The 288,358-nt window shown below is 44.9% G+C and overlaps 1 protein-coding gene across 1 annotated transcript; it reads left to right on the top strand.

Moving 5' to 3' along the window:
* Window positions 1-65,258: 65,258 nt before the first annotated feature.
* On the top strand, window positions 65,259-193,440 carry kita (KIT proto-oncogene, receptor tyrosine kinase a). Its single transcript, XM_070860634.1, has 21 exons — window positions 65,259-65,310; window positions 97,019-97,258; window positions 106,457-106,747; window positions 111,858-111,994; window positions 120,984-121,146; window positions 128,323-128,509; window positions 129,568-129,683; window positions 131,432-131,546; window positions 140,758-140,948; window positions 142,145-142,251; window positions 142,350-142,476; window positions 153,243-153,347; window positions 153,440-153,550; window positions 170,372-170,525; window positions 178,554-178,642; window positions 182,664-182,791; window positions 182,944-183,066; window positions 183,711-183,822; window positions 183,928-184,027; window positions 186,336-186,441; window positions 193,042-193,440. Exons 1-21 carry the CDS (start codon window positions 65,259-65,261, stop codon window positions 193,198-193,200), a joined length of 2,913 nt encoding a protein of 970 aa, XP_070716735.1. The 3' UTR covers window positions 193,201-193,440.
* Window positions 193,441-288,358: the final 94,918 nt, after the last annotated feature.

Below are 288,358 nucleotides of genomic sequence, written 5' to 3'. Positions count from 1 at the left end.
AACACATTGCCTTGAGGAGTCATTATCAGAGCATCTAAAGACATAACACTCCGAAGTGCCTCCAATGCAAGTATATCCTTCCTTAAATAAGGAGACCAAAACTGTACGCAGTACTCCAGGTGTGGTCTTATCAACACCCTGTACAGTTGGAGCAGGACTTCCCTGCTTTTATACTCCATCCCCCTTGCAATAAAGGCCAACATTCTATTTGCCTTCCTGATTACTTGCTGTACCTGCATGCTAACTTTTTGTGTTTCATGTACAAGAACCTGCAGATCCCTCCGTACTGCAGCATTTTGTAATCTTTCCCCATTTAAATAGTAATTTGCTTTTTTATTTTTCCGACAAAAATAATCTGGTTCACTAATGTCCTTTAGGGAAGGAAATCTGCTGTCCTTACCTGGTCTGGCCTATAAGTGACTCCAGAACCACAGCAATGTGATTGACTCTTAATTGCCCTCTGAAATGACTTAGCAAGTCACTCAGTTGTACACAACCGCTATGAAAAACAATAATAACAATAAAACCAAATTGACCACCGGCATCGAACTTGGCAACGACTATGGACATGACAACAACACACCAAGCCCATTTGACCTGCAAACTCCTCCTCACCAACTTCTGGGGACTTGTGCCAAAATTGGGAAAGCTGTTCCACAGACAAGTTAAGCAACAGCCTGCCATAGTCATAATCACAGAATCATACCTTTCCACCAATGTCCCAAACTCGTTCATCACCATCCCTGGGTATGTCCTGTCCCATCTTCGGGACACACCCATCAGGGCTGATGGCACAGTGGTATACAGTTGGGAGGGAGTGGCCTTGGGAGTCCTCAACATTGACTCTGGACTCCATGAAGTCTCAGGGCTTCAGGTCAAGCATGGGCAAGGAAACCTCCTGCTGATTACTCCTACCACCCTCCCTCAGCTGATGAATCAGTACTCCTTCATGTTGAACACCACTTGGAAAAAGCACTGAGAGTAGCAAGGGCACAAAATATACTCTGGTTAGGGGACTTCAATGTCCATCATCAAGAATGGCTTGGCGCCACTACTGACCGAGCTAACCTGAAGGTCATAGCTGCCATACTGGGCCTGTGGCGGGTAGTGAGAGAGCCAACAAGAGGGAAAAACCTACTTGACCTTGTCCTCACCAATCTCCATGTCACAGATGCATCTGTCCACGACAGCATTGGTAGCAGCGACCACCGCACAGTCATTGTGGAGATGAAGGATACCCTCCATCGTGTTGTGTGGCACTATCACCGTGCTAAATGGGATAAATTCATCCATCGCCGAAATCCTGACCTCCCTTCCTCCAACAATGTCCTGCCCTCCCCTTCGCCGCTGACCCCACTCAATGGTGGAGTCTCTGTTGAGCACGTGGTGTGCACAATGGCTGAGGTCACTCTGACCTGTTTGACCTTTCATCCTTCCACAACATGGACCTCTGACCATCCCAATGCCTGCCCTCTGCCAGACCTCGGATCTCTCACCATTACACCAAAGGGCGCTGCTCAGCGCCGAGCTTACGGCCCGCACCTTGCTGTAGGCAACTAAGGCTCACACAGCAGTGCCTGGTCTCCAGTAGTCTTGGACCCCCTTGCCACTGGACCAAAACCTTGCTCAACTAAGCTCTTGTGGTAGCGGGTGTGCAACAGCCACCCCACATTAAAAGAACTCATGCACAGGCATCTTCCACCCTTCAATATGAAGTTCAGAACCTGGAGCGTCAGGACCCTCTTGGACAACTCCATCAGCGACAGACTGGAATGCTGCACCGCCATAGTTGCCCCGGAACTCAGATGCTTTGACATCGACATCGCTGTCCTAAGCGAGACCCGGCGGGCAGGGGAAGGCCAGCTCAAGGAACAAGGTGGAGGTTACATCTTCTTCTGGAAAGGCAAACCAGAGGAAGAACTCCGCCTCCATGGAGTCGGTTTCGCTATCAAAAACGAGCTGGTTGACCGCCTCAGGGACTCCCCCTGCGGGATTAACGAAAGTCTCATGACTCTCCGACTCACCCTATCCCGGAACCAGTGCGCCACAGTTATCAGTGCATACGCCCCAACACTCAATGCAACAGGTGAGACCAAAGAAGGTTTTTAATCCAGCCTCGAACAATCCCTGTCCCGCGTCTCTACGGACGACAAACTGATCCTCCTCTGCAACTTCAACGCCAGGGTCGGTAAAGACACAGACCTCTGGGGAGGTGTGATCGGCAGAGAGGGGGTAGGGAAAACCAACTCCAGCGGTACCCTGCTCCTGACAAAATGCCTAGAACACGACCTTGTCATCTCTAACACCTTGTTCCGCCAGAGGGATAAGTACAAGGCAACGTGGCAACACCCTCGCTCCAAATACTGGCACCTGCTCGACTATGTCATTGTTCGACCCAAGGATTGCAAGGATGTGCGGTGGTCCGTCCAGCAGTCGTCAGCTCCTGACAGGCCATGACAGAAGCTGACGACTGCTCGATGGACCACCGCCTAATCCGTTCCATCATCAACATCAATATAGCCCCAATGCGCCGATGGCAACAGAAGCAGTGCCGCAAAAAAATCTACGCCGGAGCACTCAAAGACCCAGCTAAGAGAGCCCCATACAGCCAGCCCCTCACTGCTAACCTGGCAATCCTTGATGACCCCGAGATGCAGAATGCCCACAGCGCTTGGTCTGCCCTCCGGGCCACCATAACCAGTGCCTGTGAAGAAACGCTCGGTCACTCAACCAGGAAACACCAGGACTGGTTTGATGAGAATGAACAGGAGATCCAAGAGCTAATAAATCGCAAGTGCATGGCATTTCTGAACCTAAAACAACAACCCAACTCAGGAGCAGCAAAGCAGCTTTACAGATGGTTTAAGGCCGAAGTCCAACAAAAAACCCACAACCTAAAGAATAGATGGTGGATGGAGAAAGCACAGGAGATTTAGCAGCTGGCCGACAGCCATGATGTGTGAGGATTCTTCACCGCAGTCAAGTCCACCTACGGCTCAAGCACCCAAGGCCCCATCCCACTTCTGGCCAAGAACGGAAAGACATTCATCAAGGACACCGAGGCAGTCAGGACCCGGTGGAAGGAGCACTTCGAAGATCTCCTTAACCGAGACTTTGCCTTTGACTCGAGTGTCCTCGATTTCATCCCGCAGCATGCTACCCGCCACCATCTCATCAAAACCCCAGCCCTGCAAGAGGTAGAAAAAGCCATCCGTCAGCTCAAGAACAACAAGGCAACGGGAGCAGATGGAATTCCCGTTGAAGCACTAAAGTATGGCAGAGAGACACTATTGGCACAAATGCACGACCTCATCTCTCTCATCTGGAAGGAGGAGAGCATGCTGGGAGATCTCAGAGATGTAGTAATTGTGACCATCTTTAAAAAAGGGGACAAGTCCGACTGCGGCAACTGCAGAGGACTCTCCCTGTTATCAGCCACTGAGAAGGTCATCGCTAGAATCCTCCTCAACCGTCTTCTCTGTGTGGTTGAGGAGTTCCTCCCGGAGTCACAGTGCCGTTTCCGTCCACTACGGGGTACATGGGGCTAGATTTTCCATTATTGTGCAGATCGCCCAAAAATGAGTGTTATTTCCAGCGTTGGCGTTTATGATGGGTTTTGAGATCGGTAGATTATCACCCATTTTCAAACCCCCTAGTTTCCACTTTATAAAATGGGCGTTAGCGGGAGCGATGTGAAATGAGCGTCAGCGTTTTTTTCTCTTCTGTCGTAAAATATTGGCATCCATATTGCAACTATAGCAATGCCATAGCAACGGTCTTTTCCCGTGTTTTAGGAGGTCAGGGGTCATCAATACATGCACAGAAGAGGAGAGAGAGAGAGAGCAGAGAGGAAGAGAAAGTTTGTGTGGGTTTGTTGTGTAGGTGTTTGTGGTTTGTTTGGTGATTGCGGGAGTTTGGAAGGGTTTTTATGAGGAGTACACATAAAAAATAGCACTATTTAGTTCTGTGAGACAGAAACATCTGTCACAAAAATAGAAAAAAATGGAAGGCATGGAGGAGGCAAGAGAGCACGATGTGGAGGTGGAGGAGGCTGCTGAGGGCAGTGAGGTTGGAGAGGAATTGGAGATGGGAGGTCGAAAAAGAGCGAGGAGATTCTCGGACGAGGCAAATGCTGCCCTCCTGCAGGAGGTGGAGTCACGTTGGGGTCATGGGGGCATGGGAAGCCTACCCCGAAGGTCTATCAGAAGATTTGCGTCGAAATCGCTGAGCTGGTCTCGTTGGTGACGCATGAGGTGCGTGACGGCAACCAGTGCCACAAGCGCTGGAACAACTGTGTTGGCTCTGGCAGAGTAAGTATTACATTTATTTACATTTAGTTATATATTTATATTATTGAAATTGTAAGTGTAATGAGTAGATGAATTCAGATCTGATGTATTGCAGTTAGACCAGTAATGTTTTACTCAAATCCTGCGTTTACGGTGTACGTGTTTAGGTTAATAATGATAATAATAATATCTGTCGGTTATGTGCTGTATCAGTATCTATGACAGTACTTAGCAATGATCTTACGCAATGATCTTATGCCATATCGTGCTGTTGTTACCTTTGCAGAAGAAGCTTTCGAAGAATAGGGCCGAGCAGCCTTCGGCCGCCTGAGGAAGAGAGTGTTTGAAGATCAGGCCCTCAAATCTGGCACCAAGCTCACGGTCTACAGAGCTGTAGCGATACCTGCCCTCCTGTATGGCTCAGAGACATGGACCATATACACCTCAAATTGCTGGAGAAATACCACCAATGATCTGCAAGATCCTGCAAATCCCCTGGGAGGACAGACGCACCAACGTTAGTGTCCTCAATCAGGCCAACATCCCCAGCATCGAAGCACTGACCACACTCAACCAGCTGCGTTGGGCAGGCCATATTGTTCGCATGTCTGACACAAGATTCCCAAAGCAAATGCTCTACTCGGAACTCCTACATGGCAAGCGAGCCCCAGATGGGCAGAGGAAACGTTTCAAGGACACTTTCAAAACCTCTTTGATAAAATGCAACATACCCACCAACACCTGGGAGTCCCTGGCCAAAGACCACCCTAAGTGGAGGAACAGCATACAGGAGGGCGTTGAGCACCTAGAGTCTCATCGCCGAGAGCATGCAGAAATCAAGCGCAGGCAGCGGAAGGAGCGTACGACAAACCAGACTCCCCACCCACCCTTTCTTTCAACGACTCTCTGTCCCACCACCCACCAACACCTGGGAGTCCCTGGCCAAAGACCACCCTAAGTGGAGGAACAGCATACAGGAGGGCGTTGAGCACCTAGAGTCTCATCGCCGAGAGCATGCAGAAATCAAGCGCAGGCAGCGGAAGGAGCGTACGACAAACCAGACTCCCCACCCACCCTTTCTTTCAACGACTCTCTGTCCCACCTGTGACAGAGACTGTAATTCCCATATTGGACTGTTCAGTCACCTAAGAACTCATTTTTAGAGTGGAAGCAAGTCTTCCTTGATTTCGAGGGATTGATGGTGATGAGATTCAAAACAGATCTTGCAGCTCAAAATTGGGCATCCATGAGGCGCTGTGGGCCATCAACAGCAGCAGAATTATATTCCACCACAATCTGTAACCTCATGGCTCAGAATATCCCTCACTCTACCCTCAAGCCAAGGGACCAACCCTGGTTCAATAAGGAGTGTAGAAGAGCATGGTAGGAGCAGAACCAGGCATTGAAGTGACAACCTGGGGAAGCTGCAACACAGGACTATATGTATGATAAACAGTGGAAACAGCATGCTATAGAGAGAGATAAGTGATCCCACAATCAACAGATCAGCAGTCCTGCCACATCCAGTCATTAATGGTGATTGACCATCAAACAACTAACCGGAGGAGGAGGCTCCATGACTATCCCCATCGTTAATGATGGTGGAGCCCAGCACGTGCAAAAGATAAGGCTGAACTGTTTGCAACCATCTTCAGCCAGAAGTGTCGAGTGGATGATCCATATCGGCCTTTTCCTGATGTCCCCACCATCACAGAAGCCTGTCTTCAGCCAATTCTATTCACACCATGTGATATTGAGAAACAGCTGAGAGCACTGGATACAGCAAAGGCTATGGGCCCTGACAATATCCCGGCTGTTGTGCTGAAGACTTGTGCTCCAGATCTAGCCGCGCTTCTCGCCCAGCTCTTCCAGTACAGCTAAAACACTGGCATCTATCCGACAAATGTAACACCCCTATTTAAAAAAGGAGGCAGACAAAAAGCAGGACACTATGGACCAGTTAGCCTAACAATTGTTGTTGGGAAAATGCTGGAGCCCATTATTAAGGAAGCAGTAACGGGACATTTGGAAAAGCATAATTCAAACAAGCAGAGTCAGCAGTGTTTAATGAAAGGGAAATCATGTTTGACAAATTTGCTGGAGTTCTTTGAGGATGTAACGAGCAGGGTGGATAAGGGGGAACAAGTGGATGTGGTGTATTTGGATTTCCAGAAGACATTCGATAAGGTGCCACATAAGATAAAAGTTTACGGGGTTGGGAGTATTATATTAGCATGGATTGAGGATTGGTTAACTAACAGAGAAGCGAGTCAGAATAAATGGGTCATTTTCCGATTGGCAAACAGTAATTAGTGGGGTGCCGCAGGGATCAGTGCTGGGGCCACAACTATTTACAATCTATATTAATGACTTGGATGAAGGGACCGAGTGTAATGTAACCAAGTTTGCTGATAATACAAAGATGGGTGAGAAAGCAAATTGTGAGGAGGACACAAAAAATCTGCAAAGGGATATAAACAGGCTAAATGAGTGGGCAAACATGGCAGATTGAGTATAATGTGGGAAAATGTGAGGTTATCCACTTTGGCAGAAATAATAGAAATGCAAATTATAATTTAAATGGAGAAAAATTGGAAAGTGCTGCAGTACAGAGAGACCTGGGGTCCTTGTACATGAAACACAAAAAGTTAGTATGTAACTACAGCAAATAATTAGGAAGGCAAATGGAATATTGGCCTTTATTGCAAGGGGGATAGAGTATAAAAGCAGAGACGTACTGCAACACCTGGAGTACCGCATACAGTTTTGATCTCCGTATTTAAGGAAGGATATACTTGCATTGGAAACTGTTCAGAGACGGTTCATGAGGTTGATTCCGGAGATGAGGAGGTTGACTTATGAGGATAGGTTGGGTAGGTTGGGCCTATACTCATTAGAGTTCAGAAGAATGAGAGGTGATCTTATTGAAACATAAGATAATGAGGGGCCACAACAAGGTGGATACAGAGAGGATACTTCCACTCATAGGGGAAACTAAAACTAGGGGACACAGTCTTAGAATAAGGGGCCACCCATTTAAAACTGAGATGAGGAGAAATTTATTCTCTCAGAGGGTTGTAAATCTATGGCATTCCCTGCCTCAGAGAGCTGTGGAGGCTGGATCATTGAATATATTTAAGGCAGAGATAGACAGAATTTTGAGCGATAAGGGAGTAAAGGGTTATGGAGAGAGGGCAGGGAAGTGGAGCTGAGACCATGATCAGATCAGCCATGATCTTATTGAATGGCGGAGCAGGCTAGAGGGACCAAATGACCTACTCTTGCTCCTATTTCTTATGTTCTTACGTTAATTGGAAAGCTGCCCAGGTATGTCTTGTTCACAAAAAGGACAAATCCAATCTGGCCAGTTACCGCCTGTAAGGGATATACAGTTGTAGCAGGCAAAGAGCAGACAGATAGATGGTCAGAACATAATGCTGAAGGTAGTGAACTAATCAGTATTAGGAGGGTCTGAGGAATCGGTGATGGTATGGATTATAATTGCCTATTGTATGTAATACTTGCTTATGTAGATATAGCACACTTGTAACGAATTGAAACTGTATGGTTAAATCATCCTTAACCTTAGTAACACATAACGAAATAGAAGAAGTCAGCAGTTACAATTTTGATTAGAAGTCACTGAGGAACAAACACAATTAACATATGATGGGAGATGGACAATTGCATGTACCACGCAGAGCCAGTCTGATAAGAGATGACAAATCAATGTAACTTCGCTGATAGCAATAGACCTATCGATGATTTTGTAGGAGGGTAGCTCCTCTCCAAAACACGTATAAATTATACTTGAAACCTCTTGTATTTTGAAGGTTCCATGATTGAACTTTCCCTTGCAATTGCTCGAACTAAAGACGGTTGAACCTAAGGTTTCATTTGTTTGAATCCGTGGTCGTTATATGGAGGGCGAAGGGCGAGGTGTCGATTACCTATATCAGGTAGTCCGCCCCGAGGGAGAGAAGTCTTCCTTTTACCTCAGCCTACCTAAAGGGCAGATGTCAACTTCCTATAGCAGGTAGTCTACCTCGAGGGAGAGAAGTCTTCCTTTTACCCCAACGCCACCCTATCAGTCTACTCTCAATCATCAGCAAAGTGATGGAAGGTGTCGTAGACAGTGTTATCAAGCTGCACTTACCAATAACCTATCACTGATACCCAGTTTGGGTTCTGCCAGGACCAATCAGTTCCATCCCTCATTACAGCCTTGTTCCAAACATGGACAACAGAGCTGAATTCCAGAGGTGAGGTGAGCGTGACTGCCCTTGACATCAAGGCAGCATTTGACCGAGTGTGGCATCAAGGAGCCCTAGTAAAATTGAAGTCAATGGGAATCAGGGAGAAAATGCTCCACTGGCTGAGTCATTCCTAGCACAAAGGAAGATGGTTATGGTGGTTGGACGTCAATCATCACATCCCCAGGACATCACTGCCAGAGTTTCTCAATGTAACATTCATACCATACAAGTGCCAAGTGATGACTATCTCTAACAAGAAGGAATCTAACCACTGCACATTGACATTCAACGGCATTACCATCACTGAATACCCCACCATCAACATCCTGGGGGGTTACCATTGACCAGGAACTCAACTGGACCAGCCACATAAATACTGTGGCAACAAGAGCAGGTCAGTAGCTGGGTATTCTGCTGCGAGTGTCTCACCTCCTGACTCCCCAAAGCGTTTCATAATAAGAACATAAGAATATAAGAAATCGGAACAGGAGTAGGCCATACGGCCCCTTGAGCCTGCTCCACTATTCAATAAGATCATGGCTGATCTGATCATGGACTCAGCTCCACTTCTCCGCCCGCTCCCCATTACCCCTTATCCCCTTATAGTTTAAGAAACTCTCTATTTCTGTCTTAAATTTATTCAATGTCCCAGCTTCCACAGCTCTCTGAGGCAGCAAATTCCACAGATTTACAACCCTCTGAGTGTAGAAATTTCTCCACATCTCTGTTTTAAATGGGCAGCCCCTTATTCCAAGATCATGCCCTCTAGTTCTAGTCTCCCCCATCAGTGGAAACATCCACCTTGTCAAGCCCCCTCATAATCTTACACGTTTCGATAAGATCACATCTCATTCTTTTGAATTCCAATGAGTAGAGGCCCAACCTACTCAACCTTTCCTCGTGAGTCAACCCCCTCATCTCTGGAATCAACCTAGAGAACCTTCTCTGAACTGCCTCCAAAGCAAGTATATCCTTTCGTAAATATGGAAACCAAAACTACACGCAGTATTCTAGGTGTGGCCTCACCAATACCTTATATAGCTGTAGCAAGACTTCCTGCTTTTATACTCCATCCCCTTTGCAATAAAGGCCAAGACACCATTGGCCTTCCTGATCACTTGCTTTACCTGCATACTATCCTTTTGTGTTTCATGTACAAGTACCCCCAGGTCCCGCTGTACTGCGGCACTTTGCAATCTTTCTCCATTTAAATAATAACTTGCTCTTTGATTTTTTCTGCCAAAGTGCATGACCTCACACTTTCCAACATTATACTCAATCTGCCAAATTTTTGCCCAATCATTTTGCCTGTCTATGTCCTTTTGCAGCTTTTTTATGTTCTCCTCACACATTCCTCCCATCTTTGTATCATCAGCAAACTTGGCTACGTTACACTCAGTCCCGTCTTCCAAGTCGTTAATATAGATTGTAAATAGTTGGGGTCCCAGCACTGATCCCTGCAGCACCCCACTAGTTACTGGTTGCCAAACAGAGAATGAACCATTTATCCCAACTTTCTGTTTTCTGTTCGTCAGCCAATCCTCTATCCATGCTAATATATTACTCCCAACCCCGTGAACTTTTATCTTGTGCAGTAATCTTTTATGTGGCACCTTGTCAAATGCTTTCTGGAAGTCCAAATACACCACATCCACTGGTTCCCCTTTATCCACCCTGTTTGTTACATCCTCAAAGAATTCCAGCAAATTTGTCAAACATGACTTCCCCTTCATGCTGACTCTGCCTGACAGAATTATGCTTTTCCAAATGTCCTGCTATTGCTTCTTTAATAATGGACTCCAGCATTTTCCCAACAACAGATGTTAGGCTAACTGGTCTATAGTTCCCTGCTTTTTGTCCACCTCCTTTTTTAAATAGGGGCGTTACATTTACAGTTTTCCAATCTGCTGGGACCACCCCAGAATTCAGGGAATTTTGGTAAATTACAACCAATGCATCCACAATCCCTGCCACTACTTCTCTTAAGACTCTAGGATGCAAGCCATCAGGTCCAGGGGATTTATATGCCTTTAGTCCCATTATCTTACTGAGTACCACCTCCTTAGTGATTGTGATTGTGTTAAGTTCCCCCCGCCCCTCCCTCTCCCTAGACTATCCACTGTTGGAATATTGTTAGTGTCCTCTACCGTAAAGACTGATACAAAATATTTGTTCAGTGTTTCTGCCATCTCCATGTTCCCCATTACTAATTCCCCAGTCTTGTCCTCTAAGGGACCAACATTTACTTTACCCACTCTTTTCCTTTTTATATACATATAGAAAGTCTTGCCATCTGTTTTTATACTTTGTGCTAGTTTTCTTTCATAGTCTATCTTCCCTTTCTTAATCATTTTTTTAGTTGTTCTTTGTTGGCTTTTGAAAGCTTCCCAGACTTCTGTCCTCCCACTAGTTTTGGCCACTTTGTATGCGCTTGTTTTTAATTGGATACCATCCTTAATTTCCTTCGTTAGCCACGGATGGCTATCTTTTCTCTTACACCCTTTCCACTTCACTGGAATATATTTTTCTTAACAGTTGTAAAATATCTCCTTAAATGTACACCACTGTTCATCAACCGTCCTACACTTTAATCTATTTTCCCAGTCCACTTTACCCAATTCTGCCCTCATACCTTCATAGTCTCCTTTATTTAAGCTTAGTACGCTGGTTAGAGATCCAACTTTCTCACTCTCCATCTGAATTTGAAATTCAATCATGCTATGATCACTCATTCCAAGGGGATCCTTTACTAGGAAATTGTTTATTAATCCTGTCTCATTACACAGGACCAGATCTAAGATAATCTGCCCCCTGGTTGGTTCCGTTACATACTGCTCAAGGAACCAGCCCCTTACGCACTCCATGAACTCCTCCTCAAGGCTAACCTGACCTATTCGATTTGTCCAATCAATATGGAGGTTAAAATCACCCATGATTATTGCTGTTCCCTTTTTACAAGTCCCCACTATTTCCTGGTTTATGCTCCGACCAACAGAGTTAGGGGGCCTAGAGACTACGCCCACCAGTGACTTTTCCCCCTTATTGTTCCTTATCTCCACCCAAACTGTTTCAACACCCTTACCATTTGAGCCAATATCATTTCTCACTATTGCAGTGATTCTATCCTTTATCAATAGAGCTACCCCACCTCCTTTTCCTTTCTGTCTGTCCTTCCAGATTGTCAAGTACCCCTGAATATTTAATTCCCGGTCCTGGTCACCTTGCAACCACGTCTCTGTAATGGCTATCAGATCATACCCATTTGTACCTATTTGTGCCGTCAACTCATCTATTTTGTTATAAATGCTACAGCATTTAGAAAAAATGCCTTTAAGTTTGTTTTTTTACCCTTTTTTCTTGCTTGTTGCCTCTCTCCTTCAAACTCGTTTTCTTTATTTTGACTTTCTAATTCCAGCTTTACTCCCCTCCCTACTGAATCTATTTTCAAGTTCCCATCTCCCTGCCAAGCTAGTTTAAACCTGCCCCAAAAGCACTAGTTACTCCTCCGCGAGGATATTGGTCCTGGCTCTATTGAGGCGCAACCCGTCTGGCTTGTACAGGTCCTATCTCCCCCAGAAGCGGTCCCAATGCCTCAGGAAACGAAAGCCCTCCCACCTGCACCATCTCTCCAGCCACGTATTCATCTGCTCTATCCTCCTATTTCTGTACTCACTAGCTCGTGGCACCAGGAGTAATCTGGAAATTACTACATTTGAGGTCCTGCTTTTTAATCTCTCTTCTAGCTCCCTAAACTCTGCCTGCAGGACCTCATCCCTCTTCCTACCTATGTCATTGGTACCGATGTGGACCACGACCTCTGGCTGTTCACCCTCTCCCCCCAGAATGCCCTGCAGCCGCTCAGTGATATCCTTGACCCTGACACCAGGGAGGCAACATACAATCCTGGAGTCACATCGGTGGCTGCAGAAACGCCTGTCTGCTCCCCTGACTAGCGAATCCCCTACCACTGTAGCTCTTCCATTCATTTTCCTCCCCCCCTTTGCAGCTGAACCACCCGTGGTGCCGTGGACTTGGCTCTGGCTGCACTCCCCAGAGCCACCATCGCCTCCACCAGTACTCAGAACAGAGTATCGGTTGGAGAGTGAGATGGACTCAGGGGATTCCTGCACTACCTGCCTAGTCCTCCTCTTCTGTCCAGGGGTCACCCAATCCCAATCTGCCTGCACACTCTTAAGCTGTGGGGTGACCGTCTCTAGAAACGTGCTATCCACGTTGCTCTCAGTCTCACTGATGCACCGCAGTGACCCAGCTGCCGCTCAAGCTCCAAAACACGGAGCTCGAGTTGGTGCAGCTGGAGACACCTCCTGCACATATGGTCGCCCTGGCTATGCGAAGCATCCGGGACTTCCCACATGCTACAGGATGCGCAATCCATGGGAGTTTCCCGACCATCCCTCTAGTTATACTCGCAACTATCGAGTAGAACTACACTCTAAACCTTAGCACAACACACCCACCCGCTACTCAGCAAACAGCCAATTTAATTAACTGGCTCTCCTTAGATAATAAAGATCACATATATTTACTGGCAGATGCTACTTACAACAATACCAAAGATTTAATACTGAAAGAAAAAAGAAAAATACTCACCAATCCACCAGCCACTTGGCTGTGATGTCACACTTCGATTTTTATTTTTATTTACTTTTTGTTCCTGCACTAGCTGGCTCCTCCGACAGCCGTGCCCTTTTTATGGGCGCCTCAATCCTCCTGCTCCTGCTCCTGTGGCTCCTCGGATGGCTGCGCCCTTTTTATGGGCCTCTCGAGCCTCCCATTCCTGCTCCTCCATCTACAAGGCACGTCAGAAGTATGATGGAGTACCCTCCACATGCCAGGATGAGTGCAGCTCCAACAACACTCAAGAAACTCAACATCACCAGGACAAGAATCCCACTTGACTGGCACCGCATCCATCACCTTAAACATTCATTCCCTCCACATCGGAGCACTGTGGCTACAGTGTGCACCATCTACCAGATGCATTACAGCAACTCACCTCGGCTTCTTTGGCAGCACCCTAGAAACCTGCGATCTCTACCACCTAGAAGGATAAGGGCAACAGATGCATGGGAGCACCATCACCTGCAGTTTCCCCTCGATGTTTCACACCATCGTGACTTGGAAGTATATTGCTGTTCCTTCATTGTTGCTAGGTCAAAATTCTGGAACTCCCTCCCTAACAGCACTGTGGGAGTACCTTCAACACATGGACTGCAGCGATTCAAGTAGGGGGCTCACCACTACTAAATTCTTAATTGGGCATGGGCAATAAACGCTGGCTTTTCCAACGATGCCCACATCCCATGAACAAATAAATTAAAAAAAGTGGATGATATAATGTTCCAATCCATTGTCCTAGAAACTGGTTTGTGCCAGAATGGGTAGGCCTGAGGATCACCCAATATTAGGTGTCATTTACATGAAGCCAGTGAGCTGCAGATGCCTCCTGAGCTTCCCCAGGCAGCTCGCTGGTGAAGATGGTTTGAATTTTGGGCCACTGTGTCTCTGGCAGAGGTCCTCAGGTTGGTTTTGGAAGGTGGGAGGAAATGATCTGGGAGAAATGGGGTGACTGAGAGAGGAGAGGTCATGCAACATCTGTGAAGAAAGTTAATATTTCAAACAAAGACCTTCGTTTAACACATTCTCAACATTCTTCCTTTCTTTACAGATGCTGCATGACTTGCTGTTTCCATCATTTTCTGTTTTTTATAATAACCTTGCTACTGTGTGTACAGGCATTGGCTGCATACCACGTGCTAACAAGGGTGTCCCAAGATGAGAATGTTGGAAGAAATAAACTATAGGAATTAGCCCCATCACATGAACACTCATCAAACACTTCTGACCCCACAAGCACCAGCCCAGATACATCTACTTCAGGAGCACTAGGGGGAGTCAGCACCAGTGATGAGGAGCAAGTGAAGGTGGTAGCAGATGAACAGACAGATGGGGTGTTAGGGTCACACATGCAACTGCTGCAGAAACCATTGATTTATATTTTACAGAGGCTGCATACTGAACTGTGTTTATTAATCAGCAGAAGATGTTCCAGAAATCCTTTGAGTATCTTCAGAGCTTCCTGCATAGTGTCTCAATGCTGCTCCAACATTTGAGTAGGCACATGAGAGGGTATTGGGAGCCTGCAGACCACTACAGAGTGAATGGCAACTCTAAGGAGTCCCGATCCCCCCAAAGTACAGGGTACAGGCACTGTTGAAGTTAGGCTCACAAATACAGTGCTTGCAATTATGAGACCTTTGGCTTCAATTTTCAGGATCCTCTTATTTCTGGTCTACAGAAACTAAAGCCGGAATTTAAATGACGCTGCAAGTGCGAGTTTGGAGGCGGGTCTGCTGTCAAAATTGCAGTGATTGACATCAGGGTTGAAGTCCGCTTTCAGCCTCCCTCCATGTCAGTTTCCCAACTTCCGAGTCTGCCTGCGTTTCACAGACCCGACACCAAGAGATGGGGAAGCCAATTCAAATTGTTACCAGCTTGTTTAAAGATATTTTAAAAGTATTTTACCAGGTATTTACCACTTTTCCAGTTCCTTAATACACAATCTCAATAGTTGTAAATGTTTAAGTGGGGTGGGTTGTAAATGTTTAAGTGGGGTGGGTTGTAACTGTTTAAGTGGGGTGGGTTGTAAATGTTTAAGTGGGGTGGGTTGTAAATGTTTAAGTGGGGTGGGTTGTAACTGTTTAAGTGGGGTGGGTTGTAACTGTTTAAGTGGGGTGGGTTGTAAATGTTTAAGTGGGGTGGGCTGTAACTGTTTAAGTGGGGTGGGTTGTAACTGTTTAAGTGGGGTGGGTTGTAACTGTTTAAGTGGGGTGGGTTGTAACTGTTTAAGTGGGGTGGGTTGTAACTGTTTAAGTGGGGTGGGTTGTAACTGTTTAAGTGGGGTGGGTTGTAATTGTTTAAGTGGGGTGGGTTGTAATTGTTTAAGTGGGGTGGGTTGTAAATGTTTAAGTGGGGTGGGTTGTAACTGTTTAAGTGGGGTGGGTTGTAACTGTTTAAGTGGGGTGGGTTGTAACTGTTTAAGTGGGGTGGGTTGTAACTGTTTAAGTGGGGTGGGTTGTAACTGTTTAAGTGGGGACCCACCAGTAGTTATATTCAAAAGACACAGGATGAAGGGATCGGTCGTGGACAGAAAGCTAACAATAAAAAGAAATGTTGAGCTAGTTTATCAGGAGAAGTTGTCCAAAAAGTTCCCGATACAAGACATAGAAGAATTAAAGGCACAGGCACGGCACATCCACGAGGGTCAACATGCGTCATTTGGGGAGATGGTGAAACTTATCCAGGAGAGGGTAGATAAGGGAGAGCTAAGGCCAAAATGGGCAAACAGTCTTGTGGCATTCTGCGCATTTTATTGTGCCCAGAGAGATGAGGAATTAATGAGACAGGACTCCAAAGTAATACAAGATTTGAAAAAATTGCAAGTAAAAGAGATTCAACTAAAAGAAAGAGAGATTGAAGGTATAAAACAACAAAAGGAAGAAGGCCTCCAACTTGTGAAGCAGTTAAAAGAGGGAGAAATACAGCATTTAAAACAAGAAATTGGTCAATTAAACCACAGTATTAAACAATTAAAAAGAGGGGCCGAACAGGCAGCTTCATTGCTACAACAACAAAGTCTCTCAAACTTAAATGCCACAGCAGCTGTTGTTGAAGCAAATAAAAACAAATTAGATTAAAAAAATATAAATTGGAAAACTTGAAGCTCCAGCAAGAGATAGAAGATGCTAGGGGAGCATTATGGGAAGTAATTAAGAAGTCACATAGGGATGCAGATTACTCACAGTGCCAACTAGAAATAGCGAGGCTAAAAAGTAAGTTAGGGGAATAGCAGGCTCTGGTATCCGCAGTAACACAGGGAGCCATAACAGAGACAGCAGAAGGGGACGAGGGGGAGACAGATTGGGAAGAGGAAGGAAGTCAGTATAATCCCCAGGAGAGTGGTGTAGAATGGGATACCTTGGAGACACGAGCCAATCGTAGCCATAGTAACCATTTCTTCACGACGTAATGCGCACGGCCACATCACCAGTAACCATACCGACTCACGGCCCATATCTGGTGCTGACGCCATGGCGTGTAGCCACGAGTTGGGGCCCATTAATGATGGGGACGACTCACTGGAAGTTAATAGGAGGTGGGCAAATTTCAGGAGGGGTCACCCTGAGTTGGAAGAGAGAGACTTAACACGAGTCCTCTTCTTGGCCTGTTCCACGTCCCTAAAACATATTCTGCCAGAAGCAGTCCTCCAGCCTGCCGCAGCGGCCGATGCACTCATGTCCGAGATCCTAAACCATTTAGTGATCCAAAACTTCAACTTCGTGGCTCTGCTTAATCAGACCACGCAATGCCTAGAAGAGAACCCTAGAGCCTTCAGTAATTGCCTGTACGATATCTATCGATGTACGCAGAACCAGGCACCCGCAAATACTACAGTAGGAAAGAATCAGGAAGAATTTAAATCGATGTTCTTGACCCAACTCCACCCTTTAGTTAAAACCACCCTGGGAATAGCCATGAGGCCCACCAATCAGTGGACAGATGTGGAGACCAGCACTCAAAGAGCCTTGGAGGTGGTAAAAGACCAGTTAAAGGTGAAGTCGCCACCCCCTGTGTCAATGGTGAAGGGATCTTGAAACTACCCCTTTAAGGGACAGTGCTTTAACTGTAAGAAGGTAGGCCACCTTGCAAAAGACTGCAGCAGACCCAGACCAGCACTGAACCATGATGCAATGCATAGATACCTCCCAAGGGACGAATCCAAGCCCTCAGGGACAGATCAACGATTGGATCAATTGATAACCCTTATATAAACCCAAATTGCCACGGGCAGGATGCAAAATCATTTACCGGTGCATGCAATCGCCGATGCACACTTATTAAAGAGATCCATTCAAGGATCGACCCTATGACAGGGTCTGACCCTCAAAGATTGGTCGGAAGTGGAGTTCCGACATGATGGTAGTGGGAGACCAGTAGTCTTAAAAGGGGGCAAACAGCAGATTATGCTTATCGATACTGGTTCAGCCGTTACCATCATCCGCACCCCATTCCCTGAACGCCTTGCAGTGGCGGGCAAGGGTTATATGGCCCTTAAAGGATTTAATGGTGATACAACCAACGTGTATACAGAGAAGGCCACTGAACTTCAGTTGGGAGGCCTCACCTGTAAGGTCCCAGCACCTATGCTGATGACCACCCCCAACGGAAGGGGAATTTAAGGACTGATGTGTTGGATCAGTATGGCGCGGTGATAGATTATAATCAGGACTGTGTTTGATGGGATTGAGATAAGGCAGGAGTGATAAAAATTTCAGATGCTCACTCAGTTTTTGCTATTAAAAACCATTTGAGTATGACGCTCCAGGGAGCGAAAATGAAGCTGTGGCAAAACTAATTCAGAAACACCTAGCGGTGTTTGCCACATGCAAGCATGACTGTGGAAAAATGGCAGGCGAGGAATCTATTGAGGGACCCCCCCACTCATTCACTAAACAGTACCCCACCCCAAGGGAGAGTCACCCTTACATCCAAGATACCATAAAATCCCTAGTCGAGCAGGGTGTTCTTGGGACAGGCACTTTCACAACCAATTCACCCACATGGCCGGTTAAAAAGCCTGATAGCAGCTGGCGACTGACTATTGATTACAGAAAGTTAAATTATGTAACACCAGCTTGCTCACCGGTAGTAAGAGAAACTCCTACTATATTATCGTAAATTCCTGTTGGTTCCAAGTACTTCTCGACCCTCGACATCGCCAATGGATGCTGGAGGGAAAGACCAGTACAAATTTTCATTCACATTTGAGGACCAGAGCTACACCTGGACATGCTTGCATCAGGGGTTCCACAATGTCCCCATGATATTCCACAAAAGAATGGCTACAATTTTAAAAGACTTTTCCCGCCCTTCCTGCTTGCTGCATTACGTAGACAACCTACTGCTGGCAACCGACAGCATGGAGGGACATCTGTCCCTTTTGCACGAACTTTTGACATTGTTGGCTCAGGTGGAACTAAAAGTGAATCCCCGTAAGGCTCAATTAGTAAAAAATGGGTCACCTTTCTAGGAGTGTCCATTTCTCCAGAGGGATCATCCCCCGACTCTCACAAGGTGGAGATAATACACGACTGCCATTACCCACTTCCAAAACAGCCCTACCATCATTCTTGGGTTTGATGGGGTACCAAAGGAACTTTATCCCAGGCTTTGCAGAGGGTGCAAAGCCCCCGTATGATTTAATAAAACTGCAGGGTGATGTCATACACCCGGCATGGACTGATGCCCACACCCAGTCCATGGCTAAATTAAAAACTGCAGTGATACAGGCCGCATGTCTGATCCCTCCTGATCCCACGCAGCCCTTCCATTTGGAGGTCGGGGCCACAGAGCAAAGCCTCACTGCAGTTCTGTGCCAAATGCGAGCTGATCGACTACAGCCCATTGCATATGCGTCTCGAATCCTGCAGGGGGCAGAAAAGACGTATACCGCATGAGAGCGCTACCTACTGGGCGTCTTCTGGTCGGTACATCACTTTACCTTTATTACTGGGTTACAGGTGCACAATGGACACGCACCTCTGTAACTACTGATGAAACCTGGAGATTCGCTACTTTCCTCACAGCGCCTCAGCAAATGGACATTGGAATTTATGGAAAGAGACGCTGATACCATTTCCAAACCCACCACCTTGCTGCTACAATTTCTGATCTATGAAGGGGTCCCTTCATAGTATGTCCATTACCCCTGATTAACTTTGAGACCTATCCTGTGCAGAAAGTTCCAATACAGGGTGCCCCAGACATTTATATCGATGAGTCCTCATATCACATTGAAGGATCCCCTCACACTGGATATGCTGTGGTATTGCCACAAAGAACCATCCAGTGAAGATGCAACAGACGGTCTTCACAATATGCAGAAATCGCCGCAATTCTAACTGCTGTAAAGGAGACCTCAGATAGACCCATGAATATTTGGTCCGTTAGTGCCAATGCTATAAACACCATGCTCTCCCTGCCCCTATACCACAAAAATGACTATTGTATGATAGGTGGTAAGGGCCTGGTCCATGGGCCCTGGTTAAGCCTACTCTGGTCATAGCTTAAACAGCGATCCCAGCCCTGCTTCATAGGAAAGGTAGCAGCCCATAGAAAAGGGGCTCCCCATAGTGAGGGAAATTCCAGAGCAGACAGAGCAGCCAAGGACGCTGTGATTGATGGGGAGATAGAGGATGTACTTGTTGAGCCCTGCACTGCTGTTAACGAGGCGTCCCCAACAGATCACCTAGATTTAAAATCCCTGCAGCAGCAATACTGGTCATATGCTGTTGTAAGCGCCTGGCATCAGGAAGGCAGACCCCTTCCTCAACCAACAGCCTGGGCTCCCAATACCATACTAGCCACTGCCCCCTGATTCAGATGAACAGTTGCTGATGTTCAAAAGAAAGCCAAACGCCTGACCGGTGGTGTGTGTTCCACCAGAGATGGGTCAGGAACTGCTCTCCCTCTTTCACTCCCACCCCACAGCAGGGCACGATTCATCCCTAGTAACCTTCTATAAGGTAGCATCCACAGCTTGGTGGCCTTCCATGAGGGAAACAATCAACCAATACGTGGCACGATGCCCACCATGCCTGCAACACAATCCTCCCGCATGCATTAACCGAGCCTTGCTTCAAAGCGCACTCCCACTTCAAGGGCCATGAACTCACCTCCAGATAGACTTCATTGGGCCACATCCACAGGCGCAAGGCAATTTTCAGCATATCCTAGTGGTGGTGGATCAATTCACTAAATGGATCGAAGCATTCCCCTGTCGCTCCAACACTGCAATCACAGCAGCCAAAACTCTATTGAATCATGTGTTTTGTAGGTGGGGAGTACCAGTGTAAGTGGACAGCGATCAAGGTCACACTTTACTGGTAAAATTTTTATCCATCTGCTGGAAATGTTGGGGATAAAACACAAATTACATATTGCTCACCACCCCCAGTCATCTGGAGGGGTCGAAAGGGGGAACAGGACCCTCAAGTTAATGTTAAAAAAATTGTGTGTGGACCACCCCACTCAATGGGCTAATATGCTGCCAACGTGCTTAATGGCAATGAGTGCACACCTCATAGAACAATAGGGGTCTCCCCATATCAGGCCATGACGGGGAGGCTCATGAGAACACCAGGCCAGCTAACTCTAACAGGGATGAGTCCCCTGACAATGAAACCATGTAGTTCCAAGTGGCTGGAACAAGTGGTAGATCACACCGATCAGATCAATCGATTTGTGGCCACCAAATTGAGGAAGTCAAAAAGACAAATTAAAAAGTACTTTGACAAGAAAGTACATCCCTTTGAATACGAGGTGGGAGATTCAGTAATGATTCCAAATTATGGGAAAAAGAAGCATGCCTTTGAGCCCAGGTGGTGGGAACCGCATAAGATTATACCTTGGGGTTTATTTGATTCAGCTACCGGGGAAAAAGGGTGTTAAGTACAAGAAGTGGTTTCACATTAATCAGTTAAAAACTGCCAAAGAGTAAATACTGCACTGATCTTGTTTCCCACAGACCATGTCACGGATCCTCACGATTGTCAGGATGATACCGGCGCGACCGAAGCCGCGGGAAGGCGGAGAAGTGGGAGATGCAGCATGACTCACAAACATCATCAATCATCAATGTGCTGTGAGAAGCGATGGTGCACTGAAGATACAGGAAGGGGAGAATCTCCGCTGGAGATATTAATGGACTATAGTAAATCTATGTGGCCTACACCTTCCGAGGTAGGGACCAAGTCAAGCCATCCATTTTTCTCTCTCTCCCTCTCAATGTCTATGATATGTGATCCCTGAAGAGATAAACCATATGAGGGGTCAATAAGAATATTTCCCCCTCAAGGTGGGGAGTTTGTAAGAATAAAAGTGTTTGTTAATGATTAAAATTGATTCTGTGTATGTATAAATGTTAAAAGTGTAGATTATGCGGAAAGGCCTGTTTGTGTTGAAACAAAATGAAGGTCCACAGTTTGCCAGCATGGGCTGAGTTTTGAAAGAAATAAAATGGAAGCCCACAGAGCTGCCACATGGGTTTTGTGTATTGGAAAGCCATTTAAACTAATCAAGAGATGGCTGCGCCAGGCCAGATATCCACATGTGTGAGGAGAGCCAATAAGGAACTGCCCTGGATCCAAGGTCCAATCCTGAGGCTTTCAGAGGGACAATGGCTTTGAGAGGTATAAAGAACTCAGCCAAAGACTTTTCTCTCTCTCCTGAACCAACCAGCCAAAGGGAAGTAACGTATACCACTTTATTATTACCTCATTGTATCTGTTGTAACTAAGGTGGATGTGCATATGTGTGTGTTTATTTTAATAAACTGTTCCAATTATTTTAAAAGAAATGTCTCACAGTCAAATTTAATGCCAGAGATTTAGAAATCTTACAACAAGGTGCCACTGATTGCACTCACATCACTGTGAGTGCACTGACAAGCCAGAAAGGGTTACTGCTCCCTCAATAATCTCACTATCTTTACTTAGCTTTATAAACCTCAGTCGATTCCTAACCAGACATTTATCTGGCTCTATTTTGAACATTTAATTATTGCAGCATTGACTACTTTACTTGAGGGCCTATTCCACATATCGACTACTCCGTGAGAGTAAAATTGCTTTTAATTTCAAATCTTGCTCAAGTCATATTAACTTACACTGTTAGGGGGCAAAATTTGAATACGGGGGCGCTAACGGGGCGCAATTGAGTTTTCACCCGGGCACAATGAGAACAGCACCTCCCGCTAAATTGGTCAGGGGAAGGGTTTGTGGCGGCGCTAACAGGTAGCGCCCTGCTCAGCTGTGCCCGTCGATGATGATGTCATCGCCATTCACAGTGCCCCGCTACCGCCATGGAAGCAAAATTCGGTCACGCTCCCTGACTTACTGCCTGGCGCTGACAACAACAGCTTCAGCTGTCGGGTTTCAATTGGGAGTAGGCTGGAGAAGCAATATTTAAAGCGCCATCTTTAAAAAAAAATGTTGTCGACCACTACTGTTTGCAGCTTACTAACGCATAGGCAGACTGTCTGTTTGACAGATTTCAGCGACTTTCAGTTAAAGGTGTGTTCTGCCTCCACCATTCCTGTCTTTCACTGAAGGCAGATTTGAAACGACAACATTCATATTGTTTCATGGGGCTGTGTTGGCACTCGACCTCCTGCTCCGAGATCACAATCAGAGGCAACTTAGGCAGACAGAAAGACAGGGAGAAAGATAGGGAAAAAGATAGGGAAAAAGATAGGGAGAAAGGCAGGGAGAAAGACAGGGAGAAAGACAGGGAGACAGACAGGGAGACAGACAGGGAGACAGGCAGGGAGACAGGCAGGGAGAAAGACAGGGAGAAAGACAGGGAGAAAGATAGGGAGAAAGATAGGGAGAAAGACAGCAAAATGTGGCCAGAGGGAGGAGGCCCAACAGAGCTGGCAACAGCAGACCTTACCCTCCCAGGGTATTCTGGCAACAGTTCTCCAACATCAATTTCACTGAGGAACACATTGTTCGATGGCTGCACTTCAGCAAGGGCGTGGTCACAGAGCTCTGCCAGCTGCTGCAACCAGACCTCAAGTCTCAGGCCAGGGTGAGGACGGCTCTCTCAGTGGCAGTCAAGGTCACCATCATGTTTAATTTTAATGCCAATGGATCCTTCCAGTGTGCAACAGAAGACATTTCTAATATCTCCCAGTTTTCCATCCATTGCTCCATCCACGAGGTCACAGATGGATTGTACAGCATTAGAAAGGAATACTGTAGTATATTCTCGATGACATCACAAGCACACCCTTACAAGTTGGCTCCACTCCTGCTTTGCCTTTGTATTCTGTGTTGCTGGACATGTTGAACATTTGATTGATGTCAATGGTGGAAAAAGTGGGGTGTAGGTGGGGGTTGGGTGTTTTTGCCTGTGATACTTATGATTTCAGACCAATGTTGGTATAAATTTTTTTTTATTGAACATAACCTTGTTGCGCCTTGTCTCAGATAGCTGGATTGTTACACACTGGTGATTCCTTAACATGAAAGGGATAAATAAAACTTAACTTCAATCAACGTAAACTTTAACTGGCACCAAGGTGATGGGCACCATTGATGTCTGAGCTGCACACACACAGCATTGTGTCAGCGTTGTCACTCACAGCAACGTTCTTTCAGGCAAATCGTTCAGGTATCAGCTCCTCACGTAAAAGTCTTGTAGTTATGTAGCCACCACGGGCTCTTTCTTGTGGTCTGAAGGGGGTCGTGGGCATGGTTGCATAGCCAGCCTGATTGTCAGCATCCAGCCCCTTGTCGTCCTCTTCCTCTCTCTCCTGAGGTGGTGCATCAGTCCCTTCTGGCAATTTTTGTCCCCTCCTGATAGCCAGGTTGTGCAGCATGGAGCACACGACCACAAATTTAACTACTTGCTCAGGGTTGTATTGTAGCTCCCCTCCTGAGTGGTCCAGACATCTGAAGCGCTGCTTAAGCAGAGTTGTTGTTTTCTGGACCACATTGCATGTGTCTCTGTGGCTCTGGTTGTATCACTTCTCGGCCTCGGTGTGGGTGTCATGCAGGGTGGTCATCAGCAAGGTGGCTAGGCCATATCGGTTACCACAAGCATCCAGTATTGTCCTTATGGCTGACTCTTAAAGATGTCAGAGACAGCGCTCTCACGCAGGATGTGAGCCTCATCGAAGGTGCCTGGACATTTGGCATTCACTGCCATGATAATCTGGTTGTGGTCGACAACTAGTTGGACCTTCAGGGAGTGAAATCCTTTTCTGTTACGAAAATACTCCGGGTCCTGAGAAGGTAGTCGCATGGCAATGTGAGTGCATTGTATTCCTCCCTGCAACCTGGGGAACTTAGCAATGCGGTGGAATGCTCCAGTCCTGTCAGTCTGAGCCTCAGTGGTCATGGGGAAGCTGATAAAGTCCATCCTTCTCACGTACAGGGCCTCCATGACCTGTCTAATGCAGTGATGGGTGGCATGGTGAGACAGAGTGCAAATCTCTACCATGGAGGCCCGAAAGGAACTGGACGCGTCGAAAGACAGTGCCGCGGTGACCTTGACCTCGACCGACACTGATGTCCTGATGTCAGGCTGCATATGTGGCCTGATGAGCTCACATATTTCATTGATCACCACCTTGTGGAAGCGCAGTCTCCGAAGGCAGGTGTGCTCGGACACGTCGAGGTAAGTCCTCTTTTCCCTGTATGTGCGGGGTGTGAATGGTCTGGCCCTCCTTCTCATTCTTGCATGTCTTAAATTGGGGACATAATGATGTGCATCACACATTGATCCATCTGCACTCTGCAGCACCTGCATATTAATCGATGCAGGCTGACGCCATTGCAAAGCAAGTATAATAACGATTGATCAGAAGCAATAATTTCCTCACTAAAATACACCTAGAGTAAACCCCCAATAGTCCAGAGTCTGAAAATATGTCTGTTGAGATGGTCACTTCACCTGAGAAGAACTCCAGAGTCAATCCAAACTCCCCCAAAGTTGAAGCAGCCTTTTGAATGAAGTGACCTGCGATTTAAAAAATGGCAGCCACCCCGCAGGTTTTAGAAAGCAGGAATGGGGTACTAAAGTTGCATGATCAGCCATGATCATATTAAATGGTGGTGCACGCTCGATGGGCTGAATGGCCTACTCCTGCACCTATTTTCTGTAATTCTATGTTTCTATGTTTAGTTCAGAACAGTTCCACTTTTTCTGGGTGTTTTTTTGGGTGAGCGATATTGTGGCGATATGTGTGTGTGGTGGTGAAAGTGACGGTGGGCGATCTCCTGGGCGTTAGTTTTGCCAAATGTGCTCTTCATGACAAAAAGAAAATGGGTGGGCGGTATTATTGAATCTCGGCATTAATTCCGTGCGGAAAGTAACGCTGGCCGATATTATGGGCATTGATTTCGCCCATTCTGATGATTCCGCCCAAAAAAAAGCGGGCGGGCGGTATTAATTTTTCCCAGCGTTAAACACATGGGGAAAGTAACGCTTGCCGATAAGTTTCCGAAAAATGCCCGTCAGTTTCCATTTTGTGGCTAAATGGGCAATATATGGGCGTTATATGTCATTTCAGCAGTAAAATGGAAGTTAAGTGGACGTTAAGCATGCAAAAAACGAGGCAACTCTCGCCCATGGACTTATTTCGCCATATTTACAAATCAAACTTAACCACTGGTTTTCTGTTTCGAAGAGGATACCTTCGCTCTCGAACAGAACTTTCCAAACATAGTGTTGAACTTAGACTCATTTTAAGCTGATCCTGAGGAAAGTTTTCCTCCATGGGATACCCTTGATCTACATTTGAACTCTCTGCAACTTTAGACTGTTTGTCTGCCTGACTCGGACTCAGACTTAAATTTTGACTTTCACTTAGACTTGTTTCTAGTATATTTGATGAAGGATATGCTATTGGTACTGTACTTGTAATAAGACTATCTGATGAATCAGAAATAATTGAATCATTCCAACTTTCAACTCCTTCCACATCTGTAGGTAAAACATGGTCAATGTGAACAAATCTAATCTGTCCATAATCAAACAGCTTAACCAAATATGTGTGAGGTCCACATATCTTCACCACTCTTCCTGGTACCCACTTTAACCATTCATGGTGATGGTTCTTCACTCTCACCTTCTGATTTAATTTCACACTTCACTCACTTACTCTCCCTCTATCGTGATTCTCTTTCTGTCTTGATTGTTTCTCTTCTACTGACTGTGCCAAGTTTGGTTTTAACAACAAGAACCTGGTTCATGGCTGTTGTTTGCAAAACAACTCTGCTGGTGTTCTACCAGTAGTTGTATGAGGAGTATTACAATAAGTAATCAGAAAATTAGACAATTTGAGGTCCAACGACAACTGTCGTTTCTTTGGATTTGAATCCAACATTTGTTTGATGCGGGCACATTTTACAATTTGTACAGTGCGCTCTGCTGCACCATTTGAAGCAGGGTGGTACAGTGGAACCTTGGTATGGTTCACACCATTTTTGCTCGTGAACTGTGCAAATTCTTCTGAACAAAATTGTGGTCCATTATCAGACAAAATTTCTTCTGGGAGGCCATATGAATCTTCGCAAATTGTCTAATGTTTTACTTGTAGTTATTTTCTGCATCAGAAACACCATGACCCACTTTGAATGGCTATCAATCACAATGAACAATTGCTGTCCCCCTAGCTCAGCTTTGCCACACCCTGGGAGGCCATTTCCATGGCTGTAATGGTACTGATGGTGGTTTTTTGCTTACCGATTGACATGTTGCACACTGACTAACGATGTACTCTATATCTTTATCTAGATCTGACCACCATAAGTAACTGTGTGCAAAACTCTTGGTCAAGCACATTCCTATGCTGGTCATGAAAATCTCCTAATAATTTGGACCTGAATTTATTTGGGATAACCACTCTTGCACCCCACATGATACAATCTTTATCCACTGGTAATTCATTCCAATGAGCAAAGTATGGATGGAAATCTTTCTCTGATTTTGGCCAGCCATTTGCTATGTAATCATACACCTTTGACATAACTGGGTCACATTTGGTTGCTCTACCAATTTCTTCAGCTGTGACTGGCAGTTCATCAATATATGAAAAATAGAACACTTCTTCCCTATTGAGTGTAACTTGTGATGGGGATGGCAATCTAGTCGTAGCATCAGCATTACTATGATCAGCTGATCATCTGCACTCAATGTCATGTGTATATGCTGACAAAATCAAAACCAATTTCTGCATTTGGGCTACAGCTAAGGTTGGAACTGGGGACTTTGGATCATCATCATAGGTGGTCCCTCGTATCATGGATGACTTGCTTCTGCGTCAAAAAGGGATGAGTTCACAGGTGTTTCAATGAAGGACCTAATATTCCAGGTCCAGAACTACACCCTGAAGGGTGGAAGATACCTGTGCGTGGATTTTTTTAACGTGTGGTGGCCATTGCACACCAGCCACCACATGGGCTTTGTAATGTCTGTAAGCTTGTAATGTTTGTAGCTCCACACTGTGGATGTGGACGTATTGTGTACTACAATTGCAGAGTTAATCAATAAACAGAACCAGGCAGATTTCCGGAGGCTTCCGAGAGAGCTGCCTGACATGTTCGGAGCTGTGTGTGCTGTGTTCTGTGAAGGTATCACATTTGGCGATTGAGATGGGATTTTTCGGATGATTTAAAGCTTAAATTTTGTTGGTGAAGGATTCAGCCAATTGACAGAGAGACTTTGGAAGTTTCTGTCTTTGGAAAAAAGAGACAAAATCCGGGTAAAATACAGCACACGGTGTGAACAGCTAGAGATTAAAATGGCAGGTGTAATCGGACATTTGGGGGAATATAGACATGACCGGGAATGTTTTAAAACATATGTGGATCGGCTAGAAATGTATTTCATTGCAAATAACATAATCGAAGTTCCAGACAATGCAGGAATGAATTATCAGTCGATAAAGATTGTATCATGTGGGGTGCAAGAGTGGTTATACCAAATAAATTCAGGTCTAAATTATTAGGAGACCTCCATGACCAGCACCTGGGAATGTGCTTGACCAAGAGTTTTGCACGCAGTTATTTATGGTGGCCAGGTCTTGATAAAGATATAGAGTACATCGTGAGTCAGTGTACGACATGTCAATTGATAAGCAAGCAACCACCAGCAGTACCAATACAGCCATGGAAATGGCCTCCCAGGTTGTGGCAAAGGCTACTTATTGATCTTGCTGAGTTAGAAGGACAAGAATTGTTCATTGTGATTGATAGCCATTCGAAGTGGGTTGAGTTGTTTCCAATGTGGAAAATAACAACAAGTACAGCATTGGACATTTTACAAAAAATATTTTCTTCATTTGGCCTCCGAGAAGAAATTGTTTCGGATAATGGATCACAATTTCGTTCAGAAGAATTTGCACAATTTATGAGCAAAAATGGTGTGAAACATACCAAGGTTCCACCATACCATCCTGCTTCGAATGGTGCAGCAGAGCGCACTGTACAAATTGTAAAATGTGCCCTCATAAAACAAATGTTAGATCCAAATCCAAGGAAATGACAGTTGTCATTGGATCACAAATTGGCTAATTTTTTGATTACATATCAAAATATTCCTCATACAACTACTGGTAGAACACCAGCAGAGTTGTTTCTCAAATGACAGCCACGAACCAGATTCTCGTTGTTAAAGCCAAATTTGGCACAGTCCGTAAAAGAGAGAATTAAGACAGAAAGAGAATCATGATAGAGGTAGAGTAAAAGAGAGAAGTGTGAAATTAAACCAGAAGGTGAGAGTGAAGAACCATCACCATAAATGGTTAAAGTGGTTACCAGGAAGAGTGGTGAAGATATGTGGTCCTCGCACATATTTGTTATAGATGTTTGATAATGGACAGGTTAGGTTTGTTCATATTGATCATATTTTACCTACAGACATGGAAGGAGTTGAAGGTGGGAATGATTCAATTATTTCTGACCCATCTGATAGTTTTGATTCACCAGTAGCAAATCCTAAATCCAATGTACTGGAAACAAATCCAGGAGAGAATCAGAATGAAAGTCTGAGTCTGAGTCAGGAAAACAAAGAGCCTGAAGTTAGAGTGAGTTCAAATGAAAATCAAGGAAATTCTGTGGAGGAAAACGTTCCTCAGGATGAGCCTCGAATGAGTTTAGATTCAAGACCATGTTTGCAAGGTTCTGTTCGAGAGCGAAGGTATCCTCTTTGAAACAGAAAACAAATGGTAAAGTTAAGTTTGTAAATATGGAAAAAGAAATAGGTTTATATCCTGTGTTATGTATAAACATGAAAGTTATGTATGATGTTTGTTATGATGGCTTCTTCATTAAGGAGGGAGAAGTGTAATGTCTGTAAGCTTATAATGTTTGTATCTCCAGACTGTGGATGTGGACGTATTGTGTACTGCAATTGCAGAGTTAATCATTAAACAGAACCAGGCAGATTTCTGGAGGCTTCCAAGAGATCTGCCTGCCATGTTAGGAGCTGTGTGTGCTGTGCTCTGTGAAGATATCACAGGCTTGATAGAGCTAGGTCTTGGTCCAGTGGCAAGAATTAACCAAGACGACTGGAGACCAGCTCTGCTGCATGGATCTAGTGCGCACATATCGCAGTGTGGGCTGGCCTGTGCTACCCCTGGGCCTTCACCTCTTCTGGGCCCTGAACCCACATCTCTCCTGGGTTCCGATCACGTCACTCCATGATCACTTGCCGCGACCTCGCCGCTCCTGCTGCACCTGTCCACACTCTAATCACCAACCTAGGTTATGGCGACATCCAAACCAGGGGCTTTAAAAGGCAAGCAACATGGAGCTGGCATTCAGCACAGCGGCCCTGACCTGCAAGGACCATCAGAGGGAGCTTTACTCCATAGCTAACCCCGTGCTGTACCTGCCCTGGTGAGCGAAGGTCCCCATTAAACACTCACCAGGGACTTTGGATAGAGAATTGCTGTCAGGGGCTTATGGTCCATGATGATGGTAAACATATGACCATACAAGTATTTGTGGAACTTCTTGACCCCTAAAATTAATACCAAAGCTTCCCTTTCGATTTGGGCATAGTTACGGTCACTGGCACTGAGAGTGCATGAAGCAAAAGCAATTGTTCTCTGCTCCCCATTATGTAGTACATGAGAGATCACTGCCCCAACTCCATATGGAGAGACATCACATGCTAGCTTGATCTCCTTAGATACGTCATAGTGAACTAACATGGTGCTCTCTAACAGTGCGCCAGTGCAGCCTTTGGCAGTCTAAGGAAAAGAGTGTTTGAGGACCAGACCCTCAAATCTACCACCAAGCTCATGGTCTACAGGGCTGCAGTAATATCTGCCCTCCTGTATAGATCAGAGGCATGGATGATGGACAGAAGACATCTCAAGTCGCTGGAGATATATCACCAACAATGTCTCTGCAAGATCCTGCAAATCCCCTGGGAGGACAGGTGCACCAACATCAATGTCCTCGCCCAGGCTAACATCCTCAGCATTGAAGCATTGACCACACTCGATCAACTTCGCTGGGCAGGCCACATAGTTCACATGCCAGACACGAGACTCCCTAAGCAATTGTTCTATGTGGAGCTCCTTCACAGCAAACGAGCCAAAGGTGGGCAGTGGAAGCGTTACAAGGACACCCTCAAAGCCTCCCTGGTAAAGTGCGACATCCCCACTGACACCTGGGAGTCCCTGGCCGAAGACTGCCCTAGGTGGAAAAAGTGCATCCGAGAGGGCATTGAGCTCTTCGAATCTCAACGGCGTGAGCGTGAAGAGTTCAGGCGCAAGCAGCGGAAGAAGCATGTGACAAATCAGTGCCACCCCCACCCCTTCCCCTGATAAATGTCTGTCCCACCTGTGACTCTCATATTGGATTGTTCAGGCACCAAAGGATTCACTTTAGGAGTGGAAGCAAGCGACGGACTGCCTATGATGATGATAATGGTGCTTTCTACCAACTGGCTTTTACACTCCTTGAATGATGCATCGCATTCTTCTAACCATTTCCAAAGGACCTGTTTTTTTAATAGTTCATTCAGCGGATGTAACACTGTAGCCAAATTTGGTAGGAACTTCCCATAATAGTTCAAAAGACCCCAAAATGATCGAAGTTCAGTGACATTCTTGGGAGTGGGTGCATTTCTGATTGTATCCAGCTTTCCCTTGGACCATCTTTGTCTACTCTGTGCCTGAAGTACTCCATGGAGTTTTGAAATAACTCACACTTGTGAGCAGTCACTCATACTCTGTGTTCTCTCGCCGATTGAGCACTTCATTCAAAACGTTATTATGGATTTGCCTGTTTGGTGCTGAAATTAGTATGTCATCTAAATAACGAGCTACCCTGTCAATGCCTTGCAAAATCTGGTTCATTACCCCTTGGAATATGGCGAAGACACTCCAAATGGTAGCCTATTAAATTGATATAGGCCTAGATGAATAGTTAAGGTCAAGCATGACTTGATCACCTGTCAGCATTGTGAACAAATCTTCTACATTTGGCAATGTATTGGGTAGATTACCCTCTAGATCCTGGTTTACAGTTACTTTATAATTACCACACAAACTTACCTTACCATCTAACTTAGGTACAACAACAATGCGTGTAGCCGACTTACATAGATCTATCTTAGAGATAATATTCTCAGTCCCTAGTCTTTTAAGTTTTTGCTCAAATCTCTTCTTGAGTACATATGGTACGGGATGTGGCTAGCAGTAAACTGATCTAGTGTCCTTCTGTACCCTGACACTCGCCTTGAAGCCTTGGATCGGACTGCTTGTTTCGCAGAACACCTTCGTATACTTCTTGATGACATCATCCTTCGATGTAAATCGCGTTTAAACACGAAAAATCTCATTCCAATCCAGCTTCAGTGATCCCAACCAATTTCTACCTAGTAAGGCAGGCTTGTCTCCTGCCACTGCGAAGAGAGGCAAACTCTGAAATTGATCCTTGTATTCTATCACAGGAATTTGCTCTACTGAGTAGCCTCGCAGCTCTACCTTGGAACAGTAGTCCACTAGATGGAGCTATATATTATACATACATTTCGTTCCCCATGACCAGAGAGAAACAGCTGGAGCCTGCATGTGGCTTTGCCAGGATAGCGAGTGTCCCCATGGTGCAGGGTGCCATTGACTGTACCCACGTCACTTTGTGAGCACCGCATAACAATCCTGAGATCTTCCGGAACAGTAAAGGCTACCGCTCACTGAATGTGCAGTTGGTGTGCGACCACACATGCCGAATTCTCACCATTAATGCCTGCTGTCCTGATGGCAGCCATGATGCATTCATCCTGCGCCAGACCGGTGTGACAGCTATCTTCCAGCCACCACATGAAGCTTGCGGCTGGTTGATCAGAGACAAGGGCTCTCCACTCTCCACCTGGCTCATGACTGCCCTCCGCAACCCCAACATTCCTACCCAGCACTCATATAATGAGAGCCATGCCGCCACCAGGAACATCATTGAGCAGACCATCGGAGTGTTCAAGTAACAGTTCTGCTCCTCCAGTACTTGCCTGAGCTGGTGTCCCTATTCGTTGTCGTCTGTTGCATTCTGCACAACTTGGTCATCATGAGGGTGCAGCCATTGCCACCAGGCATAACTCCACCACCTCAGGAGGAGGAGGAGGAGGATGAAGAGGAGCAGGAGCAAACAATCGCGATTCCATCCCACTTCCTGATTCCCCTGGATGTTCCCATCACCACATCAATTTTTCCTTCTATACCAAAGCCCCAAAACTGAAATGAGAGACACCAGCAAAGATGAAACATTCCAATTAAAATTTATGTCATAACACGCGTCATGAGGCTTGGATCTGTACGGTCTCTCTGGGAGGTCCACCATCGTTTTCAGACTAGAAATGATGGGCTCCATGGTCTGTGCAATGCTGGGCGGACTCCTCCACGATCTTTACCATCGCGGAGAGGCTCTCGGGCACCCTTGCCATTGCACCTATTATGTCGGAGTGCATGGCCATCACCCTTCTTGTGAATGCCTCCCCATCGAGGTCCTCATCAGAGTCCTGTGCAGCAGAACTCGTGTGCAAACTCTCCCTCCGGGGAGCTGGCTCCCGAGATACCCCTTGAACGTGCTGCAGCCCGCTAGGCCACAGTGCCCAGTGCAGACCCCTCTGCTAAGCTAACCTCTAAGGACCGCGTAGTGTCAGTCTCTGAGCTGGAGCCTGCGGGACAGAGATGCAATGATATAATGCTTGGGTCCTCCTCCTCCTCCTCCTCTTCCTCTTCTATCTCCTGAGTATGCAGGCTACACATCTGCTTGCTGATTATCTGAAAGCATAAATGACACAAGATTCGCGTTAAGATGAGGGGAGAGGGGCAGGAATGGAGCAAGGAAGGCAGAAAGTATCAGGAACTGGAAAGTAATAAAGCTTTCTGGTGTGACGAGGAAGTGGGATGAGAAAACAAAAGGGGATAAAGATATCGTTGTTGCTCCCAGTCCTTAAAAACTACTGGTGTGCACTATTCTTTTGCTTCTTTGGTGTGCTCCTAATATGGGCAGGGAATTCAGCGTGAATATATACATACGGCCTGCATTAGAAAATTTCAGGAGATTGATCCTACCCATGGTCAGCCAATGTTTTGCTTGCCATGCATTAGCTTCACCGTTTCTCTGGCCCCACAGAGAATATACTTGAATAGTACAACACATTTCAAAAATGTTGAACATTCGGGAATAATTTCTCTAATCCTGGAAATAACTGCTATTATTTTTTTTAAATAGTGAGGGCCAGGAATAACAGGATCCTGCATCTGATCTTTGCTTTGTGATCATATAACTTTCTGTGCTGCTCATATTAAATGTTACGTGAAGCAGCAATGAGTTACTTAATAACTTCCTCAACAGCCTCACAATTGGAATTGAAAGTGTAGATATGCTAATCTGGTGTAAACACAACCTGAAGTAGGTCATTGTGTGAACTGCACTTGGATGATCCATCGAACGCTGACACGTGCGTTCTTTTTGAGGTCAGCCTAATTTTAATATTGTGGGTGAGTACAGTAGTGGAAAATGCCTGCAATTAGAGCTTCCTTGAATAGTGGGCGGAAACCCGTGTACTGGTGTGAGAAACTCAAAGACAGAGCATGCAAACTCTTCTGGTGTAAACTTCTAGTGTTTGGGAGAGGAGAGGATCAATAAAAGGGAGGGTGTGAATGAGTGTCTGGCAACATGTTGTCGAAACAACAATGGGGCAAAAATTCCGAGGAGGGCTTCCCATGGGTAAATCCAGAAAAAATAGAAATAAAATGCGCACTTACCTGAAGCTGCTGCGCCCGCTGGAACTCCCGATCCACAGGCCTCCTCTCCTTGTGACGCGCAGCGCATGCAAGTCGGGACGTCCGCAGGAGTCACGTGTGCCTGGACACCCAATCACAGGTAAGTATTTTCTCATTCATTGTAATAGGAGTTTCGTAAGTTACGAAAACATTTAAAAAACACCTCACACAATCAGCTAATAGAAATTAAAAATGTTACACATTTTTTTAAAGAACAAAAATTCCCGATTTAAAAAAAAAGTTAGGGCTAGGGTTTAACATAACATTATCTGAGTGGGTAGGGGTTTAATGTAAATGTGTTTTCTTAATTTTTATTTTAATCATGTTTTTTCTATGCTTTTAAACTCTTACGCCTGTAAAAGTAGGCTATGCGCCTGCATTTTCAGGCGCAAGAGTTTTGAGGACATTTGCCGTGCAAGATATGGGTAAATAGCTCAAGCTTCCACGTACAAATGTCCTCACTCCCGATCTGTGGATCATCTGTCAAGCTCCAGCTTGACAGATTGGAAAAGCCGGTTTTCAGCGCATGCACATTGCCGATAACTTCCTGGGTCCGTAGAAACTTCGTACGGACCCAGGACGTCGGAAATTCTGGGCCAATGTTTCCTTCACATACATGGCAACCTAGAAAGATGGCCAAAGCTGACCAGAACTATCTAAATATCTTAAAAATAATCCTGAATATAGGCCTCACGATGCTTGAAGACACGAATTACACTGAAAGTGCAGTGAAATGTGGGCTTGTCATAACTTAACCTGCTGGTGTTACCACTTTAATTGCAAGGGGAAAAGGCAGAATCACACAGAAGTGCAGTTTGCAGCAGTGGTAAAGATATAAATTACAGAAGGGTATAAGTGAAAGAAATGAGATTCATTTTCGAGGGCGCTCTGGGGTATGCACACTGACAACATTTTGATTTTCTTGACACTTTATTTGTTGCATTTCCCAGATTTTGGAGCCTACTTTGATTCAGCGTTTTAAAAGTAATTTCTCCTGGAAAGGCTATGGATACTTTAAATATGAAAACATAAGTAGTTGCAAGGATGTCTCCAACTTTACAGGGCCCCTCCTCTTCATTAGGTGTCGAACCCTGGATGCAGCATGTTAATTTGTAAAATTAAGCCATTTGCAGCAATCCCACCCAGCGTGACTAAAGTGGTTCATAATTGCAACTGTCCCTGGCCCTGTTTCAGATGCTGAGTTAACCACTTGAAACAAACAACTTTTATTTTAAAATAGTTTCAGAGGGATATGGGTAAGTCAATGTCATTGAAACAAAACCATAGACTTGAGTTCTGAGGAAGGGCCACACTCAAACATAAATCTGTCTTTTCTCCTTTAGATGTGGTTCAACCTACTGTGTATGTCTTGCATTCTCTGTTTTTGAAATCTTAATATACCTGAGGCTAGAAATTGTTGGCAATAACAGAAAACGCTCAACTCATTCCTCTGTTCGGTATTTTAATTAACCCATTATTTTTTAAACTGCTAATCCGATTGATTCTGACAGCCTCCAGCCTCCGCTGGGCAGGCCACATTATTCGCATGCCAGACACAAGACTCCCAAAGCAAGCGCTCTACTCGGATCTCCTTCATGGCAAACGAGCCAAAGGTGGGCAGCGGAAACGTTACAAAGACACCCTCAAAGCCGCCTTGATAAAGTGCAACATCCCCACCGACACCTGGGAGTCCCTGGCCAAAGACCGCCCTAACTGGAGGAAGTGCATCCGGGTGGGCTCTGAGCACTTCGAGTTCGTCGTCGAGAGCATGCAGAAATCAAGCGCAGGCAGCGGAAAGAGCATGTGGCAAACCAGTCCCACCCACCCCTTCCCTCGACGACTATCTGTCCCACCTGTGACAGAGTCTGTGGTTCTCGTATTGGATTGTTCAGTCACCTAAGAACTCATGTTAAGAGTGGAAGCAAGTCTTCCTCGATTCTGAGGGACTGCGATTATGTTGATGATGATGATGACCACTGATCTGATTGGTTAATAAAGCTATAATACCAGTGAAGCAAAGCTGATTTATCTTCCCAAATACTGCAATGCTGATACATGGGTTGCAATGCTGACTGTCATCTTAAATTGCTGGTGTTTGGGATGTGTACCTTCATAAATAAGTGGGGAAATGCTCAAAATAAAAAGGACTGATTCAGAAGAAATGAGCTCCACCCAAATCAAATAGAAAGAGAGAGATTTCTAGGGAATGTTGAGGAAGCAATCGAAAATCATTTGAACTAGATGAGAGAGGGCAACAAAGTAACTGAATTCCAAATGGGACGGATCATAGGGCAGGACAGATGAATGCCAGTAGTGTAAGAAATAAAACACCAGAATTGAAAACTATTGTGGCTGTAAGGAACTATGATGTGGTGGGAATACCAGAACCTTGGCTAAACCAAGAGGATAGAAATGAATTGAACATTCAAGAACATTGAATGTCCAGAAAGGACAAAAAAAGGTGGTGTAGCCATATATGTCGTGGACAACTGGGAGGTGAATGATGTTGATCCTGTGGGTGGGAATAGCTACATAATGAAACACTCTGGATAGTTATCTCTAATGCAAAATATCCCAGTTAAAATGCTACAATATAAGAAGGAGGAAAAAATTGCTCTATGAAGCGTTGATAAGAATATGAAAGAATAGAAAGTTATTTTAATGGGAGACTTCAATCAACCAAACATAAATTAGTTAATGGACAGGAAACAGAGAGTAGGGATAAATGGGTCATTTTTTTGTTTGGCGGGTTGTAACTAGTGGGGTTGCCGCAAGGACCAATGCTGGGGCCTCAAGTATTTACAATCTATATTAATGACCTCGATGAAAGGATCGATGCAATGTATCCATGTTTGCTGATGATTCAAATCTAGGTGGGAAAGTAAGCTGTAAGGAGGGCACAAAGAGCCTGCAAAGGGATACAGATAGTTTAAGTGAGTGTGCAATAAGGTGGCAGATGGGTGAGGTTATCCACTTTGATATGAAGAATAGAAAAACAGAATTTTTTAAAATGTTAAGAAACTATTAAATGTTGGTGTTCAGAGAGATTTAGGTATCCTCATACAGGAAACACAGAGAGTTAGCATCCAGGTACAGCAAGCAACGATGAAGACAAATGGAATGTTGGCATTTATTGCAAGAGGGTTGGAGTACAAGAGTAAGGAAGTCGGTTGGGCCTCTACTCGTTGGCATTCAGAAGAATGAGAGCTGATCTTATCGAAACGTATAAGATTATGAGGGGGCTTGACGGGGTGAATGCAGAGAGGATGTTTCCACTGATGGGGGATACTAAGACTAGAGGGCATAATCTTAGAATAAGAGGCCGCCCATTTAAAACTGAGATGAGGAGAAATTTCTTCTCTCAGAGGGTTGTGGATCTGTGGAATTTGCTGCCTCAGAGAGCTGTGGAAGCTGGGACATTGAATAAATTTAAGACAGGAATAGACAGTTTCTTAAACGATAAGGGAATAAAGGGTTATGGAGAGCAGGCAGGAAAGTGGACCTGAGTCCATGATCGGATCAGCTATGATCGTATTAAATGGTGGAGCAGGCTCGAGGGGCCGTACGGCCTACTCCTGCTCCTATTTCTTATGTTCTTATGTTTAAGTCTTAGTACAATTGTACAGGTCTTTGGTGAGATCATACCTGGAGTACTGTGCACAGTTTTGGTCTCCTTATCTGAGAAAGAACGTACATGTCTTAGAGGTGATGCAATGAAGGTTCACTAGATTGATCCCTGAGATGAAAAGGTTGTTCTATGAGGGGAGATTGAGTAGAGTAGGCCTATTCTCTCTGGAGTTTAAAAGAATGAGAGATGATTTTATTAAAACATATACGATTCTGAAGCGGATTGATTGGATGAAAGTTGGGAGAATGTTTCTGTTATGTATTTAATCCCTTGTAACCTTGTAAGGGATCCCAGCATCCCTTGGGAGCACAGTATATAAGCAGGCCACCCACGAGGTACCTGCACTCTGGAACCTTAAAAAAGGAGCTAAGGTCACACTTGCTCATTACACACAGTACTCAGTCTGACCATTTATTATGAGTGTAACCACTGGCAACGAGGTAACGAACAACCGCGTGAAAATGCAAAGAACAGTCGGCATCCAGAAGAAGTTCTCAGAGAGAGACGATTGGGAGACCTTTGTGGAGAGACTCGACCAGTACTTTGTGGCCAACGAGCTGGAAGAGGACGATAACATGACCAAACGAAGGGTGATCCTCCTAACTGTCTGTGGGGCAACAACCTATGGCCTAATGAAGAACCTCCTGGCCCCGGCAAAACCAACAGAGAATTCCTACGAAGAACTATGTAAGCTGGTCCGGGAGCACCTAAATCCTAAGGAAAGCGTTTTGATGGCGAGATAGCAGTTCTACACCTGTCAACGATTGGAGGACCAAGAAGTGGCGAGCTACGATGCCGAACTAAGGCGCCTTGCAGGACATTGTGAGTTTGAGGGATTCCTAGAACAAATGCTCAGAGACTTTTTTGTACTGGGCATCGGACATGAGACAATCCTTCACAAACTGTTGACTGTAGAAACTCCGAATCTGAGTAAAGCCATAACGATAGCCCAGGAATTTATGTCCACCAGCGACAACACCAAGCAGATTTCGCAGAGCAAAGAAGTTTTGGCCGGTATTCTGCATAAAGTAACGTCGGCTTTGAACAAAAATGTACAGGGCAGAACGTACACGCCGGCTGCTGTGACCCGACCTCAAGTGACCTAGAGTCCGCCATCATCTGTTAATGCGAGGCAGTTAACACCCTGTTAGCGCTGCGGGGGTGATCATCGGCCCCATCAATGTTGCTTTAAGCAGTATACATGCAATGGTTGCAGAACAATGGGACACCTCCAAAGTATGTGCAATCTAGCTGCAAATCCAGCAAACCACCACGTTGCAGAGGAAGATTGATCCACAGTGGATCAGACGGAATTGGAAACTCGTACTGAAGAGGCAGAGGTACACAGGTTCATGACGAAATGCGCACCAATAATGTTGAAAGTTGAACTGAACGGTATTCCAGTGTGTGTGGAGCTGGACATGGGGCAAGTCAGTCCATAATGAGTAAAACAGCCTTTGACAGGCTGTGGGGGAAGAAGGCACACAGGCCCAAGCTCAGCCCCATTCACACCAAACTAAGGACTTACACCAAGGAACTAATCCCTATAATTGACAGTGCTGAAGTCAAAATCTCTTATGATGGAGCAGTACATGAACTCCCGCTGTGGATTGTGCCAGGGGATGGCCCCACGTTGTTTGGCAGAAGCTGGCTGGGGAAAATCCGCAGGGACGTCATCCAAGCGCTTTCATCCATCGATGACGCTGCATGTACCCAGGTTCTTAGCAAGTTCCCTTCATTATTCGAGCCAGGCATTAGAAGCTTTTCGGGGGCAAAGGTGCAGATCCATTTGGTTCCCGATACGCGACCCATCCTCCACAAGGCTCGGGCAGTACCATACACGATGCATGAAAAAGTGGAAATTGAGCTGGACAGGCTGCAACATGAAGGCATCATCGCACCGGTGGAATTCAACGGCTAGGCCAGTCCGATTGTTCCGGCACCTGAGGATGGTACGGTTAGAATTTGCGGGGACTATAAAGTAACGATTAACCGTTTTTTGCTGCAGAACCAGTACCCGCTACCCAAGGCAAACGACCAATTCGCGACCCTGGTTGGAGGGAAGACTTTCACCAAGCTGGACCTGACCTCGGCCTACATGACGCAGGAGCTGGAGGAGTCTTCGAAAGGCCTCACCTGCATCAAGACGCACAAAGGTCTGTTTTTCTACAACCGGTGCCCATTCGGGATTCGGTTGGCTGCAGCGACCTTCCAGCAGAACATGGAAAGCCTGCTAAAGTCGGTCCCTTGCACAGTGGTCTTCCAGGACGAAATATTGGTTACAGGTCGGGCCACCTTGGGGCACTTGAAAAATCTGGAGGAGGTTCATCAATGCCGCTTCAAACATTATGTGTGCAAAGGCTGTGGAACAATGGGACACCTCCACCACGTTGCAGAGGAGGATCGATCCATGGTGGATCCGGCTGAACTAGAGACTCAAACCAAGGAGGCAGAGGTGTACGGGGTACATACCTTCACCACAAAATGTCCACTGATCATGCTAAAAGTCGAACTGGACGGAATTCCAGTATCCATACAACTGGACACGGATGCGAGTCAGTGTATCATCAGCAAAAAGGCCTTTGACAGTGTCATGTATGTAATCACAATGTAACACCACTGTATTACTGTATACACTCAACCTAGATGCACACCTTGACCACAAGGGGTGAACTTGTGGGAGACACTCCTTATCTGATCACACAGGTATAAAAAGGGAGGTCCCACGCAGGGTCATCGTCTTTGGAGTCCTGTGAATAAAAAGAGCAGGTCACAGAGTGACCTTATCCCCAGAATGTGCCTCGTGTGGTTTCATACTGTAGAGTAAGGACTTTACATTGGCGATGAGAAATGGGAATTCACAGCCCACGAGAATGGCCACCGGTAGCACAGAGGAACGGTACTGTGTTGGGGAAGACTGGGACGATTTTGTCGAGAGGCTTCAGCAAAGCTTTGTTATGAAAGAATGGCTGGGGGATGCAGTGGCCGACAAGTGAAGGGTTCATCTTTTGACCAGCTGCGGACCAAAGACTTATGCGCTCATGAAGGACCTACTAGCACCCAAAAAGCCGGCGGACAAAACCTTTGAAGAACTTACCAAATTGATCGGGGAGAACCTCAAACCAGCAAGTAGCATACATATGGCCCAACACAGATTCTACACCCACCGACGTCGTGAAGGACAGAGCATACCAGACTTCGTAGCGGACCTCCGGTGTTTGGCTAGCATCTGTAAGTTCACAGACGCCTGCAGGGGGGAGATGCTAAGGGACTTCTTTATCGAGGGCATCAGTCATGCGGGAATCTTCCGCAAATTAATTGAGACCAAGGATTTGACCTTGGACACGGCGGCATTGATGGCTCAAACTTTCATGGCGGGGGAGGAAGAGACGAAAATAATATACGCGCGCAATTCTGCCTCTAACGCGGCAATGGATCAGGGAGTCAACATCATCAATGAGACTCAGAGCCCCGCAGGCAGGCAGGGGCAGTCCGACATTCCCCAGGCAGCAATAGACCCCAGAGTAGGACTTCAACAGAGACAATGGCAGGCTGAACGGACATTCACGCCATCACAGTGGACAATGCGGCCCGGGATGGGGCCATTGACACCCATTAATAGGGTACTTAAGAGCAGTCAAAGGGACAGTCAGCACGGAATGCCTGGCTATAGTCCCATTGTTCCCAACAATGGAAACTTTAACTCATGCTGGAGGTAGTGGGGTAAACACTCAGCTAGATCTTGCAGATTTCAACAGTTTGTCTGCAGGAACTGAAATCTCAGTGGCCATTTAGTTCGAATGTGCAGGAAGTCTGCAACCAGACTAATATATGAGGCGGATGGACCAGAAGAGGGTTCTTTGAGGCAGGATGACTTTTGGGGCAAATCGATGGACGCCAAGGTTCATCGGGTCCATGTTGCGAATATTCACAGTTCATACACCAGAACGCCACCAATGATGATGAGAGTTTTATTAAACGGTATCCCTGTATGCATGGAGCTGGATACTGGGGCCAGCCAGTCACTCATGGAAGTTCAGCAATTTGAGAAGCTATGGCCACTCAAAGCTAGTAGACCCAAATTTAGTATCGAGACACAATTACGGACTTACACTAAAGAAATCATTCCGGTGCTAGGCAGTGCAATGTTGGCTGTCACACACAATGGGTTAGTGAATCGGCTGCTGCTCTGGATTGTCCCGGGCAATGGTCCTGCACTGATGGGGAGGAGCTGGTTAGCTGAGATGAACTGGAAATGGGGGGATGTTCACGCAATGTCATCTGTGGAGCGAAGTTCATGCTCACAAGTGCTACAACAATTCGATTCACTATTCCAGCCTGGCATCGGGACTTTCAAAGGCACTATGGTAGTGATACACATCACCCCGGATGCCAGGTCAGTGCACCACAAAGCCAGAGCGGTGCCGTATGTGATGCGGGAAAAGATCGAGAGCGAATTGGATCGGCTGTTGAGAGAGGGCATTATCTCGCCTGTTGAATTCAGCGACGAGGCGAGCCCCATCGTTCCCGTCCTAAAAGAGGATGACTCTGTCAGGATCTGTGGCGGCTACAAGGCCACCATCAATTGGGTGTCCCTACAAGATCAATACCCGCTCCCGAGAGCGGAGGACCTCTTTGCCACGCTGGCAGGCGGCAAGCTGTTCACCAAGTTGGACCTCACTTCAGCCTATATGACCCAGGAACTGGCCGACGAATCTCAACTACTGACCACAAGGGACTGTTCATTTATAACAGGTGCCCGTTTGGCATTCTATCAGCGGCTGCAATTTTTCAACGAAACATGGAAAGCCTGCTTAAATCCATTCCTGGAATGATCGTATTCCAGGACGACATCCTCATCACGGGTCGAGATACTGAGGAACACCTCCACAACCTGGAGGAGGTGCCATGTTGACTGGACCGGGTAGGCCTGCGACTCAAGAAGACTAAATGTGTTTTCTTAGCTCCTAAGGTTGAGTTTCTGGGCAGGAGGGTTGCTGCAGATGGGATTCGGCCCACCGAATCCAAAACAGAGGCAATTCGATGAGCACCCAGGCCCTGCAACACATCGGAGTTGCGTTCATTCCTGGGACTGTTGGACTACTTCGGGAACTTTCTGCCGAACTTGAGCACATTGTTGGAGCCGTTAACACGTGCTCCTGCGTAAGGGTTGGGAATGGATTTGGGGGGACTGTCAGGAACGGGCTTTTGATCGGGTGCGCAACCTACTTTGTTCAAACAAGTTGTTGACCCTGTACGACCCCTGTAAAAAATTGGTTCTGACATGTGATGCATCGTCCTATGGGGTCGAGTGCGTTTTGCAGCAGAGCCATGCTGAGGGCCAACTACAACCTGTGGCTCATGCTTCCAGGTCGCTCTCTCAAGCAGAACGGGGATATAGGATGGTCGAGAAGGAAGCGTCTATGGTATAAAAAAAATGCATCGGCACCTCTTTGGTAGGAAGTTTGAATTAGAGACGGACCACAAGCCATTAACATCCCTGTTGTCAGGCAGCAAGGCTATCAATGCCAACGTATCAGCCCACATACAGCGATGGGCTTTCACGCTGGCTGCTTATAACTACTCCATCCGTCACCGGCCCGGCATTGAAAATTGCGCTGACGCGCTCAGCAGGCTTCCACTGGCCACCACTGAGGGGGCAGCGGAGCAAAGCGCCGAGATGGTCATGGCTGTCGATGCCTTTGACAGCGCAGGCTCCCTCATCACAGCCCGCCAGATCAAAATCTGGACAAACAGAGATCCCCTCCTATCCCTGATTAAGAAATGTGTCCTGACTGGGGATTGGGCGCCCACACACGGAGCATGCCTTGAGGAGGTCAGACCGTTCCACAGGCGGATGGATGAGCTCTCCATCCAAGCCGACTGCCTACTATGGAGCAGCTGGGTAGTTATGCCCCAGAAGGGCAGGAAAGCATTCATCAGGGAACTCCACAGCGAGCACCCAGGCATTGTGCTGATGAAGGTCATTACCTGGTCGCACGTTTGGTGGCCTGGAATTGATTCAGACCTGGAACACTGTGTTCACAGGTGCACGACGTGTGCCCAGCTGGGCAATGCCCCCAGGGAAGCCCCGTTCAGCCCGTGGCCCTTGCCCACCAGGCCATGGTCACGCATTCATGTTGACTATACGGGCCCGTTCATGGGTAAGATGTTCCTTATTGTGGTAGATGCGTATTCGAAATGGATTGAGTGCACCATTCTGAATTCATGCACGTCATCCACCATCGTGGAAAGCCTACGTGCGATCTTTGCAAACCATGGCTTGCTGGACATCCTGGTTAGTGATAACGGCCCATGTTTCACAAGCTACGAATTCCGAGAGTTTATGTCGGGCAATGGCATCAAACACGTCAGGACTGCGTTGTTCAAGCCAGCCTCCAATGGCCAAGCGGAACGTGCGGTCCAAATCATTAAGCAAGTGATGCTCAGGATTCAAGGACCCTCCCTACAATGCCGCCTGTCGCACCTCCTGCTGGCCTATAGATCCCAACCGCACTTGCTCACGGGGGTGCCGCCCGCAGAGCTACTAATGAAATGGACACTCAAAACTCGGTTGTCCCTCATTCACCCAGTCCTGACCGACATAATTGAGGGCAAGTGCAAGTCACAAAACGAGTACCATGACCGTGATTCGAGGGGGAGATGTATAGAAATAAATGATCCTGTATTCGTCCTCAATCACGCCATGGGGCCCAAATGACTTGAGGGCACTGTAATTGACAAAGAGGGGAATAGGGTCATCATGGTAAAACTCAACAATGGTCAGATATGCCGTAAGCATCTGGACCAAGTAAAAAAAAGGTTCAGCACTGACACGGAGGAACCTGAAGAAGACCATGAGATGGAGCTCAGAACACCACCAGTGAACGAGCAACAAGAGCAATCAGAAGAATGCACAGTCCCTGCGGTCAGCCCGGACAGGCCGGAATCACCACAGGTGACAGACACTCACGTCAGTGTCCAACAACCAGAGCCCCAACTGCAGCGCTCCACGAGGGAGCGTAGACCACCTGCAAAACTAAACCTATGATCCCAATAAGACTTTGGGGGGGGGGGGGGGAGGTGATGTCATGTATGTAACCACAATGTAACACCTTGACCACAAGGGGTGAATCTGTGGGAGACACTCCTTACCTGATCACACAGGTATAAAAAGGGAGGTTCCACGCACGGTCATCCTCTTTGGAGTCCTGTAAATAAAGAGAGCAGGTCACAGTGTGACCTTGTCCCCAGAATGTGCCTTGTGTGGTTTCATGCTGTAGAGTAAGGATTTCACAGACAGGCTGTGGTGCAACAAGACACACAGGCCCAAGCTTAGCCTCATTCATACCAAGCTAAGAACCTACACTAATGAGCTGATCCCTGTTATTGGCCGTGCAGCAGTAAAAGTCTCCTATGATAGAGCAGTGCATGAACTCTCATTGTGGATTGTACCAGGAGATGGCCCCACACTATTCGGCAGAAGCTGGTTGGGAAAAATCCGCTGGAACTGGGACGACATCCGAGCGCTTTCGTCCGTCGACGACGCCTCATGTGCCCAGGTTCTGAGCAAGTTCCCGTCGCTGTTTGAGCCGGACATCGGAAGTATTTCAGGGGCGAAGGTGCAGATCCACTTGGTTCCCAGTACACAACCCATCCACCACAAGGCACAGGTGATGCCATACATGATGCAAGAGAAAGTGGAAATTGAGTTGGACAGGCTGCAGCAAGAAGGCATCATCACGCCGGTGGAGTTCAACGAATGGGCCAGTCCGATCATTCTGGTTCTCAAAGGCGATGGCACGATCAGAATTTGTGGGGACTACGAATTTGTGGGGACTATAAAGTAACGATTAACCGTTTTTCGCTATAGGACCAGTACCCGCTACCCAAGGCAGACGACCTATTTGCGACCCTGGCTGGAGGAAAGACGTTCACCAAGTTGGACCTGACCTCGGCCTACATGACGCAGGAGCTGACGGAATCTTCGAAAGGCCTCACCTGCATCAACACGCACAAAGGTCTGTTCATCTACAACAGATGCCCGTTTGGGATTCGATCGGCCGCGGCAATTTTTCAAAGGAACATGGAGAGCCTGCTAAAGTTTTCCAGGACGGCATACTGGTCACAGGTTGGGACACCATCGAAAACTTGAAGAACCTGGAAGAGGTTCTAAGTTGGCTAGATCGCGTGGGACTCAGGTTGAAACGCTCAAAGTGTGTTTTCCTGGCGCCAGAGGTCGAGTTCTTAGGAAGAAGAATCGCGGCAGACGGCATCAGACCCACCGACGCCAATACGGAGGCCATCAAGAACGTGCTGAGACCACAGAACGTGACGGAGCTGCGGTCGTTCCTGGGACTCCTCAACTATTTAGCTAATTTCCTACCCGGGTTAAGCACCTTGCTAGAACCCCTACATGTGCTACTATGCAAGGGAGATGACTGGGTATGGGGGAATTCACAAGAGGCTGCTTTTGAGAAAGCCAGAAATCTATTCTGTTCTAATAAACTGCTTGTTCTGTATAACCCATGTAAACGTTTAGTGCTAGCTTGCGATGCGTCCTTGTACGGGGTCTGGTGTGTGTTACAACAAGCTAACGAATCAGGAACATTGCAACCGATCACCTATGCTTCCAGTAGTTTGTCCAAGGCCGAAAGGGCCTACAGCATGATTGAAAAAGAAGCTCTGGCATGCGCTAATGGGGTGAAAAAAATGCACCATTGTTGGTTTGAGTTTGAGTTAGAAATTGACCATAAGCCGCTCATATCGCTACTCTGAGAGAGCAAAGGGATTAATACCAATGCCTCTGCTCGCATCCAAAGATGGGTGCTCATGCTGTATGCATATAACTATGTAATCTGCCACAGACCAGGCACAGAGAACTGCGCTGATGCTCTCAGTCGGCTACCATTGCCCACTACCGGGATGGAAATGGCACAGCCTGCAGACTTGCTCTTGGTGATGGATGCATTCGAAAACGAAAAGTCACCTGTTACAGCCCGCCAGATCAGGACCTGGACCAGCCAGGATCCTTTTCTGTCCCTTGTAAAAAAAATTGTGTCCTCCATGGGAGCTGGCGCAGCGTCCCAGCGGAGATGCATGAAGAGATCAAGCCGTTCCAGCGGCGCATAGACGAAATGTCCATACAGGCGGACTGTCTTTTGTGGGGCAATCGCGTGGTTTTGCCTAAGAAAGACAGGGAAACGTTCATACGTGACCTACACAGTACCCACCCAGGCATAGTAATGAAGAAAGGTATAGTCAGATCCCATGTGTGGTGGCCCGGCATCGACTCAGATTTGGAGTCATGCGTGCGCAAATGCAACACTTGCTCTCAACTGAGCAATGCACCCAGAGAGGCACCGCTCAGTTTGTGCTCATGGCCCTCCAAATCGTGGTCTAGGATCCACGTGGACTTTGCAAAATATTTTTGGTTGTTGTGGATGCTTATTCAAAATGTGTAATAATGTCTGTAAGCACGTCGAAAGCCTATGAGCCATGTTCACCACGCACAGCCTGCCTGATGTCCTAGTCAGTGACAATGGGCCGTGCTTCACCAGCGCTGAATTCAAGGAATTCGTGACCCGCAATGGGATAAAGCACGTCGCATCTGCCCCGTTCAAGCCCGCATCCAACGGCCAGGTAGAACTGGTAGTCCAAACCATCAAGCAAAGATTGAAACGTGTGTCGGAAGGTTCCCTGCAGACTCGCAAGTTCCGAGTCCTGCTCAGCTACCGCACCAGACCCCAGCCGAGCTGCTCATGAAAAGGGTGCTCAAAACAAGGCTCTCTCTTGTCCACCCCGATCTCCATGAACACGTCAAGGGCAGGCGGCATCACAAAAGCATGTACCATGATTGTGCAAACTTGTCATGCGATATTGAAGTCAATGTTCCTGTATTTGTACTCAACTATGGACATGGTCCCAAATGGCTTACTGGCACCGTCATAGCCAAAGAAGGGAGTAGGGTGTTTCAGGTCAAATGGGATAATGGACTAACTTGCAGAAAGCATTTGGACCAAACAAAACTGTGATTCACAAACAGCCACGAGCAACCCAAAGAGAACACCACCAATTTCAACCCTCCAACACACACATAAGTAGCAACCGACATCACGGTCGACCACGAAGCTGAACACACCATCCCCAGCAGCCCAGCAAGGCCCAGCGAAGAACCAACCAACTCACCCACACCTGCATTTGTACCGAGGCAATCGACAAGGGAGTGAAAAGCCCTGTAAATAAGTGTACTATTGACTTTGAAAGAGAGTTATGTATACAACCCTAGGCAACATGTATCATACCTCCACCAGAGGGCCTACCTATTGGAGTCCCAAGGGATCCCAGCATCCCTTGGGAGCACTGTATATAAGCAGGCATCCCATGCTGTAACAACACTCTGGAGTTTGAATAAAGGAGCTAAGATCACACTTATTGTCTACAGTACTCAGTTACATTACTTTATTATGAGCATAACACATATGTGCTACCGTATGATGCATTAATCTGTAACATCTCTCGGTCACATTTATTGTAGTAGTGCTTCTCCTTCTACGTATGCCAGTGCAGCGCAAGATTCACGTGTACCCTTCTGTTCTAATAAGCTCTATAAGATCAATTGTGTTTTGCAGGTCGCCCAGCATCAGAGGCGCAAAGAGAGGCCACACCCTCACCTGCACCAGCACCAGCACCAGCACCAGCAGCATTGGAGGTGCTCATCACCACAGGTGGCGAGGAGGAGAACATAAGAACATAAGAATTAGGAACAGGAGTAGGCCATCTAGCCCCTCGAGCCTGCTCCGCCATTCAATAAGATCATGGCTGATCTGGTCGTGGATTCAGCTCCACTTACCCGCCCTCTCCCCGTAACCCTTAATTCCCTTATTGCTTAAAAATCTATCTATCTTTGACTTGAAAACATTCAATGAGCTAGCCTCAACTGCTTCCTTAGGCAGAGAATTCCACAGATTCACAACCCTCTGGGAGAAGAAATTCTTTCTCAACTCGGTTTTAAATTGGCTCCTCCGTATTTTGAGGCTGTGCCCCCTAGTTCTAGTCTCCCCGACCAGTGGAAACAACCTCTCTGCCTCTATCTTGTGTATCCCTTTCATGATTTTAAATGTTTTTATAAGATCACCCCTCATCCTTCTGAACTCCAAGGAGTAAAGACCCAGTCTACTCAATCTATCATCATAAGTTAACCCCCTCATTTCTCGAATCAGCCTAGTGAATCGTCTCTGTACCCCTTCCAAAGCTAGTATATCCTTCCTTAAGTAAGGTGACCAAAACTGCACGCAGTACTCCAGGTGCAGCCTTACCAATATCCTATACAGTTGCAGCAACACCTCCCTGCTTTTGTACTCCATCCCTTTCGCAATGAAGGCCAACATTCCATTTGCCTTCCTGATTACCTGCTGCACCTGCAAACTAACCTTTTGGGATTCATGCACAAGGACCCCCAGGTCCCTCTGCACCGCAGCATGTTGTAATTTCTCCCCATTCAAATAATATTCCCTTTTACTGTTTTTTTTCCCAAGGTGGATGACCTCACACTTTCCGACATTGTATTCCATCTGCCAAACCTTAGCCCATTCGCTTAACCTATCTAAATATCCTTGTAGCCTCTCTGAGTCCTCTACACAACCCGCTTTCCCACTAATCTTAGTGTCATCTGCAAATTTTGTTGCACTACACTCTGTCCCCTCTTCCAGGTCATCTATGTATATTGTAAACAGTTGTGGTCCCAGCACTGATCCCTGTGGCACACCACTAACCACTGATTTCCAACCGGAAAAGGACCCATTTATCCCAACTCTCTGCTTTCTGTTCGCCAGCCAATTCTCTATCCATGCTAATACATTTCCTCTGACTCCGCGTACCTTTATCTTCTGCAGTAACCTTTTGAGTGGCACCTTATTGAAGGAGGAGGAAGAGCATGAGACCACCGAGCCAGAGGTGGAAACAGAGGAGGCTGCCCCTTGCATCCCTCTTACAGTTGTACCTGCGGCCACTTCATCATCTTCGACAGAAGTAGTAGCGGGACCAAGCGGCTTGCCGTCTGCGACGCCAAGATGTTTATTAGTGCTCACGCCGACCCCACGGAGGTCGAGTCAGTGAGGTCAGCACACGTCTCAACTGGCTGATTGGATTGAGGGCTTGACCAGACTGTGCATGGAGAGTGTCGCGATAAGTCACAACCTCCTCCAGGCGTTTGGTGTTTACACGGGGAACATGTCCCAGATGTCTGCTCGCATATTGGAGGATGTGCAGCAGATGATCCAGGAGATGCGTGAGGAGACCTGCGACATGCGATAGTGTCGGGAGACGGCACTACACCCCAAAGTGCCATCCCACCAACCACCAGCACCAGCACAGATGCGAATCGCAGGAAGAACTTCCTTCTGGCTCGGAAGTCGTTTCCACAGAAACGTCTTCCCCTCTACCATCCCCTGAGCTGATTGTGCCACCGTCAACCTCCATCCCCTCCCTCCCCCACAGCAGGAAGTCTTGCCATCGCCAGCTGCATGTCTGACTCGTCCCGCCACCTGGGGACCCAAACGGGGGGTTAAGACACAGGGAGGTAAAGGACCTGGAGGGAAACGTGGCCGCAAGTAGGGAGGGGGGTATTTTATTGTTATTACTATTGTTCTTGTTGTTTTTCTTTTTTATTGTTGTTGGGTGATTGTTGAGGGGTAGGGTGGGGGGAAGTTACAGTTCAAAACAAATTAGTTACATTATTGTTAAATTAATAACATTTTTTATTGAATTTTACAATTGTTGTGCAGTGTCTTCTAATAACATAAGGTAAGGTAACATGAATACAATTGTTGGAAAAAAATGGCCAGGCCAGGCAAGGATGAAACATAATGCAACTGCAACTGTTGTCTTTCCGTAACTGGAACTGGAACTGTCACCAATGTAAGTTCATGCAAAACGTTCATTTATGAGCTGCTGATGCAAGAGTTTTGTAGCCGCGTAACTCCCACGGGGTTTTTCCAATCTTGCGGGGGTCTTGGCAGCATGGGTTCATCGCCAGGCTAATTGTCCTCTCCGAGGTGCTCGTCAACCTCCTCCTCCATGTCTGCCTCTTCCGCCTCCATTCTTTCCTGAGGTGGACCGGCAGCCCCATCTGGCAATTGTTGTCCTCCCCTTATAGCTAGGTTATGCAACATGCAGCACACCACAATAAACTCAGCGATCTGGTCAGGGTGGTATTGTAGGCTGCCTCCAAAGTGGTCCAGGAAACTGCAGAGCTGCTTCAGCACACCAATTGTCTTTTCGACGATATTGCATGTAGCTATATGGCTTTCATTGTAACGCTTCTCGGCTTCCGTCTGGAGATTAGATAGAAACATAGAAACATAGAAAATAGGTGCAAGAGGAGGCCATTCGGACCTTCGACGTTGCACCGCTATTCAATAAGATCATGGCTGATCATTCAACCTCAGTACCTCATCCCAGCCTTCTCTCCATACCCCCTGATCCCTTTAGCCGTAAGGGCCACATGTAACTCCCTTTTGAATATGTCCAACGAACTGGACTCAACAACTTTCTGTGGCAGAGAATTCCACAGGTTCACAACTCTCTGGGTGAAAAAGTTTCTCCTCATCTTGGTCCTATATGGCTTACCCCTTACGCTTAGACTGTTCCCCCTGGTTCTGGACTTCCCCAACATCGGGTACATTCTTCCTGCATCCAACCTGCCCAGTCCCGTCAGAATTTTATACGTTTCTATGAGATCCCCTCTCATTCTTCCAAATTCCAGTGAGTATAAGCCTAGCTGATCCAATCTTTCCTCATAGGTCAGTCCTGCCATCCCGGGAATCAGTCTGGTGAACCTTCGCTGCACTCCCTCAATAGCAAGCATGTCCTTCGTCAGATTTGGAGACCAAAACTGCACACAATACTCAAGGTGTGGTCTCACCAAGGCCCTGTACAACTGCAGCAAGACCTCCCTGCTCCTATACTCAAATCCCCTCGCTATGAAGGCCAGCATGCCATTTGCTTTCTTTACTGTCTGCTGTACCTGCATGCCTACCTTCAATGACCGATGTACCATGACACCCAGGTCTCGTTGCACCTCCCCTTTTCCTAAACTGTCACCATTCAGATAATAATCTACCTTCCTGTTTTTGCCACCAAAGTGGATAACCTCACATTTATCTATATTATACTGCATCTGCTATGCATTTGCCCATTCACCTATCCTGTCCAAGTACTCCTGCAGCCTCTTAGCATCCTCCTCGCAGCTCACACTGCCACCCAGCTTAGTGTCATCTGCAAACTTGGAGATATTCCATTCAATTCCTTCGTCTAAATCATCAATGTATTTTGTAAATAGCTGGGGTCCCAGCACTGAACCCTGCGGCACCCCACTAGTCACTGCCTGCCATTCTGAAAAGGACCCGTTTATTCACACTCTCTGCTTCCTGTCTGCCAACCATTTCTCTATTTCTCTATCCACGTCAATATGTTACCCCCAATACCATGTGCCTTTATTTTGCACACTAATCTCTTGTGTGGGACCTTGTCAAAAGCCTTTTGAAAGTCCAAATACACCACATCTACTGGTTCTCCCTTATCCACTCTACGAGTTACATCCTCAAAAAACTCTAGATTTTTCAAGCATGATTTCCCTTTCATAAATCCATGCTGACTTAGACCGATCCTGTCACTGCTTTCCAAATGCGCTGCTATTGCATATTTAATAATTGACTCCAGCATTTTCCACACTACCGATGTCAGGCTAACCGGTCTATAATTCCCTGTTTTCTCTCTCCCTCCTTTTTTAAAAAGTGGGGTTACATTAGCTACCCTCCAATCCATAGGAACTGATCCAGAGTCCATGGAATGTTGGAAAATGATCATCAATGCATCTACTATTTCTAGGGCCACTTTCTTAAGTACTCTGGGATGCAGACTATCAGGCCTTGGGGATATATCGGCCTTCAGTCGCTTCAATTTCCCTAACACCATTTCCTGACTAATAAGGATTTCCCTCAGTTCTCCCTTCTCGCTAGACCCTCAGTCCCCTAGCTTTTCAGGAGGTTATTCGTGTCTTCCTTAGTGAAGACCGAACCAAAGTATTTGTTCAATTGGTCTGCCATTTCCTTGTTCCCCATTATGAATTCACCTGATTCTGACTGCAGGGGACCTACATTAGTCTTCACTAATCTTTTTCTCTTCACATATCTATAGAAGCTTTTGCAGTCAGTTTTTATGTTCCCTGCAAGTTTACTCTCATACTCTATTTTCCCTTCCTAATTAAACCCTTAGTCCTTCTCTGCTGAATTCTAAATTTCTCTCAGTCCTCAGGTTTGTTGCTTTTTCTGGCCAATTTATATGCCTCTTCCTTGGATTTAACAGCGGGGTCATGAGCCAGCTGGCAAGGCCATTCCTTTATCCCCCAGCGTCCCCCATTACATTTGCGGTTTTCTAGATGTAGCTATTTGACACAAAGGGTGGTGAATGTTTGCAATAGACTGCCCAGGGAAACAATCGAGGTTGATAACATCAGTACTTTTAATGGGATGTTGGACAGGCATTTGGTGAGAAAATTAATTGAGGGATATAGGCAAGAGACTGTGTACTGTTTATGAACTTTGAGGTGAACCAGATGATCTTATGTTCCTAATTCATGAACATGAATAAGGATGTATACTTCTCGTGTGTTGATATTGTACAACACTTCTGTATCGTGCATCAAACGGAAGTTTGATATCAGGTGGACAGAAGTGGTTGGAGGGTGGAATCACCAACTGTCACAAAACGGAGTATAAACTCAACTTTTTGTAGACCAAACAGATATAAAATTAGGAGTCAAGAAGGTGGAATAAGTGACACAGTTGATGAGCAAATGTGTTTTCAACTCTGGGACTAGTTTTGGAATCCAGCATAATCTTCTCGCCATCCTTAGCTGTAATGATTCATTGGAATATTTAACCCATTTCTTAATGGTGATGGCTATAACACATATGGCCTCGGTTTTCCTCCCATTCCCTGCAACTGAACAGGCGCCTGCTCCCAGAATCGGGGCAGAAAGCCAACCTTTCTAAAAATATAGGAGACCAGGACTGATAAAGTCAATTGTAGCACCCAAACTACTTCAACCAGTTGAGATTCTCAAAAGGAGTTTCAATGCAACATCCAAATGTTGGTCTCAAAATTCCCCACCATTAGTACGTACTTGGAAAATTTGACGCTTTGTTTCAGAAAGTCGCCTCTGGCACTGAGGGAGTCTAATTGGCATGTTGCAAGAAAGCACAAAACTAATGTTCTTAGTTACTTTCTATTTGTGAATTTGTTATATTCTATTGCATGAACCTCAGGCTTCTTTTCTGTAGTGAAAAATAAACAGGATAAGGGATGAATAGGAGAGTGGAAAATGATACAGATTCTGTAAACAGTTTTGTCAATTAAAGCCAAATTCATTCCTCCTCGCAGCACATCTTACTCGTTAACTGTATTTGCATTAACTGGTTCATTTTCCATAAATTACCCTGCTACTTGTCACCTATTTTCCTGAAGCACACTTTTTCATTTGTCCACATTTCTTAAAAATGTATATATGGGCTAGACATTTGATGAATTTGCTACTGGGTTTTCGCCGCGATTTGACTCTCAGTGGTGAAAACCCAGTCGGCAGGATCTTCGGAGTACCTTTTTGCAGCAGTGTTTCCATGTACCGCCAGGGAGAGGTGTGCCGATGTGCAACACCCGAAATAGCATTTGCGATCGATTTTTGGGGACCCATATTCTGAGCCCAGAATACCGACACAGTCAACCCTGCGGTGCAGCCCTGCCAGCAGCGATAAGTATGAAGACCTGCAAAAAAATAAGTTAAAGTTTTTATTTTTAAATCCTTTTTCAGCAATTTAGTAGGTAAGGGTTTTGTGAATGCTTTGTGAATGTTTTTTTTCCGATTTTATTATTTTTTCCCCCTCCGAAGGCCTTTCTCGCAATGCTATCAGTCCTGGACTAAAGTTGCTGAAATTTGCGGTTTGCACCACGAATCTTCGTGCAACACCGATTTTTACCGCAGGATTAAAGGCAGAAAAGTGAGCCTAAAAATGGTAGCACAGCAAAAATGGTAATTTTGGCGTAAAACTACTATTTTCGCTGAAAACCGAAAATCTAGCCCATCAAGTCATCATCAGCATCATAAGCATTCCCTCGGAATCGAGGAAGACTTGCTTCCACTCTTAGCATGAGTTCTTAGGTGGCTGTACAGCCCAATACGAGAACCACAGTCTCTGTCACAGGTGGGACAAACAGTCATTGAGGGAAGGGGTGAGTAGGGCTGGTTTGCTGCACGCACTTTCCGCTGCCTGTGCTTGATTTCTGCATGCTCTCGATGACGAGATTCGTGGTGCTCAGTGCCCTCCTGGATGCACTTCCTCCACTTAGGGCGGTCTTGGGCCAGGGACGCCCAGATGTCAGTGGAGATGTTGCACTTTATCAGGGAGGCTTTGAGGGTATCCTTGTAACGTTTCCGCTGCCCTGCTTTGGCTCATTTGCCGTGAAGGAGTTCCGAGTAGAGCGCTTGCTTTGGGAGTCTCGTGTCTTGCATGTGAAATATGTGGCCTGCCCAGCAGAGCTGAACAAGTGTGGTCAGTGCTTCAATGCTGGGGATGTTGGCCTGGATGAGGACTTTACTGTTGGTGCGTCTGTCCTCCCAGGGGATTTGTAGGATCTTGTGGAGACATCGTTGGTGGTATTTTTCCAGTGACTTGAGGTGTCTACTGTACATGGTCCATGTTTCTGAGCCATACAGGAGGGCGGGTATTACTACAGCCCTGTAGACCATGAGCTTGCTGGCAGTTTTGAGGTCCTGGTCTTCAAACACTCTTTTCCTCAGGTGGCCGAAGGCTGCACTAGCACACTGGAGGCGGTGTTGGATCTCGTCGTCAATGCCTGCTCTTGTTGATAGGAGGCTTCTGAGATAATGGAAGTGGTCCACATTGTCCAGGGCCACACCATGGATCTTGGTGACTGGGGGGCAGTGCTGTGCGGTGAGGACAGGCTGGTGGAGGACCTTTGTCTTACCGATGTTTAGTGTAAGGCCCATGCTTTCGTATGCCTCAGTAAATATATCGACTATGCAGTAGCCCATAAATTAACTAATAGCTGAAGATCTGAATCACCAATGCTGAAGATGTGAAACCCACTTTTAGTGAACTGGGACAGAGGGAGACTTGAACTATGAGAATAGATTTTCCGAGTCCTTGTCCATGGTGAAGTACTTGTCCCATTGAGAGCTTGCATCCATTGAAAGCAATTGGTGGAAAATCAAGGGCTGATGCATGTGATTCTCCAGTCCATGCTCGCAGTAAGCCAGTCAGCAAATACTCAGAAAATCTACCTCACAACGTAAATATTTCATGTTGCCAGATTACTACCATATACTGTAGCTTCATGACAAAGTCGAACAAGACTCTTGTTATAATAAAATGAAGGTACGAGCACCAATCTAGAAATTTTAATCAAGTTCTCCAGCAATAGGGCAGATTCTGGGGATCAAACAGTGGGTATTTTTCAACTGTCAGGTACAGATGCAGCGTCGAAAATCCGGAGTTCCGGAATCCAGAATGTTCCGGAATCCAGACTCCGGACCGATCGGTGGCAGGGTCATTCGGAATCCGGAAAATATTTCGGAATCCGGTCCCGCCAACCCTGCTGACATCGGGGCCCCGCCGCTGCACAACCTTGGGCTTCGCCTGGCCGCCGCTCACCTCGCTCACCTCACCAAACTCGCCACCGCTGCCCATACCTCGTCACCGCTCGCCTCACTCTACTCGCTGCCACTGCCCTTACCTCGGGGCCTTGCCACCAGCCTGCCCAACCAACTCCTCCTCGGCGGGGCCCGCCCAAACAGCTCCTCCTTGGCGGGCCCGCCCAAGCACCTCTTCCTCAGTGGGACCCGGCCAAACAGCTCCTCCTCGGCGGGGTCCGTCCGAACACCTCCTCCTCGGCGGGGTCCGCCCAAACAGCTCCTCCTCGGCGGGGTCCGTCCGAACACCTCCTCCTCGGCGGGGTCCGCCCAAACAGCTCCTCCTCAGCGACACCCGTCCGAACACCTCCTCCTCGGTGGGACCCGCCCAAACAGCTCCTCCTCGGTGGGGCCCGCCCAAAGAGCTCCTCCTCGGTGGGGCCCGCCCAAAGAGCTCCTCCTTGGTGGAGCCCGCCCAAAGAGCTCCTCCTCGGTGGGGCCCGCCCAAACAGCTCCTCCTTGGTGGGGCCCCGCCCGAACCGCTCCTCCTTGGTGGTGCCCCGCCCGAACAGCTCCTCCTTGGCGGGACCCGCCCAAACAGCTCTTCCTCGGTGGGGCCCGCCCGAGCACCTCTTCCTCAGCAGGGCCCCCATCCTCCTTTCTGACAATCCGAAATCCGGAAATTGTCGAACCTGGGCTTGGGTGTTTCCGGATTCATGACATCAGAAAGACGATCGAAAGTCCCGAAAAGTCCAGAATCCGGACAGCCTTGGTCTCGAGGGTTCCGGATTCTTGACGCTGCACCTGTATTAGAATAAGGAACATACGAAATAGGAGCTGGAATAGGCCATTTGGCCCTTCAAGCCTGCTCTGCCATTTAATAAAGTCATGGCTGCTCTTTTACCTCAACTCCACCTTCCCACACTATCCCCATATCCCTTGATTCCCTTAGAATCCAAAAATCTATCGATCTCTGTCCTAAATATACTCAACGACTGAGCATCCATAGCCCTCTAGGGTAGAGAATTCAAAAGATGACATGATCAGGTTGAAAAAATAATCAAAAAGGCTAATGGAATGTTAGCCTTTATAACTAGAGGGCTAGAAAATAAGTGGGAGTACGTTTTGCTCCAGCTATGGTTAGGCCACATCTGGCGTACTGAGTAGAGTTATGGGCACCACATCTTAAGATATTCAAGATATATTGGATTTGGAAGGAGTGCTGCGCAGATTCACCAGAATGTTGCCAGAGCTCCAAAGATTAGATTGTGAGGAGAGGTTATATAATGGATTACATTCACTGGAATATAGAAGATTAAGGGATGACTTGATTGAGATCCTTAGGATTTTGAAATGATATTGATAGGGTAGCGAGAGAGGAACTTTTTCCATTGGTGGAGGCGACTAACACAAGGGATAATAACCTTAATTCAGAGCCAGGCCATTCAGGAGAGAAGTTAGGAAACACTTCTTCACACAAAGTGTGGTAGACTTATGGAACTCTCTCCCACAAAAAAAGGTAGATGGTAGCTCAATTAATAATTTAAAATCTGACTTCGATAGATTTTTGATAACCAAGGATATTAAGAGATATGGAGCCAAGGTGGGTGGATGGAGTTAGGATACAGATCCGCCATAATCTCATTGAAAGACGGTACAGGCTCGAGGGGCCGAGTGGCCTACTCCTGTTCTTACATTCCTATTTACAAAACAGCCTACATTTTCGAGAGGAGTATTTCTGTGAGGATTCTGCTGGGCTACTGTGGCGGACAATTGGTGGAGTCCCTGAAGAAATGGTGCAAATATTCGTTTTTAGCTTTTTACACTGTTTCTCTGGGATTTCCACTGATTTTGCACTGAAGTTCCAGCAGGAGTTTAGGAGAAGCTCGCAGAGATTCCAGGCATCTTGCTGGTGGCATGGAACTACTGCATGCTATTTTCTGATAAAAGCTGCTAGTGGGGGGTGGGGATACAATCCTTTCTACGCTATATATTCAGAATGTTTTTCCTACAGGTTTGGCATTGGTGCAATGTGGTTTGATACATCTTGCTTTACATTAAACCCTATCTGGTTCACTAATGTCCTTCAAGGAAGGAAATCTGCCATCCTTACCTGGTCTGGCCTATATGTGACTCCAGACCCACTGCAATGCGGTTGACTCTCATCTGCCCTCTGAAATGGCCGAGCAAGCCACTGAGTTGTTACAAACCACTACGAGAAACAATAAGAATAAAACCGTATTGATCAGCCGGCATCGACCTAGCCACCGGCTTCGGACACAATGGCACACCCAGCCCAATCGATCCTGAAAAGTCCTCCTCAGTAGCATCTGGGGACTTGTACCAAAATTGGGAAAGCTGTCCCACAGACTAGTCACGCCTGACATAGTCATACTCACAGAATCATACCTTTCAGCTAATGTCCTAGACTCCTCCATCATCATCTCTGGATTTTTCTGTCCCACTGGCAGAAGAGACTCACCAGAGGTACGGTGGCTTAGTGGTTATGTTACTGGACGAGTAATCTAGAGTTCTGATTAATGATCTGGAGCTATGAGCAGCTGGGGAATCTAAATTCAGTTAATTAAATAAATCTCGAATAAAAAGCTAGTATCAGTAATGGTGACCATGAAACTGCCGGATTGTCGTAAAAACCATCTGCTTCACTAATGTCCTTTAAGGAAGGAAATCTTCCATCCTTACATGGCCTGGCCTATATATGACTCCAGACCCACAGCAATGTGATTGACTCTTAACTGCTCTCTAAAATGGCCTACCTAGCCACTCAGTTATACAAAGAAGATGGCTCACCACCACCTTCTATAGGGCAATTAGGGTGGGCAATAAATGCTGGCCTTGTCAGCGACACCCACATTCGTGAACGAATAAAAAAAAACGTGGCGGCACAATGGTGTACAGTTGGGAGGGAGTGGCCCTGGGAGTCCTTAACATTGACTCTGGATCCCATGAAGTCACATGGCTTCAGGTCAAGCGTGGGCAAGGATACCTCCAGCTGATTACTATCTACTGCCCTCCCTCAGCTGATGAATCAGAAATCTTCCATGGTTAACAGCGATTGGAAGAAGCAAGGGCACAGAATGTACTCTGGATGGGGGACTTCAATGTTCATCATCGAGAGTGGCTCGGTAGCACCGCTACTGACTAAGCTTGCTGAGTCCTGAAGGACATAGCTGCCAGACTGTGCCTGCAACAGGTGGTCAGAGAACCAACACAAGGGAATAACCTACTTGAACTTGACCTCACCAATCTATCTGTCCATGACAGCATTGGTAGCAGTGACCACCGCACAGTCATTATGGAGACGAAGTCCCATCTTCACAATGAGGACACCCTCCAATGTGTTGTGTGGCACTACCACCCTGCTAAATGAGATAGATTCAGAATAGAGCTAGCAGCTCAAAACTGGGCATCCATGCAGCACTGTGGGCCATCAGCAGCAGCAGACTTGTTCCACCACAATCTGTAACCTCATGGCCCGGCATATCCCTCACTCTACCATTACCATCAAGCCAGGGGACCAAACCTGCTTCAATGAGGAGTGCAGAAGATTATGCCAGGAGCAGCACCAAGCATACATGAAAATGAGATGTGAACCTGGGGAAGCTACAACATAGGACTACATGCATGCTAAACAGCTGAAGCAAGATGCTATAGACAGAGCTAAGTGATTCCCCACAATCCACTCTGTAGTCCTGTCACTTACAGTCATAAATGGTGGTGGTCAATCAAACAACTAACGGGAGGAGAAGGCTCCATGAATAGCCCCATCCTCAATGCTGGTGGAACCCAGCATGCGAGTGCAAAAGACAAGGCTGAACAATTTGTAACCATCTTCAGCCAGAAGTGCCGAGTGGATGATCCATATCGGCCTCCTCCTAATGTCCCCACCATCACAAAAGCCAGTCTTCAGCCATTTCAATTCGCTCCACGTGATATCAAAAAATGGCTGAACGCACTGGATACAGGAAAGGCTATGGACCCAGGCAACATCCCAGCTGTAGTGCTGATGACTTTGCTGTGTATGGAGAAAGAGTCAGACTGAACTTTGTGAGCTCAAAGTAAAGTGTGACCGTAGTCTTTTATTGCAGGTCTCCAGATGCTTCTCCAACCTGTGAAGCCTTCTTAAATACCTGTGCTCCCAAGGGATTATGGGATCCCTTGGGACTCCTGGGGAATGTGCCCTCTAGTGGCTGTACAGAGTAAATACAAGCCCACATATATAACAGACGTGCTCCAGAACTAGCTGCATTTCTAGCCAAGCTGTTCCAGTACAGCTACAACACTGGCATTTACCCAACAATGTGAAACACTGCCCAGGTATGTCCTGGCCACAAAAAACAGGACAAATCAAATCTGGCCAATTATCGCCACATCAGTCTACTTTTAATCATTAGAAAAGTGATGGAAGGTGTCATCAAAAGTGTTATCAAGCAGCACTTACTCACCAATAACCTGCTCACCGATGCTCAGCCAAGACCACTCAGCTCCAAACTGGCTGGAGTCATACCTAGCACAAAGGAAGATGATTGTGGTTGTTGGAGGTCAATCAGCTCAGTCCCATGGCATCACTGCAGGAGTTCCCCAGGGCAGTGCCCTAGGGCTAACCAACTTCAATTGCTTCATCATTGACCTTCCCTCCATCATAAGGTCACAAGTGGGGATGTTCGCTGATGATTGCACAGTGTTCAGTGCCATTCACAACTCTTCAGATAATGGAGCAGTCCATGGCTGGATGTGAAAATGCCTGGATGATATTCAGGCTTGAGCTGATAAGTGGCTAGTAATATTTGCATCTCACAATTACCAAGCAATGATGATCTCCAACAAGCAAAAGTCTAACCATCACGCTTTGACATTCAACGGCATTACCATCAGCGAATCCTTCACCATTGACCAGAAATGTTGTTGGACCAGCCACATAAATACTGTAGCAACAAGAGCGGGTCAGAGGTTGGGTCAGAGGCACAAGTCAAGAGTGGGATGGAACACTCACCACTTGCCTGGATGAGTGCCGCTCCAAGAATGCTCAAGAAGCTCAACACCATCCAAGACAAAGCAGCCTGCTTGATTGGCACCCCGTCCATCACCTTAAATATCCAATCCCTCAACTGCTGGCACACTGTGGTTGAAGTGTGTACCATCTACAAGATGAACTGCATCAACTTGGCAAGGCTTCTTCGGCAGCACCTCCAAAATCCGTGGCATCTACCACTTAGAAGGAGAAAGGCAGCAGGCGCATGGGAACACCATCATCTCCAAGTTCCCCTCTAAGTTACACACCATCCTGACTTGGGAATATATCACCGTTCCTTCATCATTACTGGGTCAAAATCCTGGAACTCCCTCCCTAACAGCACTGTGGGAGTACCTTCATCACAAGGACTGCAGCGGTTCAAGCAGGCGGCTCACCACCACCTTCTCAAGGGCAATTAGGGACGGGCAAGAAATGCTGGCTTTCCCAGCGACATCCACATCCCAGGAACAAATAAAAAAATTAATTCCTTGCCCCATCCAAGTCTCAATGATGGTGGAATTGCCCTGATAAACATGTCATACCTTGGCCTCTTCCTCTGCTCCTGTAGCATCTTCTCCTTTGAACACCTCACCCTGTTAAAGCTGTCTCATCTCTCAATTACATACATTATGGGTACTGTGCTCCCTAGCCTGATTTCTCCACCTAGATGTTCTCCCTTTTCTTCTCCAATTTTGTCTGTATTAAGCGACTCCTCTTCCTCTGTAATTTCAACCTATGTCTCAACTCCTCTAGCCTCCTCTTCACCCATATATCTTCCCTCCTAGCCTCAGTGAATTCCATCCTTTGCATAAACTTGTCTACCCAAATCAACAGCCACCAGCTTGACTTTGCTATCTCTCATGAATTCTTTGCTCCTGAGGTCTTGAATGCTGACAATGTTGTTTCTGATCCATTCTTCATTTCCCTTATCACTCACATCTCCCTATCTACCAACCTCACTGTCCTCACCATCCATTCTTGGAAAAAACTCTTCCTTAATAATTCACTCTCTGACCCCCAATGCCCCTATCTCTGTATCTCAGCCTTTGTGATGCTTCTGCTGCAGTGGACCTGCTTAATGGTTCCCAGGCCTTTGCTTTTAATGTTTTCATTTCCACTAAATGTTTTATCATCTCCAATGCCAGCTGTTCTTCCAATACAGTTGGACCAGTCTGGGCCTCTTGGTTGCGGTGTGCTGCGTATACAGCGACGGGTCTGAGTCCAGATAAATTTTTACCCCAAAGTACTTAGATCATTATCAGGAACTGTTTATTATTTGATGGTAGTCTTTGATGTCATTTTTTATGGCTGATCCTTGAAGATCCAACAAGAAAAATGTTTTTCCATCATCCAGTATGTTGTAATGTCCAGCAGTAAAGCCATGGAACATTGATTGAAGAATTTTGGAGTATTCTGCAGAGGAAGCATAGTATGTTGATCTGCTCAGCCTTGAATTTTAAAATGGGAAATTTCGTACTGTCATTTAGAAGTGTTTGATAGTCAGATCGTTAATCAAGGGAGATGGGAGTCCATAATGTTGGATTAGGACCCTGGATCAAGAAATTGGAAACGTTCAGCAATAATTCAGTCACTAAAAGCATTACATGGACAGAAGCCATGAAGTTTGGGGAATTTTATGCGAGAGGGGAGGGACACTGAACTGCTTTGAGCTCACAGCAGGAATGGAAATCATTTGGGTGTTAGTGCTGGTTGTGGAGATGTGGAGGAAAGGAATACTAAACAAGTAATGTGTGAAGTGCTTGGGGATGTGATTATTAAAGTCATTCTATAAATGCAAACTATAGTTGTTCACTAGATAATCTTAGTACTCATCCAGAAATACTTGAAAATCCACCAAGTATAGTATCCAATTGGTTCTTAAATAAGTCTAAGATTTTGTCAAAACGACTTTATCTGGGAGCCCATTCTGTGATTGGTCACTCTGTGTGTGAAGAGCTTCCTGCTATCATTCTTAAATTTGTCTCTTACTAATTTGAACCCATGTTCTCTTCTCCTACTTTTACAATTTAGTTTAAAATAATTTTCCAGATTTACCTTCCCCATACCATCTGCCATCTTACATATCTTTATAAGATTCAAGGCTGAAAAGCCAAAGTTTAATTTAGTCTTATGACATAGTTGCGAACTTTAACACTAGGGAGCTCTTTTTCACACTGCCTCCAATGTTTCAATGTTTTTCTTGTAGTTCGATGACCAGAATTGGACACAGTTAAAAGTGAGATCAGACCAGAGCACTGTACCATTTGAATATTACTTCCCCTGATTTGTGCTCGATAGGGTTTACCTATATAGTTCAAGATTCCTTGTTGATTGCGACTCTACATTATATAGGAACCCAGGAACAGCAGTAGGCCATTCATTTAGATCATGGCTGGCGGCACAAGCACAGAACAGATATAGCCAAAGGTATATACTGAAGGAGAGGGGTGAGAAAAGTAGACGTACCCTCTACTCCTGTTGCTAAATGCAAAACAATGCATATATTACCATTTACATTTTCTTTAAAGTGGAATATGTCCTCTGGGCTTTCTTGTAGGATGGGTGGTGATATGCATTTTCTTTATATTGATTATTAGACCCGGGTATATCGATTATGCACATAATCAAATGCACCCACCATTTCCGTGGATGGCATGCTGTCCCCAGAAAAGCCCAGCAGGCATGCTTTCTTTGACAATATGTAACAGATGCTGCACATTTCCTTCCCTTGGTAAAATAAATGTCGGGGTGACTGTACCAAGAGTGTTAAACTGGAGTAACTGCTGCTTTTATTTCCAAGCCCGCACTTCTGATGAATTTTACACATTTGGACACCTCAATATATGTGTCAAATTCCAAACTATTTAAGATAAATAAAAAGAAAAACGGCAAATATTGGAAATCTGAAATAAAACCAGAAAATTGTGGGAATATACATCAGTCCAGCGAGCATTTGTGTAGAGAAAAGACAAGTTAAGTTTTCAGTGTAGGAAGGATCTTATACCCGAAAAGTTAACCTGTGTTTTTGCTTTACAGATGCTGTCTAACCGGCTTTATATTCCCAGCATTTTCTGTTTTTATTTAACGATAATATATATTCAACAGTGACTGCAATTTCACCGATTCGCGTATTTTAAATAGCCAAGTTCAAAACAAAGTTTTTCTTAAATTAAGAGATTGTTAACGCGGTGTGGCGGTTATTCAAATACATCCACAACAACAAAAGCAATAGTGTCAGAGTCAACGATCGGAGGGTTGTTATAGTCAGAGGGCAAACCAGACTCAGGGAGCAAAAGGGAAACGCGTCACAGCCACCAGTCTGTAAAAGTGATGTGAGTAGATGTGGGCGGCTCAGAACCGTGCAGGGCTGCGACTTTGCAGTCTCGGAACTCCGAGTTTAACTGCAGCAGGTGATTCAGTGGAATAAACACCCGCTCCGCTCCTGCCACCATGCCTCGTCGCTGGGCTCCTGCTCTCCTGCTGATTCTGACTGTTCATCAGGGTAAGGAAGCCACTATTTCGTTCGGAATTATTGATCAGTTTAATTTCTTTGTCTTCGCTTTAGTTGTTAGAGAAAGACGTTTTTTGTACTTTAACTGTAGAGCAATGAAAGGTAAACGAATGAGCGTAGTGCAGCCGAACGATCCCTCACATGGGCATCATACCAGACCGGAGATTGGCCCTCCGGATCTTGAAAAGTTAACAGGGGTTCTTACAATTGGCATTTGAACAACCATGTGGCATTTAATTTGAGATAACACACTTTGGCAAGATGCTAAAACACTCGGCGTGTGGGTTTTTTGACAATGACTGTGCAGTCTGCAGGTTGTGCCCATGGACATGATGTCCCGGCGATATCTGATTGGCCATCTCTAGCTATCTCAAAAAGAAAGACATGCATTTATATAGCGCCTTTCACGACCGCCGGACGTCCCAAAGCGCTTTACAGCCAATGAGGTACTTTTTGACGTGTAGTCACTGTTGTAATGTGGGAAATGCGGCAGCCAATTTGCGCACAGCAAGCTCCCACAAACAGCAATGTGATCATGACCAGACAATCTGCTGCTTGTTATGATGATTGAGGGATACATATTGGCCAGGACACTTTTCATCTATCTCAGACTATTTCCATCTCTGCCTCTCTCGGGTTCATGTTATCGCAAGAGCTTTCCTCAGGCTTTCGCTCTTCGGTGTTTTTGCTGTTCGTCATTGGAAATATTTTGTTTGCTTGGAAATAAATGTCGTGAAACCGTTCACAGGAACACAGAGGGGCCAGGGAGATTGTGTTTTTGCTGTGTCTTTGGTAAGTCTGGTGTTGCAATCTCTCGTTTCCAAAATAATCGTTTGAAGTTACTGAAGTGATGGAATAGGACAAAAACAGAGCAACTTTAAATACAGAACGAATCATTTGGAAACCCGAGGACACTCAGACAGGGAACGAAGCTTTCGGCAGTACTGGGTTTCAGCTGAAGTTCGCTGGCTTGTGAGATTCAAAGCGGCGCCGTCCGTGCGGAATGAACAGGGACGTCTTATGACAGTTGGGTGATGTTTTGGAAACCAGTGCGTTTGCATTTTGTTTGAGCGTTAAATTCTTGCGGATTTAAGCTTCCATGCACTGTATTGAACTGATGTTCGTGGACAGTTATGTGAGCTGGGATGACGAGACTTAAGAGTGAAGATCCCGCCGTACAGGTTGCAGTAGCCTGATTTGCCTGCACCTGTACCACAAACAGCCGTCTAACACAAATTTATTCTTACAAATTTCCGTTACATGCGGAGATTTCCCTGGTGCCAGCTCAAGATTCGTTAAAGTCAGGAGAGTTACTGAAACCTTTACGTTGAATTACATGGAATTATATAGAATGTACGGCACAGAGACAGGCAATTGAGCCCAACTGGTTTATGCTGGTGTTTGTATTCCACATGAGCCTCCTTCCACCCTCTTCATCTAACCCTAGCAGCATATCATTCTATTCCTTTCTTCCTCATGTGTTTATCTAGCTTTCCCTTATATATTCTTTGCTATGTTTTAGAGTGAGCAATTGATATATAGCATTACATTGCAAGTGCTGTGAGTTCCTATTGTGGAGCTTTGGTTATACAGGTTGAACCTCCCTTATCCAGTACCCTTGAGACCTGGTCTTCCCGAACGATGGATTTTGCCAGATGAGGGGAGGTCAAGTGTTTGGGTGGACTGCGCCTTTAAGTGCTGTTGCTGAGATAAATGTGTGCGTGCGCCGATTGGCTGGACCGACTGTCAGTCAGTCAGCTAATCAGTGTGCAGGGGGCTTCGAAGAGTCAGTGGTCGTGAAGAGCCGGCGGGCCCAGAAGAGTCGATGGACCCCGAAGAGCCGGCTGGCTGAGAAGAGCCAGCGGGCCCCGAAGAGTTGGTGAGGGCGGGCCCCGAAGAGCTGGTGGACCCTGAAGAGCCGGTGGGCCCCGAAGAGCCAGCGGGCTCCGAAGAGTCAGTGGGCGCTGAAGAGTTGGTGGGCCTCAAAGAGCCGGCGGGCCGAGAAGAGTCGGCCCGACCCCCTGGAAGGAGTGCTGTGGGGAGGAGTGCGGACCAAGGACTGTGGTTGCAGGAGTTCCAGCAGGGCGATGAGGAGGAGACAGTTGATCAAGGAGAAAGATTATATTAGTGAGTAGGATTTTGATGGGCCGAGTTCTGCGCATGCACCACCTGGCGGCCAGGCATGGTCCCGGACGAGGAGTGGTGCCGGATAAGGGAGTTCCGGATAAGAGAGGTTCATATTATTTATAATCTAGCAATGCTTTCGGCTGACTAGGTTTTTAAGGAATATTGAGAGAAAGATATATGTAAGTTAAAAATAAAATAAAAAAGCTGAAAGACAATCCACAGGCTAGGCAGCATCTATGGAGAGAGAAACAGAGTTAACATTTCAGGTTGATGAAATTGTTTTTCTCTCTACAGAAGCTAGCTGACCTGTTGAGTGTTTTCCAGCATTTTCAGTTTTTATTTCAAATATCCAGCAAGCGCAGTAGTTTGATTTTGTCCTTTGTGCAAGTTAATTGAGTGTTGGGCATGATGGGTAAGAATACTATCTCACATGACGCCAGTCCAGCCCATGCAGATGGAATGAAAGTCTGGTCTCTCTTTGCTGTCTGTAAGGATCCAAATTAAATTATTTTAGCCAATGTAACCCGGGGTCCTAGTGGGCAAAAAGGCCACATTACAGAGGTGCCCAAAATTTAACATCAAATTGGCAGATTTGGTAAGAGAGGCCAAAAGATGGCCTGGATTGGGAACGTCACACTCATGCAGTAGGGAGTGTTCTTTGAAGCTTGGCATACATATTAGCAGGAAAGAGGAGAAAAAGCTTTATCTGCACTGCAGAATTCCTGCTGTACCTCACCTGGGGTAACTGAGTAATTGACAGTATGAAGCATAGAAACGCATTCCATTCTTTGGAGCAGAGAAGGTTAAAGGAGGATCTTATATAGGTGTTCAAAATTATAAAATGGCAACCAGTTAAAGATTATTTCCAACGGTAGTAAATAGGCAGAAATTTAGGATTGGTACTGGAGACAAAAAGGGGAAGGTTGGAAGATATTTTTTTCAAATGAAAAGTTATTAGGATGTGGAATCCATTACCACAAGTGATTGTTGAAGGCAAATCAATAACAACATTTATCAAGGAATTAGATGAATACTTGAAGAAGAAAGATATTAATGAATATGAGGAAAGAGAATGAAAAATACATCAGAGTAGATAATTTGGCAGGGGAGCTAGCCCTGGCATGGACATGATCTGGGTGACTGGCCATTTTCTGTCCTGAAATTTCTAGCATTCCTCAGAATTAACATCCATCACTTTAATGAGCACAGATTCTCCCTGTCCTTACAAAAAAGTCCAGTCATCTGGTTTTCAGCATCACACTTTCCCACCAGGGGACTGGCATACCTGTTCCTTTATAATCAATATTATAACTGTTGAACATGTCCAACACCTCAAAGATAAAGTACAGCTCTGCAGTGATGGACATGTAAAAAAAAATCCTTGATTAGGTTTCTTTGACTTCATTTCTCCCTAACTCGGTTTGTGTGCCAGGGTTTACCTGGGCTATCCCCAGTCCTCCATAAACAGTTTCATGAACAACAAAAAATTGCCTTTATATAGCACAATTAATGTAGAAAATGTCCGAGGGCTCTTCATGAGCACGGAGTCTTTGAGCAGGGTTAGGAGAGGTAGTAGAAGGCAATTCCCTCCCTAAACATCTCCACGTTTCCACCTCTCTATATACTTTTAAGATGCTCCTTGAAACCTACCTCTTTGACCAAGCTTTTAGTCAACTGGTCTAATATCTCTCACTCTGTGTCAATGTTTTCTAATTACTCTCCTGTGAAGCACCTTGGGACATTTTACTATATTAACGGCACTATATAAATGCAAGTGGTGGTTGTTGAAGTGATGCATTTTGAAAAGAAGCAGAGAGATTTACCCAGGGAGCTCCAAAGAGTGGAGCCAATGTGGCTGAAGAGTGGAGAGAAAGGAGGATGCAGAGGCGGCCAGAGTTAGAGGATCAGGGAATGCAGGAGGGGATGTAACACTAGAGGAGGTTGAAGAGATAGGATGGGGATTTAAAATTCGATTCATTGGGAAACCGGGAGCTAATGTAGGTCAGCAAAGCAGGGGGAAATCGAAAAGCACAATTTAATATAGAATAGGAATAGGATAGTGTTATGTCTTAAATAAAGCAATGTGACTGAGTACTGTAGACGTGAATAAGTGTGACCTTAGTCTCTTTATTCTAACTCCAGATTTCTGGTACAGCATGGGAGGCCTGACTATATACAGTGTTCCCAAGGGATGCTGGGATCCCTTGGGACTCCAACAGATACACCCTCTGGTGGCAGTAGAATGCTGGTTACATAGAGTTGCATACATAACATCACTCTCTCCATAGTCAATAGTACACTTATTTACAGGGTGAGACAATCTGGGGTTTTCCGCTCCCTAGTCAATCGTCTCGGTACAAATGCAGGTGCAGGTGAGTTGGTTGGTTCTTTGCTGGGCTGCTGCGCAGCTAGCCTTGCTGGGCTGCTGGGGATGATGAGTTTAGCTTTGTGGTCAACCGTGATGTCGGTTGCCACTTGCGTGTGTGTCACAGGGTCGAAGTTGTTGGTGTCCTCTTCAGGTTATTCGTGGCTGTCTGTGAATCGCAGTTTGGTTTGGTCCAAATGCTTTCTGCAAGTTAGTCCATTTGCGAGTTTGACCTGAAACACCCTACTCCCTTCTTTGGCTATGACAGTGCCAGCAAGCCATTTGGGACCATGTCCATAGTTGAATACAAATACAGGATCATTGACTTCAATATCGAGTGACAAAACATGCTTTGTTGATGCTATCTGCCCTCGACGTGATCATGGAGATCAGGATGAAATCAGCCTTGTTTTGAGCGCCCTTTTCATGAGCAGCTCGGCTGGGGGAACGTCGGTGAGCGAGTGGTGTCTAGTGCGGTAGCTGAGCAGAACTCGGGATAGGTGCGTCTGCAGAGAGCCTTCCGACACGCATTTTAAGCTTTGCTTGATGGTTTGCCTGTTCTGCCTGGCCATTTGATGCGGGCTTGAACGAGGCAGATGTGACGTGCTTGATCCCATTGCGGGTCATGAATTCCTTGAATTCAACGCTGGTGAAGCACGGCCTGTTGTCACTGACAAGGACATCAGGCAGGCCATGCGTGGCAAATATGGCTCGTTGGTTTCTGATGGTGGCAGTGGACATGCTTACAGACATTATTACTCACTCAATTCATTTTGAATAAGCATCCACAACAACCAAGAACATTTTGCCTAGAAACGGGCCAGCAAAGTCAACGTGGATCCTAGACCACGGTTTGGAGGGCCATGAACACAAACATAGTGGTGCCTCCCTGGGTGCATTGCTCAGTTGAGAGCAAGTGTTGCATTGGCGCATGCAAGACTCCAAATCTGAGTCGATGCAAGGCCACCACACATTAGATCTGGCTATAGCTTTCATCATTACTATGCCTGGGTGAGTATTGTGTAGGTTGTGTATGAACGTTTCTCTGCCTTTCTTGGGCAAAACCACCCAATTACCCCACAAAAGACAGTCTGCCTCGATGGACATTTCGTCTTTATGCCACTGGAACAGCTTGATCTCTTCATGCATCTCCACTGGGACGCTGGACCAGCTCCCATGGAGGATACAGTTTTTTTACAAGGGACAGAAAAGGATCCTGGCTGGTCCAGGTCCTGATCTGGCGGGCCATAACGGGTGACTTTTCATTTTCAAAAGCATCCATCACCCGTTATGGCCCGTGTCCAATTCCATGGATACTGGAATTCCGTTCAGTTCAACTTTTAACATGATTGGTGGACATTTCGTGGTGAAGGTGTGTACCCCATACACTTCTGCCTCCTCGGTTAGAGTCTCTAATTCAGTTTGATCCACCATGGATCGGTCTTCCTCTGCAACGTGGTGGTTTGCAGGGTTTGCAGCTCATCTGCACATACGCTGGAGGTGTCCCATTGTTCCACAGCCTTTGCATGCATAGTGTTTGAAGCGGCATTGATGGGCTCGATGATCACCTCCGCAGCGCCAACAAGGTGTCAATTGCCTCGCATTAACGCTTGATGGTGGACTCTGGGTCATCTGAGGTTGTGCAGCTGCCAGTGTGTACATTCTGCCATATGTATTCCTGCCTGAAAAAGATGTTACTGTGTGTACAGTATTTGCTGAAACATCATTATGCTGTGAAATTTGTTTGGTGTTATCGCTGGTGGACATAAATGCCTGGGCTATCGTTATGGTTTTGCTCAGGTTCGGTGTTTCAACAGTTTGTGAAGGATAACCTCATGGCCAATGCCAAGCAGAAAAAAGTCACTTAGCATTTGCTCAAGGAATCCATCGAATTCGCAATGTCCTGCAAGACGCCTTAGTTCGGCGACGTAGCTCGCCACTTCCTGGCCTTCAGACCGTTGACATGTGTAAAATCGATACCTTGCCATCAGAACATTCTCTTTCGGATTTAGGTGCTCCCGGACCAGCGTACACAGTTCTTCATACAATTTGGTTGTTGGTTTCACCGGAGCAAGAAAATTCTTCATGAGGCCATAGATTATTGCCCCGCAGACGGTGAGGAGGATCATCCTTCATTTGGCAGCGTTCGCACTCCCAGCTCGTTGGCCACGAAGTATTGGTCGAGTCGCTCCACAAAGGCCTCCCAATCGTCCCCTTCTGAGAATTTCTCCAGGATACCAATAGTTCTCTGCATTCTCTGCATGGTTCATTATCTCATCGCCAGTTGTTATGTCTTAAATAAAGCAATGTGACTGAGTACTGTAGATGTGAGTAAGTGTGACCTTAGTCTCTTTATTCTAACTCCAGAGTGCTGGTACAGCATGGGAGGCTTGCTTATACACAGTGCTCCCAAGGAATACTGGGATCCTTTGGGACTCTAACAGATATGCGCTCTGGTGGCGGTAGAACGCTGGTTACATAGTGTTGCATACATAACAGATAGGACGTGGGTGAGAGAGTTTTGGATGATTTAGAGGGCGGAGGTCAGCAAGGACAGTATTGGAGAAGTTGAGTCTAGAGGTGCGCAAAGCACAGATAATGGTTAAGGTATTGACAGCATTGCGGATAAGGTGGGGTGGAGGTGAAATAAGCAGTCCTTAGTGTGGATATGATTTGTGTTTAAAGCTCAGCTCTGAGTTGAACATTCAGCCTGATTCAGATTGAATGAGCAGCTAGGGAGAGGATAGAGTTAATGGTAAGGGTGCAAGAATTTTGGTGGGGGTGTAAAATTATGGCTTTGATCTTCTTGATATTTGTTGTAAGAAATTCTGCCTCATCTGTGACTTAGTGTCAGATAGGCAGTTTGACAGTGCAAAGAAGATTGTGGAGTGAAGGGTAATGTTGGAGCGAGAGAGCTTTTTGTCATCAGCAAGCATGTGAAGCGGAACTTGAGTCAGCAGTGAGAGGATAGGGAACCATGGATGCATCTTTGGGGAGCTTTGAAAGTGACTGCGTGAGCTGAAGGGTGTCAGCATTTTGATGAGGTAACAGAAAGGGTTGATGAGGTGTACATGGATTTCCAAAAGGTGTTCAACAAAGTGGTACATAATAGGCTTCCCAGCAAAGTTGAAGCCCATGGAATAAACGGGACAGTGGCAAAACGGATAAGAAATTGGCAGTGACAAGAAACAGAGAGTAGTGGTGAACGGTTGTTTTTCGGACTGGAGGAAGGTATACTGTTCCCCAGGGGTGTGTTCGAGGTCCACTGCTTTTCTTGACATATATTAATGACTTGGACAAGGGTGTACAGAGCACAATTTCAAAAGTTGCAGATGACACAAAACTTAAATATAGTGAACAGTGAGGAGGAGAGTGATAAACTTCAGGAAGACATAGGCTGGTGAAATGGGTGGACACGTGGCAGATGAAATTTAATGCAGAAAAGTGAAGTGGCACATTTTGTTAGAAAGAATGAGGAGAGGACATATAAACTAAATGGTACAATCCTAAAGGAGGTGCATGAAAAGAGAGACCTGGGTGTATGTATGCACACATTGTTGAAGGTGGCAGGGCAGGTTGAGAAAGCAGTTAAAAAGGCTTACGAGATCCTGGGCTTCATAAATAGAGGTATAGAATACAAATGTGTGGAAATGATGATGAACCTCTATACAATACTGGTTTGGCCACAGCTGGAGTACTGTGTCCAATTCTGGGCATCACACTTTAGGAAGGATATGAAGGCCTTAGAGAGGGTGCAGAATAGATTTACGAGAATTATTCCAGGAATGAGGGATTTCAGTTACGCTGAATTCTATTCTATGGTTGTTGGAGATACACTGGCTGCTTCGCGATAGGGAGGAGTGGAATCATGCAAGCGCAGTCACACTAAATTGACCATGAAGTGAGAGGTGGTGGCACACTATGGGGTGATTGACTGTGCTAAAGGCTGCAGAAGTCAAGGAGGAGAAGAAGGGACAAAGTTGGGCAGTCGCAGTCAAAGAGGACTAGTGAATTTGACCAAGAATTTGGGCAGGGCAGAAAACAGCCTGGAGGGATTTGAACAGGGAGTTGTGAAAGAGGTGAGCAGGTAACTGGGAGGTAAGGATGCATTCAAGGATGACATATGAACATCTCAAGCAAAGCTCATCCAGACACAATAGTCTGATCACATTTAGCCAACATGAGTGTCATGATATTGACTTGTATAATCTTTCAATCTCAGCCATGGAGAGCTCATTTAAGATTGCGCACTCCATTGGTACAGCCATCATCCAGTAACCCTCATTGTTGTGGGATCTTTATAAGAACATAAGAACAGAAGAAATAGGAGCAGGAGTAGGTCATTTGACCCCTCAAGCCTGTTCCGCCATTCAATAAAATCATGGCTGATCTGATCATGGACTCAGCTCCACTTCCCTGCCCACTCTTCATCCTTATTCCCTTATCGCTCAAAAATCTGTCCATCTCCACCTTAAATATATTCAATGACCCAGCCTCCACAGCTCTCTGGGGCAGATAATTCCACAGATTTACAATCCCCTGAGAGAAGAAATTCCTCCTCACCTCAGTTTTAAATGGGTGGCCCCTTATTCTGAGACTATGCCCCCTAGTTTTAGTTTCCCTTATGAGTGGAAATATCGTCTCTGCATCCACCTTGTCGAGCTCCTCATTATCTTATATGTTTCGATAAGATCACCTCTCTTCTGAACTCCAGTGAGTATAGGTCCAACCTACTCAACCTCTCTTCATAAGTCAACCCCTTCATCTCTGGAATCAACCTAGTGAACCTTCTCTGAACAGCCTCTCATGCAAGTATATCCTTCCTTAAATACAGAGACCAAAACTGTATGCAGTACTCTAGGTGTGGCCTCACCAAACCCTGTACAGTTGTAGAAGGACTTCTCTGCTTTTATACTCTATCCCCCTTGTAATAAAGGCCAAGATTCTATTTGCCTTCCTGACTACTTGCTGTACCTGCATACTAACTTTTTGTGTTTCATGCACAAGGACCCCCAGGTCCCTCTGTACTGCAACATTTTGCAATTTTTCTCCATTCAAATTATGATTTGCTTTTCTATTTTCTTCTGCCAAAGTGGATAACCTCACATTTTCCCACATTATATTTCATCTGCCAATTTTTTGCCCACTCACTTAGTCTGTCCATATCTCTTTGCAGATTTTTTATGTCCTCCTCACAATTTGCTTTCCCACCCACCTTTGTATCATCAGCAAACTTGGCTACATTACACTCAGTCCCTTCATCCAAGTCATTAATATAGATTGTAAATAGTTGAGGCCTCAGCACCGATCCCTGTGGCACCCCACTAGTTACTGTTTGCCAACCAGAGAATGACCCATTTATCCTGACTCTCTGTTTTCTGCTAGTTGACAATTCTCTAACCATGCTAATATATTACCCCCAACCCCGTGAAATATCTTTTGCAGTAACCTTTTATGTGGCACCTTTATAAAGGTGGGGCTGGGGGAGAGTGTAGCTGAAAAGTAGAGTAATTCAGTACATTTTAGCAGGGTTGAAGTGCTGGTTTATTGAGGCTACGGTATACCTGTAGATTGAGATAAACTTTTCCCATTGATGGAAGGGTCAAGAACCAGAGGACACAAAAGGACCAAAGGTGAAATATAAATAAACTTTTTTACATAGCGAGTGGATAGGATCTGGAATGCACTGCCTCAAATAATCACTGCTTTAAAAAGGGAGTTGGATAAATACCTGAAAGAAAAAATTTGCAGGGCTACGGGGAAAGGGTGGATGAGTGGGATTAGCTGAGGTGATCTTGCAGAGAGCCTGCACAGGCTCGATGGGCCGAATGACTGTGCTGTAACCATTCTATGATTCTATGAGGGGTGGAAAGAACAAAAAGGAAGGTCTGTGATAGGGTGGAAGGCAGGAGTAATTAAATGACAAAAGGTATGATTGTATAAAGCAAAAAGGATGGTAATGGGACATGAAAAGGAACAAAAGAAGAGTCCAGAAGCGGTGTAAATTGGCATAGCAGAGTCATAGAAACATAGAAACTTAGAAATTAGGTGCAAGAGTAGGCCATTCGGCCCTTCGAGCCTGCACCATCATTCAATATGATCATGGCTGATCATGCAACTTCAAGACCCCATTCCTGCTTTCTTTCCATACCCCTTGATCCCTTTGACCTTAAGGGCCACATCTAACTCCCTTTTGAATATATCTAACGAACTAGCCCCAACAACTTTCTTTGGCAGAGAATTCCAAGGTTCACAACTCTCTGAGTGAAGAAGTTTCTCCTCATTTAGGTCCTAAATGGCTTACCCCTTATCCTTAGACTGTGACCCCTGGTTCGGGCCTTCCCTTTGGAACATTCTTCCTGCATCTAACCTGTCCAATCCGTCAGAATTTTATATGTTTCTATGAGATCCCTCTCATCCTTCTAAACTCCAGTGAATAAAGGCTCAGTCGATCCAGTCTTTCTTCATATGTCAGTCCTGCTATCCCGGGAATCAGTCTGGTGAACCTTAGCTGCACTCCCTCAAAAGCAAGAATGTCCTTCCTCAGATTGGGAGACCAAAACTGTACATAATATTCAAGGTGAGGCCTCACCAAGGCCCTGAACAACTGCAGTAAGACCTCCCTGCTCCTATCCTCAAATCCTCTTGCTATGAAGGCCAACGTGCCATTTGCCTTCTTCACCGCCTGCTGTACCTGTATGCCAACTTTCAATGACTGATGTACCATGACACCCAAGTCTCGTTGCACCTCCCCTTTTCCTAATCTGTCACCATTCAGATAATATTCTGCCTTCCTGTTTTTGCCACCAAAGTGGATAACCTCACATTTATCTACTTTATATTGCATCTTCCATGCATTTGCCCATTCACCTAACCTATCCAAGTCGCTCTGCAGCCTCACAGCATCCTCCTCACAGCTCACACTGCCACCCAGCATAGTGTCACCTGCAAACTTGGAGATATTACATTCAATTCCTTTATCGAAATCATTAATATAAATTGTAAATAGCTGGTGTCCAAGCACTGAACCTTGTGGTACCCCACTAGTCACTGCCTGCCATTCTGAAAAGGACCCGTTTATTCCTACTCTTTGCTTCATGTCTGCCAACCAGTTCTATCTAAGGGTTATCTAAGTGTTAAGTCATGGCAGGAGAGCTCGGATACGTGTTATGCTCCTCCTGTACTATGTGGGAAGTCAGGCTTCCGGTGTCCCTGACGACTACGTGTGCGGGAAGTGCATCCGCCTGCAGCTCCTGACGGACCGCATTGTGGCACTAGAGCTGCGGGTGGATTTACTCTGGAGCATCCGCGAGGCTGAGAATGGCGTGAATAGCACATTTAGTGAGTTGGTCTTACCGCAGGTAAAGGGTACTCAGCCAGATAGGGAATGGAAGAGCAGTGCAAACAACGTAGTGCAGGGGTCTCCTGTCGTCATCCCCCTGCAAAACAGATACACCGCTTTGGGTACTGTTGGGGGGGATGACTCATCAGGGGAGGGCAGCAGCAGCCAAGTTCATGGCACACTGGGTGGCTCTGCTGCACAGGAGGGCAGGAAAAGAGTGGGAGAGCTATAGTGACAGGGGATTCAATTGTAAGGGGAATAGATAGGTGTTTCTGAGGCCGCAACCGATACTCCAGGATGGTATGTTGCCTCCCTGGTGCAAGGGTCAAGGATGTCTCGGAGCAGGTGCAGGGCATTCTGAAAAGGGAGGGTGAACAGCCAGTTGTTGTGGTGCATATAGGTACCAACGATATAGGTAAAAAACGGGATGAGGTCCTACAAGACGAATGTAGGGAGCTAGGAGTTAAATTAAAAAGTAGGACCTCAAAAGTAGTAATCTCAGGATTGCTACCAGTGCCACGTGCTAGTCAGAGTAGGAATCACAGGATAGCTCAGATGAATACGTAGCTTGAGGAGTGGTGCAGAAGGGAGGAATTCAAATTCCTGGGACATTGGAACCGGTTCTGGGGAAGGTGGGACCAGTACAAACCAGACAGTCTGCACCTGGGCAGGACCGGAACCAATGTCCTCCGGGAAGTGTTTGCTAGTGCTGTTGGGGAGGAGTTAAACTAATATGGCAGGGGGATGGGAACCTATGCAGGGAGACAGAGGGAAGTAGAATGGGGGCAGAAGCAAAAGATAGAAAGAAGAAAAGTAAAAGTGGAGGGCAGAGAAACGTAAAGCAAGAAGCAAAAAGGGCCATATTACAGCAAGATTTTAAAGGGGCAAAGTGTGTTAGAAAGACAAGCCTGAAGGCTCTGTGCCTCAATGTGAGGAGTATTCAGAATAAGGTGGACGAATTAACTGCGCAGATAGCAGTTAACGGGTATGATGTAATTGGCATCACGGAGACATGGCTCCAGGGTGACCAAGGCTGGGAACTCAACATCCAGGGTTATTCAACATTTAGGAAGGATAGACAGAAAGGAAAAGGAGGCGGGGTGGCATTGCTGGTTAAAGAGGAAATTAATGCAGTCGTAAGGAGGGACATTAGCTTGGATGATGTAGAATCGGTATGGGTGGAGCTGTGGAATACCAAGGGGCAAAAAACGCTAGTGGGAGTTGTGTACAGATCACCAAACAGTAGTAGTAAGGTTGGGGGCAGCATCAAACAGGAAATTAGGGATGCATGCAATAAAGGTACAGCAGTTATCATGGGTAACTTTAATCTACATATTAATTGGGCTAACCAAACTGGTAGCGATGCGGTGGAGGAGGATTTCCTGGAGTGTATTAGGGATGGTTGTCTCGACCAATATGTCGAGGAACCAACTTCAGATCTGGCCATCCTAGACTGGGTGATGTGGAATGCGAAAGAACTAATTAGCAATCTTGTTGTGCAAGGCCCCTTGGGGAAGAGTGACCATGACATGGTAGAATTCTTTATTAAGATGGAGAGTGACACAGTTAATTCAGAAACTAGGGTCCTGAACTTAAGGAAAGGTAACTTCGATGGTTTGAGGCGTGAATTGGCTAGAATAGACTGGCAAATGATACTTAAAGGGTTGATGGTGGGTAGGCAATGGCAAACATTTAAAGATCACATGGATGAACTTCAGCAATTGTACATCCCTGTCTGGAGTAAAAATAAAATGGGGAAGGTGGCTCAACCGTGGCTAACAAGGGAAATTAAAGATAGTTTTAAATCCAAGGAAGAGACATATAAATTGGCTAGAAAAAGCAGCAAACCTGAGGTCTAGGAGAAATGTAGAATTCAGCAGAGGAGGACAAAGGGTTTAATTAGGAGGGGGAAAATAGAGTACGAGAAGAAGCTTGCCGGGAACATAAAAACTGACTGCAAAAGCTTCTATAGATATGTGAAGAGAAAAAGATTAGTGAAGACAAACATAGGTCCCTTGCAGTCGGATTCAGGTGAATTTATAATCAGGAGCAAAGAAATGGCAGACCAATTGAACAAATACTTTGGTTCTGTCTTCACGAAGGAAGACACAAATAACCTTCCGGAAGTACTAGGAGACCGAGGTTCTAGTGAGAAGGAGGAACCGAAGGATATCCTTATTAGGTGGGAAATTATGTTAGGGAAATTAATGGGATTGAAGGCCGATAAATCCCCGGGACCTGATAGTCTGTATCCCAGAGTACTTAAGGAAGTGACTCTAGAAATATTGGATGCATTGGTGATCATTTTCCAACAGTCTAGTGACTCTGGATCAGTTCCTATGGACTGGAGGATAGCTAATGTAACCCCACTTTTTCAAAAAGGAGGGAGAGAAAGCGGGTAATTATAGACCGGTTAGCCTGACATCAGTAGTTGGGGAAAATGTTGGAATTAATCATTAAGGATGAAACAGCAGCACATTTGGAAAGCAGTGACAGGATCGGTCCAAGTTAGCATGGATTTATGAAGGGGAAATCATGCTTGACAAATCTTCTGGAATTTTTTGAGGATGTAACTAGTAGAGTGGACAAGGGAGACCAGTGGATGTGGTGTATTTGGACTTTCAAAAGGCTTTTGACAAGGTCCCACACAAGAGATTGGTGTGCAAAATCAAAGTGCATGGTATTGGGGGTAATGTACTGACGTGGATAGAGAAGTGGTTGGCAGACAGGAAGCAGAGAGTCGGGATAAACGGGTCCTTTTCAGAATGGCATGCAGTGACTAGTGGAGTGCCGCAGGGCTCAGTGCTGGGACCCCAGCTCTTTACAATATACAGCAATGATGTAGATGAAGGAATTGAGTGTAATATCTCCAAGTTTGCAGATGACACTAAACTGGGTGGCAGTGTGAGCTGTGAGGGGGAAGCTGTGCAGGGTGACTTTGACAGGTTAGGTGAGTGGGCAAATGCATGGCAGATGCAGTATAATGTGGATAAATGTGAGGTTATCCACTTTGGGGGCAAAAACACGAAGATAGAATATTATCTGAATGGCGGCAGATTAGGAAAACGGGAGGTGCAACTAGACCTGGGTGTCATGGTTTATCAGTCATTCAAAGTTAGCATGCAGGTACAGCAGGCGGTGAATAATGCAAATGGTATGTTGGCCTTCATAGCTAGGAGATTTGAGTATAGGAGCAGGGAGGTCTTACTGCAGTTATACAGGGCCTTGGTTGAGGCCTCACCTGGAATATTGTGTCAAGTTTTGAACTCCTACTCTGAGGAAGGACGTTCTTGCTATTGAGGGATTGCAGTGAAGGTTCACCAGGCTGATTCCCAGGATGGCTGGACTGACACATGAGGAGAGACTGGATCAACTGGGCTTTTATACATTGGTGTTTAGAAGGATGAGAGGGGATCTCACGAAACATATAAAATTCTGTCGTGACGGGACAGGTTAGATGCGGGTAGAATGGTCCCGATGTTGGGGAAGTCCAGGACCAGGGGACACAGTCTTAGGGTAAGGGGTAGGCCATTTAGGACTGAGATGAGGAGAAACTTCTTCACTCAGAAAGTTGTTAACCTGTGGAAGTCCCTGCCGCAGAGAGTTGATGATGCCAGTTCATTGGATATATTCAAGAGGGAGTTAGATATGGCCCTTACGGCTAAGGGGATCAAGGGGTATGGAGAGAAAGCAGGAAAGGGGTAATGAGGGAATGATCAGCCATGATATTATTGAATGGTGGTGCATGCTCGAAGGGCCGAATGGCCTACTCTTGCACCTATTTTCTATGTTTCTATGTTTCTCCATCCACGTCAAAACATTACCCCCAATACCATGTGCTTTAGTTTTGCACACTAATCTCTTGTGTGGGACCTTGTCAAAAGCCTTTTGAAAGTCCAAATACACCACATCCACTGGTTCTCCCTTGTCCAATCTACTAGTTACGTTCTCAAACAATTCTAGAATATTTGTGAAGCATGATTTCCCTTTCATAAATCCATGCTGACTTGGACCGATCCTGTCACTGCTTTCCAAATGCGCTGCTATTACAACTTTAATAATTGATTCCAACATCTTCCCCATTACCAATGTCAGGCTAACCGGTCTATAATTCCCTGTTTTCTCTCCCTCTTTTTTAAAAAATCGGGTTACTTTAGCTACCCTCCAATCCATAGGAACTGATCCAGAGTCGATAGAATATTGGAAAATGACCACCAATGCATTTCTCGGGCCACTTTCTTAATTGCTCTGAGATGCAGACTATCAGGTCCTGGGGATTTATTGGCTTTCAATCCCATCAATTTCCTGACACAATTTCCTGACGAATAAGGATTTCCTTCTGTTCCTCCTTCTCGCTAGACGCTCGGTCCCCTAGTATTTCCGGAAGGTTATTTGTCTCTTCCTTCGTGAAGACAGAACCAAAGTATTTGTTCAATTGGTCTGCCATTTCTTTGTTCCTCATTCAAAATTCACCTGAGTCCGACTGCAAGGGACCTACATTTTTCTTCACTAATCTTTTCCTCTTCACATATCGATAGAAGCTTTTGCAGTCAATTTTTATGCTCGCTGCAAGCTTACTCTCATACTCTATTTTCCCCCTCCTAATTAAACCCTTTGTCCTCCTCTGCTGAATTCTAAATTTCTCCCAGTCCTCAGGTTTGCTGCTTTTTCTAGCCAATTTATATGCCTCTTCCTTGGATTTAACACTATCGCTAATTTCCCTTGTTAGCCACGGTTGAGCTATCTTCCCTGTTTTATTTTTTACGTCAGACAGGGATGTATAATTGTTGAAGTTGATTCATGTGATCTTTAAATGCCTTCCATTGCCTATCCACCGTCAACCCTTTAAGTATCATTTGCCAATCTATCCTCGCCAATTCACGTCTCATACCATCGAAGTTACCTTTCTTTAAGTTCAGGACCCGAGTCTCTGAATTGACTGTATCACTCTCCATCTTGATGAAGAATTCTACCATATTATGATCATTCCTCTCCAAGGGGCCTCGCACAACAAGATTGCTCATTAATCCTCTCTCATTACACAACATCCAGTCTAGGATGGCCACCTCTGAAGTTGGTTCCTCGGCATATTGGTCGAGAAAACCATCCCTTATACACTCCAGTAAATCCTCCTCCACCGTATTGCTACTAGTTTGCTTAGCCCAATCTATATGTAGATTAAAGTCACCCATGATAACTGCTGTACCTTTATTGCACGCTTCCCTAATTTCCTGTTTGATGCCATCCCCAACCTTACGACTACTATTTGGTGGTCCGTACACAACTCCCACTAGCGTTTTCTGCCCTTTGGTATTCCGCAGCTCTACCCATACAGATTCCACATCATCCAAGCTAATGTCCTTCCTTACTATTGCGTTAATCTCCTCTTTAACCAGCAACGCTACCCCACCTCCTTTTCCTTTCTGTCTATCCTTCCTGAATATTGAATAACCATGGATGTTGAGTTCCCAGCCTTGGTCACCCTGGAGCCATGTCTCCGTAATCCCAATTACATCATATCCGTTAACATTATCTGTGCAGTTAATTCATCCACCTTATTACGAATACTCCTCACATTGAGATACAGAGCCTTCAGGCTTGTTTTTTTAACACTCTTTGTCCTTTTAGAATTATGTTGTAATGTGGTCCTTTTTGATTTTTGCCTTTGATTTCTCTGCCCTTCACTTTTCCTTATCTCCTTTTTACCTTTTACTTCTGCCCTCATTTTACTTCCCTCTGTCTCCCTGCAGAGATTCCCATCCCCCTGCCATATTAGTTTAAACCCTCCCCAACAGCACTGGCAAACACTCCACCTAGGACATCGGTTCCGGTCCTGCCCAGGTGCAGCCCGTCTGGTTTGTACTGATCTCCCATCAACAGCTGCCACCTGAGATAATAAGGGCAGACGCTATGATCTGAAACTGTTTAACTCAGTGTTCAGTCCAGCAGGTTGTAAATTGATTAAATGAAAGATGATATGCTGTTCCTTGAGTTTACATTGAGTTTCATTGGAATAGTGTAAGAGGTCGTGGTCAGAGAGTTCAGAGCGGGAGTGGAGTGGAGAGTTAAAAGGACAGGCGACCGGAAGCTCGCTTGCAGACTAAATGGTGAAGCTTCTGCCAGGGAGGTAGAGATGAGAAGAATTCCACAGGTTTCTGTTTTAGGGCCTCTGCTGTTTCTACTATTGAGAAACACTATGGAGGATGGAGTCTTATTCTGAAATTTGCTAGTCGGAAGCTATGCGGCAGGTGAGCATGATTAGGGAGAGTGGTACCAGTTAAGTGAACGTGAACAAATTGAAGTCAGTATACAGAATGGGAGATGCATTTTAATGTGGGCAAATGTAGGTTAGTTAGGAAGGATGACATGTGAAATGTGTATATTATGAATAAGTGTTCATTGACAAAGTACAAAATAAAAGGACTTGGATGTAATGAAAGGAACTAATCAGTGGGAAGTTGTTTTCAACCAGGGCTAATTAAGGAGTGAGAGACACCTTGAGATATTTGATAACAAGTCAAATCCACAGATCTGTTATTTTAACCAACGGTTATTTTAACCCTATATAAATTACTGTTACGATGACACTTACAATATTGGAGAACAGTTTTAGAAACTGTGGTGGGAGTATCTGAACATTTTCCCGACTATGTTTAATCATCCTACATTCAAAAGGACATTGATGCAATGCAGAGCTTTTAAAGAAGGAGAAGAAGGGTAAAAATCTAAAGGGCCCACCTGTAGGTTGGTAGTGAGTATATCAAATAATGCCAGCCAGTAATGTGCCACTGTTCTGTGTGCCAGCTTTCAGCCTGATACCAGCACCATGCTACTTCAGACTTTTTGTCATGGGACACAGATTTACCACTCAGTCCTGATTTTCTGCATCATGAGGCCAATTCAGGCCACATAACATTGACTGGAGCCACATGTAGGTCAAACCAGGTAGACTCCATTATTTTATGTTAGGGAGAGAACTTAACCAGGACTTCCACTCTTAATCATAATCTATTAACTCCTGCAGAAAAGTGTGCATGCATGGCTTGTACATGGGACAGGATGAGGCTCAGCTGTAATGTCCTCCATGGTTGAATAAAACTCACTGGCTCAGTAATGAAGAATGGACAGTCAGGTGAGCTATGAAAGAGGACTTGGTGTCTACGGAACTATATCTCAGCATGAGACATGGGGCTAGAACCTCCACTTTTTTTGCATGCTTCAACCCACCTAATGCCCATTTTACCTCTGAAATGACATATAACGCCCAAATCTCACCCATTTTGGCACAAAAAGGAAACTGACGGGCATTTTTAGGAAACTTATTGCCAAGCGTTACTTTCCCCATGTGCTTAACGCTGGGAAAAAACATTACTGCCCGCCCACTTCTTTTGGCCGGAATCATCAGAATGAGCGAAATCAACGCCCATAATATCACCCAGCGTTACTTTCCGCACTGAATTAACGGCGAGATTCAATAATAGCGCCCGCCCACCTTTTTTGTCTTAAAGAGCACATTTGGTGAAACTAACGCCCTGGAGATCGCCCACCGTCACTGTCACCACCTCGCACACATAACGTCCACAATATCGCTTGCCCAAAAAAACACCCGGAAAAAGTGGAACTGTTCTGAACGAATGCCAGTGGTGTGACTGGCATTTTTAAAATCGCAGGTCGCTTCATTCAAAAGGCTGCCTCAACTTCAGGGGAGTTTGCACTGATTCTGGAGTTTTCCTCAGGTGAAGTGAACATCTCAACAGACATATTTTCAGAATCTGGACTATTGGGGCTTTACTCCAGGTGTATTTTAGTGAGGAACTTATTGCTTCTGATCAATCGCTATTATACTTTCAATACAATGGGCCACCAAACAATAACTGCTTAAGCAACACTTCAGATATCTTGACCACTCGGGAGGGGAGCTACAATCCAATCCTGAGCAATTAGGTAAAATCGTGGTCGTGTGCTCGATGCTGCACAACCTGGCTATCATGAGGGGCCAAGGATTGCCAGAAGGCACTGATGCTCCACCTCAGGACGACGAGGGGCTGGACGTTGACTTAGCATCAGACAATCAGGCTGGCTATGCAACCATGCCAACAACCCCCTCCAGATCGCAGGAAAGGACCTGTGGTGGCTACATAGCTGCAAGACTCTTAGGTGAGGAGCTGACATCTGAATGATTTGCCTGAAAGTGCATTGATGTGAGTGACAACGCTGATACACTGCTGTGTGTGTGCAGCTCAGACATCAATGGTGCCAATCACCTTAGTGCCAGTTAAAGTTTACGTTGATTGAAGTTAAGTTGTACTTAACCCTTTTATGTTAAGGAATCACCAGTGTGTAACGGTCCAGCTATCTGAGACAATGCTCAACAAGGTTATGTTCAATAACAAAAATGTTATACCAACATTGGTCTGAAATCATAAGTATAACACGCAAGAACACCCAACCCCTGGCCACATCCCACTTTTTGCACCATTGACATCAACCAAATGTTCAACATGTCCAGCAACACAGAATACAAAGGCAAAGCAGGAGGGTGGTCCCCAGCCCCCATACATTACAACAAATTGCAGACACCCAGATGGAGATATAACACAGCCATCACCTGCGGACATGCACCTCACTTTCCTTTCCCCCCTCACCTTCTTCTCCCCACCTCCACCTCTTCCCCTCCTCATTCCACGGTGCCTGGCCGAGGAGTTCCTCAGGCGGTGCCTCATTGCGGGGGATGAAGGCAGATGTGGGTCGTTGCACAGGTATGGGAGCGGGGGCTGCCGAGGGGGCAACATTCTCTGATGCAGAAGCAGGATCTTGGTCCTTGCTCTCATTTGTTGTTCGCAGTGGTGGTGCGGAACCTAGGAGTGGAGTGCCGCGCTCGGGGACCACTGGGAGGCCTGTGGCAGCAGTGTTCCTGGCTATCGCATCCAGGGCCTCTGCCATCTGCGGAATGTACTCGGTCATGGTAGCCAGCTGTCGGGATATGCCCTCCAATGTTTCGATGAGCTGGTCACCAATATCTACAGTCCTCCTGGACAACTGTACCATCTCTCCGCTCTCATGTGGCGCTCGTGGACCAGACCTGCCACGTCCATGTGGGGTCGGCGCCATCCTGGGGACAAATGGGGTGCCCCATGGCGAGGTGCTTGGGGCCGGTACCTCCAGAGTGGAGGCGGGAATGACCGGAGGACCACTAGATGGCCTTGGGGTGGAATAGCTTCTGAAGCGTGGTAATGCAGGTTCCTCGAACTCCACGCTCTCATCCGTAGAGAACAGACCCAGCGGATTGACGGGCGAGAATCGGAGCTCCTCAGCACCAGATGTTAGATCGTCCAGAGAGTCGTGTCCCGTGCCCCCACCTTCTCACCTCTGTGGTCTTGCCTTGGGACGCGCTGCTGGCTGAGCTGCAAAACACAAATGAGGTTATTAGAGGAGAAGGGGGTGCTAGGGTCACAAGATGATTCCTGCACTACACACAGCATATGCACGACAAAAGCACCACCGCTCTCAAAATCATCACAGGCATCACATTTCATGACCATCAACATATTTGCTTTGCAATGATTTTCATTAGGCCATTATAGAAACATAGAAACATAGAAAATAGGTGCAGGAGTAGGCCATTTGGCCCTTCGAGCCTGCACCACCATTCAATGTGATCATGGCTGATCGTGCAACTTCAGTACCCCATTTCTGCTTTCTCTCCGTATCCCTTGATCCTTTTAGAAGTTTGCCTCTGCACGGACCTCATCGTCGATAGCTTCTTCTGTAAAAGGTGACAGGATGACATGGCATGAGATCATTGCGTGATATCATTATTTCTATGACAATTTTAGAAATCATCTATCATATATGATTGTTCGGATATGAGTGTGTGTGGCATCTATTGACTTCACATCACGCAATGGTGTAAGCTTTACTCATGTGGCATCACTTCAGGGTCTGTAGATGCGTCCGTGGCTGTCCGGGTGTACTTCCCCACGAGTGTGAGCACCCGCTCCTCCATCTCTGGCCTCCCACCCGTTCGCCTCTGCACGGACCTCATCGTCGATAGCTTCTTCTGTAAAAGGTGACAGGACGACATGGCATGAGATCATTGCGTGATATCATTGCTAGGTACTGTCACAGATACCGATACAACACATAACCGACAGATGTAATCATGATTATTGTGAAAATTATCATTCTTTACCTAAAGACGTACACCGTGACCGCAGGCTTTGAGTAGAACATTCCTGGTAAAATTGAAAGACCTCACATCTGTCACTCATGACTGCTACAAATCAAATTATGTAAATACATAAGTACAAGTAAATCAATGTAATACTCTTGAGGATCCCACAAGGTCGTTCCACCGTTTGCGGCATTGGTTGTCCTCACGAACCTCGTTGGTCGCCGACAAGACCACCTCTGCTATCTCAGCCCATATCTTCTGGCAGGCCTTTGGGGTGGGCTTCCCACACCCTCTCTGTGTCAAATCACCCCAGCGTGACTCGCTCTCCAGCAGGAGGGAGGCATTTGCCTCGTTTGAGAACCTCCTGGCTCTTTTGCGCCATCCAATATGCTCCTCTCCCACCTCACTGCTCTCTCCAGCATCAGTCTCCACAGCGTGCTGTGATGCCTCCTCCTCTCTCTCCATTATCGGCCAAATTCGGGCAAATTTGTGGCTGGTAACAGCTAATTTTTGTTTGCCTACTTGCTGTGAAGCTCTAAAGTCTCCCTCCTTCCTCCCAAAGCAGCCACACCACACCCAGACATGCCTTCAGTCTCTCTGAGCTCCCTCTCTCTGTGTCTCCTCTTCTGCGCATGTCATGATGACCCTTGACCTCCTGAATCATGAGAATCGAGCATTGCCATGCCGTTGCTAAGGACTGCCACACTTTGCTGCAGAAGATCAAAAATATTTAACGCTACCACCCATTTCATATCGCTCGTGGTAACGCCCATTTTCAAAAATGAAGACTAGGTGCTTTGAGAATGGGCGTGAAGCCGGCGATCTGAAAACCCATTTTTACCGCCCACGTCGGAAATAATGCCCATTTTTGGACGATAAGCACAAATGTGGAAGTTCTAGTCCATGACCTTCAGGAGAAGGTGGGTGAAAACTGGGAAAATGTTGAAAGACTTGTTTATTTGGCTATGCAGATATTTATTTAACATCAACTGTGATTGCAGAACTAGAAGACAAATGCAAAATTGGGAATGCCTCAATATTGACTAGAAACCCCAATCTTCTGGGGCTTCACTTGCAACATGGCACCTAACTGTCAGTGAGCGTGGGATGGTAATCTGGTCTTGACAGTGTGCATCCAATTTACCTCACATCTGATTTTCTGACAGGAGAGTTGGGGACTGAAAGTGAGGATGCACTCGGTGCATGCATGGACTTCATTTAATTGTTTGGATTTTTAAACACTGGTCCCACAATAAATCTTCTGACTCTGGTTAAGACTCCACCAATTGAAAGGATTTGCACTCAATTCCTGCTTGTATGGTATCTAATCACAGAAACAGTATTCTGCACGTCAGTGGTCTTTGCCCAGGAGACAGTCATGATGCCTTCACTATGCCACAGACAACAGAGCAGTGAAAGTGAAGAAACACTGGGTGGATGACTTTTACAGGAACAGAGCTGTCTTCCACATCCATGGTTGCTGAGCCCACTGAGAAATCCCTGACACCAAAGGAGCTGCTTGGCCTGGACATATCCGTATCTGTTTCGTGCTTACCTCTGCTACCTTCACTTTCAAGAAAATTGCCCTATGCAGCTTAGGCGTGATGAAAGATTGGGTGCAAAAGTGCAATGATTGTGCACACTGTTGGAAATGGCACCTCACAGGGAGGTGTGGCAGTTCACAACTTAGGTTTGTGCGATGGTTAATGACCCCAAAAGACTGTGAGCAAGGCTGAGTAATACTGTTACTGTTGCCTTCCTCCTAACACCAGAAACCTACTTCATCATTTGGGTGATTGCATTGACTCATTCAGTAACTACCCTCCATGCAGCTTGCATCTGTGCTTTTATTGGAGGGTGGTCTTTAGCCCAAAGAGATTCACCCTGTTTTTGTGCATCTCTTGCAGCAGCACCTCCAACCCTTTCAGTATCAAAAGTAGCAGTGATTCCATATATCTCCACTGTGTCATTGTGAAAAATTAATCAACTTTTCTTTTACCAACATAACTTTAATGACAAGCTGCAGTCTTCAAGAGATCCTGCCTTGCCAGATTATTCATTCCCCAGTAACGTGTGCTGCAGGCCAAACTGTTCCTCTTGCTGCAGTTCAAAATAGGAGGAGATAGTCCTGTCAGAAAATTTGGCACAACCCTAACTCTCAGGGTGTGTCAGCTCAATTCACATTTTTGCTATTATCAAAAAATTGGGACTGAAATGTTTTTATGGCTCTCAATCCAGTTTTTAGTTCACTGGAAAAAACGGCATCAAATTGGTAATCCCACTCAGAGATGCCACCAAGGATGATCGGTTCAAGAAATAAAAATGTACTAGTACAGTAGGAATTCCATTTTGAGTTCTGGATAAAGCACAATATTGGGGCAGAGTACACATGTGGAAACGTGGGTTTCCTAGGTTAAGAGTCGATAAAGGAATGATTCTTAAACCCCTATTGTACTGCACTTTCTTGAGCGATATCACGATATCATAAAGCTCTCGTCACAAAATTGCTCCCAAGAATGCACTGTGGGTCTTCTTTGCTGTTCCAAACTGGTCAGATGAACTGCACATTAAACTGTTCCCAGGAGATAATCCAGAAGAAGTACAAGGATTCGCTGAATGCATATTGCTTCAAGCTACTTTAGCTCATTGCTCATTACTTGATGAGTGTATATTTGTTCATATTTTGAGCTATATTGTGGCATGGGCTGCAATGAATGTAGTTCATAATATTTGAAGTACTGTATACTATAATTCAAATGGGACAGTATGGGCTCACAACATTAATATAGGATCAGAATTTGCTGTGGATAATAATGGCGAAGTAACAGCGTTCGCTGTTATTACCCCTTTGAAACTGACTGCAACTTCAGGATGTAGTGCATGCACATCTAAACTAGGGATGGGCAATAAATGCTGGCCTTGCCAACAACGCCCACATCCATGAACGAACAAAAAAACCCGCCAAAATCCTGAAGTTGTGGTCACTGCTCTGACACTGGCTGCGTTGTGCCGCCCCTTCCCCACCCCATAGCCAGCAATTGGTGTAATCAGTGAAACAGGTGAAACTGACAAAAACTTGGGCTTTTAATATCACTGTTAAATATCCCATTAAATGTTAGGCCTTGTTGGCATAGGTGTAATTGGGTTTTAACAACGTATTGACTACTAAATAAACATTATTGCCCCAAAAAACCAATTTTAATTTTGTGGCATGTCAAATTTCTCCATTATGATAAAAATTAGAATTTCCAAGAAACCTTTCAAAAACATTGTAAAAATATATTTTTTAAGTTTGTTCATATTTATTTCAGGTTTACCGTATCCCCCATGTGAGAGCCCCAATCTTTGTTTTGCTCTCTGTAACATGTTTAAGAAGTGGGGATAAAAGCAGCTTTTTATTTCTTGCTTCCCTGTCTGAGACTTCTGCATTGTGATTGGTTGCTTAGACTGCTTGTTACCGTCACAGCAGAGCATGCTAGGCATTCCCCATTATAGAACGCTGCAGTATCTCACGCGTCAAAAAAGCCAAACTTCTTGCCACAGAAATTGCAAGATCTTTGTGGGCAACTTTCTTCGAGGTCAGCGGTGAACGCCTTTGCTTCGCTGCTGACTGCAAATTCCGGGCCATAATCTCTGTCCAAATATCTACTTAAGAGCAGGATTAAAGGTTATAGGGCAAGTGTAGCAACATCGTCAGCAAGCATATTTAGCATTTTGGTACTGCTCCACCATAAGAAAAAACATGCTTAAGCCATTCTGCTTCAATGTTGCATGATGTTGTTAATTTACTACCTCAAATTGCTCCCACCATAACCACGACTAGTGATAGACTTGCAATCACCAGTACTTATGTTATACAGCTCAAAATATTCTCCCTCGATACATTCCATATTTGGAAGGCCAAAATCTATAATTGTTTTTTGTTGGACACTTTTCTCAGTTTAATTGGACACAGTCAAAAAATATCATATCCCATAGTCTTTAAAATATCCTATTGACAACATTATAGACCAAAATGAGTTGAAGACAATGAAGATGTGGGCTGAATAGTTATCTAAGAGTTCACCTTTGGAGATCAGGAAGTATTTATGCAGAACTTTCCCTCAAAAATTAAATAATTGAGGTCAATTTCTTGATAGAGTAGATTGGATTAAGCAGATTTGAGAGCCAAGTGACATTTTTCACCCAAGCTTTCTAATGTTCAACTAATAAAGAATAAAATTAGTTATTTGTACAGTAGATAATATCTGCCAAAGCCTAATGTGTTGGAATTGAGATCACGTGTAGCATACTTGCTAAGCTACTTTAAGCATAGGTATATAATTCAATGGTTGCCTCACCCTATACCAGTGTAAGCAGTCAATGTTAATAAACTACCAGTAGAAACACTGGGGCTGAAAGTGGTCTTCAGTGAAAGCACCAAAAGGGCTGATAGCAAATTGGTAGCCTGTTTTACACTGCACCGATTTTCTTTTCTATTGACTTTAATTAGACAAGGTGCAAAGTGGGCTGCCATTCACTATCAATCCATTTCAGCACTGCGTTATCCACCCACAGTTTTAGGAAGTATTTAGATGTTTCCTGGTTCTCAAATTCGGTAATGGAACTTGCATGCTAGTTGAAAGTATGGAATTAAGCCTGTCAGAAATTAGAATGCATCAGATCCTGAATGAAAACCTTTGGAGGTTTACAATTCGTGCACTCCTGGTGAGGAGAATTGTACCTGGTTGGGCCCCTGATAATCAATATTGGATCTCTGATCCATCCTTTGTCACCAACATTCTTCACTTGATAAGTGTAAGTTTCACAAAAAATCTACCAGGAGGACCCTGAAATATATTTTGTGTTGATGGTCAGTTTTATCTCTAACATCGGATAGAGTATTTAAGGTACTTCATTGAGTAACTAGCTATCTGAGAAACATTGGACATTTGCTGGTGGGGATTACTGAATGGCAGCCAGGCTTGGCTTTGAACCAGGAAGAGCCACGGAAACCACAGAAAAATTGCATAATCATTTAGAGACTAAATAATGGAGAATAATTTTATTTTATATTCTTCCGTCAAAAAATGCTCTGCAGAGTCACTGCTAAAATATTTGAAAAGTAATAAAAGTTAAGCCCACGCAAAGGTCACTTCGGGGTCGAAATTCAGTTTTTACCGCCACCCGGTACCGGCGGCGGGAGGCGGCTAATGGGTGGCGAAGGCCTACCTTCGACAGTAAGTGGTATCCACGCCTACGCAAAAATTCTAGCGGCTCTTTGGTAGAGGTGCCAAGAGCTAACGCTGCGCCAGCTAACGCCACCCATGTGGTGACGTCATCCAGCGTGTAATGCCTCCTTGGCACCTCTATCGCGATATTTAGTTTGAACGTCGGCCTTCCCGGCAGGCGTTCTTACAGCCTGGAAAAAGTGGTGAGTAAACAGCGGAGCTCGGGTGGAATCGGCCAGAGAGCAGGGTAAGTTTTTTCTTTCTTTATTTCTTCATTTTTTCATTAGTTGTAACAGTGGGGAAGTTTGTGTGTGGGTTGGAAAAGTTTGAGTATTTTTTTCTTTCTTCCCTTTTCTTCCTGTTTTTCAGTTAGCACGGCGGCAGCCTCCCGATGCAAAATCCAGTAGGGCCTCCTGATCTCCCGCCCGAGGATGAGTGTGCAATGCCACTTTTTAGTGCTGCTCTCTCATCTTTGGGCATTAAAACTGAATTTGGCAGTTTGAGCCTGCACCTAACGCCTGGCGGTAAAATCACCACTCAGGCAGTCACACCGCCTCAAAAACGGCGGTACTGAATTTTGGCCCCTTAATCTTTATTTGAACAAGTAAATACTATTGATTTATAAGGGCCAATTTTAAACCCGCCTCCCTCCACTCACTTGGTGGGAACAATGCTGACAGGGGGAGGGGAGGTAAGATGGCAGGCGGTTCAGGCTGCATTCCCATGCCCCACCATTTTTACCTACTTGTCTTCAGGCAAGAGAAGGCCGCTCACCCCAGAGGAGAGTGGGTCTAATTTAAATGATAGCGTGTCATCCCAATGACGCTATCAGGACATGCATGACATTTTAACCATGGCCTGACTACAGCCCTCATGGTTTCTGGCAAATGCAGGCGGCAACAAGGATCCAGGCCCAGGTAAGTCCTTATTATTATAATTTTGTAAGTTTCTTGTGGTTCAGGAGGATCAGAAATGCTCTTTCTGGCCCCATCTTGAGTCTCCCCTACTCCTGGCCTTCCCCCCCAACCTGCCTCGATTGTGGACTTGACAATCTTACCCCCCTTATCCCCAATCCCTACTTACCTTGTCAGGGATCTTTTTCACACCTGACCCTTCACCAATTTTGACTCCTGTTCATCGACAATGATATAATTCCTGCCAGCTTTGGGCAGTAGTCAAGAGATGGCGCATGCAAATGCAACCTGGGAGTTAAAATCTGGCCGATGGTACACCACCCGCTTCAGCCCCCGCAACCCTGATTCCTGCCCAGAGTTAAAATCAACCCTATCTTTTCACAGCAATCAGAATAGAATGATGGCTCAGCCTGACCTGGTGTACTATTGCTGCCAATTACAGGTTTCAAAAAAATGCAATAAATATTCAAAAAATATAAACCAACAGAAAAGCAAACTGTGATCTAAACTGTGCATTATAATTTTAAAAAGAACATTTTGCAAAGAGACAGTCATAATAAAATGCAAATGAGGTATGTGCTTAAATATCACAATGAAAGCAAAACCATTTAGCTGCAGTGATCACTTTTAATGTTAATCCTAACCATACTTTGCTCAGCATATTAAGAAACCAGTTTGGAAAGAGCAGATGAAGTCAAATCCAAAGAGATGCTTTTATGGGAAGAGTTTAGGTGTATATGTACCTTTCTATCTACCTATGGAATATAAAATTTACTGATCAGAACTAAAACATGGTTGAAGTGGTGTACATGGATTTCCAAAAGGTGTTTGACAAAGTGCCACATAACTGCCAGCAAAGTTGAAGCTCATGGAATAAAAGGGACAGTGGCAGCATGGATAAGAAATTGGCTAAGTGACAGGAAAAAGAGAGTAGCGGTGAACAGTTGTTTTTCGGATTGGAGGAAGGTATACAGTGGTGTTCCCCATAGGTCGGTACTAAGACCATTGCTTTTCTTGATATATATTAATGACATGGATGTGGATACACAGGGCACAATTTCAAAATTTGAAGATGACACAAAACTTAGAAGTACAGTGAACAGTGAGGAGGATAGTGATAGACTTCAAGAGGACATAGACAGGCTGGTGGAATGGGTGGACACGTGGCAGATGAAATTGAATGCAGAAAAGTGTGAAGTGACACATTTTGGTAGAAAGAATGAGGAGAGGAAATATAAACTAAAGTGTACAACCCTAAAGTGGGTGCATGAACAGAGAGACTGAGGAGTATATGTGTACAAATCGTTGAAGGTGGCAGGGCAGGTTGAGAAAGTGGTTAAAAATGCTTACGTGATCTGGGCTTCATGAATAGAGGTCAAGAGTAAAAAAGTGTAGAATTTATGATGAACGTGTATAAAACACTGGTTCGGCCTCAACTGGAGTATTGTGTCTAATTCTGGGCATCACACCTTAGGAAGGATGTGAAGCAATTGGAGAGGTTGCAGAAAAGATTTATGAGAATGATTCCAGGGATGAGAGACTTCAGTTATGTGGATAGACTGCAAAAGCTGGGGTTGTTCTCCTTAGAGCAGGTTGAGAGAAGATTTGATCGAGGTGTTCAAAATCATGAGGGGTCTGGACAGAGTAGATCGAGAGAAACTGTTCCCATTGTTGGAATTTTGGTGATTGGCAAAAGAACCAAAGGTGATATAAGAAAATGTTTTTTTACACAGCAAGTGGTTAGGATCTGGAATGCACTGCCTGAAAAGGTGGTGGAGGCAGACTCAATCTTATCTTTCAAAAGAGAGTTGAATAAGAAGCTGAAAGAAAAAGAAATTCAGGGCTATAGGGAATCGGCGGGGGAGTGGGACTAGCTGAGGTGCTCTTGCAGAGAGCCAGCACAGGCTCAACTGGCTGAATGGCCTTCTTCCGTGCTGTAACCATTCAAGGGGCCCAAGTTTCCACATGATTTGCGTCTGATTTTTAGGAGCAACTGGTGGAGAACGGACTATCTTAGAAATCACAATTCTCCACATTTTTTTTTCTGCAGTTCTAGTCAGGTAGAACAGTTCTACTTTGGAACAGAATTTTTTCTTCAAAAGGGGGCGTGTCCGGCCACTGACGCCTGATTTCAAAGTTTCCACAGTGAAAACGTACTCCAAACTAACTTAGAATGGAGCAAGTGAAGATTTTTGTAGAACTGAAAAAACCTGTTCTACACATTAAAAAATCAGGCGCAGGTTACAAATTAGGCGTCCAGAACGAGGTGGGGGGGGGAGAGGGGGGAAGGGAAGTCATTAACTTCTATAATAAATCCTTATTTATACTTATACAAATATTATACAAATAAATCCAACCTGAATAAACATTTATAAGCCAAGAAAAGATTAAATAAACCATCTTCCTACCTGTGTGAAAGTGCTTCAGGCAGGTCTTTCGGGACCGAAGGCTGAACGGGCCGGCCCGAGACTTCGGGCAGGGCCCGTCCCCAGCACCAGATTTACAGGTAGGTGGCATCGGTTTGGGTCAGGGGGAGGGAGGGGGAGGGAGGGAGAGAGAGGGGGGGAGGGAGGAAGGGAGAGAGAGGGGGGAGGGGAGGGAGGGAGAGAGAGGGGGGGAGGGAGGGAGAAAGAGGGGGGGAGGGAGGGAAAGAGAGAGAGGGGGGAAGGAGAGAGGGGGAGGGAGAGAGAGGGGGGGAGGGAGAGAGAGGGGGGAGGGAGGGAGAGAGAGAGGGGGAGGGAGGGAGAGAGGGGGAGGTCAGGTCGGGGAGGGGGAGGTCAGGTCGGATCCAGTCCGGGGGCGGGGGTGGGAGTCGGATCGGGTCGGGTTCAGTCGGGGGGGGGGGGAGCAGGATAAGGAGAGCGGGTCGGGTCGGGTCCAGTCGGGGGGGGGGGCGGAGCGGGAGCGGGAGTCGAGTCGGGTCCAGTCGGGGGTGGGGGTCGTGTCAGGGGGCGGGAGTCGGGTCGGGTCAGGTCCAGTCAGGGGGGTGGGGGAGGGGGGTCGGGTCGGGGGGCGGGAGTCGGGAGTCGGGTCGGGTCGGGTCGGGTCCGGTGAGTGGGGGGGGGGGGGGAGTGGGAATCGGGTCGGGTCCAGTCCGGGGTGGGGGGGGAGCGGGTGTCGGGTCCAGTCCGGAGGCAGGGGGGGGGAGCGGTGTCGGGTCTGGTCGGGAGGGGGGGGAGCAGGAGCTGGCCGTGGGAGGAGCCTTATTCACCAGGGCTAGGGGCTGCGTGCTTCGGGCCCCTCCCACACAGTTTCGGGCGCCTGGAGCTACTGCACATGCGTGCCCACTGTAGCGCTCATGTGCAGAGGTCCCGGCACTGTTTTCAGCGCAGGGACCTGGCTCCGCCCCCCCACAGCTCGTGCTGCGCTGCGCCGAGGGCCAGAGGACCTGCAGGGAGGTGGAGAATACCGAGGATTTTTTTAGGCGCACTTTGTGGCGCGAAAAATGGACGTCCAGGTCGGGACTGCGCCGCTCTAGGTGCGTGTGGAAACTTGGGCCCTATGATTCTATGTGTAGAATATTAAATAGCTGCTGCAAGTAAAAGCATTGTTGTATTTCTTGTACAGGTGTGTCTATACCGAAGATTTATCCGAAGAATGGCACGTTGATCAAGAAAAAGGGAGATCACATTCGTCTTCAATGTACAGACTGGTCTGAAATACAATGGGTAACTCCATCAAGTGCAAAAAGAGCAATCGATCAGAACAGAGTCAATATCAAGTTCGCAGACCCAAAGCACACGGGCCGATACAAATGCCAAAATCACAATTCTTCTGAGAGCAGCTCTCTTTACATATTTGTGGAAGGTAACTAGGTCCTATTAATTACAAGTCCTTTGTCAACTGGTTTCTGAAAGGTGCATCAGACTTAGTGGGGTTGATTTCTGTCTACTGGTGTAAATCAGTTGTAAATGCTAAAGAGGTCATACTAATCTCACCAGAATGGTAAAATGTTAATAGCACCCAAATTTCATGGGCAGCCGATTTGTATAATTATAAAGGGAGCACTCCAGTGATGGAAGCAGAACATTTCAGGTAAGTGTAATTTAGCGGGTAGGGACAATTTAAATACATTGTCACAATAGGGTGAAAAACATTCTGAAAAGTCTTTAGAAAGGCTCAAAAGGCACCTCAAATCATCAGCTGCTTTTGCTGAGGCTCAACAGGCAGGAGATCAAGAAGGGCAGAAATGAATGTAAAGGAAATCCAAGGTGCAGGCAGGAGTCTCCCAGCATGTGATGGAGTGACCCAGTACCCTGTTTGATGGCTGCTAAAGTGGAAGTGGTGCTGCATGAAGTGGTTACTGAGAATCTTGCCCTCTGTGCCATTCACTGTATGGCATTATCCCCATAAGTTTGCACAGCAGCATTCCTGGAAGGAGGTAGTGGCAGGTTTTTATTGCCCAAACTGTAAAGTATTGTGCCTGGCAATTAGGTTCTTATGAGCTTCTGTGCCAATTGTTTGAATTTAATTTGCCCCTAGCACTGATACTAATGGGTCTCCCTATCAAAATTCCCCTATTTAAATTGCTTGGAAGAGAAGGATCACTGACAGGATGCCAGGCAGGTTAGACTGCATGAGAGGTACTCTGTACCCACCTACTGGCATTCAGAACTCGCATCTTCAGCCAGAGTTGACCAACAGCAATAACAACTTTCATTATTATAATGCCTTTAGTGTAGAGAAACAAGGTGCTTCACGATACAGATGGAGGCCATTTGGCCCATCATGTCCGTGTCGGTCAAAAAAGAGCTACCTAGCCTAATCCCACATTCCAGCACAAGGTCCATAGCCCTGTAGGTTATGGCTCTTTAAGTGCACATCCAAGTACTTTTTAAATGTGATGAGGGTTTCTGCCTCTACCACCCTCACAGGCAGTGAGTTCCAGACCCCCCCCCCCAGCACCTGGGTGATTTTGTCCCCCTCATCTCCCTTCTAATCCTTCTACCAACTACTTTAAATCTAAGCCCCCTGGTTATTGACCCTGCTGCTAGGGGAAATAGGTTCATCCTATCCACTCTATCTAGGCCCCTCATAATTTTATATACCGCAGTAAGGGCTCCCCTCAGCCTCTTCTGTTCCAATGAAAACAACCTCAGCCTATCCAATCTTTCTTCATAGCTAGTAGAGTGGACAAGGGAGAACCAGTGGATGTGGTCTATTTGGACTTTCAAAAGGCTTTTGACAAGGTCCCACACAAGAGATTGTTGTGCAAAATCAAAGCACATGGTACTGGGGGTAATATACTGATGTGGATAGAGAACTGGTTGGCAGACAGGAAGCAGAGAGTCGGGATAAATGTGTCCTTTCCAGAATGGCAGGCAGTGACTAGTGGGGTGCTGCAGGGCTCAGTGCTCGGACCCCAGCTCTTTACAGTATACATAAATGATTTAGATGAAGGAATTGAGTGTAATATCTCCAAGTTTGCAGATGACACTAAATTGGGTGGTGGTGTGAGTGAGCTGTGAGGGGGACGCTAGGAGGCTGCAGGGTGACTTGGACAGGTTAGGTGAGTGGGCAAATGCATGGCAGATGCAGTATAATGTGGATAAATGTGAGGTTACCCACTTTGGGGGCAAAAACATGAAGATAGAATATTATCTGAATGGCGGCAGATTAGGAAAAGGGGAGTGCAACGAGACCTGGGTGTCATGGTTCATTAGTCATTGAAAGTTGGCATACATGTACAGCAGGCGGTGAAGAAGGCAAATGGTATGTTGGCCTTCATAGCTAGGGGATTTGAGTATAGGAACAGGGAGGTCTTACTGCAGTTGTACAGGGCCTTGGTGAGGCCTCCCCTGGAATATTGTGTTCATTTTTGTTCTCCTAATCAGAGGAAGGACGTTCTTGCTATTGAGGGAGTGCAACGAAGGTTCACCAGACTGATTCCCAGGATGGCTGGACTGACATATGAGGAGAGACTGGATCAACTGGGCCTTTATACATTGGAGTTTAGAAGGATGAGAGGGGATCTCATAGAAACATATAAGATTCTGACGGGACAGGTTAGATGCGGGAAGAATGTTCCCGATGTTGGAGAAGTCCAGAACCAGGGGACACAGTCTTAGGATAAGGGGTAGGCCATTTAGAACTGGGATGAGGAGAAACTTCTTTACTCAGAGAGCTGTTAACCTGTGGCATTCCCTGCCGCAGAGAGTTGTTGATGCCAATTCATTGGATATATTTAAGAGGGAGTTAGATATGGCCCTTATGGCTAAAGGGGTCAAGGGGTATGGAGAGAAAGCAGAAAAGGGGTACTGCGGGAATGATCAGCCATGATCTTATTGAATGGTGGTGCAGGCTCGAAGGGCCGAATGGCCTACTCCTGCACCTATTTTCTATATTTCTATGTTTCTAAAATTTTCCAGTCCTGGCAATATCCTTGTAAATCTCCTCTGTACCCTCTCTAGTGCAATCACATCTTTCCTGTAATGTGGTCACCAGAACTCAAGCAGTGGCCTAACTAGTGTTTTATACAGTTCTAGCATAACTTCCCTGCTCTTGTATTCTATGCCGCGGCTAATAAAGGATAGCATTCCATGTGCCTTTTTAACTACGTTATCGACCTGTTCTGTTACCTTTAAGGATCTGTGGACATACACTCTAAGGTCCCTCTGTTCCTCCACACCTCTCAGTGTCCCACCATTGTTTGCGTATTCCCTTGCCTTGTTGCCCCTCCCCAAATGCATTACCTCACACTTTTCCAGATAGAATTCCATTTTCCACTTTTCTGCTGCAAACAAAATCTGCTGCATCAATAAAATAAATGTTTCTGTTCCTGCACGATTTTTGCGTAACTTATTTGGTCATTTTAAGCAGTAGGCCTAATTGAGCGACCTGTAGTCAGGGCTGTTTTGGAATTGTTGATTGTTATTTGAGTTGTGGGTCATTGGCAGCTTTTTTTGGGAGCTGGTCATCTGCTTTTGTAAGTTTCCAGGTTGGCCTTATATGTACCTTGATCAAACCCACCAGAAATATTAGAAGCAATTGGTTTGACAATGTTTCTGCTGTGATTAACTTAACTTTTATTTTGGGCCATTTTATTTTAGAGCGCAGGCAAGGTAGGCTTCTGTGTCTGCAAACAAAATCTGCTGCTTCAATAAAATAAATGTTCCTGTTCCTGCCTGTTTTTTCTGGGGATGCAGAAATCCTACACTGTTGCTAAGAGAGTGAGATAATAAAGTTTACTGGTTGGAGAACTCCTTCACTTGAAATCCACAAGAACATAAGGAATAGGAGCAGGAGTATGCCATAAGATCCCTCGAGCCTGCTCCACTATTCAATAAGATCATGTCTGATCTTCAACCTCAACTCCACTTTCCTGCACTATCTCCATATCCCTTGATTCCCTTAGTGACCAAAAATCTATCGATCTCAGTCTTGAATATAATTGAGCATCCACAGCCCTCTGGGATAGAGAATTCCAAAGATTCACAACCGTCTGAATAAAGAAATTTCTCCTCATCTCAGTCCTAAATGGCCTAAACCATGTTTGCTTTCCTCTAAAAGCAAGAGTTAAGTGTGGATATCGGTAGATATATACACCATATGAAAATGCATCGGTTTCGTAAAAAGGCAGGGGCTCTGCCTTTCGCTACTGCTTTGGATGGGTTAGTTCCACCTCCCAATGGCATTTTCTTGTTTTTCTTATTGGAAAACAGAGGGAAGAATGGTGTTCCAATCCTGCCACCAACCAGCTGGCTTGAATGTAACATAGAGGCAAAGGAGCAAAATAAGAAAATGGAAAGAGAAAAAGAAAGGCACACACAACAAAATACTTTGAGAGAACAGATCCAGAGGAAAGAGACAACAAATAGACAGTAAACTGAGACACACGCGAAGGCAGAATTCCTGTCCATCAATAAGTAATTTTTCTCCTCTCATTTCTTTTCTCTTCCCATGCAACACATCTCCTCCATGTGTCAGATTGGTGTGGACATTTGCTCTCAAACGCTTGTTACTTGGATACATGTTACAAGTCCGTGCAGCAGAGCTGGTCTCCAGTCGTCTTGGTTAATCCTTGCCACTGGACCAAGACTTAGCTCTGTCAAGCCCATGTGGTGGCTGATGATGTGAACTTATCCCTTTTCGGCGTGGAAGCAAGGTCAACCTCGTTTCGAGGGGCTGCCTATGATGATGACATGTTACTATGTTACGCATCATAGAATAGAATCATAGAATGGTTACAGCACAGAAGAATGCCATTCAGCCCATAGAGCCCATGCCAACTCTCAGCTAGTCCCACTCCCCTGCTTTTCCCCGTAGCCCTGCAATTTTCTTTCCTTCAGATATTTATCCAAATCCCTTTTGAAAGATAAAACTGAGTCTGCCTCCACTATCCATTCAGGCAGTGCATTCCAGATCTTAACCACTCGCTGCGTAAAGAAGTTTATCTTACGTTGCCTTTGGTTCTTTTGCCAATCACCTTAAATCTGTGTCCTCTGGTTCTTGAACCACCTGCCAATGGGAACAGTTTCCCTCTATCTGCTCTGTCCAGACCCCTCATGATTTTGAACACCTCTATCTAATCTCCTTTCAATTTTCTCTGCTCCAAGGAGAACAACCCCCGTTGCTCCAGTCTATCAATGTAACTGAAATCCCTCATAAGATTCGCATAAATCTTTTCTGCACCTTTTCTAAGGCCTTCACATCCTTCCTAAAGTATGGTGCCCAGAATTGGATGCAGTACTCCAGTTGCGGCCGAACCAGTGTTTTATACAGGTTCATCATAATTTCCATACTTTTGTACTCTATACCTTTATTTATGAATCTCAAGATCCCGTAATCCTTTTTAGCTGCTTTCTCAATCTGCCCTACCATCTTCAACAATTTATGCATACATACCCCCAGGTCTCTCTGTTCATGCACCTCCTTTAGGATTGTACCATTTAGTTTATATGTCCTCACCTCATTCTTTCTACATTAATGCATCACTTTGTACTTTTCTGCGTTAAATTTCATCTGCCACATGTCTGTCCATTTCACCAGCCTGTCTATGTCTTGCTGAAGACCAGGACCTCAAATCTGACACCAAGCTTATGGTCTGCAGGGCAGTAGTGATACCTGCCCTCCTATATGGCTCAGAGACGTGGACTATATACAGTAGACACCTCAAAGTGCTGGAGAAGTACCACCACGCTGCCTTTGCAAGATCCTGCAAATCCACTGGGAAGATAGATGCACCAACATCAGTGTTCTCGCTCAGGCCAACATCCCCAGCCTCGAAGCACTGACCACACTCGACCAGCTCCATTGGGCGGGCCACATTGTCCACATGCCCGACACGAGATTCCCAAAGCAGGTGCTCTACTTGGAACTCCTACACGGCAAGAGAGCCCCAGGTGGGCAGAGGAAATGCTTCAAGGACACCCTCAAAGTCTCCTTGATAAAGTGTAACATCCTCACTGGCACCTGGGAATCCCTGGCCCAAGTGGGGGAAGAGCATCCGGGAGGGCACTGAGCACCTCGAGTCTCATCGCTGAGAGCTTGCAGAAGCCAAATGCAGTCAGCGGAAGGAGCGTGCGGAAAACCAGGCTCCCCAGAGACTGTAATTCCCACATTGGACAGTACAGCCACCTGAGAACTCACTTTTAGGGCCCAAATTTCGGTTCGAGTTGCTCCTATTTTTTTTGAGCAACTAGTTTAGTATGGATTATCTTCGAAATCGCAATTCTCGGCATTTAGTTTGCTCCAGTTCTAGATAGTTAGAATAGTTTTGTTTTAGTTCAGTTTTTTTTTCAAACGGGGGCATTACCAGCCACTTACGCCTGTCTTGCAAGTTTAGGCAGCGAAAAGTTACTCCAAACTAACTTAGAACAGAGTAAGTGTCGATTTTTGTACGCTCAGAAAAACCTTGCCTGCACTTTATAAATTAGGTGCAGGTTGCGAGAGGTGGGGGTGGAAGGGAAGTTAGAGGGAAGTTAGGGGATTTTACAAAGCATTAACCACTTCACTTTTACCAATAAAGGGCCATCATCAATAATAAATGATAAATAAATCAGTTAACGTCTGTAGTGGGGAAAATGCTTGAAACTATGATTAAGGAAGAAATAGCGGGACATCTAGATAGGAATAGTGCAATCAAGCAGACGCAGCATGGATTCATGAAGGGAAAATCATGTTTAACTAATTTACTGGAATTCTTTGAGGATATAAAGAGCATGGTGGATAGAGGTGTACCGATGGATGTGGTGTATTTAGATTTTCAAAAGGCATTCGATAAGGTGCCACACAAAAGGTTACTGCAGAAGATAAAGGTACGCGGAGTCAGAGGAAATGTATTAGCATGGATTGAGAATTGGCTGGCGAACAGAAAGCAGAAAGTCAGGATAAATGGGTCCTTTTCGGGTTGGAAATCGATGGTTAGTGGTGTGCCACAGGGATCGGTGCTAGAACCACAACTGTTTACAATATACATAGATGACCTGGAAGAGGGGACAGAGTGTAGTGTAACAAAATTTGCAGCTGACACAAAGATTAGTGGGAAAGCGGGTTGTGTAGAGGACACAGAAAGGCTGCAAAGAGATTTAGATAGGTTAAGCGAATGGGCTAAGGTTTGGCAGATGGAATACAATGTCAGAAAGTGTGAGGTCATCCACCTTGGGAAAAAAAACAGTAAAAGGGAATATTATTTGAATGGGGAGAAATTACAACATGCTGCGGTGCAGAGGGACCTGGGGGTCCTTGTGCATGAATCCCAAAAAGTTAGTTTGCAGGTGCAGCAGGTAATCAGGAAGGCGAATGGAATGTTGGCCTTCATTGCGAGAGGGATGGAGTACAAAAGCAGGGAGGTCCTTCTGCAACTGTATAGGGTATTGGTGAGGCCACACCTGGAGTACTGCGTGCAGTTTTGGTCACCTTACTTAAGGAAGGATATACTAGCTTTGGAGGGGGTACAGAGACAATTCAAGAGGCTGATTCCGGAGATGAGTGGGTTACCTTATGAAGATAGATTGAGTAGACTGGGTCTTTACTCGTTGGAGTTCAGAAGGATGAGGGGTGATCTTATAGAAACATTTAAAATAATGAAAGGGATAGACAAGATAGAGGCAGAGAGGTTGTTTCCACTGGTCGGGGAGACTAGAACTAGGAGGCACAGCTCAAAATACGGGGGAGCCAATTTAAAACCGAGTTGAGAAGGAATTTCTTCTCCCAGAGGGTTGTGAATCTGTGGAATTCTCTGCCCAAGGAAGCAGTTGAGGCTAGCTCATTGAATGTATTCAAGTCAGAGATAGATAGATTTTTAACCAATATGGGAATTAAGGGTTACGGGGAGCGGGCGGGTAAGTGGAGCTGAGTCCACGGCCAGATCAGCCATGATCTTGTTGAATGGTGGAGCAGGCTCGAGGGGCTAGATGGCCTACTCCTGTTCCTAATTCTTATGTTCTTATAAATCAACCAATAAATCAATCAATCAAAAAAAATAAAAAAAATAAAAATAAAAAAAAATACAAAATCAATCAATAAATAAAAAATTAAAAGTTTCTACTCACCTACTGCAGCACCGGGAGCCTTCCAACAGCCTGCTGAAGAGCAGGCCCTGCCGCCGAGGAGGTATGGGCAGGCAGGCCACGGCCCGGGATAGGGGAGACGTCCCTTCGGCCAGGGATAGGGTCATCGCCCGAAGACAGGACGCGCTCGGAGGGCCAGGAGCTACAGTGCACGCGCGCAGCCTCCACTATGCACACGTGCAGTTGCCGGCACTCTTTTTGGCGCAGGACTGTAGCTCCGCTCCAGCAGCTCCTGCTGCGCCGTGCTGAGCTACAAACAGGCCTACAGATATCGGAGAATCGCGAGGTAAGTATTTGGCGCTTTTTCAGTTCTAGAAATTAAGCGGGCCTCTCTGAGGTGCGCCGTTCTACCAGGGATCCGAAACTTGGGCCCATAGAGTGGAAGCAAGTCTTCCTCGATTTTGAGGGACTGCCTATGATGATGATGATGCTCACTGTTCACTGTTCACTATACTTCTAAGTTTTGTGTCATCTGCAAATTTTTAATTTGTGCCTTGTACCCCACATCCAAATCATTATAATATAAACCAAAAAAAGCAGTGGTACTAGAACCGACCCCTGGGAAACACCACTGAAGACCTTGATCCAGTTTGAAAAACAACAGTTCAGCACTATTCTCTGTTTCCTGTTGCTTATCTAATTTCGTATCCAGGCTGCCACTGTCCCTTTTATTCCATGGGCTTCAATTTTCCTGGCAATCCTATTATGTGGCACTTTGTCGAACACCTTTTGGAAATCCATGTACACTATCTCAATCGCATTATCCTCATCAACCCTCTCTCTGACCTCATCAAAAAACTCGATCAAGTTGGTTAAACACGATTTGCTTTTAACAAATCCATGCTGGCTTTCCTTAATTAATCCACCTCTATCCAAGTGACTGTTAATTTTGACCCTGATTACTGTTTCTAAAAGTTTCTCCACTACTGAGGTTAAACTGACTGGCCTATTGTTGCTGGGTTTATCTTTACACCCTTTTTTGAAGGAAATATATGTGAGTGGTCCAGGGGGGTCTGGTTATTTGCTTTTTATTCTCATCTCTGGGGAACTGTGTGGCCTCCAAATCAGCAATTTCTCATGGTGTCATATTTGTGATTAGTAGCTCAGGATGTGGGGGCTCAGAGCAGGAAATCTGCCTCTCCCCACTGTAAGGTTCAGTCTGTTAGAGCATTCTGGGATACAGAAGGGTACATTTTGGGAGATTGTATATAAAACTAAAACTCCTGCCAACTATAAATCTGTGATTAATTTATTTTTCATTTCATTTCCCTTCAATACCTATTCATGAAATTTTCATAGTTTAGTACTGTACCCAGGAACAATGATAGTATTTCACAGAACTCTACATATTGCTGATTAATAACAATTACATCGACAGCCACATTGTAAAAGTAATGGAACCTGAATGCTGGTGATATTGTAGCTTTTAATATCCAAGCATTTTGAAACCATTTTCTTCTTCATATTTAATATTTTCTATGTCTTTTTTTTAAAGATCCCAAGGCTTTGTTTCTAACTCCAACACAGAGGCAGAGGTTCATTGGTGGAACAGAAGGGGGTGAGGCTGTCATACCTTGTCGAGTTACAACCCCTTCGATTGAAAACCTCAGACTGGAGAGAAGTAAGGGAGCAACCATGCCTAAAGACCTGTCCTATACTGCCGACATCTACACTGGCATAAGCATCACTAATCTGAAGAGACATTTTGAAGGGTACTATGTGTGTACCGTTGTAAAGAATGGTATAATGAAAAAATCAGAAGAATTTAAATTGCAGATAATACCAGGTAATGATGTCATTAGATTCATGGAATGAAGATTAATGCAACCTAAGAATGACATGTTTTTATTAATATAGATAGATATCAGCATTTGTTTTCTCATAACAGACCTCATCAATTTTTCCTCCCCATCTCTCTGCCCCCTCCCCCCACCCCCAAAAAAAGGTTGCATTATGCACAGGTCAATGAGTGCTAAACACTCTGTGGTGTTTTATGTTAGTGGCTATTCTTCACGTTTAACCCTAGACTAGTACCAGGCTATTCATCATTAAAGGGCAATACAATTGAGCGTAATCTTGGCTTCACTCAACGTCCATGTTTGCACATGTTATAGTAAGTGAGACAGTCAGCTTGGCTCCTATTTCCCCCCCCAAAGCCCAGGGAATAGAGATTCATTGTCCTCCTGCTATCCCAACTGGATTCATCTAACTCAATGCGGTCCATGGATTGAACCTGGGACTTTTATAGTCTTTAGGATCTGCAATACTCAACTTCACACTCGGTAGTACATTGGGCATTCAGGTGCAGCATTGATTGGAATATGTGAAAATGATAGACAAAGAATTTCATACAAACATGTTCACATTACTATTATCAAAGTGTGTATGTGTGTAGGCAGAATGTGAGTGACCTGGTCAGATTGTGTGTGCCCTATATAGAGTGTGGGTGCCCTATGTGTGTGTGCATATCAAGTACAGAATGTGTGTGTATTTGTTTGCCTTGTACAGAGTGTGTGTGTGCCCTGTGAGTGTGTGTGTGTGTGTCCTGTACAAAGTGTGTGTGTGCCCTGTGAGTGTATGTGTGTGTCCTGTACAAAGTGTGTGTGTGTATATGTGTGTAGAATAAATAGTTACAAGATCAAGACCATGTGTTAGAATTGATTGAGTGTATGTTTGTGGGGAGGAAAGGAAGAGAGTATCTGATGCAGGTATCAATTGTCATTTTTTAAGGAAATATAATCTAGCTGAAAGTTTTCACTATTTAGCATGAGGTTACTTACATGTATAGGGAAAGTGGTTCAGCAACAAACAGTTTAGAAAGGGTAATGTTTCTGCTGCTTATATCCTACTATTTAAAAAGAGGTGCACCCAGTCACATTCTCAATCTATGGGAGAAAAATGCCACAGTCCATCTTCCAATAGCTGGGGATAAAGACAATTGTGGCTCCAGGGGTTTTTAACCCTCTCACCTCGACTCCCCCCCGCCCCCCATCACACTTCACTGCCTCCCTCCACCCTCCTGCTCCAGGCAATTTACAAGCAATATGCCATATAGAACTATGGCTAGCCCAGTGTTGCACTGTCGCTTATTGTCTACCTTCCATTGTTGGAGAGAAGCTGATTTAGGCTCGAGCTGCAGTAGCTGGGGGCATCAACAAGACGGGCTGTTTAATCAATTCTACCACTAGAGGACAGGAAACAGGATCAAATCCGATTCAGTCTGGAGGCTGGAACAGAGGCTTGCAAGGGCCACAGTTTATCCGTGGTCTATATATTAAATGCTTGTTTTACCCCTAAAGGAACGTGTTGATAACATAGGATCTGATTGATATCCCATGCAGGGTTCTGGGTATAACTCACTCACAACTCTGTTACTTTTGAGTTTTAAGTTCAGCTCACCTGTTGGGTCATCATCATAGGCAGTCCCTCGGAATCGAGGAAGACTTGCTTCCACTCCTGAAGTGAGTTCTGTGGTGGCTGAACAGTCCAATACGAGAGCCACAGACTTTGTCACAGGTGGGACAGATATTCGTTGAGGGAATGGGTGGGTGGGATTGGTTTGCTGCACGCTCTTTCTGCTGCCTGCATTTGCTTTCTGTATGCTCTTGGTGTTGAGACTCAAGGTGCTCAGCGCCCTCTCGGATGCACTTCCGCCACTTAGGGTGGTCTTTGGCCAGTGACTCCCAGGTGTCGGTGGGGATGTCGCACTTTATCAGGGTACCTGTTGGGTACCTATTGTATCACATGGCTTCTCATCATATATTCTCTGCACAAATTAAACCATGGTTGGTATTGTGTAAAACTACATACTTATCAAAGAGGGCTGTCTTGGATGCTTTTAATGAAAATAACATTGCTGAGAAGTAGTGTATGAGACAGAGGTGCCATGCAGTGCCAGGCAAAGGGGTCGGAAAATCTGTCCTATTGAACTTAAATTATATTTTAAGCGTGTGGAGAATAAATAGTTACAAGATCAAGAGCATTGTTGGAATTGGTTGAGTACTCACAGTTATGGTGTAATATTACATACTCTAGTCTACTTTCAGTTTGCCTATGAAGTCCTCTTTTACATCCAATATGATAATTGACTCTCACCGTGTTTTTTGAGATATGCAAAACATTGATTTAGCCTGCTGACTTTACGATGTTGCATAATTGACAGGTCTATGTTAAACATGGGTTTCACTTAGCTTTTAAAAGTATATGGACTAGGCGTTAATTTCCAACTGCCAATAACAGTGTTATGTACCATACTAAGGACCAGAAATAGAGGGTTATGCAACCTAACTGTTCACAGTTCCTTGTTACAGTGCAGATAGTCTTTGTTGTTGCTATTCAGCCATAACTTTGTATATCTTGGAGAAAATCCAATTTTTATTTGTCTTTTTTTCTGCTGTTGGCATTTCGAGCCGATACATATAATGCCAATGAGAGAGAAGAGTGTATCAATCAGAGCCCTGAGATTATTTGGGGATTTAGCCATGAAATACATCTCCACAAAAAGATAATTGGTAAAGCATTCTAAATATATAAAATAATTAGAATCATAGAATGGTTAAAGGAGGCCATTCGGCCTGCCAAGCCTGTGCTGGTTCTCCCACTTCTCCGCCCTGTCCCTGTAGCCCTGCAATTTTTTTTCCTTCAGGTACTTATCCAACTCCTTTTTGAAAGCCACAATTGAATCTGCCTCTGCCACCCTGTCAGGCAGTGAATTCCAGATCCTAATCACTTGCTGCGTAAAAAAGGGTTTTCCTCATGTCGCCTTTGGTTCTTCTACCAATCACCTTAAATCTGTGTCCTCTGGTTCTCGACCCTTCTGCCAATGGAAAACGTTTCTCTGTCTAGACCTCTCATGATTTTGAACAACTCTATCAAATCTCCTCTCAACCTTCTCTGCTCTAAAGAGATCAACCAAAGTTTCTCCAGTCTATTCATGTAACTGAAGTCCCTCTTCCCTGGAACCATTCTTGCAAATCTTTTCTGCACCTTCTCTAAGGCCTTACATCCTTTCTAAAGTGCGGTGCCCAGAATTAGACACAATGCTCCAGTTGAGGCCGAACCAGTGTTTGATAAAGGTAAATTCTGTGTATGTTGCTGTCTCTCAATGACAGCATAATTTAAATAAGTTTTAGTTTTGTGTACTCAGCATCGTGGCATTATGTTACGTCTTTTTTGTTCAATTTCTTCCTGATGACTTAAAGATCATGGCCCTGAAGCTTTATGGTCCCTGCTGTGCTGGGAGTGTGTAGAGCAAGACTCCCATCCGCCGAAACCAAAGACACTAATACCTCATCCCTAGCGTAGGTAATATTCAGAGGCAGGGCAAGCAGGCAGTTGATGTGAAAGATAGAAGCTCCAGCAAAACAGCACTCGCTCATTACTGGACCAGATTGTCAGCCGAGAACGTGCTCAGCTCCATAATGAGGCTTCACACCACAATCATCTGACTCAGTGGCAAGACAGCTGCTCGCAAGTAAGCTAAGCTAACATTGTAATATTAAAGAGATATTTCATTAGTGATTTATCTTTTCTGGAGCACATTTGAGAGTAATGGCCCAGACATTGCAGTCGGAGGCTTCCCCTGGGTGGATGCCTCTGACCTGAAAAATTTCTACAAATTTACCTGGTGATCCAGGAGGTTTGGAAACTTTTGGTCTTGGGCCTCTACGCTAAGGCCTGCATATAGGCCCATGTATCCCAGGGACACGTATGAAGCGCCTAAGTCCCTGGGCCAACCAACCAATCCAAGTGGGGGTATTCCCATTCATTCTTATGGTGATTCGGAATCACTTAAACACTTAAAATATATATTTTTTCAAATCACAAATTTAAAATTAATCAAATTAGAATTTAATTAATTATTTAAAACAATTTTTTTTTTGAAAAATAAATTTACATATTTAAACAGGTCTAAAAATAAACTTACCTTATTTAGCACGATTTTAAATGTTTAAATTATTGAAAAACATATTTTTCTCTCCTTTAAAATTCTTACGCTGATTAAAGCAGGCCTTATTGCCTGCTTTTATCAGTTGTAAGAATTTCAAAGGCATTCACTGGGCAGGAATTGGGCAATTCTCCGCCCGTGAAGGCTTTTTATTTCCAGATGCGTGCATCCTCTTGACAGAGAGCAAGTTCTGGGCTTAGGCGCATGCCAAACCCGGAACTTGCGGGGCCCTACGGGCACATGCGCACCTCGTACGTGCCCGTAACGGCTGCGAATTCCAGTCCACTATAATAGAATTTTTAAAATAAAAGAAACAATTGTGGGAAAAAGCAGGTTTATGTGTGAACTTTTAGGCATGATACTGGGAGGAGCCCTCCATGTGTGAAAAAGCTACTATTTCATTGCATTGAGGAAAGGAAAGACAGGAAATTGTTTTTGTTGCAGAATGAGAATCATTTCTTTGTATTTTTCCTTACATCTGAAAAGAGTGCGTGAAACACAGCATTTCATTAAGCTCTACAAAATCCCTATCAGAAGGAAACACAATTTCTGTCACACGTGTCTGCTGAGTAAAGGAAGTTTGCTCTTTTGTGAATTTTTATATAAAATCAGCAAAAATATTGTGGAATATGCAGACTTTCAAGATTTTCAGCAATAAACTTTGATTTCCACGTTTGAGACGAAAAATATATTTTCCAGTAAATATCAGCATTATATTTCGTAAAAATGAAACTAAATATTTAATTCCATTAGTTAAATAAATATTTAATTGCATGAGATAAAAAATGAAGACTCGCAGTGTATTGCAAATTAAGGTATAAAGTGCTTTCTGTCGGTTCCCAATGGGATGCGCAGCCACTGCTTTTGGAGCAGAACGAGGTAGTTATTAGTGCACTATTCTATGTCAGCAACGGTAACTCATAAATAAAGTGTTCATGTAATGTTTCAGTCCCCAAGAGACCACCAGAAATCACTATGAAGATAAAGAAGGAGTTGCTGAAGGAAGGAGAGAAGTTTCAGAAGGAGTGCATAATAAAAAATGTAAACCACGCGGTAAATGTGAATTGGACTTATCACCAAAGTACAGTAAGTACATTTAACATTTGCCTGTGTTCTCTTAACTAACAACTTATAACTCATTTGAACACTATTATACCAGTAAGAACATAAATATGAAAAGAGTAAAGGCCCTTCAGACCATTAGTCCTATTCCTTCAACTAGTGGCATCGTATTTGCCGTCTGATTCATTCTTTACAGTTTATTTAATCTCCTGAGGGAAAGTTCTGAAAATGTTTCTCTCCCCTAAGTATAACTGAGCTAACCTTACAAATTATTCAATTTGTTAACCCAGGCTATTTTTCAAATATGATACAATTGGATCCGGATAACAGGTGATCTATTCCAAGCACAGTGCTGATCCAACCATAAGATTCCAGTGTGTCAACATAGCTTTTCTCACTCAGTTTTCATTTTAACATAAACATTTTGTGACATTTATTATACTGTCATATAAGAAACATAAGAAACATAAGAAATAGGAGCAGGATTAGGTTCTCGAGCCTGCTCCGCCATTTAGTAAGATCATGGATGATCTGATCATGGACTCAGCTCCACTTACCTGCCCGCTCCCCATAACCCTTTATTCCCTTATCGCTCAAAAATCTGTCCATCTCCACCTTAAATATATTCAATGACCCAGCCTCCACAGCTCGCTGGACCAAAGAATGCCATAGATTTACAACCCTCTGAGAGAAGAAATTCCCCCTCATCTCAGTTTTAAATGGGTAGCCCCTTATTCTGAGACTATGTCCCTTAGTTTTAGTTTCCCCTCTGAGTGGAAATATCCTCACTGCATCCACCTTGTCGAGCCCCCTCATTATCTTATATGTTTTGATATGATCACCTCTTACATTCTTTTGAACTCCAATGAGTATAGGCCCAATCTACTCAACCTATCTTCATAAATCAACCCCCTCATCTCCGGAATCAACCTAGTGAACCTTCTCTGAATAGTCTCCACTGCAAGTATATCCTTCCTTAAATACGGAGACCAAAACTGAATGTAGTACTCCAGGTGTGGCCTCACCAATACCCTGTACAGTTGGAGCAAGACTTCTCTGCTTTTATACTACATCCCCCTCACAATAAAGGCCAACATTTCATTTGCCTTCCTGATCACTTGCTGTACTTGCATACTAACTTTTTGTGTTTCATGCACAAGGACCCCCAGGTCCCTCTGCATTGCAGCATTTTGCACTTTTTATACATTTAAATTATAATTTGCTTTTCTTTTTTTTCTGCCAAAGTGGATAACCTCACATTTTCCCACATTATACTCCATCTGCCAAATTTGTGCCCACTCACTTAACCTGTCTATAATCCCTTTGCTGTACCTGTCCATGCTCCAATCACCAACCTGGACCTTGGTGACTTCCAATCCAGTCGCCTTCTTCACTGCCGTCGCCCTCTTGCACCAGCTCGCACTGCTCCCTGAAGTGGTATGCCACCACACTGTCCAGGGGCCACTCGCCGTTTATGGCCCCGACTTGCTTTGGTGTTCCACCCTTACACTTGTCCTCTGGTGGCACACTGAAGGTCCCTTCGTATTTCAGAGATTTCAGCCAGATCTGGGCAGGTACAGCAGGAGCGGCAAGGTTGGGGCGAAGGAGTGGCGAGTGATCGTGGAGCAACGTGATTGGGACCCAGGAGAGGCCTGAGTTTGGGGCCCAGAAGAGGCGTGGATTCAGGGGCAGCATGGGCCTGCCCACACAGTGATATGTGTGCGCACTAGATCCGTCCTGGTTAACCCTTGCCACTGGTTAAAGACCTAGCTCTGTCAAGCCCATGTGGTGGCTGATGTGCAACGGTCACCACACATTAAAAAAATCCACGCACAGGCATCTTCCACCCCTTCAATTGGAGCTCAGTACTCGAATATCGGGTCCTTCTTTGAAGCATCTGTGAACCCATGTGGAAGCAAGTCGTCCTCGTTTGAGGGACCGCCTATGATGATGATGAATCCCTTTGCAGATTTTTTGTCTCCTCCTCACAACTTGCTTTCCCACCCATCTTTGTATCATCAGCAAACTTAGCTACATTACACTCGGTCCCTTCATCCAAATCATTAATATAGATTGTAAATAGTTGAGGCCCCAGCAACAATCCCTGCGGCACCCCACTAGTTACTCCACTAGTCACCCCAACTCTCTGTTTTCTGTTAGTTAGCCAATCCTCTATCCATGCTAATATATTACCCCCAATCCCGTGAACATTTATCTTGTGCAGTAACCTTTTATGTGGCACCTTATCGAATGCCTTCTGGAAAGCCAAATACACCACATCCACTGGTTCCCCCTTATCCACCCTGCTCGTTACATCCTCAAAGAACTCCAGCAAATTTGTGAAACCTTTCATAAAACCATGCTGACTCTGCTTGACTGTATTATGCTTTTCCAAATGTTAGCTACTGCTTCCTTAATAATAGACTCCAGCATTTTCCCAATGACAGATGTTTGGCTAACTGGTCTATAGTTTCCTGCTTTCTGTCTGCCTCCTTTTTTAAATAGGGGTGTTATATTTGCAGTTTTCCAATCCGCTGGGACCTCCCCACAATCCAGGGAATTTTGGTAGATTACAACCAATGCATCCACTATCTCTGCAGACAATTCTTTTAAGATCCTAGGACGCAAACCATCAGGTCCATGGGACTTGTCCGCCTTTAGTCCCATTATTTTACCGAGTACTACTTCTTTAGTGATAGTATTAAGTTCCTCCCTCCCTATAGCCCTTTGATTATCCGCTATTGGGATGCTTTTAGTATCTTCTATCATGAAGACCGATACAAAATATTTGGTCAAAGTCTCTGCCATTTCCCTGTTCCCCATTATTAATTCTCCAGTCTCATCCTCTAAGGGACCAACATTTACTTTAGCCACTCTTTTCCTTTTTATGTATCTGTAGAAACTCTTACTATCTGTTTTTATATTTCGTGCTAGTTTGCTTTCATAATCTATCTTACCTCTCTTTATTATTTTTTTAGTTGTTCTTTGTTGGCTTTTAAAAGTTTCCCAATCCTTTGGCCTCCCACAAGTCTTAACCACTTTGTATGCTCTTGTTTTCAATTTGACACCATCCCTTATTTCCTTAATTAGCCACGGATAGTTACCCCTTCTCTTACAGTCTTTCCTTCTCATTGGAATATATTTTTATTGAGAGTTATGTTATGTCTCCTTAAATGTCTGCCACTGCTCATCAACCGTCCCACACTTTAATCTATTTTCCCAGTCCACTTTAGCCAACTCTGCCCTCATACCTTTGTAGTCACCTTTATTTAAGCTTAGGACACTGGTTCGAGATCCAACTTTCTCACCCTCCAACTGAATTTGAAATTCAACCATGTTATGGTCACTCATTCCTAGAGGATCCTTTACTCTGAGATCGTTTATTAATCCTGCCTCATTACACAGTAGCAGATCTAAGATAACCTGCTCCCTGATTGGTTCCACAACGTACTGTTCAAGGAAACTATCCCGGTTACACTCTATGAACTCTTTCTCAAGGCTACCCTGGCCAATTTGTTTTGTCCAATCAATATGAAGGTTAAAGTTGCCCATTGCCATTTCTTTTTTAGGAGCCTCCATTATTTCTTGATTTATACTCCGTTGAACAGTGTAGCTACTGTTAGGGGATCTATAGTCTACGCCCACCAGCAACTTTTCACCCTTAGTATTCTTTATCTCCACCCAAACTAATTCAACATCTTGATCTTCTGAGCCGATATCGTTTTTCACTAATGCACTGATCTCATCCTTTATTAACGGAGCTAACCCACCTCCTTTTCCTTTCTGTTTGCCCTTCTGAATTGTCAAATACCCCTGGATATTTAGTTCCGAGCCTTCGTCACCTTGCAACCACGTCTCTGTAATGGCTATCAGATCACACCCATTTGTATCTATTTGTGCCGTCAACTCATCTAGTTTGTGAAGAATGCTGCATTCATTCAGATAAAGATCTTTTAAATTTGTGTTTTAACATTTTTTCCTGCTTTGACCCCACTTTCTGTTACACTTTTATGTTTATACATTCTGCCCCTTCCTGGCACGCTCTGGTTTTCATTTCCCCCAGTGCTACCCTGCTCTATTGCCTTCTCCTTATTCTTTGACTTTTTAAATTTCTGCTCATCTGAACCCTCCCCACCCCCCCCTCCCCCCACTAATTAGTTTAAAGCCCACTCTACAACCCTAGTTATTCGATTTGATATGGCATTATGGCTGTGTTTAAATGACTGTATGCAGCTCAGAGACTAGGGCTGCTTAATACTCGCCCCTCCTGCAACCTGATGTAAGCCTCAAAGCAAAGTACAAGGCAGCAATATTTTTCCAAAAATGTGTTGTTTTATTTTTTATATGTTTCTGAATATGAAATTAATATGCTTTATTACCCCCCAAAAACTATTTATAGTGATGGATGCGACTCAGACTGATATTTTATTCATATTGAATAAATTGGATTGTGCACTTGTGAACATTCCCCACTAGAACAAGAATCCATTTTGTTACCTACCTCCACCCATTGTTTGTTAATGATATTGTGTGTACGTGTATATATATATATTACAAAATATTATTGAATATTTGATTCATGCAAATGATTCAGATCTCAGTGAAATGGGAGCTTTAAGGAACTTGTGTTGTGTCTACATTTTATCTTTTTTAAAGCTTGACAATGGCTGTTACATTATTTTCTAAACTTATAAGTTTTGCCCAAGTGTCTGGAGCCCATTATTTGTTTTTTTCTAAACAGGCAAAAGCTCCCATGAACAGCAATGTGATAATGACCAGATAATCTGTTTTGTAGTTATGTTGATTGAGGGATAAATATTGGCCAGGATACCGGGGAGAGCTCCCCTGCTCTTCTTTGAAATAGTGCCATGGGATCTTTTACGTCCAAGTGAGAGGGCAGATGGGGCCTCGGTTTAACGTCTCATCCGAAAGACGGCACCTCCAACAGTGCAGCACTCCCTCAGTATTGCACTGGGGTATCAGCCTTGATTTTTGTGCTCAAGTGTCTTGAATGCATAATCTTCTGACTCAGAGATGAGATTGTTACCAACTGAACCATGGCTGATGTAATTGAAACTAATTGAATTTTTTGAGGAAGTAGCTAAAGTAATAGACAGGGGAATGTCTATAGTGTAATCTATATGGACAACCGGAAGGCATTTGATAAGATTCCATATAAGAAACTGTTAGCTAAACTTAAAGCTCAAGGAATTGAAGGCAAATTATTGACCTGGTTAGGAGTTTGGTTAGGTGGTCGAAAACAGAAAGGAGTATAATGGGTATGTACTCAAATTGGAAGGAAGTGATTAGTGGTGCCTAACAAGGGAACATGGTGTCAGAATAAGGGGCCGCCGATTTAAAACAGAGATGAGAAGTAATTTCTTCTCTCAGAGGGTTGTAAATCGATGGAATTCACTGCCCCAGAGAGCTGCGGAGGCTGGGTCACTGAATATATTTAACACGGAGACAGACAGATTTTTGAGCGATAAGGGAGTGAAAGATTATGGGGAGCGGGCAGGGAAGTGGAGCTGAGTCCATAATCAGATCAGCCATGATCTTATTAAATGATGGAGCAGGCTTGAGGGTGCAAATGGCCTACTCCTGCTCCTATTTCTTATGTTCTTATGATTTGTGCTGGGGCCTCAACTATTCACTATATTTATTAATGACTTAGATAATAAAACAGAGAGCCATATATTCAAGATTTCCGATGACACAATGATTGGTGGTATAGTAGATGGGAGCATACAATTACAAAAAGACATTGATAGATTAAGTGAGCGAGAAAAACTGTGGAAGATGGATTTCAATGTAGGTAAATGTGAGGTCATCCATTTTATGCTTAAAAAGGGTTAGATCTGGGTATTATTTAAACGGTGAAAAGGTAGAAACAGTGGAGGTTCAAATAAATTTACTGGTCCATGTACACAGATCACTAAAATGCTGTAGTCAGGTATAACAAATAATCAAAATGGCTAATGGAATGTTAGCCTTTATAACTGGAGGGCTATAATATAAAGGGGTGGAAGTTTTGCTGCAGCTATACAAAGCCCTGCTTAGATAACATCTGGAGTTCTGTGCACAATTCTGGGCACCACACCTTTGAAAGGATATATTGGCCTTAGAAAGAGTGCAGTGCAGATTCACCAGAATGTTACCAGGGTTCTTAGGGTTAGATTATGAGGAGAGATTATATAAACTAGGCTTGTATTCCGTGAAATATAGAATGTTAAGGGGTGATTTGTTAAGAGGATTTTACGATTTTGAAAGAAATTGATAGAGAGAAACTTTTTCCACTGGTGGGGATATCTAGGACATGACCTTAAAATCAGAGCTGGGTCATTCAGGGGAGAAGGTGGGAATCACCTCTTCACTCAAAAGGATGGTACAAGTGTGGAACTCTCTCCCATAAAAAGTAGCAGATGCTAGCTCAATTAATAATTTTAAACCTGAAATTATTAGATTTTTGTGAGCCAAGGATATTAAGGGGAATGGAGCCAAGGTGGGTGGATGGAGTTAGGATACAGATAATCTATGATCTAATTTAATTATGGAACAGCCTTGAGGGTCTGAATAGCTTACTCCTATTCTTATATATTATTAACTCAAATGGCTAAACTCTCTCTGTTACTATGTACATTGATTGCTAACAACTCCAGCCCTTCTTGAATCAGTTACTTCAAGTGTTGACCTGTGTTGAAATACAAAACACAGGTGTGGTGAAGGGGATTATCATAGAGTAATGATACAGACCAAAAAGATCAAGACTAGAAACTAGATTGGGGGAGGGGATGGAGAGGACAGGGAGGTCAAGTGAATAAAATCTCATGAATTTGGCTTATTGATGCCTTCCCTATGTCTCTTTAGTTTTACAGCACTATTGCTAATGGCAGTCGTGACTACAGTCACAGGGCTGTAAAGTAAACGAGGCAGCAGTGGAGTTGCTGAGTTGAACCTAGAGATATAAGCCACGATTTTAACTGACTCGCCTAGTTTATGTGGGTTGTGGTTGGATGGCCGTTTTATACCCTATCTGACTTTACTTTCCATTGACTTCAAAACAACTCGCCCAACTATTTTTATGTTGTTCTGTTGTGTCGAAATTCCCCTTCCTGCCTACAATGTATAAGGAAATTAATCAGCAACAAGAGCTTCATGCAGTATTGCAGAACTGCTTCTTAAAGCAACTTTGTGATATAAATTGTCGATGGGTATCTAAATCTCATTCCTTTAGTGCCTGAGCGCCACTCCTCATATCTTTGCCATACGCCCTCATTCATGGCACCACACCCTTTTTTGGTTGGGCCAAAGTTCCCATTTTGAAAGTAAACGCTGTGCAGCTCTACTAATTGCAATCTGTAGGTGGACTAATGACATTTCATTATTACACGTAGCTGCTTCTTTGTTGCTTCACTGTGGACCAGTCACATAACATGTTTAAATCTCTGCTGCGGTTAAGCTGCTACATTCTCATGAGGTGATGCAGCTTAATTAACTGAACATCTGCAAGCTAGTAGAACTCAGGATGTTGTTGTTAAAAGGTTCTTAGTTGTTACAAAATTATCACACAATTGAGGAATTAAATGACTTCATAACAGTTGAGTTTGATTACAGCATTATAATATACTTTTCAAACCAAATATGATTTGTAGTATCTGCTAGACTAAAAGTTATTACAGACGATGGTTAGCATGTCTACTGCCTCATCTATGCTGATAAACAAGCTGATTGACAGAAAAAAATTCAAAAAATCTCTGCTACCTGGCCTGAGGCTTGCTCAACTCGATTTTCAAGCATGCCTCAAAATGGGTGACCATTGCTCCCATCTGAAACAAAATAAGGGAGCCTTATTAAAATGTTTAAATTGGGGTCCTCCATTGGTTGTAGGAACCAAGAAGCAATTTTCATGTACCAATGGAGCATGTGCCGTACATGTCCCATCCAGTGGTACCTGGATGTAGAGCAACCTAATCAGTGGTCCTTAAAAGCAGTGCTGGCGATCACTCCAAAATGCCCAGATGACATGTGGCACTGATTTTTCTGGAGCCTGAAGCAGCATGAATCCGCCACTCGGTATCTCCCCGCCCTCCCCCACTTAAGCACTTACTTCTGGTCGCAAGATTTCCTGCAACTCACTACCCCGATCGGCTTCCACATTCCATTCAATGTAGCTCAACCATGAAAATGGTTAGGGCCTCTCTATAGAGTCATCAGGCTGGCAGTGCGATCACTTAGTCCACCGTCTCCCCGATATTTGCTTTATATACAAATCGGCCCCGATGTGTGTGCTATTAGTGTTCAAACAGTTAATGTGTTCATATGACATTACTTTGTCATGATTTTAATGAAGGAATTAAAACAAATATGTTAATGACTCCATTGACTATATTATCTATAAAAATTGCTGGAAATACTCAGCAGGTCAGGCAGTATCTGTGGAGAGAGAAACAGAATTAATGCCTCAGGTTGATGATCTTTCGACCATATTAACCTGTAGGCTACTCTCTTCTGTTTTTCTCTTTTGGTTTGTATCTCCACTGCTGTATTTTATTTTGATTTGAATCTACAAAGTGGAGAAGATATGCAGTAAAGTTCCTGGACTAATCACTCAGTTACCATCAGTTTCCAAGAGTTTATTCATAAGTTCTGATAAAGGTAATTTATATGCCAAAAGTTTCAATTGACTGTGCAATTGGTCATGGTGAAACAGTGATGGAAGAGATATATGTTATGACTGAGGCATAGAACTTTGTGCTTGAAGATATGACTTTGGCTACTGGCCTTATCTGGAAGGCTAGTTGCCAGGATTTGTCACAGAGTGGTACTATGGGGATTAGTGAAAATCAATCATAAATTAAGCTAAGAAATTTTACAAAAGAGAATATAGCAAAGAATTGTGGTGCTGAGGGTTAGGACAAGCTTTGTAAAGAGCATGCTAAGTGTACTGTTCACTGTTATTCAGAAAACAACTAACTACATGAAATAAAATTATTCTCTCTCATATTACTTACAGGCAGCTATAGTGACAACGTCATCCAACAACTTCGATAAATACTATCAAATTGTACAGACATTGAACATTGATTCAGTGAAAGTCAATGACACCGGAAGTTTCACCTGTTTTGCCAGAAATGGTTTTGGCATGTCAAATGCTACAGTGTTTCTGCAGGTTGTAGGTAAAATACTTTATTACAATTCAGCAAAAGATGAATGACTGTGAAGCAGTGACATCTGAGTTCATAGGACATATTTAAAAAACAGAGAAACATAGAAAATAAGTGCAGGAATAGACCATTCGGCCCTTCGAGCCCGCACCATCATTCAATAAGATCATGGCTGATCACTCACCTCAGTACCCCATTCCTGCTTTCTCTCCATACTCCTTAATCCCTTTAGCCGTAAGGGCCATATCTAACTCCCTCTTGAATATATCCAATGAACTGGCATCAATAACTCTCTGCGGTAGAGAATTTGACACGTTAACAACTCTCTGAGTGAAGAAGTTTCTCCTCATCTCAGTCCTAAATGACTTACCCGTTATCATTATGCTGTCACCTCTGGTTCTGGACTTCCCCAACATCGGGAACATTCTTCCTGCATCAAACCTGTCCAGTCCCGTCAGAATTTTATATGTTTCTATGAGATCCCCTCTCATCCTTCTAAACTCCAGTGAATACAGGCCCAGTCGATCCAGTCTCTCCTCATATGTCAGTCCTGCCATCCCGGGCATCAGTCTGGTGAACCTTCACTGCACTCCCTTAATAGCAAGAACATCCTTCCTCAGATTAGGAGACCAAAACTGAACACAATATTCCAGGTGAGGCCTCACCAAGGCCCTGTACAACTGCAGTAAGATCTCCCTGCTCCTATACTCAAATCCCCTAGCTATGAAGGCCAACATACCATTTGCCTTCTTCACTGCCTGCTGTACCTGCATGCCAACTTTCAATGACTGATGTACCATGACACCCAGGTCTCGTTGCACTCCCCTTTTCTTAATCTGCCGCCATTCAGATAATATACTGCCTTCGTGTTTTTGCCACCAAAGTGGATAACCTCACATTTATCCACATTATACTGCATCTGCCATGCATTTGCCCACTCACCTAACCTGTCCACGTCACCCTGCAGCCTCTTAGCATCCTCCTCACAGCTCACACCGCCACCCAGCTTAGTGTCATCTGCAAACTTGGAGATATTACACTCAATCCCTTCATCTAAATCATTGATGTATATTGTAAATAACTGGGGTCCCAGCACTGAGCCCTGCGGCACCCCACTAGTCACTGCCTGCCATTCTGAAAAGGGCACATTTATCCCAACTCTCTGCTTCATGTCTGCCAACCAATTCTCTATTCACACAGTATATTACCCCCAATGCCATGTGCTTTAATTTTGCACACCAATCTCTTGTGTGAGACCTTGTCAAAAGCCTTTTGAAAGTCTAAAGAGAAGGAAGAACTGTAGGAAATACTTATTAGGCGGGAAACTGTGTTGGGGAAATTGTTGGGCTCGAAGGCCGATAAATCCCCTGGGCCTGATAGTCTGCATCCCAGAGTACTTAAGGAAGTGGCCCTCGTAATAGTGGATGCATTGGTGATAATTTTCCAACAGTCTATCGACTCTGGATCAGTTCCTATGGACTGGAGGGTAGCTAATGTAACACCACTTTACTGGTTTTCCCTTGTCCATTCTACTAGTTACATCCTCAAAAAATTCTAGAAGATTTGTCAAGCATGATTTCCCTTTCATAAATCCATGCTGACTTGGACCGATCCTGTCACTGCTTTCCAAATGCGTTGCTATTTCATCGTTAATAATTGATTCCAACATTTTCCCCACTACTGATATCAGGCGGTTAACCGATCTATAATTACCCATTTTCTCTCTCCCTCCTTTTTGAAAAAGTGGTGTTACATTAGCTACCCTCCAGTCCATAAGAACTGATCCAGAGTCGATAGACTGCTGGAAAATGATCACCAATGCATCCACTATTTCTAGGGCCACTTCCTTAAGTACTCTGGGATGCAGACTATCAAGCCCCGGGGATTTATCGGCCTTCAAGCCCAACAATTTCCCTAACACAGTTCCCGCCTAATAAGGATTTCCTTCAGTTCCTCCTTCTCTTTAGACCCTTGGTCCCCCAGTATTTCCAGAAGGTTAATTGTGTCTTCCTTCGTGAAGACAGAACCAAAGTATTTGTTCAACTGGTCTGCCATTTCTTTGTTCCCCATTATAAATTCACCTGATTCTGACTGCAAGGGACCTACGTTTGTCTTCGCTAATCTTTTTGTCTTCACATATCTATAGAAGCTTTTGCAGTCAGTTTTTATGTTCCCTGCAAGCTTCCTCTCATACTCTATTTTCCCACTTCTAATTAAACCCTTTGTCCTCCACTGCTGAATTCTAAATTTCTCCCAGTCCTCCGGTTTGCTGCTTTTTCTGGCCAATTTATATGTCTCTTCCTTGGATTTAACACGATTGTTAATTTCCCTTGTTAGCCACGGTTGAGCCACCTTCCCCATTTTATTTTTACTCCAGACAGGGATGTACAATTGTTGAAGTTCATCCATGTGATCTTTAAATGTTTGCCATTGCCTATCCACCGTCAATGTCAAGTCCATGTCAAGTGCTTTCTTCTTTCCATCAACACAAATTATGTAATGTAACTCAGGTATGAAGTCATCCAAAATCCATTTGGGAAGTTATTCTGTCCAATTTTATCGAACTGAAGTTCTAAGTTACAAAATAACTCTGAATGTCTGACCAGAATAATAATCTATTTTGTAACAGTTAATTGTAATCCTGTGAATTAATAAAGCTTGGATATTACTGTGACTGGTACTACATATCATCAAGTTACATCAAGTTGACAGCACAGAAACAGGCTATTCGGCCCAACTGGTCCATGCCGGCCTTTATGCTCCACACAAGCCTCCTCCCACCCCTCTTCATCTAACCCCATCAGCATACCCTTATATTCCTTTCTCCCTCATGTGCTTAGCTAGCTTTCCCTTAAATGCACATCTTCCCTGGGGGTAGCTAAATAAGCACATGTAGGAAGGCTTAATACACCAGTGTTAAATTTCTCTCTGATATTTTAATAGAAGCATTAACTATGTTAAAATAAGAATGTTAATAACTTTTAAAAAATAATGGAGACAGGAATTTGATACGAGAACATAATGGGCCAAAAATGGCGGCCTCGTCGGGTCTGTACGAAGTGCACACGGACCTGGTGAGGCCTTGCAAAAGCCAGTTCTCGGGGTGTGGTGCGCATGCGCTAAAAAATGGTTTCCGATCTGTCAGAATTTCCTCAGGCAGATCAAATGCATCCCCGCAGGAAGGACATCTGCACAGGAGAGATTGGGCTATTTGCCCAACTCATGGCCAGCGAATATCCATCAAACTTTTGTGCCTTGTAAAAGCAGGTGCATAGCTTACTTTTGCCAGCATTAACACTTTAAAAAAAATAGAAAAATTAAATTTAATCACTCATTTTTATGTTAAAAACCCTATCCATTAAGGTAGGTTTATTTTTAAGCTGATTAAAACACATTAAAAAAAATTCTACAAAATATATTTTTTTCTAAAATATTTAATTACATTTAATTTTAATTAATTTTAAATCTGAGTTTTAAAAAATTTATTGTGCAGTGTTTTAGGGTTTTAGGGGGTTATTCTCGTTGATAGTAATGGGCGCTCATACAAACAGAGTTCCCATTATTATCAATGAGAATACTAGATAGTGATTGGTAGTCCAGGCCCACGTGATTGCAACATAGAGGTCCGTACGTGAAAGACAGATCCCCGTACACTGTGCAGCGAATGATGGCCTCAGACCAGAATCGTACGTTTCTCCAAGGCCAACTAGTAGTTTCATTGATTTTTTTCGGGTCGAATGCATCAATACCAAGGAAGCCTTCAACAGCAATTTTCCTCCCTAATTGTTCGTACAATGATATCGCTCACAGTAATTTTCAACTTGTATTTCTCACTAAATGTGGAAGTGGCTTAATTTTTCTTTGATTATTATCGCAGTCTAGTTTATTTTTATGCTAAATACGGATACAATAACTGCAAAAGTTACTTTTACCCCAGACTTCTTGATAGGCTCTTAACCCTAACAATTTTGTCTTTATCGCAAATAGCAACAATAAATTTCCGATAAATGCATATTTTTACAAAGTTCAAATTTGATCTAGTTTAAGTTGCCATTGGCAAAGTCATTAGAGATCCACAAAGCTAGGTGTTAGAGCAAATAGCCAAAAGTACATTCTTTATGGATTTCCAAAGCCTTCATCAATAACCATTCCTAATACAACTTTTCTGTTCAAAGATCTATACAACAAATATTAACTGTAATTTCCCAGTAACTAACTATTCATTATTCTGCTAATCATGCAATAACCACCAGTTTTAATCCTTGTACAATGATGTACTAGAAGTTCATTGTCAGCTTCTAGCATAACAGCCACTGCCGGCAAAACAAATAGGATAAAAATACCACAGGGAAATTCACAGGGCATGATAACTGAAGTGATTTCAAGGCTATGATATCATCTCACGGTTCAAAAGGCATTTATAAGCTCATGTTTCTAACATTATGGGCCCAAGTTTCCACATGATTTGCGCCTGATTTTTAGGAGCAACTGGTGGAGAACGGACTATCTTAGAAATCGCAATTCTCCACATTTTTCTTTCTGCAGTTTTAGTCAGGTAGAACAGTTCTACTTTGGAACAGAATTTTTTCTTCAAAAGGGGGCGTGTCCAACCACTGACGCCTGATTTGAAAGTTTCCACAGTGAAAACGTACTCCAAACTAAAGTAGAATGGAGCAAGTGAAGATTTTTGTAGAACTGAAAAAACCTGTTCTACACATTAAAAAATCAGGCGCAGGTTACAAATTAGGCGTCCAGAACGAGGTGGGGGGGGAAGGGAAGTCATTAAATTCTATAATAAATCCTTATTTATACTTCTACAAATATTATACAAATAAATCCAACCTGAATAAACATTTATAAGCAAAGAAAAGATTAAATAAACCATCTTCCTACCTGTGTGAAAGTGCTTCAGCCAGGGAGAATTCTGCAGCCGTTCATGCCGCTGAGCGGGAGTGGGGGGGGGGGGGAGAAAGCCATTCGTGCCGCTGAGCGGCTACAGCTACAAAGAACTACAAAAATGGCCGAGTGCCAATGGTTTTTTCACACTGAGCATGCGCGAACACTCCAACGCGCACACGCAGCGTTGCCGGCAGGAAAAAAACTAATTTTAATAGTACCCGCCCCCTCCCACTTACAAAATTGACGCGAGTGTCGGCTCCGCCCCCCTGGGCGCCGCGCCAAACAGACAAGGAGCTGCAAAGCACTCGAGAATAGCGCGGTTTTTTTCTGGTGCCGTTTTAGGCGCGAAAAACGGGCGCCCAGCTCGGAGGGGCACCCGTTTTTTATCCTGTGGAAACTTGGGCCCTATAATCTAGATTTCAGTGTTATAATGAACATAAAGAATAGGTTAATTACCTTCTTTCTGCTGCTAGATTTCTAATATGTGCAATAAATAGTAAACACTAATAATGACCCTCTTTGCTGAGATATCTGATGATTTAGTGGCAAAGGTTTTGGGTGCATCTGAACTTGGCATCACAAATGTGAACTATACTGTTTTCAACAAGTTTGGATTTTTTCCAAGTATAAATCTGACCCAATTCGGACCAGTCCAGATTCTCACTGGAAATCAGTGTGCCTCACTATCATGAATATACAAAACCTAGTGGCCTGGGTTTTGCAGTCAGTGGCAAAGGGACATGGCTCACCGCTGACCTCAAAAAAAGCTTCCCAAAGATTTAGCGAGCTCTAGATCATCGATTTCCCCTATTCCGACTTGACTATGAATCTCGCACCATCTATAGGGGATCTGTGGTGTCCAGCAACAGTGAAGTCCTCAACCAGGCTGATTAGCCAATTAGATTGAAGAATTCTCAAAGATGGAAAACTAGGAAGTAAAAAGCATGGATTATAATTCATTTTTTAATCATTTTACAGAAAGTGAAATAAATATTGGGACATACACATGGGATTAAGGTAGAAGCTGAGATATCATAAGTAAACTTAAAAAAAAGAATACAAGTTACTTTTTATTATTTTTTAAATCCTGTAATTTTTCAATGTTATTGTGAGGGAATGACACTCTACACTTGTAAAATTAGTTTTTCAGGGCCAGAGAGGTTGTTCAGCAGTAATTATGATGTAGTTCACATTTAAAAACATAGTTACAGCTCATTCATCAAGGCTTAATTAACATTTTCAATGAGAATAATGCATAAAAAGTTGAAGTTTACGTCAAATCACTGATTCTATGTTAATCACATCTGCTAAGACTGTAACAGCGCACCCTGTGGAGGAGCAGGGTATCACTGACAGAAACGTCTGGATTTCCGCATTTAACAGTGCATATGTGGATGTAACTTTCGTAATGACTATAGCACTGATAGTTTTGCTGTCATTACAACTGCAAATTCTGGGCTGATATTTTATTATTGCTCTGGGAACCTTCATGACAGAAGCTGATAGCCATTTGTTGCATTGAAATAAATAAATACCTTTCATATTTAGCTACACGCTTGTTCAGTAAAATGGGGGTGAATTTGCACGGGGCTTTTTCCATTCATCCTCCAGAACTTTCGTGCAAGAATTGCAGAATCCACAGAAAAATTATGTAAATGATATTTGCACCATATTTCCAGGATTTCAGCGATTCATCCACTGAAGATCAGGAGAATCTCCATGGAAATTCATCCCAAACGTGTCTTATGTAATAATAATTAATTTACTGTAATATCAGCACTCTGAACTTCAGAAGCCAGCAACTCTGTTCTTATATTGTACGTTTTATAATTCTATTGCCAGTTTGGTGCCGATGCTAAGTAATTTCAGATGTGCATTGATGCAAAAGTGATAACATGATTTAAAAACCAAATGGTTAAAAATTCCACTTCACGAAACGGTGCAGCAGAATGTTTATTACAAAGTTCCAGTTTGACTCCTGAGTTCCCTGTTGCACTGTCCTGGAGACTTCTCACACTGATTTGAGGTTGTACTGGATGCAGTATAACGCAAAATGTAATAGTTAATTAAAGCTAGAAAGTAAGTGAATGTCACTGCACTATCACTATTTAACACAATACTCTGTACAGCTGTTCTGTGTGTTTTTTCTTAAATCTTTGTAATTTAAAAATAATATGTATTTATATACTATAGTTAGTTCAAAAGGATTTTCAAAAGTGCTTCTAAAAGCATTATTAAATGTCTTACATGGTTTTTTCTCTTGTATTTCTATTGTATGGTTACAACCAGCTGAAGGATATGTAAATTTGTCAACTCCAGTGAGCAGTATCTTTCATGTAGACATTGGAAAAAACCTTGTGTTAAAAGTGGAGTTTGATGCCTATCCAGCTCCTGATCAACAGTACTGGATTCACATGAAGGAGACATTACTTAACACATCAGACCATTATATGAAATCTGCAAAAATTGACAACAGGTACCTAATATCCAAATGTAATTGCACACACGAGTAAGATACCTGGAATGTTTTTATCATTAATTGCAATAGTTCACATTGGTTTGCCAGTTGCTTCATCATTATGCCATTAAATGCAAGTGACAATGAGTGAGTGAGCACCCTTCTCAAATCAGAGTAGTTACTGTGCTGTTAATCTGATCATTCAAACTTATTGGGTTGGATTTTATGGTCAACGACGAATGAACGGTCTGCCGTTCGTTACACTTGCACTTGCCCATAAACTTTCTGTAGGCTTTTACATTAGAAGTTGCTGTCAGTCAACTATTAAAAAGGTGCAGCACCTTCTAGAGGGCATGTGGGACCTGTGTGAACAGGACAAGTAACTGTATATCTCCTTAACCAATCAAACTGAAAAATCATTAATGAGCATCGCAGAGTTTGAACCGGGAAGTATCAGTTAGAACAAAGACAGGGAAAAAAGATTGGAATATGAGCGAGAGATAAAAGAAACCGAAAGAAAAAGTTTTAAAAAAGATTGACGTTTAAAAAAAAAAACTCTAACAATTATTAAAATCTGAAGGAATGAGACTCCACACTTATAAAAGTTAATTTTCAGTGCCAGCGAGGTTGGTTGGCAGTAATTAAGACTTACCACACCATTGGAATGGACAACCCTAACTTTTTTTGGTGTGTAAGTCCGTACTTATGAGGTAAGTACAGGATTTACATGTTGTTCCATATATTTCAATGATATGTCTCTTGGCGAGATACCATTAATGTGCAGCTTTTGGATATTCAGGGCATCTTGGACAGCAACGACCTGATTTCCACGTTTCGCTGTGCATGTGTGCTCGCCGGAAGTTGCTGTCCGATTTACTTTAATGACGATAAGTGTTCATAGCCTCACCGTTACTTCGACCACAAAATCCGGACCAATAATCCACAATCATTATTTTGTATGGATATTATTGAAATAAATTTATGTGCCATGCCCACTACAAATATAAAGTTGTTTCTATCCTTGAGTTTTGATCTAACAGTCACTGTTCTATTATTACCATACATTTAATTCATAGATACATTAGTGAACTTCATCTGGTTCGAGTAAAGGGAACAGAAGGTGGAATTTATACATTTTTTGCTTCAAATTCTGATTCCAACTCTTCGGCTGCATTTGCTGTACACATAAATAGTAAGTTGAAAAAGTAGCCTGCAATATGTCACTTGACAAAATAATGTGTTTGGCAGGAGGAAATCATTGCTTCATTTAGTCTTCCATTCTAAACATTGTTCTGTTATTGCCATACATTAGTGAATGGTATCTGGCTCTCAAATTTTAATCAAATCAGACACTAATCATGTAGCGATAATGAAGAGATAGTCGGCATTATTTCAGCAGTAATAGATACTCATGTTTACTACATTGTAAGAATGATAATAGCCTATGCAATTGAACAATAACATTGAAGCCAAGTTCAATAAGGTATTTTCACCTATTCTCAGTTTGATATGCTACATATGCCTTTGTGTTTTTAGAACATCCTGGTTATCCCCAATCAATCTGAATTTTACTTACTTAAAAATGATGATTTTCAGTCATCCAGTTTTCAATTTATCAATGAGAAGAAATTCAACAATTCCCCTGCAATGTGCTGGATAGATGCACGTATATTGGTGATCAAGTAGAATAGATATGACTCTAAGATGATTGAAGAAATTCTGCTAAAATACAATCACAACAGTGTTATTCTATTTATTATATGGTTTTTGGTGTGTAGGCAATATTGTGTGTTCCAAACTTTTACTCAACAATTCATTTACTGATAAATTTAGCATTGCCAAATGCCTTTGCTCGACGTTGCTAATAACACCAGTTCACAATCACTCACAATGCAGTTGAGCCATCATGAAACATTTTTATTGGTCAAGAGGGTCATGCCACATGTCACATAGTAATGTGTCTTCAAAGAAAAATCCTCAAATAAATCCCGTAAAATGGTCGGACACAACTTGCCCATATGATGATCCCCTATGCTATCTCTCATCAGAGCCTTGGTAAAGCGTGGTAAAGCTCATAAGTCTGTAATTTGAGGGTCCATCACTTGCCTCTTTTGTAAAGGTGGGGATCCCATTATTTATTTACAAATCAGTTACCTGATTCCACTTGAGCTTTGAAAAATACAACGGAGAGGATTTGAAATCTCTTCAGCCATTTCTACCAGCATCCTTTAAAGGACATTTTCAAAGCCTGGAATCTTGTTTACTTGAACTTTTTAAAACTTTTCTACTATACTTTCCCTTGTGACACAAAGTATTTCCAGTCAGTCCTCTCCTTTATACTGCTTCCTCAACTCGGGTATCTCTTCTCCCTTTCAGTGGTTAAAAAAGTCACAAAATAGTAATTTAGTAATCACACCACTTTCCTGTCATCAGGCCCTATCTCCCACTTCCAGTGATAAATGTTCCAACTTGCATCTCCACTTTTCCTGCCACCTGCTATACTTAAAGAATGCTTCATTATTGCCCTTTATATTATCTGGCAAATTCCTCTCATGTTCTCTCTTTGAATCTTATCAGTCACTGGCATTCCTCTGTCTGATTTTATGGTTCTCCCTATTCCATTCCTTCCCTTTACACGTCAGCATTTTATATACTCTTTCTTTCACCTGAATGTCTTTCATGACTTTTCGTATATGGTGATATATATCGTGATACATATAGTATCTGGTACATGATATAGGGTATGTACAACATTTCTGTCTCATGCAACGGCATTAGTAACATAGTCAGAAATAACATGATTTTATCTTTATCATTGTACATGTAGTGTTTCAGTAAAACATGAACTGTAAATGAATATAACAAGCAGCATTGACTCTCAGAAAGATTCAATGAGCTGTCAAGAACATCAGTAATTTTATTTTTTCTGCTACATTGCAGGCAAACCAGAGATAGTTATTCTCGAAGAATTCAAGCCAGGTAAAGTTCGATGTGTAGCAGCAGGGTTCCCAGACCCAAAAATAAAGTGGTTCCATTGCCCTGGACCACAGAAACGGTAAGGAATATATGCTGTGATTTGTCTTATTTAAATGATGAAAGTGGAGGTTAGGGTTGTCCTTAAATTTTTGTTTGGATCAATAAGGTTTACAACAAAGTTGTAGTTGTAATGTCCAAAGTATTGGTGATGCTACTATAGAAATGTTCTGGAATGCTTGAGTCCTGTCTAGTTATATATCTATAATCTATTTATTTTCACCGAGGAACATAAGCAGGGAGAACAGGGTCAAACAAGCAGATTATAATATTCGTACAGAGAAGCAAGTAAAATATCTTTTTGAACAGGTGAGAAAGATATTGTGGAGGCACAGGATAGATGCAGTGGTTAATAAAAAGGTTTTCTGTTACCCTAGTTATCTAGATATCTGGGGAAATGTGTAGTTTGCGTGATAATGGGTCGAAAATTGCGGTCAGAGGCTTCCTTCGTGTGAATCGTCTCTGACCCAAAAAACATCTATGAAACTACCTGTTGGTCCCGGAGGAATGTAGGATTCTGGTTTGAGGCCTTTATTCGCTGAGTAGCGCATGGGAAGATGTCTTCCACATACGGACGCACCTGCTGGAATCACGTGGGCCTGGACCACCAATCACTATCTAGTATTCTCATTGATAAAATGGGAAATCCATTTGTGCAAACTCCCATTATTATCAATGAGAATAACCCCCTAAAACAGGAAACACAGCACAATAAATTAAAAAAACCTCACATATTAAAAATTAATTGAAATTAAATGTAATTAAATGCTTTAGAAAAAAAATGTTTTAAAATAATTTTTTAATGTGCTTTAATAGGATTAAAAATAAACTTACCTTAATGAACAGGGTTTTTAATATAAAAATGAATGATTAAATTACACTGGTAAAAAATAAGCTATGCACCTGCTTTTACCAGGCGTAAAAGTTTGAAGGACATTCACTGGGCAAGAGTTGGGTAAATAGCCCAATCTCTGCCCCGTGGATGTCCTTCTCCCAGGGATGCGTAGAAGAAATTTTGACAGATCGGAAAAGCCGGTCCTTGGCACATGCGCATCGCACCCCGAGAATCGTCTTTTGCGAGACCTCGCCGGGTTCGTGCGCACTTCGTACGGACCCGACAAGGCCGCAATTTTTGGCCCATTATTTCTCTTTAAAAGACACATTCAGATATGGGTATTCCATACATATGGAAAGCCCATAAGTATGAATGGGAATATCCCCAAAAATACATCTAGACATCAAATTTTAAAAAAAATCACGCATTTAAAATTAATTAAAATTGCATTTCATTAATTTTTTTTCAACATTTTTTGAAAAATAAATTTACATGTTTTAAAAGGGGCTAAAAATAAACTCACCTTATTTCACAGGTTTTTAAATGTATAAATTATTGTTAAAATTTTATTTTTTTGTTTTTTAAAACTCTTGCGCTGGTAAAAGCAGGTCTTAAGCAAAAAGCCCAAATCTCCGCCTGCGAATGCCCTTTTCCCAGGGATGCGGATCTTGACAGATTGGCTGTTCCGGGTATCAGCACATGCACAGCACATTTGTAAACCTGGAACTTGCGCCACCCCTATGCGCACCTAGTATATGCTGTAGGGGCCGCAGATTACGGTCCATTAAAGACATACTGGTGAATATTGATCACCTTGTCCCACCCCAACTCTGCATTGAAATACTTACAAACTAATTGAAAGCTGCATTGTCCATTTTCCTGGTAGTAACAAACTGACCTGGAGCTGGGGATTGCAATGAACAGATCACAGGAGGGTAAATTTGCTTAGTTATTTGTTCATGTAAGAATTTGATTGTTGGTTTGTAAATAGCTTTGGGAAAGAGATATTGCAACTGAATTAATGGATGTTTTTGTTTTGTTTTTGGGTCTTTTCTGCCTTTTGTTAGCCAAGTATAATGTGAGGTTATCCAATTTGGCAGGAAAAGTAAAAAAGCAAATTATTATTTAAATGGGCAAAGATTACAAAATGCTGCAGTACAGCGGGACCTGGGTGTCTTTGTGCATGAAATACAAAATGTTAGTATGGAGGTACAGCAAGTAATCAGGAAGGCAAATGGAATCTTGGCCTTTATTGCAAGGGGGATAGAGTATAAAAGCAGAGAAGTCCTGCTACAACTGCACAGGGTATTGATGAGCCCACACCTAGAGTACTGTGTTCAGTTTTGGTCTCCGTATTTAAGGAGGGATATACTTGCATTGGAAGCAGTTCAGGGAAGGTTCACCAGGTTGATTCCAGAGATGAGGGGGTTGACTTATGAAGAAGGGTTGAGCAGGTTGGGCCTACACTCAATGGAATTTAGAAAAATGAGAGATGATCTTATTGAATGAGAGACGATCTTATTGAGGCAGCGGGAGTTGGTGAGTCAGCGAGAGGCGGCGGGAGTTGGTGAGCCGGCGAGAGGCGGCGGGAGTTGGTGAGTCGGCGAGAGGCAGCGGGAGTTGGTGAGTCGGCGGGTGACAGCGGGAGTTGGTGAGTCGGCGAGAGGCAGCGGGAGTTGGTGAGTCGGCGAGAGGCAGCAGGAGTTGGTGAGTCGGCGAGAGGCGGCGGGAGTTGGTGAGTCGGCGAGAGGCGGCGGGAGTTGGTGAGTCGGCGAGAGGCGGCGGGAGTTGGTGAGTCGGCGAGAGGCGGCGGGAGTTGGTGAGTCGGCGAGAGGCGGCGGGAGTTGGTGAGTCGGCGAGAGGCGGCGGGAGTTGGTGAGTCGGCGGGAGACAGCGGGAGTTGGTGAGTCGGTGAGAGACAGCGGGAGTTGGTGAGTCGGCGAGAGGCGGCGGGAGTTGGTGAGTCGGCGGGAGACAGCGGGAGTTGGTGAGTCGGTGAGAGACAGCGGGAGTTGGTGAGTCGGTGAGAGACAGCGGGAGTTGGTGAGTCGGTGAGAGACAGCGGGAGTTGGTGAGTCGGTGAGAGACAGCGGGAGTTGGTGAGTCGGTGAGAGACAGCGGGAGTTGGTGAGTCGGTGAGAGACAGCGGGAGTTGGTGAGTCGGTGAGAGACAGCGGGAGTTGGTGAGTCGGCGGGTGACAGCGGGAGTTGGTGAGTCGGTGAGAGACAGCGGGAGTTGGTGAGTCGGCGGGTGACAGCGGGAGTTGGTGAGTCGGCGAGAGGCAGCGGGAGTTGGTGAGTCGGCGAGAGGCAGCGGGAGTTGGTGAGTTGGTGAGAGGCAGCGGGAGTTGGTGAGTCGGCAAGAGGTGGCGGGAGTTGGTGAGTCGGTGAGAGGTGGCGGGAGTTGGTGAGTCGGTGAGAGGCAGCGGGAGTTGGTGAGTCAGCAAGAGGTGGCGGGAGTTGGTGAGTCGGCAAGAGGTGGCGGGAGTTGGTGAGTTGGCGAGAGGCAACGGGAGTTGGTGAGTCGGTGAGAGGCAGCGGGAGTTGGTGAGTCGGTGAGAGGCAGCGGGAGTTGGTGAGTTGGCGAGAGGCAGCGGGAGTTGGTGAGTCGGTGAGAGGCAGCGGGAGTTGGTGAGTCGGTGAGAGGCAGCGGGAGTTGGTGAGTCGGTGAGAGGCAGCGGGAGTTGGTGAGTCGGTGAGAGGCGGCGGGAGTTGGTGAGTCGGTGAGAGGCGGCGGGAGTTGGTGAGTCGGTGAGAGGCAGCGGGAGTTTGTGAGTCGGTGAGAGGCAGCGGGAGTTGGTGAGTCGGTGAGAGACAGCGGGAGTTGGTGAGTCGGTGAGAGGCAGCGGGAGTTGGTGAGTCGGTGAGAGGCAGCGGGAGTTGGTGAGTCGGTGAGAGGCCAGCCGGTGCAGCTGCAGCTGGGTGAGAAGGCAAAAAAGAAGTAGAACGAAATTGAAAGGTGATGTCACAGCCAAGGGGGTGAGTGATTGGCTGCTGATTGGTAAGTAGTTTTTCTTTTTCTTTTCTATATCAGTAAGTAACGTTTAACATTGTTGTTGCCAAATTAAGTTAATTTAAGGGTTAATCATAGCAGGACAGCTCGGACATGTGTTATGCTGCTCCTGCACTATGTGGGAAGTTAGGGATGCTTCCGGTGTCCCCGATGACTACGTGTGCGGGAAGTGTATCCGCCTCCAGCTCCTGATGGATCGCATTGCGGCACTGGAGCTGTGGGTGGATTCACTCTGGAGCACGCACGATGCTGAGAATGACGTGAATAGCACGTTTAGTTAGTTGGTCTTACCGCAGGTTAAATGTACACAGCCAGATAGGGGATGGGTGACCAACAGGAAGAGCAGTGCAAGGAAGATAGTGCAGGGGTCCCCTGCAGTCATCCTCCTGCAAAACAGATATACCGCTTTAGGTATTGTTGAGGGGGATGACTCATCAGGGGGGAGCAGCAGCAGCCAAGTTCATGGCACCGTGGCTGGCTCTGCTGCACAGGAGGGCAGGAAAAAGAGTGGGAGAGCGATAGTGATAGGGGATTCGATTATAAGGGGAATAGATAGGCGTTTCTGCAGCCACAACCGAGACTCCAGGATGGTATGTTGCCTCCCTGGTGCAAGGGTCAAGGATGTCTCAGAGCAGGTGCAGGACATTCTGAAAAGGGAGGGTAAACAGCCAGTTGTCGTGGTGCATATAGGTACCAACGATATAGATAAAAAACGGGATGAGGTCCTACGAGACGAATTTAGGGAGCAAAACTAGTAATCGCAGGATTGCTACCAGTGCCACGTGCTAGTCAGAGTAGGAATCGCAGGATAGCTCAGATGAACATGTGGCTTGAGGAGTGGTGCAAGAGGGAGGGATTCAAATTCCTGGGACATTGGAACCGGTTCTGGGGGAGGTGGGACCAGTACAAACCAGACGGTCTGCACCTGGGCAGGACCGGAACCAAGGTCCAAGCGGAAGTGTTTGCTAGTGCTGTTGGGGAGGAGTTAAACTAACATGGTAGGGGATGGGAACCTATGCAGGGAGACAGAGGGAAATAAAATGGAGGCAGAAGCAAAAGATAGAAAGGAGAATTGTAAAAGTGGAGTGCAGAGAAACCCAAGGCAAAAAACAAAAAGGGCCACATTACAGAAAAATTCTAAAGGGGCAAAGTGTGTTAAAAAGATAAGCCTGAAGGCTATGTGCCTCAATGCGAGGAGTATTTGGAATAAGGTGGATGAATTAACTGCGCAGACAGCAGTTAACGGATATGATGTAATTGGCATCATGGAGCCATGGCTTCAGGGTGACCAAGGCTGGGAACTCAACGTCCAGGGGTATTCAAAATTTAGGAAGGATAGGCAGAGAGGTAAAGGAGGTAGGGTGGCATTGCTGGTTAAAGAGGAAATTAATGCAATAGTAAGGAGGGACATTAGCATTGATGATGTGGAATCGGTGGAGATGGGGAATTCCAAAGGGCAGAAAACGTTAGTGGGAGTTGCGTACAGACCACCAAACAGTAGTAGTGAGGTTGGGGACAGCATCAAACAAGAAATAAGGGATGTGTGCAATAAAGGTACAGCAGGTATCATGGGTGACTTTAATTTACATATTGATTGGGCTAACCAAACTGGTAGCAATGCGGTGGAGGAGGATTTCCTGGAGTGCATTAGGGATGGTTTTCTAGACCAATATGTCGAGGAACCAACTAGGGAGCTGGCCATCCTAGATTGGGAGATGTGTAATGAGAAGGAACTAATTAACAATCTTGTTGTGCGAGGTCCCTTGGGGAAGAGTGATCATAATATGGTAGAATTCTTTATTAAGATGGAGACTGACACAGTTAATTCGGAAACTAGGGTCCTGAACTTAAGGAAAGGTAACTTCGACGGTATGAGACGTGAATTGGCTAGAATAGACTGGCAAAGGATACTTAAAGGGTTGATGGTGGGTAAGCAATGGAAAACATTTAAAGATCACATGGATGAGCTTCAGCAATTGTACATCCCTGTCTGGAGTAAAAATAAAATGGGGAAGGTGGCTCAACCATGGTGAACAAGGGAAATGAAGGATAGCGTTAAATCCAAGGAAGAGGCATATATAACTTGGCTAGAAAAAGCAACAAACCTGACGACTGGGAGAAATTTAGAATTCAACAGAGGAGGACTAAGGGTTTAATTAAGAGGGGGAAAATAGAGTAAGAGAAGAAGCTTGCAGGGAACATAAAAATCGACTGCAAAAGTTTCTCTAAATATGTGAAGAGAAAAAGATTAGTGAAGACAAACGTAGGTCCCTTGCATTCTGATTCAGGTGAATTTATAATGGGGAACAAAGAAATGGCAGACCAATTGAACAAATACTTTGGTTCTGTCTTCACGAAGGAAGACACAAATAACCTTCCGAATGTACTAGGGGACAGTGGGTTTAGTGAGAAGGAGGAACTGAAGAATATCCTTATTAGGTGGGAAATTGTGTTAAGGAAATTGATGGGATTGAAGGCCGATTAATCCCCGGGGCCTGATCGTCTGCATCCCAGAGTAATTAAGGAAGTGGCCCCAGAAATAGTGGATGCATTGGTGATCATTTTCCAACAGTCTATCGACTTTGGATCAGTTCCTATGGACTGGAGAGTAGCTAATGTAACACCAATTTTTAAAAAAGGAGGGAGAGAGAAAGCGGGTAATTATAGACTGGTTTGCCTGACATCAGTAGTGGGGAAAATGTTGGAATCAATCATTAAGGATGAAATAGCAACGCATTTGGAAAGCAGTGACAGGATCGGACCAAGTCAACATGGATTTATGAAAGGGAAATCATGCTTGACGAATCTTCTGGAACTTTTTGAGGATGTAACTAGCAGAGTGGACAAGGGAGAACCAGTGGATGTGGTGTATTTGGACTTTCAAAAGGCTTTTGACACGGTCCCGCACAAGAGATTGGTGTGCTAAATCAAAGCGCATGGTATTGGGGGTAATGTACTGACGTGGATAGAGAACTGGTTGGCAGACAAGAAGCAGAGAGTCGGGATAAAAGGGTTCTTTTCAGAATGGCAGGCAGTGACTAGTGGAGTGCCACAGGGCTCAGTGCTGGGACTCCAGCTCTTTACAATATACATTAACGATTTGGATGAAGGAATTGAGTGTAATATCTCCAAGTTTGCAGATGACACTAAACTGGGTGGTGGTGTGAGCTGTGAGGAGGACGCTAAGAGGCTGCACGGTGACTTGGATAGATTCGGTGAGTGGGAAAATGCATGGCAGATGCAGTATAATGTGAATAAATGTGAGGTTATCCATTTTGAAGGAAAAAACATGAAGGCAGAATATTATTTGAATGGTGGCAGATTAGGAAAAGGGGAGGTGCAACGAGACCGAGGTGTCATGGTTCATCAGTCACTGAAAGTGGGCATGCAGGTACAGCAGGCGGTGAATAAGGCAAATGGTATGTTGGCCTTCATAGCAAGGGGATTTAAATATAGGAGGAGGGAGGTCTTACTGCAGTTGTACACGGCCTTAGTGAGGCCCCACCTGGAATATTGTGTTCAGTTTTGTTCTCCTAATCTGAGGAAGGACGTTCTTGCTATTGAGGGAGTGCAGCGAAGGTTCACCAGACTGATTCCAGGGATGGCTGGACTGTCATATGAGGAGAGACTGGATCAACTGGTAGATGCAGAGAGGATGTTTCCACTCGTGGGGGAATCTAGAACTAGGGGGCATAGTTTAAGAATAAGGGGTTGCCCATTTAGAACTGAGTTGAGGAGAAATTTCTTCTCTCAGAGGGTGGTATATCTGCAGAATTTTCTGCCCCAGAGAGCTGTGGAGGCTGGGTCATTGAATATATTTCAGGTGGAGATAGACAGAATTTTGAGCGATAAGGGAATAAAAGGTTATGGGGAGCATGTAAGGACATGGAGCTGAGCCCATGATCAGATCAGCCATGATCTTATTAAATGGCGGAGCAGGTTCGAGGGGTCAAATGGCCTATTTCTGCTCCTATTTCTTACGTTCTAAGTTATTTCAGTTTACTCTCAGCAGTGAGCTTACATAGAAACATAGAAGCATAGAAAATAGTTGCAGGAGTAGGCCATTCGGCCCTTCGAGCCTGCACCACTATTCAATAAGATCATGGCTGATCATTCCCTCAGTATCCCTTTCCTGCTTTCTCTCCATACCTCTTGATCCCTTTAGCCGTAAGGGCCATACCTAATTCCCTCTTGAATATATCTGATGAACTGGCATCAATAACTCTCTGTGGAAGAGAATTCCACAGGTTAACAACTCTCTAAATTTCTCCTCATCTCGGTCCTAAATGGCTTACCCCTTATCCTTAGATTATGTCCCCTGGTTCTGGACTTCCCCAACATCGGGAACATTCTTCCTGCATCTAACCTGTCCAGTCCCGTCAGAATTTTATGTTTCTATGAGATCCTCTCTCATTATTCTAAACTCCAGTGAATACAGGCCCAGTCGATCCAGTCTCTCCTCATATGTCAGTCCTGCCATCCCGGGCATCAGTCTGGTGAACCTTTGCTGCACTCCCTCAATAGCAAGAACGTCCTTCCTCAGATTAGGAGACCAAAACTGAACACAATATTCCATGTGAGGCCTCACCAAGGCCCTGTACAACTGCAGTAAGACCTCCCTGCTCCTGTATTCAAAACCCCTAGCTATGAAGGCCAACATACCATTTGCCTTCTTCACCGCCTGCTGTACCTACATGCCAACCTTCAATGACTGATGTACCATGATACCCAGGTCTCGTTGCACCTCCCCTTTTCCTAATCTGTCACCATTCAGATAAAATTCTGCCTTCATGTTTTTGCCACCAAAATGGATAACCTCACATTTATCCACATTATACTGCTCCTAATGGTCTTGAAAGTATCTGCATTTGCCCAGATAGTTACATAACTAGGATAACAATCAGAAACACTTGTTTTTACCACTGCATCTATCCTGTGCCTTTACAATATCTTTGCCACTTCTTCAAAAAAGCAGAAGAGCATCACAGCATTAGACCTTGTTTCAAACTTTAACTATCAAGCAAATTTATCGAACAGAACAGTAATACAATATTTATATATTTATAGCAGATTACTACATTTCCTTCTGGAAAGCAAAATAACAAATGTTCCAACTCTCTATCCAAAAGTATTATTTTATGGTTATGGCAGTTCTCCAATGGGAGATCAGTGGAACTCCTATAAAAACAACACAAAAGGCCAATGTTGCCATATCTCCAGGGCTTTCCGCTGATCTTTCACCCAAGTTACGGGCGGGGGAAGAGATCATGAGAACCCAACATAAATTCTCCCCCTTATGTATTGTCACTGAATTAAAGGAAATGTTACCAAGCTAAGATTAGACAAAAATACTTTGTCACATTGTCATCGGCCATTTGATTACAGGTGCTCAGACACACCTACAGCAACATCAGAAGAATTACACTGGACAAACAGGACAATAGGTCAGCCCAGATTTGGAAGGGTTGAAGTAGAAAGCATTCTTAACACCAATGAACTGAAGAGAAACATTACTGTGGAGTGTCTGTCATACAACATTGTTGGCCAGAGTCATGTGATCTATCAGATAAAAGGAGGTAATAATATTCTGAGTGAAAGTTCACATCTAACCCAGATAACTGAATAAAGTGCCTTTGTATTGAAATACTCAGTGTGGAATAAAGGTGCTATATTGTATGCTTTAATGATTTGTCGGTTGAAATTGCACTTTATGACATTAGCAGCAAGATGAAGGGTGACATTTCTCTGTGTGTTATTTTCGCATAATGCAATTTTGCAGGTGTCCAGAAAATGTCTGAACAATTTAATGTAGTACATTTCCTTACCACTTAAATCTGTTGCTTCGTGGACCTCCTGATTTTTTTAGTCCTCCTCATTGAGGTGCTGTTGAGGGCTTACATCAGCATATGCCCTGCTGGATTTCACACCCTCCCAAACGATGCCTATGAGCCACGATTAGTGTCGCAGCTCACCCCTTATATTTAATTAAGGCCGACTGCTGACACCATTGGGCGGGTGGGTGAAGATATCTCCCTGGTCACCACCTGCCTGATGTATGCCAAATACAAAAATCAACCCGCTGTACACTGTAAACAGTGTAGTGTGCAATAATTATCGAGCTTTAAGTTTCTCACAGGGTTTTAGAGAAAAGCTCACCTGTGATTGATCTGAATTAAATATTTTCATTTCTTGCTAAACACATTGAATAAACGCATTGTATAAATAAATATTTGTTACCACTGATTAATAATTTGATGTTTATCTTCTGATGAACTATTGCGCAGTGAATGCCAATTGCCCTTTCGGTTTGGTGAAGTATGAGTTAGCCTTCAGTTCATTTTTGGCCGAGCTAAGAGTTTAGGGTTGGAGACTATGATTGATAGAATAAGTTTAATCACCAAACTCATAAAACCTGAACCAAATCCAACGTAACTCAACCCAGGCTAACCTACATGAGTGTTATTACTTGCTCAGGCTCCTCAATAACTTTAATCAAACTTGGTTCTGTTCCAGTATTTCAACACTGTCTAAAAGTAAATAACCTAAATTGATTAAACCTGGACATCCTCTGATTTGTTCATTGGTGGTTGAAGTAGATTTTCAGCCTTGCACCTTGCTGACCTTTGTTTTAATTTACAATAGCTTTAGAATAACAACAGCCAAATAGATTTGCCTGCAGATGTTCTGGAATCAGCTAATGAGGGTTCTTTCATCAGCCTATATACCCATATGCATAAGTGGTAACGTTATTTTTCTTCTTCATTTCTTACAGAAATAACAAAAACACATCATCTCTTTACTCCACTCTTGACCCTGTTTGCAGCGGCAGCAGGTGTACTGTGTGTTTTTTTAGTAATTCTGTTTTACAAATATCAACAGGTAAAGTGCAGCAAAGTCTAAGATTTCTAATTTTTTATTCACTGAGTTGCTTTGTACATTATGAAATTGAACATTAATATGATCACAATTGTTTTTAGAAACCCAGGTACCAAATTCAGTGGAAGGTAGTTGAAGGAATACACGGGAATAACTACACGTACATCGACCCAACACAGTTACCATATGATGATAAATGGGAATTCCCCAGGGATAAACTGCGTTTTGGTTGGTTGATATTTTGCTTGGTCTACATGAATTGTTCTCATATTCAGAGTTCAGTTAGCCTGTGTTTTACTGATTTGGTATTCAGTTGAAATATCTACCTTGTCTTAAAAATTGAAACAGAAATGAAAGTGTCTAGAATGTTTAGACCATTTAACCATGTGGATGAGTTATCAGGATTGAGCGTGGGGAGCAGGTAATCAGGTTTGAGCTTGGGAAGGTGTTATCAGGATAGTGTGCATGGAGGGCGTTATCAGCAGTGCACAGGTACAAGGCAGCGCAGCGGGAGAGTGGTCAAAAACTTTGGTTGTGTAGCACCCGTTGTTTAAGCGCTATTGGTGCTGATTTGGCCTGAAAATTGCCTCCGAGCAGTGTGCGCACACTTCTGGTACGGGCTGTGCCGGGCGCGTGCACTGCCATTTTTAACCTCAATGCTGGAACTAACGTCCTCTCTTAACCTCGCACAGCTGAACATGTGTTCAGTAGCAATCTGTAAAGGGATCATTGCCTACCTACAGGTTAGTTGCTGATTAATTTCTACTAGCTGTTGCTGAGTTTGTAGAAGTGTTTTGATGCTTTCTAGATTTATTGAAAGTTTCCTAAAGTCTACAAGGAATGGTGTGGCATGTGCTCAAGGACTTGGTACTGACTTGCAAGGAGTCTTCACAGACCAGTTGCTCACAGACATGGGTGCAGTAGTTTGTATCCCGTTCGGCCTACAACATGACAGGGAGAATGAGCAGAGGCAACACAGAGTAGGACAAGCTGCTTGAAGAGGCAGGAGGAGGAAGTGGAGAAGGGCTCTCAGCAGGAGATCATATCCACCCAGGGTGTTCAGGGAGCAATTCTCCTACCTCAACCTCAGTGAAGAACAGTGCATGCAACACCGCTGTTTTACTAAGGAGGTGCTCTCTGAAATCTGTCACCTGCTGTAGGTAGACCTGCAGCCTCAGTCAGGGTGAGGATGGCATTGCCAGTGGCTGTCAAGGTGACTGTGACCTTGAAGCACTTCATGTCGGGCTCCGTCCAGACTAGAGCAGGCGACATCTGTAACATCTCAGTTCACCATCCACTCCTGCATAAGGGAAGTGAGTGAGGCTCTGTATGCAAAGAGAGGCAAATACATTTCATTCTCTCTAGCCAGAGAGAAGAAGGTGAAGCGTGCACGTGGCTTTACCAGGATAGCAGGCTTCACATGGTACAGGATGCCATTGACTAATCACCGTTGTGCATTCCCTTTGTGCTTGACTTCATGTGTCTTTGCCTGTCCTAATGCTCCTATGCAGTGCTATCTCAGTGGATGCAGCAAGGCTGGGGGAAGGCATTTGACTTTCAGTGGGGGAGACTGCAGATGGCCTTGCAGTACGACCTCGAGCAGTTCTGGGCCTAGAAGGCCCGGCTTCGGACTGCATCACCTTGGCATGGTTGGCAACAGTTTGAGCAGACTGGCTGGAGTGATAGTGGTGGGAGGACAGATGCTGCCATCATGAGAGAGGACAACAGTTTCCATCCTCCAGGGAGCCACTGCCACCCCCCCTGGGCGGTGCCTCAGCAATTCTAATAAGAGGACTGATTGCTGGACTGCTGTGACACCCTGCAAGCCCCTTTCAACACTGGCTAACCGCAGCCATGACAGCAGCAGTCTGTGTTTGCATTACTTCAATCTGATCTTCCACTGCAGCACTCAGACTTTGGGTGGCTTCTGCTTGTGCTGCAATGGAAGTTGAGACATCGGCCATCAGACGCTGTATGATTGTTGGGTCCACAAGTGCATTAATGGATCTACATATTCCTCCATATTCCTTCACATTGCATTCAGGCTTTCTGGCAGGTCTGCCAATGCACTAAGCATTTAGTTGTGCATACCTATCAGCTTTGTTCTGTCGGCTTCCCCATCGGAGTCCTCATCTGAGTGCTGTGCAGCAGAGCTCGTGTCGACCTCGCCCTCCAGGGAGCTGGTACCTGCGCTACCCTTTACCCCTCGCCTGGCTCCAGCCCACTCATGACTCACCATATGCAGATCCTGCCTCTAAGCTACCCTTTAAAGTCCGTCCAGTGCCAGTATCTGAGCTGGTGGCTGCAACCTTCAGATCAAGTGATGGTGCTTGTTCTTCATCATCACTCTCCTCTTCCTCTTCCACCACAGCCTGGCAAAGTTGGATTCCTGAAATGAGAAAGGCACAAGGGTAGGGTTGTGGTGAGGGAAGGGGGGAGGGGGAAGCAATAGGTACATGCTTACAGCATCTACAGCTTATAGAAACATAGAAACATAGAAAATAGGTGCAGGAGTAGGCCATTCGGCCCTTCTAGCCTGCACCGCCATTCAATGAGTTCATGGCTGAACATTCAACTTCAGTACCCCATTCCTGCTTTCTCGCCATACCCCTTGATCCCCCTAGCAGTAAGGACCTCATCTAACTCCTTTTTGAATATATTTAGTGAATTGGCCTCAACAACTTTCTGTGGTAGAGAATTCCACAGGTTCACCACTCTCTGGGTGAAGAAGTTCCTCCGCATCTCGGTCCTAAATGGCTTACCCCTTATCCTTAGACTGTGACCCCTGGTTCTGGACTTCCCCAACATTGGGAACATTCTTCCTGCATCTAACCTGTCTAACCCCGTCAGAATTTTATATGTTTCTATGAGGTCCCCTCTCATTCTTCTGAACTCCAGTGAATACAAGCCCAGTTGATCCAGTCTTTCTTGATAAGTCAGTCCCGCCATCCCGGGAATCAGTCTGGTGAACCTTCGCTGCACTCCCTCAATAGCAAGAATGTCCTTCCTCAGGTTAGGAGACCAAAACTGTACACAATACTCCAGGTGTGGCCTCACCAATGCCCTGTACAACTGTAGCAACACCTCCCTGCCCCTGTACTCAAATCCCCTTGCTATGAAGGCCAACATGCCATTTGCTTTCTTAACCGCCTGCTGCACCTGCATGCCAACCTTCAATGACTGATGTACCATGACACCCAGGTCTCTTTGCACCTCCCCTTTTCCTAATCTGTCACCATTCAGATAATAGTCTGTCTCTCTGTTTTTACCACCAAAGTGGATAACCTCACATTTATCCACATTATACTTCATCTGCCATGCATTTGCCCACTCACCTAACCTATCCAAGTCGCTCTGCAGCCTCACAGCATCCTCCTCGCAGCTCACACTGCCACCCAACTTAGTGTCATCCGCAAATTTGGAGATACTACATTTAATCCCCTCATCTAAATCATTAATGTACAGTGTAAACAGCTGGGGCCCCAGCACAGAACCTTGCGGTACCCCACTAGTCACTGCCTGCCATTCTGAAAAGTACCCATTTACTCCTACTCTTTGCTTCCTGTCTGACAACCAGTTCTCAATCCATGTCAGTACACTACCCCCAATCCCATGTGCTCTAACTTTGCACATCAATCTCTTGTGTGGGACCTTGTCGAACGCCTTCTGAAAGTCCAAATATACCACATCAACTGGTTCTCCCTTATCCACTTTACTGGAAACATCCTCAAAAAATTCCAGAAGATTTGTCAAGCATGATTTCCCTTTCACAAATCCATGCTGACTTGGACCTATCATGTCACCTCTTTCCAAATGCACTGCTATGACATCCTTAATAATTGATTCCATCATTTTACCCACTACCGATGTCAGGCTGACCGGTCTATAATTCCCTGTTTTCTCTCTCCCTCCTTTTTTAAAAAGTGGGGTTACATTGGCTACCCTCCACTCCATAGGAACTGATCCAGAGTCAATGGAATGTTGGAAAATGACTGTCAACGCATCCACTATTTCCAAGGCCACCTCCTTAAGTACTCTGGGATGCAGTCCATCAGGCCCTGGGGATTTATCGGCCTTCAATCCCATCAATTTCCCCAACACAATTTCCCGGCTAATAAGGATTTCCCTCAGTTCCTCCTCCTTACTAGACCCCCCGACCCCTTTTATAACCGGAAGGTTGTTCGTGTCCTCCTTCGTGAATACCGAACCAAAGTACTTGTTCAATTGGTCCGCCATTTCTTTGTTCCCCGTTATGACTTCCCCTGATTCTGACTGCAGGGGACCTACGTTTGTCTTTACTAACCTTTTTCTCTTTACATATCTATAGAAACTTTTGCAATCCGTCTTAATGTTCCCTGCAAGCTTCCTCTCATACTCCATTTTCCCTGCCCTAATCAAACCCTTTGTCCTCCTCTGCTGAGTTCTAAATTTCTCCCAGTCCCCAGGTTCGCTGCTATTTCTGGCCAATTTGTATGCCACTTCCTTGGCTTTAATACTATCCCTGATTTCCCTTGATAGCCACGGTTGAGCCACCTTCCCTTTTTTATTTCTATGCCAGACAGGAATGTACAATTGTTGTAGTTCATGCGGTCTCTAAATGTCTGCCATTGCCCATCCACAGTCAACCCCTTAAGTATCATTCGCCAATCCATCTCAGCCAATTCACGCCTCATACCTTCAAAGTTAGCCTTCTTTAAGTTCTGGACCATGGTCTCTGAATTAACTGTTTCATTCTCCATCCTAATGCAGAATTCCACCATATTATGGTCACTCTTCCCCAAGGGGCCTCGCACAACGAGATTGCTAATTAATCCTTTCTCATTACATAACACCCAGTCTAAGATGGCCTCCCCCCTAGTTGGTTCCTCGACATATTGGTCTAAAAAACCATCCCTTATGCACTCCAGAAAATCCTCCTCCACCGTATTGCTTCCAGTTTGGTTAGCCCAATCTATGTGCATATTAAAGTCACCCATTATAACTGCTGCACCTTTATTGCACGCACCCCTAATTTCCTGTTTGATGCCCTCCCCAACATCACTACTACTGTTTGGAGGTCTGTACACAACTCCCACTAACGTTTTTTGCCCTTTGGTGTTCTGCAGCTCTACCCATATAGATTCCACATCATCCAAGCTAATGTCCTTCCTAACTATTGCCTTAATCTCCTCCTTAACCAGCAATGCTACCCCACCTCCTTTTCCTTTTATTCTATCCTTCCTGAATGTTGAATACCCCTGGATGTTGAGTTCCCAGCCCTGCTCATCCTGGAGCCACGTCTCCGTAATCCCAATCACATCATATTTGTTAACATCTATTTGCACAGTTAATTCATCCACCTTATTGCGGATACTCCTTGCATTAAGACACAAAGCCTTTAGGCTTGTTTTTTTAACACCCTCTGTCCTTTTAGAATTTTGCTGTACAATGGCCCTTTTTGTTCTTTGCCTTGGGTTTCTCTGCCCTCCACTTTTCCTCATCTCCTTTCTGTCTTTTGTTTTTGCCTCCTTTTTGTTTCCCTCTATCTCCCTGCATTGGTTCCCATCCCCCTGCCATATTAGTTTAACTCCTCCCCAACAGCACTAGCAAACACTCCCCCGAGGACATTGGTTCCGATTCTGCCCAGGTGCAGACCGTCCGGATTGTACTGGTCCCACCTCCCCCAGAACCGGTTCCAATGCCCCAGGAATTTGAATCCCTCCCTGCTGCACCATTGCTCAAGCCACGTATTCATCTGAGCTATCCTGCGATTCCTACTCTGACTAGCACGTGGCACTGGTAGCAATCCCGAGATTACTACTTTTGAGGTCCTACTTTTTAATTTAGCTCCTAGCTCCTTAAATTCATTTCGTAGGAACTCATCCCTTTTTTTACCTATGTCATTGGTACCAACGTGCACCACGACAACTGGCTGTTCTCCCTCCCTTTTTAGAATGTCCTCCACCCGCTCCGAGACATCCTTGACCCTTGCACCAGGGAGGCAACATACCATCCTGGAGTCTCGGTTGCGGCCGCAGAAACGCCTATCTATTCCCCTTACAATTGAATCCCCTATCACTATCGCTCTTCCACTCTTTTTCCTGCCCTCCTGTGCAACAGAGCCAGCCACGGTGCCATGAACTTGGCTGCTGCTGCCCTCCCCTGATGAGTCATCCCCCTCAACAGTACTCAAAGCGGTGTATCTGTTTTGCAGGGGGATGACCACAGGGGACCCCTGCACTACCTTCCTTGCACTACTCTTCCTGCTGGTCTTCCATTCCCTCGCTGGCTGTGGACCCTTCTCCTGCGGTAAGACCAACTCGCTACACGTGATACTCACGTCATTCTCAGCATCGTGGATGCTCCAGAGTGAATCATAAGGGATTGTGGGATGACGGGGAAGTGGGATTTGAGAAGGAGAATTAGGTATGATCATACCGTCATCTTCAATGGTTTCAGCGCTACCACTGGCCATGGCTCAGTCACAGTCAATTTTGATGAGCACCATCTCCTCGAGCAGGGTCAGGATATGGAGACATGCCTGTCACCCTCTGGTTAGCTCTGCTGCCTACGATTGTGTGCCACCTTGTCCTGCAAGAGAGAGGGAGGTGTGTCAATGAATGTGGTTCACTGTGTTTGGCTGATGTGGTTGTCATCGTTCAATAGCTGGCAGTGTGTGTGAGCTGTGAGATGTGGGTGTGAGGCTTGCAGCAGTAGTAAGTTTGTCAGGGTAAGATGGAGTATTTGAATCTGAGGTATGAGTCGTTATTGATAGAGATTGTTGGTAGAGTAATGGTTGTGTGGTGAGTTGAGCAGTGTGTGAGGCTAATGGTGCAGTTTGTGGGATATGGTATTTGAAGATGAATTCACTGACCTTGACCATTCATGTGAAGTCTTTAAACTTCTTCCTGCACTGCACCCAGTTCCTTGGGACTGCACTGCTTCATAAGAACGTAAGAAATAGGAGCAGGAGTAGGCCTACAGCCCCTCGAGCCTGCTCTGCCATTCAATAAGGATCATTGAACTCAACTCCACTTTTCCGCTTGATCTTCATATCCTTTGATTCCTCTAAACTCAAAAATCTATCTTGAATATATTCAGAGACTCAGAATCCACAGCCCTCTGGGGCAGAGAATTCCAAAGATTCACAACCACCTGAGTGAAGATATTCCTCCTCATCTATGTCTTAAATGGCCTATCCCATATCTGAGATTGTGCTCCCTAGTTCTAGACACAGCAGCCAGGGGAAACTACCTCTCAGCATCTACCCTATCATTTTCGGCACCCTGCATTGAACTCTTCAGCCACCTTCCTTCTGCTGTCGACGCTTGGCTTCAGCTTATTCTCGGCGAAGAGGTGTTCCCGGATGTTTTTCATCCAATTTAAGTGGTCTTGGGCCAGGGATTCCCAGGTATCGGTGGGGATGTTGCACTTTTTCAAGGAGGCTTTGAGGGTGTCCTTGAAGCATTTCCTCTGCCCACCTGGGCTCGCTTGCCATATTGAAGCTCTGAGTAGAGCGCTTGTTTTGGGTATCTCGTGTCAGGCATGTGGACAATGTGACCCATCCAACGGAGCTGATCGAGCATGGTCAATGCTTCGATGCTGGGGATGTTGGCCTGAGCGAGAACACTAATGTTGGTGCACCTATCCTGCCAATGGATTAGCAGGATCTTGCGGAGGCAGCGTTGGTGGTACTTCTCCAGTGTTATGGGGTGCCTGCTGTACATAGTCCATGTCTCTGAGCCATATAGGAGGGCTGGTATCACTACTGCTCTGTAGACCATGAGCTTGGTGCCGGGTTTGAGGTCCTGGTCTTCAAACATTGTCTTGCTCAGGTGACCGAAGGCTGCACTGGCACACTAAAGGCGGTGTAGAACTTCGTCGTCGATGTCTGCCCTTGTTGACAGTAGGCTCCTGAGATATGGAAAATGGTCCACATGATCAAAATCCACGACGAGACCTTGGACAATCGGGGGGGTGGGGGGCAGGTTGGTAGAGAACTTTTGTCTTACGGATGTTTAGTGTAAGGCCCTTGCTCTCGTATGCCTCTGTGAAGGTGTTGACGACAGCTTGGTGTTCATCCCCCGTGTGTGCGCAGACGCAAGCGTCGTCTGCGTATTGTAATTAAATGATGGAGGAACATTGCAGCAAGGAAGATCACGAAGAGCATTGGTGTGATGACACAGCCTTGCTTGACCCTGGTCCGAATGTGGATTGGGTCTGTGGTGGATCCGTTGGTCAGGATCACGGCTTGCATGTCACCGTGGAGCAGATGGAGGATGATGACAAACTTTTGAGGGTAGCCGAATCTGAGGAGGATGCTCCATAATCCCTCATGATTGGCAGTGTCAAAGGCCTTTGTGAGGTCAAAGAAGGCCATGTACAAGGATTGTCGCGTAGTGAAGATCATGCCCATTGTGCCCCTTAGTGGGTGGAATCTGCATTGTGACTCTGGGAGGAGCTCTTCAGCCACAGGGCGAAGGTGATTGAGGAAGATTCTTGCGATGACTTTCCCAGTGGTCAACAGCAGGAAGATTCCTCTGTAGTTACTGCAGTCAGATTTGTCATCTTTCTTGAAGGCGGTCATGATTACAATATCTCTGAGATCTCCTGGCATGCTTTCCTCCTTCCAGATAAGAGAAATGAGGTCATGAATCTGCGCCAATAGTGCCTCTCCACCATGTTTTAGTGCTTCAGCGGGGATTCCATCTGCTCCTGATGCCTTGTTCTTCATTTGTCGAATGGCCTTTTCAAGCTTGTGCCGGGCTGGAGTTATGCTGAGATGGTGGCGGGTAGCATGCTGTGGGGTGGAGTCGAGGACACTCACATTGAAGACAGAGTCTCAGTTAAGGAGTTCTTCGAAGTGCTCCTTCCAGTGGACACTGACTGCCTCTCTATCCTTGATGAGCACCTCTCCGTTCTAGGCCAGCAGTGGGGTAGGGCCTTGGGTGTTTGAGCCATAGGTGGTCTTGACTGTGCTAAAGAAGCCTCGCACATTGTGGTTGTCGGCTAGCTGCTGGATTTCTCCACCCACTATCTATTCTTTAGATCGTGGGTTTTCTGTTGGACCTCGGCCTTCAGACATCTGTAGAGCTGCTTTCTTGCTCTCGAGTTGTGTTGCTGTTCCCAGTTCAAGAATGCCTTGCACTTGCAGCATTTTAGTTCCTGGATCTCCTGGTCGTTCTCGTCGAACCAGTCTTGGTGTTTCCTGGTCGAGTGACCGAGAGTCTCTTTGCAGGTGCTAATTATGGAGGCCTTGAGGGCAGACTAGGCACTGTGGACACTCTGTTTCTCTGGGAGTCGTCAGGTTGGTAGCTGGCTGAATAAGGTTTTCTTAGCAGGGCTTTCTTGACACTGACCTCTGGGGAGGTGTGATCGGCAGAGAGGGGGTCGGGAAAGCCAACTCCAACGGTACCCTCCTCCTGACGAAATGCTTAGAACACGTCCTCGTCATAACCAATACCCTGTTCCATGAGAAGGACAAATATAAGGCCTCATGGCAACACCCTCGCTCCAAGCACTGGCATCTACTAGACTACATCATCGTCCGAGCGAGGGACCGCAAAAGTGTGTGCATCACCCTGCCATGACAGGAGCTGATGACTGCTGGATGGATTACCACCTAATTCACTCTGTCATCACCATCAACATTGTCCCAAAATAGCGACAGCAATAGAAACAATGCCACAGGAAAATCAAAGCTAGAGCACTCAAAGAAAGCCCTAGAAGAGTGATAATAGATTTGTCACTCAATCTCCAGGAGTGCTTGTCAGATGTGCTACATAGAGATCCAGTAGGTAATTTATAATATATTTTAATGGCCTAGAAAATGACCTATAAATGGTCTAGAAATTGCGGCCTGTCCGGGTCCGTACGGAGTGTGTATGGACCCGGGAAGGCATCGCAAAAGCTGGTTTTCAGCGCACAATACGCATGCGCTGAAAACCGGCTTTTCCGATCTGACAAGAGATCCTCTGCATGTCAGCAGCCAGGACATTCGCATGGGCAAGGTTGCGGTATTTACCCATCTCTTGCTCAGCGGATCTCCTGAAAACTCTTGCGCCTGATAAAAGCAGGCGCACAGCCTACTTTTACAGGCATAAGAGATTTAAAACATACAAAAACATAATAAAATAAAATTTAAAAAACACATTTTATTGTTAAAAACTTGGCCCACTACGGTAAGCTTATTTTAAACCATAATTAAAAAACTTTAAAAAAAAATCAAAAAATATTTTTTTTGTAAGACAAATAACTTTAATTTAAATTAATCTTAAATATGTGGTGTATTATTTCTATTTTTTATTTTTGTTTGGTTGTTTGGAGGCTGTATCTCAATCATAATAATGGGAACTCCTACTTACTGAGTTCCCATTATTATGAATGAGAAAATACTGTACCTGGATTGGTTGCCCAGGGCCATGTGACTGCAGCTCCAGCCCTGCAGATGTCCTGATGTGCACGCCCTCTGACGCACAGTGAGTGGGGGCCTCAAGACCAGAATCTCTCGTGGGCGTAGCAGGAACAGGTAAATGCGCATCTTTTTTAATGTTTTCAGTCGATTGCCTGTGGGAAGACCTCAACCGGGATTTCTAAGCCAATATCTTTTCAATTATTAGCACTGGTTTAAAAAGTTGTAATATTTCTGCTTATACCACAATATCCTCTGTTTATCTCGTCAACAAAGATAAAATGACTGTTTCGTGATCTTTGGATCTCTTATCTTTGGAATTCTCTACCCCAAAGGGCTGTGGATGCTCAGTCATTGAGATTGATAGATTTTTGGACTCTAGAGAAATCAAGGGATATGGGGATAGGGCAGGAAAGTGGAGTTGAGGTTGAAGATCAGCCATGATCTTATTGAGCAGGCACGAGTGGGTGTATTGCCTCCTCCTGCTCCTAATTTTTATGTTCTTATGTTCTTAAGTGAGTAAAAGAATACAATTAAATATTTTTATATTGGTTCATCTACGTAATGTTAATTCAGTCATGAGTAAAATGTTTCCTATTCCTAGGTAAAACCCTTGGTGCTGGAGCCTTCGGGAAGGTTGTGGAGGCTGCTGCTTATGGATTGACTAAGGCTGACTCCATTATGACTGTGGCAGTAAAGATGCTTAAACGTAAGTATATGTCTTGTGATAAATGCTTTGTGTGATGTGTAGTTTGATGTAACACGATCTGTAGAATGAAAACTGCAAATTTGTCTTTGTAGCAAGTGCTCACTCCACAGAGAAGGAAGCTCTGATGTCGGAACTGAAAGTCTTGAGTCACCTGGGGCAGCACATCAACATTGTCAACCTGCTGGGAGCATGCACCGTAGGAGGTCAGTTCATATAACTTGAAAATTTGCCATATTTACACTTTTTAACTGAGTGTGATGTTACCTTTAGGATAGAGAAATTATCAGAGTGGCTCAGTGATCGCACTCTCCTCTCTGAGTCAGAAGGTTGTGGATTTAAGTCCCACTGCAGAGACCTGGGCACGTAATCTAGGCTGACACTCCAAATGCAGTACTGAGGGAATGCAGCACTGTCGGAGGTGCCTTTGGCATGAAACGTTAAACCGAGGCTCAGTTTGCCCCTTCGATGGCGCTAATATTTATCCCTCAATTACATCACTAAAACAGATTCTCTGATCATTATCACATTGCTATTTGTTGTACCTTACTGTGCTCAAATTGGCTGACATGTTTCCTACATTATAACAGTGACTATACTTCAAAAGTACTTAATTGGATGTAAAGCACTTTGGGACCTCCTGAGGTTGTGAACGGCAATATAAATACATGTTCTTTCTTTTTCTTTCCTTATATTCCTTGATACCCTTACCTAACAAAAATTTATTGATCCGAGTTTTGAAAATTTCAATTGTCCCCGCATCCACAGCCTTTTGGGAAGAGGGCTCCAGATTCCACATTGTGTGAATAAATACTTCTCGATTTCACTTCTAACTGGCTTATTTGTAATTATAAATCTTTTGATAATATTTTCCGTCTGAATTTTGTAGGCCAGGAGGCTGGGGGATGATTATTCTTCGTGTTGCAGCTTATTAATAGATAAATCCTAAATCAAAGCACCAAACCTGTTCATGTCAGCAACTAGGGATATATGCAAATTAATGAGAGAATTGATTTATACTTTATAGAGCCGATGTTACAAATGCATGTTTCTGGTGGTAAGCTTCACCCAATCTCATTACATAGCAGGATATCATGAGTGCATTCACCATGTGTTTTCAGTAATTGTAATGGATGCAAAGTCACGTGCCTTTGCTTTGCCACTGTGTGGCCGTAATTTTTCAATATGTTTCGGGAGTGCACATTTATAGACTGGGCCCTTATACATGACCTGAGGCTCCATGATATGAACCTATAAATCCCATGAAGACAAAAGCTTGAACACCCTAGGGTAGATTTGAACTCTCGGTAGGGATGCAACGCAGGCCGTGGCTGATTTTCCACCTGTGATATACCCCTCCTGATTTTCCATTCCATTGAAGTCAACAGGTGGATAATAGACGGCTCGCTTTCCACCCCCACTGAAAGTGAAGAGCTTGTCCTCAGTCCAAGGGAGCTTTTTTGTATTCATTCCTGGGATGTGGGCATCGCTGGCAAGGCCAGCATCTATTGCCCATCGCTAATTGCCCTTGAGAAGGTGGTGGTGAGTTGCCTTCTTGAACCTCTGCAGTCTGTGTGGTGAAGGCACTCCCTTAGTGCTGTTAGGGAGGGAATTCCAGGATTTTAACCGAGTGACGATGAAGGAACGGCTATAATATTCCAAGTCAGGATGGTGCAGAACTTGGAAGGGAACTTGCAGGTGATGGTATCCCCATGCACTTGCTGCCCTTGTCCTTCTAGGTGGTAGAGGTCGCGGGTTTGGGAGGTGCTGCTGAAGAAGCCATGGCGATTTACTGTAGTACATCTTGTAGATGGTACACACTGCAGCCACAGTGCGCCGGTGGTGGAGGGAGTGAATTTTTAAGGTAGTAAATGGGGTGCCAATGAAGCGGACTGCTTTATACTGGATGGTGTTGAAATTATTGAGTGTTGTTGGAGCTGCACTCATCCACACAAGTGGAGAGAATTCCAATACACTCCTGACTTGTGCCTTGTAGATGGTGGAAAGGCTTTGGGGAGTCAGAACATGAGATACTTACTACAGAATACCCAGTCTCTGACCTGCTCTTGTTGCCACAGTATTTATGTGGCTGGTTCAGTTAAGTTTCTGGTCAATGGTGACCCCCAGGATGTTGATGGTGTGGGTTTCGGCAATGGTACAGGAAATGAATGTCAAGGGACGGTGGTTAGACTCTCCGCTTGTTGGAGATAGTCATTGCCTGCTACTTGTGTGGCGCGAATGTTATCAGCCCAAACCGGAATGCCGTCCAGGTCTTGCTGCATGCGAGCATGGACTGCTTCATTATCTGAGGAGTTGCGAGTAGCACTGAACACTGTACTCGTCAGCGAACATCACCACTGCTGACTTTATGATGAAGGGAAGGTCATTGATGAAGCAGCTGAATATGGTTGGGCCTAGGACACTGCCTTGAGGAACTGCTGCAGTGATGTCCTGGGGCTGTGATGTTGATCTGCAGTGATGTCCTGGGGCTGTGATGTTGACCTCCAGCCATCACAATCATCTTCCTTTGCGCTAAGTATGATTCCAGCCAGTGGAGAGATTCCCCCCTGATTCCCATTGACTTCAGTTTTACGAAGGTTCCTTGGTGCTACACTTGGTCAAATGCTGCCTTGATACCAAGGGCAGTCACTCTCACCTCACCTTAGGAATTCAGCTATTTTGTCCATGTTCGGACTATGGCTGTAATGAGGTCTGGAGCTGAGTGGTCCTGGCAGAATCCAACCTGGGCATCAGTGAGCAGATTATTGGTGAGTAAGTGCCACTTGATAGCACTGTCAACGACACCTTTCATCACTTTTCTGATGATTGAGTGTAGACTGATGGGGCAGTAATTGGCTGGATTGGATTTGTCCTGCTTTTTGTGGACAGGACATTCATGGGCAGTTTTCCACATTGTCGGGTAAATGCCAGTGTTGTAGCTGTACTGGAACAGCTTGGCTAGAGGCGTGGCTAATTCTGGAGCTCAAGTCTTCAGCACGACAGCAGGGATGTTGTCATGGCCCATAGCCTTTGCTGTATCCAGTGTGCTCAGCCGTTTCTTGATATTATATAGAGTGAATTGAATTGGCTGAAGATTGGCTTCTGTGATGATGGGGACCTCAGGAGGTGGCTGATATGCCTGAACGTATCCTCTCAGCACTTCTGGTTGAAGATGGTTGCAAATGCTTCAGCCTTGACTTTTGCACTCGCGTGCTAGGCTCTGCCATCATTGAGGATGGGGATATTCATGGAGCCTCCTCCTCCCCTTAGTTATTTAATGGTCCACCACCATTCACGACTGGATGTTTTGATCTGATCTGTTGATTGTGGGATCACTTAGCCCTGTCTACAGCATGCTGCTTCTGATTTTTAGCATGCATGTAATTCTGTGTTGCAGCTTCCCCAGGTTGGCACCTCATTTTTAGGTATGAATGATGCTGCTCCTAGCATGCTTTTCTACACTCCGTATTGAACCAGGGTAGATCCTCTGGCATGATGGTAATGGTAGAGTGAGGGATATGTCGGGCCATGAGGTTACAGATTGTGCTGGTAAACAATTCTGCTGCTGCTGATGGCCCACAGTGCGTCATGGCTGCTAGACCTGTTTTGAATCTATTCCATTTTGCAAGTGGTAGTGCCACATAACACGTTGGAGGGTGTCCTCAGTGTTAAGACGGCACTTTGGCTCCACAAGGATGTTGCGGTGGTCACTGCTACCAATGCTGTCATGGACAGATGCATCTACAACAGGTAGATTGGTGAGGACGAGGTCAAGTATGTTTTTTCCTCGTGTTGGTTCTCTCACCACTTGTTGCAGGCTCAGTCTGGCACCTATGTCCTTCAGGAGTCATCCAGCTTGGTCACTAGTGGTGCTACCGAGTCACTCTTGGTGATGAACATTGAAGTCTCCCACCCAGAGTACATTCTGTGCCCTTGCTACTCTCAGTGCATCTTCCAAGTGATGTTCAACATGGAGGAATACTGATTCATCAGCTGAGGGAGGGCGATAGGTGGCAATCAGCAGGAGGTTTCCTTGCCCGTGCTTGACCTGAAGCCGTGAGACTTCATGTAGTCCAGAGCCAATGTTGAGGACTCCCAGAGCCATATCCTTCCGACTGTATACCACTGTGCTGCCACCCCTGGTGACCCAAGGATGGTGATGGAGGAGTTTGGGACATTGGCTGAAAGGTATGATTCTGTGAGTATGACTATGTCAGGATGTTGCTTGACTAGTCTGTGGGTATCTTTCCCAATTTTGGCACACATCCCCAGACTTTGCAGAGTCGACTGGGCTGGGTGTGCCATTATAGTCTGTGCCGAAGTTGATGCCTGGTGGTCCATCTGGTTATTCATGTTTTCCGTAGCAGTTTTTTTACAACTGAGTGGCTTGCTAGCCCATTTCAGACATCAGTTAAGAGTCAACCACATTGCTCTGGGTCTGGAGTCACATATAGGCCAGACCAGGTAAGGACATGAGAGAGTCAATGAAAGAAGCAATAATATCCAGGCGTTACACGTCGCCTCACAAGTTATAAGATCAGGTGATTTTGAACTTGTTTCCTTACTTCAAAGAACTAATTATAACATGAAAGATGATGCATAGTTGAAATTACAGGATGCACTTACATTGCCTGTAAGCTGTGGTTTGGATCGGAATCAGGTAAATCCTAGTTTACATTGCTTGCTTCCTGCCTGGCTGGAATTTTAACTATCCAAATTAGGATGGAACAGATAGGGGAGCATCCATGCTCTCTAAACATTTAAATTAAGATCGCTTCCAAAGTGTACAGAGAGTCCAGTGGAGACCTTCAGGGAGTCTCACTCCACATTGCTCAGTCAGGTTGGGCACTGACTCTGGATTTATACAAGCAGTTTAATGTTAGTATGAAGGGGAAATTGTTTAGTAAATGTACCTGCAGTTCTGGCTGCTAAGATTTAGTTCTGGCCTATTTGCACCATCGAAAACATCTTATCTTGAAGATATATTAAGAGAATCTATAAAGAGACAGATGTGCCGATTCATTCAAAAGTTCTTGGCCAAGAAATTTATCTTGGGCGGTGGCGTAAAACGGACGGTATCGGATTGGCCACCCGTTACACGCAGCGCCTGATATTCACTTCCGTTGACTGCTGTGGAGCAGAATATCAGGCGCTGCGCATAATGGGCAGCCGATCCGATACTGCATGTTTTATGCCACCATCCAAGATGAATTTCTAGGTCCTTGTTTCATAATAAACATTATTCTATAACAGTTATATGAACCCCTTATGCACCAATTCTGTTTTCTTGTTGTTGAGTGTTATTGAATATCTTGTTGTGTCCTCTGGCTTCTGTATATTTAACTTGTTTGGAAACTGTTGTCCAACATAAGAACATAAGAAAATAAGAAATAGGAGCAGGAGCAGGCCATTTGGCCCCTCGAGCCTACTCCGCCATTCAATAAGATCATGGCTGATCTGATCATGGACACAGCTCCATTTCCCTGCCCGCTCCCCATAACCCTTTACTCCCTTATCACTCAAAAATTTGTCTATCTCCACCTTAAACATATTCAATGACCCAGCCTCCACAGCTGTCTGGGGCAGAGAATTCCACAGATTTACAATCCTCTGAGAGAAGAAATTCCTTCTCATCTCAGTTTTAAATGGGCAATCCCTTATTCTGAAACTATGCCCCCGAGTTCTAGATTCCCCCATGAGTGGAAATATCCTCTCTACCTTGTCGAGCCCCTCATTATCTTCTATATTTCAATATCACCTTTCATTCTTCTAAACCCCAATGTATAGGCCCAACCTACACAATTTTTCTTCATAAGTCAAACCCTTCATCTCAGGAATCAACCAAGTGAACCTTCTCTGAACTGCCTCCAATGCAAATATATCCCTCCTTAAGTAAGGAAACCAAAACTGTACGCAGTACTCTAGGTGTGGTAAATACCCTGTACTTTTGTAGCAGGACTTCTCTGCTTTTATATTCCATCCCCCTTGCAATAAAGGCCAACATTCCATTTGCTTTCCTGATTACTTGCTGTACCTGCATACTAACTATGTTTCATGCACAAGGACCCCCAGGTCTCTCTGTACTGCATGTTTTATAATTTTTCTCCATTTAAATAATAATTTTCTTTTTTCTGCCGAAGTGGATAACCTCACACTTTCCCACATTATATTCCATCTGCCAAAGTTTTGCCCACTCACTTAGCCTGTCTATATCCTATTGCAGATTTTTTGCGTCCTCCTCACAGCTTGCTTTCATCAACTTTGTATCATCAGCAAACTTGGCTGCATTACACTTGGTCCCTTCATCCAAATCGTTAATATAGATTGTAAATAGAGGCCCCAGCACCTTTCCCTGTGGCACCCCACTAGTTACTGTTTGCCAACCGGAAAATGACCCATTTATCCCGTCTCTCTGTTTTCTGTTAGTTAGACAATTCTCTATCCATGCACTGTCCAGTAATGAACACAATTCTGCTAGTTACAACCTCACAAAATGCTAACAGATTTGTCGAACATGATTTCCCTTTCCTAAATCCGTGTTGACTCTGCCCAATTCTATTATTATTTTCTAAGTGCCCTGTTGGGAAAAAGCTCAAACTGTAGTCGTAATGCCCTTCCATAGTGCAGATATCTTTAAGAAAAAAGACATTTATATAGCAGTGTGCAAGTAAACTGAACCATGCTCTTGAGTTGTTGACCTAGTAATAAGCTGTTCCGAATGATGGCAATGGGTATGAATAGATATTGTTGTCCCTGTTTAACAGCATCCACTGATGTCTCAAAGGTATTACTACTCTAACCACGGCTTCTCCTTTTTAACTCAAACAAGTCTTAAATGAACAAACTGAACTGTCCATATTTTGGTTTGGCTGAGATCCTATATTATTTGGTTAAGATTTGGTGGTTTGCTGGATGTCAACTTCAAAACCTTGCAATGAAGGTCTTTAGTCAATAATAAACATTAAATCAGTCTAGTTTTAGTTATGTTCATTCAACTTTTACCTTGCTCTTTGGTTTTATGCTTATGTGCTCTTTATCCTGTCGCAGCCATCTATCACATACTTGTCTAGATCGTCCGCTTAGCTTATTTTTATTACTGTCAGAGCATAGTGCCTCTGGTACGTGCCAAGAAGGAACGTTTAGAGTTTAGATAGGAGAGTAACTTTTCTATGATAGAACTTCCACAAGGTTTCTCCCAATTTCCCACCATAACATCAATGGAAGATTAATACAAATCCCAAGAGAAACAGCGTAAATGACTAAAAACTACCATTCACTTTGTTTCTCTCTACAGGGATAGTGAATGCATTGGCTGTCATCTTCCAAAATTCCATAGATTCTAGAACGGTTCCTGCAGATTGGAAAGTCGCTAATGTAACCCCGCTATTTAAGAAAGGAGGGAGTGAGAAAACGGGGAACTACAGACCAGTTAGCCTGACATCAGTAGTAGGGATAATGCTAGAATCTGTTATTAAGGATGTTGCAACAGGGCACTTCGAAAATAATAATAGGATTGGGCAGTCAACACAGATTTATGAAAGGGAAATCATGTTTGATAAATATGTTACAGTTTTTGAGGTTGTAACTAGCAGAATAGATAAGGGGGGACCAGTGCATGTGGTGTATTTGGATTTTCAGAAGGCATTCGATAAGGTCCCACACAAGAGATTATTGAACAAAATTAGGGCTCATGGGATTGGGGGGTAATATACTAGCATGGATTGATGATTGGTTAATAGACAGAAAATAGAGAGTCGGAATAAACAAGTCATTTTCAGGTTGGAGGCTATAACTAGTGAGGTGCTGCAAGGATCAGTGCATGGGCCTCAGCTATTCACAATCTGTATCAATGATTTGGATGAGGGGACCAAATGTAATATATCCAAGTTTGCTGATTATACGAAGCTAGGTGGTAATGTAAGTTGTGAGGAGGATGCAAAGAGACTTCAAGAGGATATAGATAGGCTAAGTGAGTGGGCAAGAACATGGCAAATGGAATATAATGTGTAGAAATATGAAGTTATCCACATTGGTCAGAAAAATAGAAAGGTGGAGTATTTTTTAAATGGTGAGAGATGTTGGTGTTCAGAGACACCTGGGTGTCCTTGTACACAAATCACTGAAAGTTAACATGCAGGTACAGCGAGCAATTAAGAAAGCAAATGGTATGTTGGCCTTTATTACAAGAGGATTTGAGTAAAGAGGTCTTATTGCAATTAAATAGGGCCCTAGTGAGACCGCATCTGGAGTATTGTGAACAGTTTTGGTCTCCATACCTAAGGAAGAATAAACTTGCCATTGAGGGGGTGCAACAAAGGTTCACCAGACTGATTCTTGGAATGGGAGGATTGTCCTATGAGGAGAGATTGAGTAGACTAGGCCTTTATTCTCTGGAATTTAGAAGAATGAGAGGTGATCTCATTGAAACATACAAAATTGTTACAGGGCTTGACAGGGTAGCTGCTGGGAGGATGTTTCTTCTGGCTGGGAACCCTCTTTCCCACACCAGCCCTTTAACCACATGTTAATTAACCTGATCTGTCTGCTTCTATGCCAATTTGCACTTGGCTTGGGCAATAATCCAGAGATTATTACCTTCGAGGTCCTGTTTTTTAATTTCGAGCCTAACCCCTGATACACTTTCAGTAGGATCTCCTCCCTGTTCCTACCTATGTCATTTGTTCCAGCCTGGACCACGACAATTGGATTTACCCCGTTATGTCTTTGATACTCTTATGAATGACTCCACTAGGTCTAGTATTGTACTTGAGCTGTTGTGACCTTAGTCCCATTTATTGTAACTCCAGAGTGAGGCACAAACATGGGCCCTTCACATCTATGCATGTGACCCTCAGGTCTCCCATCACAGTGCCCTCTGGTGGCACACCTTATGTGACTATACAGTTAGTATACATGGTCTATATACATGACATCACTTCCCCCCAAGTCTTTAATGCAAATTGACTCGTACATTGACGGTGACCTGGGCTTTGCTTTTCCTGGTTGACCATTGGAGGGTTGCTTCTAGCTTGGGTGGGTTGGTAGTGAGATTTGTTGCCATTGGCGGTCCCAGTGGTTTCTAGTTGTGAGTCCATGACTACTCCGTTCTCCCCCCCACACAGAGATCATGCTAATGGCCCATTACATGCAGGTTCATCACATGGGTTTTACATTTACATCTTGATACATTTGTTGTGTGGGTTACAGTTGCATTTATTTTTGTGTGGTACATTTACATGATCAGTACAGGTATATCAGTACAGATACACAAGGACAGTCTAGTTCCAGCACGGCCGGATGAGATCCGGGTCATCTGATGGCGGCGCAGTGCCCAATGCTAGTGGCTCTGTGGGCGAGATGAGCTCATTTTGCTCGAGTTGCCGGAGCTCAGGGCTCTTGCCATTACTTCTAGTGTCAGGCAGGCCCAAAGACAGCTGATGTGTCTGTGACCTCCCTGTCCTTTTCGTTTGCACAGTGTCGCTGCTGCTCCCTGGGAAGCGGTCTGAGCGAGTGAGTGTTTCGTTTAAGCAACGGTGGGGCTGCCTCATCTTGTCTCGCAGTTCGCAGGGGACTGCTGACTTGCTTTCTTTGAGGGCACCGTTGTGAGCACTCTCTATTTTGGGATCCTGGCTGGTCCAGGTCCCATTCAGAGGAGCCGTTGTGGGTGACCCTTTGCTCTTGGGCATTGCCGTGCTGTCGAGTGGGTTTGCGGGCTGTGCCTTTTTCCACCCTAGTGGTGGGCGGCGGTAGCCGACTGCGAGCATAGGCGCAGTTTACTGTTTCTGGCCCGTGGCAGTTCATGCCATCGGGTGCCTGCAATGTTAAACCGATCTGAGGCAGGGTATCGCTACCGGTGCCTCTGCTCTCCGGGGATTGTTTACTCTGCGGCTTGTCTACTTCTGTCAGCTGTGGGGACACTTTATGATACATCGTTCTGGTCCCAGGGACACAGGCTACAGCATTGGATAGCCCGCTGGACCTGTATACGACCGTTCGGTGTTCGCCCGCTACATTGGCTGATTAAATTTGCACCCGACATCGCTCAACAGCATTTTGCTCGTTACAGCTGGACTTTTACATTGGTTACCAATTTCAAGCAGTTCATTCAAAAATGGCGGGTTGCTGGTCTTCTTTAAAATGGCCTTACTACTTTTACCCCTAATCGTTGCTCCATTAGCGCTGCTCCTCGTAGTTTAGACGCCATCTTTTCCCTGTCCATGATGTTGACTGCCGCAATCTTCTTTCCCAGGGATTCTGCCACTGAAGCTGGGAAGGCGCCCTCGGATCCAATCTTCCTCCCCAGGAGTCCTGCCACTGAAACCGGGAAGGTGCGTTCGGGCCGGACATCACCACGCAGTCGTGATGAGCGGTCTGTGCCTTGGAGGCTGCGCAGATCTGCTCTCTGGTGCCAGGTCCCACCGAAGGTGGGGGCTTGCTCTGCCTCTGAGCTCGGGGGACGTCGATCACTGGAGGGATGAAGTCTTCCCAGTTCCGATGAATCTTCCCCATCCATCTTCTTCCAAGTAGCGTTGGTCCATCACCTGAAACAATCCACAATGGTAAATTGTGCACCGCGCCATCATGGGATACACTTACATCCCCACTACCAACAACTGATATCAGTTGGTGTAGGTGCGCGCTTTGCCTGAACCGGGACCAGTTTGGGTCGTTTAGTTTGATCGTTCCATAGCCTCGCAATGGCTTCCTGGCTCAATACTGACTGACTCGCCCTTGTGTCCACTTCCATGAAGACTTCCATTATCACTGGAGGACAATCTGTGGTGCAGGTATATACTCCATACATTTTGTCCGAGGACTGAGCTGCCTCTCTAGCCAGCTCCTCGTAATCTGCGCTGGATTTACAGCCATCTGCTGACTCCTCTTCCACGTGGTGAGTCACAGCTCTTTTGCACATTTGCTGGACGTGGCCCTTTGTGCTGCAGCCTTTGCACACAGTCTCTGAACTGACACTGATGAGCCCTGTGATTACCTCTGCAACGCCAGCATGGTGCTACTAGACTTACGTTTGCACCCCTCGGCGGACTCTGAGTTAAAGAACTCAGGGGCCCGTACGCTCTGCCCTGGGCAGATTCACGTTCAACAGTTTTGCCTGTGAAAGGCGCCATTCTATTTACAGTACTTGCCGGGTTTGAGTCCTGAGAGTGACTCATCATCTGCTTGGAGCTGCAGCTTGAGGTCATGAATGCCTGGCTCATGCTGATGGCCTTCTGCAGAGTGATGGTGGTTTCGGCAGACAGTAGCTTGTGAAGAAGGACCTAATGACCAATGCCAACTATGAAGACGAACCGCAACGCATCGGCGAGGGATGCGCCGAATTCACACGGTCCTTCCAGCCTCCTGAGGTCGGCAGCGTACTTCGTGATTTCCTGGCCCTCGGGTCGGCGGTGTGTATAAAATCGATGCCTGGCCGTGAGGATGCTCTCCTTTGGTTTGAGTCGGTCCTGAATTAGCACTTTCAGCTCCTCGTATGACTTGGTCGTTGTTTTCTCTGGTGCAAGCAAGTCCCTGACGAGGCCGTAGACCGTGGGCCCACAACTGGTCAACAGGATAGCTCTGCGCTTATCTGCCAGTGTGGCCGGATCATCGCCTACCAGAGCGTTTGCTGCGAAATATTGGTCGAGCCGCTCCGTAAAGAGCCACTTCACCCTCTGAGAACTTTTCTAATGCACCAACATTAGTCATTTTTGCGTGAAAGTTTGGAATCTTCTCGCCGGTTGTTATGTCTTTAATACTCATGGATTACTTCATGAGGTCTAGTATTGTACTTGAGCTGTTGTGACCTTAGTCCCATTTATTTTAACTCCACAGTGAGGCACAAGCATGGTGGGCAGCCTTTTATACTGGGCCCTGCACACCTATGCAGGTGACCCTCAGGTCTCCCACCGCAGTGCCCTCTGGTGGCACACTTTATGTGACTATACAGTTAGTGTACATGGTCTACATACATGACACCACCTCCTTTTCCAAGTTTCGCTCCAGCCGCCGTGAAATATCCCTTACACTGGCACTGGGTAGGCAACACACTCTTCAGGATTCTCATGCTTGGCTGCAGAGGACACTATCTGTCCCCCTAATTATAGAGTCTCCTATCACTACCGCATTTCTATTCTGCTCTTCCCCCACCTTGGACAGCCTTCTGAGCCATGGTGCCTTGGTCTGCATTGCGGCTAACCTCCCTGCAGTTTTTCTCCTTGTCCTCACTACTGTGGGAGATTGGAGATTGCTGGGAAATTGTCCTTCATTGTGTTAATACTGTATCCTCTGCACAATTCTTTGGCTTTCAATGTTCATTTTGAATAAATAATATTGTTAAACCTTTAAAATCTATTTCTAAGACAGAACTGCAGGGGGCTGGCCAGATTAGTGACAATTTACAATGGTATGTGCTGCATTGTTTGTTTGTATTCCAGGAGATCTATGTAATTTACAGACCTGCTATGGGAGCTTTCGGCATTTTGACATGAAACTTGTGTGTCAACAGAACATAGAAATAGAGACTCACAAGCTCTGTGCGCATCTAGGGCCAATTCATGTTTTGTGGTGTCACTGTTCCTGAAAGGAACCTACCAATTAAAGTAGAAACCAATAACAATTTGTGCAACCCAAAAAGATTTGGATTTCTAATTTGGTCAGAACTCTGGGGGTCACCGGCCTTATTTGGGAGCGTCATGCATCTGTTATTCTCCACTTTGGTAGGGAAAATAGAAAAATAAAATATTTTTTTAAATGTTGAGAGATTGGGAATTCTTGGTATTCAGAGGGACCTGGATGTCATTGTACACAAATCCCAGAAAGTTAATGCGCAGGTACAGCAAGCAATTAAGAAAACAAATGGTATGTTAATCTTTATTGCAAAAAGATTGGAATATAAGGGGTAAAAATTCACTCCCGCCCGAAATGGGATGCACCTTCCGTTTTTTAAGTTTTTCTCCACCACATTGGTTGCGGCAGAGATGCCGTCCATTTTCGGGGCACTTGGACTTTTTCTTTTTCTCGAGGTAGTTGCGGGCTGAGGGGCGGAAGGGCCCTTGCAGCGGGTCAGCTGCCCCAATCACGTGCCGCATCGCGCTGACGCATCACAACATCTCTCCGCTTCAGTTAAAAGGGAGGGCCGCTGTGAGGTCTGCATATTTTTAATTAGGCCACCAGGGAGGGTTTCAGGCAGGCCAGCGGCCTGGCACCCAAGAGGGAGTGCCGGGCTTCCTGTTGGCGGTCCAGCCGAACCCAGGGCCATAATTGGGCCGACCTGGCAGTCGATTGACAATAAAAATAAAATGGCATCGCCGGCAGCTCCACTGCCCCTTTAAAGGCAGCTGTGTCGCCAAACAACAAGGACCAACAAAGGAGTGCACCGACACAAAAAGCTGTTGGAGGCACTGGCCGGCGGCTGCAGCACTCCCGCAGGGCAATTCCGCAAAAGGGATATTTTCCGCAGGGCAGCTTTGGGAAGCAGTCACTGCCGGTCGGTAAGGGGTCAGTGCGTGCACGCTGCAGTGGGAAAATGGGTAGAGTTTTCCACTACACCACGTCGCCACTGATGAAGGGCAATTTGCAAAATGGTGGCCCCTCCACGGAGAGTTGGTGGCCATTCCCTGCCGCCCATGGCTGCCCCCTTCAGGCGCCCAGCAGACTTATCAGGAGGGGCAACTTCGGCCCCTAAGTCTTACTGCAATTATAGAGGATCTGGAGTACTATGTACAGTTTTGGTCTCCTTACCTAAGGAAGGATATACTTGAAGGTTCACTAGACTGATTCCTGGGATGGTGGGATTGTCCTATGAGGAGAGATTGAGGAGACTAGACCTATATTCCCTAGAGTTTAGAAGAATAAGAGGTGATCTCATTGAAATGTATAAAATTCTTACAGGGCTTGAGAGGTTGGATGCTGTGAGGATGTTTCCCCTGGCTGGGGAGTCAAAACTAGGGGTCACAGTCTCAGAATAAAGGGGTCAGCCATTTAGGATTGAGGTGAGGAGAAATGTTTTCACTCAAAAGGTTGTGAATCGTTGGAATTCTCTACCAATCTACCACCGATCTACCTGCATCAACCTACCTGTCGCAGATGTATCTGCCCATGACAGTATTGGAAGCAGTGACCACTGCATAGTCCTTGTGGAGATGAAGTCCCATCTTCACACTGAGGACGCCCTCCATCGTGTTGTGTGGCACTACCACCGTGCTAAATGGGATAGATTCAGAACAGATCTGGCGACTCAAACCTGGGCATCCATGAGGTGCTGTGGACCATCAGCAGCAGCAGAATTGTATTCCACCATACTCCTCTTAGCCTGACATATCCCTCACTCTACCATTATCATCAAGCCAGCGGATCAAACTTAGTTTATTGAGGAGCGTAGAAGTGCATACGTGGAACAGCACCAGGCATACCTAATAATGAGGTACTAACCTGGGGAATCTGCAACACAGAGCTACATGCATGATAAACAGTGAAACAACATGCTATAGACAGCGCTATGCGATCCCACTATCAATGGATCAGATCACAGCTTTGCAGTCTGCAGTCCTGCCACATCCAGTCATGAATGGTGGTGGACAATTAAATAATTAACAAGAGGAGGGGGCTCCATGAGCATCCACACACTCAATGATGGTAGAGCCAAGCACCCGAATGCAAAAGACAAGGCTGAAGTGTATGCAACCATCTTCAGCCAGTAGCACCGAGTGGATGATCCATAATCGGCCCCCAGCGTCAAAGAAGCCAGCCTTCAACCAATTCGATTCACTCCATGTGATATCAAGAAATGGCTGAGGGCACTGGATACAGCAAAGGCTATGGGCCACAACAACATCCTGGCTGTGCTCCGGAACTAGCTGTGCCTCTAGCCAAGTTGTACAGCTACAACACTGGCATCTACCCAGCAATGTGGAAAACTGCCCAGGTATGTTCTGTCCACAAAAAGCAGGACAGATCCAATCCAGCCAATTACCACTCCACCAGTCTACTCTCAATCATCAGCAAAGTAATGGAGGGTGTCATCAAGAGTGCTATCAAGCAGCAGTTACTCACAAACAACCTGCTCACGGATGCTCAGTTTGGGATACGCCAGGAACACCCAGCTTCAGAGCTCATCAGAGTGTTGGTGCAAACATGGACAACAGAGTTAAATTCCAGAGGTGAGGTGAGAATGATTGCCCTTGACATTAAGGCAGCAGTTGATCGAGTGTGGCATCAAGGAGCACAAGTAAAATTGAAGTCAATGAGAATCAGAGGGAAAATTCATCACATGCTGGAGTCATACCTAGCACAAAGGAAGCTTGTTGTGGTTGTTGGAGGTCAAGCATCTAAGCCCTGGACATCGCTGCAGGAGTTCTCCAGGGCAGTGTCCTTGGCCCAATCACCTTCAGCTACTTCATCATTAACCTTCCCTCCATCATAAGGTCAGATGTGGGGATATTCGCTGATGATTGCACAGTGTTCAGTTCCATTTGTAATGAAGCAGTCCATGCCCGCATGCAGCAAGACCTGGACAACATTAAGGCTTGGACTGATAAGTGGCAAGTACCATTCATGCCATACAAGTGCCAGGCAATGACTATCTCCAACAAGTGAGAGTCTAACCACCGACCCTTGACATTCAATGGTATTACCATCGACGAATCCCCCACTGTCAACATCCTGGGGGTTACCATTGACCAGAAACTTAACTGGGCCAGCCACGTAAATATTGTGGCTATAAGAGCAGGTCAGAGGCTGGGTATTCTGAGCGAGTGCCTCACCTCCTGACTTCCCAAAGCCTTTCCACCATCTACAAGGCACAAATCAGAAGTGTGATGGAATACTCTCCACTTGCCTGGATGTGTGCAGCTCCAACACTCAAGAAGCTAGATACCATCCAGGACAAAGCAGCTCACTTAATTGGCACCCCATTCACCACCTTAAACATTCACTCCCTTCAGCACCGGCGCATCATGGCTGCAGTTTGTACTATCTACAAGATGCACTGCAGCAACTCGCCAAGGCTTCTTCGGTAGCACCTCCCTCTATCACCTAGAAGGACAAGGGCAACAAGTGCATGGAAATACCATCACCTGCAAGTTTCCCTCCAAGTTACACACCATCCTGATTTGGAAATATGTTGCCGTTCCTTCATCGCCGCTGGGTCAAAATCCTGGAACTACCTCCCAAACAGCGCTGTGGGAGTAACTTCACCACAAGGACTGCAGCGGTTCAAAGAGGTGGCTCACCACCACCTTCTCAATGGCAATTAGGGATGGCCAATAAAAGCTGGCCTTGCCAGTGACACCCACATCCCAGGAATGAAAAAAACCCCAGAGGGCTGTGGATGCTCAGTCATGTTGAAGACAGAGATTGATAGATTTTTGGGTACTAAGGGAACCAAACGATATGGGATTAGTGTGGGAAAGTAGAGTTGAAGTAGAAGGTCAGCCATGAACTTACCGAATGGTGAGCAAGTTCAAAGGGCCGAATGGCCTACTCCTGCTCCTATTTCTTATATTCTTATGCTATCAACAGTATTCCTTTTATGTAAAACCACATGGGAGAACTGAGTTTCAAACCAGGAAACTAATAATCTCATTTAGAGTATAAATTGGTCACCTGCCTTTTTTGAGAACGATCGAAAATGCCAGTTTTGACGATGAGTTTAGAGAACTCAATGGGTCTGAAACTTCCAAGGTGGTTTTGGCCCACTGACTTCAAATCAGCCAACTTGCTGTATTGCACAAACAATGCTGGCCAACTTTCCCATTTGCTGCCATTACTTCAGGACATCAAACTGTCATATTTGTATAAGTCAATAAAATGAATTTTTCACATATATGTGTATTATCGTTCACCTGTTCTCCTTGCTAACCATTCTGGTGACTACATTTAAAACATCTACGTTTCAGCAGGAAGTGGGATATTGATGATTTTGAGTCATGAGAACACAATAATAAATGGGTTTAGAGAAGTTCTGGGGGACTTTAGCTGAGCCTTGAAAAATACTTTTATGAATTTTCAATAGATTTACTGTCATGTTCCAGGTCCAGTTCTAGTAATCACCGAGTATTGCTGTTTTGGTGACCTTCTGAACTTTCTGAGGAGGAAACGAGATTCATTTGTTTGGCCAGAAAACAGAGAACAGGATCTGGAGAAGACACAATATAAGAATATTTCAAATCTGAGGGATCCTGAGAGGTAAAAAACCAACACTATAAACTTTTCTGAGCAGTTATTGGAGATGCACGTTTTATTGCTGTTGTCTGCCATAACACTTTATTTGCTGTAACTGTGTTTGAAAGAATCCTATAATCAATTCCTTATGATAATATCTATTATTTTTTGAGGTTGTCACACTGAACTACCAACATTTCTAAAAAGTTGACTCTCCATATGCGTTCGTTCCATTTTGATTCACTGTTTTTACTTAAAGTGCTTTAATGTTGAGGTAATGGGCTATTATGTGAGTCTCATGTAGCCGACAACAATATGGAAGGGATCCAACGCTTGTTTTAGGTGGCAGCCCAACCTAATTTTATGTCTGATGAAAGGTCATTAATCTGAAAGTTGCAGGTCCGGAAGGTCGGATTTCCCAGCATGCTGGGGAGATTTAACGGGGTTCACAGCACGAAAGTCAGCTTGATGGACAGGTTAGCTTCCATTCGTGCGGGGAACTTGGAGGAGGAGGCTGCAGCAACAGGTAAGTGCTGGGCCCAGGATGCTGGAGCGAGGATCCAATCCACCGAGGGTGGGGTGTTCCAGGCCATGGGGGGTCCAGGTGTTCCAGACAATGGGGAGTCCGGGTGTTTTAGGCCATGGGTGGACCGGGTGTCCCAGGCCATGGGGGATCCGGGTGTTCCAGGCAATGGGGGGTCCGGGTCTTTTAGGCCATGGGTGGACCGGGTGTTCCAGGCCATGGGGGGTCCAATCCCTGTCCCCGGGGTGGGGAGGGCATTGTGATCTCCGAGGGTGGAGGGTCCGAATCACGATCCCCAGGGGTGTTCCAGGCCTGGGGTGAGGTCCGATCTCTGAGGGGGTCGGATCCCCCTGATGGTGGGGGAGCTTGGGGGACTGGAGGGAAGCACTCCTGCTCCTCCCGGCCCACAGGGATTTCTCCTCGAGGCTGAGGCATCCTCGTTGCAGCCACCGGGAATCCCGAGCCCCGGGATCCCCGGCCACCTGCAGTAAAACCTGCAAAGCAGTTTAAAGTGGAGCCCTCAGGCCTCATTATATTTATTAAATTGCCAACCTGCATCCTGGCGACGGGTTGGCAGCCCGCTCACCCGTCTCGCCCGAGTTAAAGGTGAAAGTGGGCAGGTTGGAGGCAAGTTGGAGTCGGGGTTTACATTTTTGCAACTTTCACTTCCTCCCCCACACCTCGAACCACCCGCTCGTATCTCAGAACATTCCGACTGTTAGCTCTGTTTCTCTCTCCACATATGCTGCCTGACTGGCTGAATGCTTTCCAGCATTTATTTTATTTATTTCTAGTTTTGGTCAGACGTTTTTCAGGTGTCCTTAGAGTGCAGGGTATTAGTCACAGAATTTGGGTCTCATTGCAGCCATTCTATCCCTATGAGCACTGTTCAAAACAGAGACTTCAAAAGGAGTTCATTGGAAAGAATTGTTTCAGTAACAATGGAGTAAAAGTATGGACACTAAAAACTGTTATTGTTTAAAAACTACTGCCTCATTAATGCGGTGAGGGACCCATATTATAAACTACTCATTATGAATAAATATGATGTGGTATATTGATTGGCCCCACTGACCAAGTCCAATTTTGTGTGTAGCCTGCTATCATCAAATTTCATCGGGGCCGAAATTCAGTGCAGCCAGAAAGCTGGTGGTGTTGAGGCCTTTTTTCCCCGATTAGCGCTGCAAAATTTGCAACAGCCATTGGATCCAAATTCAGCTTTGTGATCACAAAAAAGTGTTCCAGTCTTATTAGCTCTTCAAACCTGAAAGTTTGCAGTCTTAATTGGGGCGTTATTCCCGTGGGAAATTCGCCCTTAGGTTGAAGCGGCAGTTGTCTTTGCAGCACAGGCACGAGGGAATGAGCGTATCGGTGCTGCTTTGGAGAGGGTGGCCACGGCTCTGCAAGAGTCGAAGGAGCGTCTAAGTGCAGTCATATCTGGTGGCTTTCAGACTGTGGCTGCTCGCATGCAGTCTCAGCTGGATGCCCCCCAAGACCTCAGTGTTGCTTTCGCAGCTGGGTCCACCACGGGCCACAGGGAACCTTCCGGTGTGGGGCCACAGTACCAACCTGAGCTCCCTCAGATTGGTGGTGGTGGTATTGTGCCGCCCCTGGTGAGTTATTCAGGCTTCTCGGGCCAGGATAGGGATGGTGCGCTCCCTCCGGCTCCCAGCATTCCTGGCCCCAGACCTGTTACTAGGCCAGTGCCTCCACTCATGACCTTGCCCGAGCCAAGTCAGACTGAACCCTTCCCGGAGGATGTTGACCAGTCTCCAGCCGGCCCTTCCAGGACCAAAGCTGCTCGAGGGCATCCTAGGAGGACATCTGCAGCTTCCACACAGGGTACACAGCAGCCTTCCCAGATCAATGAGGCAGCCACAGGGAAGACACTGAGGCGAAGTCGCAGGTTAGGCACTCAAAAGATCATCATAGGCAGTCCCTCGAAGGACTTGCTTCCACTCTAAGTGTGTTCTCAGGTGGCTGAACAGTCCAATGTGGGACCTACAGTCTCTGTCACAGGTGGGGCAGACAGTGGTTGAAGGAAAGGGTGGGTGGGGAGTCTGGGTTGACGCACTCTCCTTCTGCTGTCTGCGCTTGGTTTCTGATTGCTCTAGCTGACGAGACTCCTTCCCGGATGCTCTTCCTCTACTTTGGGTGGCCTTGGGCCAGGGATTCCAAGGTGCTGGTAGGGTTGTTGCACTTTATCAAGGAGGCTTTGAAGGTGTCCTTGAAATGTCTCCTCTGTCCACCTGGGGCTCGCTTGCCGTGTTGAGGTTTCGAGAAGAGCGCTTGCTTTCGGAGTCTCGTGTCAGGCACGTGGACGATGTGGCCCGCCCAGCAGAGCTGATCGAGTGTGGTCAGTGCTTCGATGCTGGGGATGTTGGCCTGAGCAAGAACACTGACGTTGGTGCATCTGTCCACCCAATGGATTTGCAGGATCTTGCAGAGGCAACATTGATGATACTTTTCCAGTGCTCTGAGATGTCTGCTGGAAACAGTCCACGTTTCTAAGCCATATAAGAGGGCACGTATCACTACTGCCCTGTAGACCATAAGCTTGGTGCCAGATTTGATGTCCTAGTCTTCAAAAACTCTCTTCCTCAGGCGACCGAAGGCCATGCTGGCACGCTGGAGGCGGTGCTGGACGTCGTCATCGATGTCTGCCTTTGCTGACAGTAGGCTCCCGAGGTATGGAAAATGATCCACCTTGTCCAAGGCCACGTCGTGAATTTTGATAACCGAGGGGGGCAGTGCTGTGTGGTGGGGTCAGGTTGGTGGAGGACCTTTGACCTACGAATGTTTAGTGCAAGGCCGGTGCTTTCGTACGCCTCGGTGAAGGTGTTGACGATGGCATGGAGTTTGGCCTCCGAGTGTGCGCAGATGCAAACGTTGTCTGCGTACTGTAGTTGAATGACAGAGGATGGGACAATCTTGGATCTAGCCTGGAGGCAGCGGAGGTGGAACAAATTCCCATTTGTTAATGCTCGGAATGCTGAGCTCGGGCGACGTTTCCAGCCTGAGCCCCTGGATTGAGATTTCAGTTTTCTCTCTATGAATCTCGGGATCTCTATTTCTCTCTCTCTCTCTCTCTCGTTTTTTTCCCCCTTTTCTCTTTCTCTATTCCTATTTCTCTACTTTTCTTTCCCCCAATAAAATTTCCGCTTTCTGTTTCTCATTCCCTTTCCTCACTTCTATCTCTTCCTCCTTTCTCTTTTGCTCCCTTCCCTCTCTCTCTCCCCCTCTCTCTCTCATCCTCTCTCTTTCCCTCTCCCTCCATCTCTCCCTCTTTCTCTCTCTTTCTCACCCTCACTCTATCCCTTTCCCTCGCTCCCTCTCTCCCTCCCCTTGAGTGCAGATTCTGTGCTGAACTCCTCCTGTCCATTGAAGAGGCTTCCGGACTTGTTGCTGAGCAGTACGGAGCTGGCTCTGGGATCTCACCCCGTCCTTAGCTCGCTGATCTCTCCCAGATGATCACTTACCGGATTTCTCTGTGAGACCGACTCAGCTGTTATTACTTTGAGGACTCCGGGGAGCTTCCGACCCACCCTCAGGTTTGGACCTTTCCTTCTTGTCTCTCTCCGCTCCCACGGCTCCGAGATCTCTGCCACTCTGAACCAGCCCTAAAAGCTGGCGGGGGCACCGTTAGCTGAAAGGCCGACTTTTTGACGCTGAAAATGGGTCTGGGGGCGGAGCAGCAGCAGTGCGCACTTTTAGCCTGTCAGTTCTGCCACAAGCCCCATACCGCCACGAGAGTCGGCAGTGACCCACACTGCTGCAAGACCTCCTGGGCCGAATCTATGTCGGGGCGGGCAGTTGAGCCAAAAGCAGCGGCCATTTGTTTTTGACAAATGGCTGCTGCAAACGGGGCAGTAACGGTCCTTCCCGGGACCGTGAATTTCGGGGCCATCATGTTTAAAGCCTAACCACTCATCTTTTGTGATGTACTCTCTCAGTTCTACCAGATTTATTTGATAACTATTCACAAAAGCTATAACTTTGTTCAGGGCAACTTGAAGTAAAAGTAAAACATAGTGTTTGCTACTTGTAACAGCATTCATTGCAATAACAACTCGTATAATTCAATTTCAAATGGTGATTAGTGTCAAGCTGATTCACTTTCCACTGATTCAGTCACTTTTCACTGCATGTTCATGCTTGCAAATTTCAAAATTAGGTGCTGACTCAAGAATAATTGATATGCCGACAAATTTATTATTCACACAAATACTCAAGAGATGAATTATTTCATGCAGGTTAGTAGGGTGGACAAGTGCAATATTTACTGCTGCTGACTAGAGCACTCAGGCTGTATTTTACTGTTGAAGAAACCATTTGCAGAGATAGATGAATAGCAGTGTCACTCTGAATTTGTTCAGTTGCTTATCACAATTGTACTCGGGCCCTGTTGATACTGCATTTACTTTTAATGGCATCCTGGGGTCAAATTGCTGCTTCATAGCAGGAGTGCAGCAAAGCTATTGACAATGCTTATTGGCCTCTTTATGCTACAGGATTGTTCTCTACAGAACCAGACCCTCCTGGAATAGGCCCCTCCAAATGAAAGTGCTGTTAGCCGCAAATATAAACAACATCTACGTGCTTCGCTAGGTGTAGTCCGCTATTTTGAGGTCTGGTTATGAGCAGGCTAAGCTGTGAGCCTGTCTGTACTGGACAACAATGCATTTTTATTATTTCCGGCCGGTACAGCACTTCTCCCAATATCGGGGAAAACCCGTGTCTCAAAGGTGACTTAGCGTATGTATATTTGGCTAATTTCCCCTTAAAAGTATGAAGTGGTCTCAACCACTGCCTGTAACAAAATATTCTATGCTCCAATGGCCTGCTGCGTAAAGACATTTCTTCTAACCTCCTTTATTTCTTAGTGATAATTCCAATTGATAACTCCTCCTCTCCGACTCCCCAACTGAAGGAAATCATCTTTTCCCATTCATGTCATTAAAAACTCTTCATAATTTTATAAACCTTTGGTAAATCTCCATTTTGCCTTTACTGCTCCAGTGGAATTGTCCCAATATCTCAAGGCTCTCCTCAGAACTATGATTTCATATCCCTGACATCATTTTACACTCTCTTTGGCTTTAATGTCCTTTTTGTAATGGTGTGTGCAACACTGCTACTCTGACTGTAGCTTAACCAATCTTTTGTATAAATTAATCATTATTTTTTTATTCTTTTACTCTATATCCCTATTATAAAATACAAATTCTATTGGTCTTTTTAATGGTTTCATTTAGCTGCATCGTTACGCCCATTTTATTGGCCTTAAACAACTGCAGCTAATCAACTTAACAATTCAGAGGCCCACGCACAGTCTGGACGGGTGTTTGGCTCACAGCAAAATTGTTTGGAGTCTCTTTTTAATTGATGCGCAAGCTTCAACTGGTATATTCCTGCCTTGAGCATCCAAACCAGTGGGACCCGCTGGAGGCCGCTTATAAAGACCCTCAAAACATGGAAATCTTTTAGCATTTTGTGAAGTCAGAAGAAGCAGGAGAGTTCCTCCTGAGTCCACAAAAACTGTGGGCTACTACCAAAGTGCACCTTGCCCCTCCAACCTCCCAATCGTCTCCCTTTCCCCCGGAATTACCTTTGGACTTTGGCATGGACTGAAATTCGTAAGGTGCCTGCAAATCAACTGATTTATTTCGATGAAACCCGAGGACGAATTTACTTTGGTCTTCGGGCCACTCCGTTCTGGCGTGTCATCACTGCTGCTGGAATCACACAGAGTTAGGGCCGCTAAGGAAATTAGGCCCCTAGGTAATTGGATTTGTAGGTCTCTGTTCATCCACACCCTTCAGTGTCTTTCCATTAAGTATATATTCCTACCAGTCTGCCCGTCGCTGTCAGTTGAGTGAGTCCTTCCTGTGTGTGAAGGAAAGATCATCATCATAGGCAGTCCCTCAAAACGAGAATGACTTGCTTCCACGCCAAAAAGGAATGAGTTCACAGCTGTTTCAATGAAGGACCTAATATTCCAGGTCCCGAGCTACATCTTGAAGGGTGGAAGATGCCTTTGTGTGGCTTTTTTTAATGTGTGGTGGTCGTTGCACACCAGCCACCACACGGGCTTGACAGAGCTAGGTCTTGGTCCAGTGGCAAGGATTACCCAAGACGACTGGAGACCAGCTCTGCTGCACGGACCTAGTGCACACACATATTGCAGTGTGGGCTGGCCTATGCTGCCCCTGGGCCCTCGCCTCTTCTGGGCCCCGAACTCACACCTCTCCCCGATCACGTGCGTGGCCCCGCCCGTAAATCGCCGCCAGTCCCAGCCTGCAAGACCATCAGCAGGCTGGGGCCAGTAGAGGGAGCAACGTGCGGCGCCATACCACTGCAGGGAGCAGCGCATGCTGCTGCAGGTGGAGTGACAGCTGTGAGGACGGTGACTGGATTTGACGTCGCCCAAATCCAGGTCGCTGATTGGAGTGCAGGCAAGTACAGCTGGAGCAGCGAGCTCGGGGCGAAGGAACGGCGAGGTCAGGGCGAAGGAGTGGCGAGTGTTCGTAGAGGGAAGGAAAGATAGTGCTGTGGTACCTCTCTGTTTTCCAGACAAAAGAACTGCAGGTACTACTAACCTATCAACCTCAGGTTTCAATCCTATTGTCACTCAACAATACTTGCCTAACTACTAAGAGAGCTTTTTCTATTTTACGACTGCAACCAAATCTGCAATACAATAGACAGCCAATTAAACACACTCTTGGCACTAAGCCTATGATTACTGTCAGAAATGTGTTATTAAATTGGGCCCAAGAACATTTGGATGATGTTCCGACTGAAAGCATCTCACTGATGACTAAGAATATATTCTCAGGACTGGAATAGACATTCCTGATTAAAAATTGGAAATGCAGGCAATTTTTTAAAGGTTTTCTCTGGTTAACTTATCACTTCTCTGTAATTTAAAATAAAATAAATATTCTTATGTTCTTATGTTTAGAAACACTGAGAACTTTGTAGACTTCCAGATGACATGACATTCATTTCTGTGCACAAATACATGTGTGAAATATTTTTAAACTGTTTGTGTATTTCCTATAATCCCATCATACAACTTCTCCATTGTCTGCTTACAGTCCAGGTCTGAGTCAGATTCAGCATTCCTCCCATCCCCCATCTCCCAATGCAAACTCATCGAAACATTACTAACTCACAAAATTTTGATCGCATTCACTTTCCAAACATTTTTAATGAAAACAATTTTATTTTGCTATCAGAAATTTGTATTTTATTTTTCCATGTGACACAGTACTTCTGACTTTCAACTATTTTTTTTTCATCAAATCATGCATTCGAGATCACCAGAATTCTGGATGCACTCTCTATTCACATCATCCTGGTTTGCAGATACCAACGTACACTTCTGGATGTAAGACGAACTATTATTTAAGGTGCCAAAAACTAAGGGATCCCACGCACCTGAAAGCAAAAATACTATTGATTTGTTTTATTATTTGTCAGAAGTTGATATCATTTTATTTCAATGTATTCTTTGCTTACCATAGGAACAGTTCTGGATCATACATGGAAATGAAGCCAAGTAATACAGCATCTCCACAAACCAACTTGGACAAAAGAAGATCCCCATGCAAGGGTAAGTTATCTGTGTGTTCCTCTGGGTATGTGTAGCTGTTGCTTGAACGTGTTGTCTCCTCCCAAATTTATGCTCATCTTTTTATCAACTCCATGTTTGAATCTCTCCAATCAGAACCTTTACCACAACACCTAATAGACCTAATCAAAGTCACAACTGACATCCTCTGTGATTGTAACTATGGCGCATTATCTGTCCATGACCTCTCTGCAACATTGGACCACACAATAGTCCTCCAATGCCTTTACTCCATTGTCCACCTCAGTGGCAGTTCCCTTGCTTGGTTCCATTCTTACATATCCAATCATAGCCAGAGCATCTCTAGCAATGGGGCTGGAGGAGAAGTGGGGGTCGGAGGGGGGCGGAGAAGTTAGGATCAGGGCCAGCCAGAGAAGCATCAGGGGAACGATGGGGGAGAGGATCAGGGCCAGCGGAGCATCAGGGAAGAAGGGGAGAGGGCAGGAGAGGATTGGGGCTAGAGGAGCATCGAGGGGGTGGAGGAGTGTCAGGGCCGGAGAATCAGGGCCAGAGGAGTATCCAGCAGGGCGGGGGCACGGTGGTTGGGACTTAGGAGTGTCAGGGCCGGAGGAGCATTGGGGCTGGAGGGGGGTTCGGAACCTTCATGGGGAGGGTTCAGCGGCCTCGGGGGAGCTAGCGGGGGGTTAATCAATGGCGCCGGGAGGGGTGTACAATCTTGGTGGGTGGGTGAGACTGGGATGTTTGAAGGCACTTACCTCCTGGATGCAGCCGTCCTCATCTTACTTTAGCTGGCAGATTCCCCAAGGCCTGAGAAACCCGACCAGCCAGAGTTAAATTTGAAATGGTGGTTAAATCTGAGGCACGCCAGCCTCATTATAATATTGAAATGGATGACCCGCCTCCTGGGAATGGGTTGGCTGTCTGCCCCCCTGTCCTGCCTCCGTTAAAACTGGAAGTGGGCTGATTGGAGGCAGGGGTCGGGATTCAGTTTTTTAACACTTTAACCTCCCACCCAACCCCAACCCACCCGTTATTTGGGGTTGTAATTTCCCCCATAATCTCAGCTGACTGTCCAGTGCAGTGCTACGTCTTTCGGATGAGATGTTAAACCGATGCCCAGTCTGCCCTCTCAGATGGACATAAATTATCCCATGGCACTATTCAAAGAACAAGGGTATCCTGGCCAATATTTATCCTTCAACCTGCATCACTAAAACAGATTATTTGGTCATTCTCACATTGCTGTTTGTGGGAGCTTGCTGTGAGCAAATTCGCTGCCATGTTCCCTACATTACAACAATGACTGCACATCAAAAATACCTCATTGGCTGCAAAGCACTTTGGGATGTTCTGAGCTTGTGAAAGGCGCTGTATAAATGCAAATCTTTCTCCTTTCTAGATTTACTCATTTGCAAAATGGGAAATTTACGCCTCAATTTGATGGTCAAACTAAGAGCCCTGTCTTACATGTGAGCAAGGATCAAATCTGTGGCTGGGATGGGTTTTGTGTCTAGCTCTAGGTGCTGTATTATACTTGCTGACTATAACTGCAATCGCTGGAAATCAGCACCTTAGTAGTGGAATAGAAACTAGCCTTTTCATAGCGAAGGAAAATCAGCATTTTAGCTTAAACTTGGTAGCGACCTGAAAATGGTTTACTGCCCCATTTACACCTGCACTCCAACTGCCGCCATCTTCAAAAGGACCATAATGCCGAGTGGCTGAAGCAACCACCTGTTTTTGGTGATAGGCTCTTTAAATATGCAAATTAGGGCCCTAATGGACATAGGAGCTTTATTGCCATTTTAGGACAAAACTGGACAGATGTGTGTTGATGCATTTAAGGGTAGGCTTGCTACGCACATGAAGGAGAAGGTAATAGAGGGTTAAGGGGGAGGGGCGGTGGAGGATGTCATTTGAGTTGGTAGAGATGTTTGGGGAATATAAACACCAGCCTAGCACCAGCGTGTTTCTGTGCTGTAGATTCTATGAATTACTGAACATAGACCCAGGTCAAGTTACAGAATAAATATTTTACACTCTCTGGGGACGAAATTGCCCCTTTTTCTAGCTGCTAGTGCCTCTGGGGGGGGCGTTAACAGGCGCAATGGCGTTTTCGCCTGGGGGAGGGGGAGTTACCGCCTCCCAGGAAATTGCCCCGGAGGTTTGAGGGGTGCTGTCCTGGCACAGCTGCGCCCTGCGATTGAAACATCTGTGAACTCATTCCTTTTTGGCGTGGAAGCAAGTCATTCTCGTTTTGAGGGACTGCCTATGATGATGATCTTTTCTTCACACACAGGAAGGACTCACTCAACTGACAGCGACGGGCGCAACTGACGATTATGTCATTGCCGTGCGCGCCAACCCCTTAATGCCCTGCAGGGGAAATTGCCCCGTGGGCTGCAAGGCTGGCGCGGGTGGATGTCAACTCCAGCTTCGCGGGTCGCGAAAGTGGCAGACATCCGCTGCCAGGGCGCCCCTTAAAGGGGAAGGTCTTTAGCGCCCCTGGCCGCCATCTTTATTTGTCGTCCATCAATTGGATCGGCCCGACAATGATGACCCTTGCGTCGACCGGGCCACCATCATGCACCCGCTTTGGGTCCTGGGTTGCTGACCCGGTTGATCACGTCCCTGGTGGCCCAGTGACGGCCACCAAAGGGCCTGCCGAGTGCGCAGCGGCCCTCCCCTTTAATGGAAGTGGGGGGACATTGCAGCGCGTCAGCGCTATGGGGAGCATTCGCATGGCCTCTAGCAGCTCAGCATGGCGTTTAATGTCACAGAACAAAATGAGTCGTGACTGATGAAAAATGCAAGAGCTCTGAACCAGAAGATCTGAGCATGTAGGCGTGCTTATTGGTAATATTTCATCATTTCTCACAATGGAGGCTGCTTTGAATGAATGGGGACATAAATGCAGGCAGAATTGTTATCTTAACGCAATCCCCCTTCAGCTACCCCAGTGGCAACTAACCTTTCCCAGCTGCTGCCGCTGCCAGTGCCCGAGGCCTGCAGCTGCCAGTGCCCGAGGCCTGCAGCTGCCAGTGCCCGAGGCCTGCAGCTGCCAGTGCCCGAGGCCTGCAGCTGCCAGTGCCCGAGGCCTGCAGCTGCCATTCGCCTGCCCTTCCAGGTGTGCAATCTAAAGTAGGCAGGAATCCCATTGGAAAGCTGCCAGAATTATGGCAAATTCCCCATGGTCAGCGAGGGGAGGATGGGTGGCTGCTGACTTCATGCTGCATTTCCACCAAAACAGAAAATCTCATCTTCAGACTCGAGGCCTGATTCCGAGTTTGAGGGATTTTAATTGATCTGTGACACTTCAGAAGTTATCTAGCAACAGCAACATAAAAATTAAAAATGTTTTAAAATTTCAACTTTAAATTTTTGTTGTTTCTGTTGCTCATGCACTGCTGTAATATTGGCTCTCATTTTATATGTAGGTCATAGGCTTTTGAGGGGGGATGGTTGGCTGGAAAGTAGGAGTCATGTTATACATTGCACACTTGGAAGTAATTTATATGGTCGACAAAACTAATATTGGTAGCTGTCAAAACATATCTATATGCTAATCCTGGTTGGTGAACAAGAATAGCAATTATATGTATACAGCCTGGATCAGATTACATCCATGTGACACACACACTCTAAATTTAAGAGTTATGTAAAGACATTAGGGTGTTAGGAAAACATGCAAAGATCTGGTATTTGCATGCATCTGATTTGCAAATGAGCAGATTTTACCGAACCTATATTTTCTGTGCTACATAAACTCACATAAACTTGCAAATTGGCTGCTGCATTGCCTACTTTACAACAATGACTACACTTCAAAAGCATTTAATTGGTTGTAAAGCGCTTTGGGACATCCTGCCATTGTGAAGGGCGCTATAGAAATGCAATAAATGCTGCTTTGCCAGTGTTGCCCACATCCCAAGAACAAATTTTTCAAAAACTGTAAATTTATGGAATCTTTATTTTAGATTATGCAGTCTTACATGCATTTATATGATTATTTTGAATTAACATCAAATATTTCATTGCCTAGAATCATACAGCGATAAAGAAAATAACAATGAGGTCCCTGAGGAGTATAACTTGGCTCTGGAAATTGAAGATCTTCTCATCTTTTCCTATCAGGTGGCAAAGGGAATGAACTTCCTTTCCTCTAAGAATGTAAGCTAACATTATTCAACAAATTGCTAGTTAAAGATAATTTCAGATTCATAATTCTCTCAAGTTTAAATATAATTAATGATTTTGTTCATTGATAAAATAAATTGTGTTTATTGTATGGTGTGTTAAATTACATATTTCACTTATTACAGTGCATTCACAGAGACCTGGCAGCAAGAAATATCCTTCTAACAAATGGACAGATTGCAAAAATATGTGATTTTGGGCTGGCTAGAGATATCAGGAATGATTCCAACTATGTGGTGAAAGGCAATGTAAGTCATTCTGGAGAGTTGATCATTGGTGTCTGAAACACAAGCAACAGGAACTCTGGCACATACAGCACTAGACCATCAGAAAATCGGACACATACCAGAGGGGACTCAGCCACGTAACAGTTCCTGACCACCAAGAACTCAGACACATATTCGCACTGGACTATCGGAAAATCAGACACAGCCACACTGGACTATCAGGAACTCAGACACATATCCACACTGGACCATCAGAAAATCTGACACATATCAGATGGGGCTGAGCCACATATCAGCACTGGAACATTAGAGACTCATATACATATCACTACATTTGCTTTTTGAAAAAAGCAGACAGGTAATCTGCTTCTAGGCTTCTACATAGTCATCTCACAAACTGTTTGTTGGCAGTTGCATGATAGTGATCTCGATCAACTTGTCCTCCAATCCTCCCCTCAGCAAAGCGCCCTGCCTTATCCAAGATAGGATCAACATATCCATAAATCACTGGGAATAACTTGCATACTCCATCATATGACAGTGCACCAATACATGAATAATCCGACAATTATATTTTAATTATATTTGGTGCTGATGATCTTGCAAATATGATGATTGCACACTCAGATTGGCTCTGTTAGTTGAATGATCATTTTTTAATCTAGGCTCGTCTTCCTGTGAAATGGATGGCTCCGGAGAGTATTTTTGACTGTGTGTACACATTTGAGAGTGATGTCTGGTCTTATGGCATTTTGTTGTGGGAAATTTTCTCATTAGGTAAGATTGCATCCCCTCTTCTTTTTCATATTACTACTAATTGCTTTAATTTTATGTACGTCTATACAAGTCTGTAGTAACAAGTTTAACATCCTTTCACTATAGGAAGCAGCCCATATCCTGGCATTCCTGTGGACAACAAGTTCTATAAGATGATCAAGGAAGGCTATAGGATGCTCAGTCCTGAACTTGCATCGACCGAATTGTAAGTAAAGTCATTGACTTTCTCTAACTGGTTACAGTATAAGCTGCCTTTTTGTGGATATCCTTTTTCTTTGTGCATAAGGGCTCAGACAACAGCTTGGTATTTTGCCAGACTTGCAACAGTAACCATTATCCAATCTTGCAATTCATTCTGTCAGTAAGCCAAAGTAAGCACATCTGTGATACACAATTATTTATTGTCGGAGACTTGCGCTTTTGTTTAGGAGACGGGAAGTTATGGTATTCCACATTACTTTAGTCAGGTGTTACAACCCAAACCTCCAGCCAGCTGTCAGTTACAATAAAAGTAAAGTTTGCTAAAACAAGAAAAACTTGTATTTATTTAGAGCCTTTAACATTGTACAGGTACAACCTCCGAAATCCGGAAACCTCGGGCTGAGTTTCGGGTTTTTCCAGATTTCGGAGACGAAATCCGACATTCCAAAATTTGGCTTGCAGCGCACCCATAGTTGGGACAGCACTTTGGAAAAGCGGTAGGTATGAAGACCTGCAAAAAAGGTAAGTTAAAGATTTTATTTTTAAATTCTTTTGCAGCGATTCGACAGTTTAGTGTCTTGTGAATGTTTTGTGATCTTTAATTTTTTGTTTTTTGCAATTTTATTGGTGCGTGTGTCTGTGGGTGGCGGGGGTGTGGGGTGGGGGGGGGGCGGTGGGGGGGCGCGGCATTATTTACAGAATACTGATCAGAATACCAGAGTCCGGTTTTCGGAACATTCTGTTTTTTGGAACTTCGGATTTCAGAGTGTTCCCTTGTGACCATTATGAATGAAGGCAAGCTAAAGATAAAACATACAAAACAATAGCTAACTTGTTGAACCGTCTGAATCTATACAACGTGATCATATTCTTATCACAGTAATGCTGTTTAATAAGTACCAATAAGAGCATTTACATGTCAGTTTGGTTCAGTGGTAGGTGTCTCTAATTTTAAAGGTTGTGGTTTCAAACCTCACTCCAGGACTTGAGCACATAATCTGGGCTGACACTTCAGTGTAGTACTGAGGACTGCTCTGTTATTGGAGTCGCTGTCTTTCAGATGAGTTGTTATACTGTGGCCCTGTCTGTCTGTTCAGGTGTAATAAAATATATAAGGTAAGATTCTCCCAGTGTCCTAGCTGACATTCATCCCCAAACCAATGCCACCAAAAACAAATTAACTGTACACAAATTTGCTGCCACATTTACTTACTTAGCAACAGTGACTATAGCTCAAAATAATTCATTAGCAATTTAGAATGCTCTGATGATCTGAAAGGACATTATAAATTAAATATAATTGCAATTGAAATTAAAACTTTAAATTAAATATATATGCAAGCTCTTTATATTTGCTTAAAATCAACTTTACTGTGCCCCATTTATTCTGCAAGTATCCTGCAATATTTGCCAGGAATGAACAGATAAGGGATATTATCAGGCTTTGAATACCTTATAAAACTTAGAGTATAAAAGAAGCACTGTGTATTGGATCTGGCTTTTAGGAACTGAAGGAAACATATTTGATTCTCCAGCCAGGAAAGGAGTACTGAGGGAATGATCAGCCATGATCTTATTGAATGGCGGTGCAGGCTCGAAGGGCCGAATGGCCTACTCCTGCACCTATTTTCTATGTTTCTATGTTTCCATGCTGCCAGGAGGCTGGGTTTCCCACAGGCCCTGCCAATTTTACTGGCAGGGTCTAACTTGAATGCGAGGCCTCAGATTGGGGGGTGAGGTGGGGGGTTGCAGTATCGGCAGGGGACCAGCAGGCAATCGGCAGGAAAGCTGGATAAGCACATGAGGGAGAAAGGAATAGAAGGATATGCTGATAAGGTTAGATGAAGAGGGGTCGGAGGAGGCTTGTGTAGAACATAAATGCTGGCATAGACCAGTGGACCGAATGGCTTGTTTCTGTGCTGTAGACTCGATGTAATCAATGTAATTAGATGAACGCTGAGAACAGATCATATATCTTCCTCTTGGCAAATAGTTGGTATTTTGACAAGATCAGAACAGGAGAGAAAAAAAATTCATTTATGATCTTGCTGAATATTCTCATCATAAAATGAAAAAAATGCTATAGCTTTTGCCTTTTCCCCTTTGACCTTTCTCAGAAACCGTTTCATCATTTGTTTCAATGAAAGTTTCTTCTTACACAAGATTCAAGAGTTAATCTCTAAAAAATGAAACACAAAGTAAAAATTTCCATTGTTCTGTGCAAAATGTTAAGTTATACCAAACTACCGTCTTTCATGAAATTGTTTCCTCTTTTATGTTATTGTTAACTGAGTAATATTTAAATCCCACAGGTATGAAGTCATGAAAGCTTGCTGGGATTCTGACGCTTTGAGAAGACCTACGTTTGAACAAGTAGTGGAGCTGATTGAGGAGCAGCTGTCAGACACCTCCAAACATGTAAGCAGCAGAGTTTATATGTTTTAAAGGTTAATTTGTTTTAATTGCCTGGTTTTTAGTGTCCTCCTCCCCTTTTATAGGGGGCATTTGTAAATTATGGTTTTAGAGCCCACAAAAAAAAACACAAAAAAACCTACAAAAATACAAAAAAAAACAAAAAAAAAGGGCCTTGGGAAATGTTTGGAGTGTCCCCCAGATCGGGGGGCACGATTTAATGTTTAATATTGTTTACTCCAAAAGAGTTGTAAGCAGCAGAGTCAACTAAAATAGTCGTAAGCAGCAGAATGTGTGGGTACAGCAGTGTTGTGGCTACAATATGTGTGGGCAGATATGACCCAGAGTGGTTCGTTATTTCCTGAATGTGGTAGCTGCCAGAAAAGTTATATCTACCCACAGCCTGTGTGTGGAACTCTGCCATCAACAGTAAATTAAAGTTACCATTTCAAATGACTTAAAATGAAAGCAACAATTTCAAACCAAAAAAAAAGGGTGAAAATACACAGTAGCTCTCATTGCAATGTGAATAAAAGGCTTTTCTAGCCCCATAAATTATAAATGTTCTGAAATCTATCCTCCTTTTAGTCTGTGGTTGCTGGTTTAATTACAACAACCATGTAAATGTTGGCTTTGTCGTAAATCTTGGGCTTACTGTTAAGTAATGTATGTCCTGCATCACTTCAGACAGAGGCCCTGATGTTAATCTGAAGGCGACTTCAAACGGGGTGGGGGGTTGGGGTAGAATTGCATGGGTGAAACCCAAAAGTCAACTCAGCGGGTTGGAATCTACGATCTCGACTGAATTGAAGCAATTCATTTTGACTTCCGGGTTTCGCATCTCCAAGCTCCACACCCGCATGACACAATCTCAGCTGTATTTAAAGGGACAATGTACAGATGAATATTTTAGGTGTTTACAATGTATGATGCACATAGAGCAAGGGCAGCACCCAGATTCAATGATGCATCATGGGAATTGCTGCTGGTTGTATTCAGGAGCAGGAGGGACACACTATTCCCCAGCAATGGGAGGAAGGCACCTGCAGCTCTCACCAAGAAGGTGTGGTTGGAGATAGCTGACGAGGTGAACAACAGGAGATTTGTGCCCAGGTCTTGGATGCAATGTAGGAAGCGGTTTAATGACCTAAAAGTGAGTACATTTGATGATTCAACTACATCCTGTGCTTTAAGCCACCTCCCTTGCCAAGTGTTCTCCATCACATCACTCCTCACATCTACTCAACTTTCAGCAGCACCCAGCCTTCGCTTTCTATGCACTTCATCACCTCCCCATTTTTCCATCCACTGGATCCACACACCCCAATCCTTATGCAATCTGATGTATCTGTCTCATAGTCACCCTCACCGACTGCATTGCATCCACTGGTTGAATACCTAACCTTCATTCACTCATGGGTCTGTTTTATTCGCCCCTTGTAGGAGAAGAGTGCACAATGCGCAAGGAAGAGGGACAAGACTGGAGGTGGGCTGCCTGAAATAGTCCAGCTAACAGATGCAGAGGAGGAGACCAAGGAGATAAAGTGGCACATCTGTGTCCTTCTCAATCAGAGATGGAGAGACAAGGAACTCGCGTATGCCAGGTGAAAGAATTACAAATATCTCTGACACACGTGCTGACTTTATTTCATCAATGACTAAACAATGAGAAGACTGAGTCTGGTGATTGTCAAGATTGTGACTTTGCTGCGACTAAATCATTTTCCTTTCTTTTGTTATCCAGGGCCTTCAAGTGTACAGCAAATGTCGCAGGACACCCATGAGGATGATTTATCAGAGGATCTCATTCCTTCTGAGGGTGCACCGTCACAGGACCTACAGCTAGGCACCAGCGCAAATACTCGCACTTCAATGGGCTCACTTAGACAGTTAGTTGGGTTTTCACCTGCTTATTCACACCTCACAAGTGAACACAAGCAGAGACTGGGGGCAGGAACAGCTGTGGAGAGTCTGTGTCGGGGGCACTATCCTCTACAAGCTCTGCTCAGTTGAATCCTAAGGGCTATTGTTGAGAAGGGGAATGCTAGAGGTGCATCAGCAACTTAGCCAGGTATTGACGGATGTGCGAAAGACACTCTCCACAATAGTTGAGAGGATGGAGGAGTCCAACTCAATCACTAGTGGATTGGTGGCGCAGTGAATTGCGAGAATGCCTGCCATGAAGAGAGTGGCGACCTCCATGGAGTTTCAAGCACAGCTCTCGAATGAGTCCATGCCGGTCATGACCACGGCAGTGCAAGAGATGTCTGCCACCTTAAACACCTTACTGTGGCTTTACAACAGGTCACTGATCTCCACCAAGCTAGTCTGCAGTAGAGTGGTAGGAGTGATGTGGTGCTGGCCCAGGAGAGGAATGATGGTGAAAAGGGGCATGATAGTGGGGACTCTACTCAAAGCACTCCCACTTTTAAGCCATTGGCTCCCCCTCAGCTAGTACCCGAGATGCTGCCTCATCTCCCAGTGTCCGAAACTACTCCCGCACAGGTGCAGGTGGAGCAGTCTTTGGCAGGGCTCTCAGGGACTCCGAAACCCAGAGCGCGTCGGCCAAAAGCATCTGAGCAGTCAGTCAGGATTTGAGCAGCCTGCCTCTACCTCTGCTGAAGCCACACATGATGCACCATGTAAGAAGCTTAGGTTCAAGAAATTGTAATTCACCAAAGATATGCACATGGGTGTTTGACAAAATGTTACTGTTGTGTTCCTAACACAGATGAGACTGCACACAGGGAGGTTAAAGTAATAGTGGCCTCAGTCTTTATTAAGACACTCCAGAGTGAGGAACAGGCCTTAGGGGCCGGCTTATATGCAGTGCTCCCAAGGGATGCTGGGATCTCTTGCGATTTCAGGGGATGCTGGGATCCCTTGCAATTTCAGGGGATGCACTCCCTGGTGGCGGAACATGGGAGTGCATGCTTTACAGATACACAACAGTTTCGTTGTTAAGTTTTCTTTTTTATAATGCCACATAAAATGTATTAATTAGCACATCTTGCTCATTATTGCATCCCGAGTGCCAACTCACCCTTTCACTTGCTTCCTGATGACTGTCATTACATGCTGGGACAAACTGGGTAGATGTACAATGGGTGGATGAGTGGTTGAAGGACTGTTTAGTGCAAAAGGAGGGGGAAGCGAGTGGTTCCGGTGGTGGGAGCGGACTGTAGGATTTCATTTCTTAATGTTTTACACTAGGTGAACTTTGCTATATTAAAGCATTCCTGGCATCCCGGCACCAATGTAAGTGACTGGTCTGGCAATTGGTGTCCGATTCATAGCTAGGGGATTTGAATATAGGAGCAGGGAGGTCTTAATGCAGTTGTACTGGGCCTTAGTGAGGCCTCACCTGGAATATTGTGTTCAGTTTTGGTCTCCTAGTCTGAGGAAGGACATTCTTGCGATTGAGGGAGTGCAGTGAAGGTTCACCAGACTGATTTCAGGGATGGCTGGGCTGTCATATGAGGAGAGACTGGATCAATTGGGCCTTTATTCACTGGAGTTTAGAAGGATGAGAGGGGATCTCATAGAAACGTAAAAGATTCTGACAGGACTGGACAGGTTAGATGTGGGAAGAATGTTCCCGATGTTGGGGAAGTCCAGAACCAGGGGACACAGTCTTAGGATAAGGGGTAGGCCATTTAGGACTGAGATGAGGAGAAACTTCTTCACTCAAAGTTGTTAACCTGTGAAATTCCCTACCGCAGAGAGTTGTTGAGGCCAGTTCATTGGATATATTCAAGAGGGAGTTAGATATGGCCCTTACGGCTAAAGAGATCAAGGGGTATGGAGAGAAAGCAGGAAAGGGGTATTGAAGGAATGATCAGCCATGATCTTATTGAATGGCAGTGCAGGCTCGAAGGGCCGAATGGCCTACTCCTGCACCTATTTTCTATGTTTCTATTTTTAGCCTCCACTTTCTCATGTTCTCCTCATCCGAAAATGAGTGATGAGCCCGATCACCCTCCTCCACCTGCAATCCTCTGTGCTGTGCAATGATGTGTAGGAATCAGCATGTCATTATTATTCTGAACACCCTTGCTGGCGAGTACTGAAAGGCACCTCCAGACCTATCTAGGCATTGCAATGGCTTGCTCTATGACTCACCTGGTGGTCAGTGGCTCTCATTGTAGTACTCCTGTGCCTCATTGGTGGGATTCCTCACAGGTGTCATGAGCCAAGTTTGAAGGGGTTATCCCTGTCTCCAAAGATCCAGCCCTTAAGTCTGCTTCCTGGAACGAAAAGGCCTGTAATGTTGAATTGCCGTAGTATGAAAGCATCACGACAGCTCCCAGGGAATCTGCCGCAGACCTGCATGAACCTCTTCTTGTGGTTGCACACCAGCTGCGCAATGATGGAAGAATATTCCTTGTGGTTTGTAAAAATTCCTGGTTGCTGTGGTGGTGTTCAGATTGCCACGTGCAAGCAATTGATGGCACCCTGTAAGTGTGGGAATCCAGCCAGAGAGGCGAATCTGGGTGCCTGCTCATTCTGGCTATTGTCATCACAGGGGCAGTTTACATAATTCCCAGCCCTGGCAAACAATCCATCCATCACCAGCCTTAAGCATTTATGTGCAGCTGACTGTCAGACCCTCAAGATGGCTCTGGTAGCGTCCTGGAAGGAACCAGAAGCAAAAATATTAAGGGAGGTGGTGACTTTCAGAGCCACTGGTAATGTGTGCCCACCAGGGGACAGGTCTTTTTCTCGGAGGTTGCAGATGTCTGCCACCATCTGTTGTGACAACCTCAACCTGCAGGAGCATTGCTCTTCCGACAGGTCAAGGAAGCTGAACCTCTGTCTGTAAACCCTGTGCCTGGGTAGTGCTTCCTTTGACCTGTGCACCTCCCTCCTGTGCATCTCTCTTCTGTGCACATGCTGATCCCACCATGGATGATGATGGTCTTCCTCTTCTGATGTGCTGTCAAAGACATCCAACACACCTCTAATCTTGATCTTGTCAGTTTGAAAGCCTCCAAGATGTAGAAAAATCGGTATCAACACAAGAACTCACTGCCAAACGTTTGCCAGAGGCAACTGAGACACTAAGTGTAATAAGTGAGGTTTCACTCAGATGAGGAAATCCCAAGTTTAAATACCCACCTGAACTGCGGCTCAATCTCACCTCCATTTCACTGCTGAGTTTCCTAAGCTCTGGGAAATCCATGCTGGACACTTTAAATTTAAAGCTAATTAAAATTCAATTTAAAAACACCTCATTAACCTCTCCTAAGGATGTTCATTTCATCAATAAGTACCTGCCCACTTGCACTAATTAAAGCTCCAACTTTGGTGAGTAAGTTACTCACAAGCATCCAAATGCACCTCTGTTAATCCCAGAAGTGGGTTTGTTGGAGCTGGGTTGCGGTCGGGATCCAAAAAACAATTATTTAAACGACCCACTTGCTCCCAACCCACCTTGGGGTTAAAATGCCCCCCAGACTCCGAAGACCTGAATAGTATGTTCTTTCCAGCATGAAAGTGGTAGTGGAAATGAAGATTTATGCTGGGATTTTCTTTGGGGATACACCTGACTGGCTCCCATAACAGGCAACAGGCACCTATGCATGATTTATGCATCATTCCATTTTTAACCCTTTTAGAAGTTATCGACGCTGTGACTGTGTCAGCTTACGGACTCTCAATTTTATGTGTAGCGTAAATTGTTGCAGTGGGTTAGAACATTGTACATTCACCATTGGGATTAGAATTCTATTATATCACTGATTAGGTGATGAAAATCTAATTTTTCTCTGGCTGTAAAGTTCTCAAGTCACCACAGTTCCTAGTCGGCACAAATTTACACTTCAAAAGTTTTGATAATTTGGCACTGGCACAAAATTAGCGATATCACTCAAACAGGCATTAAGATGGCTGGTGTGGAAAAGCAAATTCCACACTGTTGTGGCAAGGAATGCTTTCGGGCTGGAGGGCATTGTTGAGGCACAGTAGCGCAAATCTTTCTCTGTATCCAGCCATTCCTATTCCTGGGTGAAAATGTATTCTGCTAATCAGTGATGACATTTCTCACCTTAATGACAACACATCGATAACTGACTACTGGATCAGTGAAGTATTAAGTTCAGTAAATCTCATGAATACAGAGAGAAAGAAAACTCTCTCCCATTGTTTCCCCATGAAGCTCTGAAAGCTGTAGGTCACTGTAGGTCAGTGCAATCATTAACAATCAGGGTGCCTCTTCTACCCATTCATCCTCTCAGAATTGGAACTGACACAAAAGCTTAGTGTACGCGGCAGGAGTTTAAAAAAACACACACACACAAGTTTTTATTTATATTTGTTCTGGGATGTGGGCGTCGCTGACAAGGCCAGCCTTTGTTGCCCATCCCTAATTGCCCTTGAGAAGTTAAAAGGCCTTGCTGTGGGGCGAATATCCCCACAAAACATACCAGTGCCCCACCAGTATTTTCAAAATCAAGCAGTCGAAACTGACACGAATGTGACAAAAGTAGAATGAAACAAGGTACTCAGAATTACCCATGGTTCAAAAGTAAACCAAAAAGTCACGTGGAGCAGTTACACAAATACATGGGACCAGCCGATGATATATTTCTCTCCTTCATTTTACAGAAGTATTCCAACTTGGAGTCCAATTTCACCACCAGGATTAAGTTCTCCAGCCACTCCTCACGTCTTAATTCAGCCGGTAGCAGCAACACTTCTGACCAACCGCTACTAATGAACGATGACGTGTTCTTTGAAGATGAAAACAAACAGATGCGAATTTGACATTGAGCAAAGTAAAGTCCAAAATACTTACACCCTGCTGAAACTAATGTACAGAAAAATGTCTGAATGTATATTTTATTAACATTTATATATAAATAATGTTGGAAGCATAAATCTACTTGGAAGCTACTGTACTGTGGTCCTGTACGACCAAGTTATATCCTCTGGGATAATATGCACCCGAGTGATTGTTTATTACTGTTACAAGACTATTTTCAGGGTGTTTTACAGACATATATCACAGCCTGATATTTAAAAAAAATATAATTGAAATTTTATTTTTTAACTATACATAACTGTGTTTATCATTTATTTTGCTGCAACAAATACTTGCGTCAAAGCAAGATTCTGCTAAACTAGCTAATTTACCCAGCAAATAATAAATAAACAGACTGAATCTTTAAGAAGCGTGAAGCAACCAGCTAGCTCTTTAAGACGGATCTGCACCAGTGATGGAATGGAATCCACACGTCTCTTCCAGCCTCCCAGCTTTTATTTTCTGCATTATATACAATTTTTTTGTTGCTGAGTTGATCCCAGATTCAATAAATGCCTCAGTTCACTGCTCGGTTTAACGATGTAGGTGAAAATGTGCCAAACTTCAGACATGCGTTTTATCAATGAAACCTTCATAGACAATATTCATCATCATTATTGTTACAAAGACACAATCATATGTAAATAGCAATGCTGTGCGTCTAACCTTCTTCTAGTTCATTGATAGAGTGTACAGATAATGCTGTGTTATTTAGCAGCCTGGCTCCAGCACTGCAGTGAGTGATTGTAATGCCTAATTGGAAATCTCACATCAATACAGTAATTGGCAGGAATGGCAAACAAGCTGAGCAAATACTGAACTCAGAACATCAGATATTCTCCAATCTACTTACTCTCTTGCCTTGATGTGTATAAAAACTCACACAACAAGCTCCACAGAAGCAAGGTTACAGATTTACTGAGTAATACTACAGGTTATTTATTATCAGTATGAATAAGGAAGGGGAAAACAAAAACTTATCTATAAATCAAAAGGAGGGCAATAATGCTAGCATCCAGTGGCTGAAGAGGATTGTAGTGAGCATTTAAAATTGTAACCGTAAAAGAGCTCCTTGCAACAGTTGAAACATTTTGTCTTCTTAAATATTAGTTTTGATAAAACTCTGTACTATATGTAAAATAAATCAGGAGTTTTTCTTTCAAGAATCTGAATAAATCTCAATGCATTTACAGCTGTAGGTTGTCAAGCTCAACAAAGGATGAGAGTAAAGGATGGTGTAAATTATCAAAAGGACTTTGTTGACACAAACGTTATCCGACGCCATTAAAAGACACAACTACATAATATACATGTTTGCTGAAATCCACTAAGGTTATTTGCATGGACATCAGAAATTACACTTTAAAACATCTTTTTATACATTTTTCAGTAGCTAGTGATACCATGTTGACTGTCTTCAATTAAGTTGTTATTGTTTAGGGAAGTTGGCTTGGAGTCCAGTCAGCCAAACTTTTATTTGGGATCGGTTACAAATACTTAATTTACTTGATTTTTTTTTTACTAAACTCTGTTTGACTATACAAAGGCTGTAACTAAATTTCAATAAAGCTAAACTGGTAAGGCTCTAGTAATCGAAATACTTGCACGTAGTGGAAAATTATTGCTGAAAATATGAATGTCATTGTATTGTTTGCATTTGTTTTATTATGTTCTAAACAGTGCATTTTGTTTACCCAGTGTGGTAAATTGCACCGTTGAGTTGTAAACAGTAATCATATTGCAGGTCATTGCACTGATACCCGACATATGTGACTGTCATATTTCTAACTTTGGAAGCAAATAACTGTTCATCAATAACCTTGCGAAAATGAGATAAATTATCCAAAATAGTGGAAGAGATTTGATCAGTTTTGTTTCTTGCTATTAAAACAAATAGATGGAGAATTCTGCAGGGTCCATTCACTTCCATGCCCAAAGTACCAATATGAGCTCCTGGCAGGCAAAACTCCATACACAAATTCATAAGATATACCATTATATTCTTTGTTCAAACTTAATGTTAATCTAAAAGAGAATTCCTATGTTGTGGATGTGATGGTAATACATGTGTATTAATGTGCATGATGTATATTTACTGTTCATTGGACTATGTTCAAGTAAAAGTGATAGATGCTGAATTTAAAGGCAAAAATGTTTGGAAAACTTTGTTCTTTTATTTAAACATGGATTATTGTATCACTTATACAAAATGTTAGTGTAACAAAGATTGGCCTAGCAATTCTGGGGCGCCAATCCCTGCGCCTGAATGGTGAGGCCTCTTCTATGAGCCAGAGAGAGAAATGTAACTAAAGATCGGGTCACTGTTTGTTTTGCTTTTTTATTGTAACAGGTTACCAGAATATAAACGTTTTATACAATGAGTCTCATTCTATTTCTCTTTACAATGACATATTATTAAGTGGGTGGTGTTGCAATATTAAAGAATTTTCAGGCAACCTAAGTTTCTAGAACTGGCAACAATAGCTTTCTTGGAAAATCGACCACAGATCTGCCAAATTAGAGTGCTGCAGCAGGTTAATGATATCTTAAAATAATATATTGTAGGACCAGGCATCATTGGTAGTGCAGTGATGCTGTGCTGTAGACTGTCATCTGCGCTCCTACCTGTGAAAATAAAGCATCATGCAGCCCACTGCCGTGGTGAGCTTGCTCCTTTAAAATACCATTTTACAATGTCCTACTGCAGTAAAGGATCCCCATTGTTTTTCCATATTTGTGTATGCTAGTGATGATTGGTTTAGATTGCAGTCTGTTAGAAAATACCCAAATTCCTAGCTTAGAAAATATGTTGAGTAAGCTGTTGCTGCGTAGAATTAAAATATGAATGTGTTAACAGGGTCACAATCTAATTCTGCCAGCACAAGTTTGTTTTCAGTAACACATTTGTCTAAAAAAAAATGCTGGTCCCTATTTTAACAGTAACAGATGACTGATGATTGTACTAACAGATTTGTTCAGTGATATCATACAACCCACCTTTTTTCAGATGGATTCTTTGAATAAAATCTCATTGAAAAGCACAGGAAAAGTTGTCTGAGATAAATTATGTTTACTACATATTTTGGAAATTTGTCTTGGGGTGGTAGCAAAACAGGCATTCGCGAATCGGCAGCTCATTTTACATCCCGTCCGATTTCTTTTTCCACCGATTTCAATAAGAAAATCGGGCGGCGTGTAAAACTGACATTCCATAGAAACATAGAAACATAGAAAATAGGTGCAGGAGCAGGCCATTCAGCCCTTCTAGCCTGCACCGCCATTCAATGAGTTCATGGCTGAACATGAAACTTCAGTACCCCATTCCTGCTTTCTCGCCATACCCCTTGATCCCCCGAGTAGTAAATACTTCATCTAACTCCCTTTTGAATATATTTAGTGAATTGGCCTCAACTACTTCCTGTGGTAGAGAATTCCACAGGTTCACCACTCTCTGGGTGAAGAAGTTTCTCCTTATCTCGGTCCTAAATGGCTTACCCCTTATCCTTAGACTGTGACCCCTGGTTCTGGACTTCCCCAACATTGGGAACATTCTTCCTGCATCCAACCTGTCCAAACCCGTCAGAATTTTAAACGTTTCTATGAGGTCCCCTCTCACTCTTCTGAACTCCAGTGAATACAAGCCCAGTTGATCCAGTCTTTCTTGATAGATCAGTCCCACCATCCCGGGAATCAGTCTGGTGAATCTTCGCTGCACTCCCTCAATAGCAAGAATGTCCTTCCTCAAGTTAGGAGACCAAAACTGTACACAATACTCCAGGTGTGGCCTCACCAAGGCCCTGTACAACTGTAGCAACACCTCCCTGCCTCTGTACTCAAATCCCCTCGCTATGAAGGCCAACATGCCATTTGCTTTCTTAACCGCCTGCTGTACCTGCATGCCAACCTTCAATGACTGATGTACCATGACACCCAGGTCTCGTTGCACCTTCCCTTTTCCTAATCTGTCACCATTCAGATAATAGTCTGTCTCTCTGTTTTTACCACCAAAGTGGATAACCTCACATTTATCCACATTATACTTCATCTGCCACGCATTTGCCCACTCACCTAACCTATCCAAGTCACTCTGTAGCCTCATAGCATCCTCCTCGCAGCTCACACTGCCACCCAACTTAGTGTCATCCGCAAATTTGGAGATACTACATTTAATCCCCTCGTCTAAATCATTAATGTACAATGTAAACAGCTGGGGCCCCAGCACAGAACCCTGCTGTACCCCACTAGTCACTGCCTGCCATTCCGAAAAGTACCCATTTACTCCTACTCTTTACTTCCTGTCTGACAACCAGTTCTCAATCCACGTCAGCACACTACCCCCAATCCCATGTGCTTTAACTTTGCACATTAATCTCCTGTGTGGGACCTTGTCGAAAGCCTTCTGAAAGTCCAAATATACCACATCAACTGGTACTCCTTTGTCCACTTTATTGGAAACATCCTCAAAAAATTCCAGAAGATTTGTCAAGCATGATCTCCCTTTCACAAATCCATGCTGACTTGGACCTATCATGTCACCATTTTCCAAATGCGCTGCTATGACATCCTTAATAATTGATTCCATCATTTTACCCACTACTGAGGTCAGGCTGACCGGTCTATAATTCCCTGCTTTCTCTCTCCCTCCTTTTTTAAAAAGTGGGGTTACATTGGCTACCCTCCACTCCATAGGAACTGATCCAGAGTCTCTGGAATGTTGGAAAATGACTGTCAATGCATCCGCTATTTCCAAGGCCACCTCCTTAAGTACTCTGGGATGCAGTCCATCAGGCCCTGGGGATTTATCGGCCTTCAATCCCATCAATTTCCCCAACACAATTTCCCGACTAATAAAGATTTCCCTCAGTTCCTCCTCCTTAATAGACCCTCTGACCACTTTTATATCCGGAAGGTTGTTTGTGTCCTCCTTAGTGAATACTGAACCAAAGTACTTGTTCAATTGGTCTGCCATTTCTTTGTTCCCCGTTATGACTTCCCCTGATTCTGACTGCAGGGGACCTACGTTTGTCTTTACTAACCTTTTTCTCTTTACATACCTATAGAAACTTTTGCAATCCGCCTTAATGTTCCCTGCAAGCTTCTTCTCGTACTCCATTTTCCCTGCCCTAATCAAACCCTTTGTCCTCCTCTGCTGAGTTCTAAATTTCTCCCAGTCCCCAGGTTCGCTGCTATTTCTGGCCAATTTGTATGCCATTTCCTTGGCTTTAATACTATCCCTGATTTCCCTAGATAGCCACGGTTGAGCCACCTTCCCTTTTTTATTTTTACGCCAGACAGGAATGTACAATTGTTGTAATTCATCCATGCGGTCTCTAAATGTCTGCCATTGCCCATCCACAGTCAACCCCTTAAGTATCATTAGCCAATCTATCTTAGCCAATTCATGCCTCATACCTTCAAAGTTACCCTTCTTTAAGTTCTGGACCATGGTCTCTGAATTAACTGTTTCATTCTCCATCCTAATGCAGAATTCCACCATATTATGGTCACTCTTCCCCAAGGGGCCTCGCACAATGAGATTGCTAATTAATCCTCTCTCATTACACAACACCCAGTCTAAGATGGCCTCCCCCCTAGTTGGTTCCTCGACATATTGGTCTAGAAAACCATCCCTTATGCATTCCAGGAAATCCTCCTCCACCGTATTGCTTCCAGTTTGGCTAGCCCAATCTATGTGCATATAATAGTACCAGGGCCCAAGACAGCTTTCAACCACTGTATCTTTCCTATTATATTCTGATGACAACATTACTAGCACTACTATATGGCAGATTAAATGTTAGGATATTTGCTTGAGCATTTTTACCACGGCCAGTATAGCAGATTTTCCATTGACAGTTTTTGTTGAAAATGCATATTATCCAAAATTAATATTTCCTCTAGCAGCCTGCACATCAAAAGCTAAACATTCTGATGTCTGCCGGGTGCAGTGGTGGTTATTTGGCTCAGTGGTTGCCAGATTTCACATTTGTTTTTTTTTTAAATCACTGATTGACATGGACCAGACTGCAGCAGTCTAAACTGAGAGGTGCACGCAGTCTGCAAACATACAACTGTGTCAGGAGAATTTGCAGATAACTGATCTTAACCTCCACTCCCAATACAAGCGTGCAGTCAACTAGTAACTGTGCCAGCTTACACTTTTTTAGGGCAGCCCCCCTGTTCCGGAGCCTCAGCGACAACTTTGTCCCAGAGAAGTTAGAGATGGGAAGTAATCCTCGCGAAAGCCTATTTTATTGCTGCTCCTTGATGAGCAATCACAGTACAAGCTGGGCATAACTGCTCCCGACTACTGCCAATAATAAACTATGGCCAATGATCAAGCCCAGTGCCTGCTTAATGCTAATCACTGTCAACAGAAATAAAAGTGTGATAGAGCTAGAGATATTTGCTTTTGATGGGCAGTTTGACCTTTGTGTATATGTTGTATATTGCATTTTTAATATTTACACAGCTACTGTATGGTTATACACATTATAATTTGGAATATTGTTTTCACAGAAATGTTTAAATAAAGGATGCTGTTGTTGTGAAGGAAGTATGTTGTATTCATTAAGCCTGCAGCTTTTGTTAGTTTGGTATGCCACAACTTTGTTTGTGTCACAGTATCCAGTTTTACTGCACTCAGATGTTGAAGCTGATGTCAGGACAGACCTCAGAAACCTTGGCGAAATTTCTCAGTGCTGGTCATCTCTGAGAAATAAACAGATAGTTTGTCTGTTGACCAGTGGTTTATTTGCAGCTGTATATTTTTATATGGAATTGAGTTCTGTGGCATCACATGACCTTGAGCCAATTCACCAACATCATTAAATATGTCCATTTGTAATTGAAAAAAAATCCTTGTTCCAGACTCAGCGAGACATGCATTCTCTTCCCATGATTAGATTGAGGTTGCTATTGAACATGCTGCTGGCAGGCATACAAGAGTAACCCACAGGGGTTTATTTTCCCATTTTATCCCTGTACAGAAGTGACTGGCCTCTGCTTGCTGAGCTCCTTTGACAATATGGTACTGGGCCTGGAAATTGCCATGTGGCAAAATACTGCTGAGATGGTATTTTCTGACTTTGCTGGTCAACTGTGCTATTTTTAAGTGTGTTTAGCAAGACTGTCCTCTGAGAAGTGTGCCATGCACAGTTTGATCACTCCCTCATTTAAATAATGTGAAGACTCCACCCAGGGTTGTAAATACATGTGTGAAAAATGAGCAACTTCCCATCAGTGGGACTATGCGTTCCAGTACTTAGTATAAATTTGGACTTCAATTTTCTTTCAAAACTCATGAGTGAATCTCATGTGAACAGCTGTGATATTTTTGGGGACTTGGAAGAAATCTGAGACAAATCTAGTTCCCATCAGATTGGTTTGGTATCATTAGGGGAAATTTTAACTTTTATTGCCTGGTGAAAAACAGGTGACAGCGAATCCACAGCCTGTTTTACATTTCGTCACGTTTTCTTTTCTATTGATTTCAATCCTGCATTGCTGGATTCCTGCAGTTGCAGGGCATTATTGACTGCATGCACGTAGCCTGGATACATGGAGTGCAGCGTGTAAGAAAGCCCACCACCACAAAGGGCATCTAGGAATGGACAATAAATGCCAGCCTTGCCAGCAACTCCCACAATGAAGAAACCCTGCCTGCTCCCCATCATGAACCAGCTCTCTCACCAGGAAGGGATTCCATTCGATCAAATGTTCAACTTGTTTGTGACCACAGACAGCTTGTCATGCAGGCCTGTGCCTGGTTACCTGGCAGTCATAGAAACATATAGAAACATAGAAAATAGGTGCAGGAGTAGGCCATTCGGCCCTTCTAGCCTGCACCGCCATTCAATGAATTCATGGCTGAACATGCAACTTCAGTACCCCATTCCTGCTTTCTCACCATACCCCTTGATCCCCCTAGTAGTAAGGACTTTATCTAACTCCTTTTTGAATATATTTAGTGAATTGGCCTCAACAACTTTCTGTGGTAGAGAATTCCACAGGTTCACCACTCTCTGGGTGAAGAAATTCCTCCTCATCTCGGTCCTAAATGGCTTACCCCTTATCCTTAGACTGTGTCCCCTGGTTCTGGACTTCCCCAACATTGGGAACATTCTTCCTGCATCTAACCTGTCTAACCCCGTCAGAATTTTAAAAGTTTCTATGAGGTCCCCTCTCATTCTTCTGAACTCCAGTGAATACAAGCCCAGTTGATCTAGTCTTTCTTGATAGGTCAGTCCCGCCATCCCGGGAATCAGTCTGGTGAACCTTCGCTGCACTCCCTCAATAGCAAGAATGTCCTTCCTCAGGTTAGGAGACCAAAACTGTACACAATACTCCAGGTGTGGCCTCACCAAGGCCCTGTACAACTGTAGCAACACCTCCCTGCCCCTGTACTCAAATCCCCTCGCTATGAAGGCCAACATGCCATTTGCTTTCTTAACCGCCTGCTGTACCTGCATGCCAACCTTCAATGACTGATGTACCATGACACCCAGGTCTCTTTGCACCTCCTCTTTTCCTAATCTGTCACCATTCAGATAATAGTCTGTCTCTCTGTTTTTACCACCAAAGTGGATAACCTCACATTTATCCACATTATACTTCATCTGCCATGCATTTGCCCACTCACCTAACCTATCCAAGTCGCTCTGCAGCCTCATAGCATCCTCCTCGCAGCTCACACTGCCACCCAACTTAGTGTCATCCGCAAATTTGGAGATACTACATTTAATCCCCTCGTCTAAATCATTAACGTACAGTGTAAACAGCTGGGGCCCCAGCACAGAACCTTGCGGTACCCACTAGTCACTGCCTGCCATTCTGAAAAGTACCCATTTATTCCTACTCTTTACTTCCTGTCTGACAACCAGTTCTCAATCCATGTCAGGACACTACCCCCAATCCCATATGCTTTAACTTTGCACATTAATCTCTTGTGTGGGACCTTGTCGAAAGCCTTCTGAAAGTCCAAATATACCACATCAACTGGTTCTCCCTTGTCCACTCTACTGGAAACATCCTCAAAAAATTCCAGAAGATTTGTCAAGCATGATTTCCCTTTCACAAATCCATGCTGACTTGGACCTATCATGTCACCTCTTTCCAAATGCACTGCTATGACATCCTTAATAATTGATTCCATCATTTTACCCACTACCGATGTCAGGCTGACCGGTCTATAATTCCCTGTTATCTCTCTGCCTCCTTTTTTAGTAGTGTCTCAGAAGTAAATCTTCCAGAAACACACTGTGGCTTTCGAACTGGTCGGAGCACAGCGGAATGATCTTTGCACTCAGATAAGTGCAGGAGAAGTGCATTGAGCAGAACATGGACCTGTACGCTGTATTTATTGACCTCACCAAGGCCTTTGATACTGTCAACAGAGCAGCGCTGTGGTCAATCTTGACGAAACTTGGGTGTCCAAGGAAGTTTGTCCACATCATTGAGCTGTTTCATGACAACATGACAGGTGAAGTGCTCTCAGACGGCACAACCACGGCCCCATTTGCCATCTCAAATGGAATGAAACAAGGTTGTGTACTGGCTCCAGTTCTGTTCAACCTATTCTTTACCTGCGCCTTAAACTATGCTGTAAAAGACTTGGAGTTTGGAGTCTATCTGAAATATTGATTCGATGGTTCACTGTTCGACCTCCGTCGCCTTGCTGCAAAGACCAAAGTACGGAAATGACTCATCCTAGAGGCACTCTTTGCTGATGACTGAGTCCTTATGGCACACAAGGAGAATGACCTACAATTCATACTCAGCAAATTTGCTGAGGCAACAGAATTGTTTGGCTTAACCATCAGCCTTAGTAAAACCGAGGTTCTCTATCAGCCTGCCCCTGGCACCACAGCACCTGCTCCCACAGTTTTCATCGGCAGTATACAACTAAAGTTAGTGGACAGCTTCAAGTACCTTGGCAGCACCATATCAAGCGATGGGTCCTTGGACAAGGAGATTGATGCAAGGATCTGTAAAGCCAGCCAAGCACTTGGTCGCTTGCGCACTAAGGTGTTGAGTCACCACCACATCCGACTGTCAACTAAACTGTTGGTGTATAGAGCAGTCATTTTCTCATCTCTCCTTTATGGATGTGAGACCTGGACACCCTACAGGCATCATATCAAAAAGTTGGAAGCTTTCCATATGCGCAGTCTCAGATCTATGCTCCACATACGCTGGCAAGACCGGATGTCAAACTTTGAGGTTCTGGAGAGAGCACAATCAACTAGCATTGAGGTGATGATCATGCGAGCCCAGTTCCAGTGGGCTGGACATGTCATCCGCATGGATGAGTCAAGGATCCCTCGTCAGCTTCTTCAAGCGAGCTCTGTGAAGGTCAAAGACACCAGGGGTGCCCCCGCAAGCACTACAAAGATTGTATCAAGGCTAACCTCCAGTACTGTGGCATCTGACCAAAGGACCTCGAGAATACAGCAGCTAATAAAATCCAGTGGCAAACCCTCACGAGGACTGCCTGCCAGACCTTCTAAGAAAGCCGATGTCAATGCCTGCGGGACACTAGAGATAGACGACATCAGGTGGCAGTACTGTCAGCATCAGGCACATCGAACTTCCCTTTTCCGACGTGCAAGAGATTATGTGCATCCAGAATTGGCCTATACAGCCACTTAAAGGGCCAAGTTTCCACACGATAAAAAACGGGCGCCCCTCCGAGCTGGGCGCCCGTTTTTCGCGCATAACAAAAACCTCGCGATTCTGGAGAGCCCTGCAGCTCCTTGTCTGCCTGGCGCGGTGCCCAGGGGGGCGGAGCCTACACTCGCGCCGATTTTGTAAGGGGGAAGGGGCGGGTACTATTTAAATTAGTTTTTTTCCTGCCGGCAACGCTGCGCGTGCGTGTTGGAGTGTTCGCGCACGCGCAGTGTGAAAAAAACATTGGCACTCGCTCATTTTTGTAGTTCTTTGTAGCTGTTTCATTTTTGAATTTTTTTTTAATAAAAGCACATTGCCATCAGCACATCAACACTTGCAGCCTTCTCACGGTCTCCTTCCTCCCTCCCCCGCGGGAAAGAACGGGCGCCTCCTCTCTCCCCACCCCCCCCCCGCCGGAAGAACAGGCGCCTCCTCCCCCCCCCCCGCGGGAAAGAACGGGCGCCTCCTCTCTCCCCCCCCCCCCCCCCGCCGGAAGAACAGGCGCCTCCTCCCCCCCCCCGCGGGAAAGAACGGGCGCCTCCTCTCTCCCCCCCCCCCCCCCCCCCGCCGGAAGAACAGGCGCCTCCTCCCCCCCCGCGGGAAAGAACGGGCGCCTCAGGCTGACTGCAGCATTCTCCAGAAGCACTTTCACACAGGTAGGAAGATGGTTTATTTAATCTTTTCTTTGCTTATAAATGTTTATTCAGGTTGGATTTATTTGTATAATATTTATGGAAGTATTATTAAGGATTTATTGTAGAATTTAATGACTTCCCCCCCCCTCCCCCCCCACCTCGTTCTGGACGCCTAATTTGTAACCTGCGCCTGATTTTTTAATGTGTAGAACAGGTTTTTTCAGTTCTACAAAAATCTTCACTTGCTCCATTCTAAGTTAGTTTGGAGTACGTTTTCACTGTGGAAACTTTGAAATCAGGCGTCAGTGGCTGGACACACCCCCTTTTGAAGAAAAAATTCTGTTCCAAAGTAGAACTGTTCTACCTGACTAGAACTGCAGGAAAAAAAATGTGGAGAATTGCGATTTCTAAGATAGTCCATTCTCTACCAGTTGCTCCTAAAAATCAGGCGCAAATCATGTGGAAACTTGGGCCCAAAGACACATGTCATTGATGATTAGCACATCAACGTCAGACTACCAAGAACTGATTTTTCTGTGAGTAATTGCACTCGGTAAGCCAGTATGCGGTCTTGCCCCTTAATAGAACCCAGCATCAGTACATAGTAGAAGGAGGAGGACATTTGAAGTCTGCTGCAGGCCTCTCAAGCCTACACTTGTGTATGGGGTCTCCAAGCTTGGGTAATAAGCTTCTAAATTTCCCTGGAGAGGAAGAGCTGCATAAAATTTAGTACAGACAACTCTCGATTATCCGTACAAGGATCTAAAGGAGAACCCGCTGCAACAGCACTGTGATTCTGTCCCGTGTACAGCTGCACATGACCATTAAACCCACCCCACACACAGTCCTGCACTGACACACAGCATTATCACGACACACAGAGGTAGGGCTTTATTTTATAATAAAGTTTAATGCTGTCTCGATCTTAAAGGAATCCTTGTAAAGCAACATTTGTACTTATTGAGCTTGTGCGCTAAGCATGGATCCAACCAGTAATGAAATATGACTAGGGATGGCACGCAGTTCAGGAGTCAAGCCTATGCACACGGGTCCCTTCTTAATTCCGATTTATATATTTATAAAACTTCCAATCAAACTTGTCAATCAAATTAACTCGGACCTGGACAGTCTGTCCGCTCATACTGCGACCCATCTTCACGTATCACTGAGGGTGCCGCCCGGCCTCAGCGGTAAGTGTTGTGTATGCATGCCCCTGTTTACTGTGTGATGTCTGTAACACTGTATGCAACATTGAATGTACCCTTGTACTGTACACACCTTACTGGTACACTAGAGACTGCTGTTGCTGGAGACCCAGGGGTTGCCTGCACACGGCAGGTAATCCAGTATAAAAAGGAACACACAGCTTGTTGTTGGCACTCAGGAATTGCTAATAAAGAACTGCAAGTCTGCAGAGTTTAAGCACCATACCCTGACTCATTACTAAAGGTGCCTACATACACTACAACTGGTGACGGGAATACTGGATCACGAATTACACGCTCAACATGTCTAACCTCAGCAACTTTCAGCAATTTACGGAGAGGGAGGATTGGGACGCTTTTGTGGAAAGATTGGAACACTTCTTCATAGCCAACGACCTGGACGGGGACACACCGGCCACACTACCGAACAAACACAGGGCTATCCTGCTTAGCAGTTGTGGGCCCACCATCTATGGACTCATCAGGGACTTACTAGCCCCGGAGAAGACAACCACCAAGAGCTGTGAGGAACTTGTAACAATCATACAGGAACAACTTGTAAAGTCCTGTCCCCTCAGTACAGATTCACACGAGGCATGTAGTGAAGTCAAGGTCATTCTGGACCTGCACCTTTATTTCACAGCTCTGGAATGCTGCACTTGCCTGAGACCTGTCCTTATATACCTGTCTCTTGCAAGTGCACCCCTGGTGGTAAGGTATGCTGGTGGTTACAGGTCATATCTTATTACAGTCATGTATAGCATGTTGGGATACAGTTATATATAATAATGTAAGATCCATGACACAACTAAAACCGAAAGAAAGCATCCTCACAGCCAGGCACCGGTTCTACATTTGCCGGCGATCTGAGGGCCAAGAAATTGCCAAGTATGCTGCACACTTAAGAAGACTAGCTATACCGTGTGAGTTTGGCGACCACCTTAATGAAGCACTAAGGGACATATTTGTCATCGGAATCGGCCAAGAAAGCCTCCTACACAAATTGCTCTCGGCTGACATTACAGTCACTCTGCAGAAAGCAATTCAAGTGAGCCAGGCCTATATAGTTTCGGCCAGCGATTCCAGGCAAATACTGACCCAGGACTCTACACCGGTGAGTGCAGTGCACCACATAGACACTTCTAAAGGCAGAAATGCTGCCCTGAGTCCCGCAACACTGAGTCCGCCACATGGGGCAAACCGGATGGACCCATGCTGGCGCTGCGGAGGAAACCACAAGGCCCACCAGTGCTGCTACAAAGACTATGCATGCAAAGGCTGCAAAAAAAAAAGGGCACCTTCAGTGAATGTGCAAAAAAGGCTGTACTCACTGTGTCTCGGATGAGTTGGCTAATCACCGGGGCTCCGACACAGATGAAGATGAAGCTGCTCTAACTCTGGGAGAGAAGTATGGAATCTTTACCTGCTCCACCGGAAGTTCTCCATGGATGATGGAAGTGGACATTGACGGGGTCCCAATCTCCATGGAGATCGACACGGGGTGAGCCAGTCTGTGATGAGCCAAAAGACCTTTGAAAAAATTTGGAGGAATCCTGCCACTCGACCAAAACTGTCTCCTGTCCAGGCAAAGCTGCTCACCTACACCAAAGGTAAAATCCAACTCGTTGGCAGTGTAGACGTCCAGGTCTCCCAGGGCGGCGTGTTGCACAAACTCCCCCTGTGGATTGTAGCCGGCGACAGTCCCCCGCTGCTGCGCAGAAATTGGATGAACCGGGTCCACATCAGGCGACGTGGTGCTGTGGAAGAAAAGACCACCACAGCCTGCCTGCAACAAACCACAAAATGGCTGCAGCACCACAAGAACGTGGAAGAAAGGAGCACCACAAAATGGCTGCTGCTTGGTGAGCAGCAGACCTGCATTCCAAATGCGAGTCAACATGAAGGAGCATCATGTGACATCGAGCGGCCAATCGGATTTGAAAGCTCCCTTAAAGGAGACCGGTAACAAAAAAAATTTAAAGGGGAAGTTCCAACTATTTGAGTACACAGACTTTAAAGCTAAAGATGCAATTAAAGGGTGCAAGTATGAAAATGTATGCAATGTAACCATGAATTGTGATGCTGGTTTAACTAATGTGACTAATGAGATGAATGCAGGTGTCAGTAAGGTTAAGAACAAGTTTATTCTGCTTAACAATAATGATAGAGATTGTGAAATGCCTAATGTAACCATGTCTGTTGAAACCAGGACACCCAAAAGTGATGCAAGTGCGAGAATGTGTAATGCAGGCTCGACTATGTGTGATTAGAGCCAAGGTGTCATGTATCACGGTAGGACACTGCCAAAGGACATTGGATCCTACAGAGACCATGCTAATGCCATTGGAATCCCCCTGTGGGAGACCCCCAGGTCCAGCAGGCTACCTGACCATGTAGCCTGGATCTTTGGAACAAATGTGATGCCCCTTGCAGGACACCACACACAGGCAGTGGGAGCAGACCCACTACAGGGACAGTGGTCAATGGGCAGCCCAGCCACAACCAATGGCAACCGGCACCAGACCAGCCCTACAGCCCCTGACCACCAGGGCCAACACCAGAAGCATGAGGCCAATACCCTCCAGCTTCCCTGGCAAACCCTGGGATGACCTAACCCTCATCCCCATTGGTGGACAAGGAGCCCACCCAGTCTTGTGGCCCTGCCCACCACCCCACAACTACCCACATCACAGTGTATACACACCACCCACTGCTGCCGTGGCTACCTCCCCGAGGGATCCCACAACAGTGACACCTACTTGGTCTGTGTGTGAGGGAGGGGAAACGTACGAGGCCAGCCTCAAGCACAGGTCACACCTGGCAATCACACAACCCTCACCACAACCCCCCATAGCCCAGCACTGATCACCTCCCCTGGTCATGACAACTAGGATATGACAAATGCTCAGGGGGGAGTATTGTTGTGTATGCATGCCTGTTTACTGTGAAATGTCTATAACACTGTATGCAACATTGAATGCACCCTTATACTGTACACACCTTACCGGTACACTAGAGGGTGCTGTTGCTGGAGACCCAGGGGTTGCCTGCACATGGCAGGTAACCCAGTATAAAAACGAACACATAGTTTGTTGTTGGCACCCAGGAGTTGCTCATAAAGGACTGCAAGTCTGCAGAGTTTAAGCACCATACCCTGCCCCATGGAGTCATTACTAAAGGTGCCTGCATACACTACAGTAAGTAAAGCCAAGTCTCATTCGACCTCCAGCAGTTGAAGCCTTTAGACTGGCCATTTTAAGAAAAAGTAGAGACAGTATAACATGGGTCTATTCACTTTATATAAAAATGAATAGGTGGACAATCCCATCCTGGAGCGCACAGAGGCAGAAAAGCATTAAAGTATTAATTTGGGACGCAAACATTCTCGGCAAGTACGTGCACTCGCCCTAGCGGCAAAATCGTTTACCCGGAATAGCCCAATCCCTGAGGGCCCCAGATAATCGAGAGTTGCCTGTATAATCTTATCTTCCTGTTTTGGTCTGCGCTCCCTTCCATGCTCTCAAGCACATTCACAATTACCTATATTTTTTTTCAGTAGTGGTCCAGGAGCAGGCCATAGTGCCAGATTTTATTGAGCTCCCCTGTACTGCAGCACAGAGTGAGCGTTCTCCAGGAAATATTAGGCAGGAGGCCAGAATGACTCCTTCAACCTCATTCCATGTCATTCCCAAGCCCGTGCCGACAGCTCAGAAAATATTGGTCTTTGGTAAGTTGAGAGGGCGGTTTGTACCTTTCGTGATCCCCAATCCTTCATGATCTTCCCCAAACTCAAATGGGGAAGAATATAAGTGTCAAGGGAAGCGGACATGTAGGAGTAACTCAGAGTGCTCCCTGGCACTGGGAAGAATGGGAACAGGGATTTGGGAATAAAATAAAGTGGGGCTGGAGACATTTGAAATTGCCGGCCATCACAGCACATGCCATTAGGGAGATTGTGCTGACATGATGTTAAAGTGGGTTGCTGCCAGATTGAGGTTAGATTGAGTTGGGATTTGGTAGGATAGTCAGGGCAGAGAGGCTGAGTGAGCTAGGACCTCTGTGTGTAGCGACCCTTGGATGAGGAAATTCAGGTTGGACCAAGCAGAGGAGCAGAGCAGTTCAGTATCAGGCGACATATGAGATTATAAACAGGAAAGATTAGAAATTAATTTAAAAAATAGAAATCTAAAAATAAAAATAGAGAACACATAAAATAACTGCCTTAGTGTTCTTGTGACGATTGGCTTGGTCATGTGTTTGACACAGAGCAATCAGCCATGCTGCAGCTTATTATAATGTCAATCTATTAGAAATCAAGTATCAGATTTGGGACTGTCTCACATGCACATCATCTCACACCCTAGTTACCTCCTGTACTATGGAAAGAGCTTTTATGTTGGGCTTTATGAAGATAAATTTATGCTACTGAATTGTCACGTAATCTAAAACATTATAAAGGGAGGAGATAGATAGTTGTTTACTTGCCAGGCATCCATTGCTTCTGCGTTTTATGGTTAAAAGTCTGTCAGAGACAGCATTTGAGGAAATTATTTTTTGAAGATCTACTCATAAGTAACGGCACGAATTCTTCTCTCATATTATGAATGAGGGATGCTGTTCAAAGCTCCTTCTGTTCATTGAAGAGGAGATTCCCTACGAAATTCCATACAAATCTAACGGACATACAATAATCTCTGAGGAAATCTTTTTTTTAAATGTTAACCAATTCAGACATTTAATAATAAATAAAAAATTGTTTTGCAACCTGCAGGCTCACTTAATTAAAAAATAATTGTATCCTTTTTATAAAATCAATAAAAAATATATTGCTATAGTGACGGCAATGATTATTCGTTCCCTTATTTTGATGCTCAACTGGGTCTTGTGAAACTGTGAGCTTCGTTTCCAGTTATGATTTATTAGCTTGCTGCTTTTCACTGTGGCGGTTTCTGGTTTGCGGTTTTATAAGCATTGCACCCTCTGCTCTGGCCAAGGATAAGAGCAAGAAAGGCTGACCATAACATGGAACAGAGACTGTTTACTACTCCCTAATGTGGTTAGGAGTTTGGAAAAGAAGGAACTAAAATTGATTGGCTTGATAAGTTTAGAAACAGAACTTCATTTACGTAGTTGCATTATAACGACAAGCACGAATGTTATCTTAATATTGAATTAAAGGGAATATAGTCCAAAATGAAAAACAAATCAGTCATTCAAAGGGGTTTGAAATAAAATGGATGCACAGCGCCAGCATATGTAATTTGTTCATGAATCTAGATGTTAATTTATTAAATGTTCGGCTTTCTTTTAATGAGAATCTTTTTACAGAGGGGGCAAGCTTAAGAAGTATAAGTTTTTAACAGATATGTTTGCAATTGATTGCCAATTTGAAGTACAAACTGGAAACACAGATTGTGGTCACTGTAAAATATGTATGTATTAAATTAGTTAGTATTTTTCTGGTCAGACATTTGTTTGGCGTAGAGGTATTCTTTCTGCAGTGACAAGATTTTTTTTTAACACAAACGATATCGCCACCTCATTTATGTTAGACTGTTGCTGCTGTTGTAAGGACACGAATGCTCTTTTGACATTGGCTCATGTTACGTCATTCGGATTTGATTTTGCACTCACCTAAAACAGGTTCAGAAGCTCACCGATAGTCATAGACCTGGAAAAACCCACCCCTGAGCAGTCTGTTTTGTTTTCTAGAGACTGAATAACAGCGGTTTTTAATAGTAATCGCCATGATTTGAGGTCACATTCCATGATGTTGTTCATCCTTCTGTAAGCAATGAAAAATACTGGCCTTGATCATATTATACCATGAAGAAAGTAGAAGGTTAAAAAAAGTTATGGATTTTTTACATTAATAATATTGGTTTCATTTATTGTACAAATGTGTGGGGAAATGTGGCAAGAAGAAGTATCCCATTTAGTTTATACAGAATGCATAATTACTGTTAATAACCAATGTTATGGGCATCAATCAATGGCAGTAATTCTTTCCTATTCGTAATCAGTGACCAAAATCTTGCCGAGTGGTCTTATTTATATTTTTCAATTATGCTCATTTCAAATGACCCAAACTTTTGGATCATAGTAAAACAAAAAACATTACGTTAGAATGTCATCACCTTTCTAACCATTAATGGCTTTGAGACATGGATACCTGCCTATTTGTCCATTAATAGGTTGCTCAGCTGTAAATGTGGCTGCTCTGATGTGGACCAATAGAAAGTTGGCATTGGAAGGCAGCTGTCTGTTAATCTGATGTTGCTATCTTGGCCAGCAACACTCATTTATTGAATCGCAGGAAGCTAATGAACACGCAATTACGCAGCTTTGCAAAGCTCAGCCTCATCTATGACAGATCACATTGTGTTAAGCTGCTTTGACTCATTTTCATAGTATAATGGTTCAGGTCATTTTACAACTAAAATTATTCATCATAATACAGAGATGGTAAATCAACTTGTAAATATCAAGCTTCTATCAGTATTAATGGATACTGATTAAGCTGACATTGTGGAATAAAATATTGGTCTGTTGAGTATTGTGGCTTATGTTAGCCTATGTTAGTCTAAAATGTCAAACCTTTCCGCTACAACCAAAATGTAAAATTCTGAAAGTAAATTTAAGTGAGATTATAGGAAAAATGGATTTTTGCTTTTGCTGTTTCCCTCATCCAAACCTTATATAGGTAGTTTTCCAGGGCATTTTCATGTATTTAGTTAAAAATTAAAGTCGAAAGCAACTAATCATAAGTTGTACTCACAAGCGCAAAAGTTGTGTCTAATTTACAAATTTGACAAATCAGAGACATGGCATAGTTCCGATGTGGTTGTTATAAAGAAGCCAAAGACTCTTGAACAAAACAATTCAATGGGACCTGATATGCACCTGTGCCTAAAATCTGAACCTATAACTGCATTTTTCAACAGTCGATTTGTGTTATCTCATGCACTGGGGTATGACAAGGGTGGTGAGGCAATAGTCAAGCCATTCTATCATGCAAGTCATTACAAGAAACTAATTGTTGTGAAATCCAGCCATTGTACATGTGAATACACTATCATAAATTGTACCTGTTGTAGTAATACAAGTAAAATAATCAAACAGTTTGCGTTGTGAAATTAATCTCTTCTGTATTTAAACACAAAGATAAACAGACAAAGCACTATTAAACATTAAAAATAAATGCTTCAGTTTGAGTCACTTGACATTTGACCTTGCCAGTGCTGCCAAATCCCGTGAATGAAGAATACAATACATTCTATTACCATTCAGCATTAGTGCAATCTTTGCTTTCAAATTTCTTCCAGTGAATCCTTAAATCTTTGATGTATTATTTTAATTATTATGAAAGCTAGTAAATCCATGGGGTGTGCTTCAAGAGAATGGCAACAATCAAGATCCAGACAACATTCATATATCATTCAAGTTTTGCATAGATCACTTATATTTACTGCCTTGTAGCACTTGCCAGGTATATTGATCCCTTCATCTTCAGCTGAGGTATTAGAAAGGCTTTAGATATAGGGGCCAATTTTCAGCACCTCACTGCCTACTGCCACCGACTGCCGCCCACTGCCGCCAACATTCCTCCTGAAGATCCGTCCAGTGCTACTTTAGAGGTGGCCTGGAGCCGGCGGGAGGGGAGAGCCGCCAGGAACCACCCGCTGATGTCAGCGGATGGCCAAGTGGAACAACTGAGCTCCCGCCCGCCGAGCTCCCAGATTCCTGTGGTGGGAGTCGACGGGACTCAGCAGCAGAATGGGTGTGGAATGCTGGCTGGAGACTGGTCTGTCCCCGATGGTGAGTATGAATAATCTGAAAAAAAGGTAAGTTAATATTTGAATACTTTTTTTCAACAGCGACTTACCTGGATGGAGTCCCCTGAAGGTTTTTGGATAGTTTTTGTATTTTTTGCTGTTGTTTTTTTTTCAGGTCTTCGACCCTCCATGGGCCTGACTCCATCCTCGGCGACACTTGGGCGGCAAAGCGCCTCTGCCGCCGAGAATGGGACCTCCTGCCCGCTACCACCCAGATTGGCGGCGTACGTCTTCCATTTGCCGCCTGCCGACCTTCGAGGGACCTTCTTCATGAATATTCTGCCCAAAGTACCGTCCGGTACCTCGGCGGCCATCGGCGGCACTTTGGGTGGCACTTGGCGGGCGGAGGCCTTCCTGAAAATCGGCTCCATAAAGTTTTAAAGAATTTTAATTCAACAGGAGCATGTTACACTGAATGGAATTAGATTTCAATGCTCTTTTTATTGTCAGAGTAGGTGTTCAAATATAAACATCTTCAAATCCCCTTTGAACCCATTCATTATGAAATAGCTCTTTGTAATAGACAGTTAACAGTAACAATAATAATAGTGTAGGTACAATTCATAGACGCTAGCTAGCAAGATAAAAATCTGTTTTCTGTGGCAGCTGGTAATCATTCTGCCATTCACACCCTATCTAGACTCACCTTTTGTTTCCTAACCTGTGCTATTATCATCTCAATTCAGCCCATCATACCCTTTGTCTCTCAAATGTCTTCTGCCTTCTACCCTATCACATACCTTCCTTTTAGTTCTTTCCTCTCCTTACCTTTTCAGGGCCCCAGCACTTTCTTAAAAATCTGTTACATTTCGAACTATTGTCAGTTCTGACGAAGGGTCTTTGACCTGAAAGGTTAACTCTGTTTCTCTCTCCACAGATGCTGCCTGACCCGCTGAGATTTGCAGCATTTTCTGTTTTTATATTATATATTATATATTAAAAATAGATGTGATCTGTCTCCAAGCTGATGGAAATTCCTAATGTCTCCACTTTCTTGACCTACATTTTAACATTTTCAAATGAAGATTGGGTTTACTCTTTGTTTCTGTCTGCTGTCTGAATAAAGTTTCATTAAAATTGCTGTCTAATTTTTAGTGCTTATCAAGTTAAGAATAGCTAGTACTAGGGAATGGAGAACCATTATCGAGTGCCCCCAAGTTATCTGGCTTGCTGAGGAGAGGCAGGTTGACATCGTGGCCTCGGTCTCTTTAGGTGTTTGCGTCGCCCCCTCCTCGCCCTCTGCGGTCACATCTGCGCCGTGCCGACCGTCGGCAGCGGGTGTCGCTATGGTTTTCTTGCTGAGTCTCTGCTGCATGGCGGCGATGGTAGCCGGCGTGCGAGAAGAGGAGAAAGCAGCCAAAGCGGAGTCGGAAGTACAGGTAAGGCCTGGGCTCCTGGGGGGAAGGAGGTAAGGCTGGGGCCCCCGGGTGGGGGGTGGGGGGGGCAAAGCCAGGGCCTCGGGGGGGATGGTGGTAAAGCCGGGGCCCTGGGGCGATGGTAGAAAATCTGGGGCCCCGGGGGTGGGTGGGTGTGTGCGAAGGTAAAGCTGGGGCCCCGGGGGGGGGGGAGGGGGTGCAGGTAAAGCCGCCTGGGGGGTGGCCTCCGGGGAAGGGAGAGAGCGCCTGGGGGAAGCGGCAGAGAGAGCCCGGGAAGTCAGGTGCTGCGACCTTCATATGAAGGCGCCGTGGAGCCGGGTGGTCTTGAATCGAGGGAAGGATCAGGAGCCCGGACCGGTCACCATCTCTAATTAATCCCAAAGGATCTGCTTTCAGATCCTCTTCCCGGTGTTGCTCGGGTCTCCACTGTGACAGTCTCCCGAGTTTCGACTTGAAGCCAACAACCTAGGATAGTTAAAACTCCAGCTGTCCAGGGAGGCTTATGACAGAAACCAAGGGCTCAACATTGCAGAAACCCTGGAGGGTTATAGAAAGTGCCGGGGTAAAATTAAAAAGGTCATTAGGAAAGCAGAGACAGAGCATGAAAACATTTTGTCAAGCAAAATCAAGGAAAACCCAAAGGTGTTTTATAAATACATTAAGAGAATGAGGATAACTAAAGAAAGAGTAGGGCCTATTAGAGACCATAAAAACAATCTGTGTGTGGAGGCAGAAGACGTGACTATGGTTTTTAATGAATACTTTGCGTCTGTTTTCATAAAAGAGAGGGACGATGCAGATGTTGCAATTATGGAGGAGGATTGTGAAATATTAGATGAAATAAACGTAGCGAGAGGAAGTATTAAGGGGTTTAGGATCTTTGAAAATGGATAAATCCCCAGGCCCGAATGAAATGTATCCCAGGTTGTAAGGGAAGCCAGAGAGGAAATAGCAGAGGCTCTTGCTACAGGTGTGGTGCTGGAGCACTGCTAATGTTGTACTGTTGCTTAAAAAGAGAGAAAGGGATAGAGCGAGTAACTACAGGCCAGTCAGCCTAACCTCGATGGTGGGAAAACTATTGGAAAACATTCTGAGGGTCAGGACAAATCTTCATTTAGAAAGACATGGATTAATCATGGACAATCAGCATGGATTTGTTAAGGGAAGGTCGTCTCTGACTAACTTGATTGAATTTTTTGAGGAGGGTCGATGAGGGTAGTGCACTTGATGTAGTGTATTTAGATTTTAGCAAGGCTTTTGATAAGGTCCCACATGGCAGACTGGTCCCGAAAGTAAAAGCCCATGGGATCCAAAGCAAAGTGGCAAGTTGGATCCAAAATTGGCTCAGGCAGGAAGCAAAGGGTAATGGTCGATGGGTGTTTTTGTGACTGGAAAGCTGTTTCAAGTGGGGTTCTGCAGGGCTCAGTACTAGGTCCCTTGCTTTTGTGGTAAATATCAATGATTTAGACTTGAAGGTAGGGAGTATGATTAAAAAGTTTGCAGATGATACAAAAATTGGCCATGTGGTTGATGATGAAGATGAAAGCTGTAGACTGCAGGAAGATATCAATGAACTTGTCAGGTGGGCAGAACAGTGGCAAATGGAATTCAATCCTGAGAAGTGTGAGGTAATGCATTTGGGGTGGGCTAACAAGTCAAGGGAATACACATTAAATGGTAGGACACTGAGAAGTGTAGAGGACCAAAGGGACCAAGGCGTGTATGTCCTCAGATCCTTGAAGGTAGCAGGACAAGTAGATGGCATACGGAATACTTACCTTTATTAGCCGAGGCATAGACTACAAGAGCAGGGAGGTTATGCTTGAACTGTATAAAACACTAGTTGGGTCACAGCTAGAGTACTGGATGCAGTTCTGGTCACCACATTACAGGAAAGATGTGATTGCACTTGAGAGGGTACAGAGGAGATTTTCGAGGATGTTGCCCGGACTGGAGAATTTTAGGTATGAGGAAAGATTGAACAGGCTGGGGTTGTTTTCTTTCGAACAGTGGAGACTGAAGAGAGACCTATTGAGGGGTATAAAATTATGAGGGGCCTAGATATGGTGGATAGGAAGGACCTATTTCCCTTAGCAGGGAGATCAACAACTAGGGGGCATTGATTTAAAGTAATTGGTAGGATGTTTAGAAGGGATTTAAGGGACATTTTTTCAACCAGAGCGTGGTGGTGCTCTGGAACTCATTGCCTAAAAGGGTGACAGAGACAGAAACCCTCACCACATTTGAAAAGTACTTGGATATGCACGTGAAGTGCCATTACCTGCAGGGCTATGGACTGAGAGCTGGAAAGTGGGATTAGGTTGGATAGCTCTTTGTCGGCCGGCACAGTCACGATGGGCTGAAATGGCCTCCTTCCGTGCTGTAAATTCTATGATTCTATGATATACAGCATGGGTGGGTTTGATGCGAAGTAGAGCTTTCTTTATTCTGCTGCACTGGTGTACCTAAGCCCTAACCTCAAAAAAGTATCTACCCCACAACTGTAGCAGTGTGGTATTTGCATTTTCTGCAATAGCCATTGTTGTTACTCCGCTGGGTTTAACTTGCTCTGTGGGTTAGAACTCGCACATCTGCTAATTGTTTGAGTGTAATCATTTAGTACCTGAACATTAACTAAACTGGTTTTAATATTTTCCCATGCTTCAAACTTGCTGCTTGGAGTAACTGGGGGAGATTTTCAACTGCTGACAGCCTGTTTCTTGCCAGAAAAACGGAGGACTGGCAGTTCAAAATCTGGTCGGAATCTTGTGCCCGCCTGAAACAACTTTTAGGCAGGCCTTTAAATGGACACCCAGCACTCCTACCCAAAACAGGTGGCAGGCTTTTTAAATATGCAAATTTGAGGTCCTATACTTGTAGAAATCCGATTGCAACTTACTTAGAATTACATAGAATTTACAGTGCAGAAACAGGCCATTCGGCCTAATAGGTCTATGCCAGTGTTTATGCTCCAGACAAACCTTCTCCCACCCTATTTCATCTCATCCTATCAGCATATCCTTCTATTCCTTTCTCCCTCATTTCTTATCTAGCTTCCCTTTAAATGCATCTTTGTTATTCACCTCAACACTCCATGTGGTACTAAGTTACACATTCTCACCACTCTCTGATAAAGAGAAATGGGCGAAGCAATATGGCACGTGCCAGTCCCACTTTTACCAGCCATTGATCCTAATCAGTGATCCTTAAAGGTAATTTAATTGTTCCTCCAGGAGCACAAGAATCTTCCAGCTCGCTGACAGCCTGTTCTGCACCCTCCCCCCATCCCCATACCTCCTCCAACCCCCGCCATCTGCTCTCCTTCCCCTCTCCGCCAACAGGTCTTACATGCTGGCTAGCTGGCTACATTAGCCAGCTGATTTTACTCTTCAACAGAGCTGCTGTGGCACCCGATTGGCAGCTTGTTGAAAAAAATGAAAGTTGTTTGGGACTCATGATTGCTGCAGGGCAGGTGCCTCAGTATAGTGCCTTTTTGGAGCCCAACCCGAAAGGCTCCACCAATACCTCGAATCCAGGTAAATGGCTCTCTTTACATAGCCACTGTTACTAGTCCCTTTAAAACTGCTATCATCACTGCTTTGTTCAAAAGGCCTCACCAACTATCACTCCATATCAAACCTCCCTTTCCACTCTTAATTCTTTGAACTGGTCATCACTTTCCAGCTCCATGCTCAGTTCCACAGTTCACTGTTAGGATCCCTTGAATCTAGCTTCCATCCTGCTCGCAGCACTGAGACAATCCTGGTCAAAGTTAGTTCTGACTGAGACATTATCCATCCTTGTTCACCTCAACCTCTTCACAGTGTTCAGCACAATCAACCATTCTTTTCTCTTCAATTCCCATCATCCACCTCTGCAGGACTGCCCTTTCTCAGTTCCACTCCTACCTGTTCCAAGGTATCCAGCACATCTGCAGCAATGGCGCTTCCTCCTAGCCCTATGTGGTCACCTCCGGTGTACTGCAAGTTTCCATCCCTGCTCCCTCATTTTCCTTGTTACTTGTTGGCCCAAGATCCTGCCCTATGCCATCCCCAAAATGTACCATCATACTAGACAATACAACCTGCCAGCCTGTTCTGCACCTGAAAATTAAACTGAGCGACACAGAATGAATCACTTCAATGTGGATTTTCTTGTCTGCACTTTCTCTTAGAATTGTTGTCTGTGCAGTTTTGAATGGCTAGTTTAGAATTTCTAAAATATAAATCATGCACCAAAAGTTGTAAGATAGATTTTTCTCTTACTTCTGTGTCTTATGATTTGAATGCATTAACAATTAAGATTATGAATGTACTCAGTGACGTCACATCAGGGACAAAGACAATTCTGAACTTAGACTATTAACCCATTCCAGCCCCTAATGTGCTCTCTATTCGGATTTGGACTTGACAAATGTTGGCAGCCCTCCTTTCTCCCCATTGGTAAAGCACAGACCTCTTGCCATAGCTAACTGTGGGAAGATAGAACAAAGGCTTTCTCGTAGCTTTTTAGCATGTATATCATGGTGCAATAGAAATTTGATTTATTCTGTAATGTTTCATGATACTTCTCTGTTCATGGATAGTACAGACCAATGCATTTGCAAAAAAAAAGCCGCAAAGTCAAAACTGAAATCAGAATCTGTGAAGATTTGTAATTGAACATTTCCTTCCTAATGTTTTCTTTGCCACATTGTTACCCTGTTGAAATGATCTAAGACAGCTGAATCACAGCACATACCTTCTGTGATGTGGATGAAGTCATTATCATTGAAGCTTTACTTGCTGGACCAAATCTCCTGCCAATATCCCTTCCAGGGAAATGAAAACCTGCATAATTACAGTGTAAGTCTTTGAAAACTTTGATCTTTGAAAACTATTTTGATTTAAATAAGACTTGCTGAAGTGAGGAAAATTCTCAATTGTTGTAATTTATTCTGAGATTGATAAATAAATAGTTTTAACAAATTCTTTAAAGCAAGTTATTATATTGCAAGTAGCCTTGTGTTTTAGCTATTTACAAATTAATTATTCATTAAACCTTGAGCCTATTTAGAGAGCCCCTTCCAATAATATTCTTTCCTTATCTGTCATTTCCTGCACTTGTGCCTGGGGTAGTACAATTCCATGGACAGCATCACCTCTTCAAAACTTCACCCGAATGACCATTTTCATGAATGTGCCTGATTAATGAGTGTCAGTGGGCTATTGGATGTGTGGCCCATTGCAAAGTATCCACTTACAGCAGAAATCGTTCCAAAGGAACAGTGAGGCTAATTCTAAAATCCATTAACTCAGCACAAAACAGGAATCAACAGAACTTGTGCCTGAGCATCTCAAAAGTAAAACACAACTGGGTGACAAGTGGCGTGTGGTAAGATTTTCACTTCTTAACCAAACACCAAAATCACCCTCTCAGGGTTGGCACTGTTTTAATCAGTTCTCGCACAAGCTGCTTGTTTGAAGAACATTGAGAATTAGGACATTCCTCTTTGGGAGTAGAGAAAACAACGAGGGTGAATTTCCATGGGGCCGCTCTGCTGCCAGAACTTTGGAGGAAAGCCAATTTACGCAGTAAACGGAATTTCCAATGAACTTCAGCTGAAATTACATCAATGGAGCGGGAGAAGCTCTGAGGAAATTCGCCATTGAAGACAGCTCCTTGATCCTGAGCGGGTAATAGTGCAGTACTGGTGCTGATAGAGAATGTCTGTGATATGGATCAGCCCCAGGGAGGGATAGTAACTGCCAGCTGGTTTCCAGCGGGAGTCCGCTGCAGAATGAGGCCATGATAATTTTAATTGACGGGCCTCAATTACATGCCGCTGGTCGCCTTTCCGTATGGAATAGGCATGAAGTAAGTGGAAAGTGGCTGCTGTCCGACTAAAGTTCGAGCAAGTCTTTGGTCGCCCACTGACACTCAGTAAAGTGATTATGTAAAATCAGCCCCAATCATTTTTCTGTCCACCCATCTTCTAGAAGACAGCAACTGTTGATGAGAATAACAATGTTAGCAAAAAGAAAGGTACAGAAAAAGAATCATCTATGGTTTTACCAGCGCAGGCCAGACAGAAAATAGTTTTGCCATCCTGTAGGGAAATCTGGCATCAATCATTCTACGTTCTCCATCATGTCTCATAATATGCACTATTCATTCTCACCTACCAACAACCACCATTACAGCCCTGACAGGCAAAGATGCTCACCCAAAATAGATGTAAGGACATTTATTGATTAAAAGTAATGATTCTGCAAAAACTTAAAACATTATGATATTTATTCCTGATTGGATTAATAATTTTGATAGGTTTTCAATTTTCCTGACCAAATAATTGATCTTGTGCATCCTTTTCCAGAGCCCTCTTCAACATTTTAAAGCTGTTAAATGTTTATAACTGTTATAACGTTATTACTGTTAAAAGCCTTTCTTTAGCTATTAAGGCAACAAATGATGTGATGTTCCTTATAATTTAAATGCTACAGTGGGCCTGAAATTCACCATCCCCGAATGGACAGCTACTATGGAGTTTGGGCGGTCGATTGAAAAAAATCGATCGGCCGCCGCATTCGGGTACTTTTCCCTCCCCGAGCCATATTCAGCTCTGGGGGGTTTTCAGCGATGCTCACTTCTTCCGGGAGTGAGGTGAAGCCAGAGCAAAGGAAGATTTTCGTGCGGTGAGGGAAGCAGTGGCCGGGCCACTGGAAAAAAGACACCACCTAGATTTTCACCTGTAAAAAGGTAGAAGTTCTTCAGGCTGTGCCCCCGCCAGATATTCGAGTCGGTGCTCGAATGCAACACCACTGGAGTGTTTCCGTGATTGGTGCCCTTTGTCAAGAAAATAGTTTCATTAACTTCTGATTTGTATTTAAAGTGCAATAAGTTGTAGTAATTGTTTCGGCTTCATTAAACCTGCTGAGTGCTGCTCAGAGGTTTTGGCAGATCTTTGTACAACTTTCACTTCTGACCGTTTAGTGGAGGTCTGCAGGCCTCATTTTGGACTGCAGAGACCTGCTTGGCAGGGTTCACCTTGAGGCTGGGAGGAGTGTTAGGATGGCGACACCTCGTACACCTGGTGAGAAGCAGGGCGGTACACAGGAGAATACGTCACCATCAGCACCGTGCAGAGAGACAGCAGGAAGGGAGGCAGCAGCCATGGCTGCACAACCGAGAGAAGGGCATGGAGATGTGCACAGAACTGCAGCTAGAGTGGGTGGCCAGGAGGGAGATAGCATCAGGAGGAGGGTGAGGGATGCTGCCCCCCCGCTCTCCAAATAATGGGAGAGGAGCCTTTCCAGCAAGAGCCTCCACAGGAGCCTGAAAATGAGGAGGACCAGGGAGATGGACAGCAGGCAGCTGCCAGGGGAGGTGGCCAATGCAGACGTGGGAGAAGGAGGCCATACTCTCAAAAGGTCTACAGACCTCAGTTCTCCTTCCTCCAGCTCACTGATGAGCAATGCCTGTGAAGGCTACAATTTCGGACAGAAGTACTGAGGGAGCTCTGCACTGTCCTAAGAGAAGATCTGCAGCCTCAAACACGCTTCAGGACCACCCTCACCGCGGAGACCAAGGTCACCATCGCCTTGAATTTTTACACAACGGGTTCTTTCCAGTCTGCCACTGCAGACATTTGCAACATCTCCCAATTCTCGGCACATTGGTGCATCCGGCAGGGCACAGATGCACTGTACAGGAAAGGGTCCAGTACATCTCCTTCCAATGACAAGGGACAAACAGGAGGAGCATCAGGCTAGATTTGCCCGAATGGCAGGCTTCCCGAGGGTGCAGGGTGCCATTGACTGCACACACGTTGGGCTGAGGGCGCCACTACATCACCCGAGATCTTTATTAACTGTAAGGGGTTCCACTCTCTGAACGTGCAGCTCATGTGTGACCACCAGTGTCGGATCCTGGCAGTTGAGGCGAGGTATCCAAGCAGCAGCCTTGATCCGTTCATTCTGCGCCAGACCAGTGTGCCCACCGTCTTCACCGGCCTGAATCAGGATTGTGGTTGGCAACTTGGGGACAAGGGATATCCCCTGACCACTTGGCTGCTCACTCCACTGCAGAACCCCAGGACAGCGCCAGAACATGCATACAATGATGCTCATTGTGCCATCAGGTGCATCATCGAGCAGTGCATAGGCATCCTTAAGCAAAGGTTCCGGTGCCTGGACGCTCTGGAGGCACCTTGCAGTACTCTCCTCAACGGATCTCCATAATCGTCATAGTCTGCTGCATGCTGCACAACCTGACCATCATGAGGGGACAACCGATGGAGGTCGAGCCAGCAGTACCACCTGAGGAGGAGGAGGAGGAGGAGGATCCCCGTTGCCCCAAAGCTAGGAGGCGTCGTCCCCATTGCAACCCTGGAAGGGAGGTGCAGCTGTGTCTCTTAGCTGCTCGCTTCAGATAATCTCATCCACACATGACCCTTCAGCTCCCACTTTCAATGGCTATCTCAATGCGTGCCTTGACGCAGAATTGAACATTTCCAGATGAAACACCTGGCCAGATATATGTGCGATAATATTAAAGATTTATCCAATTATCCAAATCACTGCAAAAACAGACCATAAGGAACAATATAATAATACTGTTATTATTTTTATCCCTGTGCATCTCATTATAACACCTGTACTGCGTGACTATCCTAGCACTATGCCTAACTATCATCCCTGTGGCTGCATCATGGGTCCAGGAAGGCTGCTGTGGTTGTTATCTGGGAGTTACAGCTGTCCTTCTAGGATGCCCTAGAATGCCTTTAGACCTGGAAGGGGGGGGGTGCAGTCTGGCCAGCACCCTCCTGGGAGGGTGTTCCCTCACATATATGGAGGTGCCTGATATGGGAGACCTGTCTGTCAGGTCTCCCCACATCAGGAAACAGTATTCTTCTTCTGTCCTCCACACCGTCCATCAATGTATCCAGCTCCATATCAGTGAACCTAGTGGCTCTCCTTGCACCTCTTACACCAGCCATCCTTCCAAACTCCTTCCAAACTCCTTTTTCCCCCTCAGGGCCTTGCTGCAAACCCTGGCCCTTAAAAAGGCCAGGGAGCAGCTGGCTCGATAGAAACCTTTACCTGCATGCTGAATTTCTCAGTGGTGATAATGCTCAGATTAAGACAGACACACCGCTGAAAAATCCACTTGAGAAGGGTTCATTAGTGCTGAAACCTGTTTGCTCACTTTTGGAGCTGAATTAAGGATAGCTCAGCCATGAAAAATGTTGGCGCTAATGGTCCCCAAAAGGTGGGGGGACCACCAGCTTTCCAGCAGTACTGAATTTTGGGCCCATAGTTTTGGGTATTTAATCCATATAAGTAACTGCCTCGATACACCTAAATTTAATATTTGTTACAATTATTACTTGGCATAAAAGAAAGAAAAGAAAGCCTTGCATTTATTTCAACCACCAGATCCACCAGATGTCCCAAAGCATAATACATAGGATACACAGCACAGAAACAGGACATTCAGCCCAACCAGTCCATGCCACACAGGCAAATGTTTCCAGCAAATATTTTGTTAACTTGATTGAATTTTTTGAGGAGGTAACCAGGAGGGTCAATGAGGGCAGTGCGTTTGATGTAGTGTATATGGATTTTAGCAAAGCTTTTGATAAGGTCCCACATCGCAGACTGGTTACAAAAGTTAAAGCCCATAGGATCCAGGGCAAAGTGGCAAGTTGGATCCAAAATTGGCTCAGAGGCAGGATCCAAAGGGTAATGACTCATGGGTGTTTTTGTGACTGGAAGGATGTTTCCAGTGGGGATCCACAGGACTCAGTACTAAGTTCCTTGCCTTTTGTGGTATATATGAAAGACTTAGACTTGAAGGTAAGGGGTATGATTAAAAGGTTTTCAGATGATACAAAAATAGGCTATGCGGTTGATAATGAAGAAGAAAGCTGCGGACTGCAGGAAGATATCAATCAACTGATCAGGTGGGCAGAACAATGGGAAATGGAACTTAATCCAGAGAAGTGTGAGGTAATGCATTTGGGGAGGGCTAACAAGGAAAGCAAATACACATTAAATTGTAAGACACTGAGAAGTGTAGAGGAACAATGGGACCTGCGAGTGCATGCCCATAGATCTCTGATGGTAGCAGGCCAGGTGGATAAGGTAGTTAAGAAGGCATAAGAACATTAGAAATAGCAACAGGAGTAGGCCATAAAGGTATGCAGTAAAGGCATGCAATAAAGGTATAGCAGTTATCATGGGCGACTTTAATCTACATATAGATTGGGCTAACCAAACTGGTAGCAATACGGTGGAGGAGGATTTCCTGGAGTGGATTAGGGATGGTTTTCTAGACCAATATGTCGAGGAAGCAACTAGAGGGCTGGCCATCCTAGACTGGGTGATGTGTAACGAGAAAGGACTAATTAGCAATCTTGTTGTGCGAGGCCCCTTGGGGAAGAGTGACCATAATATGGTAGAATTCTTTATTAAGGTGGAGAGTGACACAGTTAATTCAGAGACTAGGGTCCTGAATTTAAGGAAAGGTAACTTCGATGGTATGAGACGTGAATTGGCTAGAATAGACTGGCAAATGATACTTAAAGGGTTGATGGTGGATAGGCAATGGCAAACGTTTAAAGATCACATCGATGAACTTCAACAATTATACATCCCTGTCTGGAGTAAAAATAAAATGAGGAAGGTGTCTCAACCATGGCAAACAAGGGAAATTAATGATCGTGTTAAATCCAAGAAAGAGGCTTATAAATTGGCCAGAAAAATCAGCAAACCTGAGGACTGGGCGAAATTTAGAATTCGGCAGAGGAGGACAAAAGGTTTAATTAGGAGTGGGAAAATAGAGTATGAGAGGAAGTTTGCTGGGATCACAAAAACTGACTGCAAAAGCTTCTATGGATATGTGAAGAGAAAAAGATTAGTGAAGACAAACGTAGGTCCCTTGCAGTCAGATTCAGGTGAATTTATAATGGGGAACAAAGAAATGGCAGACCAGTTGAACAAATACTTTGGTTCTGTCTTCACGAAGGAAGACACAAATAACCTTCCGAAAGTACTAGGGGATCGAGGGTCTAGTGAAATTGAGGAACTGAAGGATATCCTTATTAGGCGGGAAATTGTGTTAGTGAAATTGATGGGATTGAAGGCCGATAAAACCCCGGGGCCTGATAGTCTGCATCTCAGAGTACTTAAGGAAGTGGCCCTAGAAATATTGGTGATCATTTTCCAACAGTCTAGCGACTCTGGATCAGTTCCTATGGACTGGAGGGTAGCTACTATAACACCACTTTTTAAAAAAGGAGGGAGAGAGAAAACGGGTAAGTATAGACCGGTTAGCCTGATATCAGTAGTGGGGAAAATGTTGGAATTAATGATTAAAGATGAAATAACAGCGCAGTTGGAAAGCAGTGGCAGGATCGGTCCAAGTCAACATGGATTTATGAAAGGGAAATCATGCTTGACAAATCTTCTGGAATTTTTTGAGGATGTAATGAGTAGACTGGACAAGGGAGAACCAGTGGATGTGGTGTATTTGGACTTTCAAAAGGCATTTGACAAGGTCCCACACAAGAGATAGGTGTGCAAAATTAAAGCACATGTTATTGGGGGTAATGTACTGACGTGGATAGAGAACTGGTTGGCAGACAGGAAACAGAGAGTCGGGATAAATGGGTCCTTTTCAGAATGGCAGGCAGTGACTAGTGGGGTGCCGCAGGGCTCAGTGCTGGGACCCCAACTATTTACAACGTACATTAATGATTTGGATGAAGGAATTGAGTGTAATATCTCCAAGTTTGCAGATGACACTAAACTGGGTGGTGGTGTGAGCTGTGAGGAGGACGCTAAGAGGCTGCAGGGTGACTTGGATAGGTTAGGTGAGTGGCCAAATGCATAGCAGATGCAGTATAATGTGGATAAATGTGAGGTTATCCACTTTGGGGGCAAAAATACGAAGGCAGAATATTATCTGAATGGCAGCAGATTAGGAAAAGGGGAGGTGCAACAAAACTTGCATATCATGGTACATCAGTCGTTGAAAGTTGGAATGCAGGTACAGCAGGCGGTGAAGAAGGCAAATGGTATGTTGGCCTTCATAGCTAGGAGATTTGAGTATAGGAGCAGGGAGGTCTTACTGCAGTTGTATAGGGCCTTGGTGAAGCCTCACCTGGAATATTGTGTTCAGTTTTGTTCTAATCTGAGGAAGGATGTTCTTGCTATTGAGGGAGTGCAGCGAAGGTTCAGCAAACTGATTCACAGGATAGCTGGACTGACATATGAGGAGAGTCTGGATGGACTGGGCCTTTATTCACTGGAGTTTAGAAGGATGAGAGGGGATCTCATAGAAGCATATAAAATCCTGACGGGACTGGACAGGTTAGATGCAGGAAGAATGTTCCCGATTTTGCGGAAGTCCAGAACCAGGGGACACAGTCTAAGGATAAGGGGTAAGACATTTAGGACTGAGATGAGGAGAAACTTCTTCACTCAGAGTTGTTAACCTGTGGAATTCCCTTCCGCAGAGAGTTGTTGATGCCAGTTCGTTGGATATATTCAAGAGGGAGTTAGATATGGCCCTTACGGCTAAAGGGATCAAAGGGTATGGCGAGAAAGCAGGAAAGGGGTACTGAGGTGAATGATCAGCCATGATCTTATCGAATGGCGGTGCAGGCTCGAAGGGCTGAATGGCCTACTCCTGCACCTATTTTCTATATTTCTATGTTTCTATATTTCTATGCCATATGGCCCCTCGAGCCTGTTCCACCATTCAATAAGATCATGGCTGATCTGATCATGGACTCAGCTCCACTTCCCTGATCGCTCCCCATAACCCCTTATCCCCTTATCGTTTAGGAAACTGTCTATTTCTTTCTTAAATTTATTCAATGTCCCAGCTTCCACAGCTGTCTGAGGCAATGAATTCCACAGATTTACAACCCTCTGAGAGAAGAAATTTCTATACCTCTCTGTTTTAAATGAGTGGCCCCTTATTCTAAGATCATGCCATCTAGATCTAGTCTCCCCCATCAGTGAAAACATCCTCTCTGCATCCACCTTGTCAAGCCCCCTCATAATCTTATATGTTTTAAAAAGATCACCTCTCATTCTTCTGAATTCCAATGAGTAGAGGCACAACCTACTCAACCTTTCCTCATAAGTCAACCCCCTCATCTCCGGAATCAACCTTGTGAACCTTCTTTGAACTGCCTCCAAAGCAAGTATGTCCTTTCGTAAATATGGAAACCAAAACTGCACGCAGTATTCCAGGTATGGCCTCACCAATACCTTATATAGCTGTAGCAAGACTTCCCTGCTTTTATATTCCATCCCCTTTGCAATAAAGGCCAAGATACCATTGGCCTTCCTGATCACTTGCTGTACCTGCATACTATCCTTTTATGTTTCATGCACAAGTACCCTCAGGTCCCGCTGTACTGCGCCACTTTGCAATCTTTCTCCATTTAAATAATAACTTGTTCTTAGATTTTTTTCTGCCAAAGTGCATGACCTCACATTTTCCGACATTATACTCCATTAGCCAAATTTTTGCCCACTCACTTAGCCTGTCTATGTCCTTTTGCAGATTTTTTGTGTCCTCCTCACACATTGCTTTTCCTCCCATCTTTGTATCATCAGCAAACTTGGCTACGTTGCACTCAGTCCCTTCTTCCAAGTCGTTAATGTAGATTGTAAATAGTTGGGGACCCAGCACTGATTCCTGCGGCACCTCACTAGTTACTGGTTGCCAACCAGAGAATGAACCATTTATCCCGACTCTCTGTTCTCTGTTAGTTCGCCACGGAATGCTTGCCTTTATTAGCTGAGGCATAGACTATAAGAGCAGGGGGGTTATGTTTGAACTGTATAAAACACTGGTTAGGCCACAGCTGGAGTTCTGCATGCAGTTCTGGTCACTGCATTACAGGAAGGACATGATTGCCCTGGAGAGGGTACAGAGGAGATTTACGAGGATGTTGCCAGGAGTGGAGAATCTTAGCTATGAGGACAGATTGGATAGGCTGGGTTTGTTTTCCTTGGAACAGAGGAGGCTGAGGGGAGACCTCATTGAGGTGTAGAAAATTATGAGAGGCCAAGATATAATGGATAGAAAGGGCCTTAGCAGAGGTCAACCAGGGGTCATAAATTTAAAGTAATTGGTAGAAGGTTTAGTGGGGATTTGAGGGGAAATTTCTTCATGCAGAGCGTTGTGGGGGTCTGGAACTCACTGCCTGAAAGGGTGGTGGAGGCAGAAACCCTCACCACATTTAAAAAGTACTTGGATGTGCACGTGAAGTGCTGTAACCTGCAGGGTTATGGACCTCGAGCTGGAAAATGGGATTAGATTGGACAGCCTCTTGTTGGCCAACACGGACATGATGGGCCGAAATGGCCTTCTTCCGTGCTGTAAACTTCTATGATTCTACAATTTTTTTTTTAAAGCAGATCAGAAATAAGATTCTGAAATCATACATCTAGAGTTTTCAAAAGCATTTTTATTACTTTTACAGTTAGTTTGTAATTAATGTATCCACAACCATCCAAATCTAAACTTTTTTACATTGATCACACAGGGCATGTTCAATTGATTTGTTACTATTATCAATGACTAACCCAAGCAAATATAAGATGAAAAACGATCTATGTGCAGTGAACATTTAAAAAAAATCAGTTCCATCAGTTCCATTATAGTTCCATCAGTTGATGACAGCTATAATGATCATTGTTAATTAGACATGAAATTTATGGAATAAACATCAATCCTTTGATCTGGCACATCCCAATGGATATATAAAGGGTGATTTCATGATCCGTGCTCTCAGGAGGATGCCATGCTCAGAGATAAGGGCATACAATATAGACCCAACTCTCCAATCCTTGCTCTCCCACAAGCACACTTCCCGTAAAGTTATCATTATAATCTGGATTGTTCTGGATTCTACGCAGGTTAATTCATCATCAGGTAAATAAACCTAACTAAACCTATCAAAATATAAAACCCAGAAATTGCTCCCTGCCCAATTAAGGTTATAGAGCAAAAACTCCATACACCTGAAAGATTTCCTTCCAACTCAGTGATTTATTTGAATTGGTCATGAAATGTTGTATTTGGGCTAAAATGATCTCTGTCTTGGTTCGATATTTTAAACTTTAATGTTGTGAGTTTGCTGATGCACTTCTATGTAATAATTGCCATTTCTCTAAAATTACTGAGTTTATCTATCATCACCCTAGGTATCGGGCAGACCAGTTACCATCTGTGAATGGAGCCAGAGCACCATATAAACCCCTATATAATCCCCTATCCAAATCTAAACTTTTTTAAATTGATCACACAGGGCATGTTCAATTGATTTGTTACTATTATCAATGACTAACCCAAGCAAATATAAGATGAAAAACGATCTATGTGCAGTGAACATTTAAAAAAAATCAGTTCCATCAGTTGATGACAGCTATAATGATCATTGTTAATTAGACATGAAATTTATGGAATAAACATCAATCCTTTGATCTGGCACATCCCGATATAATCCCCGATTTTAATATCCCTAAATAAAATGTTCTGCAAATATTAGAATAGTCTTTATAAAAAGAGGGAACAGAAGTTCAGCAGGCGATCAGGCTGAAGTTAGCGCTTGAATGGCTGATTACTGTAGTTCAACAGTTACAAAGAGGAAGCAAGAAGCTTGTCGAAATGGCAGAAAAATGTATCCAAACTTCCATGAACCACAGCTGCTCGGGAAATGGGTATCCTTCTGTGGTTTGATGTTCTCTGCTTTAGGGAAGTGCACCACTGCACACTTTGTAACGCTCTCTTACATTGAGATCACCCATCTGCAATCTGCACAAACATGAAGACCACAGCCACCCTAAGAATAACTATTATCTTATCTGGAGAATTACAAGGCTTCCTTCTACCTTGCATTGCCACCCAGCTTGTTTGCGCAACAAAAGTTCCTTGCATAATCACATAGAAAATCGAAAACAATCAGCTACAAAACAAGTCTGGTCTTCTTCAGCATTTTTGGATTAGCACAAGTTTTCATTTTTCTGTAAACAATCTAAAGCTGGGTGTTAACATAAAATGAAACTTGCTCCTACACATCAGGTATTTTCATTTTCTGTGTTGGTTTTCATTCTTCGTTAAATTCTTATCCATCAAACAAAGCGCTGATGAGGTGATATATGATTCGGTTCGCATAATCCATACATTCTGCTATTTGGTCTAGGAAAGAAAATGGCACAGATTCTCTACATGGAAACAAAGGTCTCCTACATCTGAGTTGTGTATATTTTGGAACATAATGTTACAAAGTTTTAATGGTCATGGAGATTCACTAAAATGCAGTGATTTTATGGAAGAGATGTGGGTTTCTGTTCAATCAAGGAATTGTACTGCAACAAACACACCTTATCACTTACCCTCCCCCTCCATAAGCTTTTTATTAATGCACAACGAGGAAATGCCATGAATCCCAAGAGGACATGGTGTACCACCTTACCCCCAAGGGGACTGACGCATATCTTAGAACTTAATACTTTAAAAAGTTATTTCAAGCTGAAAGACAGTAGTGGACCAGCGTAGTTGAGGCATACATGAGTAAAGCTACTGCAAAGTACTGCTGAAATCCAGCACTGTGCGTTGATATATTGTTTGGAAACCTGCTGTATTGTCATCAGATGTTTCAAAATTGTAGTTGTTTTGTTATTAATATCCTTTTTAAATAAAAACTGTATCCGGATCCAGATCTGAATATAAATCTGCATCGAGTATTCCTACATCCTCACTCACAAAACCATTTAAATCTTGCAGACCTCTTGAAATTGGGCTGCCCTGAAACCAACAGTTCTTAAAGGGACTGTTGGAGTCCGCCACCAAAATGGTAAGTTTTGTAATAAATACTTACCTGAATTTGGAGCCGGGAAGAGCAGGAGTGGTCCTTAGGGTTCTACAGTAGTCCCGAAGACTATTGCTGGTCCAGGGCTAGCTCTCAATTGCCTATCCCATTCCCAGGAAGACGGTGCTGGCAAATGCAGCGGCTCGAAATTGAACATACGTCCGCAGTTCGCTGGTCTCATTTAAATGACACTCGAGGATCTATTTTGATCGGGCCTCAGAGCTACCTATTCCAGCTCAGGGATTGTTCCCATCATTTGAAAAAAAAATTGGGTGTGGTACAAAACAAGCTACCGGTTAGCTATCACCTGTCCCGTGCTGACCCCTGGGTCTCTGTTCAGTGAAGGATGGATTGCGGCATAGAAGAATGTAAATAAAGTAAGAAAAAAATAAAATGGGATTTTAAACACTAGTTGAGCTGACAACAAACATTTTTTAACGATTCAAAACCGTATTTAATTCCTACGTGGGTAAAACTTGTATACTCTTCACTCTAGGCACTACGTTGCGGTCCACACTGAGGCAGTTGGCAGAGGTCTGCCACATTCTCCCTTGGGATAACTCCTAGAGTTTGCTAAAAGAGAAACTGAAAGTTGGCACTGCTAGGATGGTGATTTAACCCCGGTTTGATCGTGGTGACTAAATCTGATTGGCTGCACCCTTGGGGTGTCTTGAAAACAGACACAGCAAAACCTTTCTACATTGTGAATTTGCAGTTTTACTGGAAAAAATGAATTGTCTTCACAGTGTTACAAAATGTTATTTAAAAAGCATGGGTCAGTTTTGCACTAAAACTCTTCTTAAAATATTAGTTGGCTATGCGTTTAACCCTCAAAACTACCACTGGGGAAGCAGTTGATCCTCCTAAGTTTGAATTTCTGCACCACACATGTCGGTTGTGGTGAGGAAAGATATCTGCTGTTATGTGTGAAGACACACATATTTAGAAACCAATGTCATGGTTACCACATCCTTAATATATTTTAATAATAAAGAAAATGTTTCCAACACAGAAATACTGTGTGATTTAAAAAATATATCTAAAATATTTATATTCCTCGGAGTATGACCTTCTAGCTGTTAAAAAAAGTTCTGATTTGGTCTTATATGGACGGGTTCAAATGGCATGTTAGCTTGTTTCAGATGTGAAAGTCAGGGGTTCCTGCTGCTGGAGGGGAACTGTGGAAGTGCTTCTGTATGCAGAGGCGGGCCTGAGTTTAATAAAGGTAATGACCCAATTCAATAAATACCAGGTTAGAACCATTCCATGACTGGGAAAATAGTGCCTATGGTCAGTATTGTCAATGATTGTAATAATGACTTTGCAACAAACCTTAACATCTTGCAGGATTTGACTGAGTTTTTACCAGAAAAGCAGTGTTGCTGATAAGTATTCATTTTGTCTTTTAACTGCACTAAATCAGCACAGAGACAGACCACTTTCCTACAAAATGGGACAGACAAATTAAACATAAGTGGGTATTTTTCCAAACATCTCTTTCAATAGTACATGTATTACAATCTATTAAATGTTAACTGGCATTTATATTACACTTCCTGAACTTTTGCTTCAATATTGAATTGATAAGCAAATTGACATTCATTTTTATAAACAGAAAGATCTATATTTAGGGGCTGAAATTGATCAACTTACCGCTCACTGCTGCCCACTGCCGCCGACATTCCTCTGCAACATTCGCCCAGTGCCACTTTTGACGTGGCCTGGAGCGAGCGGGAGGGGAAAACCACTGGGAAGCGCCTGCGGATGTCAGTGGATGGCTGAGCGGTGTAAGTAGACTCCCGCCCGATGACATGCCAGATTGGTGTGGCCGGGAGTCGGCGGCAGAACGGGGGTGGACCGCTGGCTGGAGGCTGGTCTGTCCCCGATGGTAAATAGGAAGATCGTGGAAAAAAGGTTAGTGAACATTTTTTATTTGTTTTTTCCACAGCGACTTACCTGGATGGGGTCCCCTGAAGGTCTTCCGATAGTTTTTTAATTTTTTGTTAATGATTTTTATTTTTAGGTCTTCGATCCTCCATGGGCCCGACTCCATCCTCGGTGGCACTTGGCAGCAAGCGCCTCTGCCGCTAAGAATGAGTGCTCCCGCCGGCTGCCACCCAGATTGGCGGCATAAGTCCCTCATTTGCTGCCCACCGACCTGCGAGGGACCTCGGTGATGAAAACCCCGCTGAAAGTACCGTCTGGTACCTCGGCGGCCATCAGCGGCACCTTGGGTGACACTTGGGCGGGCGGAGGCCTTGACGAAATTCGGCCCCTTAGAATATTAGGCATGGGCATGATTTTTCCTTCTGGATCAATTTGCAGAATTAACAAAATACAGTCAGTCGCATGATTCAAAATACAAGGCAATAATATCTTTCAATATGTGACGCTCCTTGAATAGATCCAAGAAGTAAAATGATTGTGGTGATATAATGGAGGCTATTTATTATTTTTGTTACAATTAATTTCTAATCAAAAGACTGATCGCCTGTCACTTTAATTCCCCGCTCCACTCCGACCTCTCCGTCCTCGGCCTCCTACACTGTTCCAATGAAGCTCAACACAAGCACGAAGAACAGCACCTCATCTTTTATTTAGGCACTTTACAGCCTTCTGGACCCAACATTAAGTTCAACAATTTCAGACCATAACCTCTTCCCATATTTTGCACCCTTTACTCCTTCTTTTAACCTCCCCCTCCCGATCTTGTGTAAAAAAAAATCTCTCTGTTTCCTATGGCAGCTGGTAATTATTCCACCATTCACACCCTATCTAGACTCATCTTTTTCTAACTTCTGCCATTAACATCTCAAGTCGGCCCATCATCCCTTTTGTCTCTCTAATCTCTCCTGTCTTCCACCCTATCACAGACTTCCCTTTTGGTCTTTTCTCCCCTCCCCCTTTCAGTGCTCCTTAAGATTCTGTTCATTTCGAACATTCGCCAGTTCTGACGAAGGGTCATCGACCTGAAGCATTAACTCTGTTTCTCTCTCCACAGATGTTGCCTGACCCACTGAGATTTCCAGCATTTTCTGTTTTTATTTAACTGATTATGTGTTGGAGTGATACTGAATTTGAGTAGAATATCTAGCATAAAAGTAAAATGTAATAAAGAGGCATTATGAAATCTAGTGACCTCCTTGCTTTAGTTTTATTGACCAGTTTGACAACTGCTGTTTGTGCAGAATTTAGAGGTAATACAAAAACATTTTACAAATTTAAAATCCAATGAGAAGGTTAATAGGAACATAGGAACAGGAATAGGCCACTTAGCCCCTCGGGCCTGTTCAATGAGATCGTGGCTGATCTGCGACCTAACTCCATATACCCACCTTTGCCCCATATCCTTTAATACCTTTGGTTAATAAAAATCTATCACCTCAGATTTAAAATGAACAATTGACCTAGCATCAACTGCATTTGCAGAAGAGATTTCCAAACTTCTACCACCCTTTGTGTGTAGAAAATAGTTATGTCTTCAGAGAACCTGTGAAGGTGGTCATTTTTAATGCAAATTATATTTTTCAGACCTTCACTTGAGCAGCTTTTGCTGTCAGTAATTTTTCAAGTTGTTGTTACTCTTCTCAGAAGAATGTCTGAATCCCCAACAGAGTAACAAAGAAATAAAGGGCTGGATTTTCCGATCCTTTGCGTTCCGGGATTTGTCCCGGAGCGGCGTGAAAGGCAGCGGTGAGGTTTCCTGCACCCCACTGCGGTCCTCCAGTCGGGTTTTGTGGCAGCGCTAAACAGGACTGCCTGGAAGAGCTGCGCCGGATGTGCAATGCCCTGGTTGCGACACTGGCACAAGTTTTGCCACTTGCCCGATCTGTCCGCCCAGAAGTGCGCCTGCAATGACCGCCTGGGAAATCAGAGCAGCCCAGCCATGCCAGCGGTGCAGAGGAAGATAATGTGCTGTAAAAGTAAGTGCAAGTGTTTTTTGTATTTAATTTTTGTGCAATTTGTGTTGCGGTGGCGTGGACAATGTTTTAGGAATGTTTTGCTGGGTTTTTAAAGTTTTTTTCCCCACCTCCTCCCCAGGCTTCTGTCGGAGCACACACCACCCGACTCGTTAGTTCGTGAGTTTCCCATCCTTGCGCCACGAGAGGTGCACATCGCCTCCCTTAGTGCTGCGCCCCGTAACGCCGGATCCAGATGCCCAAATTTACATACTAAAGTGTGAACTATTCCCAGCCTGTAACTTTCCCACCCCACCTCCGTTTTTGCCCTGAAACAGAAAGGCCTAAAATCCAGCCCAAAGTATTTAACAATTTGGACTTCCCAAGCATATTGGGCTTTATTGATACCCATGCATACAGAGCTATACTTATGGGCACTATATATATCTGTTGTAACAGGAAAGGATTCCATTCTATTAAAGACTTACTTAGAAATTAGACAAGTTTTCATATGGTCTGTATTCTAGTTCCCCTAGTTGCACCTAAAGCTCCAATTCTTGCCAGCCCTGGACAAGCAGGGAGCTTACGTAGGGACTAGTGGACAGTTGTCAGGCAAGATGTTGCCCTATGGAACTGAGTGTTTGTCATCTGTTTCTACTTATTTTGTTAATAATGCTATTCTCTCTCTAGCAGTTGACATACGTCATATACACTGTGGTTTGTTAGCCATAGCTCACAACTTCCGTGTTAAATCGCCACACCCAACCACAAAAGAGATATAATGGTGCACAAGACACCACAAAGACAGTCAAAGAGCACATATTTGAGATTTTGGTATGTACATTTCACAAGGGAAGGATCACAAGAGAAGCTTAAGATAGGCTGTAAATATTTAGTTGCCTGTCACACCCTAAATATCTGCTATGTGGTGCTGCTAGTGACCTTTCAGATGGCAGCAAAAAAAGAACGGTTGTGGTAGGCAAACCAGAAAGTTGACTGGGTCTGGGAACTTACGGCTTATATCCGAGAATCCTGAGGGAAGCTAAGGAAGAAATAATGGATACTCTGACTTAATTTTCCAAAATTCTGTGGAATGGAAACTTGTGCCAGAAAACTGGAGGGTGGAAAATGTGACTCTGCTCTTCAAAAAAAAGAGATGGGGATAAAGCAGGAAATTATAAGTAATTATAGGCCAGTTAGCCTCAGTTAGCGAATGGCCATCAGCTGATTTTACTAAATTGCACTCCTGGTGCAAAGCTTTGTCCACCAGGATAACACAACAGGATTTCAGGTATGCGCTTCCCCAATATTTTCCATGCTTCAACGAAGATGGAAAATCATTGCGGGTCTGTGCCTGAATTTCTGGGGCGGAATTGCAAATTAGGCAGTCTAGCAAATTGTAACAAGGATTGCGAAAGACTGCAGGAGGATATAGGCTGGGCACTGTAGATGCAGATGTAGTTCAGTGTGGAAACAATTGCAGTAATACATTTTGAAAATAAGAATTATGAAAAGAAAATCCCTTAAATGGTAAGATTTTAAATAGAGCTAAAGAGCAGATACACAGATCAGTAAAGATGTCAGACAAGTTCAGATAACTCGATAAAAAGGGAAAGTGGAAAGCTTCGTTTTGTATCTATATACATGGATTACAAAGGAAATAAGATAATTGTGAACTTGTACAAGTCCTTAGTTAGGTTGTAGTTATAGTATTGCATACAGTTTTGTGCACCCCATTATAGGAAAGAGAAAAATGGAATGGGATAAGTCTAATAGAGATAATCTAGGATGTTACCAGAATGAGATTTACAGTTATGAAAATAGACTTGAGAACTAGAGCTCTTTTCACTGGAGCTGAGAAGACTAATTCGTCTTAAAAATTATGAAGGTTTATGATAAGGTAAATAGATTGTTTCCATTGGTTGATGAGATGGTAATGAGCGGGCATAAATTTGAGATAGTCACATTTAAATGTAACGTGGAAATTAGAAAACAACTTCTTTCTAAGCCAGTTAGTTAGAATGTGGAGTTCTCTGCCACAAACCAATTAACACTTTCTGTGCAGTAACATTCTATGGTTCTACATGGAGCGCAAATAATTAATTCAACACACTGAGTAAAACATCGTGCAGCCACAAGCAAGTTAAAAGGCCATCACAATCAGCATAATATGTAGAAATGTTCCAGTAAATGTCATGCCTTTTAGATTGCTTAATCAAGACAGAAATCCCATTAAAATAAAAAAACAAATGTAAAAGTACAATGATAATCAGTCTTTCCATGTTGTCAGTGCGAGCAGAGTAAGTCAAACCCATCTTGCGCTGTTTGAGATGCAGAACAAGTAACTTGCACATTATGATTTAAACAGAGCTGTGTGATGACTGCTGGGGTGTGTCAGTAAGGCAGCTAGCAGGGAGTGAAACCTGTTAGAGGGTCAGGTAAGGCAGAGCACTTCTCTACCAACAGGGTTGGGTAAGGGGTAGCGAGCTGGCTACAGTAAGGTCAGGTGATGCAAACTCCACCAGCATAGGACAACTCCATTGCCCAAAACTTGGAAGAAAATCAAAGGGCCCAAGTTTATTCTGTGGTTAAATAAAGTTACATCCAGTTGTATTTTAATATTTTTACAGCTCAAGTGAAAAGCTTCAGGTGCAATCAGAATCTGGTCAGATCTCAAGCAATTCTCTTCCTCTCTGACCTGCTAAGTGCAGAAAATAAAGCAGAGAGGTAGTGAATACAGAGAAAAACAGGCACATTGGCTCATGGGTTAGAGGATCACGTGGAGTTTAATATTCTATGGATTTTTATTCGCACAGATAGGTACAAAATGCAGGCAGTCGACGTGTACGTAGAAGTTAGCATCAAAAATCAATGCAGAACTCAGTTTAATTTAAGGTGTGCTGTGCTGAGTCGTGTGAGATGCGAGATTATTTTGAGTGGTGTTCCTGTGAAAATCAGGTAATCCTCTTTGAGAACAAAGCATTTGACTCAGCTGCCACGCACGGTTCGACTCCTGGAACAGTCGGAATTTCACTGGGAGTGGTATTCAACATAACAAGAAGACAAATTGGACAATCTAGAAAGTTGTTCCAGAAGGAGTAATCTGTGCCTAGTAGTGCTATCAGAAGGATTTGAGGGAATTAGCATGTAAAATGTCTGATTCCTGAGCCCTAGAGGGCCCACAGCAGTAACATGTCAGAGAGCTGTGGAAGCTGGGACATTGATTAAATTTAAGACAGAAATAGACAGTTTCTTAAACGACAAGGGGATAAGCGGTTATGGGGAGCGGGCGAACACGTGGAGCTGAATCCATGATCAGATCAGCCATGATCTTATTAAATGGTGATGCAGGCTCGAAGGGCCGTATGGCCTACTACTGCTCCTATTTCTTATGTTCTTATGTTCTTAAGTTGGGGTGGCATCGGGAAACATCAAAATAAGCCACCTCAATTCTGAGTTGTATTATTTCCGGTGATACACTCCAATATATCATTCTTTATAATATTCACTAAAACCTGTCCTTGCTGACTGTTGTGTATGGAGAAAGAGTCAGACTGAACACTGTGAGCTCAAGGTAAAGTGTGACCTTAGTCTTTTATTGCAGGTCTCCAGAGTGCCTCTCCAACCTGTGAAGCCTTCTTAAATACCTGTGCTCCCAAGAGATTATGGGATCCCTTGGGACTCTGGGGAATGAGCCCTCTAGTGGCTGTACAGAGTAAATACAAGTCCACATATATAACAACATTCCCCCGCAAAGTCAATAGTGTAACTATTTACAATGTGAGTCGACCTGGGGCCCTTTTTGCCCTGGTTGATCGTCTCGGTGTGAAAGCTGGTGTTGTTGAATCATTTGTTGGGCCCTCGCTGGGCTGCTGTGCAGCTGGCCTTGCTGGGCTGCCTGGTGTGTTGGGCCCTGCAGGGCTGCTGTGGATGATGGGTTCTGCTTCGTGGTCAACCGTGGTGTCGGTTGCCACTGGTGTGTGTGTTGGGGGAACAAAAAAGGTAGGGTCCAAGGTGGGTTGCTCAGGGTAGTCCGTGAATCTGAGTTTGATTTGGTCCAAGTGTTTCCGGTGAATGAGTCCATTTGAAAGTTTGATCCGAAACACCTTTGCTCCCCTCTTTGGCCACGACATGCCGGGAAGCCATTTGGGACCTTGTCCATAATTTAATACAAATACAGGATCATTGACTTCAATCTCGCGTGACTCATGGTATGCACTTTGTTGAAGCCACCTGCTCTCTACCTGTTCATGTAGATCAGGGTGAACTAACGAGAGCCTTGTCTTAAGTACTCTTTTCATGAGCAGCTCAGCAAGTGGGATTCCAGTGAGTGAGTGTGGTCTCGTACGGTAGCAAAGCAGGACTCGGGATAGGCAAGTCTGCAGTGAGCCTTCAGTTGCCCTCTTCAAGCCTTGCTTGATGGTTTGCACTGTTCTCTCTGCCTAACCATTGGATGCTGGTTTAAACAGGGCAGATGTGACATGTTTGATCCCAATACGGGTCATGAATTTTTTGAACTCAGCACTGGTAAAACATGGCTCGTTGTCGCTCACCAGGACATCGGGTAAGCTGTTTGTGGCAAACATGGCCCGCAGGCTTTTAGTGGTGGCAGCGGACGTGCTAGCTGACATTATCTCACATTCAATTCACTTGGAGTACGCGTCTACAACCACAAGGAACATTTTACCCAAGAACGGGCCTGCATAGTCGACGTGTATCCGAGACTATGGTTTGGAGGGCCAAGACTATAAACTTAGCAGCGCCTCCCTGGGTACATTGCTTAACTGCGAGCATGTATTACATCTGTGAATGCAGGACTCTAAGTCTGCATCGATACCGGACCACCAAACGTGGGATCTGGCTATCGCTTTCATCATTACGATGCCTGTGTGGGTACTGTGCAGGTCATAGATGAAGGTGTCTCTGCCCTTCTTGGGGACCACTACTTGACTGCCCCACAGAAGGCAGTCTGCCTGTATAGACATTTCATCTCTGCGCCGCTGGAACGGCTTTATCTCTTCCTGCATTTCCACTGGGACACTGGACCAGCTCCCATGAAGCACTCAGCTTTTGACTAGAGATAATAAGGGGTCCTGGCTTGCCCAGGTTTTGATCTGCTGGGCAGTGACGGGTGATTGCTCACTCTCAAATGCTTCCATAACTGTAAAGTCCTGTCCCCTCAGTACAGATTCACACGAGGCATGTAGTGAAGTCAAGGTCACTCTGGACCTGCACCTTTATTTCACAGCTCTGGAATGCTGCACTTGCCTGAGACCTGTCCTTATAGACCTGTCTCTTGCAAGTGCTCCCCTGGTGGTAAGGTATGCTGGTGGTTACAGGTCATATCTTATTACAGTCATGTATAGCATGTTAGGATACAGTTATATATAATAATGTAAGATACATGACATCACCCTTCCCCAAGGTCTTTTTGTCCTTATATGTTCAGTCTCTCAGGTGGTCTACGCTCTCGCGTGGAGCGTCTGAGTTGTGGTTCAGTTGTTTGCTTTGGTGTCTGTTTTTCTTTGGGTGTGGTTGCTGGTATCTCGCCTGGGCTGGCTGTTGGGATTGCCCTTTCCTCAGGTTGTTCCCTCTGTCTATCCACCAGGTGTTGTGCGGGTTTCACATTGCATTCTGCCTCTGGTTCCGCAGTGTTGTTGGTAAATCTGCTTTTGACTTGGTCTACATGCCTCCGGCAGGTTTTGCCATTGTCCATTTGTACGACCAGTAGCCTGTTTCCTTCCTTGCCCGTTACTGTCCCTGCAAGCCATTTGGGACCCCTATCATAGTTTAGTACAAACACTTTGTCCCCTATCTCATTCCATCTCCCGCTCGAATTTCTGTCACGGTACTCAGTCAGCTTACGGCGCTTTGCCTCAATGATTTTGTGCATGTCTGGGAGGATTAATGAGAGCCTTGTTTTTAAAGTCCTCTTTATCAACAGTTGCGCAGGGGGGATCCCAGTCAATGAGTGCGGACGAGATCTGTATGCCAGCAGCAGTCGCGACAGGCGACCCTGCAGCGTGGGACCTTGGATTTTAAGCATGCCTTGTTTAATGATTTGCACTGCTCTCTCCGCCTGGCCGTTGGAGGCCGGCTTGAACGGTGCCGTCTTGTCGTGATTTATGCCGTGGTCAATTATAAAATCTTGGAATTCTGCGCTGGTGAAGCACGGACCGTTGTCACTGACCAATATGTCAGGGATTCCGTGTGTTGCAAACATGGTTGCGTGGCTCTTCACAGTGGTGGAGGTTGTGCTCGAGTTTAAAATTGTGCATTCGATCCACTTTGAAAATGCATCTACAACTACGAGGAACATTTTTCCCATGAATGGGCCCGCATAGTCTACGTGCACCTGCGACCACGGTTTGGTAGGCCAGGGCCTGGGGCTCAGGAGAGCCTCTCTGGGGGCATTGCTGAGTTGGGCACAAATGGTGCACCTTCGGACGCAGAGCTCCAAATCCGCGTCAATACTTGACGTGGGATCTGGCTATGGCCTTCATGAGAACGATCCCCGGGTGCTCGCGGTGGAGCTAAAGGACAAATGCCTCTCCGCCTCGCAGAGGCATGACTACTCGGCTGTCCCACATCAGGTAGTCTGCTTGTAGTGATAGCTCATGCATGCGCCTGTGAAAGGGTTTTAATTCCTCGGGGCAGGCATCGCGAGCCTCTGTCCAGTCACAATTAGGGCATATCTTTTTACTCAGGTTAACGTGGGGTTGCTGGCCGTCCAGACTCTGATTTGGCGAGCCGTCATGGGCGAACCTGTGGACTCAAAGGCATTGATTGCCATGACTATCTCACAGTCCTGTTCGTCAGACCCTTCCATGGTCGCCAGGGGTAGCCTGCTGAGCGTGTCGGCACAGTTGTCTGTGCCTGGTCTGTGCCTTATGGTATAGTCGTAGGACGCCAGCATGAGTGCCCACCGTTGAATTCGCGCCGAGGCGTTGGCGTTTATTGCCTTGCTCTCGGATAGGAAGGATGTGAGGGGCTTGTGATCTGTTTCTATTGCGAACTTGGCCCCGAAAAGGTATTGGTGCATCTTTTTGACATCGTACACGCACGCGAGCGCCTCGTTCTCTACCATTCCATACCCGCGCTCCGCCCGCAAAAGTGACCTGGAGGCATAAGCTATGGGTTGTAATTTGCCCGCACTATTGACATGTTGCAAAACGCACCCGACCCCATACTCTGACGCATCGGATGTGAGAACTAGCTTTGGAGGGGGTACAGAGACGATTCACTAGGCTGATTCCGGAGATGAGGGGGTTATCTTATGATGATAGATTGAGTAGACTGGGTCTTTACTCATTGGAGTTCAGAAGGATGAGGGGTGATCTTATAGAAACATTTAAAATAATGAAAGGGATAGACAAGATAGAGGCAGAGAGGTTGTTTCCACTGGTAGGGGAGGCTAGAACTAGGGGGCACAGCCTCAAAATACGGGGGAGCCAATTTAAAACCGAGTTGAGAAGGAATTTCTTCTCCCAGAGGGTTGTGAATCTGTGGAATTCTCTGCCCAAGGAAGCAGTTGAGTCTAGCTCATTGAATGTATTCAAGTCACAGATAGATAGATTTTTAAGCAATAAGGGAATTAAGGGTTACGGGGAAAGGGCGGGTAAGTGGAGCTGAGTCCACGGCCAGATCAGCCATGATATTGAATGGTAGAGCAGGCTCGAGGGGCTAGATGGCCTACTCCTGGTCCTAATTCTAATGTTCTTATGTTCTTTTTACCTGGATCAAAGAAAGTCAAAACACTGTTGGAACACAGAAGGTTGTGTGCCTTATTGAAGGCGCGTTCCTTGGCGTCCCCCCAAAACCAATCGCACCCCTTCCTGAGTAGCATGTGGAGAGGCTCCAGCAGTGTGCTTATGTTCTGCATAAAGTTCCCAAAGTAATTGAGTAGCCCGAGAAAGGCACGCAGTTCTGAAACATTCCGGGGCCTGGGTGCCAGGCGAATTGCTTCTGTTTTGGACTCTGTTGGGCAGATTCCATCAGCGGCAATCCTTCTGCCCAAAAATTCAACCTCGGGTGCGAGAAACAGGCACTTGGATTTCTTGACTCGTAGGCCTACCCGATCCAACCGCTTTAGTACTTCCTCCAAATTACGGAGATGGGAGTCGGTGTCCCTGCCCGTGATAAGTATGTCGTCTTGAAATACAACCGTCCCCGGGATGGACTTGAGCAGACTCTCCATGTTGCGCTGGAATATGGCAGCTGCCGAACTGATGCCGAATGGGCATCGATTGTACATGAAAAGGCCTCGATGTGTGTTGATGGTAGGGAGTAGCTTGGATTCCTCGTTCAATTCTTGCATCATATATGCAGATGTGAGGTCTAGTTTTGAGAAAAGTTTACCTCCAGCCAATGTGGCAAATAAGTCCTCCGCTCTGGGCAGCGGGTACTGGTCCTGCAGGGAGACTCTGTTTATGGTAGATTTGTAGTCCCCACAGATTCGTACGGATCCATCAAGCTTCATGACTGGGACGATGGGACTTGCCCGGTCGCTAAATTCCACAGGTGATATAATGCCTTCCCGCAGAAGCCTGTCTAGTTTGTGTTCAATCTTTTCCCTCATCACATAGGGTTCAGCTCTGGCCTTGTGATGGACCGGTCTAGCATCCTGTGTGATGTAGATTTTGACTTTGGCCCCTTTGAAAGTGCCCTCACCTGGCTGAAAGAGATGTTCAAATCGCTTTATAACTGTTGAGCAGGAGGTCCATTCCTCTAATGACATGGCATGGGCATCATCCCATTTCCAGTTTAGTTTTGCCAGCCAGCTTCTCCCCAGCAGTGCTAGGGGGTCTCCGGGGACAATCCACAGGGGAAGTCGGTTCACTGTTCCTTTGTGTGTGACAGAGAGCATGGCGCTGCCGAGGACTGGTACGATTTCTTTGGTATAGGTCCTTAGTGTGGTGTCGACGCTTGTGAATTTTGGTCTGTCTCTTTTATGCGACCACAGTTGTTCAAATTGTTGAGCGCCCATGAGAGATTGACTCGCTCCCGTATCCAGCTCCATATTGACAGGTATCCCATTGAGTAGGACCCTCATCATTATAGGAGGTGTCCTGTTGTAGGAGCAGTGGCCATTGATCGTGTTGACCCGCTGTACATCGGTGTCCCAGGTACTGTCTCCACCGCCTTCTGGTCCGCTTTCCGACCCATCCGTTTCGTATACCAGCCGAGCTGCCGTTTTTTTTGCACATGCGGGCCAAATGCCCTGTATATTCACAATTTCTGCAAACAGCCTGCTGAAATCGACATCCCCTTGACGAGTGCCCACCCCCACACCTCCAGCACAGACTGCTTCCATTGTCTTCAAAGAATGAGCTGCATCTGTCTGATCTCTCTTGAACTTCTCTCAGTTTGTAGTTGATTGCTCGCATTGTGGGTTGATGAGGTGCGAACGGCCATTCCTGTGGCCCTTGATGGCTTCTGGTGCCACTGCCTGCTGTCGAGAGCCTGTTCTCCCGGTTTTGTCTGTGTGTGGGGGTAGCAGCTTGTTTAATGCTGTGAACTTCTTGTTCCGATATTTTGTTAGTTGTCGTACCTGCATTGTAAATCAACCTCGTTTCTTTTTCCCCGACCAAGAATGTATGTGCAACCAGTGCTGCTGTGTCTAAGGTCAGGTTCTTGGTTTCTATGAGCTTTCAGAATATGCCTGCATGGCCTATTCCTTCAATGAAAAAGTCTCTCAGCATTTCTCTCCTCAGTTCATCGGAGAACTCACATAAACTAGCCAACCTCCAAAGTTCCGCCACAAAGTCGGGTATGCTCTGGCCCACACAACGTCTGTGGTTGTAGAGCCTGTGTCTGGCCATGTGTAGGCTGTTCGCTGGCTTCAGGTGGTCTCTTACCAGTGTGCTCAATTCTTTAAACGACTTGCTTGCTGGTTTCTCGGGTGCCAGCAGATCCTTCATTAAAGCATATGTTTGCGAGCCACAGCTGGTCAAGAGATAGGCTCTTCTCTTGTCTGCTTTGTCGTCTCCTAACCAGTCTTTGGTTACAAAGCTTTGCTGGAGTCTTTCTATAAAGTCCTCCCAATTGTCTCCAGCATTGTACTTTTCATCTGATCCGTTGTTCGCCATTCTGTGGATTCTGTAATCCCGTAACTCGTCTCCACTGTAAAGTCCTGTCCCCTCAGTACAGATTCACACGAGGCATGTAGTGAAGTTAAGGTCACTCTGGACCTGCACCTTTATTTCACAGCTCTGGAATGCTGCACTTGCCTGAGACCTGTCCTTATATACTTGCTCTTGCAAGTGCACCCCTGGTGGTAAGGTATGCTGGTGGTTACAGGTCATATCTTATTACAGACATGTATATCATGTTAGGATACAGTTATATATAATAATGTAAGATACATGACAATAACCATGGCTAGATCTGCGGGCTGCGCCATTTCCACCCCTGTGATGGGCAATGGCAGCCTACTGAGAGCATCGGCACAGTTTTCTGTGCCTGGCCTGTGGCGGATGGCGTAGTTGTATGTGGACAACATGAGCGTCCATCTTTGGATGCGGGCCGATGCGTTGGTATTTATCCCTTTATTCTCGGAGAACAGGGATATAAGTGGCTTATGGTCAGTTTCCAATTCGAATTTTAGCCCAAATAGGTATTGATGCATTTTCTTTACCCATAGACACACGCTAACGCTTCTTTTTCAATCATGCTGTAGGCTCTCTCGGCCTTAGACAGACTCCTGGATGCATAAGCAACCGGTTGCAGTTTCCCAAAATCATTAGCTTATTGCAGTACACACCCGATGGCATATGACGACGCATCACATGCTAGTACCAAATGCTTACATGGATCATACAACACAAGCAATTTGTTTGAGCATAACAATTTTCTCACTTTTACAAAGGCATTTTCTTGGCTTTTACCCCAAACTCATTCTCCCCCTTTTCATAGTAAGACATGCAGTGGCTCTAACAGTCTGCTGAGACCCGGTAACAAGTTACCAAAATAGTTCAAGAGTCCCAGAAACAACTGCAGCTCCGTCACGTTCTGTTGCCTCGATGCATTCTCGATTGCCTCCGTCTTCGTGTTGGTGGGCCTGATGCCATCCGCCGCAATCCTCCTTCCCAGGAACTCCACTTCAGGCACCAGAAAAATACACTGCGAGCGTTTTAACCTGAGCCCCACGCGGTTGAGTCGACTAAAAACCTTCTCCAGGTTCTGCAGGTGCTCGACTGTGTTCCAACCTGTGACCAAGATGTCGTCCTGGAAAACCACGGTGCGCGGGACTGACTTCAGTAAACTTTCCATATTTCTCTGGAATATCGCCGCTGCTGATCGGTTTCCAAACGGGCATCTGTTATAAACAAAAAGACCTTTGTGCATGTTGATGCAGGTGAGGCCCTTCGATGATTGTAGTGGGTATTGGTCCTGCAGGGAGAAACGATTGATAGTCACTTTGTAATCGCCACAGATTCTGACGGTGTCGTCTCCCTTGAGGACTGGGACAATAGGACTGGCCCACTCGCTGAACTCGATCGTTGAAATGATGCCCTCTCTTTGCAAGCGGTCTAGCTCGATCTCTACCCTTTCTCTCATCATGTACGGTACTGCTCTCGCCTTGCGATGGTTGGGTCGTGCCCCCGGAATTAGGTGGATTTGCACTTTTGCTCCTTGGAATTTCCCGATGCCTGGTTCAAACAGCGAAGGAAATTTGTTTAAGACCTGGGTACACGAAGAGTCATCAGCGGGTGATAGCGCTCGGACGTCGTCCAAGTTCCAGCATATCTTTCCCAGCCAGCTCCTGCCGAGCTGTGTGGGACCATCGCCCGATACCACCCAGACTGATAGCTTGTGCTCCATCGTAGGAGACCTTTATAGTAGCACTGCCGATTACAGGAATCAGTTCTTTAGTGTAAGTTCTTTGTCTCGTGTGAACTGGAGTTAAGACTGGTCTTGAGGCCTTGTTGCACCACAACCTTTCGAAAGTTTTTTTGCTCATGATGGACTGGCTCGCGCCCGTGTCCAGCTCCATTGACACCGGGAGTCCAGTTAGTTCAACATTCAGCATTATCGGGGGATAATTCGTGGTGAATGTGTGCACCCCATGTACCTCTGCCTCCTCTATCTGAGGTTCTGGTTCGTAGTGATCCTCCATGGATCTGTCCTCCTCTGCAAAATGGTGGTTTGCAGGTTTAACAGGCTTAGCAGCTCACCTGCACACTCGTTGGAGGTGTCCCATTGTTCCACAGCCTTGCAAATGTACTCTTTGAATCGGCATGAATGGAAACGATGATCATCCCCGCAGCGGCAGCAAGGTGTTAATGGCTTTGCATTCATCATCCTTGATGGTGGACTCTGAGACATCTGCGGACGTGTAGCTGCAGGTATGTGTGACCTGCCCTGTATGTTACAATTCGAAAACAACATCACTTTGTTCACAGTACTTGTAGCAGCACTTGTGTGCTGAGAGATTTGCTTAGTATTGTCACTGGTGACAATGAATGCCTGGGCTATCGCTATGGTCTTACTCAAGGTTGGGGTCTCTACAGTCAAATGTTTGCGAATTATGGTTTCGTGGCCAATGCCAAGTACGAAAAAGTCTCTGAGCATGTGCTCCAAATGTCCTTCAAATTTGCAATGTCCTGCAAGGCGTCTCAGCTCGGCGACATAACTTGCCACTTCCTGGCCTTCAGACCTTTTGTAGGTGTAGAACCGATACCTCGCCATCAGAAGACTTTCCTTCGGGTTCAAATGCTCTCGCACCAGTGTGCACAAATCGTCGTACGATTTCTCCGTGGGTTTCGCTGGAGTGAGCAGATTCCTCATGAGGCCATACGTTGGTGCCCCACAGACAGTGAGGAGGATCGCTGTACGTTTGGCAGCGTTCTCTTTCCCATCTAGCTCGTTGGCCACGAAGTATTGGTCGAGTCGCTCCACAAAAGCTTCCCAATCATCTCCCTCCGAAAATTTCTCCAGGATGCCCACTGTTCTCTGCATCTTTGGGTTCGCTATCTGTATCTCGTTGCCAGTTGTTATATATGGGGAAAGAGTCAGACTGAACACTGTGAGCTCAATTTAAATTGTGACCTTCATCTTTTATTGCAAGTCTCCAGAGTGCCTCTCCAACCTGTGAAGCTTGCTTAAATACCTGTGCTCCAAAGGGATTATGGGATCCCTTGGGACTCCGGGGAATGAGGCATCTGGTGGCTGTACAGAGTAAATACAAGTCCACATACATAACACTTACCATATAGTAAATTGTATTTTTTAGCAATGGTGGGATTTGTCCAACTCAGTGATACAGTAGAATATTACACGTGAAGCCCCTTGGGACGTTTTACTACATTAAAAACGCAATATAAATGCAAGTTGTTGTTGCTGTAGAACATGAGCACTATTGCTCCATGCATTGGTAAGTGGGCTGTTCAAGGATTTGACTTTTACTTGTAGTTCACAGAAATCCTGATTAAAATAAAACAGCTGTAGGCAAACCAATGATAAGTTTATCAAGGTTCAGCTGTCCCTGGAACTGCTCGACTCTGATAATTTGCATTTTACCTTCCAGGCAAATATCTTTGGCAGGTTTGTAGCGAACACCCTATTGAAATGGAACAGCAAAGATCAGACATCAAAAAGTTTTAAAATGAAACGTAATGATTCTTTAAAAGAAGAAAGAGTTAGCATTTATGCAGCGCTGTTCACAACTTCAGGATGTCCTAAAGCACTTCACAGCCAATTAATTTCTTTTGAAGTGTAATCATTGGTGTTTTGAAAGCAAATGCAGCAGCCACCAGAACAGGTAGATGGGACCTTCATTTAATTTCTCAACTAAAAAACATCATCTCCAAAAATGCCTCTTTCCCCCGATAATAGATTATGGCCTAGAAATTGCGTCGCACTTAAATTTAAAAAAAACGATGAGCAAGAGGATCACTCAAAATTTGCCCTGTTGAGTTGTCAGGATGCGACCGGCATGCTGGGAATGCCACTCATGCCCCAAGAAGTAGGGCACTGGTTTCAAGGAGGATGAATTTCATCTGGTGGGGACACTGGTATCAAAGCAACAGGAAAGGGGGGCGCAGAGTGGAAGGGGGAGAAAGTTGCTTTCCGACAGTGGCCCTCAGTTTCAATGTGGATCCAGGGGCAGAACGCCTGCTCCTTCTGTCTCCATATTTAGGTTAATAAAATTTTTACTTACCTTTAAGGTGGCAACCTCCCGCAGTCCCTTTAAAAGCCACTGGTTTCGGTTGCTCTGCGCCTGAGCAAAGTGATGGCAGCATGCACGATGATGCTGCGGTTAGGTACCTACCAATTTCGGTTATGGGCCTGAAATCAGCGTAAGCCCCAATCTGCAGAGACAATGGGCTTATTGTCTGTATATGGTCGGTTGTCCTAAATAACCAAACCAATACGGTGAATGGTACATACCTGGTATGGAATGTGTGCATATGCGCCATATGGAATCTTTCAGGGCCTGTTATATTACATTTTCAATGAAAACACTTCTGTAACATAAATTGGGTATAAAGTGGCATAACAAGTAGCAGGGGCTGGCATAGATACCCATTTCCAATGTGTGTTTTCCTAATATTGTGGGAAATGGGGAGAGTGAAGGCTATTCATTTGCAGTTAACTAGGCTTGAAATCATGATTAAAAACTAAATAAATTGAGATGGTAGAAATACACCCAATTTAAATATCTTGACATTTTCATTCTGCTTGTAGCTTGAGGAGTTGAAAATCTGCTGAATGCTACTTTAATGTATTGGTTAGTGCTGTAATTTAAAGTCCTGTGTGCATTCTTTTTGTAAAGTTGTTAACCTATTTATTTTTACTTGTTAACTATAATCACCCAATAGGCAATCAGCCCAACATTTACTGTTATGTTTTGCATAGAAGACTGAAACCTGCTGGCTTTTCCTTCAAAGCAAAAGAGGAACCAGATCAGAACTATTATTCTGGGAAACAAAACAGGGAAACAAAGAGAGGTCGGCCTAGAATTAAGTACAAACCTCAACTTGTACGGTATAAAAAATTCCCATAGAAGAATTACCATCATTCATGATCCAAAACTCTGCTGCCTGTATCCTAACTCACACTATAACCTCCTCCAGCCCGACAACCCTCCAAGAATTCAGCCTTCTTTCAATTCTGGCCTCTTGTGAATCCCTGACTTCCTTCGCCCCACCATTGGTGGCCGTGCCTTCAGTTCTCTAGGCACCAAGGTCTGGTATTTCCTCCCTAAACTTCTGTACCCCTCTACCTCTCTCTCCTCCTTTAAGCCGCTAGGCCACATTGCTGTGGGTCTGAAGTCACATATAGGCGAGATCGGGTAAGATAGCGGGTTTCTTTCCCTAAAGGACATTAGTGAACCAGCTGGCTTTTTCCACAATCCGGTAGTTTCATGGCCACCATTACTGATACTAGATAACCTACCTCTTTGGCCAAGATTCTGGTCACCTGACCTAGCATCTCTTTCTTTGGTTCTGATGCGTTCATAATAAAGGATGAAACTGAATACTGTGAACAATGAGCACAGTGTGACCTTAGCTCCTTTAATAAGACTCCAGAGTGCAGGTACCTCGTGGATGGCCTGCTTATATACAGTGCACCCAAGGATGCTGGAATACCTTGAGACTCCAACAGGTAGGCCCTCTAGTGGTAGTGTGATACAGGTTGCAAAGGGTTAAATACATAACATCACTCCCCCGTAAAGTTAATAGTACACTTATTTACAAGGTAAGACAATCTGGGGCTTTTCGCTCCCTTGTCGATCGTCTCGGTACAAATGCAGGTGTGGGTGAGTTAGTTAGTTCTTCACTGGGCAGCTGGGCAGCCGGCCTTGCTGGGCTGCTGGAATGGTGAGTTTGGCTTCGTGGTCAACCATGATGTCGGTTGCCACTTGTGTGTGTGTTGGAGGGTCAAAGTTGGTGGTGTCCTCTTCAGGTTGTTCGTAGCTGTTGGTGAACCGCAATTTGATTTGGTCCAAATGTTTTCTGCACATTAGTCCATTGGCCAATCTGACCTGAAACACCCTACTTCCCTCTTTGGCTATGACTGTGCCAGCAAGCCATTTGGGACCATGTCCATATTTGAGTACAAACACAGGATCATTGACCTTAATATCGTGTGACAAATTTGCGCAATCATGGTACACACTTTGTTGATGTCCATGGAGATCAGGGTGGACAAGAGAGAGCCTTGTTTTGAGCGCCTTTTTCATGAGCAGCTCGGCTGGGGGAACCCCGGTGAGTGAGTGGGGTCTGGTGTGGTAGCTGAGCAGCACTCGGGATAGTCGGGTCTGTTGGGAGCCTTCTGACACGCGTTTCAAGCTTTGCTTGATGTTCTGAACTGCTTGTTCTGCCTGACCGTTGGATGCGGCTTGAACGGGGCAGATGTGACGTGCTTGATCCCATTGCGGGTCATGAATTCCTTGAATTCAGCACTGGTGAAACACGGCCCATTGTCGCTGATTAGGACATCAGGCAGGCCGTGCGTGGCAAACATGGCTCTCAATGGTTGCCGTGGACGTGCTTACCGACATTATTGCACATTCAATCCATTTTGAGAAAGCATCCACGACAACCAAAAACATTTTGCCTAGAAATGGGCCCGCATAGTCCACGTGGCTCCTCAACCACGGTTTGGAGGGCCACGACCACAAACTTAGCAGTGCCTCTCTGGGTGCATTGCTCAGCTGAGAGTAAGTGTTGCACTGGCGCACGCATGACTCTAATTCAAAGTCGAAGCCAGGCCACCACACATGGGATCTGGCTAAGGCTTTCATCATTACAATGCCTGGGTAGGTGCTGTGCAGTTCACAAATGAACATATCTCTACCTTTCTTGGACAAGACCATGCGATTACCCAACAACATACAGTCCGCCTGCAGGGACATTTCGTCTTTGCGCCTGTGGAACGGCTTAATCGCCTCCTGTATCTCTGCTGGGACACTGGACCAGCTCCCATGGAGGACACAGTTTTTTTACCAAGGACAGTAAAGGATCCTGGCTGGTCCAGGTCCTGATCTGACGGTGACTTGTCGTTTTCACATGCATCCATTACCATGAGCCAGTCTCCTGGCTGTGCCATTTCCACCCCGGTGGTCGGCAAAGGCAGCTGATTGAGAGCATCAGCGCAGTTCTCTGTGCCTGGTCTGTGGCGGATTACATAGTTGAATGCTGATAGCGTGAGCGCCCATCTTTGGATGTGGGCAGAAGCATTAGTATTAATCCCTTTGCTCTCAGAGAACAGCGATATGAGCGACTTGTGGTCAGTTTCTAGCTCAAACTTGAGGGCAAATAAGTACTGGTGCATTTTCTTTAACCCATAAATGCATGCCAGAGCTTCTTTTTCAATCATGCTGTAGGCCCTTTCGGCCTTGGACAAACTCCTGAACGCATAAGCGACCGGTTGCAAAATCCCCGATTCGTTAGCCTGTTGTAACACTCACCCGACCCCGTATGACGACGCATCGCAAGCTAGCACTAATCGTTTACAAGGGTTACACAGGACAAGCAGTTTGTTTGAACACAACAGATTCCGGGCTTTCTCAAAGGCAGCCTCTTGTGAATTCCCCCATAGCCAGTTGTCTCCCATGCGCAGTAGCACATGTAGTGGTTCTAGCAGGGTGCTTAACCCAGGTAGGAAATTACCGAAATAGTTAAGGAGTCCCAGGAACGACCGCAGCTCCGTCAAGTTCTGTGGTCTCAGCGCGTTCTTGAAGGCCTCTGTCTTGGCGTTGGTGGTTCTGATGCCGTCTGCTGTGATTCATTTTCCCAAGAACACGACCTCCTGCGCCAGGAAAACACACTTCGAGCATTTCAACCTGAGACCCACGTGATCCAACCGACGAAAAATCTCTTCCAGATTCTGCAAGTGCTCAATGGTGTCCCAACCTGTAACTAGTACGTCGTCCTGGAAAACCACGGTGCGAGGAACAGACTTTAGCAGGCACTCCATGTTCCGTTGGAAGATTGCCGCGGCCGACCAAATTGCAAACGGGCATCTGTTATAGATGAACAGACCTTTGTGCGTGTTGATGTAGGTGATGCGTTTCGAAGACTCCTCCAGCTCCTGCATCATGTAGGCCGAGGTCAGGTCCACCTTGGTGAACGTCTTCCCTCCAGCCAGGGTCGCAAATAGGTCATCTGCCTTGGGTAGTGGGTACTGGTTCTGTAGCGAAACACGGTTAATCATTACTTTATAGTCCCCACAAATTCTGACCGTGCCATCCTCCTTAAGTACCGGACAGTTGGACTGGCTCACTCGTTGAATTCCACCGGCGCGATGATGCCTTCTCGCTGCAGCCTGTCCAGCTCGAATTCCACTTTCTCACGCATCATATATGGTACCGCCCATGCCTTGTGGTGGATGGGTCACGTACCGGGAACCAAATGGATCTGTACTTTCCCCCTGAGAAGCTTCCAATGGCTGGCTTGAACAACGATAGAAACTTGCTCAGAACCTGGGCACATGAGGTGTCGTCGACGGACGAGAGCACTTGGATGTCGTCCCAGTTCCAGCGGATTTTTCCCAGCCAGCTTCTGCCAAACAATATGGGGCCATACCCTGGCACAATCCACAGCAGGAGTTTGTGTGCTGCTCCATCATAGGAGACTTTGACTTCTGCACTGCCAAGTACAGGGATTCGTTCCTTGGAGTAAGTCCTTAGTTTGGTATGAATGGGGCTGAGCTTGGGCCTGTGTGTCTTGTTGCACCACAGACTGTCAAAGACCTTTTTACTCATTATGGACTGACTCGCACCCGTTCAGTTCAACTTTCAACATTATTGGTGGACATTTCGTGGTGAATGTGTGCACCTGTACACTTCTATCTCCTCGGTACAAGTCTCCAATTCAGCCTGATCCACAGTGGATCGATCTTCCTCTGCAACGTGGTGGTTTGCAGGGTTTGCAGCTCACCTGCACATTCGCTGGAGGTGTCCCATTGTTCTGCAACCGTTGCATGCATAGTGCTTGAAGCAGCATTGATGGGGCCGATGATCACCTCCACATGCCAACAAGGTGTTAACTGCCTCGCATTACGATTGATGGTGGATTCTGGGTCTGCTGAGGTCGTGCAGCAGCAGCTGGCGTGTACGTTTTGCCATGTATATTCTTGCTCAAAACGATGTTACTATGTGCACAGTACTGGCCGAAACTTCTTTACTCTGCGAAATCTGTTTGGTGTTGTCGCTGGTGGACATAAATGCCTGACTTTACTTAGATTCGGAGTTTTAACAGTCAGCAGTTTGCGAAGGATTACCTCATGGCCAATGCCCAGTACAAAAAAGTTTCTAAGCATTTTTTCTAGGAATTCCTCAAATTCGCAATGTCCTGCAAGGCGCCTTAGTTCGGCGACATAGCTCATCACTTCCTGGCCCTCTGACTGTTGACACGTGTAGAACCGATATCTCGCCATCAAAATGCTTTCCTTAGGATTTAGGTGCTCCCGGACCGACGTACACAATTCTTCATAGGATTTAGCTGCTGGTTTTACCGGAGCTCGGAGATTCTTCATGAGGCCATATGTTGTTGCTCCACAGACAGTTAGGAGGATCGCCCTTCGTTTGGCAGTGTTCTCGTCCCCTTCCAGCTCCTTGGCCACAAAATATTGGTCAAGTCTGTCCATGAAGGCCTCCCAATCGTCCCCTTCTGAGAACTTCTCCAGGATACCAACTGCTCTTTGCATTTTCGTGCGGTTGTTCATTACCTCGTCGCCAATTGATGCGTTCATAATAAAGGATGAAACTGAGTACTGTGAACAATGAGCAAGTGTGACCTTAGCTCTTTTAATAAGACTCCAGAGTGCAGGTACCTCATAGGTGGCCTGCTTATACACAGTGCTCCCAAGGGATGCTGGGATCTCTTGGGACTCCAACAGGTAGGCCCTCTGGTGGTAGTGTGATACAGGTTGCAAGAGGCTAAATACATAACAGGTTCAGTGTTCATTTTTGTCTGATTTCAATCCTGTGAAGTGCTTTGGGACATTTAACTATGTATCAAGGGAAGTTGCTGTAGTTGTTGACAACCACAGGAGCTCCGACGATAGTCAACCGATGATGATTATTTACATATGAGGACTCTCACAATCTATGGTACCTTGACCAGGATAAATCACTGCCTTTAGTAGCAGAAATGGTATGGAATGAAAATCAGTCGGAAAAATGGAAAGAGTTTTTTATTAATATATTTTTGATGAGTATTCCTGTAAAATAAGGATACCAAATAGCAGGAACAAAAGATGCAAACCAGACCATTGTGTTCTTTTTATTATTAATTCACATGATGTGGGCATCGCTGGCAAGGCCAGCATTTATTGTCCATCCCTATGTGGTGATGGTGAGCTGCCTTCTTGAACTGCTTCAGTCGTGTGGTGACGGTACTCTTACAGTACTAATTGGTAGGAAGTTCCAGGATTTTGATGAAGGATGAAGGAATGGCAATATATGTCCAAGTCAGGATGGTGTGTGACTTGGGGCTAAACTTTCACCTTTGTTTTCGGCGGTTTTCTTGGTGGTACAACTGTTTTTTTGGGGAGAGAAACCGCCTGGTGAAAGTTTCCCCTTTACTTTTTGAATGGTACCGCCCATATCTCAAAACGCCCGCCGAGAGCAAACTGCTGACGTGCACCGCCGAGAAATTCGCCAGGGCGTAAGTTTGGTCTCAATGGAAGCCTGTCCAGATCGCCAAGGGAACCGGCCTGTGAAAGCTGCTTAAACAGGGCGGTAGGTGAGTACTCTGCAAAGAAAGGCAAGTTAAAGCTTCTATATTTATTTATTTTTAATTGTGAAACGGCGATTAGCTTTAAAACTGTCTTGGGAATGCATTTTAACTTTTTTTTTGTGAAAATTTTTCTTTTGAGTTTTCCCCCTCCCTCGGACTAAATTTTTAAAACCATTTTAAGAACCGCTTGTTTCACTTAGTTTCCCCTTTAACTGCCAAGAAACCGGCGAGAATACTGGTGCAAGATCCATTTTCTCGCCAGGCGATCATTTTTAACTTAATTATGGACATTTTCGCCAGCATTAGTTGCAAAACGTTAGCGGTTTTTCTGTGTGGGCAATCGGGTGTTGAGGGGCTCTCGGGAAAGTCTAGATTTTGTTGTGTCCAAATCCGATACCTAGTTCGATGCCGGTGGTCCGTCTGGTTTTATTTTTATTATGCTTTTTTGTAGTGGTTTAATACAACTGAGTGGCTTGCTAGGCCACATTGTTGTGTGTCTGGAGTCACATATATGCAAGACTGAGTAAGGGCAGCAGGTTTCCTTCCCTAAAGGATATTAGTGAACCAGTTGGGTTTTTACGACAATCCGGTAGTTTCATGATCACCAGCTAGCTTTTTAATTCCAGATTTATTCAAAAAATTCACAAAGTGCCGTGGTAGACTCACGTCTCCGGATTATTAGTCCAGGCTGCTACTGCACCCTTGTTGACATAATGGAAGCATTGCAGTCTATGACTGCGATGATGAAAATATGGCTTTAAGCTAAACTGACTTGACAAAGGAGACAAGCACTTGATGCAATTATACATTGTGGAGGCAAACACCACCCATCATCACGTCAGCCACTGAAAAGCTGGTATTCTCGAGTAAGGAATGTACCAGGACTCTGAGGTTAATTGTTAAACTAGGACACACTAATTCATAAAGGATTAGCCAGGTTTGAAACTGGTGTCTAGCTTGGAAATAAATAAAGATGTTGTGGGAGAAACTCCAACAACGACTACATTGCGAAGGAATATCTATTTGGTATGCAATGTTTCAACTGCGGTCTTAAATTGGCAAAAACATCTGCACACAGGGCTGTCAGGAAATTGCTAAAAACTTACCAACAGTGACTAATCACGTCTAAGTAAAACCAACTGACTAAATTTATAATACCACTCTTTGCACCATTTCCTTAGGAGTTGTGGCCTTAGTTTTTTTTAAACATAGATTGATCTATATCAGATACAACCAGAAGGTCAAAAAGTGACAGAAGTGGTCAGAGCAAAAACTAGAAAAAAATCGTCTGTCTTCACAAAAGAGGGGGACGGTGCAGAGTTAAGGAGGAGGAGGAGTGTGAAATATTAGATGAGATAAACATAGTGAGAGAGGAAATTTTGGGCCCGAAATTGATCAACTTACCGCCCACTGTCGCCAACATTCCTCTGCATTCCTCAGTGCCACTTTCGAGGTGGGCTGGAGCAGGTGGGAGGGGAGAACTGCCGGGAACTGCCCGCTGGCGTCAGCGGACGGCCGAGTGGCGCAACTGAGCTCCTGCCCACCGAGCTCCCATATTCATGCGGGTGGGAGTCGGCGGGAGTCGGCCCCAGAACGCGGGTGGACCGCTGGCTGAACGCTGGTCGGTCCCCGATGGTAAGTCTGAAGATCCTGAAAAACAGGTTAGAGAACAGTTTTTTCCCCCACAGCGACTTACCTGGATGGGGTCCCCTAAATGTATTCCAATAGTTTTTTAATTTTTTGCTGATGATTTATATTTTCAGCTGTTTGACCCTCCGTGGGCCCAACTCCATTCTCGGGGCAAGCGCCTTTGTCGCCGCGAAAGGGAGCTCCCACCAGTTGCCGCCCAGATTATCAGCGTAAGTCCCTCATTTTCCACCCGCCGACCTCCGAGGGACCTTGTTGATGAAAATCCTGCCCAAAGAACCGTCAGGTACCTCGGCGGCCATTGGCAGTCCTTTGGGGGCCTTCATCAATTTAAGACGTTTTTGAGGAGGTAACAAGGATGGTCGATGTGGGTAGTGCGTTTGATGTAGTCTACATGGATTTTAGAAAGGCTGTTTACAAGGTCCCACATGGCAGACTGATCAGAAAAGTGAAAGTCCATGGGATCCAAGGGAAAGGGGCAAATTGGATCCAAAATTGACTCAGTGGCAGAAGCAAAGGGTAATGGTTGATGGGTGTTTTTATGACTGAAAAGCTGTTTCCAGTGGGGTTCCGCAGAGCTCAGTACTAGGTCCATGCTTTTTGTGGTATATATCAGTGATTTAGACTTCAATGTAGGGGGCATGATTAAGAAGTTTGCAGATGTTACAAAAATTGGCCGTGTGGTTGATAGTGAGGAAGAAAGCTGTAGATTGCAGGAAGTTATCAATTAACTGGTCAGATGGGCAGAAATTTGGCAAATGGAATTCAATTTGGAGAAGCGTGAGGTAATGCATTTGGGGAGAGCTAACAAGTCAAGGGAATACACAATGAATGATAGGATACTGAGAAGTGTAGAGGAACAGAGGGACCTTGGAGTGCCTGTCCACACATCCCTGAAGGTAGCAGGCCAGGTAGACAAGGTAGTGAAGAAGGCATACGGATACTTTCCTTTTTTAGCTGAGGCACAAAATGTAAGAGTAGGGAGGTTATGCTAGAATTGTATAAAACACTAGTTAGGCCACAGCTAGAGTATTGCGTACAGTTATGGTCACCATGTTACAGGAAAGATGTGATTGCACTGGAGAGGGTACAGAACAGATTTACGAGGATGTTGCCTGGACTGGAGAATTTTAGCTATGAGGAAAGATTGAATAAGCTGGGGTTGTTTTCTTTGGAACAGAGTGTCATATATGTATGCTTGGGGTTACTAGCCACTAGGTGGCGCGACTGTTGAGGTCATTGGGCTGTACGCATATGTGTGTGGCCCAGGTATAAAAGGCAAGCCATCTTGGAATGTAATCACATTGAGCTCTACTAAAGTAGAGCCAGGTTTGTACCTGTGTTAGTTTACAGCATTCAGTCTATCGAGTTATTACATACATAACATTTGGCGATGAAGTAACTTAAGAACCTTCGCATGCAAAAATGAGCACATTTTGAATTCTGGAGAGATTCGTGGAGGGAGAGGACTGGGCAGATTTTGTAGTTCGCCTGGACTAGTACTTCGTGGCAAACAAAATGGAGAAACCCACTGATGCAGTTAGGCGCAGGGCGGTCTTCCTCATGGTTTGCAGTCCGGAAATCTATGGACTCATAAAGAATCTTCTCTCGCCTGCAAGTCCAACAGACAAGGACTATGAGGAATTGTGTGCTCTGGTATGTGACCATCTCAAACCAGAAGAAGGCATCATCATCTCACGATATCGATTCTACAAGCATGTTCGTTCTGAGGGCCATGATGTGTCGGAATTCGTTGCCAACCTAAGATGTCTAGCTGGACCATGTAAGTTCGAAATCGCATTGGGAGACATGCTGCGGGACTTCTTTTTAATCGGCATCAACCACGAGGTGATCCTGCATAAGCTACTGGTGGCGGAAACGCTGGACTTGAGCAAGGCCATCATGATTGCCCAGGCATGCATGACGATGGACAAACAATTAAAGCAGATATCATCAGAAAATCGGAGCTCGTCAAGTACTGTAAACAAGATTGTATCATCGTTTGGCAGAGCTGCATATGGCAGGGCCTACGCGACTGCGTATGCGAAGCTTGTGGCTGCTCAAAGTCCACCAACGGAAATTAATCCGATTTCACCGTGTTGGTGTTGTGGGGCAATCAAGGGCCTCATCAGTGTTGGTTTAAATAGTACATTTGTAAAGGCTGTTTGGGACAGGGGCATCTCCAACGCATGTGTCCGCAACTGAGCAAACGTGCTGCGACACACCACGTGGAGGATGATGACCAATATAATGTGGATCCGGATATGCAATCCGCGATACCAGAGGAGGAAGTGTATGGACTGTATTTATTCCTAATAAAGAGCCAACTGATAATGATTAATGTGAAACTTAACGGTGTGCCGGTACTGATGGAATTGGACACGGGTGCGAGTCAATCAATTATGAGCCAGAGAACATTCGACAGGCTGTGGGATACTAAGGCTGTGAGGCCTAAGCTGAGTCCAGTCAATGCCAAGTTGTGTACATACACTAAAGAACTCATAACGGTGATTGGCAGTGCAGTAGTCAAGGTATCGTATGATGGTGCAGTTCAAGATTTACCATTATGGATTATTCCAGGCAATGATCCAATGCTGCTCAGCAGCAATTGGCTTGAAAAAATCAAATGGAATTGCAACGATATCAAAGCATTGTCGTCGGAGGATGATACTCCATGTGCTCAAGTGCAGAGCAAGTTCCCCTCACTGTTTGAACCAGCCATTGGCAAATTCACGGGAGCCAAGGTGCAGATCCACGTGGACTCGGATGCAAGACCCGTCCATCGTAAAGCTCGGGCAGCTCCGTACATGATGAGGGAGAAGGTCAAAATCGAACTAGACAGACTCCAGCGAGAAGGGGTCATATCACTGGTCAAAGTTAATGAATGGGCCAACCCCATTGTTCCTGTGTTGAAGACTGATGGCACTGTCAGGATTTGTGGAGACGACAAAATTACATAGAAACATAGAAACATTGAAAATAGGTGCAGGAGTAGGCCATTCAGCCCTTCAAGCCTGCACCACCATTCAATGAGGTCATGGCTGATTATTCACCTCAGTACCCTTTTCATGCTTTCTCTCCATTCCCCTTGATCCGTTTAGCCGTAAGGGCCATATCTAACTCCCTCTTGAATATATCCAATGACCTGGCATCAACAACTCTCTGCAGTAGAGAATTCCACAGGTTAACAACTCTCTGAGTGAAGAAGTTTCTCCTCATCTCAGTCCTAAATGGCTTACCCCTTATCCTTAGACTGTGTCCCCTGGTTCTGGACTTCCCCAACATTTGGAACATTCTTCCTGCATCTAGCCTGTCCAGTCCCGTCAGAATTTTACGTGTTTCAATGAGATCCCCTCTCATCCTTCTAAACTCCAGTGAATACAATCCCAGTTGATCCAGTCTCTCCTCATATGTCAGTCCTGCCATCCCGGGAATCAATCTGGTGAACCTTCGCTGCACTCCCTCAATAGCAAGCACATCCTTCCTCGGATTAGGAGACCAAAACTGAACACAATATTTCAGGTGAGGCCTCACCAAGGCCCTGTACAACTGCAGTAAGACCTCCCTGCTCCTATACTCAAATCCCCTAGCTATGAAGGCCAACATACCATTTGCCTTCTTCACCACCTGCTGTACCTGTATGCCAACTTTCAATGATTGATGTACCATGACACCCAGGTCTCATTGCACCTCCCCTTTTCCTAATCTGCCGCCATTCAGATAATATTCTGCCTTCGTGTTTTTGTGACCAAAGTGGATAACCTCACATTTATCCATATTATACTGCATCTGTCATGCATTTGCTCACTCACCTAACCTGTCCAAGTCACCCTGCAGCCTCTTAGCATCCTCCTCACAACTCACACCGTCACCCAGCTTAGTGTCATCTGCAAACTTGGAGATATTACACTCAATTCCTTCATCTAAATCATTAATGTATATTGTAAATAGTTGGGGTCCACGCACTGAGCTCTGCGGCACCCCACTAGTCACTGTCTGCCATTCTGATTACGATCAACCGAATTTCGAAACAGGATCAATACCCGTTACCGAAGGCTGATGACCTGTTTGCAACGCTTGCCGGGGGGAAGCCATTCACTAACCTGGATCTAACGTCAGCTTGCATGACACAGGAGCTGGTGAAGACAGCAAAGAAACTTACATGCATCAACACTCATAATGGACTGCTTATCTACAACAGGTGTCCTTTCAGAATTCACTCGGCTGTAGCCATATTTCAGAGAAACATGGAGAGTCTACTGAAGTCCGTCCCTAGAACCATCGTGTTCCAAGATGACATCCTGGTCACAGGTTGTGACACCACCGAACATCTGAACAACCTGGACAAAGTGGGACTCAGACTGAAACTTTCGAAGTGCATCTTCATGGCACCGAAAATCGAATTCCTGGGGAGGAAAACTTCTGCTGAAGGCATCAGGCCTACGGACTCGAAAACTAAGGCCATCAAAAATGCACTCAACTCAACTTGGTCTACTCAACTACTTCGGTAATTTCCTACCTATTAGAGCCACTGCACATGCTGCTAAGAAAAGGCGACAACTGGGTTTGGGATGCATCACAAGACAGAGCTTTTGAGAAAGCTACTAATCTGCTTTGCTCTAACAAGCTGCTGGTACATTATGATCTGTGTAAGCATCCAGTATTGGCCTGTGATGCTTCGTCATATGGAGTTGTTTGCGTGCTCCAACAAACTAATGAGTCGGGTAAACTACAACCTGTTGCATATGATCTCCTAATCTGAGGAAGGATATTCTTGCTATTGAGAGAGCGTAGTGATTCCTGGGTTGGCAGGACTGACATATGAAGAAAGACTGGATCGACTAGGCTTATATTCACTGGAATTTAGAAGAATGAGAGGGGATCTCATAGAAACATATACAATTCTGACGGGATTGGACAGGTTAGATGCAGGAAGAATGTTCCCAATGTTGGGGAAGTCCAGAACCAGGGTCACAGTCTAAGGATAAGAGGTAAGCCATTTAGAACCGAGAAGAGGAGAAATTTCTTCACTCAGGATGAAGCATTGTTATTGATACCTTTGTTTTCAGAGAATAGTAAAATGAACGGCTTGTGATCTATTTCCAGTTCAAATCGAAGACCAAACAGGTACTGATGTATCTTTTTAACCTGTGGAATTCTCTGCCACAGAAAGTTGTTGAGGTCAGTTCGTTCGATATATTCAAAAGGGAGTTCGATTTGGCCCTTATGGCTAAAGGGATCAAGGGGTATGGAGAGAAAACAGGAATGGAGTACTGAAGTTGCATGATCAGCCATGATCATATTGAATGGTGGTGCGGGCTCGAAGGGCCAAATGGCCTACTCCTGCACTTGTTTTCTATGTTTCTATGTTTCAATGCTTCTAAAAGTTTGTCAATGGTGGAAAGAGCCTACAGCATGGTAGAAAAAGAAGCATTAGCCTGTGTGTATGGGGTTAAAAAGATACATCAGTACCTGTTTGGTCTTCGATTTGAACTGGAAATAGATCACAAGCCGTTCATTTTACTGTTCTCTGAAAACAAAGGTATCAATAACAATGCTTCATCCCGCATCCAGAGGTGGGCGCTGACATGATCTGCCTCTGATTATGTCACTCGCCATAGACTTACCACTAAGAATTGTGCTGATGCACTGAGCCGTCTGCTGTTGCCCACACCAGAGGTGGAGATGCCACAACTTGCTGTTTAGTCATGGATGCTTTTGAAAGTGAAGGAACCCCTATCACAGCTCAACAAGTTAAGACCTGGACCAGCCAGGATCCGATATTATCAGTTGTGAAATGTTGTGATCTTAGTGGTGATTGGTCTGCCATACCCAAGCAAATGGGTGATGAGATCAAACCTTACAACCGTTGCAAAGACAAACTATCCATTCAGTCAGATTGTTTACTGTGGGGTAATCATGTTGTTATGCCTAAGAAAGGCAAAGAGAAATTTGTACATGATCTACAAAGCACTCATCCCAGTATTGTCATGATGAAAGCCATTGCCAGGTCTCATGTATGGTGGCCTGGAATTGACTCTGATCTGGAATCATATGTGCATCAGTGCAACACTTACATGCAGCTTAATAAAGCACCAGCGGAATCGCTGCTGAGTCTGTGGTCGAGGCCATCTAAACCATGGTCCAGGATCTACATCGACTTTACAGGTCCCTTCCTGGGAAAGATGTTTTTAGTTGTGGTGGATGCATATTCCAAGTGGATAGAGTGTATAATCATGTTACCCAGTACATCCACAGCTACCATTGAGAACCTTCGTGTCATGTTTACCATTCTGTCCGACATCTGTCCGACATCTTTGAAAGCGACAACGGACCTTGCTTCACTAGTCTGAAGTTTCAAGAGTTCATGAAACTCAATGGTATCAAAATGTGAGGTCAGCACCATTCAAACCCGCATCTAATGGTCAAGCAGAGCGTGCTGTCCAAACCATCAAGCAGAGTATGAAATGTGGAACTCAAGGTTCACTGCAGACGCGTCAGTCACGCATATTGCTTAGTTACAGGACAAGACCCCACTCGCTTACTGGGGTCCCCCCTGCTGAATGATTGATAAAGAGAGGTCTCAAGATCAGGCTCTCTCTTGTCCACCCTGACTTGAACGATCATGTTGAATACAGACATCAAAGTCAGCAGTGGTATCATGATCCTGCTGCCTTGTCACGCAACATTTCTGTTAACGATCTTGTGTATATACTAAATTATGGTCAAGGTCTCAAGTGGATTGCGGGTACTGTTACGGCCAAAGAGGGTAACAGAGTCAAGCTCAAGAATGGGCAAACATGCAGGAAACATGTCGATCAGATAAAGCTGCGGCACATGGATGAACCGGAACAGTCTGACGAAGACACAATCAGTGACCAACCAACCTCCCCTCAGTCATCAGAGGACTCCGCTGTCATCAGTGAATCTGGACTTTCAACCCCTGACATGGTCATTGCCTCTCCCATTAGATCGGCTACCCAGTCACCAGTCATAACAGACTCAGAACGCTCGCCCAAGGCTGGGGTTGAACTGAGACGATCAATTTGGGAGCGGAAAGCCCTGTAGTGTCTCAATTTGTAAAAAGACTGTTACTAATATCTTAAAGGGGGATAGTGTTATGTATGCATGCTTGGAGTTACTAGCCACTAGGTGGCGCGACTGTCGGAGGTCATTGGGCTGTACGCACGTGTGTGCAGCCCAGGTATAAAAGTCAAGCCATCTTGTAATGTAATCATTTTAAGCCCTAATAAAGCAGAGCCAGGTTTGTACCTGTGTTAGTTTACAGTATTCAGTCTATCGAGTTATTACATACATAACACAGAGGAGACTGAGGGGAGACCTAATTGAGGTGTATAAAATTATGAGAGGCCTAGATAGAATGGATAGGAGGGATCTATTTCCCCTAGAAGAGAGGTCAATAACCAGTGAGCATAGATTTAAACTAATTGGTAGAAGGATTAGAGGGGAGTTGAGGAGAAAGTTTTTCAGCCAGAGGATGGTAGTGGTCTGGAACTCACTGCCTGAAAGGCAGGTAGAGGCAGGAACTCTCATCGCTTTTAAAAAGTACTTGGATATGCACTTGAAGTGCTGTAACCTACAAGGCTACTGACCAAGAGCTGGAAAGTGGGATTAGGCTGGATAATTCTTTTTCATCCGGCACAGACACAATGGGTTGAATGGCCTCCTTCTGTGCTATAAACGTGTATGATTCTATGGGGGAGAAGTTTGCATAGTTTGCGCCTCCCATTAGTGCTCAAGTGATTTCTTACCTGGGGGAATGGGGTGGGGCACTAACACCTCCTGCGAAATTGCGCGGGAGTTATCAGAGGCGCAAACCGGCAGCTACCCACTCCCACTGGTAGTGCCCAGGGGGCTGCTGCGTCATCGATGATGACGTAATCGGCATGTGAAGCAACCCATTTTTGCCGCGCAGCAGAAATTGGGTAGCACCCCGTGAGGCTACCATGGGCGATCTCAGCGCCAGCCTCGTGGGTCGTGAACCGAGCCGCACTCCACTTACGGGACGAAAATTAAAGGGGTGGTGCATGACAGCAATTGTTTTCCACAGCTGATTTACTGGTCCGGCCTTCCATTGTCTATTTCATGGCGTCCGTGCCACAATGGTGCAGCATGGCACTCCACTCTGTGCTGGGCTGCGGCCATGGCACCCCACTTGTGTAGTGGAGGCTGCTCACCCCTCTGCAGAGCTCGCAGTGTGCCCTCTCCTTTAATGTAAGAATGTGCTTGCACCAGTGCTATGCAGGGAGGCTGCGTAGCGTTGGAAAATTCACGCGCTTACCGTCCTGGTCCTGCCCCCAAGAGTAAGTGGAGTACCCGACATTCCGCTCCACATCCTCTCGGGGGCAGTAACCTCAACTTCACGGCTGGGTGGAACTTCCGTGTTGGGCGCAGGAAGTCCCGCCTTGCCTTAGTTACTGCCCCCAAAAGGGTCGATACCGAATTTTGCCCCCTATGATTATATGTTCAGAATATAAGTGGTTGTTCGGAAGCATGACATAGTGGCGTAGAAAACCGAGCACTCTTGGAATCAGGCACTGCAGGGGGCGGGTTGCGGAATTATTATCTGACACAAGCTGTGCGCAATATTCGTGCTGCTAGATTATTTTAATGCGCAGGCTTGCAGCCAACACTACCCACAATTTAAAGGGGAGGTGCACTCTGGCTGCAGCCACCAGAGAACGACATGCAAGAGATCTCCCAAAATGTGCCCCCTGCAAGCACCACTCCCTCCTGGAGCATAATACATTTCAAGGGGCTCAAATGAAATCATTGTGCACGGTAGACCCTTCTAATCATATTTTGTGAATTAAACTCTACACTGCTATTGTAACATATGATTTGAAGTGCAGTAATATCAGATTTTATTTCATTGTACAGTTGCAAACAGAACCTATATGTTATAATCAAACCATCTATGATGTCATATCCATTTTTCTTCAAGGGCATTAAACGTTTCATTCCGACAAATCATATTTTGCATTCCATGGGGGAAGATTTCCTGTGAGCAATATACAGTGAAATAACGTGATATTTATAAATAGGTTTATATTTTGATATCATGCAGCACATATATTCTATGCCATTGTGATTTCCATCTTTATCATCTTCCTCCTCCTCCATTGTGCAGATGGGACCTTGGTGCAACTTTGACAAACTGGCTGTAGATCATCTGTGGAAGCAAGACAGAATTCTTTATTATTATTTAACCTATGACTGTTTGTTAATCACTATTTTTTTTTACCATTAGATAATTTGAGAAGAAAAGAAAAATCCCCAATTGATGAGTTTACTTCAATAACAACAAACGATTATGGAGACAGGATTTTAATCACAGGGATTTACAAAATCACTATTGCATTAGTCTATTTAAAAAAATTTGTCAGTGCTGTTATGTTATTTATTTGTAACAAGCTTCTATAAACGTATACACCACCTAACAGAATGGTAGCAGATCCAGGGAAGTGATTACTTTCTCCCTCATACAGAATTTTAAAAGGCTTTGGATATTGTTTTGTGGTCTTAGTAGGGATTGGTTTCTTCCCCTATAGCTCTATTTGTCACTTACAAAACAATGATGATAAGATCTCTTTTATCTTTCTGATAGCATCACCAGAACGTCACCCCCTAGCACATCTGGACTCAATTGGTTAAGATTTTAAGGAATTATAATTAATTTATTCAAAATTCCATAACCAATTATTTATCAAATAATTATTGTGTCAAATATGCAAGACCCAAGCTTTTAGCTGGCATGATGACTACACATTCAAACACTTTCCAGAGTAATCATTGAGGAAAGATTAGTGTTACATTTCATGAACTATTAAAAAATCAACAAACATCGTGTGACAGGTAATATTTTTGTAGCAAGTACGGCAACCTTTCTGTACATGGCCTACAGGTTCGTTCCTTTCTACCCGTTGGTGGCTCTGTTGTACAGGAGGGCATAAAAAAGAGTGGGAGAGCGATAGTGATAGGGGATTCAATCATAAGGGGAATAGATAGGCGTTTCTGCGGCCGCAACCGAGACTCCAGGATGGTATGTTGCCTCCCTGGTGCAAGGGTCAAGGATGTCTCCGAGCGAGTGCAGGACATTCTGAAAAGGGAGGGAGAACAGCCAGTTGTCGTGGTGCACATTGGTACCAACGACATAGGTAAAAAAAGGGATAAGGTCCTACGAGACGAATTTAAGGAGCTAGGAGTTAAATTAAAAAGTAGGACCTCAAAAGTAGTAATCTCGGGATTGCTACCAGTGCCACGTGCAAGTCTAAGTAGGAATCGCAGGATAGCACAATGAATACGTGGCTTGAGCAGTGGTGCAGCAGGGAGGGATTCAAATTCGTGGGGCATTGGAACAGGTTCTGGGGGAGGCGGGACCAGTACAAACCGGACGGTCTGCACTTGGGCAGGAACGGAACCAATGTCCTAGGGGGAGTGTTTGTTCGTGCTGTTGGTGAGGAGTTAAACTAATATGGCAGGGGGATGGGAACCAATACAGGGAGACAGAGGGAAACAAAAAGGAGACAAAAACAAAAGACAGAAAAGAGATGAGTAAAAGTGGAGGGCAGAGAAACCAAAGGCAAGAAACAAAAAGGACCACTGAATATAAAAGGGCTGCAAGAGGGGTAAAAACTAAAAATCATGGTTTAAAAACTAGGATGAAAACACTCTACCTAAATGCACACAGCATTAGAAATAAAGTAAATGAGTTGACGGCACAAATCATTACAAATGGGTATGATTTGGTGGCCATTACAGAGACATGGTTGCAAGGTGGCCAGGACTGGGAATTAAACGTACAGGGGTATCTGACGATTCAGAAAGATAGGCAGGAAGGGAAGGGAGGTGGGGTAGCTCTGTTAATAAGGGATGATATCAGGGCAGTTGTGAGGGATGATATTGGCTACAATGAACAAAATGTTGAATCATTGTGGGTGGAGATTAGAGATAGTAAGGGGAAAAAGTCACTGGTCGGTGTAGTTTATAGGCCCCCAAATAATAACTTCATGGTGGGGCGGGGAATAATCAAGGGAATAATGGAGGCATGTGAAAAAGGAACGGCAGTAGTTATGGGGGATTTTAACCTACATATCGATTGGTCAAATCAAATCGCAGGGGGTAGCCTGGAGGAGGAATTCATAGAATGCATACGGGATTGTTTCTTAGAACAGTATGTAACAGAGCCTACAAGGGAGCAAGCCATTTTGGATCTGGTCCTGTGTAACGAGACAGGAAAAATAAACAATCTCCTCGTAAAAGATCCTCTCGGAATGAGTGATCACAATATGGTTGAATTTGTAATACAGATTGAGGATGAGGAAGTTGTGTCAGAAACGAGAGTACTATGCTTAAACAAAGGGGACTACAGTGGGATGAGGGCAGAGTTGGCTAAAGTAGACTGGAAACAAGGACTAAATGGTGGCACAATTGAGGAACAGTGGAGGACTTTTAAGGAGCTCTTTCATAATGCGCATCAAAAATATATTCCAGTGAAAAAGAAGGGCGGCAAGAGAAGAGATAACCAGCCGTGGATAACCAAGGAAATAAAGGAAAGTATCAAATCAAAGACCAATGCGTATAAGGTGGCCAAGGTTAGTGGGAAACTAGAGGATTGGGAAGATTTTAAGCAACAGCAAAGAATGACTAAAAAAGCAATAAAGAAAGGGAAGATAGATTACGAAGGTAAACTTGTGCAAAACATAAAAACAGATAGTAAAAGCTTTTACAGATATATAAAACGGAAAAGAGTGACTAAAGTAAATGTTGGTCCCTTAGAAGATGAAAAGGGAGATTTAATAATGGGAAATGTGGAAATGGCTGAGACCTTAAATAATTATTTTGCTTCCGTCTTCACAGTGGAAGACACAAAAACCATGCCAAAAATTGCTGGTCATAGGAATGTGGGAAGGAGGACCTTGGGATGATCACTATCACTAGGGAGGTAGTGCTGGACAGACTAATGGGATTGAAGGTAGACAAGTCCCCTGGTCCTGATGAAATGCATCCCAGGGTATTAAAAGAGATGGCGGAAGTTATAGCAGATGCATTTGTTATAATCTACCAAAATTCTCTGGACTCTGGGGAGGTACCAGCGGATTGGAAAGCAGCTAATGTAACGCCTCTGTTTAAAAAAGGGGGCAGGCAAAAGGCAGGTAACTATAGGCCGGTTAGTTTAACATCTGTAGTGGGGAAAATGCTTGAAACTATCATTAAGGAAGAAATAGCGGGACATCTGGATAGGAATAGTGCAATCAAGCAGACGCAGCATGGATTCATGAAAGGGAAATCATGTTTAACTAACTTACTGGAATTCTTTGAGGATATAACGAGCATGGTGGACAGAGGTGTACCGATGGATGTGGTGTATTTAGATTTCCAAAAGGCATTCGATAAGGTGCCACACAAAAGGTTACTGCAGAAGATAAAGGTACACGGAGTCAGAGGAAATGTATTAGCATGGATAGAGAATTGGCTGGCGAACAGAAAGCAGAGAGTCAGGATAAATGGGTCCTTTTCCGGTTGGAAATCAGTGGTTAGTGGTGTGCCACAGGGATCAGTGCTGGGATCACAACTGTTTACAATATACATAGATGACCTAGAGGAGGGGACAGAGTGTAGTGCAACAAAATTTGCAGATGACACTAAGATTAGTGGGAAAGCGGGTTGTGTAGAGGACTCAGAGAGGCTACAAGGAGATTTGGATAGATTAAGCGAATGGGCTAAGGTTTGGCAGATGGAATACAATATCGGAAAATGTGAGGTCATCCACCTTGGGAAAAAAAACAGTAAAAGGGAATATTATTTGAATGGGGAGAAATTACAACATGCTGTGGTGCAGAAGGACCTGGGGGTCCTTGTGCATGAAACTCTTTTTGGTCCAAAAGGTTAGTTTGCAGGTGCAGCAGGTAATCAGGAAGGCAAATGGAATGTTGGCCTTCATTGCGAAAGGGATGGAGTACAAAAGCAGGGAGGTGTTGCTGCAACTGTATAAGGTATTGGTAAGGCCGCACCTGGAGTACTGCGTGCAGTTTTGGTCACCTTAGTTAAGGAAGGATATACTGGCTTTGGAAGGGGTACAGAGACGATTCACTGGGCTGATTCGAGAAATGAGGGGGTTAACTTATGATGATAGATTGAGTAGACTGGGTCTTTACTCCTTGGAGTTCAGAAGGATGAGGGGTGATCTTATAGAAACATTTAAAATCATGAAAGGGATACACAAGATAGAGGCAGAGAGGTTATTTCCACTGGTAGGAGAGTCTAGAACTAGGGGGCACAGCCTCAAAATACGGAGGAGCCAATTTAAAACCGAGTTGAGAAAGAATTTCTTCTCCCAGAGGGTTGTGAATCTGTGGAATTCTCTGCCCATGGAAGCAGTTGAGGCTGGCTCATTGAATGTTGTCAAGTCAAAGATAGATAGATTTTTAAGCAATAAGGGAATTAAGGGTTACGGGGAGAGGGCGGGTAAGTGGAGCTGAGTCCACGACCAGATCAGCCATGATCTTCTTGAATGGCGGAGCAGGCTCGAGGGGCTAGATGGCCTACTCCTGTTCTTAATTCTTATGTTCTTATGTTCTTACCCCATTCCCCTTCACTGCAAGTGAGATACAGATATAACCTTCAGCCTCCCGCTGAGCTTAGCGCTGGAATGTGTGCGTTACACCACAAATTCTCTGCACTGCTGATGTTAATTAGCGGCAGCACCAAAATACCGGTGCTGCCTGCTCTCTCTTGGCAGGCAGCTGATAGGTTTGGCCGCCGCTGTTACCGGCAGGTTTCCAGCGTTCTCGAATTTTTAGCCGTATATTTCTTTCTCGGTGGTTTTGCAGTTGTTCTCATATTTCAGATTGTTCTCGTCTTTCCACATCTGTTGTATATCTCTAGACTTTAGCGAATGTTTTTTTTCCACAGTGATAAGGCAGGTGTTTGATGGCCATCTGTGGTTCACTTGTAGAGTTCCTTCCCAGAAAAGTACATTTTAGTTTTTTTTTTACTGACTAGCCAATGATAATAACTATGTCTCAGTGAAATGAAGCCTTTTTTTACTTTCTGTTAACTATTTTTACCTTTACTGCCTGTTGGGGTAAAAAGAAGAGTTCTCTTCTTCAAGGTGGACAGCCTGATATAAGGAGTCGACACCCACCAGTATAGCAACCACTGAATCACTCAGACGAAACCTCGGTTCAATCGGTCTTTATTCAAGCATGCAGGGGAACAGTTCAGGAATGAACCTTCGAAATAAATGCACATTTATACAGTTTTTTGAGGTGCGAGACCCTCCTACAAATCTTCTATTGGCCTACAGCTTATCAGCTGAACTTCATTGATTCGTCGACCCTTATCAGACCGGCTGCTGAGTGATTTCCCAACCTGTCCATCTTTCATCACGTGTCAACCTTCTGGAATGTGTTGTTCAACAGCGTCAACTTTGCCTCAGTTCTTCATGACGTGCTGATTAGGGTTTTCTATCTCATTCCCATGCACCTGGTTTCTTATCCCTTTCCCAAGAATTCCAGTCAAAACTATCTCGTTCCCATGGGTGCAGCTGCTACTACAATCTATGGGCTAGACTTTCCACTAGGTGGCTCAGGCCCCATAAAATGGGCCTTGTTCCAGCGATGTGGGACGTCTCGCCCGTGCTGATCGCCAGCACAAGGCCGATTTTTTTTTGTGATTTTCCACTCGGCCTTTCCCCGGCGATGTCAAATGGGTGATCTGATTTTTCGGCGATCTCATGATCGCCCAAAAAAACAGAAGTCAAACGGAAGTCATAGAAAAAAAAGGCTTCCCTAGCAACGCTATTGTGCGCATGTGTGGGATTTTTTTTGTGGGTTGATTTTTTTTGCCGCGTTTGGAAAGTTCATGGGTCATTGCACATGCTCAGAAACACAGGGAGGGTCAGAGAGAGCGGGAGAGAGAGAAGGAGAGAGAAGGAGAGAAGGAGAGAAGCAGTGAGGAAAATATCGACTAAACTTTGACAAATCTATTACATTTATTTATTAAAGCTGATTAAAGTAATAGCTAGTAATAGCTAGTATAGGAGCTATTATCTATTATCTATTAGCTATTATCTATTATCTATTATAATTTATGTCGATGCCAATGCAAGTGCAAAAACAAAGGGAGATGGAGAGTTGAAGGGCCAAAGCATTTAGTGAGGAGGCCAAAGAGGCCCTTGTTAATGTGGTCACAATGATGTGGGAGGACTTGACATGGGGTGGGCATGGGAAACCTCCACCCTGTGCATATAGGAGAATTTGGCTGGAGATTGCCGATGTCGTGACATCGACATCGAATGAGGTGCGGACTGCTGACCTGTGCCGCAAGAGATGGAACAGCCTGCTGGCAGCTGCCAAAGTAAGTTGGATTATATATTCTATATTTAAAATATATTTAAAAATCATGTTTAAAATCATACATATGTATTATTTACTTGCTGTTTATAAATTGTAATTAGAATCCTCAATGTCATTTATGTATAATATAAAATAATTAAATTAAAAATACATTTATTCTCCATAACACTAAGTTGAATCTTATAGTATTAAAAATTATTCATATGCGCTACAATGTTATGTAATAATTGAACATTTATATCTGTCAGTCTTCAATGTTTATTGTCAAGTACATTAGCTCATGCCGTGCAATGTTAAATGATCATTTACAGAAAAAGATAACTATCAACCGCGTGGAGCAAAGGAGGACGGGTGGTGGCTCCGTGACAGTACACATTCTTACTCAATACGAGGAGCTTGCGGTGGCCTTGGTGGGGCCTGAAAGCCGTTCGGTCACGACCCGTGGTGTGGCCGAGCCCACCCTTCAGTCTTGTGAGTAATGGGAACTGTGCAATGTGTCAAACATTGCTAAATAAATACGAAAAATGTCGTAGTTACGCATGTAATGTTATGCAATTATAATTCAATAATTTCCATGTAGTCTTGATCAACGAATGAGGCCATGTTAACCCTGGTGAACCTTTGTGCATATGGGGTTTTGGAAAGTATTGCAATGTTTTGGGTTATTGAAATATTAATATTGATATTGATATTGAAATATTGATATATATTGATATGAGCTGTTTAGAAATTTCATTCATCTTTCTAAGGTGAAGTGTCCGTTGAGTAGCGGAGGCATCCGCAAATATCGACCCCTCCAACAGCTCACAGGAGGAACAGACGGAGGAGGAGGAGGACATAACAGTGCACTCCATCAGTCAATTTGAGACAGAGCAAGAGGAAGAGGTGCAGGAGGAGGAGAATGAGATTGATTTTATGGGGGGGGAACAACCTGCGGCCATCTTGATTGAGATGGAAGAGGCACCGGGACCAAGCGGTGTGCAGGTGCCGATGCCAAAGCACGTCATTTTGCAAATGCCAACTCCACGGAGGTCCAGTCAGCATGGTAAGCAATCGCCTACCATGGAGGGCCAGACAGACAGCTTGATTTCCCTGTGCAGGGAGATGGTCGCGATTGGTCGCGACCTTATCCATGGTTTCGAGGGATTCTCTGCGAACTGGAGCCAGTTCTCCGCGAACTGGAGCCAGTTTCCAACATTCCTGCAGTGATTTCTGAACGAACTTCTCCAACTGGTCTTCGCAGCAAGTACATACTGCAAGGGAGATGTTGGAGGCCTTTCGGCAGCAGACAGCTGCAACCAATGCCCTACGGCATGCGTTGCTGGCTGGACACGGCACTGCACCCCAAGGTGTCGTGTCTGCTCGCAGCGAGACCCCGAGCACACAAGCGAGTACGGAGGACACAGTTCCTCCTGACTCGGAAGTGGAGCTTCAGGCTTCTGCTTCCGCTCCGTCACCTCTACCATGGCAGGAAGTCTTGCCGTCCCACTCTGCACGACGTCTTGGTGTCGGTCTGCGTAGACCAAAACGGGCGGGTGGGGTACGAACACAGGGTGGGACTGGACCTGGACGGAAACGTGGCCACAGGTAGGGAGGGGGGAATTTTTTCACAAAGTTTATATTTTTATTCACTTTTCACTTGCTTAATTGTTTTTGTTCTTGTTTTGTTAGTTGTTATTTGTTAATTGTTCATTGTTAATTGTTAAGATGTTGTGTATTTGAGGGAAGGGTGGGTTGGTGCGGGGGTTGGGGGGAGGGGTTTGGAGGGATAGTTTATCAAATTTTTTTCTCATATTTGTTAATAAAAAAAATTATCTTTGATTCAATAAATTGTGTGTGTCTTCTCTCTTAGTTACATTAGTTATCAACTATACAGTTGTTAATCCATATTTGTTTATTCTTTTAATATACAAGTACTTTAGTAACAACTTCACTATGTAAAAGCTATTTAATAAATTCAATATTTACCAAAAATAACATAATAATACCTATTTATATTCCCTGGGCCAATATTCTGAGTACAACTAACTCTCTAAATAACAACTAATGCTCCACTCTTCCTCTGAAGTCAAAATGGTGTCCGTAGTGCCCATTTTCTTTCTCTTAGGCCCAAAAGAAGCAACTATTTCTCAGCACTCTTTTGGGCCTTACAGCGGCCCAGCGAAGTGCATGCTAGATGCTGAAACTTGGGATGGGCCTTGAATGGGCTATAATTTCGGCGATCTTCTCGGCGATCAAAGTGGAAACTTAGGCACCTGTTTTTCCGGCGATATTTTGAGCCTAGTTTCCACTTTTTATTCAAAATGGGTGATACAGGTCCATTTTGGGCCATATATGGGCCATAGATGGGTGATGTGAAGTGGAAAGTCTAGCCCTATGTTTCCAGACAGCCACTCCCCACTGTTCTTGGTCGGTGTTGTTTTGTACTGAATATGTAAGTTTCCATTCTCTATCAGTCTGTACTAAAGGTCAACACAGTTGATGGTTCATTTCCATCAAGCTTTGTTTCTTAGGTTTTCTCCAAAAACCCATTTGTAAGCGAGTTTTATAAGCGAGCTTTACATACAGAAGTGAGTTGTACAGTTTTACATACAATCTGTCAATAGGTGATATATTACAATCCCTACCATGAAGTGGAGGAACTCCCAACACCTCACAACCTCCTAATATTGATAAGCCCTTTAATCTGGATCATTTTATGGCCCCAAATTTCCCCAGCCGCTTAGAGCGGCGTCGTTAGATGTGGTGCGCCGACTTCCTGGGGGAAAAAAAGCTCCAAAAATGTATCTTTCAATTTGGTCGCTCCCTCGTCATCCGGATCCATCGGTGTGGCGTTGCAGAGCCTGGGGGCGGGTGGGGCGGAGCTTTGGCCATGCTTGCTCAGCACAGCCGGCAGGTGGGCAGGACTTGGGCCCAGCATTTTGTGTAGTGCCGGCAGGGGCACGCATGACCGTTTGAGCGTGCGCGCATGCGCAATGGGTGGTTCAGTTTGCGCGCATGCGCAGTGCAACAGGAAGCTTGACAATTGGCCAATTAAAGGTAAAGCGTCCTCAGAATGGTTGGTTATGGAGCATATATAAAGGTGAGGTCTGAATATTGATTTTTGTGTGGCTGAGGGAGTGGAAAGGAATGCTGGATAGGTGTAAGAGAGGTGTAAATGTGATCTTTGAACATTACTTGCATTTGAGTCCAATAGACGAATGGCGCAAGAGCATGCAAGACGAACCAAGAATTTCCTCCATGAGGAAGTGGAGAAATTAGTGACTGTAATTGAGGAGAAATGGCTGGAGCTGGATATCAGCAAAAGTGGTCCGTCAAAAGTCTCACCCAAGGAAATGAGAAAAAGATGGAACCTCGTTGCAGAAGAATTCTCCGCTGGGGTCAACACCACAAGATCTGGAAGCCAGTGCAAGAAGAAATGGCAGGACATGGTCAAGTAGTGAGTGTAAGTAATATCTTCATCTTTAAATTGAATTGCAGTGGAAAATGTGAACATCTGTATGTGTTCCACCCATCAGAAGCGCACCATGTCTGGCAATTAATATTTTCATCTTTGCAGAAGAAATTGGCCCACAACAAGAGGGAGAGAACTAGAACAGGAGGAGGTCCGCCAAATCTGCACCAACTGACACCCCTGGAACAGAGGGTTGTTGCTTTGCTGACTCACACCGGCAGAAAGAGAATCAGCTCTGCACAAGCTGGATCCACACGCGAGGGTGAGGGTGAGTCATTAAAATGCATAGTGGCCCTTCAAATCAACCTGCTGGCTAGCCTGCTACACGTGAGATCACTCATGCCATCCATCCTGCCCCCTCCTGTGCTGCTAACCATTTGACTGTTCTGTTGTCTTTTGCAGAAGAAGAAGACACTCCTCAAAATCCTGAAGATCCACCAGCGCATCCAGATGCGTGCACTCCAGACCAAGGTGGGTGGGGGGAGGAGGGGTCCATGGAAATGTGTGCTCAGTAGGATGCTGACCGCGATATGGATCAGGACATAGCGCAGGGAATCACACTGCCAGAACCCTCCATGAACTCCTCGGCAACATTCCATGGGTTCACACCTTCCGAGGTCACGGGTCTGAGTGGCAGTCGAGAAATGCATCTTGGGACACCCAGTCCTCCACCGTCCCAGCCTGCACCTCGCACTGGAGGGGTGCCACTAGGCAGACCCACGGCAAGGGGAAAGAGAAGCCGACCAGTCTCTCCTGAGAGGCAGTCCTCAGTAGAGGTTAATCAGGTTGTTTCATTGGGTGAGGAGACCAATGCCCTCACAAGATCACTCGTGGCAGCCATCAGTGGGGTGCGTGATGAGGTCGCGACACTGTCGGGTGAAATCTCTGCAGTAAGACGGGAAGTGAAGGCGGGCATTTCAGAGGGTGTGCAGACGATAGCAGATGCCATGAAGGAGCTGGCTTCTATAATAAGGACACAAAGGCCGGAGACTCAAATGCCACTCCCACTTCACTCCACGCACCAGCCACCGGTCAGACCCAAGCCGGGCCCCCTCCCCACCACCATCACTGATCCTATGAGGAAGTGCATTTTCCCCAAGATGTGGGTGAGGGATGGGTACAGACTTTCTTTCCTGTTGTTGCTGTTGTTGTTGTTGTTGTTGGTGTTATTGAAGTGCACTGTAAAATTTCCAATAAAAGATATTTTGCATCAAAACTGAATCATCCTCCATTAGGACTATGCAACATTTAGGGTCAACTGTAAAAAGTAACAATCTCTCACCTCTACAGTCATGCGTGTCTGCCGCCCCGAGCCCTGGTTGCAGGGCTAGCTGGTGCATTCTGCAGTCGGCAAGGTAGGACTGCTCTATTTTCAGTAGCTAATTTATCTTTCATTTATTTGTGATGATGTTGTGCAGCTGTTGTGCTGAAGATGTTATAATGTTGTGCTGATGTTGTGAAGGTCTTTAGTGCTTTGGAATCCTCTAACTCACCTACCCCCGCCACCCCCCTATCTCTGGCCACCTGTGCTGATTTCTTAAATGTAGGTAAGGTTTTTCTGTGCCTACAAAAGTGGCCACATACACTGGCCTAAGTTAGTTTGGAGTAACTTTCAGCTGGCCAAATTTGCTTCTATGGCTAGAAGAGGCATAAGTGGCTTGTCACGCCCCCTTTTGGAGAGAACAAACTAAATTAGAAAAAAACCTAACTAATTGACTTACATTGGAGCAAGTTAAATGGGGAAATTTGTGATTTTTAAGTTACTCCAAAAAAAGTTACTTACTCCAAAAACAATGGAGCAACTCGTGGAGAAATTTGGGCCCTATGTGTCAGATCAATTCACTACCTTCAGTATCCACTTTAGTGACCATCTGTCTGTCTACTTCCACTTTGATGACAATACTTTATCCGCTTACAATACTCTACCCCTTTACATTGCCATTGGAGAAATTATGGCATGCTTATAGTCAGGGGGCTGCTACCTTATTTACAGTTATTAATGCTGTATATTTAAATAATTTCAACTGCTACTGGTGTTAAGTTAAGACGTGCTCATTTTGACAATAGTTTCTGGTAGGTCATTGGTAAATATTCATGGTTACCACTCCAATCAGCCCAAAGTGCCTGTTACAATTCTGGCTTTCTTCAAACACTATTATTTTGCATCCACCACAACAAAAAGTTTTGAAAACAGACTAATTCTTCTATGAACCAAACTACAGCCTTATTCATGCTGTGATTGGGATTACACGCTACAAGACTAACAATTACCCATTATCAGAATAACACACCAGGGACCATGGGGTTACCACCATGCTCTCTTGTCTAGTCTAAAAGGTGACAAATACGACACTGGCAGACTGTTAAATTGAGACCAAACTGATAGATTTATTTAAAAGCAACATAATTAAACAGAAGCAGAAAAACAAGTTCAGTTAATGATGGTACAAACTGCAAGACATTTGGAGAAAGTCAATCCTTCATTGACTTCATGACATGGTGTTTGTATGCTGTTGGTGCTAAACAGATGCCCGTTGCAGCTTGCAGGTTGTGGGAGGGCAGGAAATCAGTCAGCTCCCCTGCTGAACCGGCTGGCATGGCGGACCTGGGTGGAGCAGGAGACAATCCTGGGAATGCCTTCCATGTCCGGAGGTTTTTGTGGGCTCAGCACAAGTGCACTTGCTCCTCGGGGCCCCACCAAAAAATACATTTAAAACTACTTCAGCTGTTTCATGAGCATCCTCCAGTGGTTAGTCTGCTCCGCCACTTTGTACTTGAAAATTGCAAATAGTGCACATTCTGCTTGCCCAGTTATGCACCCACCCAAATATTACATCAGATGGGCCATGGTGGAGGTGTCCCCTATGATATTCAACTGTCGAGGGCAGCACTGAGTTGAAAAACATCCCAAATAGTGCCCCATGTTCAAATAAACATAAGAAATAAGAGCAGGAGTAGACCATTTGGCCCCTCGAGCCTGCTGTCATTCAACACGATCATGGCTGATCTGATCTTGGCCTCAACTCCACTTCCCTGCCCGCTCCTTTATCATTCAAAAATTTGTCTATCTCCACCTTAAATATATTCAATGACACAGCCTCCACAACTCTCTGGGGTAGAGAATTCCAAAGATTCACGACTCTTTGAGAGAAGAAACTCCTCCTCATCTCCGTTATAAATGGGCAACCACTTATTCTGAAAATATGCCCCCTAGTTCTAGATTCAAGATCGCCTTTCAGTCTTCTAAACTCCAATGAGTATAGGCCCAACCTGCTCAACCTTTTTTCATAAGACAATCCCTTCATCTCAGGAATCAACTTCGTGAACCTTCTCTGAACAGCCACCAATGCAAGTATATCAAATATAGTAAGTAATCGAGCACAGGCAGTGGAAAGAGCGTGCGGCAAACCAGTCCCACCCACCCCTTCCCTCAACAACTATCTGTCCTACCTGTGACAGAGATTGTGGTTCTCATATTGGACTGTACAGCCATCTAAGAGCTCATGTTAAGAGTGGAAGCAAGTCTTCCTTGATTCCGAGGGACTGCCTATGACAATGATGATGATGATGATCCCTCCTTAAATATAAAGACCAAAACTGTACGCAGTACTCCAGGTGTGGTCGCACTAACGCCCTGTACAGTTGTAGCAGGACTTCCCTACATTTATACTGTGAGTAGAGGGAGTAATGGGTTATGGGGAGCGGGCAGGGAAGTGGAGCTGAGTCCATAATAGTGGGGAAAATGTTGGAATCAATTATTAAAGATGAAATAGCAGCGCATTTGGAAAGCAGTGACAGGATCGGTCCAATTCAGCGTGGATTTATGAAAGGGAAGTCATGCTTGATAAATCTTCTGGAATTTTTTGAGGATGTAACTAGTAGAGTGGACACGGGAGAACCAGTGGATGTGGTGTATTTGGACTTTCAAAAGGCTTTTGACAAGGTCCCACACAAGAGATTAGTGTGCAAAATTAAAGCACTTGGTATGGGGGGTAATGTACTGACATGGATAGATAGCTGGTTGACAGACAGGAAGCAGAGAGTCGGGATAAACGGGTCCTTTTCAGAATGGCAGGCAGTGACAAGTGGAGTGCTGCAGGGCTCAGTGCTGGGACCCCAGCTCCTTAATATACATTAATGATAAGGATGAAGGAATTGAGCGTAATATCTCCAAGTTTGCAGATTACACTAAACTGGCTGGCAGTGTGAGCTGTGAGGAGGATGCTAAAAGGCTGCAGGGTGACTTGAACAGATTAGGTGAGTGGGCCAATGCATGGCAGATGCAGTATAATGTGGATAAATGTGAGGTTATCCACTTTTGGGGGCAAAAACACAAAGGCAGATTAGGAAAGGGAGAGGTGCAATGAGACCTGGGTGTCATGGTTCATCAGTCATTGAAAGTTGGCATGCAGGTACAGCAGGTGGTGAAGAAGGCAAATGGTATGTTTGCCTTCAAGCTAGGGGATTTGAGTATAGGAGCAGGGAGGTCTTACTGCAGTTGTACAGGGCCTTGATGAGGCCTCACCTGGAGTATTGTGTTCAGTTTTGGTCTCCTAATCTGAGGAAGGCCGTTCTTGCTATTGAGGTAGTGCAGCAAAGGTTCACCAGACTGATTCCCGGGATGGCAGGACTGACATATGAGGAGAGACTGGATCAACTGGGCCTTTATACGCTGGAGTTTAGAAGGATGAGAGGGGATCTCATAGAAATTTATAAGATTCTGACGGGACTGGACAGGTTAGATGCGGGAAGAATGTTCCCGATGATGGGGACATCCAGAACCAGGGGGCACAGTCTAAGGATAAGGGTTAGGCCATTTAGGACTGAGATGAGGAGAAACTTCTTCACTCAGAGAGTTGTTAACCTGTGGAAGTCCCTGCCACAGAGAGTTGTTGAAGCCAGTTCATTGGATATATTCAAGAGGGAGTTAGATATGGCCCTTACAGCTAAAGGGATTAAGGGATATGGAGAGAAAGCAGGAAAGGAGTACTGAGGTGAATGATCAGCCATGATCTTATTGAATGGCGAAGCAGGCTCGGTGGGCCAAATAGCCTACGCTTGCTTCTATTTTTTATGTTCTTATGTTCTTATGTACTCCATCTCCCTTGCAATAAAAGCCAATATTCTACTTGCCTTCCTAATTTCTTGCTGTACCTGTATGCTAACTTTTTGTGTTTCATATACAAGGACCTCCAGATACCACTGTACCGCAGCATTTTGTCATCTCTCCATTTAAATAATAATTTGCTTTTTTATTTTTCCTACCAAAGTGGATAACCTCACTTTCCCACATTATACTCCATCTGCCAAATTTTTGCCACTTACTTAGTCTATCTATATCCCTTTGCAGGTTCTTTGCGTCCTCCTCATTGTTGTGAATCTGTAAAGCATGCACTCCCATGTTCTGCCACCAGGAAGCGCATCCCCTGAAGTCCCAAGGGCTCCCAGCATCCCTTGGGAGCACTGTATATAAGCCGGCCCCTAAGGCCTGTTACTCACTTTGGAGTGTCTTAATAAAGACTGAGGTCACTGTTACTTTAACCTCCCTGTGTGCAGTCTCATCTGTGTTAGGAACACAACACTCACAACTTGCTTTCCCACCTATCTTTGTATCATCAGCAAATTTGGCTACATTACACTCGGTTATCAAGATCCATGGCACAGCCCCGGACAACGTGGACCACTTTCCATACCTCGGGAGCCTCTTATCAGCAAGGGCAGACATCGATGACGAGGTTCAACATCGCCTCCAGTGTGCCAGTGCAGCCTTCGGCCACCTGAGGAAAAGAGTGTTCGAAGATCAGGCCCTGAAATCTGCCACCAAGCTCATGGTTTACAGGGCTGTAGTGATACCCGCCCTCTTGTATGGCTCAGAGACGTGGATCATATACAGTAGACACGTCAAATCGCTTGAGAAATACCATCAACGATGCCTCCGCAAGATCCCCTGGGAGGACAGAAGCACCAACGTTAATGTCCTCGATCAGACCAACATCCCCAGCATCGAAGCACTGACCACTCGCGACCAGCCCTGTTGGGTGGGCCACATTGTTCGCATGCCTGACACAAGACTCCCAAAGCAAGTGCTCTAATTGGAACTCCTACATGGCAAGCGAGCCCCAGGTGGGTAGAGGAAACGTTTCAAGGACACCCTCAAAGCCTCCTTGATAAAATGCAACATGCCTACCGACACCTAGGAGTTCCTGGCCAAAGACCGCCCTAAGTGGAGGAGGTGCATCTGGGAGGACGCTGAGCACCTCGAGTCTCATCACTGAGAGCATGTAGAAAACAGGTGCAGGCAGCGGAAGGAGTGTGCGGCAAACCTGTCCCAGCCACCCTTTTCTTCTACGACTGTCTGTCCCATCTGTTACAGGGACTGTGGTTCCTGTATTGGACTGTTCAGTCACCTAAGAACTCACTTTTAGAGTGGAAGTATGTCTTCCTTGATTTTGAGGGATGCCTATGATTATGATGATGATGGTATAGATTGTAAAAATTTGATGCTCCAGCACTGATCCCTGTGGCACCGCACTAGTTACAGTGTGCCAACCTGAAAATGACCCATTTATCCCAACTCTCTGTTTTCTTGTTAGGTAGCCAATACTCTATCCATGCTAATATATTACCCCAACCCCAAGAGCTCTTGTGCAGTAACCTTTTATGTGGCACCTTATCGAATGCCTGCTGTTAATACAAATACACAACATCTACCGGTTCTTCTTTATCCACCCTGCTCATTACATTTTCAAAGAACTCCAGTAATTTTGTCAAACATGATTTCAATTTCATAAAACCATGCTGAGTCTGCTTAACTATAGTATGATTTTCTAAATGCCCTGCAACTACTTCCTTAATAATGGACTCCAGCATTTTCCCAATGACAGATGTTAGGCTAACTGGTCTATAGTTTCCTGCTGTCTGTCTCCCTCCATTCTTAAATAGTGGAGTTACATTTGGTATTTTCCAAACTGCTGGGACCTCTCCAGAATCCAGGGAATGTTACAACCAATGCATCCACTATCTCTGCAGCCACTTATTTTAAGACACTAGGATGCAGGCCATTAGGTCCATGGGACTTGTCCGACTTTAGTCCCATTAGTTTGCCTAGTACCTTTTCTCCAGTGATAGTGATTGTTTTAAGTTTCCCCCTCCCATTAGCCCCTTGATTATCAATTGTTGGGCTTCTACCATGAAGACCAATGCAAAATATTTGTTCAAAGTTTCTGCTATTTCCCTGTTTCCCATTATTAATTCCCCAGTCTCATCCTCTAAGGGACCATGTTTACTTTAGCTACTCTCTTCCCTTTTTATATACCTGTAGAAGCTCTTACTGTCTGTTTTTATATTTCTTGCTAGTTTACTCTCATAATCCATCTTCTTTCTCTTTATTATTTTCCTGTCATCCTTTGCTGGTTTCTAAAAATTTCCCAATCCTCTGGCCTTCCACTAATCTTCATAACATTTTATGCCTTTGTTTTCAATTTGATACCATCCTTTACTTCCTTAGCTAGGGACAGATCCTTCTCTTAGAGCCTTTCTTTCTCACTGGAATATATTTTTGCTGAGAATTATGAAATATCTCCTTAAATGTTTGTCACTGCTTATCCACTGTCTTACCCTTTAATCTATTTTCCCAGTCCACATTAGCGAACTCTGCCTTCATACTATTATAATTGCCTTTATTTAAGTTCAGGACACTAGTTTGGACATAACTTTCTCATCCTTAAACTGAATATGAAATTCTACCATGCTCTGATCACTCTTCTCATGAGGATCCTTTACTAAGAGATCATTGGTTACTCCAGTCTCATTACACATTACCAGATCTAAAATAGTCTGCTCCCTGGTTGATTCTGCAATGTATTGTTCTAAGAAACCATCCCGGATAACTCTATGAACTCTTCCTCAAGGCTACCTTTGCCAATTTGATTTGTCCTATCAATATGAATGTTAAAATTATTATGTATGTAGGCACCTTTGGTAATGATTCCACAAGGCAGGGTATGGTACTTAAACTGTGTAGACTGTAGTCCTTTATTTGCAACTCCTCAATTGAGGACACCAAGCTGTGAGCTCCCTTTTATACGGGGTTACCTGCAGTGTGCAGGTAACCCTTAGGTCTCCAGCAGCAACACCCTCTGGTGTACAGGTAAGGTGGGTACAGTGTAAGGTACATTCAGTTTTACAGACATAATATAACAATACAAGCATGCATACATAACAACACTTCCCATAAGCATTTTTCAAGTCCTTATTGTCATGACCTGGGGAGGTGATCAGTAGTGGGCTATGGGAGGTTGTGGTGAGGGTTGTGTGGGTGCCAGGTGTGATCCCTGTACTTGAGGCTGGCTTCATACATTTCCCCCTCACACACAGACCATGTGGGTATCACTGTTGTGGGATCCCTCAGTGGGGTAGCCAGTACAGCAGTGGGTAGGGTCCATACTCTGTGGTGTGGGTGAGTGTTTGATGGTGGGCAGGGCCACAGGACTGTGTGGGCTTCTTGTCCTCCATTAAGGATGAGGGTCAGGTCATCCCAGGGTTTTCCAGGAAAGCTGGAGGGTACTGGCCTCTCACTCCTGGTGCTGGCCCTGTTGGCCAGGGGTTGTAGAGCTGGGGCAGGTTGCCAGTGGTGGTGGCTGTGCTGCCCATTGACCACTGTCCCTGTAGTGGGTCTGCTCCCACTGGGTGTGTGTGTGCCCTTGCTGGGGCATCACACTAGTTCCAAAGGTCCAGGCTACATGGTCTGGTAGCCAGCTGGAACTGGGGGCTCTCCCACGGGGGGTATTCCTCTAGCATTTGTATGCTCCCTGTAGAACCCAGTGTCCTTTACCAGTGTCCTACCTGTATACATGACACCATGGCTCTGATCATACATAATCGAGTCTACATTATTGACTGCCTTTACATTGTTAATGACAGCATTTGCATCGCTTTTTTGTATCATGGTCTCACCAGACATGGTTACATTAGGCATTTCAAACTCTCTGTCATAATCATCACACATAACAAGCTTGTTCTTAACCTTACTTACACAAGCATTAATTTTATTTTTCTCATTAGTTACACCAGCATCACAATTCATGGTTACATTATCATACTTGCACCCTTTTACTGTATTTTTAACTTTAAAGCCCCTGTCATCTTTAAGTTGAAACTGCCCCTTTAAATTTTTTTGGTTACCGGTTTCCTTTAAGGGAGCCTTCCAATCCGATTGGCCGCTAGGTGCCACGTGTTGCTCCTCCAATGCTGCCCCTCGTGGTCTGATCACGGCCATTGTGATTGTAGGTTCTTCTCCTCGTGGTGCAGCCGCTATCTTCGCTCTCTCCTCCAGGTAGGCTGTGGTGGTCTTTTCTTCCTCAGGTTCAGCCATGGACGTCGAGAGTCCACCTTACTCGATGATTTTCACCTCTTGGAGTCCTACCCCGTCCTGGAAGGAGAAGTTAGGGTTTTTGGTCCTGGAGATTTCGCCGTGATGTGGTGCTGGAGATTTCGTCGCGCAGTCGAACTGGACAGTGGGATCTCTGGATGCAGCGGAGGATCCATGTTCGATGTCGATTGCTGGAGCCTGGAGGCTGTCGCCACTTCGACTGATTTGGACCGGGTTCATCCAATTCCTTCCCAGCAGCGTGGGACCATCGCCGGCAATGATCCACAGGGGGGGTCTGTTCAACTTGCCGCCCCGGGAGACCTGGATGGCCACACTGCCAACGATTTGGATTTTACCTTTGGTGTAGGTGAGCAGTTTTGCCTGGACAGGAGGCAGCTTTGGTCGCGTGGCGGGATTCATTCACATTTTTTCAAAGGTCGTTTAGCTCATCACAGACTGGTTTGCCCCTGTGTCGATCTCCATGGAAACTGGGACCCCGTCGATGTCTACTTCCATCGTCCATGGAGAACTTTTGGTGGAGCAGGTATAAATTCCATACTCTTCTTCCAGGGGTTGAGCAGCTTCATCTTCATCTGTGTCGGAGCCCCGGTGATCAGCCAACTCTTCGGTGATGTGGTGAGTAAAGCTTTTTCTGCACATTCTCTGAAGGTGCCCTTTTTCTTTGCAAGCTTTGCATCTGTAGTCTTTGTAGTGGCACTGATGGGCCCTGTGGTTTCCTCCACATCGCCAGCACGGGGCCATCCAGTTTGCTCCATGTGGTGGACTCAGTGTTGCGGGACTTGAGGCCACATTTCTGCCTTTTGAAGTATCCATGCGGTGCACTGTGCTCATTGGTTTAAAGTCCTGGGTCAGTATTCACCTGGAGTCACTGGCCGAAACCATGTAGACCTGGCTCACTTGAATTGCTTTCTGCAGGGTGACTGTGATGTCCGCAGAGAGCAATTTGTGTAGGAAGTTCTCGTGGCTGATTCCGATGACAAATATGTCCTTTAGTGCTTCATTAAGGTGGTCTCCAAAATCACACGGTGCAGCTAGTCTTCTTAAATGTGCAGCATACTTAGTAATTTCTTGGCCTTTGGGCCGCCGGTAAGTGTAGAACCGGTGCCTGGCTATGAGGATGCTTTCTTTTGGTATTAGTTGCTCCTGTGTTTGTGTTACAAGTTCCTCATAGCTCTTGGCGGTTGTCTTCTCCAGGGCTAGAAAGTCCCTGACGAGACAATGGATGGTGGGCCCACAACTGCTAAGCAGGATGGCTCTGCGCTTTTTCGGTCATGTAGCCAGTGTGTCCCCATCCAGGTCGTTGGCTATGAAGAAATGTTCCAATCTTTCTACAAAAACATCCCAATCTTCCCCATTGGTGAATTACTGAAAGTTGCTGAGTTTCGACATGCTGAGCGTGTAGTTCGTGACCTCATCGCCAATTATTATGTATGTAAGCACCTTTGGTAATGATTCCACGAAGCAGCAGTATAGTACTTAAACTGTGCAGACTGTAGTCCTTTATTTGCAGCTCCTCAAGTGAGGACACCAAGCTGTGAGCTGCCTTTTATACTGGGTTACCTGCAGTGTGCAGGTAACCCTTAGGTCTCCAGCAGCAGCACCTTCTGGTGTACAGTGTAAAGGTACATTCAGTTTTACACACATAATATAACAATATAAGGATGCATATATAACAACAATCGCCCATGATTATTGCCGTACCTTGCTTACAAGCCTCCATTATTTTTTGATTTATACTCTATCATACAGTGTAGCTGCTGTTAGGGGGCATATAGACTACTCCCACTTGTGACTTCTTTCCTTTATTATTTCTTATCCCCACCCAAATTGATTCTACATCTTGATATTTTGAGGCAATATCATTTCTCACTATTGCATTGATCTCATCCTTTATTAACAGAGCTACCCCACCTCCTTTTCCTTTCTGCCTATCCTTCCGAAATGGCAAATACCCCTGAATATTCAGTTCCGAGCCTTGGTCACCTTGCAACCACATCTCTGTAATGGCTATCAGATCATACCCATTTACTTCTATTTCTGCCGTCAACTCATCTATCTTGTTATG

The sequence above is a fragment of the Pristiophorus japonicus genome, chromosome 2 (genome assembly GCF_044704955.1).
Source record: "Pristiophorus japonicus isolate sPriJap1 chromosome 2, sPriJap1.hap1, whole genome shotgun sequence".
Lineage (NCBI taxonomy): Eukaryota > Metazoa > Chordata > Chondrichthyes > Pristiophoridae > Pristiophorus > Pristiophorus japonicus.
This window is presented reverse-complemented; position numbering and strand designations above follow the sequence as displayed.

Coding starts and splice junctions, on each gene's coding strand:
- kita (XM_070860634.1), top strand. CDS start 65,259: ATGCCTCGTCGCTGGGCTCCTGCTCTCCTGCTGATTCTGACTGTTCAT. Junction 131,547..140,757: donor TGCCCTGGACCACAGAAACG/GTAAGGAATATA, acceptor ATTTGATTACAG/GTGCTCAGACACACCTACAG. Junction 183,067..183,710: donor ACTATGTGGTGAAAGGCAAT/GTAAGTCATTCT, acceptor TTTTTAATCTAG/GCTCGTCTTCCTGTGAAATG.